This window comes from Trichomycterus rosablanca, chromosome 17, assembly GCF_030014385.1.
Source record: "Trichomycterus rosablanca isolate fTriRos1 chromosome 17, fTriRos1.hap1, whole genome shotgun sequence".
Classification (NCBI taxonomy): Eukaryota; Metazoa; Chordata; class Actinopteri; order Siluriformes; family Trichomycteridae; genus Trichomycterus; species Trichomycterus rosablanca.
Genome location: NC_086004.1, coordinates 17,929,959 through 18,218,316, shown reverse-complemented (window position 1 = coordinate 18,218,316; position 288,358 = coordinate 17,929,959). Strand labels below are relative to the sequence as shown.

The window sequence follows — 288,358 nt, the reverse complement described above, 5'->3', positions numbered from 1 at the left end:
GATTCCATCGGGTTTAGCATTTAGCATCTTGCCATTAAAAACAATGAACTGAGGTAGCACAGCGCTAACGCTAACGTCAATATAACATTTCCCTTCATGTACCGATAACCGTTACATTTCCTGACAAGCTCGAACTTGCAAATAAAAACACTCGGTATAAGTTTATACAAGTTAAAAATCAGTAATATTTTATTTACTTTTGATAATAACTCCATTCGTTTCTCCGCCCCGTCAAGCTATGTTTATTTTTCTGCAATGAATGCTGGGATTGCTTTGGTCACCAAGGCAGCGTCGGATGCTCACTCGTTGAGTGAAAATAACACTGAAATATTAAGATGCCTGTTTATTATTTTATTGACAAATAAATAGCAGTTCAGTACATTTATATCTGTGTTAATTATATTTTGTTTTGCAAACTTAGTAATGTTTAAGTCGATCCTGATGCCTTAAGTCTTTCCCACATAATAAAGTATACGGTTTATTAATTCAACAATGGTATCGGATCGGTATCGGGTATCGGCCGATATGCAAAGTATATGTATCGGATCGGTATCGGAACTGAAAAAGTGGAATCGGTGCATCCCTAGTTATTATACCATGGCAATACTGCACGTACATCAATGTTTATGTTTTTATTCTGTTATTATTTTGTATGTAAGTACCTTGTTTGTTTTCCTGTATTTGACTGAGTAGTACAAAATATTTAGCTTGTTATCCTTGTTTCTTGTTTTCAGGTGTAGCATTGCTGTTGGTATTCTTAAACACATTAGTGCCAATGCTGGGAGGAGAATAAAGCTCCAACCAAAAATATAAAGGCAACAGCATCCACTGATAAAAGACTATAGTATAATCAACACAGTCCCCTAACTACAAATCAATAATTGCTAAGGTATGTGTTTTTAAAAAGGAGTAAGTTTTTTTTAAACAGTATATATACAGTATATATATACACACACACCGATCAGGCATACCATTAAAACCACCTCCTTGTTTCTACACTCACTGTCCATTTATCAGCTCCACTTACCATATAGAAGCACTTTGTAGTTCTACAATTACTGACTGTAGTTTGTCTGTTTCTCTACATACTTTTTTAATCGGCCTTCACCCTGTTCTTCAGTGGTCAGGACCCCCACAGGACCACCACAGAGTACAGAGCAGGTATTATTTAGGTGGTGGATCATTCTCAGCACTGCAGTGACACTGACATGGTGGTGGTGTGTTAGTGTGTGTTGTGCTGGAATGAGTGGATCAGACACAGCAGCGCTGATGGAGTTTTTAAACACCTCACTGTCACTGCTGGACTGAGAATAGTCCACCAACCAAAAATATCCAGCCAACAGCACCCTGTGGCCAGCGTCCTGTGACCACTGATGAAGGTCTAGAAGATGACCAACTCAAACAGCAGCAATAGATGAGTGATCGTCTCTGACTTTACATCCACAAGGTGGACCAACTAGGTAGGAGTGTCTAATAGAGTGGACAGTGAGTGGACTTCGTATTCAAAAACTCCAGCAGCAGTGCTGTCTGATCCACTCATACCAGCACAACACACACTAACGCACCACCACCATGTCAGTGTCACTGCAGTGCTGAGAATGATCCACCACCTAAATAATACCTGTGGGGGTCCTGACCATTGAAGAACAGGGTGAAAGGGGGCTAACAAAGCATGCAGAGAAACAGATGGACAAACAGTCAGTGATTGTAGAACTACAAAGTGCTTCTATATGGTAAGTGGAGCTGATAAAATCGACAGTGAGTTTAGAAACAAGGAGATGGTTTTAATGTTATGGCTGATCGGTGTATAGCCCGACTATTTCAGACAGAAACAATTTTGTTGGCACAGCAATTTAATCTCTGTGGAAAAACACTTCAATAAACATTGGCAGTAGAATGATACACCTGGAGAGCTCTTCATGCAAGCATGCAGCCATTTCAACCAGTGTATTCATTACTTTCTGTACTCTTGCAGCTGGTCCTGCCTTTAACAGGATTGTGAACATCTCCAAAAACTTGTCCACAAAAATATGTGGTTGATTTGATAAGAAGACTTCAAGAGAACAGGGGTGTTGTTTTTTTCAAAATGTTCTACATTTAATTCAATCATTCATTTTTATTAAGCTCTTCATCCTGGTCAGAGTGTTGGTGGGTCTGGTGCTACCTGGAAGCACTAGGGCACTGGGCAGGAACACACCCTGGCCAGGGTGTCAGTCTATTGCAAGGCAACATGAACTCACACATCCAATCACTAACTTAATAAAGAATTTAGAAGTACAATTAAGAGTTTGTGGGAGGTAGAAGAAAATTATTGTACCTAGAGAAACCTGTGTGGACCACAAAAATGTGGACCTTAGTTCCCCTGGTCCCAAGTTGCAGTGTGGCTTATACGCTGCCAGCTGTATCGCCATGCTGTCTTTGCATAAAACATTACAACATAACTTCTAATTATCATCCATTATCATCAAGTTAAAGTAAAAAGGGAGCAGAACATCTGCTGCTGACTGTAAGTTGAGAACCATGCAGTGCCTACTACACTTTATTATATTACTAGCTGAAGTTTGAATTCAAAACCATCTGCCATTTCTTAATGACTGGATCATCATCAGGTGCTCTCAAAGACAGGTAGATGTTCTTTTATTAACACAGGTTAACATTCTGATATACAAACATTAAAACATTGTATCTCACTGTGCTAAGAATGTTACAGTTTTGTTAAATGTAGGGAAGAAAAGGTTTATCAGGATTTAATAACCTTAAGCTTGCGTTTATTTGATAGCTTTGATGATGCTCAAGACATGACATCTGAAGTCTTGTTGTAGCTGATGTTGAGACATTACCGTGCCGTCCTTCAACTTCTGTAGCAAGGTGCATCCTGCTGCCATCTCTTCCACAGGCTGTGATGCACATGTGCCTGATAATCCACATGATCTTGGAGAAAACAGGATTCGTTAGTCAACCTTCTTCTAGATAGGTAGGTAGGTAAACAGGCAGGCAGGTAGGTAAGTAGGTACACAGATAGATACACAGACAGACAGACAGATAGATAGATACACAGACATAAACATAGCAAGATATATAGATAGATAGATTGATTGATAGATTGATAGATATATAGCAAGATAGGTAGATAGAAAGATAGATAGATAGATAGATAGATAGATACATACACAGACATATACATAGCAAAATAGATAGATAGATAGATAGATACACAGACAGACAGACAGACAGACAGATAGATAGATAGATAGATACACAGACATATACATAGCAAGATAGATAGATAGATAGATAGATACACAGACAGACAGACAGACAGACAGATAGATAGCAAAATAGCAAGATAGATAGATAGATAGAATGATAGATTGATAGATATATAGCAAGATAGATAGATAGATAGATAGATAGATAGATAGATAGATAGATAGATAGATAGATAGACATATACATAGCAAGATAGATAGATAGATAGATAGACAGACATACATAGCAAGATAGATAGATAGATAGATAGATAGATAGATAGATAGATAGATAGATAGATAGATAGATAGACAGACATAGCAAGATAGATAGATAGATAGATAGATAGATAGATAGATAGATAGATAGATAGATAGACATATACAGTGTATCACAAAAGTGAGTACACCCCTCACATTTCTGCAAATATTTTATTATATCTTTTCATGGGACAACACTATAGAAATAAAACTTGGATATAACTTAGAGTAGTCAGTGTACAACTTGTATAGCAGTGTAGATTTACTGTCTTCTGAAAATAACTCAACACACAGCCATTAATGTCTAAATGGCTGGCAACATAAGTGAGTACACCCCACAGTGAACATGTCCAAATTGTGCCCAAAGTGTCAATATTTGGTGTGACCACCATTATTATCCAGCACTGCCTTAACCCTCCTGGGCATGGAATTCACCAGAGCTGCACAGGTTGCTACTGGAATCCTCTTGCACTCCTCCATGATGACATCACGGAGCTGGTGGATGTTAGACACCTTGAACTCCTCCACCTTCCACTTGAGGATGCGCCACAGGTGCTCAATTGGGTTTAGTCCATCACCTTTACCTTCAGCTTCCTCAGCAAGGCAGTTGTCATCTTGGAGGTTGTGTTTGGGGTCGTTATCCTGTTGGAAAACTGCCATGAGGCCCAGTTTTCGAAGGGAGGGGATCATGCTCTGTTTCAGAATGTCACAGTACATGTTGGAATTCATGTTTTCCTCAATGAACTGCAGCTCCCCAGTGCCAGCAACACTCATGCAGCCCAAGACCATGATGCTACCACCACCATGCTTGACTGTAGGCAAGATACAGTTGTCTTGGTACTTCTCACCAGGGCGCCGCCACACATGCTGGACACCATCTGAGCCAAACAAGTTTATCTTGGTCTCGTCAGACCACAGGGCATTCCAGTAATCCATGTTCTTGGACTGCTTGTCTTCAGCAAACTGTTTGCGGGCTTTCTTGTGCGTCAGCTTCCTTCTGGGATGACGACCATGCAGACCGAGTTGATGCAGTGTGCGGCGTATGGTCTGAGCACTGACAGGCTGACCTCCCACGTCTTCAACCTCTGCAGCAATGCTGGCAGCACTCATGTGTCTATGGATATGACGCCGAACACGTGGACTCAACTTCTTTGGTCGACCCTGGCGAAGCCTGTTCCGAGTGGAACCTGTCCTGGAAAACCGCTGTATGACCTTGGCCACCATGCTGTAGCTCAGTTTCAGGGTGTTAGCAATCTTCTAATAGCCCAGGCCATCTTTGTGGAGAGCAACAATTCTATTTCTCACATCCTCAGAGAGTTCTTTGCCATGAGGTGCCATGTTGAATATCCAGTGGCCAGTATGAGAGAATTGTACCCAAAACACCAAATTTAACAGCCCTGCTCCCCATTTACACCTGGGACCTTGACACATGACACCAGAGAGGGACAACGACACATTTGGGCACAATTTGGACATGTTCACTGTGGGGTGTACTCACTTATGTTGCCAGCTATTTAGACATTAATGGCTGTGTGTTGAGTTATTTTCAGAAGACAGTAAATCTACACTGCTATACAAGCTGTACACTGACTACTCTAAGTTATATCCAAGTTTCATGTCTATAGTGTTGTCCCATGAAAAGATATAATGAAATATTTGCAGAAATGTGAGGGGTGTACTCACTTTTGTGATACACTGTACATAGCAAGATAGATAGATAGATACACAGACAGACAGACAGACAGATAGATAGATAGCAAAATAGCAAGATAGATAGATAGATAGATACACAGACAGACAGACAGATAGATAGATAGATAGATAGATAGATAGATAGATAGATAGATAGATAGATAGATAGATAGATAGATACACAGACAGATAGATAGCAAGATGGATAGATATATAGCAAGATAGATAGATAGATAGATCAGTGAGTCAATATGAGTCAATAACCATCCTGCTGTGTTACTGAACTTTAATAAATGTACAGCTGCTCTTTAACAAGGGCCTTTAGATAGATAGATAGATAGATAGATCGATACACAGACATATACATAGCAAGATAGATAGATAGATAGATAGATAGATAGATAGATAGATAGATAGATAGATAGATAGATAGATAGATAGATAGATAGATACACAGACAGACAGATAGATACACAGACAGACAGACAGATAGATAGCAAAATAGCAAGATAGATAGATAGATAGAATGATAGATTGATAGATATATAGCAAGATAGATAGATTGATTGATAGATTGATAGATATATAGCAAGATAGGTAGATAGATAGATAGATAGATAGATAGATAGATAGATAGATAGATAGACAGACAGACATATACATAGCAAGATAGATAGATAGATAGATAGATAGAATGATAGATTGATAGATATATAGCACGATAGATAGATTGATTGATAGATTGATAGATATATAGCAAGATAGGTAGATAGATAGATAGATAGATAGATAGATAGATAGATAGATAGATAGATAGATAGATAGATAGATAGACAGACAGACATATACATAGCAAGATAGATAGATAGATAGATAGATAGATAGATAGATACACAGACAGACAGACAGACAGACAGATAGATAGATAGATAGCAAAATAGCAAGATAGATAGACAGATAGATAGATAGATACACAGACAGACAGATAGATAGATAGATAGATAGATAGATACACAGACAGACAGATAGATAGATAGATAGATAGATAGATAGATAGATACACAGACAGATAGATAGCAAGATGGATAGATATATAGCAAGATAGATAGATAGATAGATCAGTGAGTCAATTTGAGTCAATAACCATCCTGCTGTGTTACTGAACTTTAATAAATGTACTGCTCTTTAACAAGGGCCTTTATGGTCAGATAATCTTATTCCTTCACATTCAGCGTTAAGCCCTAAACAATAATAACAACAAATTAAAAAACAGTTGTCACCTATAAATAAAAATCCCTTTATTTTGTAGTTTCTTTGATGTATTGTACAATCGTATCAACCATTGCTCCAGAGTCCAATCTTTATGCTCCCTAGCAAATTGAAGCCGTTTTTTGCCGGTTAGCCTCACTGACAAGTGGTTTTTTTAAGGCTACACAGCTGTTTAGTCCCAATCCCTTGAGTTCCCTTTGCATTGTGTGTGTGGAAATGCTCTTACTTTCACTATTAAACATATCCCTGAGTTCTACTGTAGGTTTTCTACCATTTGATTTCACCAAACGTTTAAGTGATCGCCGATCACGATCATTCAAGATTTTTTTCTTTCCTTCCTCGAAGATGATGTTTCTCCTCTGTCCTTCCACTTTTTAATAATGCGTTGGACAGTTCTTAATTCGATTTTAGTAGTTTCAGCAATCTCCTTAGATGTTTTCTCTGCTTGATGCAAGGACGGATTAAGGATAGTCTGGGCCCCTGGGCAAAGAGTTGCCCAGGGCCCCTCCAAAAACATAAATAAATTAATGCATTAAACAACCTGTCAATAACTAACCCTAACACAATAATCTATTTTATATAAGTTTCTTTCTACTCTTCTTTCTTGCAAAGTCATCCACTAAATTAAGCTGTCTGACCAAATCTGATTCAATGGCCAGAAGTGACAGTGAGTTCAGGCGGTTTTGGCGCATCCTAATCCTGAGTTCATTCTTAATACGAGCCAGTTTGGAGAATGAACGCTCCCCTTCACAATTTGTGATAGGCACAGTCAAAAAAAGTCTAAGTGCTATGTAGACATTTGGAAAGGTTGACTGTAAATTCAAATTTATCATGGTTTTGAGCATTTTACTAGGACATTTTTCTTTTTCTGTTATGAATGATTTGTATTGTATCAATTCATCTGCCAGGCTCATGTTCAGATCTGAAGGATATGCTGCAGCGAGTGAGTTAACCTTTAAAGTGAGCTCACTGTTGGACATATTGTCAGGAATGAAAAGAACATCAAATAGCTCAGTTAAGTGTGTGTATGCATTCAAACTGCTTGAAATTGCTTGTCTTAAATTTAAATAATTGCAAAATTGCTAAATGAATTTGTGTCTCTGCGCTTACGAGAAATTGAACATAATAATTTTGAAACAATAGAAATTCAGAAACATTAAGTAAGGGCCTGAATCGCATATTTGCAACAAAACGTGTTATGAAATATGGTAGCTTGCCTGGCAATTTGTAGGTCCCTAGAAAGTCAAGGAGCCATGGTAAACGACTTCTATGGAAGTCAAGGGCCCCATAGCAGGGGCTCTCTAATGGTATGCTCTTCTCTAGGGCCCCCTGGTAGGGGCTCTCATAACCAGGGCCCTCTAAAAATATGCCCCCCTCTTTCCTAGGACCCCTGATAGCCAGAAGTCGAAGTCAGAGCAGTGCCACAACGCCTCATCCATTTTCATAAGGGGCCCAAAAGCATGGCTAGGGGCCAAAAGCATGGCTAGGGCCCAAAAGCATGGCTAGGGGCCCCAAAAGCATGGCTAGGGGCCCCAAGAGGCCCTGGTGTCACAGTCCCTAATAGTCAGAGGATCCTTAAAATGGAGGGCCCTCGGAAATAAAAATATATTGTATCATAAATGTTGATAGGCATCGCAAAATGTTTTGGGCCAGGGCCCCCCCGGGGCCCCCTGACCTCAAGGGCCCCTGGGCGCTGGCCCCACTGGCCCGGTCAGTAATCCAGCCATGGCTTGATGCATGCCAATAATTTGACCCTTCTGAAACAGATTAACATCTTTTCCACGACCACAGGATGTGTCTTTCGACATGGTTGTTTAACAAATGAGAAGCTACTCACTGCATCAGTTAGGGTTAAATAACTTGTTGCCAGCTGAAACATAATCACCCATGCAGTAATTATCCAATGGGAGGCTCTTACCTATTTGCTTAGTTAAATCCAGGTGGTGACCTTTTTTTGGCCAGGCAGTGTATATATTATATTATATATATTTTTTGTTAAGCTTAAATTACTCCTGGACTAACTTGTTAGGGCTACAAATTAATCTTGCTTTTAGAAAACCTGCATTCTTTTTTACTTTTTACAAAACAATAAATTAGAGACATTTTATTTAACTCAGCAATTGTAAAGTGAGACTGTGAAAATCATTTTTAAGATTAAAGAATTTATCTTAAATATCTTAAATAAGTGGCACAGCAGTCTAAGGCTGGTTTCATCATAATATGTGTCAAAACTGCTTTGCACTGGGTGTGCTATTATTTTGCTATTGAGTGAAGTAGTGCCGTCTACCTTGCTGTGTGGATTTACTGCTTTGCCGCTCTGTTTTTCCAGCTTAATTGAACTTAGAATGATTTAAAACATCAAACTTGTTTTCGTCCAGCCTAAATTAAAAGTCTTGAACTAACTCATTGGGGCTTTTTTTTTTTTTAATATTTTTTCTACGCAAATACATTTTGTAATAAACATGTTTAAGCTGTCATGTTTTGTGCTAAATGAAACACAAGGTACTTATCATGTCAATGCAGATTCATGTATTTACTAGTGAAAATAAAAAGTGTATTTAAAATACACAGAGATTTGGAAAATACAGATAAACACAGTGAAAAACACAGTAAAAAACAGTTTCTTACTTCATTTCATTGCAGTCAGTATGAACTCAGGATATTAAATGTTTAGTATTGACAACCTCATATAACCTGTACTGTACTGTCTTACAGAACATCAAACTCAAACGTAGCTTTATTGGCATGACAAAATATGGACATTTGTATTGTCAAATCGTAATTATAGTTTTAGGAAATTTAATAAAAAGATAATACTAACAATAGAAAATATACAATATATTAAATACATTACAGATCAAAAATATAGAATATATAAAAATTTAAGAAAAACCGTGCAAGTAGTAACAACAATGTAACAAAAAAATATTTACAGTGACAGTAATAATAATAAATGTAAGCGCAAAAATGTGTTGTGTGTGTATGTCCCTCACCTGGTGGCAGGTGTGTGTATATACACCAACTAGGCATAACATTATGACCACTGACAGGTGAACACTGATTATCTCTTCATCATGGCACCTGTTAGTGGGTGGGATATATTAGGTAGCAAGTGAACATTTTATCCTCAAATGTGTTAGAAGCAGGAAAAATGGGCAAGCGTAAGGATTTGAGCAAGTTTGACAAGGGCCAAATTGTCAAAAGTGGTCCAAGGAAGGAACAGTGGTAAACCGGTGACAGGGTCATGGGTGGCCAAGGCTCATTGATGCACGTGGGGAGCGAAGGCTGCATGGCCCGTGGTGGTCCGATTCAACAGACGAGCTACTGTAGCTCAAATTGCTGAAGAAGTTAATACTGGTTCTGATAGAAAGGTGTCAGAATACACAGTGCAACACAGTATGGGGCTGCATAGTCACAGACCAGTCAGGGCGCCCATGCTGACCCCTGTCCACCACCGAAAGCGCCAACAATGGGCACGTGAGCATCGGAACTGGACCACAGAGCAATTAAAGAAGGCGGCCTGGTTCTGCTGGGAAACCTTGGGTCCTGCCATCCATGTGAATGTTACTTTGACACGTACCACCTACCTAAGCAGCTCTGTCTCTACTGTAGTAAGAGCGCAGTGCAGACAGGACTGTGTGTGACACCCCGTCTCTGTGGCCAGGTCTTGTGTACTCAGTCTGTATCTTGAGGGGTCTTTCTTTCTTGTGCTCAGATAATCTGCTGCACTGTAGTGTCTGTTTAGGGCCAAATAGCCTTGCATTTTACTCTGGACTTTGGTTTCAGTTTCCCAATACTTGGTTCTGAGTGTTTGTGTATTTTGCTTCATTATAATTTGGTTTGCAGATTTTTCCTGTTCCTGAGTCTATATTGTGTTAGTGTGTGTTAGTGGTGTGTCGGTGGTGTGTTGGTGTGTGTAGGTGGTGTGTCTGTGTGGTTTAGTAGTGTGTCTGTGCAGTGGCTCAGGACCTGTTGTGGTCTGGTGTTTTTGCTCATACTGTCTGCAATTAAATAACAATCAGAGTAAATGTAAGAAACTATCAGGATGCTCTTTTTACTGAAAGAAACCAGCAACCATTATTCTTCTTGGATTTAGGTTTGTATAGAGCAGGGGTGCCCATACTTTCGTGGCTTGAGATCTACTATTTGAGTCGACAGGTCATCACGATCTACTTTTTAAAAGGTTTGCCTCATCATTTTACTTTAAAGCTTTGAAGCTTTTTTAAATGACAGCATCCAGGTTTATGTAGTCTGAATAGCATCTGCTGATGCCAATTCTCAAGCAGTCTTCCAAGTGTTCATCAGTAAGCGTGGACCGATATTTAGACTTAATTATTTTCATGTGGGAAAAGGCTGATTCACACAAGTAGGTTGATCCAAAACTGCTGTCAAATATGTGGCACATTTTCTTGTTTGGATATTTTTGCTTAGCCAGCAAGTTCCAAAATTGTCCAGCAAAGGCTCTTGACTTCATATGAATGTCAGATTGTAGGGTTAAATGAGATCTGAATATTCTTCATCAGCTTCTTCAACGTATGAACGAAACAGCCGTCTTTGCAGTGGTCTTGCCTGAATTGAACCGGTTTTGGTTTCTTTGTGCTTGGTTGTGCACTCATCTTCACAAACTGTGTAGGTTACAAAATGAAAAATTAAAAAATACAAACTGGCTACTAATGAATGAAAACTTTCTAGATTAGCGGTGCTTCAGGTGGGCTGAGGCATAGCTATGGCAACAAACCAGTGGCCATATTTTATGTCAATCACGTTGACCTGTTTGAATGAGGTGTGATCTGCCAGCGTGCACTGTGCGTAATTGATGTATTGGGCACCCCTAGTATACAGTCTTGATAAACACGAGCAACAAATGGATTTGTGGTGATTGTGGAATGTGGCTAGACATCACATTTACGGCAATGTTCTGAACACTGTGGGCACATGCCTAGGCAATACTAGCATCATATCAGCAGCACCACCTCTGGCAACGCTAGCGTTAATTGGTTTTGTCATGGGTGTTGCTTGAGAATTCAGTTGGGAGTCTAGAAAGGAACTCTTACCCTGTACAGTGGTACCTTGAAACTTGGCGTTGAGTTTAAAAGACATTGAGTTTCAAGATTTTTTTTCCATAAGTATGTATGGGAAACCTGTTAATGCGTTCCATGGTCCCGTGGAACTGCATATATTTTAGACTAATGTAAAATAATGGGGTTGTTTTTGACACTTATGCACTGAGAATAACACAAGTATACTATAAAAAACACTGAAATACAATTGAAAAACAGTTAAAAATTAACAATAAAACCAGCACTTTATTTTTACTTCTTTATTGTTTCCTTATGCCTCTTAATCGTGGAGATGCTTGATCTTGGAATACCGCAGCACCCCGAGCTATAACACAAGTTTAAAAGTGAAACAGGTGGACGTTACATGTGAAGCTTTCAGAGTGAATATGATGCTTAATCCACACAAATGCAGATTCATTTCATATTCGCACTTTGATGATGTTTTAGCGCACCGCTCAAGCCAAACGCTGAACAAAACGGCAGTCGCACACACAAAGACTTTAAGATACACGTCGAATTTAAGTGTTCAAATCTCTCGACAAAGGGCATCTAGTTTGAAAGATTTTCGAGTTTAGGAGATGTCGATTTACAAGGTACCACTGTGTTTGTTTTAGCTGCTTTGTCAAGCAAACATAAAGTGCTGTGAGTAAAGCGAATGAGAAAAGCAAAATTGTTTAGATATTACCTTAACGTATGTGTTCTTTTTATTCTCTCTTTTTTACGTGTTGTATCTTCCTTCTTATTGTACATATGACTATGATCACTACTATGGTAGCAAAAGAGCGCCATTAGTCTTACACATCTGTGTGTGTGAGTGTGCGCGTGTGTAAATATGTATCCCACGACTATGGCCACTGGCCTTGACACTATGTCAAGCTGCAGTTGAGGCATTGGCTACTTGTTGCTGTGGTAACCGAAATGCTTGGCTGAAGTTACCCTCCCCCATTCTAACATGCAGCTCCACTGACATTGCTGCTATTCAGTGGAATTTGATTGTGATAGTGATAAAGGCATAGCATGTCATGTACTTACTAATGATCTTGTTTATGTCTTTATTTCTTTAAATAAAAAAATTTTAATTACAAAAAAACCTTTGATTCTAACAGGGTTTCAGCAGATTTGTATTCTTGGACTGTTGTCTACTTGAATCAGAGTAAAGTAATGTTCACTATGTGCCATTTCAAAGCATTTATTTAAATACAGGAACTCAGTATTCTAGAAACAATGCTGCAAATACAATACAAATAATGCAAATAAAAATAATGCAAATAAAAATAATGCAAATAAAAATCCTTTTTGTTCTTGGAAATGATCATGTATATATACGTATGTGTCATTAAGTGACTACAAACAAATCTCCAAAATCCAGCGTGAATACCAATGACCAGAGAACATAAAATCCAGTTAAACTGTGTTTTTTCTGGCTGCTCCGGTTTCCTTTCACATTCCAAAGACGTGCAGTCATGTTATGCCTAGTTCACACTACACAATTTTAGCCCTGATTTTAGCTCGCCGACAGGGTGCCGCTAGGTGTAGCAGATCGGAAGCAACTCGGTGTTCTCTCTGGGCTCGAAAATCGGCTCTAGATTGCTAAGTGTGAACTGTTTGCCGATTCGGTCGCTCACAAACCCAAGAAAAATATCTAGCATGTTAAATATCTGGACCTGTTGGCGACTGAAAATCCTGTAGTGTGAAAGATGTCGCGATCAGGTTGTAATTGTTATGAATGCAAAATACAGAAAGGAAACCCTGGAGGAACAGTTGTAAATGTGTGGAACAGATTTATACATCGGCACACACACAAGCTTTTTTTTTTTTTTTTTTTTTTTCTCCCCCTTTAGTGCATCCAATTGTTCAATTTGCATCGTGCTTCCTCTCTGTCTATGCCGAACCCTGCCCTGACCGAGGAGATCGAGCTAACCCATATCCCGTTCGAAACATGGGCAGCAGCCGGATGCATTTTTGCCACCCACACATTGATGAGTGTTGTGTCACCTAGCGTTGCATGCAGAGAGACACACCCTAAGGACACTTTCTCATCTCTGTGCAGGCGCCTCTAATCAGCCGGCAGAGGTCGTAATCGCATTCTGACAGAGAGAGACTCACATCCGGCTCTTTGTCACACCCCCCAACTGAGCAACACGCCAATCGTTGCTCATACAGCCACTCAGCCTCGAACCGGTAAGGCAGAGCTGGATTCGATACGATGTACTCAGAATCCAGCTCTTGTTGCAGCGTGTCTTTTTACCACTGCGCCACCTGAGTGGCTACACACACAAGCTTTACAGTATTTGTGACTTATCATCCACGCCAAACCATAATACCAACAATGCATTGCAAAAAATATTTATTTGACTTCCAATTCTCTCTGCAGAACAGACAATTCCTGCTGGACACGCGCGTATCTAAATGTACTTCTTTACCCAAATTCATTTATTTTTCTTACTTGCTTTTATGCTACACATCAGCGCTCAAACAACTTCTTGCTGGCGTGCATTTTTGGACATGGTATCATTATACCCCTCGTCACTTCTCGCATGTGTTTTCGTGACAATACGTAGTTTGGGAGACCAGATAGACTTGTCTGTGATTCCTTCTGGTGATAGATCGTGTAATCTATCACTGATCAGTTGATGGTGTGAAAACCACAACTTAAAAAACTCCCAATTACAAGAGATCCATTTATGTAGTGTGAACTGTACAGCGATCTGAACAACTTGTGTGAACTTGGCATTATTTGGAGAAACAAAATTGCTCTAGGTATGAATGTGTGTGTGTAAATGTGTGTGTGATAGTGTTTGCTCTTTGATGGACTGGTGACCTGTCCAGGTTGTTTCCTTCCAGGTCTTTCTTCCAGGGAATCATAACCACTGCCACCCTGAATAGGATAAAGCAGTAGTAAAACAGACAATGAATGAATTAAAGTAGCTTGGACAGTTAATGTAGTTTGCTCACAACCTTTCAATGTATAAAACTTACATTAAAACTTGTGTTATTTTGGGACCTAATTTGGTTCACCAGTTAAATTTGGGATGAATAAACTGTTTTATTTATTATGCATAGCAAACACTCTGTGATACTACATAAGCTGCATGTTTCTTAGTATTAGGACAATTTTTACAGTATCTATTTCTAGGCCGTGTGCTTGTCTTATTGTGAAATATGTGAATGAGAGCCTTCCCTCCAAAGCAGCTCAGGAAGTGCAGATATGAGAGCTACATGAAGACTGGTCTAATTACCATTATACAGTCTGAGTCTGTCCTGGGACCTTATCTTATAGACTGCTGCATGTAGAAAGAGAATTTTAAAGCAGTACAGTGATAGACTGAAAGATGTACTGTAGGTTAGCCAGAGAGTTTCTGGATGTTTCATCCCTCACCGTTTATACAGATCTACTATAAATGTGCATTATCCAATTTATCCAAATTTTTTATCTTTATTAATTATTTTTAATGGGTCCAAATGTTTCTACATAACAGCATAACTAATACCGTAGACCCCAGGTGGGGAATTAAATTTTCTTAAAGACCACATGAAAAACTGGGACTGTTGTGTATGGCCAGACCAATAGGCTGAACTTAATTCTGCTCAATATTTATTGTATTTCTTAAAGAAAAGTAGTAAATTGTACAGGTTTGATGTAGATGTTACAATCAGGCAATGGAAATGAGGAGCAGAAGAAGTAAAACATCCACAATATTTCACTATTTAATCAACTTTCACTAAAACAATTGTGAACAAAAGGTTTTTAAATTAACTTTACACAAAGTGTTATTGCTATTTTGTTTTGAGTCTAATGACCTCATTTGCTGTTTTTCAGTCCTTTGTTCTTGTTGGATATCCTTTTGGATATCACAAAGATATTCTTGACTGCATTTGTCTAGAATAACTGTCAAATTCACTGTCGAAGCATCAACATACATCTATGTTTAGCTGGATTTTCCTCCTGTTTCACTTTTAAACTTGTGTTATAGCTCGGGGTGCTGAGAAATTGTAAGAATCAGCTTTTCCGAAGAGTGTAAACCGCTTATCGTTAAAAAAAGGTTAACGTGACTTAATGTATTAAAAGAATGACATAGAAACACTAAACCTCTCTTAATTATTACTATTATTTCTATTTTTCTGGGGGATCCCTGATTGCAGTCGAGGTGGGTATATTGCTGCTCATGCCTCCGACGACCCGTGTGCAGCCCTTAGCGGAACCCTTTTTCACCTATGCACTCTCATAGGCTCCTCTCTATCTGCCAGTCAGGGTTTTTACACAGTGTTTGAAGACCCCACCCACATAGTCCAGGTATCCCTCCCTGCAGGCACTTCCAATTCTGCTTGCTAGATGGTGCCCAGCGACTGGTGGCAACGCCGACTTTCGAACCGAGGAGTTCTGGTGTGCTAGCGAAATATCCCGCTGCGCCAGCTGGGCACATTATTTTAGCTGTTTTCAATTGTATTTCAGTGTTTTTATATTATATTTGTGTTATTTTCAGTGTATACGTGTCAAAAACAACCCTATTATTTTACAAGTATATACAGTTCCATAGGACCATGGAACACATTAACAGGTTTCCCATACATCCTTATGGGAAAAAATACCTTGAAACTCAACGCCTTTTAAACTTAACACCACTCCCAGAACCAATTGACATTGAGTTTCAAGGTATCACTGTACTTAAAAGTCCATGTCTTCTTAAAAACTCATTACACTACATTTTGTGTCAATCACATTTATAGTTCTGTTCACCAAGACATTATGGTGAAGCTGGATACACTCGCACACACACACACGGACGTAAATTTAAAAAAACAACAAAAAAACACTTATTTACGTCTGATTTCTAATTATCCTGACCTCATGAGAGCTGGTAAGTGACAGCCAAAGTGCCGGTTGTGCTTTGGGGGATGTACAATGCCCAGGTGTGCTGTAGATTCATAAAAACAGGATGAAAAGAAAGTGTGATCTAAACTGCTTATAATGTCTGGGATTTGAGTTTTGCTTTCATGTTGACATTTGCTTTCTGCAGTCACTATACATTGTGTTTGCATATTTGTATTGCATAACTCATACGTTGTCTCTGTATGTCTGTCCTTCACACATGCCATGGATCATCGTGGACACGTCCTACGTGCAACCATCAATCGTACTGCTTCTCATTCATTACCATCAGCCCCACAGCAACAGCCAGAGGGGTTTCTGTGTACAGAATACAAATTTTAACACATCTTGCTGATACTTTGTCTTACTACTAAGGACTGTAGGAAAATGCTAGGGCTGACTCAATACCACTTTTTTTTATGTCTGATACCGATACCGATACTGCAAATTGAGTATCTGCTGATACTGATACCAATCAGATACCGTCATTTCTCCTCTCAAACAACTAAGCAGTAATAATACATGTCTCAATGCACCATGGTTAAACTAGCTATCTAAATAACAATGCTCAGACTGTGAAACAAATATTCTCTGAAGGAATAAATACAGAACATACAACATCACACTTATGCAAAACTGCTGTTTTTATTTTAACTTTTACACACAGAACATTTAGCAACATTTTTGGTTTCGCTTACATTCGAGCTGCTGTCCATGTGACACATCTCTCTTTAGAATTGAGATTTTCCGTTAAAGTTCTGTCACGTTTTTAGAATATTAAACCCTGCTGGATTTTGAAGAGGACATCTGTGGCTTTATTTCATAACACTAATGGATTAATCGTTGAGGATGTGAGATATCTCCAAGCCGGGACAAGTTAGGTTTTCTTTATCTCAGGTGAGCGATTTGTCATTTATAAAGCGATTTTTTTTATTGTGTTTTTACATGTGGCAGTAGTAGATGATTTTTAAAAATGTTACAAGTTTAAGTAGATCAGTGTGTTTTCATTTCTGAATGGCTGTTGCAGATGAGTTGTAGATCAGTGGCACATGTTAATGATGTCATCAAGATGCACCTTGTTATGGCAGTTGGCGAGTGAGCTGGCAATAAACGGCGCTCTGTTGGAACGTATCTTAGTGTGTTATTTGCTTTACACACAAACAATGGCCTTATTTACATTAAGTGTTATTTACATTAAGCAACAGTATAGGTAACACGTTTTTTTCCTTTCAATATCTGATCCAGTAATTTGGGCCAATATCGGACAGATACCGATACAGAGTATCGGATTGGTGCCAGTCCTAGAAAATACTTGTTCTTCAATAAAGTATGCCAGGTCACATGGGGAGGACTAAAAAGATTCTATTGTAATAGTTAATTTTTTATTAAAAACTGATTAGTATTATTTATTATTTGACCATTACAAGAAATTAAGTTTTGTAAAATGTGGTGAAACTATCATTATTATTCTTGCTATTTTATTTATGCATTTTCTCCCAATTTAGCTTAGCCAATTTGTCTTCCACTGCTGGAGACCCCAATTGTGTCCGAGGACGCTATATTTGCCTTCTTCACGCTCCCTCCGATGTGTGTGCAGTCCCCCCCTTATTTGCCCATACTTTGTAGATTCGCACTTGAGGCCAGTCTCGCATATGGAGAGTCACACACTAATCTCCGCATTCCTCCACTTTTGTACAGGCACCTCGGGCTACTAACCAGGGTCCTTACATAGTGCTGAAGACCCTGCCCCCTTTTCCCGACCCAGCAGACTTTAGTGGCCAGTTTTGTCTGCTGCAGGCATTGTCAATTGTGCCCGCTAAGGGGCGCCCAGCCAACAGAGCTGATCTAAGATTCTAAGTCAGGGGGTTTAGAATTCCATTGCTGGTGTGCTAGCGGGATGTCCTGGGCACCTATTATTATTTGTTTTAATTAATCATTATTATTATTCCCTTCACCCAATCATGTGATTCCACCCATCAACTCATTTCACCCTCTCATCTATTTTTTGTGATTGTACCCTTATATCCACTTAGTCCTTCTATCTCAGCCACCCACTAAATTTACCCAATCCTATAGTAAAAAAAAAAATCCCTTTTTTACTCAATCCTATAATCCCTTGTTTACTCAATCCTAAGGCCTTTTTTTACCCAATCCTATAGTCCCTTTTTTTTTACCCAATCCTGTAGTCCCTTTTTTTTACCCAATCCTATAGTCCCTTTTTTTTACCCAATCCTATAGTCCTTTTTTTTACTCAGTCCTATAGTCCCTTTTTTTTTACCCAATCCTATAGTCCTTTTTTTTTTACCCAATTCTATGGTCCCTCTTTTACTCAATCCTATTGTCCTTTTTTACCCAGTCCTACAGTCCTTTTTTACCCAATCCTATAGTCCCTCTTTTACCCAATCCTAAAGTCCCTCTCAATATAACAATCATAATTTCTCATCCTTAAAATCTCTACCATTTAATCCAACAATCACTCCTTTACTGCTATCTTAACACACTGGTTTCTACCTGTGAGCAGTGTAAGGTCATTTGTACCCACTAAGCTGTCTTTTCGTCAGCTGGGTGCAATAATTGCTGCATAACATTGTGATTTGTATTGTATTTTCATAAACCCAATTTTAGGACCGTTGAGCAGTTGAAGTCTAAAACAGCTATTTAGTCCACTGGCAAGTTACAACCAAAAGCTTTATAAAGTAAGCTATATATAGAGTGGGCAAAACTTAAGATACATCTTAAGAAACTTATAAAAAATATAAAAGCTGAAGAAGTTAACGAGCTAGGTCTCAGTTAAAATAGAAAAGGAGTAAAAGGTGAGTAGGCTCCTCTGTTAGTCGAGTCTCAGGAATAATTATAAAACATTGCTCCAGCTGTCGAGAATATTGCTAAATGGGCACAACTGAAGTATAGATTAAAGAACTACACTTAGTGGACCTCTGTCCTCTGTGCTGCATAGCAGGTCTGTACATCACAGGTATCTTAAATCTACCCCATGCTTTTACAAATGAATGATTATTAACTCAGAAATTGATTAATTGCTGTACTACTAGAAAGGTACAGCAAGGAGAACTGATTTTGTCAATGTGGTCACACATTCTGGAGAGCCAGCAGCTTTTTCTTCTTGCAATGTCAAAGTTTGGATCCAGAAAATATAAATAAAAATAGAAATAAAACATTCTTAACAACCAGCTAAACATATGTGATTGTATATGTGTTCTTTAGTAATTTTTGTTGCACCAATAACATTTATTAAGCTTTATATAATGGACCTCTACCCTGATAATTACATTTTATTTATTGGTCCATGTTCTGATTAAGCAAAACAGCATTGGCCACAATGCTGTCTCCACGATTGTATACACTGATCAGCCATAACATTAAAACCACCTCCTTGTTTCTACACTTACTGTCCATTTTATCAGCTCCACTTACCATATAGAGGCACTTTGTAGTTCTACAATTACTGACTGTAGTCCATCTGTTTCTCTGAATGCTTTGTTAGCCCCCTTTCATGCTGTTTTTCAGTGGTCAGGACCACCACAGGACCACCACAGAGCAGGTATTATTTAGGTGGTGGATCATTCTCAGCACTGCAGTGACACTGACATGGTGGTGGTGTGTTAGTGTGTGTTATGCTGGTATGAGTGGATCAGACACAGCAGCGCTGCTGGAGTTTTTAAATATCGTGTCCACTCACTGTCCACTCTATTAGACACTCCTACCTAGTTGGTCCACCCTGTAGATGTAAAGTCAGAGACGATCGCTCATCTATTGCTGCTGTTTGAGCTGGTCATCTTTGAGAACCTCATCAGTGGTCACAGGACGCTGCCCACGGGGTGCTGATGACTGGATATATTTTTGTGGGTGGACTATTCTCAGTCCAGCAGTGACAGTGAGGTGTTTAAAAACTCCATCAGCGCTGCTCTGTCTTATCCACTCATACCAGCACAACACACACTAACACACCACCACCATGTCATTGTCACTGCAGTGCTGAGAATGATCCACCACCTAAATAATACCTGCTCTGTGGGGGTCCTACCCATTGAAGAACAGGGTGAAAGCTTAAAGGCTAAAAGGTATGTGTAGAAATAGATGGACTACAGTCAGTAATTGTAGAACTACTAAGTGCTTCTATATGGTAAGTGGAGCTGATGAAATGGACAGTGAGTGTAGAAACAAGGACGTGGTTTTAATGTTAACAAATTACAATCTGTTTCTGTATGTAAGACAATTGATGACTTGGAGGTTCAGTCAGTAACAGAGAAGCAGTCATACTTTTATTCACATCCTATCACAATTCTAATCTGAAATGTAGCAAGCTGGGTTAAGAGGAGTTAGTCGATGAGCAGTGATGCCAGCTTCAATGTACTGTAGATAGTAGTTGGTTTCCTCACTGGCTTGTTTAGCATCCAGCACACGTCCTCTGGTCAGCACTCAGCAGCCACAATATGATAATGTCTTATTGAATCTCAGAATCTTTCCTGTGTCTTTATTATACTGTACACTGTATTGACACAGTATTGCAGCACCTCTTCTAATTATTCAGTTCATAAATTGCTAACAGCTGGAATAAGTCGATTACACATAGGAAATGATATACTTCCAACTTTGCAGCAGCAGCAGTTTAGGGAACACCCTTTCCTATTCCAGCATGACTGTGCCATCAGCCCCACTGAACAGCTTTGGAATAATAAGGGACATCAAAAGAGGCTTTCATGCCCAACATCAGTGGTGAGCCGTTCAAATGCTCTGTTGATTAAATAGGCACAAATTCCCACAGACTTCTTCACGAAGTCTTGTGAGGAGGCTTCTCAGAGGAGTTGTTATAGTTGAAAAGATCACACAGAGGTCACTATTTTAATGCCATTAGTTTGGGATTTATTGGGATGTCCAACAAACTCATGGTCAGGTGTCCAAATACTTTTGGCCATATATTGTATTACAGCACTATAAATCAGAAGTCCCAGCCACCTTTAAAAATATCACTGTCTCAAATCCTGTCATGACATACAGATTATTATACAGTTTAAATTTTACATTTTCTAATCAGTTTTAGCTTCCAAATTATAATCCTAATTTAGCTCTAATACTGTCCTTTAGTACAAGCATGGCTGGATTACTGACCGGGCCAGTGGGGCCAGCGCCCAGGGGCCCTTGAGGTCAGGGGGCCCCGGGGGGGGCCCTGGCCCAAAACATATTGCGATGCCTATCAACATTTATGATACAATATATTTTTTATTTCCGAGGGCCCTCCATTTTAAGGATCCTCTGACTATTAGGGACTTTGACCCCAGGGCCTCTTGGGGGCCCTAGCCATGCTTTTGGGGCCCCTAGCCATGCTTTTGGGCCCTAGCCAAAATACTTCTCTGTTATAGTTGACTCCACTCCAGACCTTGCTCATGTGGACTAGCTTACTTTTATTTTCAGGTTTGTTAATAATGACGGGCACGTTTTGAGCCTATTGAAAACCATAGTGGGGACAGTTTGGCAGAGTGTGTCGTTGCTATGGTGGAGAATCTGGGCCTAGACTTATCCAACTGTAGGGGCCAGTCATATGATAATGCAGGTAACATGTCGGGAAAGTACAATGGAGTCCAAGCTCATCTTAAACAAAGAAACCCTTTGATTTGTTATGTCCCCTGTGCAGCACATTCACTGAATTTAGTTGGTGTCAATGCTGTTGACAGTAGCCCAGAAGCTGGACGTTTTTTTGACTTTGTACAGGCAATGTACACATTTTGTGCATCATCTACACACAGGTGGGGAAAGGTTTTCCGTGATACTGATATCAAACTCACACTGAAATCACTGTCAGGTACTCGATGGAGCGCACGAGCTGAGTCAACTAAGGCTCTTTGGAAATATTATGCACAACTGAGAGAGGCATTGAATGATATGTCTAAAGATATGGAGGAGAAATGTGTAACTCGAAGTGAAGCCTCTGCACTCTGTGACAAATTGGACACGTTGGAGATGGCCTTCATGGCATACTTCTGGGACACAATACTACAGAGGTTCCAAGCCACAAGCCTGCAGCTGCAGAAGCATGATATTGACATATGTACAGCTACACAACTTCTCTTGTCTTTAAGAGACTTTGTGGCAGCACAGAGAGATAACTTTGAGGTGTTTGAAGGGGCAGCTTTAAATGTCACCACTGCTGTCTCCCAAGAGTACAGGCATGACCTCCAGCGTACAAAGAAGCGCAAAATTATGTCTGATGATAGTGCAGAGCCAGGTGTAGCATTTAACGGAAAGGACAAGTTTCGGATCGAAACTTTCAATGTTGTCATTGACAAACTTGTGTCCTGTCTCAACCACCGTTTGAATGCATACACACACTTAACTGAGCTATTTGATGTTCTTTTCATGCCTGACAATATGTCCAACAGTGAGCTCACTTTAAAGGCTAACTCACTCGCTGCAGCATATCCTTCAGATCTGAACATGAGCCTGGCAGATGATTTGATACAATACAAATCATTCATAACAGAAAAAGAAAAATGTCCTAGTAAAATGCTCAAAACCATGATAAGTTTGAATTTACAGTCAACCTTTCCAAATGTCTACATAGCACTTAGACTTTTTTTGACTGTGCCTATCACAAATTGTGAAGGGGAGCGTTCATTCTCCAAACTGGCTCGTATTAAGAATGAACTCAGGATTAGGATGCGCCAAAACCGCCTGAACTCACTGTCACTTCTGGCCATTGAATCAGATTTGGTCAGACAGCTTAATTTTGATGAATTAGTGGATGACTTTGCAAGAAAGAAGAGTAGAAAGAAACTTATATAAAATAGATTCTTGTGTTAGGGTTAGTTATTGACAGGTTGTTTAATGTATTAATTTATTTATGTTTTTGGAGGGGGGGGGGGGGGGGGCGCGGGGGTGGGGGGTGGGGGGGGGGGGCAGACTATCCTTAATCCGTCCTTGAGTACAAGCTATGTGGAACAGTGGTCTCAAACTATCACCATATGCTAAGAGGGGATTTAAAATGTAATCTAAGAATCTGCTCATACATATAAGCTGCTAAGCACAGAAGTCACTGTCCACAGTCAAGCAATTTTTAAATCACCGTGGATTTGAGGTTGCCATGCAAGCACGAAGCCCATGCTTTATTATTTGTGCTCTAAGGAATGACCATGACCAGAAGTTTGTTAGATTAGAAAATGTGACCAATTAAAACTCAACAACAATCTAGACACTGTTGAGCATGGTGGTGGTAGTGATAAAGGTGGACAATGACCATGTCTATCAATGTTTATTTATTTATTTATTAGGATTTTAATGTCATGTTTTACACACTTCGGTTACATTCATGAGAGAAACAGTAGTTACTCATTACACAATATGTATCAGTTCACAAGTTTAATCTCAAACACAGTCATGGACAACTTAGTATATCCAATTCACCTCACCTGCATCTTTGGACTGTGGGAGGAAACCGGAGCTCCTGGAGGAAACCCATGCAGACACAGAGAGAACATGCAAACTCCACACAGAAAGGACCCGGACCGCCCTACCTAGCGATCGAACCCAGGACCTTCTTGCTGTGAGGTGACAGTGCTACCCACTGAGCCACCTGTCCATCAATGTCAAAGTTGGTTGTGGAATGACTAAATCAAGCTAAAATAAAGCTTTTACAATAGCTTTCCCAAAGTCCTGATGTCTCTCATTCTGCCACTGGTTAAAAATTCAGTCCAAAGCTTGTTTATACACAAATCCTAGTTCCAGGAAAAAAAACTGGGACATTTTATAGAAACAAGAATTTGGTAGTTCTCTAAAAACCTGTATTTAATTGACAAAGTACAAAGAAATGACTTTTATGGCGATATTTCGCTAGCACACCAGCTCCGAGATTCTGATTGCCTTGGTTCATAATTGCAGGCATAATTGGCAGTGCCTGTAGCAGACTTGGTTCTTCTAGGGCGGGATGACCGGACTATGTGTGTGGGGTCTTCAATTGCTGTGTAAGGACCCTGATTGGCAGATAGAGAGGCGCCTGTGCAGAGTTCATAGGTGAAAAAGGGTTCCACAAAGGGCTGTGCTCAAGTTGGAGGAGGCGTGAGCAGCAATATGCCCACCTCGACTGCAATCAGGGATCCCCCAGCAGCAGAAGACACATTGACTACGCTTAATCGGGAGAAAATGCATAAATAAAATAGAAATAAAAAGAAATGACTTTTATTATTTTGTTGACCAATCTGATTGTATTTTGGTTGTTTGCTTTTTTCTGTAAAATAATTAATTTGATGCCTGCAACACCCTAAAAAACAGAGTGAAACATTAAAATTTTTAAGTTAAACTGTTTTAAAACCAATAAGCAGGTGAACTGGAAAAGGTATCATGATTGGGTCTATAAGGAAGCTCCACCAAAGACTCACTTTTTGCAAGCAAATACACTTAATGACTCCTAAATTTGAACCAAACTTTGTGAGAGAGTTGTCAGTCAGTTCCGAGCCATTTTAATTTACCATTGCATATATTTTGATATAAAATTTTCAGGGCAGTGGTAGCTCAGGGGTTAAGTTATCAGTGAAGGGTGGAAAAGCCAACATCTGTCATGGTATGCGGGTGCATTAGTTTCCACAGCATAGGTGACTTACATATGTGTGAAGGTACCATGCAGAGTGCAGAGGCTTATATTGGGATATATAAAGTGGACATCTTTTAATGGAAAATTCTTTGTTACTTCAGCAAGAAAATGCCAGGCCTCATTCTGCATGCGATACAACAGCAAGGCTTCATAGAGTGAGTGTGTGCCTGACTGGTCTACCTGCAGTACAGATCTTTCTCTTATTAAAGATGTATGGTGCATCATGAGGAGAATCAGATAACAGTTGCTATGCACTGTTAAGCAGATGAATTTTTGTATTAAGCAAGAATGGGCAAAAATTCACATCCAGTTGAATGTTAACCTTTATGGGAACTGATCAGCCACTATGATATATTAGGCATACCTGTCATCATGAGTTTAGTAAGCTTCCACTGTTGGAAAAATCTTTACATCACATCACATAATAGTAGTTTGTGGTTTGATTACAAAGGCTGCTGTGCTTTAGACTGCATTTACACCGACCAGGCATAAAATTATGACCACTGACAGGTGAAGTGAATAACAGGGATTATCCCATCATCACGGCACCTGTTAGTAGGTGGGATATATTAGGCAGCAAGTGAACATTTTATCCTTAAAGTGGATGTGTTAGAAGCAAGAAAAATGGGCAAGCGTAAGGATTTGAGCGAGTTTGACAAGGGCCAAATTGTGATGGCTAGACGACTGGGTCAGAGCATCTCCAAAACTGCAGCTCTTGTGGGGTGTTCCCAGTCTGCAGTGGTCAGTATCTATCAAAAGTCGTCCAAGGAAGGAACAGTGGTAAACCGGCGACAGGATCATCGGCGGGCCAAGGCTCATTAATGCACGTGGGGAGCGAAGGCTGGCCCGTGTGGTCCGATCCAACAGACGAGCTACTGTAGCTCAAATTGCTGAAGAAGTTAATGCTGGTTCTGATAGAAAGGTGTCAGAATACACAGTGCATCACAGTTTACGCAGACCAGTCAGGGTGCCCATGCTGACCCCCGTCCACCGCCGAAAGCGCCAACAATGGGCACATGAGCATGAGCTGGACCATGGAGCAATGGAAGAAGGTGGCCTGGTCTGATGAATCACATTTTCTTTTACATCACGTGGATGGCCGGGTGCGTGTGCATTGCTTTCCTGGGGAACACAGAAGGCAAGCCAGCGGAGGCATCACGCTTTGGGCAATTTTCTGCTGGGAAACCTTGGGTCCTGCCATCCATATGGATGTTACTTTGACACGTACCACCTACCTAAGCATTCTTGCAGACCATGTACACCCTTTCATGAAAACGGTATTCCCTGATGACTGTGGCCTCTTTCAGCAGGATAATGCACCCTGCCACAAAGCAAAAATGGTTCAGGAATGCTTTGAGGAGCACAACAACGAGTTTGAGGTGTTGATTTGGCCCCCAAATTCCCCAGATCTCAATCCAGTCGAGCATCTGTGGGATGTGCTGGACAAACAAGTCGGATCCATGGAGGCCCCACCTCTCAACTTACAGGAGTTAAAGACAAAAAAGAACAAATAAAAAATATTTGGTAATAAAATCTGGTAAACAAAATTGAATTAAATTTTTTGACTTGCAAATATAACAGCTGAACATGTTCAAGGCATTTTTCTACAATAGAAATCTAGTATTGTTCAGAAGTTTTTATTTGTAGCCCTTTCAAATTTCTTTCCAGTTCATCCTAAACCAGCTTGATGGGATTAGAAAAGACTTGCTGGCCAATTCATGATTTGAATTGCTCCCTATCTCCCCATTGTGACTATCATTGGCTCCACTACTTTTTTTTATTTTGTCTGTGGGGATTTATGCCCCACATATTCATTTACAGGTGTTTGTGAGGTCTGGCACAGATGTGGAATTAAGCCTCCCTTGCAGTCAATGCTCAACAGTCCAGCTCTTGTGAGATTAGTTTTTCCATTATTATTTTTATTTTTTCCCCTTTCCCTCCCAATCTAATCATTGCCAGTTTCTCTATTGCAATCCCTTGCTGGTTGAGCAGGGCTGAGATAATCACGCACTCACAGAGAGACGTACCACATATGGAGAGACATACTGTATGTTCTGTAAACTCAAAGTAGTACAACAAATTTGGTTTGGAGAACACCAACTGACTAACTTTAATATACATCTTTAGTATGAATTGGAACCTTGAGCCAAGATTGTGGGCTTCTTGTTGAACATTGACCTTACAAATGGTCTTTTGACCATGGTTTGGAAATGGGATGTCAAACAAGCTCATGGTGAGGTGTCCACATATTTTTGGCATATTTTTTTCTAATTGTTAAATAAAAAATACAAAGTAGCATTAATTTAATTATTTTTTTCATGAACTTGTCAGAAAAAATGTATTTTAATAAAGCTTTTTGCAGTTAAAGACATGTACCTTCACCTTCTACTAATGACTCTCATTAAAGTGCATGAACCTTTTTTCTGTTGTTCTTATGAGAGGCTTAATGAATGTTTTTCTTAAGTACTGACATTTCTGCTTACCATTAAATGCTAAAAGAGTGAAATCAAAAATTTCCCTTGGTGTGGATGTGACGAATACAAAATCATTATTTTGCTAGGTAAGAACAGTGACTGCAGGGTTTAACTTGATGAATTATTAATGAGGCTGGGGGAAAAGGAACATTTAACTCGTACATTAAAATAAACCAGATGAGGACATTTGTAAAGAATTATTATAGAGGGAACAAACTTCAGTCTCAAAACATTGTAAAGCTCGAGCTTACACAGATCAGCCATAACATTAAAACCACCTCCTTGTTTCTACACTCATTGTCCATTTTATCAGCTCCACTTACCATATAGAAGCACTTTGTAGTTCTACAATTACTGACTGTAGTCCATCTGTTTCTCTACATTTTTTAACCTCCTTTTACTCTGTTCTTCAATGGTTAGGACCACCACAGAGCAGGTATTATTTAGGTGGTGGATGATTCTCAGCACTGCAGTGACAATGACATGGTGGTGGTGTGTTGTGCTGGTATTAGTGGATCAGGCACAGCAGCGCTGCTGGAGTTTTTAAATACCGTGTCCACTCACTGTCCACTCTTTTTAGACACTCCTACCTAGTTGGTTCACCTTGTAGATGTAAAGTCAGAGACGATCGCTCATCTATTGCTGCTGTTTGAGTTGGTCATCTTCTAGACCTTCATCAGTGGTCACAGGATACTGCCCACGGGGTGCTATTGGCTGGATATTTTTGGTTGGTGGACTATTCTCAGTCCAGCAGTGACAGTGAGGTGTTTAAAAGCTCTATCAGCGCTGCTGTGTCTGATCCACTCATACCAGCACAACACACACTAACACACCACCACCATGTCAGTGTCACTGCAGTGCTGAGAATGATCCACCACCCAAATAATATCTACTCTGTAGTGGTCCTGTGGGGGTCCTGACCATTAAAGAACAGCATGAAAGGGGGCTAACAAAGCAGGCAGAGAAACAGATGGACTACAGTCAGTAATTGTAGAACTACAAAGTGCTTCTATATGGTAAGTGGAGCTGATAAAATGGACAGAGTGTAGAAACAAGGAGGTGGTTTTAATGTTATAACTGATAATGAACACATAAGTGAAAATGAACATAACATTAAACGTGCGTGTGTGGGGGTCAGCAAGACTAATCAAATATGCCTCGTGTGGGTGAATAATGAATTGCTTTAGTTCTAGAAGTAAAATGAAAAATCTCTTAATGTCATGCCCCCCTGGAAAGGTACTCGTGCCACAGGTTGAAAACCCCTGCTCTACATCACTAGAACACACGTCCTTTACACAAACGCTCCCATACAGCGCTCCCACGACTGATGGCGTAAACAGGCGGGGCGTCCTGGGGGAACCCGTTTGCTTACCTTTCTATGACGGTGATTCCGCCACCCACCAAAATACTATTAGAACATTTTGGCATGCCAGAAAATAAATCACTGTTGAAAAGGAGTATCCAGATTGTTAAAAAGCCAACATCTGTCATGGTATGGGTGACTTGTGTAAGGGTACCATTAATGCGAAGTAGTACATTTGGATTTCAAAGGAAGACATATTGCTATTAAGTGCATGGTTAGTTCAGTAATACACTGCCAGGCCTTAATGCTGCATGCCCTACAAGAGCACAAGGGTCTGTCCGAAAATCTGAGGCGACTTACATCTTCCTCTGTGTACACAAAAAGGTTAAATTGTCACTGATAAGCCCACATTTGCAAATAAATAACACTTGTACACCTTAATACAAATTTAAAATCAATAAGAATCTATTTACATTTGAAAAGAACTCCGTTCGTTGCTCCACATTTGTCCGCCATATTTGTAATTTTCTTGTGAGAAACGGTGTGCCACACTGAATGCTGGGATTGCCTTCACTGCTAAGGAAGCATTGGATGCTCCCTCGTCATTCAGTCAGTTTATTGCTTCAAAATAAGGTACCTTAGTAGGCAGTAGGGATGTAACGATTCACCACAAGACAGTTAATAACTGATTCACAAATCGATTTGACATGTAAAATGAATTGATATTCTTTTTAAACAGCAGAGGGTACTGGCACTGTACACCTTGCCTTGTTGACGTAACTGGCGCAATACTCCAGGTTGCCAAATTCGGAGTTTTTCAGCCGAATTGCGCTTAATTCAAAATTGTTTTGCATAGAAATAAAAGGGCATTCATTATTTAGATTAATAAAAAATATTTTAAGGTAGCATTTTAAGGTATCTAAGAACTTAGACAGACTTCTTCTCGGGTAGAGAGCTCACTAGGTTTTCAGACAGTGTGTGTGCATAACTGGTCTGGCGGAAAATGAATCACTGGTGACAGCATTGTGTAAAGGAACATCCTGGACTGGATGTGCTTTTATTAGCAAACAAGTCCAATCACAGCCTAAACCTATGTCAATGTTAGGTCAGCAAACAATCCAATTCAAGAAACATAGTATCAGGTTATACAGGCTTTTACACAGATTATAAAAACAAGCGCTGATACTAACAGCTTGGTCACACAATGCTTAACAGAATGGACATCTGATCACGCCCATGGGCATTAGCATACAGTTGGTCTCCCTATTGTGACTATCATAGCCTCCACTTCCACTCCTTTTTACAGATTGTGCCTGTGGGAATTTATGCCCATTTACAAGTGTTTGTAAGGTCAGACAGAGATGTTGAGTTAAGCCTCCCATGCAGTCGATGCTTAACACTCCAGCTCTTGTGGGAGTTGTTTTTCTATTATTGTTATTTTATTTTTTCCCATTTAGCTCCCAATCTAATCACTGCCAGTTCCTCTGTTGCAAATCCCTGTGCTGGCTGAGCAGGGCTGTGATAATCACATATCCACAGAGGGAAGTACCACACATGAAGAGACATTTGGTAACTAGTGCCTCAACCAGACAGCAGAGGCTGCAATTGTACAGTGGCAAAGAAACCCATTTGAATTCCTTTTCTTAGGCACAGTCACTTGTGGCACAGCCAGGTTGATAGCACAGCCTGGGATTTGAACTCAAGACCTGTGATGGCTTCCTCAGTGACTACGATTTATCCCCTCGATTTTCCCTCCAATCTAGTCGTATCCAATTACACGATTACATTACGTTTCCTTTCTACTGATGCTGACCTCCACACCTGACTGAGGAGAGCCGTGACTAACACACGACCCTCCGACACGTGTGTATCTTTTTAACTTGCACAAGGCGGGTTCATATGTGGATCAGCTTTGCCCATGGAGAGTCACACCCTGATCCCTCATCTCTATGCAGTCGCCATCAGTCAGCAGAGGTCATAATAGCATCGGTTATGAGGAATCCCCATTAGCACCCTCCCTATGAACGAGCCAATCATTGTTCGGGTAGGCGCCCAGCCTTCTGGTAGCAGAGCTAAGATTCTAACTGACGAATTTGAGATGATCTGGTGTGCTAGCATGTTTACTGCTGTGCCACCTAAGTGCCCAGTCTTGTGGGTTTTTTTTTTAAAGATCAAGTTAATTAAGACAACAAATGGTTTAAAGTATGTATAAAATCAGTCTGAGGAGTAGTTGTGATCTCAGGCACTGATATTATACTAGACCAGCTTGGGTTGCAATCAGCATTCCAGTTCATCCCAAAGGAGTTCAGTGGGGTTGCATGTAAGGGCTTTGTGCAAGTCATTGAAGTTCCTCTACACCAAAATCTCAAATTCTTGCCACACAATTAAAAGCACATGATTTTATACCTGACCTCAATACCATAGTGTATCTGGACAATGTAAAGACTCATTTACTCACAAACATACACAATCTATGCTGCTGTATTTACAGGTAAAATGAATTGTTACTTGAAATACAGTACTGTGCACCATTAGGCCACCATTGAATTTGTTGTTTTAGCAATGGTACCATGTATAATTATTTATCAGTCTCTTTATTAGAATACAACCAGAAAATACAGAAATATTCATGTTTATTTGGTAATATATTAAACAGTAATGATTGCTACAGGCAGTGGCTGGTCAATACCTTGTAATAAATTCTTTTGAAGTGGTCTCAGAATCTCATATTTCCCAGCAGGCTCATTTCCTCTATGCGTCATCTGTCACTCATGACAATCTCTGCTAAATGGTGTTTCGACAAACAAGTGCAACCCAGGCAATTATCGCAACATGCCACCTTTTATACTGTGGCCAGAAGAAGATTTAAGAAACACTGATCTTTAAACTTGTTCCTCTGTGATGGACTTAAATGTCTTAATTATTTTAATTATGAGTGAATGTTGGATTACATTTACATTATTAAAGGTTTAAAGGATTAAAGTATTAACGGATTAAAGGTTGATCAGGGTTTTTTGTAAACTAAATAATGTCATTATATTGTTACTAGCTATGTTTAAATGTAGCCTGATAAATCTGTCCATAACAGCTCAATCAGAATACAATGTCCATATAGACACCTTAGTCGGCCTAGTCCATTCCGAATACAATTTATATCCAATTGAATGAGATGAGTAATTCTTTAAATAACGTGTTAAATAAAAGAATAATATCCATGTAATCACCTGTATTCAATTACATTCCCAATCGGAAAGTTTAAGTCAGTCCTGCGCATGTAAATTTGTGCCATAGCAGAGGTTTACAAAATTCCAGCTGGAGCTTATCCCACCTTTTTAATGGGCGCAAGGCACACAGTAACACCCTGGACGGGGTGCCAGTCCATCCCGCGCGGGGCAGACACACACACGTATACACACACATAGACACACCCATTCACCTATAGGGCAATTCAGTGTCTCCAATTAACCTGACTGCATGTTTTTGGACTGTGGGAGGAAACCGGAGCTCCCGGAGGAAACCCACGCAGACATGGGGAGAGCATGCAAACTCCGCACAGAAAAGACCCGGACCGCCCCGCCTGGAGATCGAACCCAGGTCCTTCTTGCTGTGAGGCGACAGTGCTACCCACCGAGCCACCGTGCCCCCCTCCCATAATTTCATTTTCATTTAATTTTTTTTAATGTTTTACTACCGCTTTAGCCTGGTCAGGGTCATTGGGTCATAAGGGGCCTCGTTTATCCTGCCTCTTTAGACATAGCCAGTCATGTCTGTTTATAGTTTAAAGCTTCAAACCCTGGATTTCAGCAGTCCATAATAAGTAATTTTATTTTAATAAAACAAAAACTAGGGGCACACTTGAATTCAGGAATTTGTAAAACCAGAGGGTGGCACGGTGGCTCAGTCGGTAGCACTGTCGCCTCACAGCAAGAAGGTCCTGGGGTCGATCCTCAGGTGGGGTGGAGTTTGCATGTTCTCCCCGTGTCTGTGTGGGTTTCCTCCAGGAGTTCCGGTTTCCTCCAACAGTCCAAAGACATTCAAGTGAGGTGAATTGGAGATATAAAATTGTCCATAAACTGAATCTTGTGTAACAAGGAACTACCTGTTCTGTCATGAATGTAACCAAAGTGTGTAAAACATGATGTTAAAATCCTAATAAATAAATAAATAAATGTAAAACCAGAACACTAGCATAGACATAACACTAAATTCCCTTTTTCTATTACACAAAACCCTATAGTACAGTATTGTACAAATCAATATCTAGAACGATCCATGCGTTACCTAATGTACTACTGTCTATTTCCACTTGCACGTGAATGCCTGAAAAAGTAGGAGTATGCTGCAATGCCATTTTTAGTTAGATCCTGAGAGCAATTACTGTAAACAATGTTGGTAGCAACAACAAGATTGATTTGTCTTGCGGCAGAGGCACTACAGACCACTGGTACCCCATGTACTGCATTCTCTGGACAATGTGTTTTTTAAATGGTGCTTGGATGGTGACATTAAAACCACCTTGTTTCTACACTCACTGTCCATCTTATCAGCTCCACTTACCATAATATAGAATCACTTTGAAGTTCTACAATTACTGACTGTAGTCCATCTGTTTCTCTACATACCTTTTTAGCCTGCTTTCACCCTGTTCTTCAATGATCAAGACACCTGATTATTATTTGGGTGGTGGATTATTCTCTAAATACTGTGTCCACTTACTGTCCACTCTATTAGACACTCCTACCTAGTTGGTCCACCTCGTAGATGTACAGTCAGAGACGATCGCTCATCTATTGCTGCTGTTTGAGTTGGTCTTCTTCTAGATCTTCATCAGTGGTCACAGGACGCTGCCCACGGGGCGCTGTTGGCTGGATATTTTTGGTTGGTGGACTAAACTCCATCTGCGCTGCTGTGTCTTATCCACTCATACCAGCACAACACACACTAACACACCACCACCATGTTAGTGTCACTGCAGTGCTGAGAATGATCCACCACCCAAATAATACCTACTTTGTGGTGGTCCTGGGAGAGTCCTGACTACTGAAGAACAACGAAAAGGGGGTTAACAAAAGCATGCAGAGAAACAGATGGACTACAGTCAGTAATTGTAGAACTACGAAGTGCTTCTATATGGTAAGTGGAGCTGATAAAATGGACAGTGAGTGTAGAAACAAGGAGGTGGTTTTAATGTTATGGCTGATCAGTGTATTTAAGTCAGATACACTCATGTCCTCAGTGGAATCTAATTCTATGTCTATAAAATAACCTATAGAACAGTGTGTTGCACTCTTAGATTTAGCCTTTGCGATTTGTTCTGACACTGACAAAACAATTTTTTTATAGCACACAAAGGCTTGACTTTTATAAAGGTCAGACAGTCTGTCTAGGCATCATACCCTCGATTACTCTTTTGATTTTCAGAAGAAACACAACATAACTGCCATCCTGCAGTCGTCTGTATGTTGTAACACACAGTTACTGTTTAAATTGGCCTGAGCTAACATTATGGCACATTTGTTTAAATAATTATTCATTTTCATGTCTTACAGCAAGTTGCAGCAAGTTTGGCTTCCCCAGAAACACCAGGTTCAGTGTGGCAGGACCTCAATTCATCATGGGGCCTTGGCCATCTTGCCTCCCTCAGAAATAGCCAACCATGTCTGTATGTAGACTCAAGATGGGCCAATAGCACTGCTGGAGATTTGAACCCTACACTAGCATCATTTTTGCCTTAGCACATTTATTATACTAGCCCAGCATAGCCGGTCATGTCTGTGTCAGCCGGCTGGTCTGAGAGTGGGGCGGTGGCTGAAGCCACGCAAGGGATTGGCGCCATGTCCAGGGAGTTCCTGCCCTGCCCAAATTTTGTCTGAACCATTTGAAGAAGGGCATTTCCTGTTCCATTATGACTGTGCATGAAGCACAATTTATGAGGACATGTTTTAAAAAATTGAAGCGGAGATACTCTAGTGACCTGCAAAGAGCCCTGATGTAAAACCCACTAAACTAATAATTTTACTATTGATTGCTGACCGTAATCGGATGACTAAATGGATGCAGATTCCAACAGACACGCTTCAATGTTGTGGAAAGCATTCCATAAACAGTACAAGCTGTTATAGTCTCAACTTTATATTAATACTAGTGCTGGGCGGTATGACGGTACATCCAGTATACCGGCTTTGATATCTCATATGGTATGGATTTTTCATATACTGCCATACTGTAACATTAATAATGTTAAATGTAACAGCTGTAAGCTTTAATAGGCAGCAAATCATATAATAATATAAGTGCAGATTAGATACAGCTCACTAGTTAGCCTGGTAGCATTAGCATAACAGTGTTAACAGATGAGAGAGGTTTTCTCGATATGGTGGGGAAAAAATAAACAAAAACAGAAAACAGATGGATGATGAAGAGAGAGAGACCGAAGATGCACCAGAAGAACCTGCCAAAGAAATGAGCTTTGAAATATATACTGTATACTCAGGGGCGTAGCACCAAATTCTGGGCCCTATGCACAAGCAGTGCCCATTTTCATTAAAAAAGGGCAAAAAGAAAACATACTTCAAATTCTTTGATGAAATCATTGATGAGGTCCTTGAAGTCCAGTTTTCTTGCCAACTGACTTTCAATGAAAAGAAGGGCAAGGCTGTTCAATCTATCCTGGCTCATTGTTGATCTCAAGTAGTTTAATTTTGCTGAAAGCCCGCTCACCACAAGCAGCCCAATAATAAATATTAAATTAATTTTTGAATTAGTATACTATTGCAATGGTGTGGTAGGCTATGCAAAAAGAAATTATTTAGAGTTTACCTCAGATTACAGATAAGGCATCGTGTTATTTCTAATTTTGTGTTATGCAGTTTTTAGCACTGACAATCGCGGTGGTACTGAAGCGTTTTATAACCACAGGAGTTCATTTAATGTAGGCTATTTGCTTTCACATTTGGGCTCACCTTTCTTGGGAAAGAAGTTCGTTAGCAGTTGCTTTCCCACATTTCTTTTTTTTTCTCTTTCCTGCCTCTTTTCTTTTCTGAAAACCGGACTTAGATTTATTGGGCATCATCTTCCATAGCACGGATACAACGCGCACTGCCGTTAAAAGTTAAATGCGCCTGGCCCGGTGAAGCTGGACTAAACCATTTCATGCAAGGGGTGAGGGTGCCTGTCCTCAGACACTATATGTAGGCTAGGACACACAATTCAATCCATCAATCAACCAATTTATTTACCCAAAACATAAAATTTACATTAGTTAGCAACATTTATTGTGATCTTTAAATTATATTAATATTTAAAGGAAAATGAAATTCCAGACTCCTCAAGGGCCCTCCCCCGACTTGGGGGCCTGGTAACTCAGTCCCACTTTTCACCCCACTACGATGCCCCTGTGTATACTATATACTGTACATTTTGTCAGGGCACAGTTGTTGCAAAAACAGCTAACGGTGGAGCAACGTTACTACTTGATCAAAAATACTTCAGTTTAATTGCTATTTCAACGTTATACCAACAACACCGAATCAAGAAAACCTGCTCTAGAGTGCTCTGGACCTCAGACTGGGGTGAAGGTTTACCTTCTAACATGACAATGACCCGAAGCACACAGCCAAGAGCCAAGAGAGTGGCTTCGGAGAAAGTCTGTGAATGTCCTTGAGTGGCCCAGCCAGAGCCCAGACCTGGATCCAGTCGAACATCTGTGGAAGGAGCTGAAAATGGCTGTGTACCAACGCTCCTCATCCAACCTGACAGAGCTTGCAAGGATATGCCAAGAGGAATGGGCAAAAATGTCCAGAAACAAGTGTGCTAAGCTCGTGGCTTCTTTCCCAAAATGACTTGAAGCTGTAATTGCTGCCAAAGGTGCATCAACCAAAGTATCAGGCTAAGTGTGTGTACAGATATGTAACCCCAAAATAAACGTCAGTAAAATAAAATTTCTAAACCCTGTTTTCACTTTATTGACAATTGTGTGTAGATGTTTAAAGCAAAAAAAAAAACTCAATCTATTATAGAATGAGTCTGTAATGTAATAAAATGTGGAGAAGGTGAAAGGGCTGTGCAGACTTTTCTGGCTTGACTGTACATGGTGAAACAGATAATGAAGTTTTATATGCTATGTCTTTATGACAGTAGAATTAGCCACAGAAATAGAAAAAGTCCCAGTCATCCAAAAAATTAAAAAATATACCATGAAACTGCCAGAATCTTAAAAAATACCGTAATACAAATTTTTATGTTTTGGTCTATTTTAGCTGCATTTACCAGGTGCTACAGAGAAAAGTACATTTATGGCAGGACGAGAGAAATTTCTTGTCATTTCAGTCACTGCTGTTGCTGAAGAGAAGTGTTGCTTTTCAAGTCGTCAGGTCGCTGTACAGTTCACACTACACGACTGGATCTCTTGTAATCGGGAGTCTTTCAAGTCGGTGTGTATTTCACACTACACGACTGATCGGTAATAGGGGGTTTCACACTACACGATCTATCACCAACTGGAATCGCAGGCGAGCTTCTCTGGTCTCCCAAACTACGTTTAGTCACGAAAACAAACACGAGAAGTGACGAGAGTTTAATGGTGCACGTCCAAAAATGCACGTCAACAAGTAGCGAGCGATCAAAGTTTGTGCGCTGATGTGCAGCGTAAAATCAAAGAAAAAAAATAAATGAATGAATGGATTTGGCCACGTGAGCAGCATGGATTATTTTATAGTGAGTTGGAGGTTAATAAATATTTTTTGCAATGCAGCGTTGGTGTTATGTTTTGTAGAGAACGATAATGTCAGAAATACTGTAAAACATGTATGTATGCTGATGTATTCTGATATAAACTATATTATGCCCCTGTCCCACCTTTTTACAACACCTCCCCTGCGTTTCCCCTGACCCCGTATCTTGCGTTCTCATTGGCTGTTCGACATAGCAATCATTGTCAGTCGGGCAACTCAGATTCAGATATCTGACATGCTAGAAATCTTGCTTCGGTCGCCGAGCCACTCGGATCGAGTTGTTGGGTAGTTCACACATAGCGATTGAGAGCCAAGTTTCGATCGCCGAGCGAACGCCGAGTTGCTCCTGAGCCGGCAAATCTATCGCCGACCAGTCGGCGAGCGAAAATCAGGGCAAAAAACATGTAGTGTGAACTAGGCATTAGGATTAGTCATGTACTTGCTTGTGAGTGCCATGGCTCTTAAGGAGTTGTGTGTACAATGTAGTGTAAAACCCAGTGTTTTATTTAAATATGGTTCGTGCAACATGACCAGTTTGTGGTTTGGTTTATAAAAAGCTAAACTCTGTAGTTTATCATTGAACTGATTTTCACCAGCTTTGTTTAAAACTAATCAAGATTGAAGTGAGTGTGTGAGCTGAAAAACAAGAAAACGGTGCGATATCAAAAAAAATGTGTATTATTGGTGATGTTCATGCTCCATCATGTGGCAAAGCCAGAAAAGTGCACATAATGATACTCTGGCAACAAATTTAAATCTACTAAAAAAATAAATCCAGTTTATATAAATTGCAAGCATTAGTACATTTTTAAAAACATTTTTATTAAATAAAACTGTAAATGTATAAATTATAGATTAATTTATTATTATTATTATTTTTAAAGATTTGCCCAGAACTTAGCATCATCATCATCATTTTGTCTTGTCCAGGGGCCCCTTGGGTCTGGTTTCCACTGGAATCGCTAAGAGTCATGTAGTAAGCCTTTACAGACTGGAAGTTGATCCATTGTGAGGCTTTGACCTTCCACTACAACAAACCCCCAACCCACCTTGCCACCATTCATGTCTGTATGTAGAGGTCCAACCAGTCAATAGCACAGCTGAGGTTTGGACCCTGGATCCCAGCAGTAGTGGGCTAGTGCTACTTACTGCTGCACTGCCCAAACACCTTTTGCCTGGAACAAACTCTATGAAGTGAGATCAAGGCTTTGAATCTTAGTTGTGCTATCGGCCCATTGGGTGTCTTCAAGGACATGGTTGTTTAGTGTCCAGGAATGGGGTGGCCAAACAGTTTAGCCATTAGGTGGTGCACTTGTCTGTACACTCTCAGTGTCTGTCCCAAGCATAAAAATAGGAGAAAAATTAAGGGAACGATTACATTTACATTTTCGGCAATTAGCAGACGCATTTATCCCGAGTGACTTACAGGAGTGCTTCCATAGTTAACCTTACCTTACTCTAGTTTAAGTAGACAACAGTCCAAGAACTTAAATCTGCTGAAAATCTGTTAGATCTGTTATTTTTTTTAAGAATAAGAGCGTTAGTGAGTAAGTAAGTATGGGATGTTCGGACAGACAAGGTAAGTTCGTTTCACCACTTGAGTGCAAGTACAGAGAAGAGCCTTGATGCTGGTCTTCCTCGAGTCCTGGGTGAAGGATCAAGTCTGGCAAGACTAATGGCTCGGAGGTTGCGTGGTACAGAGCGGGCTTTGATCAGGTCAGGGCCGGTCCATTTTTGGCTTTGTAGGCGAGCATCAGTGTTTTAAACTGAATGTGTGCAGCTACAGGAAGCCAGTGAAGAGAACGCAGCAGTGGGGTGATGTGGCAGTGTTTAGGTTGGTTTAAAACCAGACAGGCAGCTGCATTTTGAATGAGCTGCAAGGGTTTAATAGTGGACATAGGAGGACCTGTCTGGAGGGAGTTGCAGTAGTCCAACCGTGAGATTAAAACCCGTGAGTGGCTTCCATGGAGAGAAATGGCTGAATCTTCCTGATGTTGTAGAGGAGGAACCGGCACGATCTTGTCATGTTGGCCACATGAGAAGAGAAGGTCAGCTGGTTATCCAGGACAACACCAAGGCTTCTTACATTATCACATGGTCTGATCTGGAAGTCATCAAGGGAGATGACTACGTCATGGGTTAGAGATTGATCTCCAACAATTAAATTACACAAGGGATCTTGATGAATGAAAGATTAAAGTTGAAAGTCTACATCTATTGATGTAAATTGTGTAATTTGTTGAAATCAAAATGATGTAACAACACTCAACTGTTGGAAACCCAAATCATCAACCCACTGAGGTCTGAATTCAAACTCACACTGAAAATCTAAGGTTCCATTTGTCTAAATTTCATCACGGCAACATTAATAATGTGAGTCAGTAGTGTGTATTGTCCTCACATGCCTGTATGCACTCCTAACAATCTCTGAACATTCTCCTGATGAGATGGTGGATGGTGTCTTGGGGGATCTTCTCCCAGACCTGGATCAGGGCATCACAGAGCTCCTGGACAGTCTGTGGTGGTGCTTGGCAGCGTGAGACACACTGATACATAATGTCCTAGAGGTTCTCAACTGGATTCATTTTTGTGGAACGTGAAGGTCAGTCAATGGCATGAATACCTTTGTAATGTAGGAGCTGCCTGCACACTCTGGCCACATGAGGCCGGGCACTGTCCAGCTCCAGGAGGAATCCAGGACCTACTGCACCAGAGTAAGGTCTGACAACAGCTCTGAGGATTTCATCCCTGTACCTAACAGCAGTCAGGGTACCAGTGGCAATCAAGTTGAGGTTTGTGCGACCCTGCAACGGTACGCCTCTCCAGACCATCACTAACCCACCACCAAATTTGTCATGCTGGATCTGATCACTTTATTTTGCCAGGTATATTACATGTACAAGGACATCGTTTTGGTGATACACATAATATGACATCAGACTTGTATGACATCAGGCTAGACATAAACAGCACAAGGACTGTTAAGTATTAACCAAAAGAAGAACTGTGGTTAAGAAGTGCTACAGCTCTGGGGAAAAAGCTATTAGCATGTCTGGTTGTGCTTGTTTTGATGACCCTGAATCTTCCACCAGAGGGAAGTGTTTGAAAGAGGTGATGTCCAGGATGAGAGGGATCTGTTGTAATTTTGGTTGGCAGTGCGCTTCAGCACTCTGCTGTTGTAGATGTCTTACAGTGTTGGCAGACTACATCCAATGACCCCCTCCACTGTCCTGATTATACGCTGGAGTTTGGCTTGTTCTTGTGGTGTGGAGGAAGCAAACCAGATGGTTATGGATGATGTAAGGATGATAATGCAGGCAGCATAATGTTCACCACTGTGTCTCAAGACTCTTTCACGTCTGTCACATGTGCTCAGTATGAACCTGTTCTTATCTGTGAAGAAAACAGTACACCAATGGCGGACATGCCAAGTACGGTGCTTTCTGGTGAATGCACAGTGCTGGGCTGTAAGCACTGGTCATGCCACTCTTATGAAGTCTGTATCTGACAGTCTGGTCTAAAACAGGCACACCTGTAGCCTGGAGGTTATTTTGTATGGCTCTGGCAGTGCTCCTCCTGTTCCTCCTCACACAGATATATACCTCTTTTTGTGTAATATCCCAAGTTGTGGTTGCCCATGTCTCCTCCATGCTTCGTGTCTGTGCTGGGAGACACAACAAAACTTTTTTTGCTTTCATGTAGGACAAGGACATTAGCAAAACACAAAACTAGAGAAGAATCAGTCAGAAAGAATAAATGAGAGTAATTATCTTTGGCCACCACCTGCAAAACCAATACTTTTTTGGTGGTTGTCTTTCTCTTGCCTCTCAAGAAACACTCCGGTCAGGTCACCAGTTTAACACAGGACAACGCACACACACCCTGTGTCTGCATTGTGAATGAGAATGAGTATAAGAGCCTCACTGCCATCTGTTTTAGGTGGTGCAGGATGACTCATTTAAAAACACATTATTCTGCATTAAAATTCACATTAGTGTGGAGGCTTATGCTTCACTTTGACAAATTGCAATGGTGTTCTGTAAGGGTTGAGGTGTTGTAACTGCATACACTATCCACTAGAGTTCAGTGTAAACATTGTCATTTGCTTCTTTAGGCAGCGAAACTGTTAAGTAAGGTTCAAATAGTGGTGTGGAGGTTTTAGTGCATATTTAACAGCAGCAGTGAAAAGATTCGGTCTGTCATTTAACAGCTTAAAATATATACACAAAATACAACAGCATCATAGTAAATCATAATCATAATTAAGCAATCACTGGTAAAAGATTGCTAGCATCATGATTGGTGACTTTCAGGGATTTAGTTGGCACTGTTGTGCTGTGAAAGCTGGTCTTGCATTTCAAGAGGTGGTCTTACCAAAGAACTACATAGTGTATAGCCTGGGTTGGAATTATGTTCTGTCCTTCACATTGCCATGTACTATATAAACGAATCTGAAGATGACACCCAAACTCGTTGGTAATAAAAATATACAGGATTGCCAGGTCCAGAAGCTAGCCCAATATCTAAGGTGTCATAGATGTTGGCAAAAGAACTACCATTGACCTTGCTGATTGGTCACTGATACCCCTATTCCACCGACACGGATCCTGCTCCGTTCCGGTTCGCAAACTTGATTTTGAAATGGTTCTGCATGTTTCCATCGAAAAAACGAGGTTCCAGACAACGAACTAGCGTTTTAATCTGGCACCACAGAATACTCGGTTTTTCAGCACAAACCTTGATGTCATCTGTGGGCGTGTCACATTGTTAGAAGTAACCCAGACAGAACGAAAAACGCTTATTGTGAAAAATAAGTGTAATATGGCTTGTTGTACTAAAACAATGACAGATGAATTTGGGCAGTACAGAGCTTATAACCAGTAATAACAGAGAGAAGATTTGATGGTTATTTCACACAAATGGATGTTCGTGTCGTGGAACTTTAGTGATGTTTTATCGCTCAAGCCGAGCGCTAAACAAATCGGCTATTTGTGCCGAAGGTTGCGGTGAGAACGAAGCACAAAACGCAAGTTGAGCGATGCTTTTTGCATAAAAACGAACATCTGTAACAACAGCACAAATGTTCGCACATAATCTACATGCTCTGCCATCATGTTACTTCTCTTTACTTTCTTTGTGTAATGCCCATCGTTGATGACGCAGGTTTGGGTCACAAAAACTGGTGGAAATGTGCGTTTCTCTACTAAACACCAAGGTTTGAAGAAAACCGAACAGAACCGGTTCAAGAACCAGGGTTCTTTTGGTGGAAAAGCTCTATGAGATTAGTTGCTAAATCTTGGGCCCCTGGTTAAAACTGCCCAAAGTGAGGTTCGTCCTCCCTTACTGCCATTTAGCCTCATGTTAAAAACCAGCGTTCAAGAGCTACTGGAGTAAGAAGCTATTATAATGGACATTATTAGGAGGCTTAGGGAGGTCAAACCTCCTTACAGTGGTTTTTCATTGTTGTAGGGGGTACTGTTGGTATTTTGACACAGGGGGACAATATAAAGTGATAAAATGGTAATGTTATTAGTGTATTAACAGATTACCTTACACCAATCAGCCATAACATTTAAACCACCTCCTTGTTTCTACACAGAATGTCCATTTTATCAGCTTCACTTACCATATAGAAGCACTTTGTAGTTCTACAATTACTGAATGTAGTCCATTTGTTTCTCTGCATGCTTTGTTAGCCCCCTTTCATGCTGTTTTTCAATGGTCAGGACCACCACAGAGCAGGTATTATTTAGGTGGTGGATCATTCTCAGCACTGCAGTGACACTGACATGGTGGTGGTGTGTTAGTGTGTGTTGTGCTGGTATGAGTGGATCAGACACAGCAGCACTGCTGGAGTTTTTAAATACCATGTCCACTCACTGTCCACTCTATTAGACACTCCTTTGGTCCACTTTGTAGATGTAAAGTCAGAGACGATCGCTCATCTATTGCTGCTGTTCGAGTTGGTCATCTTCTAGACCTTCATCAGTGGTCACAGAATGCTGCCTATGGAGTGCTGTTGGCTGGATATTTTTGGTTGGTGGACTATTCTCAGTCCAGCAGTGACAGTGAGGTGTTTAAAAACCCCATCAGCACTGCTGTCTTATCCACTCATACCAGCACAACACACACTAACACACCACCACCATGTCATTGTCACTGCCGTGCTGAAAATGATCCACCAACCAAGTAATACCTGCTCAGCTCGGCTTTCAGAGCTGGAAACACCTCTGGGCCAAAGTTCATCTCAAATGGTCCAAAAGACTTTCATAAAAATGTAAATGTGCTGTGGACAGATGAGTCCATGGTTCAACTTGTTTAAAGAAAAATAATACTATAAGACATCCAAACTGAAAGGTGTAAAAGTTTACATCTTTCATGCTATGGGGGTGCAGTAGTGACTAAAGCATGGATGACTTGCATATGTTTGAAGGTAGCGTTGACACAGAGGTGTATTTTGGGATTTTAGGAAAACACATGCTGCCATCATCAGTATAATAAATCAGTTAAATAAAAATTCACAATTTTTTTTATTGCATTTAACAAAACATCACAACTATTTTGGAAGTGTATAATTAATTTTATACATCTTTTAGCAATAAACTCAATAAACTGAATGGTTTTCCACATATTTTGATCATGCATTGAACATACACTAATCAGCCATAACATTAAAACCACCTCCTTGTTTCTACACTTACTGTTCATTTTATCAGCTCCACTTACCATATAGAAGCACTTTGTAGTTCTACAATTACTGACTGTTGTCCATCTGTTTCTCTAAATACCTTTTTAACCTGATTTCACCCTGTTCATCAATGGTCAGGACCCCCACAGGACCACCACAGAGCAGGTATTATTTAAGTGATGGATGATTCTCAGCACTGCAGTGACAATGACATGGTGGTGAGTTGATCATGTTCTAGACCTTCATTAGTGGTCACAGGGCGCTGCCCACGGTGACAGTGACAGTGAGGTGTTTAAAAACTCCAGCAGTGCCTGCTGTGTCTAATCCACTCATACCAGCACAACACACACTAACACACCACCACTATGTCAGTGTCACTGCCGTGCTGAGAATGATCCACCATCCAAATAATACCTACTCTGTAGTGGTCCTGTGGGGGTCCTGACCATTGAAGAACAGGGTGAAAGCAGGCTAAAAAGAAGTACGTAGAGAAACAGATGGACTACAGTCAGTAATTGTAGAACTACAAAGTGCTTCTATTTGGTAAGTGAAGCCGATAAAATGGACAATGTGTGTAGAAACAAAGAGGTGGTTTTAATGTTATGGCTGTTTGTTAGGTAATTTAAAGAGGATAAGAGGAGACATGTCATTCATGAGCTAAATCAATACCTGGAAACATCACAATCAAAGCTGGATGCAGTGACATTACCTTGACAACCATCTGTCCATAGTTCTTGCTATGGCAACCAAAATTAGCTCCTTGTCAAAATCAGAATGGAGGGCAGAGTAAGATAAAGAGAGAGCCTAAGAGAGAGAGAATGCTGGCATAGCATATGTTTCCATGGATACAGATTGAAGGCCTTATTAAATTTATGCTGCTTTGATCATATCTTGGAAGCATATGGCTGGAATACAGTAAGCTGGTGGTTTTGAAATTGCTTTTTCTCTATAACATTTTGTCCAAATTGTATATTTGTGCTGTACTGGGGGGGGTGAGATGTTAACCTGTACCTGTTTGTGCTTGTGTGGTGCAGTAACTGGTGCAGTGGTCTTAAACAAGCTCTCGAGTTTGAACTCAGAAATGCTGCCTGGTTGGGCATCATACAAAAATATGTTTATGTTATCCCTGGGACTAGTTGTGGCATGACACATGTGGTGGGAGATTTATTTTAATCAAATCAAAATTATATTGAAAATGTAGCGTAGAAATAAACAAATAATATGTCAGTTCAGATAAAAAACAACACCCCATTAGCAACTGTATTTTACTGTGTTTTACTTTCCTAGTCATTCTGCAAATGAATGTAATTTCAGTAACAAGAAGGTACCAGTTAAAAGCTTAAACTAATATGTTTTCTTTTCATTGCAAAACAAAAGTGTGCAATAAATTTACATTATTTAGCAGATGCTTTTATCCAAAGCGACTTACACAGTGAGCAATTGAGAGTTAAAGGCCTTGCTCAGGGACCCAACAGTGGCAACTTGGTGGTGGCGGGGCTTGAACCGGCAACCTTCTGTTTACTAGTCCAGTACCTTAACCACTGAGCTATCACCGGCCCTGATAAACCACTGATAAATCATGGCACATCGGCCAAAATCCAAAATACAGCAAAAGAAAATCATAACCACTGCTTACCTTAGCTTATGTTCTTCTAGATGCAATTAAATGTATAACCGTGTGTTGTCCCATTAGGAACATAATCCGTTAGTTTGTAAATGTGTGCTTATAATTAAAAACTAGCGAAATATCCATCTGCGTCACCTGGGCGCGTCTGCATTCTCCTCTTTTGTTAGCTTTTGCACCCTAGTAATAGTCTGGATGGTCCTTTTCACTCTTGCCCGAGAGAAACCCATGTCTGTTTTTCCCCAAAGAGTCCCAGAAGATTTCCATATTAGTAAGCACAGTGGGCGGCACGGTGGCTCGATGGGTAGCACTGTTGCCTCACAGCAAGAAGGTCCTGGGTGCGATCCCCAGGCAGGGCAGTCCGGGTCTTTTCTGTGTGGAGTTTCCTCCCACAGTCCAAAAACATGCAGTCAGGTTAATTGTAGACACAGAATTGCCCTATAGGTGAATGGGTGTGTATGTGTATGTCTGCCCTGCGATGGACTGGTGCCCCGTCCAGGGTGTTACTGTGTGCCTTGCGACCATTGAAAAGCTGGGATAGGCTCCAGCACCCCCTTGCGACCCTAATTGGATAAGGGGTTATGAAAGTGAGTGAGTAAGTACGGTAGATAGTAAAATACCTAAATTATTTGCATTGAGAAATGTTCTTTTTTGAATCATTGACAATTCCCCCAAGTCTGGCACAAATTTGGCGAGCCATGACACATCTATTCACTCTTATTTTGCCCTTTTATTATTTGAGTCTCAATTAAGTGAGTGCACTGCATAGATGTGCAAATTCAAAATGTATTAATATTAACAAAATACAACTAATTAGTGAACCAAACATCAAAAGTGTTAAATAAATGAAGATTCAAGCAAACTAACTAATAACAGATTCTATTTTTAAATGGGTTTTGGTCTGGGAGGTGAGAAAGAACCCAACGATTATCCCCCCTAGGCTTAGTCCTAAAATACTTCCACTGTTTATTTGGATTTACTTGTGACCACTGCAGAATCAATAATAACAGTATAAGAATGAGTCTAGTTCATCTGTGTCTAAGTCAGGGACTCAGTTCCAGCTTCTTATTCAAACTGACATTTCTGAAAGCAAACCATGTTTAATGCATGGCCCAGCTTAGCCACAGAGCTTTCTTTGGATGTTTTGGGAACTGCAGTGAGTGGAATCTAAAGTGACAATGCGTTTTTGCCCTCATTTCGCATGGTCACAGAGTTCTGTATTTATTGTGTTATTTTAATACCTTTTTTTCTTACACTACATAATAAAAGATGTGTTAACACATTTTAGGTTAGTAGTTTAGGCTATTTTAAATATACCCACTGCTTAGAGGTGCATAAAATAAAGCATACATAAAGATCAAGTGGAATCACACAACCTGTAGGAAATACCTGAACATACAGTGTATCACAAAAGTGAGTACACCCCTCACATTTCTGCAAATATTTTATTATATCTTTTCATGGGACAACACTATAGACATGAAACTTGGATATAACTTAGAGTAGTCAGTGTACAACTTGTATAGCAGTGTAGATTTACTGTCTTCTGAAAATAACTCAACACACAGCCATTAATGTCTAAATAGCTGGCAACATAAGTGAGTACACCCCACAGTGAACATGTCCAAATTGTGCCCAAATGTGTCGTTGTCCCTCCCTGGTGTCATGTGTCAAGGTCCCAGGTGTAAATGGGGAGCAGGGCTGTTAAATTTGGTGTTTTGGGTACAATTCTCTCATACTGGCCACTGGATATTCAACATGGCACCTCATGGCAAAGAACTCTCTGAGGATGTGAGAAATAGAATTGTTGCTCTCCACAAAGATGGCCTGGGCTATAAGAAGATTGCTAACACCCTGAAACTGAGCTACAGCATGGTGGCCAAGGTCATACAGCGGTTTTCCAGGACAGGTTCCACTCGGAACAGGCTTCGCCAGGGTCGACCAAAGAAGTTGAGTCCACGTGTTCGGCGTCATATCCAGAGGTTGGCTTTAAAAAATAGACACATGAGTGCTGCCAGCATTGCTGCAGAGGTTGAAGACGTGGGAGGTCAGCCTGTCAGTGCTCAGACCATACGCCGCACACTGCATCAACTCGGTCTGCATGGTCGTCATCCCAGAAGGAAGCTGACGCACAAGAAAGCCCGCAAACAGTTTGCTGAAGACAAGCAGTCCAAGAACATGGATTACTGGAATGCCCTGTGGTCTGACGAGACCAAGATAAACTTGTTTGGCTCAGATGGTGTCCAGCATGTGTGGCGGCGCCCTGGTGAGAAGTACCAAGACAACTGTATCTTGCCTACAGTCAAGTATGGTGGTGGTAGCATCATGGTCTTGGGCTGCATGAGTGTTGCTGGCACTGGGGAGCTGCAGTTCATTGAGGGAAACATGAATTCCAACATGTACTGTGACATTCTGAAACAGAGCATGATCCCCTCCCTTCGAAAACTGGGCCTCATGGCAGTTTTCCAACAGGATAACGACCCCAAACACAACCTCCAAGATGACAACTGCCTTGCTGAGGAAGCTGAAGGTAAAGGTGATGGACTAAACCCAATTGAGCACCTGTGGCGCATCCTCAAGTGGAAGGTGGAGGAGTTCAAGGTGTCTAACATCCACCAGCTCCGTGATGTCATCATGGAGGAGTGGAAGAGGATTCCAGTAGCAACCTGTGCAGCTCTGGTGAATTCCATGCCCAGGAGGGTTAAGGCAGTGCTGGATAATAATGGTGGTCACACAAAATATTGACACTTTGGGCACAATTTGGACATGTTCACTGTGGGGTGTACTCACTTATGTTGCCAGCCATTTAGACATTAATGGCTGTGTGTTGAGTTATTTTCAGAAGACAGTAAATCTACACTGCTATACAAGTTGTACACTGACTACTCTAAGTTATATCCAAGTTTCATGTCTATAGTGTTTTCCCATGAAAAGATATAATGAAATATTTGCAGAAATGTGAGGGGTGTACTCTCTTTTGTGATACACTGTATGTGATACTGTAAATGCTTAAAACAAATAATAACCGGAAGCATTTTATTAGGAAATATTGCTCATGATGTAAATCAAGGCGTGTGGTTAGAGAGAAATGTATCTTTTAACTGACTTCCACACAGGAAATGATGGCTAGAATAACCAAGTAAAGTAAAATTTATTTGTATAGCGCTTTTTACAATAGACATTGTCTTAAAGCAACTTGCAGAATCCAGGACCGACAGACCAAAAACCCCTGCTAAACAAGCCAAGGGCGACAGTGGCAAGGGAAAAACTCCCTTAAAATTACAGGAAGAAGGGCACTCAGGTGGCGCAGCGGTAAAGCACGGTAGCACACCAGAGCTGACATTTCGAACTCGTCATTTAGAATCTCAGCTCTGCTATCCGGCAGGCTGAGCGCCAGCACGAACAACGATTGACTGTTGTTCATTCAGGGTGGGAGCTGGACGGGGATTCCTCATAACTGATGCAATTACGACTTAATGGCACCTGCACAGAGACAAGGGTGTGGCGCTCCGTACACAGAGCTGATCTGCAGATGAACTCGCCTCGTGCAGGTGAAAAGATACAGTCGGTTACTGCACACGTATCGCGTCAGTCTCGGCTCTCCTCAACCAGGGTGGAGATCAACATCAGTAAAGAGGAAGCGAAATGCAATTGGCTAATTGGATACGCTAAAGTCTGGAGAAAAAGGGGAGAAAATGCATACACAAAAATAAATAAATTACAGAATAAAACCTTAAGAGGAACCAGATTCAGCAGGGACCTTGGGATCTTTCTTGGGTGGCCTGGAGAGTAATTAGAATGAATTCTAATAATTGAATGACTTTAAATAAAATTAATTTAAACTAAAAGTTATAATTAGTGAAAAGAATAAACAAGCAACTGGAGATCTTCGTCATTCAGTCCAGTCTGTGATAAAGTCAATAGTGAGTTCTGGACATTTTCGGTGCAAACACGCCAGGTTTCCGTAATATCTGGCAGAAGCAGCATTATTTGTACAGAAGTCTTGAATTGCAGGCTTCAACCTTAGGTGGGTAAACAGATTTCCGTCAGAACCACCTCGAGGTAAAAAGCACCTATTAAGAGTAAAATGTCAGTTGGACAGAGAGTAGCATGAGAAAGGGTCACATTTATCACATAGAATAAAATAAACTAATCCAAAATAGCCACACTCATTCTCACTAGCCTAGCGAGCTGGTGATGCTTACCACACAACTCCCCTTCCAAGGGCCAACAGTGCCGGTGGTCCACCCAACAACACTGCATGTCAATGCAGACGTTTCTCCTGCCAGGGCCAGCCTGGCAGCTTATATTCTTGACAGCTCATGGGTATAGCAACCGGTTCCCAATTTAGGTTGCAACAGTGTAAGGCGATTGCGGTGTACCACCACTGTCGTTCGAAGCACTTGGACCATGTATTCAACCGCTCCAACACCTTACAGGGCTGGAATAGCTCACCCGAAAATCTCATGTCGTAGCTTCGCTTCTGGTGTGCGCTGGCCCTGTACTGTTTTTGGCGGCAAAGTCGGTTCACTATGTCCAACCTGACACACCCACACTTTAAGCTGCTGCTTTTAAAGCATGGGGACTGAGCATCCTGTGACCTCGCTCACAGAGAAGGCAAACCTTTTCCATGAGAAGTGGCATGACAGGATGATATCCGCCCCCTGCAGGGTCTTGGGGCTGAGCGTCTCTAGAAAGGCATCCAGTTTCAGTGGAAAACTCTGGTTAGGCCTGCTGCTTTGTGGTGTCCGATCAATTTGCCAATGTCAGTAAAAGTTTATTCATTCTCTGACAGTTTATTTAATAACAAAACGTTTTTTTTCTATTACTAAAAAATTATAGCAGATTTAACGACAAATTTAAATGGTTTTGAATGTGATATCAAGGTGTCTGGTGTCCAATCCTTTTGGTTATGTATTGTATATTTACTATTCATTATCACCACATCTTTTTTGCCTGGAAGCTGCATAGGACGTTATGTAAGCAGACCTTAAAATATGATAGAACTTTACATTTCTACATGACTATGAGGAGTAATGACTGCAGTAAATACACTGCTGTTCACTGATTTTGGTTGCTTTGTGTATGTCTGTGTATTGGTTGGTTGCTTGGTGAGTGGGTGCATGGGTGAGTAAAGCCATATGCATATCTTTATAAACAGTATATTCTGTGACACTGTACTGAATTATCATCATAGAATAATGAATAATCAGAGAAACAGTTACTGTCTAATAGGTAAATTATATATTATTATAAGTTACCTTATAATAAATTAAATGTTAAATACATTTAACCCAGAAAGTCTGCACACAACTTTTATTACATTACAGACTCATTCTATAATAGATTGAGTTCATTTTTCGTCACAAAATTCTACACAAAATAACCCACAATGACAAAGTGAAAGCGGGTTTTTGCTAATTTATTAAAAATCAAAATTTCATCATCTGTCATATCATCATATCTGTCATGTCATCAGAATCAGAATCAGAATCACTTTATTTCGCCAGGTATGTTACACATACGAGGAATTTGCTTTGGTGATACACTCAATGATACACACAACAGTCCACATAGTAGTACAAACAATACACATAATAGTACAAATTACACATGTATGACATGTAACATAGAACATATTTAACAGACCCGACAGCTCACGGACTGTTAACCAGTATTTACCAACATTTACCCAAGAGAACAACTGTGGTTAAAAAGTGTTACAGCTCTGGGGAAAAAGCTGTTAGCGTGTCTGGATGTGTTTGTTTTTATTGTCCTGAGTCTTCTGCCAGATGGAAGAATTTGAAAAAGGTGATGTCCAGGATGAGAGGGGTCTGCTGTAATTTTGCCGGCACGCTTCAGCACTCTGCTGTTGTAAATGTCCTGAAGCGTTGGCAGACTACATCCAATGATCCTCTCCGCTGTCCTGATTATACGCTGGAGTTTGGCTCGTTCATGTGATGTTGAGGATCCAAACCAGATGGTGATGGACGATGTAAGGATGGACTCTATTATTGCTGTGTAGAACTGGATCAGCAGACTCTGTGGCAGGTTGAATTTCTTTAGCTGTCTCAGGAAGAACATCCTCTGCTGAGCCCTCTTGGCGATGGAGAGTGTGTTCTTTTCCCACTTTAGGTCCCTGGATAAGGTGGTGCCCAGGAACTTAAGTGACTCCACCACTAAGGCCATAGAGCCATTAATTGTGGGGGGGGGGGGTAAGGAGGGAGCGTTGCGCCTGAAATCCACCACCATCTCTACAGTCTTTTGTGTGTTGATCAGCAGGTGGTTGTCGCTGCACCAGGAGACCAACTGCTCGACTTCCTTTCTGTGGGCAGACTCGTCACCATCGGTTATGAGGCCCACCACAGTGGTGTCATCAGCAAACTTAAGGATCTTTACAGCTGGTTCCTTAGAAACACAGTCATTGGTATAAAGACTGAAGAGAAGGGGTGAGAGCACACAGCCTTGTGGTACACCAGCACTTAGGTTCCGCTGGTCTGAAGTGTGTTTTCCTAGCCGTACCTGCTGTGTCCTATTTGTCAGAAAGTCCATGATCCACCGGCAGATGGCATCCGGCACTGACAGCTGGGACAGTTTGACCTGCAGCAGCTCTGGCACTATGGTGTTAAAAGCCGAGCTGAAGTCCACAAACAGAACTCGAACGTAGGTTCCAGGACTGTCGAGATGCTGTAGCATGAAGTGCAGGGCCACATTGACTGCATCATCGACAGATCTATTTGCTCTGTATGCAAACTGCAGGGGATCCAGTAAAGAATTTGTGATGGTCTTCAGGTAGGCTAGGATCAAGCGTTCGAAGACCTTCATGACTACAGATGTCAGGGCTACAGGTCTGTAATCATTCAGTCCAGAAATGTTCGTTTTTTTGGGGACTGGTATGATGGTCGATGTTTTGAAGCATGAAGGAACAGAGCAAAGTTCTAATGATCTGTTAAAAATGTGAGTGAAGGTAGGTGCCAGTTGATTGCTGCAGTGCTTAAGGGTGGATGGAGAGATTCCGTCTGGCCCAGGAGCTTTTCTTACCTTTTGTTTCTTAAACAGTCTGTTAACGTCCCGCTCGTTGATGATTAAAGGAGCCGGGGACAGAGGTGAGAGAGCCATGGTGGAGGAGGAGGATGAAGAATTGGCTGAGAAAGGCTGAGAATTGTCCTTATTGTATTCGAATCTGCAGTAGAACTTGTTCAGGTCGTTGGTGAGTTGACGGTCATTCAGGAGAAGGGGGTCTTTCGCACCTTGTAGTTAGTGATCTCTTCGAGGCCTCTCCAGACTGAAGTTGGGTCGTTAGCAGCAATCTGGCTTTTCAGTTTTTCTGAATATTCCTTTTTTGCTGATCGGATACCTTTCTCCAGCTTGTATTTGGCCTCTTTGTAGAGAACTCTATCTCCACTCCTGAATGCTGCCTCCTTTTCCCTCCGAAGCTGTCTGAGTTCAGCCAAAAACCATGCTTTATTGTTGCTGTATTTTACCCGTGTTGTAGTAGAAATACAGCTGTCCTCACAGAAACTGATGTATGATGCTACAGTGTCTGTATATTCATCCAAGCTGTCTGTCGCCTCCTCAAAGACAGACCAGTTTGTGGATTCAAAGCAGTCCTGTAGTATTTCGATGTCTTCGCTGGTCCACTTCTTCACTGTTGTAATGACAGGCTTGTTAGTTTTGAGTCTCTGCCTGTATGTGGGAATGAGGTGAACGAGATTGTGGTCGGAATGTCCGAGAGCCGCACGCGTGACGGAGCGATAGGCATTTTTAACAGAGGTGTAGCAATGATCCAGAATGTTTCCTTCTCTTGTGGCACAGGTGACATGTTGCTTGTATTTCGGCATTTCTTTGGTAAGATTTGTGCTGTTAAAGTCTCCCAGGATGATGAGCAGTGAGTCCGGGTTGTCCCTTTCTACTTTCATTATCTGATCGGCCAGCAGTTTCTGCGCATCTCTCGTGCGCGCATCCGGCGGAATGTAAACAACGACCAGAATGAATGAAGAAAACTCTCTGGGAGAGTAGTACGGTCTACAGTTAATGAAAAGTGATTCTAGATGAGGAGTGCATGATTTTAACAGTACTGTTGCATCTTTACACCAGCGTTCATTGATGTAAAAGCACAGTCCTCCTCCTCTTGTTTTGCCACTGAGCTCCGCGTCCCTGTCCGCTCGGTGCAGCTGAAAGCCGGGGAGATGCAGCGCGCTATCCGGGGTCAGCTCCAAAAGCCAGGTCTCCATAAAGCACAGCGCAGATGTATTTGAAAAGTCCCTGTTAGTTTGGTTGAGCAGGAGTAGTTCTTCCAGTTTGTTGTGCAGAGATCGCAGATTGGAGAGGAAAAAAGAAGGTAACGGTGTTCGGACTCCACGTCGCCTCATCTTTACGAGCGCTCCGGCTCGTCTGCCTCTCCGCCGCTTTCTTGCCAGGTTGAGTAGAGCCAGCGCGCCAGTTGTGAGGATTTCCAAAAACTCTGAAGGATTTTGAGAAAACTCCGGAATAAAAGTTGGTGAAACATTGTCTCTGAAGGTCAGTAACTGTTCTTTGCTCCAACTGACCGAGTTTGACGCACAATAAATAACATTAAAAAACAAAAACCAATACAAAACATACAGTAGAGAGCTCTCACCGAGGCAGCCATCTGCGGCGCCATCCTACTATCACCCAAGTATGCACATCCTTTGATATGACACCCAAAAGTGAGCTGAGGTGCATTTTGTTTTCACTGATACTGCTTGAGATGTTTTTAATTGGAGTCCACCTGTGGTAAAAATGGGGATTGCCAACACCTGCCTATATAAGGTCCCACAGTTGAAAGTGCATATCAGAGCAAACTCCAAGCCATAGGGTCAAAGGAATTATCTGCAGAACTCAGAAACAGGATTGTGTCAAGACAGATCTGGAGAAGTGTACAGAAAAATGCTGCAACTTTACAGGCACAGTGGCCACCATCATTCGTCAATGGAAGAAGTTTGGAAACACTAAAATCTTCCTAGACCTGGCCGTCAAGGCAAACTGAACGATCTGGGAAGACGGGCCTTGGCCAGGGAGGTGAGCAGGAACCCGAGGGTCACTCTGACAGAGCTCCAGAGCGTATCCTTGTGGCGATGGAAAAATCAGAAGATCAACCATCCAGGCAGTACTCCACAAATCACGCCTTTATGGTAGAGTGGCCAGACGGAAGCCACTCCTTGGTAAAAGGCACATGACAGCCCATCCAGATCCCAGACCTGAATCCAATCGAACATCTGTGGAAGGAGCTGAAAATGGAAAAAGACGCTCCCCATCCAACCTGATGAAGCTTGCAAGGAAATGCCAAGGTGAATGGGCAAAAATGTCCAGAAACAAGTGTGCCAAGCTCGTAGCTTTTCTCCCAAGACGCCTTGAAGCTGTAATTGCTGGGTGTGTACAGATATGTAACCTCTAAATAAAGGATTTTTGTCTGTAAAATAAAATTGCACATTTTCTTAACCCTGTTTTCACTTCTTAATTATTGGTGATTGTGTGTAGATGTTTGAGGCAAAAAAAACTCTATTATAGTATGAGTCTGTAAAGTAATACAACGTGGAGAACGTGAAAGGGGTGTGCAGACTTTCTGGCTTGACTGTATATCTTTCTGGTATGCAGATTGTAGGGAATCCTGCTGGTCCTTGGCCAAGGGTTGTATTTGTTTAAGAACCAGTTCCCAAATGTTTTCATGATGTGTTAAGTTAGTGCCACAGGTCGGTAGTTACGGTGTGGAATTATTCCAGCTCTCTCATCACCTTGTCAGCAGAAATAAATAAGTTGTGTAGTGGAGAGAGGGTGATAGAGGCAGGCATGATGTCCTCAGAGAGTCCACAGATGGGGAAGGGGTAGGTGTTGTTTTGGCTGACAGCCCCAGTGGTAAAACAATTAGGCTGGAGATAGAGGTGTTAAAGGGATGATGGGCTAGTATCTGAGAGTCAAACCTGTTAGAAAATAGATTCAGCTCATTGGTCCTATACAAGTCCCCCACCACTATTCTGTTTTTAGATTGATTGTACAGAGTGATGGTCCTAATGTTCTGTACTTTGTTTATACAGCAAAACCAAGGCTTGAGTTCAAGTTTTCCTTGTACTTTTCCTTCCCTTTGCAGAGTTGTTTTCTGAGCTTGTCTTCATCTTCCAACCCTTCTTCTTTTTAGTTTAGAATATACAGTATATTAGATATTGTGTTATCCATGGTTTGTTATTCGCAAACAGTGCACCATCTTTGTGGTGATGGTGTTATCCACACAGAAGTTGATGTAGTCCGTGATACGATGTCCTCCAGTACAAGACTTCAGCTACTCCACAGTCTGTAGTAACCGTTATATGATTCTCCTCTTCATGATGCACCATGAATTTTAATAGGAGACTGATCTGGACTGCAGACAAGCCAGTCAAGCACATGCGCTCTGTCGCTATAAAGTCATGCTTTTATAGTGCATGCAGATTGAGGTCTGGCATTGTCTTGTTAATATTACAATGGACTTCCTGGGAAAAAACAAGGCCTTGATGGCAGCATATGGTTCTTTAAAATCTCAACATACGACTGTGTCAGTGATAACTTCCGACACCTGGAGATCAGTAAGAAGCGTCCGTCTGGTTCCCAGAGAATGTCAACAGTTCCATGCGAACTCCCGCTGCACTCTGGGAGTTGTAGTCACACCCCGATGGCCGAACTCAGTCAGTGGGCTGTGTGACTAATTTTTTTAAATAATAATTATAAATGTAATAGACCCATATTATAGGGTGTTAAATCATACACCACCAGTTTAAGGTCATGCCACATTTTGATAGGATTTAAGCCACTCCAAAATCATGTACATTTCTAATTGTGTTTGTGTGTCATTTAGTGATGGACTTATTATTATTAGTTATGGACTTATTATTTCTATTATTATGTTGTTATTTCTGTTTACCAGTTTTTGGAATGTGCATTGCTGTTTCAACATTTCTCTGGTTCCAACTGTTGTTCTCTGTGGTCCCAGTGTTTTGTATAGCTTTGCAAATTTTGCCAATATCGTTTAGCTTGACTGTAGGGCTGGGCGGTATTACAGTACATTCGGTATACCGTCTTTGATTCCTCATACAGTATGGATATTTCATATACCGCCACACTGGCACAGTTGATCATATAATATTGTTCGCCACTAAAATTGAGCTATGGAGCGCCATGCAGATTAAGTAGTTTGCCAGTTAGCATTAGCATGACAGTGTTAACAGATGAGAGAGGTTTCCTCAATGTGTTGAAAAAAATAAACAAAAACAGAAATGAGCCGTGTCGGCAGTTTAGAACAGACTAAAACACTTTATACTGTACGGTTTGTCGAGCCACGACTGTTGACATTATGTTACGAACGCAGTAACAATCCACATATGCAAGGACATGATTTCTCTATAGACAGTCGAGAAAGAAGCTTTCAGAGCAATAATTAAAACACTGGATTCCAGGTGTGTCTTACGGGGCAAAATACTTCATGTTAGTCGCTATTTCAACGTTATAGGCGTACTGGAATCGGAGATTCAAACGTCCACTTTTCAAACTTTGTTTTATTTGGGAGAACTAAGGGTAATTGTACAATACTTAAATATTAAATAAACAATAAAAATTGTATTTATTGCGTACTGATTCTGTCATATATTGGGTGTGTTCGAAAAGCTAGGGAGCTCTCTACACAGAAAGCATTTTACATCATCCTACGCGTGCTCCCGAGAAGGAGGCTGTTCGAAATCCTAGATGCCTTAATATCCTGTCTAGTTAGGCATCTTAAAATTTCAGTTATTTTGACTCAAGAACGAGTAAGCATCGGAAGCGTCCTTAGTGATCAAGGCAATCCCAGCATTCAGTGCGGCAGCTCTTCTCTCACAGAAAAATAATAAAAACATGGCTGACGGGGTGGAGAAACGAACTAAGTTATTTTCAAACGTAAATAAATGATTATTGATTTTTAACTTGTATAAACTTGTAACCGTTTTCGGTACACGAAGGGAGATGTTAGTTGACATGCTAGCGCGCTGTGCCACTCATCCCATTGGTTTGAATGACAAGATGCTAAATGCGAAACCCGATGAAATCGCTAAGTAGCGCGTTCAATAACCTGACTTATAAGTCATTGACTTATTAGAATCCTCTCTACTGAGGCAGCTGCCTATGTAGGCAGTAAGACAGCAAGGCAGCTCCCTAGGTTTTCGAACACACCCATTGTGTCATTTCGTGGGGCTAAGCAAAGCTATAAGCTCAAAACCTTCACTATATACATGGTAAAATTAAAACCTTTTATAATTTATGTACTTATGACAATAGAATAAGCCACAGACATATAAAAAGTCCCAGTCATACAAAAAAACATACATTGAAACATACTGTGATACAAATTTTTGGTCATACCGCCCAGCCCTACTACAAAAGTTATATTTATGTAATGTTTAAATTTAACAGGGTAGCACTAAGCTATCCTGGGCGTGTTTAGTCTAGTTAAACCTAATTATAAATCTTATTGGGTTAATTGGTGGATTAGGTAACTGAGAAGGCAATTATCTCTTGAAAACAGTTTTTTATTTTAAATAAAGATTATAGCATTATAGCAGTACTACAGCCATGCAGAGGTATATAATAAAGAGATAACAGGCAGGATTCAGATTTAGGCTCTTTTGAGAGCTTCACTCATTAGCTCAAGGCCTGTGAGAATGATTACGTAGCTCACTCATTTTCCATGGAGCAAATTTCTATTCTGGGCACACGGACCTGAAGCATTGTACCAGTGGCTGAATTAATGAGTGGATTTGAGGTAGATTTAGGTTAAAGCCTTTGTCTTGATTGGAAGCCTTAATAATACTGGAGAGGGCACTTACTGACTAAACCTGTGGCCTACTGATGTCTGTGAAGTTCTATACCTGGAATTTATTCTGTTTTGCTATGGTGAGCTAAAGATGGCAATGTCATTTGTATGATTTTTGCAGCTGATTTCCGCAGTTGTACAAATCATTATTTACCCTTAGTGTCAGTGACATGTACATCTTGCCCTTGATAAGACATCCTCTTTCAAAAACTCATTATCAAATAAATTCATTAATTCATCCATTGGTAAATAAAAAAAGAAAAGAAATACTTTTACTTTAAAAAACATTTTGCAGAATGTATGTTTATACTTTTAATTAAGGAAATATACACCGATGCACTGTGTATTCTGACACCTTTCTATCAGAACCAGCATTAACTTCTACAGCAATTTTAACTACAGTAGCCCGTCTTTTGGATCGGACCACACGGGCCAGCCTTCGCTCCCTACGTGGATCAATGAGCCTTGGCTGCCCATGGCCCTGTCACCGGTTTACCACTGTTCCTTCCTTGGACCACTTTTGATAGATACTGACCACTGCAGACTGGGAACACCCAGGAGCTGCAGTTTTGGAGATGCTCTGACCCAGTCGTCTAGCCATCACAATTTGCCCTTGTCAAAGTCGCTCAATTCCTTACGCTTCTAACATCAACTTTGAGGATAAAATGTTCACTTAATGCCTAATATATCCCACCCTCTAACAGGTGCTGTGATGAAGAGATAATCAGTGTTATTCACTTCACCTGTCAGTGGTCATAATGTTATGCCTGGTCGGTGTATAAGAGTAAGGGAAGGTACACACAGGTGGACTACATCCTATTCATAAGATAGAACTTGAAATAGATTGTAGACTGTAGGGTGGTGGCAGGGGAGAGTGTACAGTAATTACACAGCTTTGCATGGTGGTCTGTAGGATGTCTTTGGATGTGAAGAGGAAAAAGAGAGTGAGGGTGAAACCAAGGATCAGATGCTGGAGGTTAAAGTAAGAAGTAATAGGTGAGATAGATGCTGGGTGGTGGTGAAGGGGTGCTAGACAACTGGACAACAACCCGCAAAGGTGGTGAGGAAATTAGCTAAGAAGGTACTTGGTGTGACATCTGGTCAGAGGAAGGAAAAGATTGGTAAAAAAGAACTGGGATCACCAGAAAGAGAGTAAACAAAGGTACAAGGAGATGTGATATAAGGCAAAGGAAGAAGCAGCAAAGGATAATACAGGTGTATGGCAAGCTGTATGAGACATAAAGGAAGGTGAAAAAGACTTACCGAGTAGCCGGACAGAGGAACAAAGCTAGGAAAGATATACAGCAGATTACAGTGATAAACGATGCAGATGGGACTGTGCTGACAAGTGAGAAGAGTGTACAGAGGAGGTAGAAACAATATTTCGAGAAGGTAATGAATATAGAAGATGAGAGAAAGAGAAGTGATAGTGAGTAGAGAGTGCCTCCAGTTATCAAGGAGGAAGTGAGGGCATCTATAAAAAGAATGAACTTGCCCATATGACATTTTAGTGGATTCATGGAAACGTTTAGGAGAGATTGCAGTGAAGTGTAACTGGATTGTTTAACAAAATCCTGGAATGTGAGAGTAGTGGAAGCAAGGTTGAGAACAGAATTAGGGGTTTGTGAGCAGAAATATGGTTTCATGCCAGCAAAGTGCACCACAGATGCAGTGTTTGCTTTGAGAATGATGATTGAGAAGTATAGAGAAGGTCAGAAGGAGTTGCATTGTGTGTTTGTAGATCTAGAGTAAACGTATGATAGGGTACTAATAGCGCTTTTCCACCAAAAGAATCCTGGTTCTTGAACCGGTTCTGTTCAGGTTTCTTAGAACCTTGGAGTTTTGTAGAGAATCGACCCGCGTTTCCACCAGTTTTTGGGAACCAAGCCTGCGTTATCAAGGGTGGGCGTTACATAAAGAAAGTAAAGAGTAGTGATGTGATGGCGGAGCGTGTAGATTATGTGCGAGTATTTGTGCTGTTGTTACAGATGTTCGTTTTTATGCAAAAAGCATTGCTCAACTATTGATAATAAGAAGACGTAGACATGTTTGTCGTAGTTGTTGTTTTCTTTAGGTAATTGAAGTGTTTTGCGCTTTGCTCTCACCGCGACCCTCGGCACAAATAGCCGATTTGCTCAGCACTCAGCTTGAGTGATAAAACATCACTAAAGTTCCACGACACGAACATCCATTTGTGTGAAATAACCATCAAATCCACTCTAACATACAATACAAATATCTGTGTTTAGTTGTATTAACTTCTTGTGTGGTGGTTTTGCAGCTCGGGGTTCTGAATCAGTTGAAAAAGCTTTACCTAAATAAAGCGTAACGTGGCTTAATGTACTAAAAGTAAGACACAGAAGCACTCAATTTCTTTCCGTTATTACTGGTTATAAGTGCTCTGTACTACCCAAATATATCGGCCATTGTTTTAGTACAACAAGCCACGCTACGCTTTATTTTTCACGGTAAGCGTTTTTCATACTGTTTGGGTCACTTTTACCACGTCATCACACAGTTCATTGCTTTGAAAATATCAGTGAATATTAGGTGATTTTTAAAAGATGAACGTTTACCAGTTTCTCATGTGAAAGCGTCCAAACCTCTACACTGTGACACGCCCACAGATGACGTCACGGTATTCACAGGTATTCTGTGGTGCCAGATTAGAAAGCTAGTTCGCGGTCTGGGGCCTCTTTTTTTCGGTGGAAACATGCGGAACCGGTTCAAAATCAAGTTTGCGAACCGGAACGGAGCCAGATCCACGACGGTGGAAAAGGGGTATAAGAGAAAAGCTGTGGTATTGTATGAGGAAGTCAGGACTGGTCGAGAAGTATTCGAGGGTGGTGGAATATATAGATGAGGACAGTGTGATAAATGCTGTTTCTTGGTTGCCGGGGTCCTTGCATGGACAGGCTGATGGATTAGGTTAAACAGGAGTCTCAGAAGCAGGTTGAGGAGAGCCATTAGAAATGGAGGTATGTGCCGCTCAGGTGGCGCAGCGGTAAAAACACACGCTGCAACCGGAGCTGGATCTCGAGTACGTCGTATTGAATCCAGCTCTGCCTTACCGGCCAAGGCTGAGCGGCTATATGAACGACGATTGGCCTGTTGTTCAGATGGGCGGGACTAAGGTTGGAAGTTACAACAAGGAGTTACAACCTCTGCTGGCTGATTAGAGGCGCCTACACGGAGATGAGGAAGGAGTGCTCTTATGGTGTGTCTCTCCGCACGCAACGCTAGGTGGCGCAACACTAGTCAATGTGTGGGAGGCAAGATGCACACGGTTTGCTGCTCACATGTCGGAGGGGATGTGGGTTAGCTTCGATCTCCTCGGTCAGAGCAGGGATCGGCAGAGGCAGAGAGGATGCGTGATGCAAATTGGGCAATTGGACGTGCTAAAGGGGGAGAGAAAGGGGAGAAAATGCATTAAAAAAAAAGTTTAATGGAGCTAATGTGCATAAAGAGAGGAAGGGCAGCGAAAAGTTAAATTGCAAGGAGTTGAGATGATGAATGTGGACAAGTTTAAATACTAAGAGTGTGGGAGAGAGGTGAAGAGTTACAAGACTGTAGTAAGACCTGTTATGATGTATGGCTTGGAGGCGGTGGCACTGACAAAAAGACAGGAGGATCTTTAGGAGAGGGCATAATGGAGATGAATGATCCACTGTGGTGACCCCTAATGGGTACTGTCGAAAGAAGGAGATGCCTCATCCTTTTGTTTATTTGTTTATTAGGATTTTAATGTCATGTTTTACACTTTGGTTACATTCATGACAGGAACGGTAGTTACTTATTACACAAGATACATCAGTTCACAAGGTTATATCGAACACGTCATCTTGGACAATTTTGTATCTCCAATTCACCTCACTTGCATGTCTTGCAGGACTGTGGGAGGAAACCGGAGCTCCCGGAGGAAACCCACACAGACACGCGGAGAACATACAAACTCCACACAGAAAGGACCCAGACCGCCCCACCTGGGGATCAAACCCAGGACCTTCTTGCTGTGAGGCGACAGTGCTACCCACTTAGCCACCAGGCCGCCCAGAAGCCTCATCCTGTATGTGCTACAACCGCATGTTTTATATACACAGAGTGTGTGTGCTTGACAAGCCTGCCTGCAGTTCACATCTGTCTCCTGTTGAAAATATATGGTGCCTCGAGAATAAAGAATAGGGATAAGGATGACCAAATACTGTTCAGTGTGATTAATAGTATAGGTGATGAAACACAGTGGTAAACATGCCTATGTTGTCTGTAGTAAACATGATAAAAACTTAATCATATTACTCAGACTGCATTATTACTCATAAGTAACTGAACTAGTTCATGCCACTACATTTTTGCAAGTGAGTCAGAGACTGCATGACAAACAATGATGTCATTGGTCTAATTTTCTCGGGCTTTCTTTTTTTTCCTCTAAATTTCTTATCTGAAAAAGATATGGCATTAGACCGAAATAGCCAAATGTAACTTTTCCCTTTAGGAGAAAGGATAGTCCACAAAACATGCTGATGAACTGTATAAGCTGTACATCACAGGCTGAGATTGTACTAAAACTATGCAATGAATAAATAAAATAAAAATTACATTTACTTTGACTTCTATTTGGTTGCAGACAGTTTAAACCTGAGATATTTCATGTTTTGTCTGCTCAACTTCATTTCATTTCTTAATCATGGTTTGCTACAAAAGCAGCATCCAGGAAAGGCTGAGTCTTTGCTGAGCAAAGATGATCAGAGGATCTCCAGTTTGTCAACAAATGCGTGAGAAAATTATTAAAATATTTAAAAACAATGTACCTCAAAGAAAGAAAGATTGGAAGGGATTTGCATATTTCTCCTTCTACAGTGCATAATATCAATAAACAATTCAAGGAATCAGGAGAAATTTCAGTGCGTAAAGGCCAAGGGTGCAAGCTTAAGCTGAACGCCCGTGATTTTCGTTCCCTCAGACGGCACTGCATCAAGAACCGCCACTCAACAATAGCTGATATAACCACATGGGTGAGGGATTACTTTAGTAAACCTTTGTCTAGCACTACAATACAGAGTTACATGCACAAACGCCACTTGAAACTTTACTGTGCTAAAAAGAAGCCTTATGTTAACCATGTCCAGAAGTGGTGTCAACTTCTCTGGGCTCGGAGGCATCTAGGATGGACCATCACACAGTGGAAACGTGTATTGTGGTCAGATGAATCAGCATTCCAGGTCTTTTTTTGGAAAAAATGGATGCCGTGTGTTCCGGACCAAAGACAACAAGTCCAAAAGCCAGGGTCTGTCATGGTATGGGGCTGTGTCAGTGCCCTTGGCAAAGGTCATTTACACTTCTGTGATGACAGCATTAATGCATAAAAGTACATTGAGATCTTAGCGCAACATGTGCTGCCTTCAAGATGTCATCTTTTCCAGGGATGTCCATGCATTTTTCAACAAGACAATGCAAAACCACATGCTGCACACATTACAAAGGCATGGCTGCAGAAGAAGAGGGTACGGGTACTGGACTGGCCTGCCTGCAGTCCTGACCTGTCCCCAATAGAGAATGTGTGGAGAATTTTGAACCCAAAAACGTGACAACGACGACCCCGTACTGTTGCACATCTTAGGATGTGTTTGCAGGAAGAATAGGACCAAATAAAAGCTGAAACACTAAATCACTTGGTATCCTCGGTGCCAAAACGTCTTTCAAGTGTGGTGAAAAAGGAATGGCCTAAATTGCAGGAATGGATGTTCATTAATAAATGAAATGAAGTTGAGCAGATAAAACATGAAATATCTCAGGTTCATCCTGTCTGCAATCAAATAAAAGTCAAAGTAAATTTAAGAAACTCTGTGTTTTTATTATTTGCATTTTCCATGCTGTCCCATGCTTGTAGATAAGAAAAATGTGGGGGACTCAGTAGCTATTAAAGCCAGCTGATCTTCAACTCAAAAGCCTTAACAGTTTGTGTAGGTACCTTGTATCATAACTAACAGTGCAGTCAAAGACCTTTCCTCAAAACTATTACATGGGATTTTGGTTAAACCACCTTCTTAAAGGTTATCCATGAAGGTTCTAATGTAGAACCATGTAGGTTCTAAAGTACTGTCACACTACAGGCTTGGTCGCAGAAGCTCTAAGGTCATTGCTCAAATAGAAATACAGATTGTACGCTTTGAAATTATGCCTTTCTTTAGCCTAAGCCAATTTAAATTGCAGAAGCCAAATCTGACTCTCAGGCTGAAAAGCTGTTGCAATTTAAGATAAGGTCCTTGATCTTCATGGGTTACAGTGCTACCTCCACCAATGTATGGGGATGTGACCCATGTTCATTGGTCACTTTTTTCCTGCTTGCATTTCTGATTAACTTTGTGATGATGTCTGCATTCTCCAAGTAGGCTTGTTTTCCATGGAGTTGCACTAGATCTGGACCATGTTTGTATACTTGTACACCACTGGGTCAGGGAGCTGCTTTTTCAACCAATTGTAGCACATCCAATTTATACCCAATTGCGTTATGCTTCCTCTCCACTGGTGCTGACCCCTCGATTGAGGAGAGCGAGACAGGGCGAGTTCATATTCCAATCAGCTTTGTGCACGGAGAGGCACACCCTGATCAGCATTATTCCTCTACTCTGTGCAGACGGCATCAACCAGCCAGCAGGGGTCGTAATTCGCTCAGTTATGAGGAGTCCCTATCCGGCTTATCTCACACTATGCACAACAGCCAATCGTTGTTCATGCAGCCGCCCAGCCCAGACGGATGGCAGAGCTGAAATGTGATACCATGTATTTGAAATCCCAGCTCTGGTGTGCTAGTGTGTATTACCGCTGCGCCACCTGAGAGGAACCTTGAAGTTCCTTCTAACTGGGCTCCTTAAAATGAAACTGGTGGTATGGGGTGGTAGGGTTTTAAGATGTTACTGTTTAGTTAAACCTTTTGTTATAAATGAATATTCCTTCCTCTAGACCCTCTCCTTTGTGCCACTTGAATTATATGCTTCTTGCATATTATATTCTTCTCTTTTCTTATACTGCAGTTTCAGGGTTTAAAGCTTAAGACGCAGCTGGTGAATTCTTGCTTCCCTGTCGCTTATAGTGAAGGGGCTTTGAGAGTTGCTGCTTAAACGAACCTTTGTACGAAATAGCTGCCAATGATTGCAGACTGAACATCATCTGGAGTTGGCTTTCAGCATCACTGTTGGATGCTTCTTGTTTGATTCTGATGCCATTTTTTTTAAACAGTAGCCAACGTTGCATAGTTCTGCTGTAAGAGGAACTCTGTGGGGTAAATCTAGGCTGTGCTTTTTCTGCCCTTCACAAGGAGTAAGACATGATAATATACACTGATCAGCCACAACATTAAAACCACCTCCTTGTTTCTACACTCACTGTCCAATGTATCAGCTCCATTTACCATATAGAAGCACTTTGTAGCTCTACAATGACTGACTGTAGTCCATCTATTTCTCTGCATACCTTTTTAGCCTGCTTTCACCCTGTTCTTCAATGGTCAGGCCCCCACAGGACCACCACAGAGTAGGTTTTATTTGGGTGGTGGATCATTCTCAGCACTGCAGTGACACTGACATGGTGGTGGTGTGTTAGTGTGTGTTGTGCTGGTATGAGTGGCTCAGACACGGCAGCGCTGCTGGAGTTTTTAAATACCATGTCCACTCACTGTCCACTTTATTAGACACTCCTACCTAGTTGGTCCACCTTGTAGATGTAAAGACAGAGACGATCGCTCATCTATTGCTGCTGTTTGAGTTGATCATCTTCAGGACCTTCATCAGTGGTCACAGGATGCTGCCCATGGGGCTCTGCTGGCTGGATATTTTTGGTTGGTGGACTATTCTCAGTCCAGCAGTGACAGTGATGTGTTTAAAAACTCCATCAGCACTGCTGTGTCTCATCCACTCATACCAGCACAACACACACTAACACACCACCACCATGTCAGTGTCACTGCAGTGCTGAGAATGATCCACCACCCAAATAATACCTGCTCTGTAGTGGTCCTGACCATTGAAGAACAGCATGAAAGGGGGCTAACAAAGCATGCAGAGAATACCTACAAAGTGCTTCTATATGGTAAGTGGAGCTGATAAAATGGACAGTGAGCGTAGAAACAAGGAGGTGGTTATAATGTTATGGCTGATCGGTGTAAAGTGCTTAATTGTTGTTACCCTAAAACTCACAAATTCTGTTTCCTGTCTATAAAAACCTACTTTAATATAGGTTGTGTAAACACCCCAAGCAGCTACACCACCATTTTTAAGAACACCTGCTTTAGTTATTGTACTATAATAATATAATGTTGAGTGACATCTAAATGTAGATCTTGGGTGAACTGGAACCCAACTGACTCCCAACACAGTGTTAATTATCAGCCAATGCTTCCATTTACTTTCTCACTCATGGGGTCAGACCCTTATTTCTACCCTCTATGCATAAATAAAGACTCTCTGTTTCACCCTGTCAAGCCATAACAGTCTTCCAATATATCTGGGCTAGCACTGCCAATTAGGCTAGTTAATATGTGTGTGTGTGCCAGTTTTTGCACAATGCTGGCCACAGAGATTTCTTGATTATATTTGGCTTCTCAACAGTATGTGGCAGGTGAGACATGAATTTAGAAAGCAATTTAGTACAATGCTGCCTCTATTTTTGGTCTTACTGACAATGCTCAGTGTATAAAAGGCTAAATTTCTTCTTGTTAGGGTATCAGGCATCTCAATGTTCTTGGTATTGATAGTTGGTTAAAAATACAGCAGTGGTGTTTCAGATCAAAGAGGGAGCTTGATGTTGAATGTGTAATGTAATCAATGAGATTACCGAGGCTGGGTCTCAAAACGTGCAGTGCCTGATTGAACCTCTGAAAGTGTTTGGCAGTTCAACTGAAAATAGCATATAAGAAGCTGTCACCCGCCTTCTTCTTTTATACGAGAGCCATTCATGTTAATTAATCCTATTTTTAGGTTAAATTGTTTTATGAGGACTATCAGAGATTAAAACATGAACATTTAACACAAAATACAGGGTGTAATTTCAAAAAATGCAAATAGTAACCAGCAATATTCCTACTTTTTCCTTTCATTTGTAGATAATGATCAAATTTACTTGTCACGAATCAAGTCTCTTTTTTCAGGAGCACATGTTGGACGTGGTTTGTTTAGGTTGTCAAGCCTATGCCTCCTTTATTCTGAGTGGACTGTAGCCAATGGTCCACAGCTGCTCCTCGTTTCAGGTGAAATGCTTAAGGTATTTAAGGGAGCAGCTGTGGATCATTTGGCTACAGTCCAATCAAAATAGAGGAGGCGTAGGTAGGCTTGACAACCTAAACAAGCCACCTCCAACATGTGCTTCTGTAGAGAGGGGTGTGGCACATAAACATGGCTCCAGCAGCACTGTGTCTGATTCACTCATACCAGCACAACACACACTAACACACCACCACCATGTCAGTATCACTGCAGTTCTGAGAATCATCCACCCCCTTAATAATATCTACTCTGTGGTGGCCCTGTGGGGTTCCTGACCATTGAAGAACAGGATGAAAGCAGGCTAAAAAAGTATCTAGAGAAACAGATCAGTACAGTGTAGAAACAAGGAGGTGGTTTTAATGTTATGGCTGATTGGTGTATATATATTAGATGAGTCCATGAAATAAAATTCATGGATTCACGCACCCATATATTTAAGGCCTGCAAAAACGTAATTCCACTCTATCCAAACAAACGCATTATTTGCGTCCATTGAAATGACAAACTTTAGAGCAGCTAGCTAGTATATTGTAGTACGTATATTGCTTGTAGTATATTTTGTTAAGGAGTGTGCATAGATAGTAAAAAAGAGCTGCCCCCCTGTAGAAATCCAGTTTATTCCTCAGATATATCAGGGAGAATTTTACTACCCATCACTTGGTAAGTAGCCAACTCTCCTAAATCTTTTTTTTAACTGACAAAAGTAAAAAGAAAAGATTTCTAATGCTTTCTGTTACATGGTGGCTGCTAAATGGAGATTTGGCAGTCTACCCACGTAAGAGTCATCCCCTGCTGTGCAGCCTCATTTTCAGGTAGAACGGGACACAGAGTGACAAAGATAGTCACCTGTGACTCATGAGTGCTGATGCGCTCCAGGTGGCAGGTTTTCTATTAATAGTGTGACTTGTCTTGTCAACTTAGCAATAACCACTGTTAGTAATGTTGACATTCCTTCTTACAACACTTAAAAGTAATGAGTTGTTTGCAAACATGTCTTAAAGAGTTCAACTTACCGTAAGATGTGCAACAATACATGGTTATCGTAGTCACATTTTTGTTTAAAAATTCTCCACACATTCTCTATTGGGGACAGGTCAGGATTACAGGCAGGCCAGTCCAGTACTAGTACCCTCTTCTTCCGCAGTCTTGACAAGAGTTTACCAAGGTAATCCCTTTCCCATGTGGTTATGTCAGCTGACAATAATGAATACTTGTGCTCAGGCAGGTGATTGTGTGTATGTAAGCACAGTTGGTGGGGTGTGAATAATTTAGCTCAGGCAGGTGACTATGTGTGTATGTGCAAGCATGCATTTCATGAGGGTGCAACTACTTTTGCTCAGACAGGTGATTATGTGTACGTAAGCACGTAGTTGGTGGGGGGTGTGAAAACACTAGGAAACTATACAGGATATCAGGAACCGGGTACAAGTAAACTAGGGTATCGGAACTAAGACTGTAGGAAACATGAGGTAAGAACAAAACACAAGCAATTGAAAAAATGCCCGACAAGATGACCAAAACAAAAGGGGTAGTAAATCTGCAAACCAGTCATGAGGTAAATTAGGGACAGCTATTCTCTATAAATCAAAGAATGAATTAAGGGAAAGGGGGCGGTAAGTGGGTGTGGAATGAAAACAAAAACATTGAGTCCATGTGCTAAGTCACAGGGGAAGACTGAGGCTGTTACTGAAACCCCACATGAGGCATGGGGAGCAAATTCTGCACTGCTTGTGTTGTTGGGAGGCTGGCATAGCAGTAGAGGAGGTAACAGGGCTAAAGATCAGGCAGGCGATGGCCATGGGTTCTAAAAACTGGCTGAGACTGGTAAAGGATCTGGGGAGCCGACTGGGACTGGGGACAGTTCTGGGGAGCTGAATGGGACCAGCACCAGTTCAGGGAAGCCGGCTGGGACGGCGAGACTTTAGGGGAGCTGTCAGGGACCAGTGAGAGTTCAGGAGAGCCGTGTGGAGGTGTTAAGGATCCTGGAGAGCCTTCTTGAGACATTAAGCACCCTGGAGTGCTGGTCTGTAGGTGGTGAAGAGACCCCTGGGGAGGACCCTTAATGCCTTCTCATACCTGATGCCTTTAACACATGTGCTACGAGTAACTACCATCAGCCCATCATTAAATGTACATTTACATTTCCGGCATTTAGCAGACACCTTTATCCAAAGCAACTTCCAGTATTGTAACCTGGCAGTGGTGGGGCTTGAACCAGCGACCTTCTGATTACTAGTCCAGTACCTTAACCGATAGACTACAACGTCCCTAAATATATTCTTGATGATAACATGCACTAATACGTATTACGCAGTGTGGGTAGCTGTTTGCTATTGGCAAACTGGGTCAAAGTTCAATCAGATTAAACCTTGGTTTTGCCTTAGATCATGTGACTGCAGCCTAAGAATCAGGGGAACCAAGTGCTATTAAACAATTACTTTTACGATTACTGGTTTTACCGGCTTACTGGTTTTAATCTGAGGGGTTTTAATAGGGTGATGTGGTAGTCAGTGGAAAATAATCTTGGAAGTTAATGTGGAATAGAACCTGAAAGCAAATAAAGACTGAATGTTACACAATACTAGAAAAACGTTTAACTCAGACGTTTAACTATTTTCTGAAATGTGTTGGTTTAGAAGTGCCATTCTCACTCCACAAACTTAAACAGTTGTCATTGTAAGAAACTGTATGTACCTCAAGAGTTTGTGATTTACAGTTAGCTAATGAAAAGGTCCTAAATGCTGTTGTTTGTTTTACATTTTTGCAAGTTTTCCAAATACTGAAATACAAGGTGCCCAAGCCTTTGCAGGTCCCACAATGACTTGTTGTTTTCAATGTTTTAAGTTCAGCAAATAAATCATTATTTCTGTTGGCAGAAACATGGTTATTTAAGTACAGACATCCTAATATGCACCTAATGTCAAGTTCACACTGCATGACTTTCGGAGTTGCGGGGTCATTTTACAGTTCACACTACACAACTGGCTCGCTTGAACTCGGGAGTCTTTTAAGTTGATGTGGTTTTCAAACTACACGACTGACTGGCGATAGGGGGTTTCACACTACATGATCTATCACCAGGATGAGTCGGTCTGGTCTCACAAACTACGTCACGAAAACAAACGCGAGTAACAAGGGGTTTAATGAAACCGTGTCCAAAAATGCACATCAACAATAATCGGGCGATGTGCAGCGTAAAAGAAAAGAGGAAAAATAAATGAATCTGAGTGGATTTGGCAACACGACCAGCAGGGATTGTCTGTTCTGTAGTGAGTTGGAGGTAAATAAATAGTTTTGCAATACAGTGTGGGTATTAAGGTTTGGCGTGGACGATAAGATTATAAATACTGTAAAACTTGAGTGTATGCTGATGTATTCTGATAGAATACATCTCCTCCCCCCGGTTTCCAAACCCAGTATCTTGCGTTATCACTGGCTGTAGTTGGACACCGCACTCATTACCAGTCGGCCGACTGATCCAGGATTCTAGCATGCTAAATATTTTTCTTCAGTCACTCGGATCGAGTTGTTGAACAGTTCATTCATAGCAATCGAGAGCTGAGTTTCGATCCCCGAGCGAATGCCAAGTTGCTCCCGAGCTGCCACATCTAGCTGCGATCAGTCGGCGAGCGGAAATCAGGGCAAAAATCGTGTAGTGTAAACTAGGAATTAGTACAACATTTTTTCACTTCATCAATGTACACAACAAAATATAAAAAGATTGGGAAATACGTGGAATAACGTGTCCTATGAGAAACAAAAAATACACTAGTACTTTACATATCAAGCATTTTTCTTTTGCTAAACACCCACACAACAGGCATTGCTGGCTGACAGCTGTCTGAGGTCATTACTGGCACTGCACATTTCACATATGAAAAAAAATGGTTGGCGTTAATCAGCACATCTCAGAACCGTTATTTTAAGACTCTGGTTCACCCACTTTTACTAAAATACTGTCTGGATGATAGATTCTGAGCTAAAATAGCATAAAACAATCTAGCTTAGTCCCGGCCTCATTTATCTTTCGGATCTTTTTGAAGGAAGGTGATTGGACGTAATACTACATACACAGTGATTACATGCAGTTATGTACATTGACTTTATGTGGTGAGCACTAAGCTAGGACAGTAATAATATAAAAAATTAAAAAAATTTAATTTATCATGAACATCCATTAAAGCAACATAACCGTTATGTTAATTCATCAGATGCAGCTGGCACGTCATGGCTGCTGGGATCACTGCATTATTAACAGGGTGATCTTTCTCTGCCCATGTGTCGTGGCACTGAGGGCCGACCCGACACTCCACAGAAGCGCCCATTTATTGTGGTTCATCTCGGCACAAAGGCTCCACAGTGCATTAGCATTACCATCATCCCCTCTCATCCGCCCTCCTCTGCCTCTGGTCACATTTTATAGACTTGTTTTCCGGAAAGAAGCTTTCTAAATGAGCCTAGTTTATAGCATTAGAGCAGCACGGATTGAAACGTACCGAAAATGCCCTGTGAATTCGGTATGCTGCAAGCTGATCTGCCGACCATCTCTCAAAGCTCAACATGGCATTGTAGGGCACAGCATGACTTCAAAGTTCATTGACATTAAATATTCATCTACAGGACAGCTCGAACACCTGCTGCGTTGTCTCTTTAGCATAGTGCGCGTGATCTTCTAAGAAAAGCAAACCAACTACTGAGGAAAGCAAATAATACTTACAATATTTTCTTTCTGTAACAAAAACACTGAAACACGTCCGTCGTTGTCATAAAAATAAAATAAAACTCCAACAAAACCTTTTAAAGAATGCTATTAAAATTTATTTTAAGTTTTCTTAAAACATTTTGGGTCGAGAATATAAATTTCTGTCTCTTTTATTACCACTTTATTCTGGTTAGGGTTGTAGTGGATCTAATTCATTGGGCAAATGACAGGAAACACCCTCAGACAGGTCACCAGTCCATCAAAGGGCAGGCAGATACATGAACACACAGAGCAATTTTTTTCCCTCTTTTTCTTTAATTTCCCCTCCAAATTTCTCCCCTAATCTAGTCGTATCCAATTACCCTGATACCTCTACTGATACAACCCTCGACTGCTTACTGAGGAGCTTTGCAACTGACACACGCCCCCTGCGACACGTGTGCAGTACACTGCCTCTTTTTACCTGCACGAGGCGAGTTTATATGCGGATCAGCCTTGTGCAGGTGCCATTAATCAGCCAGCAGAGGTCGTAATTGCAACAGTTATAAGGAACCCTGGTCTGGCTTGTTCCACCCTTATGAACAACAGCCAATCATTGTTTATGTAGCTGCCCAGCCCAACCAGAAGGCAGAGCTGAGATTCAATACGATGTGTCAGAGATCCCAGCTCTGGTGTGCTAGTGTATTTTACTGCTGCGCCACCAGAGCGGCTACACAGGGCAATTTTGGAATATTGGGACTTGTGGAAGGAAACCCACATGGACACAGGGGCAACATTTAACCTCCATACAGAAAGGACCCGGGCAGCCTGGATTGGGAAACCACAGCCCACTACCCACTGACATCTGGACTCAGCACTATATCAATGTGACTGTGGATCAATGTAGTAAATCCATCATTGCATAATTTGGAATATTCGGTAGCTTAAGTTAATGCTTACTTTTTCTCATACATTGGAAAGGATCTTTATCTAACCAGGTCTTGTAAGGCTCAGAATCTGTGATATGTTCAGCTTCTTCACTTTTTGTTTTCACTTCTTTAACATTCTTTAGCTTCCTCAATCAAGTCAAACATGGGCAAAACTCTACATCATGACCTTGGCAGGACTTGAACATGCAGTCTTCTGCTCTGAAGTCAGACACCTTATCCATTAGGCCACGAGGCCTCAGTTTGCTTTTTTGTGTTTTAAATAGATTTTTTTTGTCTAGGAATGCTGGCAGTCCACCATTGCATACTATTTGAGGGGAATATTCTGTGGTAGGTGGATTTTATTTAATGGTAGCTCAAGCTAATGCTTATTTTTTTATACATTGTAAAGGATCTTTATCTAACCAAGTTCTATAAGTCTCAGAATTTTTTTTCTGTACTCGTCAAAGATGGGCAGAATTCAAAACTAAAACCCAGGCAGGATTTGAACCTGCAATCTTCTGATCCGAAGTCAGATGCCTTATCCATTAGGCCACGAGGCCCATGCGCTGTGCTCTTTTTTTTGTGTCATTTGCAGGTTTGCATGTTAATTGTGACTAACAATGTTTTGAGCGCTTGTGAGTCTGTTGGATCTGTGCATGTTTTTGTGGAAGTAAACCAGAGCACCGGGAGGAAACCCATGCAGACATGGGGAGAACATGCAAACTGCACACAGAAAGGTCCCAGACCACTCCTTCTCGGAACTGGACCCAGGACCTTTGTGCTGTGAGGCAACATTGCTACCCACTGAGCCACCGTGCTGCCCTACAATGAGTAGTCCAGTACATTAACCACTGAGCTATTACTGTAACAGGGTGATCGCCTTCCATTCCGTCCGCAGGCAACAGGAAGAACAGAGCGACACCCTGTAGTCCTAAAAAGACCACATATTTCATGAGACACCAAACTACTTTATGAATCCTAGACTCAGCACTATATCAGTGTGATTGTGGATCAATGTAGTGCTGTGTCTTTGTCATTCTGAGACTAAGACACTAAGTTAGCTGCTGTGTGTGTGAAACGTGTTGTTAACGTGTTCTTAAACAAAACATCTAAAAGTAAAATGATAATTACCCCAAGATTACGATCAGTGTTATTGGAGGGTACAAGGGGCTGATCACCTTCACTAATAATAATCACCAATAATAATTCTCCCCTTTGTGAACCGATTAGTGTCTGTTGAAATATAAAAACTGCTTAGGTGTGCAAAGTGGACTTAAACTCATTCCACATTGCATCAATCAACCATGAGCATAGTTCATTTAGCAGAGCACTGAACTTTTATGCTCTGTACTGCCAGTGTGAGCCTTTATCTTGGCGATTACAGTTACACAGTTGACAATTGTAAGTTTTTTTAAGTAAGTTTCTAAAACCCCATTCTGGCACTTGGGTCCTAATCTGGTGATGTTTTTGTGCACATACGCATAAGGCTATTTTGATATCACCTTTAAATACAGGTAAGTATGCATAAATAAGTGGTTTGTTGTTAGAGTTGGAAACAAATGTCACTTTACAGTATGTTGAAAGCAAATTAGTTTAGATGGTCAAATATAACCCATAATTCCTTCAAGAAAATGATCCTGCTTGTGATTTTAGAAAGACATCTAGTACTATCAATGTGACATGTTTTCCTGGTCCATGTTTGTTTCTGCATGACTGTGCCTAATTCTGCACATGCTCCAACAGTGCAGCTTCACAGAGTGTGTGTGCTTAACTGGCCTATTCAATGGTAGTTTAAGTTACTGCTTCATTTTCTTCATACATTGGAAAGGATCTTTATCATCCTAGGATCCTAACCAAGTCTTGAAAGTCTCATAACCCTTGATATCTGTTGATGCATGCTCAATAATCCAGGTACACAAATCCACAAAGTTGAATCAGTTCATCTGGACACAAGTTTGTTGTAGAGATACATTTCGTCACTCAATCCGAATGACTTCTTCAGTCTGAGCTGGTGTTGAATACCTCAACCTTATATGCAGTTGATTTGCATAACGACTGATCACTTCCCATTGCATAACAATGGAACTGGTGATCAGGTCCATATGAAATTCACAATGACCATTAATTACAATGGTCATGTGTGTCTTTCACACATGATTGGGGTAAAGCTCCAATTACGGCGTTGTAAGATGGTGAGAGATGTACTCTCAGGAACGTGGAGTCAAAGAGGCCATCTATGTGAAGAGGGAACGACCATCTCTGAAGTTAATGCTCATTTTTCTTCATACATTGTAAATGATCTTTTCCAAGTCTTGTAAGCCTCCGAATTTTTGATATGTTTAGCCTCTTCACTTGTTTTTTTCACTCAAGTCAAACATGGGCAGAATTAAAAACCTTGACAGGACTTGAACCTGCAATCTTCTGATCCGAAGTCAGACGCCTTATCCATTAGGCCACGAGGCCCTGAGTTGTGTGTTTATTTGTGTGTTGATTGTGGCTAATTCATTTTTTTCGCAAGGAATACAGTGACGCATAATATTATTTAATTGTAGTGTAAGTTACTAATAATTTTTCTTCATACATTGGAAAGGATCTTAATCATCCTAGGATCTTAACCAAGTGTTGAAAGTCTCATAATCCTTGATATATTCAGTTTCTTCACTTCAAATCAAACATGGGTGAAGTTTAAAGACACGACCCTGGCAGGACTCGAACCTGCAATCTTCTGATCCGAAGTCAGACGCCTTATCCGTTAGGCCACAAGGCCTCAGCTTACCTTGGTTTTTGTGTTTTGCAATGTCGGAAATCCATTGTTGTATATTATTTGAGCGGAATAATCAGTGGTAGATTGATTTTATTTATAGTAGCTCAAGTTAATGCTCATTTTTTGCTCATCATCTTCATTTATTGTAAATGATCTTTTTCAAGTCTTGAAAGCCTCCGGATCTTTGATATGTTTAGCTTCTTCACTTGTTTTTTTTCACTCGTCAAACATGGGCAGAATTCAAAAGCACGACCTCGGCAGGACTCGAACCTGCAATCTTCTGATCCGAAGTCAGACACCTTGTCCATTAGGCCACGAGGCCCCTGCATTTTTTTTCTTTTGTTTGCATTTTTGTAAGTTAATTTTGGCTAATAATGCTTTGAGCACTTGTGAGTCTATTGGATCTGTGCATGTTTTTGTGGAAGGAAACTGGAGCACCTGGAGGAAACCCATGCAGACATGGGAAGAACATGCAAACTCCACACTGAAAGGTCCCAGACCACTCCATCTGGGAATCAGACCCAGGACCATTGTGCTGTGAGGCAACACTGTGCTGCCCTACAATGAGTAGTCCAGTACATTAACCATTGAGTTATTATTGTAACAGGGTGATCGCCTTCCATTGCGTCCACAGGCAACAGGAGGCATAGAGTGACACACTGAAGTCCTAAAAAGACTACATTTCCCATGAGACACTGCCCTAGTTAGACAAAATTCATGACACCTGGACTGAGCACTATATCAGTGTGATTGTGGATCAATGTAGTGCTGAGTCTTTGTCATTCTGAGACTAAGACACTAAGTTAGCTGCTGTGTGTATGAAACGTGTTAAGTAAACAAGTCAAGCAGAAAGATTTCGCTTTCTTAACCCTCCTGTTATGTTATGGGTCAAACTGACCCGGGAACATCATTGCTGTTCCTGAGAAATGAACATAACAGGAGGGTTAAACAAAACATCTAAAAGTAAAATGATAATTACCCCAAGATTACGATCAGTGTTGTTGGAGGGTACAAGGGGCTGATCACCTTCACTAATAATAATCACCAATAATAATTCTCCCCTTTGTGAACCGATTAGTGTCTGTTGAAATATTAGAACTGCTCAGGTGTGCAAACTGGAGTTAAACTCATTCCATGTTGTCCATCAATCAACCATGAGCATAGTTCAGTTAGCAGAACACTGAACTTTCATGCTCTGTACTGCTTTGATCCCTGATCTTGGTGATTACAGTTACACAGTTGACAATTTTTAGCTGTACTTGGGTACTAAACTGGTGCACATACGCATAAGGCTATTGTTGTCAGAGTTGGAAACAAATGTCACTTTACAGTATGTTGAAAGTAAATGAGTTTGGATGGTCAGATATAATTCATAATTCCTTCAAGGAAAAGATTCTGCTTGTGATTTTACAAAGACGTATAGTACCACTAAGTTGACGTTTTCTTTGTCCATGTTTTTTTCTGCATGACTGTGTCTACTTCTGCACATGCTCCAACAATGTATCTTCACAGAGTGTGTGTGCTTAACCGGCCTGCTTGCAGTCACGACCTGTCTACTATTAAAAATGAATGGTGTATCATGAAGAGGAAACTTAGACAGTGGCGACCATGGACCGTTGATGTCTATGATTAAGGAAGAATATGAAAAAATTTGACTTGCAAAGCTGAAACAATTAGTATCCTCAGAAATACTGTCGAAGAATCCCGTAAATCCATCACTGCATATTATTTGGTGGCTTAAGTCAGCGCTTACTTTTCTTTATACATTGGAAAGGATCTTCAATCTTCACTTGTTTTTTTCACTCAAGTCAAACATGAGCAGAGTTCAAAAGCACGACCCTGGCAGGACTCGAACCTGCAATCTTCTGATTCGAAGTCAGACGCCTTATCCATTAGGCCACAAGGCCCTGGGTTGTGTGTTTATTTGTGTGTTGATTGTGGCCAGTTAATTTTTTTGCCTGGAATACAGTGATGAATATTACATTCACGGCATTTTAGCAGACGCTTTTACCCAAAGCGACTTACAGTTGTGACAGTATACAATCTAAGCAATTGAGGGTTAAGGGCCTTGCTCAAGGGCCCAACAGTGGCAACCTGGCAGCGGTGGGGTTTGAAATGGCAACCTTCTAATTACTGGTCTAGTACCTTAACCACTAAGCCAAAACCGCCCTTATTATTATTCAATGGTAGTTTAAGTTACTGCCTAATTTTCTTTATACATTGGAAAGGATCTTAATCATCCTAGGAGCCTAACCAAGTCTTGAAAGTCTCATAACCCTTGATAAATTCAGTTTCTTCACTTCAAATAAAACATGGGTGGAGTTTAAAGACACGACCCTGGCAGGACTCGAACCTGCAATCTTCTGATCCGAAGTCAGACGCCTTATCCATTAGGCCACAAGGCCTCAGTTCACGCTCAACCAAAACACTGTCACATCACTCCACTGCTGCACTCTCTTTACTGGCTTTCCAGTCTGTACCATGCAACCTAAGAGCCACTATTTTTTCTCATGTTGATCCTCCATCCAGAACTTGAGGAAGACAGGCACCAAGTCTCATTTCTGTACTAGCACCCAAGTGGTGGAATGAACCTCCCCTGTTTGTACATCTGAGTCTCTCACCATCTTTAAAAGACAAGGCAACAGGAAGCATAGAGTGACACCCTGTAGTCCCAAAAAGACCACATTTCCCACAAGACACTGCCCAAGTTAGGCAAAGTTCACGACACCTGGACTCAGCACTATATCAGTGTGATTGTGGGTCAATGTAGTAAATCCATCATTGCATAATATTTAAGGGAAATATTTGGTAGCTTAAGTTAATGCTTATTTTTCCTCATACATTGGAAAGGATCTTTATCTAACCAGGTCTTGTAAGGCTCAGAATCTGTGATATGTTCAGCTTCTTCACTTTTTGTTTTCACTTGAGGCAAACATTATTTAGCTTCCTCAATCAAGTCAAACATGGACAAAATTCTACATCACAACCCCGGCAGGACTCGAACATGCAATCTTCTGATCCGAAGTCAGACGCCTTATCCATTAGACCACGAGGCCTTGGGCTGCCTTTTTTTGTGTTTTGCATTGTTTTTTTTTTCTCTAGGAATGTTGGAAATCCATCAATGTATGTATATTATTTGAGAGGAATAAACAGTGTTCTCAGAAACTTTATTATGTTCATCTTGTTCACTACTTGTCAAACATGGGCAGAATTCAAAACCACGACCCAGGCAGGACTCGAACCTGCAATCTTCTGGATAAAAGGCGTCTGCTAAATGCTGAAAATGTAAATGTAAAGTTAAATGTAAATCTTGTTCACTTGTTTTTTACTTGTCAAACATGGGCAGAATTCAAAACCTCGACCCTGGCAGGACTTGAACCTGCAATCTTCTGATCCGAAGTCAGACGCCTTATCCATAAGGCCACAAGGCCTCTGCTTGTTAACAGCTTTTAACTAACCGAAACACTGCCACATCACCTCTCTGCTGCGTTCTCCTTACTGGCTTTCCAGTCTGTACCATGCGACCTTTGAGTCACTAGTTTTGCTCATGTTGATCCTCCACCCAGAACTTGAGGAAGACACCAAGGCTCATTTCTGTACTCGCACCCAAGTGGTGGAATGAACTTCCCCTGTTTGTACATCTGAGTCTCTCATCATCTTTAAAAGACAATTAAAGACACACCTCTTTACTAAGCACTCAGGCTAGCATGCACTTACTAACCTTCTGTAGCATCTTATTTAAATTTTAGTAATTTAAAAAGTTAAAGATCTTTTCAAGCATTTATCTATGCAAAACATGAATAGGAATGTTGGAAATCCATTGTTGTATATTATTTGAATGGAATAATCAGTGGTAGGTTGATTTTATTTTATAGTAGCTCATGTTAATGCTAATTTTCTTTCAAGTCTTGTTAGGAATGTCAGAAATCCATTGATGTATATTATTTGAGGGGAATAATCAGTGGTAGGTTGATTTTATGTAATAGTAGCTGAAGTTAATGCTAATTTTTCTTCATACATTGTAAATGATCTTTTCCAAGTGTTGTAAGCCTCTGCATTTTTTATATGTTTAGCCTCTTCACTTGTTTTTTTCACTCAAGTCAAACATGGGCAGAATTCAAAACCTCGACCCCGGCAGGACTCGAACCTGCAATCTTCTGATCCGAAGTCAGACACCTTATCCATTAGGCCCCTGCATTTTTTTCTTTTGTTTGCATTTTTGTGTGTTAATTTTGGCTAATAATGCTTTGAGCACTTGTGAGTCTATTGGATCTGTGCATGTTTTTGTGGAAGGAAACTGGAGCATCTGGAGGAAACCCATGCAGACATGGGAAGAACATGCAAACTCCACACTGAAAGGTCCCAGACCACTCCATCTGGGAATCAGACCCAGGACCATTGTGCTGTGAGGCAACACTGTGCTGCCCTACAATGAGTAGTCCAGTACATTAACCATTGAGTTATTATTGTAACAGGGTGATCGCCTTCCATTGCGTCCACAGGCAACAGGAGGCATAGAGTGACACACTGAAGTCCTAAAAAGACTACAGTTCCCATGAGACACTGCCCTAGTTAGACAAAATTCATGACACCTGGACTGAGCACTATATCAGTGTGATTGTGGATCAATGTAGTGCTGAGTCTTTGTCATTCTGAGACTAAGACACTAAGTTAGCTGCTGTGTGTGTGAAACGTGTTAAGTAAACAAGTCAAGCAGAAAGATTTCGCTTTCTTAACCCTCCTGTTATGTTATGGGTCAAACTGACCCGGGAACATCATTGCTGTTCCTGAGAAATAAACATAACAGGAGGGTTAAACAAAACATCTAAAAGTAAAATGATAATTACCCCAAGATTATGATCAGTGTTGTTGGAGGGTACAAGGGGCTGATCACCTTCACTAATAATAATCACTAGTAATAATTCTCCCCTTTGTGAACCGATTAGTGTCTGTTGAAATATTAGAACTGCTCAGGTGTGCAAACTGTAGTTAAACTCATTCCATGTTGTCCATCAATCAACCATGAGCATAGTTCAGTTAGCAGAACACTGAACTTTCATGCTCTGTACGTTTACTTAAAGATTTACTCCCAGCTATTGTAGAGCCCCTGCTTACATTAATCAATGCATCCCTTAGCCTTGGATATGTACCTAAATTGTTTAAAAGTGCTGTTATTAAACCCCTGATTAAAAAACCTAATCTTGATCCACATGTACTAGCTAATTATAGGCCAATTTCAAACCTTCCTTTTGTCTCTAAGATATTAGAAAAAGTCGTTTCCAAACAGTTATGTTCTTATTTGAATGAAAATTGTATTCATGAAAAATTTCAATCAGGATTTAGACCCAATCATAGTACCGAAACCGCATTAATTAGAGTAGTTAACGAGTTGTTAATGTCTTCTGATAATGGATGTGTCTCTTTTCTTGTTCTATTAGATCTTAGCGCAGCGTTTGATACGGTCGATAATAACATTTTACTGGAGAGGCTAGAAAATACAGTAGGTGTTAAAGGACTCGCACTCTCTTGGTTTAAATCATATCTGACTGACCGCTCTCAATTCGTTTATGTAAATAATAAATGCTCGGAAACTACAAAAGTAAAGTATGGTGTTCCACAGGGGTCGGTACTGGGACCGCTATTATTTACACTCTATATGCTTCCACTAGGTGAAATTATTCATAAACATGGCATAAACTTTCACTGCTATGCAGATGACACACAGCTGTATATATCAGCCAAACCAAATGATACTGACACAATCAGTAAGATAGAAGATTGTGTAAACGACATAAAAAACTGGATGTCGTGTAATTTTCTTTTACTTAATTCAGATAAAACTGAGGTTTTACTTGTTGGCTCTAAAGCTGCAAGAGACAAGTTGTCTAACCTGGTGCTAAACTTAAACACGTTCTCTGTTACTCCCAGCCCAGATGTAAAAAACTTAGGTGTCACAATAGATTCAGATCTCTCATTTGATACACACGTTAATAATATTACTAGAGTTGCTTTCTATCATTTGCGTAACATTTCTAAAATAAGAAATATACTATCTGTTAATGACGCCGAAAAACTGATCCATGCGTTTATAACTTCTCGGTTAGATTATTGTAATGCTCTTCTAACTGGATGCTCTGGTAGATCCTTAAACAAACTCCAGTTAGTTCAAAATGCAGCAGCTCGAGTGCTAACTAGAACTAAAAAATTTGACCATATTACTCCTGTTCTATCATCTCTACACTGGCTGCCAGTTAAATTTCGCATTGATTACAAAATACTTTTACTAACTTATAAAGCGCTACATAGTCTGGCTCCACAGTATCTGAGTGAACTTATTAATCACTACAGCCCAGCGCGTCCACTTCGTTCACAAGATGCAGGGTTACTTATAGTTCCTAAAATTAAAAAGACCACGGCTGGTGGAAGAGCATTTTCTTACAAAGCTCCACAACTCTGGAATAATCTTCCTGCCTCTATTCGGGATTCGGACACAGTCTCAATGTTTAAGTCTAGACTGAAAACATATTTATTTTCTCAGGCTTTTGATTAGAATAGACAAAGGCGCAGAGCTTGGGGGTTCTTGGTCATAGAAACTTGTGGTGATCAGGGATGTTGGGTTGCTGTCGTTCTGCCTCTCTTGTCCGATCACTCAGGTTTGGTGACGGTGGGGAGATGGGCGCTGATGTCCTGTGAAAGCCTTCATGACCTAGTTACCTGCTCGCTCTCCCTTTTAGTTATGCTGTAATAATTAGGGCTGCCGGAGTCTAAAACTCTCTGTAAAACTGTTTGTCAACTAGCATTGTGCATTATTAACTACATTCTCTGTTGTTTTACCCCGAGGGCATTCTGATGGAAACCTGTTTACCCGCCGAGGTTAAGGATTGAAGTCGAGACTGCCGGGACAACGATGCTTCTCCTGTCAGATGTGACGGGTCTGGAGTAATTGCAACGACAAGAAATCACTACAGACTTTATTGAAGACTAGAGCGGATAACAACTCTATTATTATTTAATTGTTTATTTATCTATTTATCACCAGTTATGACTTTTAGATCATTTAATTCTGTGTTTGTATGATTTGTGTAAATCGTGTATTTATTTAAAGTATCCTCCAGGCCACCCATGAAGGATGGGCCCTGCTGAGTCTGGTTCCTCTCAAGGTTTCTTCCTGTAATTTTCAGGGAGTTTTTCCTTGCCACAGTCGCCCTCGGCTTGCTCAACAGGGGTTTTTGTATCTGTTGGTCCTGGATTTTGTAAAGTTGCTTTGAGACAATGTCTATTGTAAAAAGCGCTATATAAATAAAGTTGACTTGACTTGACTTGACTTGTACTGCTTTGATCCCTGATCTTGGTGATTACAGTTACACAGTTGACAATTTTTTGCTGTACTTGGGTCCTAAACTGGTGCACATACGCATAAGGCTATTGTTGTCAGAGTTGGAAACAAATGTCACTTTACAGTATGTTGAAAGTAAAAAGCCAAAACTGCCCTTATTATTATATTATTATTCAATGGTAGTTTGTTACTGCCTAATTTTCTTTATACATTGGAAAGGAGCTTAACCAAGTCTTGAAAGTCTCATAACCCTTGATATATTCAGTTTCTTCACTTCAAATCAAACATGGGTGGAATTTAAAGACACGACCCTGGCAGGACTCGAACCTGCAATCTTCTGATCCGAAGTCAGACACCTTATCCATTAGACTACAAGGCCCTGAGTTGTGTGTTTATTTGTGTGTTGATTGTGGCTAATTCATTTTTTTCGCAATAAATACAGTGACGCATAATGTTATTCAATTGTAGTTTAAGTTACTGCTAATTTTTCTTCATACATTGGAAAGGATCTTAATCATCCTAGGATCCTAACCAAGTCTTGAAAGTCTCATAACCCTTGATATATTCAGTTTCTTCACTTTAAATTAAACATGGGTGGAGTTTAAAGACACGACCCTGGCAGGACTCGAACCTACAATCTTCTGAATCGAAGTCAGACGCCTTATCCATTAGGCCACAAGGTCTCAGTTTGCTTTGGTTTTTGTGTTTTGCAATGTCGGAAATCCATTATTTTATATTATTTGAGGGGAACAATCAGTGGTAGGTTTATTTTATTTATAGTAGCTCAAGCACTTGTTTTTTTCACTCGTCAAACATGGGCAGAATTCAAAAGCACGACCTCGGCAGGACTCGAACCTGCAGTCTTCTGATCCGAAGTCAGACACCTTATCCATTAGGCCACGAGGCCCCTGCATTTTTTTTCTTTTTCATTTTGGCTACTAATGCTTTGAGCACTTGTGAGTCTATTGGATCTGTGCATGTTTTTGTGGAAGGAAACTGGAGCATCTGGAGGAAACCCATGCAGACATGGGGAGAACATGCAAACTCCACACTGAAAGGTCCCAGACCACTCCATCTGGGAATCAGACCCAGGACCATTGTGCTGTGAGGCAACACTGTGCTGCCCTACAATGAGTAGTCCAGTACATTAACCATTGAGTTATTATTGTAACAGGGTGATCGCCTTCCATTGCGTCCACAGGCAACAGGAGGCATAGAGTGACACTCTGTAGTCCTAAAAAGACTACATTTCCCATGAGACACTGCCCTAGTTAGACAAAATTCATGACACCTGGACTGAGCACTATATCAGTGTGATTGTGGATCAATGTAGTGCTGAGTCTTTGTCATTCTGAGACTAAGACACTAAGTTAGCTGCTGTGTGTATGAAACGTGTTAAGTAAACAAGTCAAGCAGAAAGATTTCGCTTTCTTAACCCTCCTGTTATGTTATGGGTCAAACTGACCCGGGGGAACATCATTGCTGTTCCTGAGAAATGAACATAACAGGAGGGTTAAACAAAACATCTAAAAGTTAAATGATAATTACCCCAAGATTACGATCAGTGTTGTTGGAGGGTACAAGGGGCTGATCACCTTCACTAATAATAATCACTAATAATAATTCTCCCCTTTGTGAACCGATTAGTGTCTGTTGAAATATTAGAACTGCTCAGGTGTGCAAACTGGAGTTAAACTCATTCCATGTTGTCCATCAATCAACCATGAACATAGTTCAGTTAGCAGAACACTGAACTTTCATGCTCTGTACTGCTTTGAGCCCTGATCTTGGTGATTACAGTTACACAGTTGACAATTTTTAGCTGTACTTGGGTACTAAACTGGTGCACATACGCATAAGGCTATTGTTGTCAGAGTTGGAAACAAATGTCACTTTACAGTATGTTGAAAGTAAATGAGTTTGGATGGTCAGATAAAATTCATAATTCCTTCAAGGAAAAGATTCTGCTTGTGATTTTACAAAGACGTATAGTAAGTCTCACAATCTTCACTTGTTTTTTTTCACTCGTCAAACATGAGCAGAGTTCAAAAGCACGACCCTGGTAGGACTCGAACCTGCATCCTTCTGATTCGAAGTCAGACGCCTTATCCATTAGGCCACAAGGCCCTGGGTTGTGTGTTTATTTGTGTGTTGATTGTGGCCAATTCAATTTTTTGCCAGGAATACAGTGCTGAATATTACATTCACGGCATTTTAGCAGACGCTTTTACCCAAAGCGACTTACAGTTGTGACAGTATACAATCTAAGCAATTGAGGGTTAAGGGCCTTGCTCAAGGGCCCAACAGTTGCAACCTGGCAGTGGTGGGGTTTGAAACTGCAACCTTCTTATTACTGGTCTAGTACCTTACCCACTAGGCCAAATCAGCCCTTATTATTATTCAATGGTAGTTTGTTACTGCCTAATTTTCTTTATACATTGGAAAGGATCTTAATCATCCTAGGAGCCTAACCAAGTCTTATAACCCTTGATATATTCAGTTTCTTCACTTCAAATCAAACATGGGTGGAATTTAAAGACACGACCCCGGCAGGACTCGAACCTGCAATCTTCTGATCCGAAGTCAGACGCCTTATCCATTAGGCCACAAGGCCTCAGTTCACACTTAACCAAAACACTGTCACATCACTCCACTGCTGCACTCTCTTTACTGGTTTTCTTGTCTGTACCATGCAACCTATGAGCCACTATTTTTTCTCATGTTGATCCTCCATCCAGAACTTGAGGAAGACAGGCACCAAGTCTCATTTCTGTACTAGCACCCAAGTGGTGGAATGAACTTCCCATGTTTGTACATCTGAGTCTCTCACCATCATATTTGGTAGCTTAAGTTAATGCTTATTTTTCCTCATACATTGGAAAGGATCTTTATCTAACCAGGTCTTGTTAGGCTCAGAATCTGTGATATGTTCAGCTTCTTCACTTTTTGTTTTCACTTGAGGCAAACATTATTTAGCTTCCTCAATCAAGTCAAACATGGACAAAATTCTACATCACAACCCCGGCAGGACTCGAACATGCAATCTTCTGATCCGAAGTCAGACGCCTTATCCATTAGACCACGAGGCCTTGGGCTGCCTTTTTTTGTGTTTTGCATTGTTTTTTTTTTCTCTAGGAATGTTGGAAATCCATCAATGTATGTATATTATTTGAGAGGAATAAACAGTGTTCTCAGAAACTTTATTATGTTCATCTTGTTCACTACTTGTCAAACATGGGCAGAATTCAAAACCACGACCCTGGCAGGACTCGAACCTGCAATCTTCTGGATAAAAGGTGTCTGCTAAATGCTGAAAATGTAAATGTAAATGTAAAGTTAAATGTAAATCTTGTTCACTTGTTTTTTACTTGTCAAACATGGGCAGAATTCAAAACCTCGACCCTGGCAGGACTTGAACCTGCAATCTTCTGATCCGAAGTCAGACGCCTTATCCATTAGGCCACAAGGCCTCTGCTTGTTAACAGCTTTTAACTAACCGAAACACTGCCACATCACCTCTCTGCTGCGTTCTCCTTACTGGCTTTCCAGTCTGTACCATGCGACCTTTGAGTCACTAGTTTTGCTCATGTTGATCCTCCACCCAGAACTTGAGGAAGACAGGCACCAAGGCTCATTTCTGTACTCGCACCCAAGTGGTGGAATGAACTTCCCCTGTTTGTACATCTGAGTCTCTCATCATCTTTAAAAGACAATTAAAGACCCACCTCTTTACTAAGCACTCAGGCTAGCATGCACTTACTAACCTTCTGTAGCATCTTATTTAAGTTTTAGTAATTTAAAAAGTTAAAGATCTTTTCAAGCATTTATCTATGCAAAACATGAATAGGAATGTTGGAAATCCATTGTTGTATATTATTTGAATGGAATAATAAGTGGTAAGTTGATTTTATTTAATAGTAGCTCAAGTTAATGCTAATTTTCTTTCAAGTCTTGTAAGGAATGTCAGAAATCCATTGTTGTATATTATTTGAGGGGAATAATCAGTGGTAGGTTGATTTTATGTAATAGTAGCTGAAGTTAATGCTAATTTTTCTTCATACATTGTAAATGATCTTTTCCAAGTCTTGTAAGCCTCCGAATTTTTGATATGTTTAGCCTCTTCACTTGTTTTTTTCACTCAAGTCAAACATGGGCAGAATTCAAAAGCATGACCCCGGCAGGACTTGAACCTGCAATCTTCTGGTCCGAAGTCAGACGCCTTATCCATTAGGCCACGAGGCCCTGAGTTGTGTGTTTATTTGTGTGTTGATTGTGGCTAATTCATTTTTTTCGCAAGGAATACAGTGACGCATAATATTATTTAATTGTAGTTTAAGTTACTGCTAATTTTTCTTCATACATTGGAAAGGATCTTAATCATCCTAGGATCTTAACCAAGTGTTGAAAGTCTCATAATCCTTGATATATTCAGTTTCTTCACTTCAACTCAAACATGGGTGAAGTTTAAAGACACGACCCTGGCAGGACTCGAACCTGCAATCTTCTGATCCGAAGTCAGACGCCTTATCCGTTAGGCCACAAGGCCTCAGCTTACCTTGGTTTTTGTGTTTTGCAATGTCGGAAATCCATTGTTGTATATTATTTGAGGGGAACAATCAGTGGTAGGTTTATTTTCTTTATAGTAGCTCAAGTTAATGCTCATTTTGATGGTTAAGGGCCTTGCTCAAGGGCCCAACAGTGGCAACCTGGCAGCGGTGGGGTTTGAAATGGCAACCTTCTAATTACTGGTCTAGTAATTATCATCCTGAAGTTTGCTGACGACACTGCTGTGATAGGTCGTATCACTGGAGGAGAGGAGGCAGCCTACAGGAGTGAGGTGAACAGTCTGGTTACCTGGTGTTTGGACAATAACCTTACACTCAACATAGACAAGACCAAGGAGATGATAGTGGACATGAGGAGGGAGAGGAGACCTCATCAGCCACTGTTTATCCGGGACCTTGAGGTGGAGAGGGTGAACAGTTTTAAATACCTAGGGGTCCACATCAGTGATGACCTCACTTGGACACTAAACACCACACAGGTGTTAAAGAGGGCTCAGCAGCGGCTGTATTTCTTGAGGAGGCTGAGGAAATTTGGCATGTCACCCAAAATACTCAGCAACTTCTACCGCTGCATCATTGAGTCCATCCTGACCAATTGCATCACCGTGTGGTACGGCAGTTCTACTGTGAAGGATCGCAAACGCCTGGAGAGAGTGATAAAGACTGCAACGAAAATCACCAGGACGGCACAACCCTCTCTCCAGAGCATCTACCATCACAGAGTCCACAGGAGAACTGCGTCCATCATCAAAGACCCCACCCACCCCCAACATGGACTATTCACACTTCTACCCTCAGGCCGGAGATACAGAAGTGTGAAATGCAGGACAACAAGACTAAAGATCTCTTTCTTTCCCACAGCAATCAGACTCTTAAACAGCTGAGCTGATTATTCATTGACACTATCACACTTGCACACAATACTTGCACTATAACACATATGACTGTTTACAGGTCTACATACATTTATGTTTACACTACTGTCTTACATATGACTGTTTACAGGTCCACATACATCTGCACATGTATGTTTACACTACTGTCTTACATTTTGCACATGTAACTATACTGTCTGATTGCAATATATCTGCTCTTTTTTTTGCACAATGTACATACTTTTATTCATAACCGATTGCAATATATCTGCTCTTTCTTGCACAATGTACATAACTTTTATTTCTTAATTTGACTTTATATTATTATTACCTATTTGTACCTTGTTACATCATGTGTGGACAGCAAAATAAGAATTTCATTGTACAGGGAAACACGTTTCCTACTGTACATATGACAATAAAGCTTTGAACCTTGAACCCTAGTACCTTAACCACTAAGCCAAAACCGCCCTTATTATTATTCAATGGTAGTTTAAGTTACTGCCTAATTTTCTTTATACATTGGAAAGGATCTTAATCATCCTAGGAGCCTAAACAAGTCTTGAAAGTCTCATAACCCTTGATATATTTAGTTTCTTCACTTCAAATCAAACATGGGTGGAGTTTAAAGACACGACTCTGGCAGGATTCGAACCTGTAATCTCCTCATCTGAAGTCAGACGCCTTATCCATTAGGCCACGAGGCCCTGAGTTGTGTGTTTATTTGTGTGTTGATTGTGGCTAATTCATTTTTTTCGCAAGAAATAAAGTGACGCATAATATTATTCAATTGTAGTGTAAGTTACTGCTAATTTTTCTTCATACATTGGAAAGGATCTTAATCATCCTAGGATCCTAACCAAGTCTTGAAAGTCTCATAACCCTTGATATATTCAGTTTCTTCACTTTAAATTAAACATGGGTGGAGTTTAAAGACATGACCCTGGCAGGACTCGAACCTACAATCTTCTGAATCGAAGTCAGACGCCTTATCCATTAGGCCACAAGGCCTCAGTTTGCTTTGGTTTTTGTGTTTTGCAATGTCGGAAATCCATTATTGTATATTATTTGAGGGGAACAATCAGTAGTAGGTTTATTTTATTTATAGTAGCTCAAGTTAATGCTAATTTTTCTTCATTTATTGTAAATGATCTTTTCCAAGTCTTGAAAGCCTCCGCATCTTTGATATGTTTAGCTTCTTTACTTGTTTTTTTTCACTCGTCAAACATGGGCAGAATTCAAAAGCATGACCTCGGCAGGACTCGAACCTGCAATCTTCTGATCCGAAGTCAGACACCTTATCCATTAGGCCACGAGGCCTTGGGCTGCCTTTTTTTGTGTTTTGCATAGTTTTTTTTTTCTCTAGGAATGTTGGAACTCCATGAGGGGATTGATTAGACAAAATTCATGACACCTGGACTGAGCACTATATCAGTGTGATTGTGGATCAATGTAGTGCTGAGTCTTTGTCATTCTGAGACTAAGACACTAAGTTAGCTGCTGTGTGTGTGAAACGTGTTAAGTAAACAAGTCAAGCAGAAAGATTTCGCTTTCTTAACCCTCCTGTTATGTTATGGGTCAAATTGACCCGGCAACATCATTGCTGTTCCTGAGAAATGAACATAACAGGAGGGTTAAACAAAACATCTAAAAGTAAAATGATAATTAGTGTGACGTCACTTCCGGTGGTACGCACGCTGAGACGCTGAGACGCTAGCCTAGTTGTTTGTTTGTAGCCTTTAGCTAAATAACTTTTTATATACGTATGTTTTAAACATATAATTTATACGTTAATCTTCCGTGTGTTGTTGATTTAGTTTTATTTTGTTTATCGTAAAAAAGCGCTTGTGTTTACTAACGTAAATTCGTGCTGTGTTGGAAACTAGGAAACTTCTGCTACCGGCATCCGAACGAAGCCGGTTTTGTTTGTTTTTGTACTTCAGCGCATAAACATCATAATTATCCAGAATTAAAACCGTTTTCGGTCCGCACGAAGCGCGTTTGTGTTTGGTTGTGTTCTGTATTTCAGCTCTTAAAACACCTCTGTTTTGTGGGGAGTTATAACCGTTTCTGTTCTTAGGAAGCGCGTTTATTTGTTTTGTACACCAGCGCATAACACCGTTCTCCTTTAGAATTACAGCCGCTTTTGTCCGAACGAAGCGCATTTGTGTTGCTTTGGTTGGTGGTTTTTGTATTCCAGCTCATCATCGCCTGTTTCATCCGGAATTAAAGCCGTTCTTCTGTGACTACCAGCAGAAGCGCCGGTGAATCCAACATAAACATCATCTCCAACTCATCTTGTAAAGCTAAGTATATTACTTTGTTACTATGGCCCCAGCAGGAGCTTTGTATCCATGTTCCGAGTGTAATATGTTCAGTTATTCCTTCTCCGTGTTTAGTGATAACTTTACATGTGATAAGTGTAGATTAGTTGTTAGTCTAACGGAGAAGATCTCAGTGTTAGAAGGGCGCATTCGGGCGTTAGAACAGACTACTACTAGTGAGGACTTAGATTCAGCTGTAGCAGTCCCGAATGCCAGCAGTTCAGGTATAGAACCCCAGACTCCGGCATTAGAGCCCTCACAGCGGGGCGACTGGGTGACGTCTCGGCGACATAGTCGTAGGGAAAAGCACCGACCATCTCAGTTGCACGTGTCCAACAGGTTTTCCCCACTCAGTGAGCCACCCGCTGAGAAGCCTGTTAATGTAAGTGCTCTGGTTATAGGAGATTCTCAGCTCCGACACGTGCGTATTGCAACCCCCATAGAGACACCAGCAACCATAGTCACTTGTATTCCGGGGGCCAGGGCGCCTGACATCAGAGCAAACCTGAAAGTGCTGGCTAATGCTAATCGTAGATTTTCGAAGATTGTTATCCACGTCGGCACTAATGATGTTCGTTTACGGCAGTCTGAGGTTACTAAGAGTAATGTTAAAGAGGTGTGTGAGTTAGCTAGGTCGATGTCTGAGGCAGTAGTGTGCTCTGGCCCCTTACCGATTCGACCCAGTGGCGAAACCTACAGCAGGTTGTTGTCGCTAAACCGCTGGATGTCTAAATGGTGCTCAGAAAACTGCATTGATTTTGTAGATAACTGGTCCACCTTTGAGGGAAGGCCTGGTCTTTTGAAGCGGGATGGTGTCCACCCCACGTGGGAGGGTGCTGCTCGCATTTCTTGCAGCATAGGTGACAGGCTTTACCACCGCGTTAGTGTAGCGGCAGATAGTGTTAAATGACTATCCAGAGCCAAGACCAGGCAGCAGACTAACAGGCCTAACCGACTGTCTGCGAGTCGCCATCGGACGTCACCTGGAATCCTTAGGTCACAAACCATTGAGACTGTGTCTGTTTACCGTGGCAGGTGTAAGCCAAAACAAAATCAAAAAGTATGTCATAATAACTTAATTAAAATTAATCTAAATGAGCATCATGAAAACCCTAGTAAAGTTAAACTAAAGTTAGGACTTCTAAACATCAGGTCACTTGCATGCAAAACAGTAATTGTAAATGAAATAATTACAGATAATTGTCTTAGTGCCCTGTGTTTAACCGAGACCTGGGCTAGACCTGATGAGTATCTAGGTTTAAATGAAGCATCTCCTCCGGGTTACAGTTATGAACATAAGCCACGTCTTAGCGGTCGTGGTGGAGGAATAGCCACAATTTATGATAAAGACATAGGTCTTACTGTAAAATCAACTCCCATAACAAACTCGTTTGAAGTTCTTATCTCTGACATAACCAATAAATGTTCATCTGATAAAAATAGTATGTTTAAACTGGTTACTGTTTATCGACCCCCTGGTCCTTACTCAGAATTTCTTAACGAATTTGCCGATTTTCTTTCTAAATTAGTCTTATCAACTAAGAAAGCTCTAATTGTTGGTGACTTTAATATTCATTATGAGGATAAGTGTAATCCACTCAAAATTGCGTTTGACTCTATTTTAGAATCTTTAGGCATCACCCAAAATGTAACAGGACCCACTCACCACTGTAAACATACCTTAGATTTAATACTTACTTATGGTATAAACATAGACAACCTGGAAATTATACCACAGAATGACTTAATCTCTGATCACTCCCTACTAATATATGAAGTGTCCCTGTCCAATAATATACAGCAACCAAATCGTTTTAAATGTAAGCGCACTATTACATCTGCAACTGCAGCAGCGTTCATAAACTGCCTACCAGAATTACCAAATATATCAGCATCAGAACCTAAAGAACTAGATCAGGCAACTCAAAACCTAGAGACCGTACTGCGCACAACCTTAGATAACGTAGCCCCACTTAAAACTAAACTGATTAGGGAGAAAAAACTTGCTCCATGGTACAATGACCACACATGCGCACTTAAACAAGCAGCACGGAAATTAGAACGTAAGTGGCGTCACACTACACTGGAGGTGTATAAGATTGCTTGGAAAGATGCTCTAACTGAGTATAAACATGCACTTATAAAAGCTAAATCTGTATATTATTCATCCCTAATAGAGAAAAATAAAAACAATCCTAGATTCCTTTTTGAGACAGTGTCCAAATTAACTAAAAACGTCAATGAAACTGAATCTCATATACCGCCCGACTGTACCAGCGATGATTTTTTAAAATTCTTTAATGACAAGATAGAAAAAATACGACTTCAGAGTCAGAGTGTGTCACTTGCCAATGTTAAGTATGGACTCACTCCGAGCAGCATTGGTGATAATAGTAACGAGTTAATCCAACTAAATTCCTTTAATCCAATCTCCCAAAATGAACTAACTGTGTTGATTAAATCATCGAAGTCATCATCGTGTATACTCGATCCTGTTCCAACTCGTTTACTTAAAGATTTACTCCCAGCTATTGTAGAGCCCCTGCTTACATTAATCAATGCATCCCTTAGCCTTGGGTATGTACCTAAATTGTTTAAAAGTGCTGTTATTAAACCCCTGATTAAAAAACCTAATCTTGATCCACATGTTTTATCTAATTATAGGCCAATTTCAAACCTTCCTTTTGTCTCAAAGATATTAGAAAAAGTCGTTTCCAAACAGTTATGTTCTTATTTGAATGAAAATTGTATTCATGAAAAATTTCAATCAGGATTTAGACCCAACCATAGTACCGAAACCGCATTAATTAGAGTAGTTAACGAGTTGTTAATGTCTTCTGATAATGGATGTGTCTCTTTTCTTGTTCTATTAGATCTTAGTGCAGCGTTTGATACGGTCGATCATAACATTTTACTGGAGAGGCTAGAAAATACAGTAGGTGTTAAAGGACTCGCACTCTCTTGGTTTCAATCATATCTGACTGACCGCTCTCAATTCGTTTATGTAAATAATAAATGCTCAGAAACTACAAAAGTAAAGTGTGGTGTTCCACAGGGGTCGGTACTTGGACCGCTATTATTTACACTCTATATGCTTCCACTAGGTGAAATTATTCATAAACATGGCATAAACTTTCACTGCTATGCAGATGACACACAGCTGTATATATCAGCCAAACCAAATGATACTGACACAATCAGTAAGATAGAAGATTGTGTAAACGACATAAAAAACTGGATGTCGTGTAATTTTCTTTTACTTAATTCAGATAAAACTGAGGTTTTACTTGTTGGCTCTAAAGCTGCAAGAGACAAGTTGTCTAACCTGGTGCTAAACTTAAACACGTTCTCTGTTACTCCCAGCCCAGATGTAAAAAACTTAGGTGTCACAATAGATTCAGATCTCTCCTTTGATACACACATTAATAATATTACTAGAGTTGCTTTCTATCATTTGCGTAATATCTCTAAAATAAGAAATATACTATCTGTTAATGACGCCGAAAAACTGATCCATGCGTTTATAACTTCTCGGTTAGATTATTGTAATGCTCTTCTAACTGGATGCTCTGGTAGATCCTTAAACAAACTCCAGTTAGTTCAAAATGCAGCAGCTCGAGTGCTAACTAGAACTAAAAAATTTGATCATATTAGTCCTGTTCTATCATCTCTACACTGGCTGCCAGTTAAATTTCGCATTGATTACAAAATACTTTTACTAACCTATAAAGCGCTACATGGTCTGGCTCCACAGTATCTGAGTGAGCTTATTAATTACTACAACCCAGCACGTCCACTTCGTTCACAAGATGCAGGGTTACTTATAGTTCCTAAAATTAAAAAGACCAAAGCTGGTGGAAGAGCGTTTTCTTACAAAGCTCCACAACTCTGGAATAATCTTCCTGCCTCTGTTCGGTATTCGGACACAGTCTCAATGTTTAAGTCTAAACTGAAAACATATTTATTTTCTCAGGCTTTTGATTAATATAGACAAAGGCGCAGAGCTTGGGGGTTCTTGGTCATAGAAACTTGTGGTGATCAGGGATGTTGGGTCGCTGTCGTTCTGCCTCTCTTGTCCAATCACTCTGGTTTGGGTAGGAGAGGTGGGCGCTGATGTCCTGTGAAAGCCTTCATGACCTTGTTACCTGCTCGCTCTCCCTTTTAGTTATGCTGTAATAATTAGGGCTGCCGGAGTCTAAAACTCTCTGTAAAACTGTTTGTCAACTAGCATTGTACATTATTAACTACATTCTCTGTTGTTTTACCCCGAGGGCATTCTGATGGAAACCTGTTTACCCGCCGAGGTTAAGGATTAAAGTCGAGACTGCCGGGACAACGATGCTGCTCCTGTCAGATGTGACGGGTCTGGAGTAATTGCAACGACAAGAAATCACTACAGACTTTATTGAAGACTAGAGCGGATAACAACTCTATTATTATTTAATTGTTTATTTATCTATTTATTACCACTGTATGACTTTTAGATCATTCAATTCTGTGTTTGTATGATTTGTGTAAATCGTGTATTTATTTAAAGTATCCTCCAGACCACCCAAGAAGGATGGGCCCTGTTGAGTCTGGTTCCTCTCAAGGTTTCTTCCTGTAATTTTCAGGGAGTTTTTCCTTGCCACAGTCGCCCTCGGCTTGCTCAACAGGGGTTTTTGTATCTGTTGGTCCTGGATTTTGTAAAGTTGCTTTGAGACAATGTATATTGTAAAAAGCGCTATATAAATAAAGTTGACTTGACTTGACTTAATTACCCCAAGATTACGATCAGTGTTGTTGGAGGGTACAAGGGGCTGATCACCTTCACTAATAATAATCACCAATAATAATTCTCCCCTTTGTGAACCGATTAGTGTCTGTTGAAATATTAGAACTGCTCAAGTGTGCAAACTGGAGTTAAACTCATTCCATGTTGTCTATCAATCAACCATGAGCATAGTTCAGTTAGCAGAACACTGAACTTTCATGCTCTGGGGGGTATTCCCGAAAGCGGGTTTAACAAACTTTAAACTTAAACCTGAACTCCAAATTGACTTATCTCGCCGTGTCATAGCCGGAGTTTTCTGTTCCAGAAAAGCGGTTCAGGGTAAGATTACTCAATTCTGAGTAGATTAAACCCAGCAGAAGCGCATTCACGGTTAACTATAAACAGGCATTCTCAATGGAGTGGTGATGAAAGGATTCACCATGGATGTGAATGAAAGAAAAAGTAGTCCGTCATATTTTACACCAATAGAACTGTTCATTTTAATGTTTGCGTGTGCAGATCATGAAAACGTTTTAGACATAACAGTAATACAGCAGTGTCCGTAAAAAAGACGTCGCAAAGGGCAAAAAAATGTGAATTAATGTGTGAGTTTGAATTAAATAAAAAAACTTTTTTAAACATAATTCAAGAATCTGGCAAATGTTTAATATGTCAGTTGTAATATTTGTCTCGATTTTACACGTTTTTCCCTTTAATTTACTCAATCTAGGTGTAATCCAAGTGGAATCAGATGCACATAGCAGCAGATAAAAATGAAATACAAAAACTGTCTATGTTCAAGGCATGTTTATTACATGTAGATCATTCGTTTGTAGTGCATAAACTGTGGAATATTAAGAACTGCATTGGTACAGTCTGAACACTTTTATTAGCATCTCTCCAGTGATTGGTGGTTTTGAGCCTCCTGCAATTGTTAGTGATCTAAATGTCCCTAGATCCTTATGAGTATAAATAATGTTCTTTAATACAAAAAAAACCCCACTGTTGAAGGACAATAAAGAAACCATCTCCTCTGCCTCAGAGTGGGATGATACTGGGAGGCCTACAGAGGTACAGTATATGTTGAACATAGAGCATGGCATTTCATTTGATCTACCATGATAATGTGTATGACTGTCCTCTAACAGAATGTGATGGGCAGTTCCCAATCAGATGAGGGACCATCCACATCCAAAGCTCAGCTTAGAACAAATGTCTTACCAAATATCTGAAATATTTAGAAAAAAAAAAAGCTATGTTTGATCATAACATGCTATTTTTGCCTCTTTCTTTCAAGTTGGGTGTAAATGATCTATATAAGGTCCATCTGGAGAAACTAATTGCAAAGTGTGATCCTCAGGTGGAGCATATAAAACAGACAAGGCTAGAAATTCAGCCTTCGGGAATACCCCCCTGTATTGCTTTGAGCCCTGATCTTTCGGGAATACCCCCCTGTACTGCTTTGAGCCCTGATCTTGGTGATTACAGTTACACAGTTGACAATTTTTAGCTTTTCTCTATCTAAAACCCTGTTACTGTACTTGGGTCCTAAACTGGTGCACATATGCAAAAGGCTATTGTTGTAGAGTTGGAAACAAATTTCACTTTATAGTATGTTGAAAGTAAATGAGTTTGGATGGTCAGATATAATTCATAATTCCTTCAAGGAAAAGATTCTGCTTGTGATTTTACAAAGACGTATAGTACCACCAAGGTGACATGTTTTCTTCGTCCATGTTTTTTTCTGCATTAATATGCCTTATTCTGCACATGCTCCAACAATGTAGCTTCACAGAGTGTGTGTGCTTAACCGGCCTGCTTGCAGTCACGACCTGTCTACTATTAAAAATGAATGGTGTATCATGAAGAGGAAACTCAGACAGTGGCGACCATGGACCGTTGATGTCTATGATTAAGGAAGAATATGAAAAAATTTGACTTGCAAAGCTGAAACAATTAGTATCCTCAGAAATACTGTCGAAGAATCCCGTAAATCCATCATTGCATATTATTTGGTGGCATATGTCAGTGCTTACTTTTCTTTATACATTGGAAAGGATCTTGTAAGTCTCACAATCTTCACTTGTTTTTTTCACTCAAGTCAAACATGAGCAGAGTTCAAAAGCACGACCCTGGCAGGACTCGAACCTGCAATCTTCTGATTCGAAATCAGATGCCTTATCCATTAGGCCACAAGGCCCTGGGTTGTGTGTTTATTTGTGTGTTGATTGTGGCCAATTCAATTTTTTGCCAGGAATACAGTGATGAATATTACATTCACGGCATTTTGGCAGACGCTTTTACCCAAAGCGACTTACAGTTGTGACAGTATACAATCTAAGCAATTGAGGGTTAAGGGCCTTGCTCAAGGGCCCAACAGTTGCAACCTGGCAGTGGTGGGGTTTGAAACCGCAACCTTCTAATTACTGGTCTAGTACCTTAACCACTAGGCCAAAACTGCCCTTATTATTATATTATTATTCAATGGTAGTTTGTTACTGCCTAATTTTCTTTATACATTGGAAAGGATCTTAATCTTCCTAGGAGCCTAACCAAGTCTTGAAAGTCTCATAACCCTTGATATATTCAGTTTCTTCACTTCAAATCAAACATGGGTGGAATTTAAAGACACGACCCCGGCAGGACTCGAACCTGCAATCTCCTGATCCGAAGTCAGACACCTTATCCATTAGGCCACAGGGCCCTGAGTTGTGTGTTTATTTGTGTGTTGATTGTGGCTAATTAATTTTTTTCGCTATAAATACAGTGACGCATAATGTTATTCAATTGTAGTTTAAGTTACTGCTAATTTTTCTTCATACATTGGAAAGGATCTTAATCATCCTAGGATCCTAACCAAGTCTTGAAAGTCTCATAACCCTTGATATATTCAGTTTCTTCACTTTAAATTAAACATGGGTGGAGTTTAAAGACACAACCCTGGCAGGACTCGAACCTACAATCTTCTGAATCGAAGTCAGACGCCTTATCCATTAGGCCACAAGGCCTCAGTTTGCTTTGGTTTTTGTGTTTTGCAATGTCGGAAATCCATTATTGTATATTATTTGAGGGGAACAATCAGTGGTAGGTTTATTTTATTTATAGTAGCTCAAGTTAATGCTCATTTTTCTTCATTTATTGTAAATGATCCTTTTCCAAGTCTTGAAAGCCTCCGCATCTTTGATATGTTTAGCTTCTTCACTTGTTTTTTTCACTCGTCAAACATGGGCAGAATTCAAAAGCACGACCTGAACCTGCAGTCTTCTGATCCGAAGTCAGACACCTTATCCATTAGGCCACTAGGCCCCTGCATTTTTTTTCTTTTTCATTTTGGCTACTAATGCTTTGAGCACTTGTGAGTCTATTGGATCTGTGCATGTTTTTGTGGAAGGAAACTGGAGCATCTGGAGGAAACCCATGCAGACATGGGGAGAACATGTGGAAGGAAACTGGAGCATCTGGAGGAAACCCATGCAGACATGGGGAGAACATGCAAACTCCACACTGAAAGGTCCCAGACCACTCCATCTGGGAATCAGACCCAGGACCATTGTGCTGTGAGGCAACACTGTGCTGCCCTACAATGAGTAGTCCAGTACATTAACCATTGAGTTATTATTGTAACAGGGTGATCGCCTTCCATTGCGTCCACAGGCAACAGGAGGCATAGAGTGACACTCTGTAGTCCTAAAAAGACTACATTTCCCATGAGACACTGCCCTAGTTAGACAAAATTCATGACACCTGGACTGAGCACTATATCAGTGTGATTGTGGATCAATGTAGTGCTGAGTCTTTGTCATTCTGAGACTAAGACACTAAGTTAGCTGCTGTGTGTGTGAAACATGTTAAGTAAACAAGTCAAGCAGAAAGATTTCGCTTTCTTAACCCTCCTGTTATGTTATGGGTCAAACTGACCTGGGGGAACATCATTGCTGTTCCTGAGAAATGAACATAACAGGAGGGTTAAACAAAACATCTAAAAGTAAAATGATAATTACCCCAAGATTACGATCAGTGTTGTTGGAGGGTACAAGGGGCTGATCACCTTCACTAATAATAATCACCAATAATAATTCTCCCCTTTGTGAACCGATTAGTGTCTGTTGAAATATTAGAACTGCTCAGGTGTGCAAACTGGAGTTAAACTCATTCCATGTTGTCCATCAATCAACCATGAGCATAGTTCAGTTAGCAGAACACTGAACTTTCATGCTCTGTACTGCTTTGGTCCCTGATCTTGGTGATTACAGTTACACAGTTGACAATTTTTAGCTGTACTTGGGTACTAAACTGGTGCACATACGCATAAGGCTATTGTTGTCAGAGTTGGAAACAAATGTCACTTTACAGTATGTTGAAAGTAAATGAGTTTGGATGGTCAGATATAATTCATAATTCCTTCAAGGAAAAGATTCTGCTTGTGATTTTACAAAGACGTATAGTAAGTCTCACAATCTTCACTTGTTTTTTTTTACTCGTCAAACATGAGCAGAGTTCAAAAGCACGACCCTGGTAGGACTCGAACCTGCAACCTTCTGATTCGAAGTCAGACGCCTTATCCATTAGGCCACAAGGCCCTGGGTTGTGTGTTTATTTGTGTGTTGATTGTGGCCAATTCAATTTTTTGCCAGGAATACAGTGATGAATATTACATTCACGGCATTTTAGCAGACGCTTTTACCCAAAGCGACTTACAGTTGTGACAGTATACAATCTAAGCAATTGAGGGTTAAGGGCCTTGCTCAAGGGCCCAACAGTTGCAACCTGGCAGTGGTGGGGTTTGAAACCGCAACCTTCTAATTACTGGTCTAGTACCTTAACCACTAGGCCAAAACTGCCCTTATTATTATATTATTATTCAATGGTAGTTTGTTACTGCCTAATTTTCTTTATACATTGGAAAGGATCTTAATCATCCTAGGATCCTAACCAAGTCTTGAAAGTCTCATAATCCTTGATATACTCAGTTTCTTCACTTCAAATCACACATGGGTGGAGTTTAAAGACACGACCCTGGCAGGACTCGAACCTGCAATCTTCTGATCCGAAGTCAGACTCCTTATCCATTAGGCCACAAGGCCTCAGTTCACGCTCAACCAAAACACTGTCACATCACCCCACTGCTGCACTCTCTTTACTGGTTTTCTTGTCTGTACCATGCAACCTATGAGCCACTATTTTTTCTCATGTTGATCCTCCATCCAGAACTTGAGGAAGACAGGCACCAAGTCTCATTTCTGTACTAGCACCCAAGTGGTGGAATGAACTTCCCCTGTTTGTACATCTGAGTCTCTCACCATCTTTAAAAGACAAGGCAACAGGAACCATAGAGTGACACCCTGTAGTCCCAAAAAGACCACATTTCCCACAAGACACTGCCCAAGTTAGGCAAAATTCACAACACCTGGACTCAGCACTATATAAGTGTGATTGTGGGTCAATGTAGTAAATCCATCATTGCATAATATTTAAGTGAAATATTTGGTAGCTTAAGTTAATGCTTATTTTTCCTCATACATTGGAAAGGATCTTTATCTAACCAGGTCTTGTAAGGCTCAGAATCTGTGATATGTTCAGCTTCTTCACTTTTTGTTTTCACTTGAGGCAAACATTCTTTAGCTTCCTCAATCAAGTCAAACATGGACAAAATTCTACATCACAACCCCGGCAGGACTCGAACATGCAATCTTCTGATCCGAAGTCAGACGCCTTATCCATTAGACCACGAGGCCTTGGGCTGCCTTTTTTTGTGTTTTGCATTGTTTTTTTTTTCTCTAGGAATGTTGGAAATCCATCAATGTATGTATATTATTTGAGAGGAATAAACAGTGTTCTCAGAAACTTTATTATGTTCATCTTGTTCACTACTTGTCAAACATGGGCAGAATTCAAAACCACGACCCTGGCAGGACTCGAACCTGCAATCTTCTGGATAAAAGGCGTCTGCTAAATGCTGAAAATGTAAATGTAAATGTAAAGTTAAATGTAAATCTTGTTCACTTGTTTTTTACTTGTCAAACATGGGCAGAATTCAAAACCTCGACCCTGGCAGGACTTGAACCTGCAATCTTCTGATCCGAAGTCAGACGCCTTATCCATTAGGCCACAAGGCCTCTGCTTGTTAACAGCTTTTAACTAACCGAAACACTGCCACATCACCTCTCTGCTGCGTTCTCCTTACTGGCTTTCCAGTCTGTACCATGCGACCTTTGAGTCACTAGTTTTGCTCATGTTGATCCTCCACCCAGAACTTGAGGAAGACAGGCACCAAGGCTCATTTCTGTACTCGCACCCAAGTGGTGGAATGAACTTCCCCTGTTTGTACATCTGAGTCTCTCACCATCTTTAAAAGACAATTAAAGACCCACCTCTTTACTAAGCACTCAGGCTAGCATGCACTTACTAACCTTCTGTAGCATCTTATTTAAGTTTTAGTAATTTAAAAAGTTAAAAATCTTTTCAAGCATTTATCTATGCAAAACATGAATAGGAATGTTGGAAATCCATTGTTGTATATTATTTGAGGGGAATAATCAGTGGTAAGTTGATTTTATTTAATAGTAGCTCAAGTTAATGCTAATTTTCTTTCAAGTCTTGTTAGGAATGTCAGAAATCCATTGTTGTATATTATTTGAGGGGAACAATCAGTGGTAGGTTTATTTTATTTATAGTAGCTGAAGTTAATGCTAATTTTTCTTCATACATTGTAAATGATCTTTTCCAAGTCTTGTAAGCCTCCGAATTTTTGATATGTTTAGCCTCTTCACTTGTTTTTTTCACTCAAGTCAAACATGGGCAGAATTCAAAAGCACGACCCCGGCAGGACTTGAACCTGCAATCTTCTGGTCCGAAGTCAGACGCCTTATCCATTAGGCCACGAGGCCCTGAGTTGTGTGTTTATTTGTGTGTTGATTGTGGCTAATTCATTTTTTTCGCAAGGAACACAGTGACGCATAATATTATTTAATTGTAGTGTAAGTTACTGCTAATTTTTCTTCATACATTGGAAAGGATCTTAATCATCCTAGGATCTTAACCAAGTGTTGAAAGTCTCATAATCCTTGATATATTCAGTTTCTTCACTTCAACTCAAACATGGGTGAAGTTTAAAGACACGACCCTGGCAGGACTCGAACCTGCAATCTTCTGATCCGAAGTCAGACGCCTTATCCGTTAGGCCACAAGGCCTCAGCTTACCTTGGTTTTTGTGTTTTGCAATGTCGGAAATCCATTGTTGTATACTATTTGAGGGGAACAATCAGTGGTAGGTTTATTTTCTTTATAGTAGCTCAAGTTAATGCTCATTTTGATGGTTAAGGGCCTTGCTCAAGGGCCCAACAGTGGCAACCTGGCAGCGGTGGGGTTTGAAATGGCAACCTTCTAATTACTGGTCTAGTACCTTAACCACTAAGCCAAAACCGCCCTTATTATTATTCAATAATGGTTTAAGTTACTGCCTAATTTTCTTTATACATTGGAAAGGATCTTAATCATCCTAGGAGCCTAAACAAGTCTTGAAAGTCTCATAAGCCTTGATATATTCAGTTTCTTCATCTCAAATCAAACATGGGTGGAGTTTAAAGACACGACTCTGGCAGGACTCAAACCTGCAATCTCCTTATCTGAAGTCAGACGCCTTATCCATTAGGCCACGAGGCCCTGAGTTGTGTGTTTATTTGTGTGTTGATTGTGGCTAATTCATTTTTTTCGCAAGAAATAAAGTGACGCATAATATTATTCAATTGTAGTTTAAGTTACTGCTAATTTTTCTTCATACATTGGAAAGGATCTTAATCATCCTAGGATCCTAACCAAGTCTTGAAAGTCTCATAACCCTTGATATATTCAGTTTCTTCACTTTAAATTAAACATGGGTGGCGTTTAAAGACACGACCCTGGCAGGACTCGAACCTACAATCTTCTGATCCGAAGTCAGACGCCTTATCCGTTAGGCCACAAGGCCTCAGTTTGCCTTGGTTTTTGTGTTTTGCAATGTCGGAAATCCATTGTTGTATATTATTTGAGGGGAACAATCAGTGGTAGGTTTATTTTATTTATAGTAGCTCAAGTTAATGCTCATTTTTCTTCATTTATTGTAAATGATCTTTTCCAAGTCTTGAAAGCCTTCGCATCTTTGATATGTTTAGCTTCTTCACTTGTTTTTTCACTCGTCAAACATGGGCAGAATTCAAAAGCACGACCTCGGCAGGACTCGAACCTGCAATCTTCTGATCCGAAGTCAGACACCTTATCCATTAGGCCACAAGGCCCTGAGTTGTGTGTTTATTTGTGTGTTGATTGTGGCTAATTCATTTTTTTCGCAATAAATACAGTGACGCATAATATTATTTAATTGTAGTTTAAGTTACTGCTAATTTTCTTTATACATTGGAAAGGATCTTAATCATCCTAGGATCCTAACCAAGTCTTGAAAGTCTCATAATCCTTGATATACTCAGTTTCTTCACTTCAAATCAAACATAGGTGGAGTTTAAAGACACGACCCTGGCAGGACTCGAACCTGCAATCTTCTGATCCGAAGTCAAACGTCTTATCCTTATCCATTAGGCCACAAGGCCTCAGTTCACACTCAACCAAAACACTGTCACATCACCCCACTGCTGCACTCTCTTTACTGGCTTTCCAGTCTGTACCATGCAACCTATGAGCCACTATTTTTTTTCATGTTGATCCTCCATCCAGAACTTGAGGAAGACAGGCACCAAGTCTCATTTCTGTACTAGCACCCAAGTGGTGGAATGAACTTCCCCTGTTTGTACATCTGAGTCTCTCACCATCTTTAAAAGACAAGGCAACAGGAAGCATAGAGTGACACCCTGTAGTCCCAAAAAGACCACATTTCCCACAAGACACTGCCCAAGTTAGGCAAAATTCACGACACCTGGACTCAGCACTATATCAGTGTGATTGTGGGTCAATGTAGTAAATCCATCATTGCATAATATTTAAGTGAAATATTTGGTAGCTTAAGTTAATGCTTATTTTTCCTCATACATTGGAAGGGATCTTTATCTAACCAGGTCTTGTAAGGCTCAGAATCTGTGATATGTTCAGCTTCTTCACTTTTTGTTTTCACTTAAGGCAAACATTATTTAGCTTCCTCAATCAAGTCAAACATGGACAAAATTCTACATCACAACCCCGGCAGGACTCGAACATGCAATCTTCTGATCCGAAGTCAGACGCCTTATCCATTAGACAACGAGGCCTTGGGCTGCCTTTTTTTGTGTTTTGCATTGTTTTTGAATGTTGGAAATCCATCAATGTATGTATATTATTTGAGAAGAATAAACAGTGTTCTCAGAAACTTTATTATGTTCATCTTGTTCACTACTTGTCAAACATGGGCAGAATTCAAAACCACGACCCTGGCAGGACTCGAACCTGCAATCTTCTGGATAAAAGGCTGAAAATATAAATGTAAATGTAAATCTTGTTCACTTGTTTTTTACTTGTCAAACATGGGCAGAATTCAAAACCACGACCCTGGCAGGACTTGAACCTGCAACCTTCTGATCTGAAGTCAGACGCCTTATCCATAAGGCCACAAGGCCTCTGCTTGTCAACAGCTTTTAACTAACCGAAACACTGCCACATCACCTCTCTGCTGCGTTGTCCTTACTGGCTTTCCAGTCTGTACCATGCGACCTTTTAGTCACTAGTTTTGCTCATGTTGATCCTCCACCCAGAACTTGAGGAAGACACCAAGGCTCATTTCTTTACTAGCACCCAAGTGGTGGAATGAACTTCCCCTGTTTGTACATCTGAGTCTCTCACCATCTTTAAAAGACAATTAAAGACCCACCTCTTTACTAAGCACTCAGGCTAGCATGCACTTACTAACCTTCTGTAGCATCTTATTTAAATTTTAGTAATTTAAAAAGTTAAAGATCTTTTCAAGCATTTATCTATGCAAAACATCAGTGGTAGGTTTATTTTATTTATAGTAGCTGAAGTTAATGCTCATTTTTCTTCATACATTGTAAATGATCTTTTACAAGTCTTGTAAGCCTCCGAATTTTTGATATGTTTAGCCTCTTCACTTGTTTTTTTCACTCAAGTCAAACATGGGCAGAATTCAAAACCTCGACCCCGGCAGGACTTGAACCTGCAATCTTCTGATCCGAAGTCAGACACCTTATCCATTAGGCCACGAGGCCCTGAGTTGTGTGTTTATTTGTGTGTTGATTGTGGCTAATTAATTTTTTTCGCAAGGAACACAGTGACGCATAATATTATTTAATTGTAGTGTAAGTTACTGATATACTCAGTTTCTTCACTTCAAATCAAACATGGGTGGAGTTTAAAGACACGACCCTGGCAGGACTCGAACCTGCAATCTTCTGATCCGAAGTCAGACGCCTTATCCGTTAGGCCACAAGGCCTCAGCTTACCTTGGTTTTTGTGTTTTGCAATGTCGGAAATCCATTGTTGTATATTATTTGAGGGGAACAATCAGTGGTAGGTTTATTTTATTTATAGTAGCTCAAGTTAATGCTCATTTTTCTTCATTTATTGTAAATGATCCTTTTCCAAGTCTTGAAAGCCTCCGCATCTTTGATATGTTTAGCTTCTTCACTTGTTTTTTCACTCGTCAAACATGGGCAGAATTCAAAAGCACGACCTCGGCAGGACTCGAACCTGCAATCTTCTGATCCGAAGTCAGACACCTTATCCATTAGGCCACAAGGCCCTGAGTTGTGTGTTTATTTGTGTGTTGATTGTGGCTAATTCATTTTTTTCGCAATAAATACAGTGACGCATAATATTATTTAATTGTAGTTTAAGTTACTGCTAATTTTCTTTATACATTGGAAAGGATCTTAATCATCCTAGGATCCTAACCAAGTCTTGAAAGTCTCATAATCCTTGATATACTCAGTTTCTTCACTTCAAATCAAACATAGGTGGAGTTTAAAGACACGACCCTGGCAGGACTCGAACCTGCAATCTTCTGATCCGAAGTCAAACGTCTTATCCTTATCCATTAGGCCACAAGGCCTCAGTTCACACTCAACCAAAACACTGTCACATCACCCCACTGCTGCACTCTCTTTACTGGCTTTCCAGTCTGTACCATGCAACCTATGAGCCACTATTTTTTTTCATGTTGATCCTCCATCCAGAACTTGAGGAAGACAGGCAACAAGCCTCTGCTTGTCAACAGCTTTTAACTAACCGAAACACTGCCACATCACCTCTCTGCTGCGTTGTCCTTACTGGCTTTCCAGTCTGTACCATGCGACCTTTTAGTCACTAGTTTTGCTCATGTTGATCCTCCACCCAGAACTTGAGGAAGACACCAAGGCTCATTTCTGTACTAGCACCCAAGTGGTGGAATGAACTTCCCCTGTTTGTACATCTGAGTCTCTCATCATCTTTAAAAGACAATTAAAGACCCACCTCTTTACTAAGCACTCAGGCTAGCATGCACTTACTAACCTTCTGTAGCATCTTATTTAAATTTTAGTAATTTAAAAAGTTAAAGATCTTTTCAAGCATTTATCTATGCAAAACATCAGTGGTAGGTTTATTTTATTTATAGTAGCTGAAGTTAATGCTCATTTTTCTTCATACATTGTAAATGATCTTTTACAAGTCTTGTAAGCCTCCGAATTTTTGATATGTTTAGCCTCTTCACTTGTTTTTTTCACTCAAGTCAAACATGGGCAGAATTCAAAACCTCGACCCCGGCAGGACTTGAACCTGCAATCTTCTGATCCGAAGTCAGACACCTTATCCATTAGGCCACGAGGCCCTGAGTTGTGTGTTTATTTGTGTGTTGATTGTGGCTAATTAATTTTTTTCGCAAGGAACACAGTGACGCATAATATTATTTAATTGTAGTGTAAGTTACTGATATACTCAGTTTCTTCACTTCAAATCAAACATGGGTGGAGTTTAAAGACACGACCCTGGCAGGACTCGAACCTGCAATCTTCTGATCCGAAGTCAGACGCCTTATCCGTTAGGCCACAAGGCCTCAGCTTACCTTGGTTTTTGTGTTTTGCAATGTCGGAAATCCATTGTTGTATATTATTTGAGGGGAATAATCAGTGGTAGATTGATTTTATTTATAGTAGCTCAAGTTAATGCTTATTTTTTGCTCATCATCTTCATTTATTGTAAATGATCTTTTTCAAGTCTTGAAAGCCTCCGCATCTTTGATATGTTTAGCTTCTTCACTTGTTTTTTTTCAGACACCTTATCCATTAGGCCACAAGGCCCCTGCATTTTTTTCTTTTGTTTGCATTTTTGTGTGTTAATTTTGGCTAATAATGCTTTGAGCACTTGTGAGTCTATTGGATCTGTGCATGTTTTTGTGAAAGGAAACTGGAGCACCTGGAGGAAACCCATGCAGACATGGGAAGAACATGCAAACTCCACACTGAAAGGTCCCAGACCACTCCATCTGGGAATCAGACCCAGGACCATTGTGCTGTGAGGCAACACTGTGCTGCCCTACAATGAGTAGTCCAGTACATTAACCATTGAGTTATTATTGTAACAGGGTGATCGCCTTCCATTGCGTCCACAGGCAACAGGAGGCATAGAGTGACACACTGAAGTCCTAAAAAGATTACATTTCCCATGAGACACTGCCCTAGTTAGACAAAATTCATGACACCTGGACTGAGCACTATATCAGTGTGATTGTGGATCAATGTAGTGCTGAGTCTTTGTCATTCTGAGACTAAGACACTAAGTTAGCTGCTGTGTGTGTGAAACGTGTTAAGTAAACAAGTCAAGCAGAAAGATTTCACTTTCTTAACCCTCCTGTTATGTTATGGGTCAAACTGACCCGGAAACATCATTGCTGTTCCTGAGAAATGAACATAACAGGAGGGTTAAACAAAACATCTAAAAGTAAAATGATAATTACCCCAAGATTACGATCAGTGTTGTTGGAGGGTACAAGGGGCTGATCACCTTCACTAATAATAATCACCAATAATAATTCTCCCCTTTGTGAACCGATTAGTGTCTGTTGAAATATTAGAACTGCTCAGGTGTGCAAACTGGAGTTAAACTCATTCCATGTTGTCCATCAATCAACCATGAGAATAGTTCAGTTAGCAGAACACTGAACTTTCATGCTCTGTACTGCTTTGGTCCCTGATCTTGGTGATTACAGTTACACAGTTGACAATTTTTAGCTGTACTTGGGTCCTAAACTGGTGCACATACGCATAAGGCTATTGTTGTCAGAGTTGGAAACAAATGTCACTTTACAGTATGTTGAAAGTAAATGAGTTTGGATGGTCAGATATAATTCATAATTCCTTCAAGGAAAAGATTCTGCTTGTGATTTTACAAAGACGTATAGTACCACTAAGTTGACGTTTTCTTTGTCCATGTTTTTTTCTGCATGACTGTGCCTACTTCTGCACATGCTCCAACAATGTATCTTCACAGAGTGTGTGTGCTTAACCGGCCTGCTTGCAGTCACGACCTGTCTACTATTAAAAATGAATGGTGTATCATGAAGAGGAAACTTAGACAGTGGCGACCATGGACCGTTGATGTCTATGATTAAGGAAGAATATGAAAAAATTTGACTTGCAAAGCTGAAACAATTAGTATCCTCAGAAATACTGTCGAAGAATCCCATAAATCCATCACTGCATATTATTTGGTGGCTTAAGTCAGTGCTTACTTTTCTTTATACATTGGAAAGGATCTTGTAAGTCTCACAATCTTCACTTGTTTTTTTCACTCAAGTCAAACATGAGCAGAGTTCAAAAGCACGACCCTGGTAGGACTCGAACCTTCAATCTTCTGATTCGAAGTCAGACGCCTTATCCATTAGGCCACAAGGCCCTGGGTTGTGTGTTTATTTGTGGCCAATTAATTTTTTTGCCTGGAATACAGTGATGAATATTACATTCACGGCATTTTAGCAGATGCTCTTACCTAAAGCGACTTACAGTTGTGACAGTATACAATCTAAGCAATTGAGGGTTAAGGGCCTTACTCAAAGGCCCAACAGTGGCAACCTGGCAGCGGTGGGGTTTGAAACGGCAACCTTCTAATTACTGGTCTATTACCTTAACTACTTGGCCAAAACCACCCTTATTATTATTCAATGGTAGTTTAAGTTACTGCCTAATTTTCTTTATACATTGGAAAGGATCTTAATCATCCTAGGAGCCTAACCAAGTCTTGAAAGTCTCATAACCCTTGATAAATTCAGTTTCTTCACTTAAAATGAAACATGGGTGGAGTTTAAAGACACGACCCTGGCAGGACTCGAACCTGCAATCTTCTGATCCGAAGTCAGACGCCTTATCCATTAGGCCACAAGGCCTCAGTTCACACTCAACCAAAACACTGTCACATCACCCCACTGCTGCACTCTCTTTACTGGCTTTCCAGTCTGTACCATGCAACCTATGAGCCACTATTTTTTCTCATGTTGATCCTCCATCCAGAACTTGAGGAAGACAGGCACCAAGTCTCATTTCTGTACTAGCACCCAAGTGGTGGAATGAACTTCCCCTGTTTGTACATCTGAGTCTCTCACCATCTTTAAAAGACAAGGCAACAGGAAGCATAGAGTGACACCCTGTAGTCCCAAAAAGACCACATTTCCCACAAGACACTGCCCAAGTTAGGCAAAATTCACGACACCTGGACTCAGCACTATATCAGTGTGATTGTGGGTCAATGTAGTAAATCCATCATTGCATAATATTTAAGGGAAATATTTGGTAGCTTAAGTTAATGCTTATTTTTCCTCATACATTGGAAGGGATCTTTATCTAACCAGGTCTTGTAAGGCTCAGAATCTGTGATATGTTCAGCTTCTTCACTTTTTGTTTTCACTTGAGGCAAACATTATTTAACTTCCTCAATCAAGTCAAACATGGACAAAATTCTACATCACAACCCCGGCAGGACTCGAACATGCAATCTTCTGATCCGAAGTCAGACGCCTTATCCATTAGGCCACAAGGCCCCTGCATTTTTTTCTTTTGTTTGCGTTTTTGTGTGTTAATTTTGGCTAATAATGCTTTGAGCACTTGTGAGTCTATTGGATCTGTGCATGTTTTTGTGAAAGGAAACTGGAGCACCTGGAGGAAACCCATGCAGACATGGGAAGAACATGCAAACTCCACACTGAAAGGTCCCAGACCACTGCATCTGGGAATCAGACCCAGGACCATTGTGCTGTGAGGCAACACTGTGCTGCCCTACAATGAGTAGTCCAGTACATTAACCATTGAGTTATTATTTTAACAGGGTGATCGCCTTCCATTGCGTCCACAGGCAACAGGAGGCATAGAGTGACACACTGAAGTCCTAAAAAGATTACATTTCCCATGAGACACTGCCCTAGTTAGACAAAATTCATGACACCTGGACTGAGAACTATATCAGTGTGATTGTGGATCAATGTAGTGCTGAGTCTTTGTCATTCTGAGACTAAGACACTAAGTTAGCTGCTGTGTGTGTGAAACGTGTTAAGTAAACAAGTCAAGCAGAAAGATTTCGCTTTCTTAACCCTCCTGTTATGTTATGGGTCAAACTGACCCGGGAACATCATTGCTGTTCCTGAGAAATGAACATAACAGGAGGGTTAAACAAAACATCTAAAAGTAAAATGATAATTACCCCAAGATTACGATCAGTGTTGTTGGAGGGTACAAGGGGCTGATCACCTTCACTAATAATAATCACCAATAATAATTCTCCCCTTTGTGAACCGATTAGTGTCTGTTGAAATATTAGAACTGCTCAGGTGTGCAAACTGGAGTTAAACTCATTCCATGTTGTCCATCAATAAACCATGAGCATAGTTCAGTTAGCAGAACACTGAACTTTCATGCTCTGTACTGCTTTGATCCCTGATCTTGGTGATTACAGTTACACAGTTGACAATTTTTAGCTGTACTTGGGTCCTAAACTGGTGCACATACGCATAAGGCTATTGTTGTCAGAGTTGGAAACAAATGTCACTTTACAGTATGTTGAAAGTAAATGAGTTTGGATGGTCAGATATAATTCATAATTCCTTCAAGGAAAAGATTCTGCTTGTGATTTTACAAAGACGTATAGTACCACTAAGTTGAGGTTTTCTTTGTCCATGTTTTTTTCTGCATGACTGTGCCTACTTCTGCACATGCTCCAACAATGTATCTTCACAGAGTGTGTGTGCTTAACCGGCCTGCTTGCAGTCACGACCTGTCTACTATTAAAAATGAATGGTGTATCATGAAGAGGAAACTTAGACAGTGGCGACCATGGACCGTTGATGTCTATGATTAAGGAAGAATATGAAAAAATTTGACTTGCAAAGCTGAAACAATTAGTATCCTCAGAAATACTGTCGAAGAATCCCATAAATCCATCACTGCATATTATTTGGTGGCTTAAGTCAGTGCTTACTTTTCTTTATACATTGGAAAGGATCTTGTAAGTCTCACAATCTTCACTTGTTTTTTTCACTCAAGTCAAACATGAGCAGAGTTCAAAAGCACGACCCTGGTAGGACTCGAACCTGCAATCTTCCGATTCGAAGTCAGACACCTTATCCATTAGGCCACAAGGCCCTGGGTTGTGTGTTTATTTGTGTGTTGATTGTGGCCAATTCAATTTTTTGCCAGGAATACAGTGATGAATATTACATTCACGGCATTTTAGCAGACGCTTTTACCCAAAGCGACTTACAGTTGTGACAGTATACAATCTAAGCAATTGAGAGTTAAGGGCCTTGCTCAAGGGCCCAACAGTTGCAACCTGGCAGTGGTGGGGTTTGAAACCGCAACCTTCTAATTACTGGTCTAGTACCTTAACCACTAGGCCAAAACTGCCCTTATTATTATATTATTATTCAATGGTAGTTTGTTACTGCCTAATCTTCTTTATACATTGGAAAGGATCTTAATCATCCTAGGAGCCTAACCAAGTCTTGAAAGTCTCATAACCCTTGATATATTCAGTTTCTTCACTTCAAATCAAACATGGGTGGAATTTAAAGACACGACCCCGGCAGGACTCGAACCTGTAATCTCCTGATCCGAAGTCAGACACCTTATCCATTAGGCCACAAGGCCCTGAGTTGTGTGTTTATTTGTGTGTTGATTGTGGCTAATTAATTTTTTTCGCAATAACTACAGTGACGCATAATGTTATTCAATTGTAGTTTAAGTTACTGCTAATTTTTCTTCATACATTGGAAAGGATCTTAATCATCCTAGGATCCTAACCAAGTCTTGAAAGTCTCATAACCCTTGATATATTCAGTTTCTTCACTTTAAATTAAACATGGGTGGAGTTTAAAGACACGACCCTGGCAGGACTCGAACCTACAATCTTCTGATCCGAAGTCAGACGCCTTATCCATTAGGCCACAAGGCCTCAGTTTGCCTTGGTTTTTGTGTTTTGCAATGTCGGAAATCCATTGTTGTATATTATTTGAGGGGAACAATCAGTGGTAGGTTTATTTTATTTATAGTAGCTCAAGTTAATGCTCATTTTTCTTCATTTATTGTAAATGATCTTTTCCAAGTCTTGAAAGCCTTCGCATCTTTGATATGTTTAGCTTCTTCACTTGTTTTTTCACTCGTCAAACATGGGCAGAATTCAAAAGCACGACCTCGGCAGGACTCGAACCTGCAATCTTCTGATCCGAAGTCAGACACCTTATCCATTAGGCCACGAGGCCCCTGCATTTTTTTTATCTTTTGTTTGCATGTTTGTGTGTTCATTTTGGCTACTAATGCTTTGAGCACTTGTGAGTCTATTGGATCTGTGCATGTTTTTGTGGAAGGAAACTGGAGCACCTGGAGGAAACCCATGCAGACATGGGAAGAACATGCAAACTCCACACTGAAAGGTCCCAGACCACTCCATCTGGGAATCAGACCCAGGACCATTGTGCTGTGAGGCAACACTGTGCTGCCCTACAATGAGTAGTCCAGTACATTAACCATTGAGTTATTATTGTAACAGGGTGATCACCTTCCATTGCGTCCACAGGCAACAGGAGGCATACATTTCCCATGAGACACTGCCCTAGTTAGACAAAATTCATGACACCTGGACTGAGCACTATATCAGTGTGATTGTGGATCAATGTAGTGCTGAGTCTTTGTCATTCTGAGACTAAGACACTAAGTTAGCTGCTGTGTGTGTGAAACGTGTTAAGTAAACAAGTCAAGCAGAAAGATTTCGCTTTCTTAACCCTCCTGTTATGTTATGGGTCAAACTGACCCGGGGGAACATCATTGCTGTTCCTGAGAAATGAACATAACAGGAGGGTTAAAAAAAACATCTAAAAGTAAAATGATAATTACCCCAAGATTACGATCAGTGTTGTTGGAGGGTACAAGGGTACATTACACCAATAATAATTCTCCCCTTTGTGAATCGATTAGTGTCTGTTGAAATATTAGAACTGTTCAGGTGTGCAAACTGGAGTTAAACTCATTCCATGTTGTCCATTTACATTTTCCAGACGCTTTTATCCAAAGCGACTTACACAATGAGCAATTGAGGGTTAAGGGCCTTGCTAAGGGACCCAACAGTGGCAACTTGGTGGTGGCGGGGTTTGAACCGGCAACCTTCTGTTTACTAGTCCAGTACCTTAACCACTGAGCTTTCACTGGCCCTTGTCCATCAATCAACCATGAGCATAGTTCATTTAGCAGAACACTGAACTTTCATGCTCTGTACTGCTTTGAGCCCTGATCTTGGTGATTACAGTTACACAGTTGACAATTTTTAGCTGCTGCACTCTCTTTACTGGCTTTCCAGTCTGTACCATGCAACCTATGAGCCACTATTTTTTCTCATAGTGGCTCATAGGTTGCATGGTACAGACTGGAAAGCCAGTAAAGAGAGTGCAGCAGTGGGGTGATGTGACAGTGTTTTGGTTGAGAGTGAACTGAGGCCTTGTGGTCTAATGGATAAGGTGTTTGACTCCGGATCAGAAGATTGCAGGTTCGAGTCCTGCCAGGGTTGTGTCTTTAAACTCCACCCATGTTTGAGAACTTGAGGAAGACAGGCACCAAGACTCATTTCTGTACTAGCACCCAAGTGGTGGAATTAACTTCCCCTGTTTGTACATCTGAGTCTCTCACCATCTTTAAAAGACAAGGCAACAGGAACCATAGAGTGACACCCTGTAGTCCTAAAAAGACCACATTTCCCACAAGACACTGCCCAAGTTAGGCAAAATTCACGACACCTGGACACAGGACTATATCAGTGTGATTGTGGGTCAATGTAGTAAATCCATCATTGCATAATATTTAAGGGAAATATTCGGTAGCTTAAGTTAATGCTTATTTTTCCTCATACATTGGAAAGGATCTTTATCTAACCAGGTCTTGAAAGGCTCAGAATCTGTGATATGTTCAACTTTTTTGTTTTCACTTGAGGCAAACATTCTTTAGCTTCCTCAATCAAGTCAAACATGGACAAAATTCTACATCACAACCCCGGCAGGACTCGAACATGCAATCTTCTGATCCAAAATCAAACACCTTATCCATTAGGCCACCATTTTTTGTGTTTTGCTTTGTTTTGTTTTTTTGTCTAGGAATGTTGGAAATCCATCAATGTGTGTATATTATTTAAGAGAAATAATCAGTGTTCTCAGAAACTTTATTATGTTCATCTTGTTCACTTGTTTTTTACTTGTCAAACATGGGCAGAATTCAAAATCACGACCCTGGCAGGACTCGAACCTGCAATCTTCTGATCCGAAGTCAGACGCCTTATCCATTAGGCCACAAGGCCTCTGATCATCAGCAGCTCATCGTATCCTGGCCTTTAACTAACCGAAACACTGCCACATCACCCCACTGCTGCGTTCTCTTTCATGGCTTTCCAGTCTGTAACATGCGACCTTTGAGTCACTAGTTTTGCTCATGTTGATCCTCCACCCAGAACTTGAGGAAGACACCAAGGCTCATTTCTGTACTAGCACCCAAGTGGTGGAATGAACTTCCCCTGTTTGTACATCTGAGTCTCTCACCATCTTTAAAAGACAAGGCAACAGGAACCATAGAGTGACACCCTGTAGTCCTAAAAAGACCACATTTCCCACAAGACACTGCACAAGTTAGGCAAAATTCACGACACCTGGACTCAGCACTATATCAGTGTGATTGTGGGTCAATGTAGTAAATCCATCATTGCATAATATTTAAGGGAAATATTCGGTAGCTTAAGTTAATGCTTATTTTTCCTCATACATTGGAAAGGATCTTTATCTAACCAGGTCTTGTAAGGCTCAGAATCTGTGATATGTTCAACTTTTTTGTTTTCACTTGAGGCAAACATTCTTTAGCTTCCTCAATCAAGTCAAACATGGACAAAATTCTAAATCACAACCCCGGCAGGACTCGAACATGCAATCTTCTGATCCAAAATCAAACACCTTATCCACTAGGCCACCATTTTTTGTGTTTTGCTTTGTTTTGTTTTTTTGTCTAGGAATGTTGGAAATCTATCAATGTGTGTATATTATTTGAGAGAAATAATCAGTGTTCTCAGAAACTTTATTATGTTCATCTTGTTCACTTGTTTTTTACTTGTCAAACATGGGCAGAATTCAAAATCACGACCCTGGCAGGACTCGAACCTGCAATCTTCTGATCCGAAGTCAGACGCCTTATCCATTAGGCCACAAGGTCTCTGATCAGCAGCAGCTCATCGTATCCTGGCCTTTAACTAACTGAAACACTGCCACATCACCCCTCTGCTGCGTTCTCTTTCATGGCTTTCCAGTCTGTAACATGCGACCTTTGAGTCACTAGTTTTGCTCATGTTGATCCTCCACCCAGAACTTGAGGAAGACACCAAGGCTCATTTCTGTACTAGCACCCAAGTGGTGGAATGAACTTCCCCTGTTTGTACATCTGAGTCTCTCACCATCTTTAAAAGACAAGGCAAGAGGAAGCATAGAGCGACACCCTGTAGTCCTAAAAAGACCACATTTCCCACAAGACACTGCACAAGTTAGGCAAAATTCACGACACCTGGACTCAGCACTATATCAGTGTGATTGTGGGTCAATGTAGTAAATCCATCATTGCATAATATTTAAGGGAAATATTCGGTAGCTTAAGTTAATGCTTATTTTTCCTCATACATTGGAAAGGATCTTTATCTAACCAGGTCTTGTAAGGCTCAGAATCTGTGATATGTTCAACTTTTTTGTTTTCACTTGAGGCAAACATTCTTTAGCTTCCTCAATCAAGTCAAACATGGACAAAATTCTAAATCACAACCCCGGCAGGACTCGAACATGCAATCTTCTGATCCAAAATCAAACACCTTATCCACTAGGCCACCATTTTTTGTGTTTTGCTTTGTTTTGTTTTTTTGTCTAGGAATGTTGGAAATCTATCAATGTGTGTATATTATTTGAGAGAAATAATCAGTGTTCTCAGAAACTTTATTATGTTCATCTTGTTCACTTGTTTTTTACTTGTCAAACATGGGCAGAATTCAAAATCACGACCCTGGCAGGACTCGAACCTGCAATCTTCTGATCCGAAGTCAGACGCCTTATCCATTAGGCCACAAGGCCTCTGATCATCAGCAGCTCATCGTATCCTGGCCTTTAACTAACCGAAACACTGCCACATCACCCCTCTGCTGCGTTCTCTTTCATGGCTTTCCAGTCTGTAACATGCGACCTTTGAGTCACTAGTTTTGCTCATGTTGATCCTCCACCCAGAACTTGAGGAAGACACCAAGGCTCATTTCTGTACGAGCACCTAAGTGGTGGAATGAACTTCCCCTGTTTGTACATCTGAGTCTCTCACCATCTTTAAAAGACAATTAAAGACCCACCTCGAACCTGCAATCTTCGGATCCGAACTCAGACGCCTTACCCATTAGGCCACGAGGCCCCTGTGCTGTGCACTCTTCTTCAACAGGTGTTGATTGCCTGTTTGCGTGTTAATTGTGGCTAATAACCTGTTGATGCATGCTCAATAATCCAGGTACACAAATCCACAAAGTTGAATCAGTTTATCTGGACACAAGTTTGTTGTAGAGATACGTTTTGTCACTCAATCCGAAGAAGTCGGATTCGAAGAAGTCATTCGGATTGAGTGACGAAACGTATCTCTACAACAAACTTGTGTCCAGATGAACTGATTCAACTTTGTGGATGTGGCTAATAACGTCTTGAGCACTTGTGAGTCTATTGGATCTTTGCATGCTTTTGTGGAAGGAAACTGGAGCACCTGGTGGAAACCCATGCAGACATGGGGAGAACATGCAAACTCCACACAGAAAGGTCCCAGACCACTCCATCTGGGAATCGGACCCAGGACCTTTGCGCTGTGAGGCAACAGTGCTACCCACTGGGCCACCGTGTTGCCCTACAATGAATAGTCCAGTACATTAACCACTGAGCTATTATTGCCACAAGGCCTCAGTCCATTCACAGCTCGTGAATTGACTCATCGTATCCTGGTTTATAACCAACCGAAACACTGCCACATCACCCCTCTGCTGCGTTCTTTTTACTGGCTTCCCAGTCTGTACCATGCAACCTTTAGGCCACTAGTTTTGCTCATGTTGATCCTCCACCCAGAACTTGAGGAAGACAGGCACCAAGTCTCATTTCTGTACTAGCACCCAAGTGGTGGAATGAACTTCCCCTGTTTGTACATCTGAGTCTCTCACCATCTTTAAAAGACAAGGCAAGAGGAAGCATAGAGCGACACCCTGTAGTCCTAAAAAGACCACATTTCCCACAAGACACTGCCCAAGTTAGGCAAATCTATCTAACCAGCTCTTGTAAGGCTCAGAATCTGTGATATGTTCAACTTTTTTGTTTTTACTTGAGGCACACATTCTTTAGCTTCCTCACTCAAGTCAATCATGGGTAAAATTCTAAATTAAAACCCTTGATATATTCAGTTTCTTCACTTCAAATGAAACATGGGTGGAGTTTAAAGACACGACCCTGGCAGGACTCGAACCTGCAATCTTCTGATCCGAAGTCAGACGCCTTATCCATTAGGCCACAAGGCCCCTGTTTGTTCACAGCTTGTGAATTGACTCATAGGCTTTTAACCAACCAAAACACTGTTACATCACCCCACTGCTGTGTTCTTTTTACAGCTGGCTTTCCAGTCTGTACCATGCAACCTTTGAGTCACTAGTTTTGCTCATGTTGATCCTCCACCCAGAACTTGAGGAAGACACCAAGGCTAATTTCTGTACTAGCACCCAAGTGGTGTAACGAACCTCCCCTGTTTGTACATCTGAGTCTCTCACCATCTTTAAAAGACAATTAAAGACCCACCTCTTTACTAAGTACTCAGGCTAACATGGACTTACTAACCTTCTGTAGCATCTTATTTACAATTTAGTAACTTAAAAAGTTAATGATCTTTTCAAGCATTATGTGTTTATATTGTTTCCTTCCACATAGCTTTTTCCCAACAAATCTAAAACTTGAATAAATGTAAAGGGCATCTACCAAAAAAAAAAGCATTTATTTCATAACAAGAATTTTATCTATGCAAAACAAGAATAGGAATGTCGGAAATATATTATTTGATGGGAATAATCAGTGGTAGGTTGATTTTATTTAATAGTAGCTCCAGTTAATCATTTTCTTCATACATTGTAAATGATCTTTTCTAACCAAGTTTTTTAAGTCTCAGAATCTTTCATATGTTCAGATTGATTTTTACTTGTCAAACATGAGCAGAATTCAAAATCATGACCCCAGCAGGATTCAAACCTGCAATCTTCTGATCCAAAGTCAGACACCTTATCCATTAGGCCACGAGGCCCCTGCATTGTGCCTTTTTTGTGTTGTTTGCATGTTAGTGGATTAATTGTGGCTAATAATGTTTTGAGCTCCAATGCTCCAATGCTCCAATAGTGTGTGTGCATAACCGTTACGATCTGTCTGCTATTAAAAATGAACGGTGTATCATGAAGAGGAATCTCAGACAGTTTCGACCATGGACTGCTAAGCAGCTGAAGTGTATGATTAAGGAAAAATTTCTTAAAATTTGACTGTTTGTGTTGATTGTGGCCAATTAATTTTTTTGCCAGGAATCCACTGACGCATATTATTTGAAGGGAATAATCGGTGGTAGGTTGATTTTATTCAATGGGAGTGTAAGTTACTGCTTATTTTTCTTCATACATAGGAAAGGATCTTAATCATCCTAGGATCCTAACCAAGTCTTGAAAGTCTCATAACCCTTGATATATTCAGTTTCTTCACTTCAAATCAAACATGGGTGGAGTTTAAAGACACAACCCTGGCAGGACTCGAACCTGCAACCTTCTGATCCGAAGTCAGACGCCTTATCCATTAGGCCACAAGGCTTCAGCACAGTCACAACTTGTGAATTGACTGCAACTGACTGAAAAATTGCCGGGAATCTATTGATGTATATTATTTGAGGGGAATAATCAGTGGTAGATTGATTTTATTTAATAGTAGCTCATTTTTCTTCATACATTGTAAAGGATCTTTTCTAACCAAGTTTTACAAGTCTTAGAATCTTTAATATGTTTACTTGTTTTTTACTCATCAAACATGAGCAGAATTGAAATCATGACCCCGGCAGGACTCGAATCTGCAATCTTCTGATCCGAAATCAGACGCCTTATTCATTAGGACACAAGGCCTTGTCTTTTGTTTTTTTTTGTTGGAATGCCAGAAATCGTTGTATATTATTTAGGGGAAATAATCAGTGGTAGGTTGATTTTATGTAATAGTAGCTCAAGTTAATGCTCATTTTTCTTCATACATTGTAAAGGATCTTTTCTAAACAAATTTTATAAGTCTTAGAATCTTTAATATATATAGCTTGTTTTTTTATTCGTCAAACATACATAGGCAGAATTCAAAACCACGTCCCTGGCAGGACTAGAACCTGCCATCTTCTGATCCGAAGTCAGACACTCTATCCATTAGGCCCAAGGCCTCTGCTTGTGCCATTTTTGTGTTGTTTCATGTTTGTGTGTCTACTGTGACCAATAATGTTTTGAGCACTTGTGAGTCTATTGGATCTGTACATGGCTGGATAATTTGTACTATAAGGTCTCAAGGATTTTAAAGACTGGAGAAGAAGAGCACGGGATAAAAAGTTGGAGGGTCTATGACATGGCATGGAACAAGTCTCGGAATAACTTATTCCTAAGGCATGGAAAAAAAACAATTTTTTTATCTGAATGTTTTATACTAATGTATTAGTACAAGAACAAGATCTTCAAACTGGCAGATACATTATCCAGTGCACCAAAAGAATACATGATGACACAAGTCAAGTTTTCCATAGTATAATGTTGTAATAAATTTAAAGAGCTTTGCAAGCTAACCAGGAGCCAAACCTACAATCTACTGACCAAATGTTAAACATTAACCTTGCCCATTAACATTGAAAGCTACATGATCTTAACCTACTAGAGTCTTGAAAGTTCTCATAACCTTTGATCTGTTTAGTAGCTTAACCCCGGCAGGACTCAAACCTGCAATCTTCTGATTCGAAGTCAGACGCCTTATCCATTAGGCCACGAGGCCTCATGGGTTTGTACATTGGTTGGTGGTAGAATGTAATTTTATTGTCTGTGTTTTATCCTAATGTATTAGTAAAGGCACAGTATAGACGTTGAAGGCTGTTTAATGTGGTTGTATGAACATGTTTGTATTGCATTTTAAATGATTAGACATTTAAAACTCAGGCTTTGCTTAGTATATCAATGTAATAAATCTTAAACAGTTCTACAAGCTAGTCAGGACATTAACCTAGGCTCTTCTGACCCACAGTCAGAAACATTATCCATTACATCACTGGCTCAATGACGTAGGTGAAACGAATCCTGAATCACTGAATGCTTGTTTTTCACCCAACCTCAAAACTGTTGGATCCCCTCACTGCTATGTTCTTTTCATTTTTCTCATTCATAACAAACAGAATTCACAGTTGCAACACCTGCAGGACTCAAACCAGCAATGTTCTGATCTGAAGTCAGACGCCTTATCCATTAGACCACGAGGTCTCAGTCACATGAAGTTAAAAAGTGTATTGGATCTGTGCATGGCTGGATAATTTACACCGTTTTTTCTTTGACAAATCACTTCACATGAGTAATTCTGTTCTTTAACTATTCAGATGTGGCCATACACCGATCAGCCATAACATTAAATTCACCTCCTTGTTTCTACACTCACTGTCCATTTCATCTGCCCCACTTACCATATAGAAGCACTTTGCAGTACTACAATTACTGACTGTAGTCCATCTGTTTCTCTGCATGCTTTGTTAGCCCCCTTTCATGCTGTTCTTCAATGGTCAGGACTCTCCCAGGACCACTACAGAGCAGGTATTATTTAGGTGGTGGATCATTCTCAGCACTGCAGTGACACTGACATAGTGGTGGTGTGTTAGTGTGTGTTGTGCTGGTATGAGTAGATCAGACACAGCAGTACTGGTGGAGTTTTTAAACACCTTACTGTCACTGCTGGACTGAGAATAGTCCACCAACCAAAAATATATCCAGCCAACAGCGCCCCGTAGGCAGCGTCCTGTGACCACTGATGAAGGTCTAGAAGATGACCGACTCAAACAGCAGCACTAGATGAGCGATTGTCTCTGACTTTACATCTACAAGGGGGACCAACTAGGTAGGAGTGTCTAATAGAGTGGACAGTAAGTGGACACGGTATTTAAAAACTCCAGCAGCACTGCTGTGTCTGATCCACTCATACCAGCACAACACACACTAACACACCACCACCATGTCATTGTCACTGCAGTGCTGAGAATCATCCACCACCTAAATAATACCTACTCTGTGGTGGTCCTGTGAGGGTCCTTACCATTGAAGAACAGGGTGAAAGCAGGCTGAAAAAAGTACGTAGAGAAACAGATGGACTACAGTCAGTAATTGTAGCACTACAAAGTGATAAGTGAAGCTGATAAAATGGAAACAAGGAGGTGGTTGTAATGTTATGGCTGATCAGTGTATTTTAGTATTTTGAACTTCTGTCCTTCGGCATAGCCCATAAAATCTCAGCTTATTCTCATGCACAGATGACCGTACACTTCCCTCAGGAATGTCATTACAGGTAGTCAGGCACATACACAGACATTTTTGGGGGCAGGTGCTCAAGCCAAAAAAAAGGGCACCCTTCGCCAAAATTATTAATAAATAAAAAAAACAGTAGAATATTTAACTTATATATTTATTTTGTTAACACAATCAATACACATCTAATCAAATAACTCAAATTATTAAATTGCATAAATAAATGAAAAACAGACAAAAACAAGGCCATATTGTGTACGCTATTTAATAACCAAACAACTGATACTGATACATCTAACCAGGTCTTGTAAGGCTCAGAATCTGTGATATGTTCAACTTTTTTGTTTTCACTTGAAGCAAACATTCTTTAGCTTCCTCACTTAAGTCAAACATGGGCAAAATTCTAAATCAAACCCTGGCAGGACTCAAACATGCAATCTTCTGATCCGAAGTCAGATGCCTTATCCATTAGGCCACGAGGCTGCCATTTTTTGTGTTTTGCGTTGTTGTTTTTTTGTCTAGGAATGTTGGAAATCCATCAACAAATGTATATTATTTGAAAGGAATAATCTGTGGTCTCAGAAACTTTATTATGTTCAGCTTGTTCACTTGTTTTTTACTTGTCAAACATGGGCAGAATTCAAAACCACAACCTCAGCAGGACTCAAACCTGCAATCTACTGATCCGAAGTCAGACACCTTATCCACTAGGCCATGGGCTGTGTGTTCATTTGTGTTTTTTTGTATGTTTGTGTGTTGATTGTGGCCAATTAATTTTTTTTGCCAGGAATCCATTGATGCATATTATTTGAAGGGAATAATCGGTGGTAGATTGATTTTATTCAATGGGAGTGTAAGTTACTGCTTATTTTTCTTCATACATAGGAAAAGGATCTTAATCTAACCAACTCTTGAAAGTCTCATAACCCTTGATATGTTCAGTTTCTTCACTTTAAACATGGGTGGAGTTTAAAGACACAACCCTGGCAAGACTTCAACCTGCATTCATTCCTCTGATCCAAAGTCAGACACCTTATCCGTTAGGCCACAAGGCCTCAGGTTGTTTCTTTTTTTTTTTGCAGTGATTGAACTCCATTATTGTATATTATTTGAGGGGAATAATCAGTGGTAGGTTGATTTTATGTAATAGTAGCTCAAGTTAATACTTATTTTTGTTCATACATTGTAAAGGACCTTTTTTTTGTGTTGTTTGCATGTTAGTGGATTAATTGTGGCTAATAATGTTTTGAGCTCCAATGCTCCATGCTCCAATAGTGTGTGTGCATAACCGTTACGATCTGTCTGCTATTAAAAATGAACGGTGTATCATGAAGAGGAATCTCAGACAGTTTCGACCATGGACTGCTAAGCAGCTGAAGTCTATGATTAAGGAAAAATTTCTTAAAATTTGACTGTTTGTGTTGATTGTGGCCAATTAATTTTTTTGCCAGGAATCCACTGACGCATATTATTTGAAGGGAATAATCGGTGGTAGGTTGATTTTATTCAATGGGAGTGTAAGTTACTGCTTATTTTTCTTCATACATAGGAAAAGATCTTAATCATCCTAGGATCCTAACCAAGTCTTGAAAGTCTCATAACCCTTGATAAATTCAGTTTCTTCACTTCAAATCAAACATGGGTGGAGTTTAAAGACACGACCCTGGCAGGACTCGAACCTACAACCTTCTGATCCGAAGTCAGACGCCTTATCCATTAGGCCACAAGGCCTCAGCGCAGTCACAACTTGTGAATTGACTGCAACTGACTGAAAAATTGCCGGGAATCTATTGATGTACATTATTTGAGGGGTAGATTGATTTTATTTAATAGCAGCTCATTTTTCTTCATACATTGTAAAGGATCTTTTCTAACCAAGTTTTACAAGTCTTAGAATCTTTAATATGTTTAGCTTGTTTACTTGTTTTTTACTCATCAAACCTGAGCAGAATTGAAATCATGACCCCAGCAGGACTCGAATCTGCAATCTTCTGATCCGAAGTCAGACGCCTTATTCATTAGGACACAAGTCCTTGTTTTTTGTTTTTTTTGTTGGAATGCCAGAAATCGTTGTATATTATTTAGGGGAAATAATCAGTGGTAGGTTGATTTTATGTAATAGTAGCTCAAGTTAATGCTCATTTTTCTTCATACATTGTAAAGGATCTTTTCTAAACAAATTTTATAAGTCTTAGAATCTTTAATATATATAGCTTGTTTTTTTATTCGTCAAACATAGGCAGAATTCAAAACCACGTCCCTGGCAGGACTAGAACCTGCCATTTTCTGATCCGAAGTCAGACGCCTTATCCATTAGGCCACAAGGCCTCTGCTTATGCCATTTTTGTGTTGTTTCATGTTTGTGTGTCTACTGTGACCAATAATGTTTTGAGCACTTGTGAGTATATTGGATCTGTACATGGCTGGATAATTTGTACTATAAGGTCTCAAGGATTTTAAAGACTGGAGAAGAAGAGCACGGGATAAAAAGTTGGAGGGTCTTTGACATGGCATGGAACAAGTCTCGGAATAACTTATTCCTAAGGCATGGAAAAAAACATTTTATCTGAATGTTTTATACTAATGTATTAGTACAAGAACAAGATCTTCAAACTGGCAGATACATTATCCAGTGCACCAAAAGAATACATGATGACACAAGTCAAGTTTTGCATAGTATAATGTTGTAATAAATTTAAAGAGCTTTGCAAGCTAACCAGGAGCCAAACCTACAATCTACTGACCAAATGTTAAACACCTTGCCCATTGGCCCCACAACATTGAAAGCCACATGATCTTAACCTACTAAAGTCTTGAAAATTCTCATAACCTTTGATCTGTTTAGTAGCTTAACCCCGGCAGAACTTGAACCTGCAATCTTCTGATTCGAAGTCAGACGCCTTATCCATTAGGCCACGAGGCCTCATGGGTTTGCACATTGGTTGGTGGTAAAATGTAATTTTATTGTCTGTGTTTTATCCTAATGTATTAGTAAAGGCACAGTATAGACGTTGAAGGCTGTTTAATGTGGTTGTATGAACATGTTTGTATTGCATTTTAAATGATTAGACATTTAAAACTCAGGCTTTGCTTAGTATATCAATGTAATAAATCTTAAACAGTTCTACAAGCTAGTCAGGACATTAACCTAGGCTCTCCTGACCCACAGTCAGAAACATTATCCATTACATCACTGGCTCAATGACGTAGGTGAAACGAATCCTGAATCACTGAATGCTTGTTTTTCACCCAACCTCAAAACTGTTGGATCCCCTCACTGCTATGTTCTTTTCATTTTTCTCATTCATAACAAACATAAGCAGAATTCACAGTTGCAACACCTGCAGGACTCAAACCAGCAATGTTCTGATCTGAATAGTCCACCAACCAAAAATATATCCAGCCAACAGCGTCCTGTGACCACTGATGATGGTTTAGAAGATGACCAACTCAAACAGCAGCAATAGATGAGCGATCGTCTCTGACTTTACATCTACAAGGTGGACCAACTAGGTAGGAGTGTCTAATAGAGTGGACAGTGAGTGGACACGGTATTTAAAAACTCCAGCAGCACTGCTGTGTCTGATCCACTCATACCAGCACAACACACACTAACACACCACCACCATTTCATTGTCACTGCAGTGCTGAGAATCATCCACCACCTGAATAATACCTACTCTGTGGTGGTCCTGTGAGGGTCCTGACCATTAAAGAACAGGGTGAAAGCAGGCTAAAAAAAGTACGTAGAGAAACAGATGGACTACAGTCAGTAATTGTAGCACTACAAAGTGGTAAGTGAAGCTGATAAAATGGAAACAAGGAGGTGGTTGTAATGTTATGGCTGATCAGTGTATTTTAGTATTTTGAACTTCTGTCCTTCGGCATAGCCCATAAAATCTCAGCTTATTCTCATGGACAGATGACCGTACACTTCCCTCAGGAATGTAATTACAGGTAGTCAGGCACGTGCACAGACATTTTTGGGGGCAGGTGCTCAAGCCAAAAAAAAGGGCACCCTTCGCCAAAATTATTAATAAATAAAAAAAACAGTAGAATATTTAACTTATATATTTATTTTGTTAACACAATCAATACACATCTAATCAAATAACTCAAATTATTAAATTGCATAAATAAATGAAAAACAGACAAAAACAAGGCCATATTGTGTACGCTATTTAATAACCAAACAACTGATACTGATACATCTAACCAGGTCTTGTAAGGCTCAGAATCTGTGATATGTTCAACTTTTTTGTTTTCACTTGAAGCAAACATTCTTTAGCTTCCTCACTCAAGTCAAACATGGGCAAGATTCTAAATCAAACCCTGGCAGGACTCAAACATGCAATCTTCTGATCCGAAGTCAGACACCTTATCCATTAGGCTGCCATTTTTTGTGTTTTGCAGGACTCAAACCTGAAATCTTCTGATCCGAAGTCAGACACCTTATCCACTAGGCCATGGGCTGTGTGTTTATTTGTGTTTTTTTGTATGTTTGTGTGTTGATTGTGGCCAATTAATTTTTTTTGCCAGGAATCCATTGATGCATATTATTTGAAGGGAATATTCGGTGGTAGATTGATTTTATTCAATGGGAGTGCAAGTTACTGCTTATTTTTCTTCATACATAGGAAAAGGATCTTAATCTAACCAACTCTTGAAAGTGTCATAACCCTTGATATGTTCAGTTTCTTCACTTTAAACATGGGTGGAGTTTAAAGACACAACCCTGGCAAGACTTCAACCTGCATTCCTCTGATCCAAAGTCAGACACCTTAACCGTTAGGCCACCGTTAGTTTTTATTTTTTTTATTTTTTATTTTTTTTTATTTTTTTGCATTGATTGAACTCCATTATTGTATATTATTTGAGGGGAATAATCAGTGGTAGGTTGATTTTATGTAATAGTAGCTCAAGTTAATACTTATTTTTGTTCATACATTGAAAAGGATCTTTTCCAAGTCTTGTAAGACTCCGAATCTTTGATATGTTTAGCTTCTTCATCTGTTTTTTTCACTGAAGTCAAACATGGGCAGAACTCAAAAGGCACGACCCCGGCAGGACTCGAACCTGCAATCTTCTGATCCGAAGTCAGACGCCTTATCCATTAGGCCACGAGGCCCCTGTGCTGTGCTCTCTTCTGTGTTGATTGCCTGTTTGCATGTTAATTGTGTTAATTAACACGCCTGTTTGCGTGTTAATTGTGGCTAATAACATCTTAAGCACTTGTGAGTCTATTGGATCTTTGCATGCTTTTGTGGAAGGAAACTGGAGCACCTGGTGGAAACCCATGCAGACATGGGGAGAACATGCAAACTCCACACAGAAAGGTCCCAGACCACTCCATCTGGGAATCGGATGCAGGACCTTTGCGCTGTGAGGCAACAGTGCTACCCACTGGGCTACCGTGTTGCCCTACAATGAATAGTCCAGTACATTAACCACTGAGCTATTATTGCCACAAGGCCTCAGTCCATTCACAGCTCGTGAATTGACTCATCGTATCCTGGTTTATAACCAACCGAAACACTGCCACATCACCCCTCTGCTGCGTTCTCTTTCATGGCTTTCCAGTCTGTACCATGCAACCTTTGAGTCACTAGTTTTGCTCATGTTGATCCTCCACCCAGAACTTGAGGAAGACAGGCACCAAGTCTCATTTCTGTACTAGCACCTAAGTGGCGGAATGAACTTCCCCTGTTTGTACATCTGAGTCTCTCACCATCTTTAACCCTTGTATTGTGTTAGAAAGCTGCCCACACTTTTAGTGTTAGCGGGTCAAATTTGACCCGATTTAAATCAGCCTGAAAATACTCAAAAACAATAGTTATCATCCAATTTTGTTTCTCACCTCATAGCTAACTTAGTTTGTATTTAAATCCATGTAAACGCTGTTTTCAATTTTATTTTTTTGGCTCCATTTACTTCATCTCACAATATACCACTCATTTTCAATAAAAAAACTGTTTAAATTCACTATAGTGAATTTCCTATAGTGAAGAAACAATGTAAGGATATTATCTGAGTCTAATAGACTAATATCAGAGCCCACTGAGCAAAAATCGGACGCAGGACCTTTGCGCTGTGAGGCAACAGTGCTACCCACTGGGCTACCGTGTTGCCCTACAATGAGTAGTCCAAAACATTAACCACTGAGCTATTATTGCCACAAGGCCTCAGTCCATTCACAGCTCGTGAATTGACTCATCGTATCCTGGTTTATAACCAACCGAAACACTGCCACATCACCCCTCTGCTGCGTTCTTTTTACTGGCTTCCCAGTCTGTACCATGCAACCTTTGAGTCACTATTTTTTCTCATGTTGATCCCCCACCCAGAACTTGAGGAAGACAGGCACCAAGTCTCATTTCTGTACTAGCACCCAAGTGGTGGAATGAACTTTCCGTTTTGTACATCTGAGTCTCTCACCATCTTTAAAAGACAAGGCAAGAGGAAGCATAGAGCGACACCCTGTAGTCCTAAAAAGACCACATTTCCCACAAGACACTGCCCAAGTTAGGCAAATCTATCTAACCAGCTCTTGTAAGGCTCAGAATCTGTGATATGTTCAACTTTTTTGTTTTCACTTGAGGCAAACATTCTTTAGCTTCCTCACTCAAGTCAATCATGGGTAAAATTCTAAATCATAACCCTTGATAAATTCAGTTTCTTCACTTCAAAACAAACATGGGTGGAGTTTAAAGACACGACCCTGGCAGGACTCGAACCTGCAATCTTCTGATCCGAAGTCAGATGCCTTATCCATTAGGCCACAAGGCCTCTGTTTGCTCACAGCTTGTGAATTGACTCATAGGCTTTTAACCAACCAAAACACTGTTACATCACCCCTCTGCTGTGTTCTTTTTACAGCTGGCTTTCCAGTCTGTACCATGCAACCTTTGAGTCACTAGTTTTGCTCATGTTGATCCTCCACCCAGAACTTGAGGAAGACAGGCACCAAGGCTCATTTCTGTACTAGCACCCAAGTGGTGTAACGAACCTCAATCTGAGTCTCTCACCATCTTTAAAAGACAATTAAAGACCCACCTCTTTACTAAGTACTCAGGCTAACATGGACTTACTAACCTTCTGTAGCATCTTATTTACAATTTAGTAACTTATAAAGTTAATGATCTTTTCAAGCATTATGTGTTTATATTGTTTCCTTCCACATAGCTTTTTCCCAAGAAATCTAAAACTTGAATCGGGAATCTATTGATGTATATTATTTGAGGGGAATAATCAGTGGTAGATTGATTTTATTTAATAGTAGCTCATTTTTCTTCATATATTGTAAAGGATCTTTTCTAACCAAGTTTTATAAGTCTTAGAATCTTTAATATGTTTACTTGTTTTTTACTCATCAAACATGAGCAGAATTGAAATCATGACCCCGGCAGGACTCGAATCTGCAATCTTCTGATCCGAAGTCAGACGCTTTATCCATTAGACCACGAGGTCTCAGTCACATGAAGTTAAAAAGTGTATTGGATCTGTGCATGGCTGGATAATTCACACAGCGTTTTTTCTTTGACAAATCACTTCACATGAGTAATTCTGTTCTTTAACTATTCAGATGTGGACATTAAATTCACCTCCTTGTTTCTACACTCACTGTCCATTTCATCTGCCCCACTTACCATATAGAAGCACTTTGCAGTACTACAATTACTGACTGTAGTCCATCTGTTTCTCTGCATGCTTTGTTAGCCCCCTTTCATGCTGTTCTTCAATGGTCAGGACTCTCCCAGGACCACTACAGAGCAGGTATTATTTAGGTGGTGGATCATTCTCAGCACTGCAGTGACACTGACATAGTGGTTGTGTGTTAGTGTGTGTTGTGCTGGTATGAGTGGATCAGACACAGCAGTACTGGTGGAGTTTTTAAACACCTTATTGTCACTGCTGGACTGAGAATAGTCCACCAACCAAAAATATATCCAGCCAACAGCGCCCCGTAGGCAGCGTCCTGTGACCACTGATGATGGTTTAGAAGATGACCAACTCAAACAGCAGCAATAGATGAGCGATCGTCTCTGACTTTACATCTACAAGGTGGACCAACTAGGTAGGAGTGTCTAATAGAGTGGACAGTGATTGGACATGGTATTTAAAAACTCCAGCAGCACTGCTGTGTCTGATCCACTCATACCAGCACAACACACACTAACACACCACCACCATGTCATTGTCACTGCAGTGCTGAGAATCATCCACCACCTAAATAATACCTACTCTGTGGTGGTCCTGTGAGGGTCCTGACCATTAAAGAACAGGGTGAAAGCAGGCTGAAAAAAGTACGTAGAGAAACAGATGGACTACAGTCAGTAATTGTAGCACTACAAAGTGGTAAGTGAAGCTGATAAAATGGAAACAAGGAGGTGGTTGTAATGTTATGGCTGATCAGTGTATTTTAGTATTTTGAACTTCTGTCCTTCGGCATAGCCCATAAAATCTCAGCTTATTCTCATGGACAGATGACCGTACACTTTCCACAGGAATGTCATTACAGGTAGTGGCATTTGTACTATAGTTACTTGCAGTTATTAGTGTCCTAATGAACTCCACATAACCTCACCACCACACATTTGATTGATGCTAAAATGTTCATAAAATGCATCATATTTTTTTTCCCAAGGAAATGAGAGCCCTGTTAGGAAGGAAGCAATTACCTGTTTATCACTGTATTGCTTTCTGTTTTAATGACTCAGTGTGAACACAAGCACACAGAGGTAAATATGATGGACTATTTTCAGCATTCCTAAGCCTAATTGATTCATATTTTCCTTTTAAACAACATTTGGCTGCTATTTAAACCAAATGCAGAACAGTGTGGTTTACAGTACTTTGTAATTTATTCAGAATTTATTTTATGACTGGAAGAAATTATTAAACCCAGTAACTTGCTTATGCTTTTACTGGTAACCAAAAATGACAAGAACAACGCATACACACACACACACTCACTGAAAGTAATGCATGGTCATGGCTTGAGTACATGTACCCAAACCCTGCACTACATCAAAGTGACAAAGAATGACAGTAGGAAAGATGAGCAGTTAGAGAGGAAGATAGATGCGCTGATGCATCATGCACTTATATGCCTTCCTGAGATCTAGTAGTGGCACAGTGTACCACACAGTCAGATATGCTTAATGAATGATATGTCCATATAAATTTACTGAATACTGAATTCACTTTTATTGATGTATTCAATTATGTATTAAATAAAATAAATACAACCCATTTTCTGGGACGTTAAAATTCGGTATTGATGAGGGGAGGGTGTTAGGATCCTGAAATGTGTGTGCAGGATCCAAAGTTACTGAATGCAGGGGGCAGAAGGGCAGACTCTATTAGACACTCCTACCTAGTTGGTCCACCTTGTAGATGTAAAGTCAGAGACGATCGCTCATCTATTGCTGCTGTTTGAGTTGGTCATCTTCTAGACCTTCATCAGTTGTCACAGGATGCTGCCCACGGGGGACTATTCTCAGTCCAGCAGTGACAGTGAAGTGTTTAAAAACTCTATCAGCGCTGCTGTGTCTTATCCACTCATACCAGCACAACACACACTAACACACCACCACCATGTCATTGTCACTGCAGTGCTGAGAATCATCCACCACCTAAATAATACCTGCTCTGTAGTGGTCCTCAGAGAGTCCTGACCATTGAAGAACAGCATGAAAGGGGGCTTAGAAAGTGTTTAGAAACAAGGAGGTGGTTTTAATGTTATGGCTCATTGGTGTATACACACAGTGTATCACAAAAGTGAGTACACCCCTCACATTTCTGTAAATATTTCATTATATCTTTTCATGGGACAACACTATAGAAATAAAACTTGGATATAAGTTAGAGTAGTCAGTGTACAACTTGTATAGCAGTGTAGATTTACTGTCTTCTGAAAATAACTCAACACACAGCTATTAATGTCTAAATGGCTGGCAACATAAGTGAGTACACCCCACAGTGAACATGTCCAAATTGTGCCCAAATGTGTCAATATTTTGTGTGACCACCATTATTATCCAGCACTGCCTTAACCCTCCTGGGCATGGAATTCACCAGAGCTGCACAGGTTGCTACTGGAATCCTCTTCCACTCCTCCATGATGACATCACGGAGCTGGTGGATGTTAGACACCTTGAACTCCTCCACCTTCCACTTGAGGATGCGCCACAGGTGCTCAATTGGGTTTAGTCCATCACCTTTACCTTCAGCTTCCTCAGCAAGGCAGTTGTCATCTTGGAGGTTGTGTTTGGGGTCGTTATCCTGTTGGAAAGTTTTCGAAGGGAGGGGATCATGCTCTGTTTCAGAATGTCACAGTACATGTTGGAATTTATGTTTCCCTCAATGAACTGCAGCTCCCCAGTGCCAGCAACACTCATGCAGCCCAAGACCATGATGCTACCACCACCATGCTTGACTGTAGGCAAGATACAGTTGTCTTGGTACTTCTCACCAGGGCGCCGCCACACATGCTGGACACCATCTGAGCCAAACAAGTTTTTCTTGGTCTCGTCAGACCACAGGGCATTCCAGTAATCCATGTTCTTGGACTGCTTGTTTACAGCAAACTGTTTGCTGGCTTTCTTGTGCGTCAGCTTCCTTCTGGGATGACGACCATGCAGACCGAGTTGATGCAGTGTGCGGCGTATGGTCTGAGCACTGACAGGCTGACCTCCCACGTCTTCAACCTCTGCAGCAATGCTGGCAGCACTCATGTGTCTATTTTTTAAAGCCAACCTCTGGATATGACGCCGAACACGTGGACTCAACTTCTTTGGTCGACCCTGGCGAAGCCTGTTCCGAGTGGAACCTGTCCTGGAAAACCGCTGTATGACCTTGGCCACCATGCTGTAGCTCAGTTTCAGGGTGTTAGCAATCTTCTTATAGCCCAGGCCATCTTTGTGGAGAGCAACAATTCTATTTCTCACATCCTCAGAGAGTTCTTTGCCATGAGGTGCCATGTTGAATATCCAGTGGCCAGTATGAGAGAATTGTACCCAAAACACCAAATTTAACAGCCCTGCTCCCCATTTACACCTGGGACCTTGACACATGACACCAGGGAGGGACAACGACACATTTGGGCACAATTTGGACATGTTCACTGTGGGGTGTACTCACTTATGTTGCCAGCTATTTAGACATTAATGGCTGTGTGTTGAGTTATTTTCAGAAGACAGTAAATCTACACTGCTATACAAGTTGTACACTGACTACTCTAAGTTATATCCAAGTTTTATTTTTATAGTGTTGTCCCATGAAAAGATATAATGAAATATTTACAGAAATGTGAGGGGTGTACTCACTTTTGTGATACACTGTATATAGAATACAAACTGTCATAAAGTGTACAAATGAATCTATTATATGCACAATGTCCAATTTCTAACCTACAACAAAATTAACAAGCAATAAAGATCAGAACAGCACAATTTCACGGGAAGAAAATGCACCTCCCATGTGCAATCCCATGTGTAGTGCTGTAAGGAAAATAGCTGTTCTGTAAAAGAAACTTGTGCATGTATTTTTAATCTACACATATAATTTTTTATTATATATTAATATTATCTATTCCTTTTAAACATCAAGTATTCCAAAATTATTTTTCTAAAATGAACTATATTTAAAAAATTTTCCTCATTACATTAGACCTGGGGGGTCAAACTCATTTTCACCGAGGGCCACATGTGCATTATAGTGGCCCTCAAAGGTCCGATTGTAACGTATCCTGCTGTGATTGCAGTCTGCCTTTTAAGTCTTGGACAATTTGTTGCTTTTCTTGGAGGCGAAATTCTGTGTTTTGTGTCAAAATGCCAAATTTATACTGTACTTCTTTACAACAGACACGGCCTCATAACACAGGACATGTACCGTTTTTTCTTCTTGAAGCACAAACTTGTATTTACTTTCCCATCTTTCATTAAATTACCTTCCTTCTGCTTCAGTTTTCTCTTCTTGTACATTTTGGCATTATTTGTAAATATTTCTCAACATCACTTGTTGGAAAACACTTTGCGGGTCACAAAATTGGCATGCATTGTGGAAGATGCAGTTTATGTACGATTTTACAGTGTATTTTAAGACAATCATATGTCTTTTAAGCTCTCACGGGCCACATAAAATGACGTTGTGGGCCTTGAGTTTGACACATGTGCATTAGACTAAATACAAATTCATATTCGGAATACTTGTATTTTATAAATGTCCAACTGATTATTTCATGAGCCTTATTTTAGACTATGAAGTTTGTCATACCATGTGTTAATATGAGCTGTTTGATTTTGCCATGCATTGGTTTTATTTGCCCTGCAACTAAAAGTCTGCTAAAGATAACAGGTAGAGAAGCCCTAGAGAGTCAAGTAAAAGGAAAAAATAGTGTGCTCGTTTCCATAGTAATTTTGCACCTTATTGTTTCTGCTTTATGTTATGAAAACAGCTACCAGAATCATACCCTTAATTATATGCACACTATACGGCCAAAAGTATTCGGACACCTACCATAAGCTTGTTGGACATCCTATTTCAAAAATCCTATTGCAGCTTTAACAACGGCCACTCTTACGAAAAGGCTTCTCACAAGACATTTAGTTAAAAGAATATTTGGCTGGGCACTGACGATAGTCATGAAAGCTCCAATTGAGGTTCCAGTTCAATCCAAAGCTGTTCAGTGGGGCTGAGGTCAGGGCTTTGTGCGTGTCACTGGAGTTTCTTTAAACCAAGCTTTCCTTCATGTCTTTATAGACCTTGCTTTGTGCACATGGGCATAATAATGCTGGAACAGGAAATTGCCTTCTATAATTGCTGCTGGGAAGTTGGAGTGATTTAATTCTTCTTTATCTAATTAATTTATTATACTTGTTAGCAATTATACTTTTGTCCATATAGTGTATGTCAGTACAGACTGTTTTAATATGGTAAAGGTGTTAAAATAAGCTGCCTTTCTAAGCAAATCACAATCTTCACAATCACAAACTGGGCTCTCCTTTTTTTGAGTATGGAAACGAAGTATAAGCCCAGCAATGATGTCCTTCAGCATCACAGACCTGATGTCCTTGTTATCTGTTGCTTGTTGCAGCTATGTGGTCATTAGCAAAGGTTAATGGCAAATTTAAAATGTCAACAAAACCACATTATGTCACGTGATGTGCTATATAGCATGTCAAAATAGCAGGAACACTATAGGTGGAGTGCTATTCTTAGTACAGTGGTATAAGGTTTGGAAAGGTTAGGAAAATTTGGGAAAGTGCATAAATACACCGACCAGGCATAACATTATGACACTGACAGGTAAAGTAAATAACACTGATTATCTTTTCATCACCTGTTAGTGGGTGGGATATATTAGGCAGCAAGTGAACATTTTATCCTCAGGATTTGAGCCAAATTGTGATGGTTAGATGACTGGGTCAGAGCTGCAGCTCGTGTGGGGTGTTCCCAGTCTGCAGTGGTCAGTATCTGTCAAAACAGTGGTAAACTGGCAACAGAGTCATGAGCGGCCAAGGCTCATTGATGCACGTGGGGAGTGAAGGCTGGCCCGTGTGGTCTGATCCAACAGACGAGCTACTGTAGCACCAATTACTGAAGAAGTTAATGCTGGTTCTGATCGAAAGGTGTCAGAATACACAGTGCATCTCAGTTTGTTGTGTATGGGGCAGCAAAAGGGGGACCAACACAATATTAGGAAGGTGGTCATAATGTTATGCTTGATCGGTGTATATACACATACACAGTGGATTCAGTAAGTATTTAGACTTGTTGACTTTTTACACACTATACTGCCAAGTATAGTATAATATATGTTCAATCAATCACTATTGCACATCGTTCACTTTAACTACTGGGAGTGACACCTTACATGGAAACCGGGATCCTTCTAATACTACCTCATATTTCTCATTTCTCATTTGCACATTCACACATATTTCATGCCTGTCCATATGTACGCATGAATTTCTCAGCTTTCTCACTGGACTATGCATATATGTATTCTATTTCCTAAGAAGAGCACACTGAATCTCGTTGTCCTTGTACAATGACAATTAAGGTATTTGTATTCGTACACAGATCAGGCATAACATTATAACCACCTCCTTGTTTCTACACTCACTGTCCATTTTATCAGCTCTACCTACCATATAGAAGCACTTTGTAGTTCTACAATTACCGACTGTAGTCCATCTGTTTCTCTACATACTTTTTTAGCCTGCTTTCACCCTGTTCTTCGATGGTCAGGACCTCCACAGGACCACCACAGAGTAAGTATTATTGGGTGGTGGATCATTCTCAGCACTGCAGTGACACTGACATTGTGGTAGTGTGTTAGTGTGTGTTGTGCTGGTATTAGTGGATAAGACACAGCAATGCTGATGGATTTTTTTAAACACCTCATTGTCACTGCTGGACTGAGAATAGTCCACCAACCAAAAATATCCAGCCAATAGCACCCCATGGGCAGCGTCCTGTGACCATTGATGAAGGTCTAGAAGATGACCAACTCAAACAGCAGCAATAGATGAGCGATCATCTCTGACTTTACATCTACAAGGTGGATCAACTAGTCTAATAGAGTGGACAGTGAGTGGACACGGTATTTAAAAACTCCAGCAGCGCTGCTGTGTCTGATCCACTCATACCAGCACAACACACACTAACACACCACCACCATGTCAGTGTCACTGCAGTGCTGAGAATGATCCACTACCTAAATAAGACCTGCTCTGTGGTGGTCCTGACCACTGAAGAACAGAGGCAAAGCAGGCTAAAAAGATATGTAGAAATAGATGGACTACAGTCAGTAATTGTAGAACTACAAAGTGCTTCTATATGGTAAGTGGAGCTGATAAAATGGACAGTGAGTGTAGAAACAAGGAGGTGGTTTTAATGTTATGGCTGATCAGTGTATATCTCATAATGTAAAAACATGTCCTTGGAAAATGAATTACAACTAAAATCTTTTATTCTATATAGTTTTTGTTTTGTTTTTTTGTTGTGTCTCTCTGATTGAGGTCAGTTGCATCCTGTTTCACAATTTAGTTTGGACAGGCACCTCTGGCTCTTGATTAACAATGCACTGATGGGACAAAACTTGTCATGATCATAAATGAAACCATAAATTCCAAGGAACTGTCTGTGGATTTGCATGATCAAATTGTGGCAGTTGCAAGATTAGGGCAAAGATATAAAACAAGTTTTGATTTTTTTCCAAGAGCACAGTGACAATGACCTAAAACATATAGCCAAAACAACACTGGAGTAACTTCAGGTCATGAAATGACACCTACTGTATGAAGTGACACACTGACTTTCATTTCATTGCACAGTACAGGTGAAACCCAAGATATTCCATGTCTTGTCTGCTCAACTTGATTTCATTTGTTAATATACATCCATTTCCACATTTCAGGCCTGTAATACATTCAAACAAGTTGGGGTGGGGGCAATTTAGGGCTAGTAATGAAGTAAACAGTACTAAATGATGATGTGATTCCAAACAGATAATATCAACAGGCGATTGTAATCATGATTTGGAACACAATTCATATCCATAAAAGGCTGAGTCTTGGAGGAGCAAATATGGTTAAAGGATTTCCAGCTTGGTAACAAAGGGAAGGAATTTGTATATTTTTGTATATTGCAGCGTAAAAGCAAAGAGGAAAAATAAATGAATCTGAGTGGATTTGGCTACATAAACAGCATGGATTATTCTATAGTGAGTTGGAGGTTAATAAATATTTTTTGCAATGCAGCATTGGTGTTATGTTTTGTAGAGAACGATAAGGTCAGAAATACTGTAAAACTTGTATGTATGCTGATGTATTCTGATATAAACTATATTATGCCCCTGTCCCACCTTTTTACAACCCCTCCCCTGCGTTTCCCCTCACCCCATATCTTGCGTTCTCATTGGCTGTTCGACATAGCACTCATTGCCAGTCGGGCAACTCAGATTCAGATATCTGACATGTTAGAAATCTCGCTTCGGTCGAGCGCTCGGCGAGCTGCTCGGATCGAGTTGTTGGGTAGTTCACACGTAGCGACTGAAAGACGAGTTTCGATCGCCGAGCAAACACCGAGTTGCTCCCGAGCCGGCAAATCTAGCGTCGACCAGTCGCGGAGCGAAAATCAGGGCAAAAATTGTGTAGTGTGAACTAGGCATAGGCTGAACACCTGTGATTTGCGATTTTCAGACGGCAGATTCATCAATAGCTGATATAACCACAGGAGCAAGGGATTACTTTTGGCAACCTTTGTCAAGCACTACAATACGGACTTACATGCACAAATGCCACTTAAAACTTTACTGTGCAAAAAGAAGCCTTATGTTATCCATGTCCAGAAGTTAAGTTCTCTGGGCTTGGGGGCATCTTGGATGGACCATTACACAGTGGAAAAATGTATTGTGGTCAGAGGAGTCAGTATTTCAGATCTTTTTTGGAAGAAATGGACACTGTGCTGCAGACTAATCTTTTCTGATGGGAGCATTAATGCAGAAATGCACATTGAGATTTTGGAGCAACAAAGAGCAACATCAAGATGAATATTTTTTTTTTTAACGTTTAGCATTTTTCAACAAGACAATGCAAAACCACATCATACTAACCAGTGGCTAGTGACATGATCTTGCAGGTCTGTTATTTTCTTTATGGAGTTCAGCTTGTTGTCGTTTTTGAATTATTATAGGTGCCTAGTTACCTCTTATCTTCTAAAACATTCCAGTAGGTGGAATGCTTACACTAAACTAGTCTGTTTAAGTTTGTAATGCCCAGTCTGCTCAGGTGGCGCAGCGGTAAAAACACACACTGGAACCAGAGCTGGGATCTCGAATACATCGTATCGAATCTCAGCTCTGCCTACCGTCTAAGGCTGAGCGGCCACATGAACAACGATTGGCCTGTTGTTCGAATATGGGCGGGACTAAGCCGGATGGGGTCTCTCTCCCATGACTGGTGCAATTATGACCTCTTCTGGCTGATTGATGGCATCTGCACAGAGATGAGAAAAAGAGTGCTCTCAGGGTGTGTCCTCTCCGTACACAATGTTGAGCTGCACTGCAGGTGATAAAATGCATACGGCATGCTGCCCACGTGTCGGAGGGGGCGTGGGTTAGCTTTGTTCTCCTCAGTCAGAGCAGGGATCGGCATTGGTGGAGAAGAAGCATGACGCAATCGGGCAATTGGACGTGCTAAAAATTGAGAAAAAGGGGAGAAAATGCATAAAGAAAATAAATTAAAAAATAAAATTTTGTAATGCCCAATGATAGATTAGCGTCTTGTCCAATGTGTAATTCAGCCATGCACCAAGTCTTCTAGGATCAGCTCTCAACCTGTCACAACCCTTAAGAAGACAAATTGGTTGTTGCTGTGTGTCATGTGATTACTGTCTGATTTGTGCATTGGTGCACTGAAACAGAATCTATAAGTAGGTTTTATGGTGATATTACTAGCGTTGATATATTCTTGGCTTTTGAAAGAAGATGAACTTGGCGTCTTATTAAATTGATTGAAGGCTCAGAAAGATCACACAGGGAGAGTGTAAACAATACCCGAGTTGTGTGCTGTGGTTTGTTTGGGTTCAGGCTAAATCAAAGACTGTTACAACAGCCCTCTCTGCCCCATGCTAATAAGTTCCACGCTGAATGAACAGATGAATAAATCATGTTGTACAAAATATGTGAGGCTCAACTGCACTGCTAGTGTCTTTACAAGAGCTCTGATTTAGTGTGTGTGTGTGTGTGTGTGTGTGCTGACATCAAAGCAGCCAGACAATGCAGACCCTATTCAACCTTCTTTCCTATCCTTGGAGCTTCATGCAAGGTCTCCAGTGAGAGATACAGAGGGAGGGAGGAGAATACAGAGATAAAAAATACAGTCCAGGCAGTCAGTGAGGGACAAATAAGGACGCCGATGAGAGCTCGAGAGATGCCACACAAAGCTGGAAGAGCAAAGCCAAGCGAGAGAATGGAGAACAGTGAGAGAGAGAGTAAGTGCAGAAGGCAGCTGTGTAAAGGAGGAGGGTTTGATACAGAAAGAGCGGGAGAGAGACAGTGAGAGACAGTGAGAGAAGCGAAGGAAGATAAAGCAGGACTTACAGACGAACAAATGAGGAGCGGTGGTCATCGACTCAAAGGCTGGCTGCAAAACAGAAAAAGAGGGACTAAAGATTAATTTTACAGCTGCAGACGAATTCAGACAATGTTCGCACAGCTCGGTCTCCCAAATCATCGCTGTCATCCAACGCTCTGCCTCAGCCCTCCCCAGCCCCCCTTTTATTCAAAGAACATTTGACACAACGAGATATGAGCTCCAAACACTCACTGGATTGGATCCCGTACAGGTAAATTAAAAGTCAAGGACATTTTTGGAACAGCATTGTGATGTGTAATGTATTCTCTTGGCTGTAATGTATTCTGTTTGCTGTAAGCATGAAAGTGAGAGCATGTAATGATTTGAAAGGGCATGGCTGAGGATCTTTGGCATTTTATGGCATCTGTTTGTAGTTGATTTTGTATCTATTTAAGCATGTGTCGTTATACAGTATCTTGTGGACTCGGGAATTGTTTATTCTATGACAGATGTCTCGGCACTGCTTGAGTGCATATAGATAAATGCTTCATGAACTTTCAATCTCCCTAGAAACCCATCCATCTATCAGCCCATCCACAGACCTACTGCTAATATTAATTCCTTCTAGAATTAAAGCAGATGATTCTTAAGGAACATTTTTACTCAATTTTTGCTCCACCTGTTTGTAAAAATTCTTAATCTGCATGCATTTATTTATTCCATTTGGAATTGCCTGGGAATTGCCATTGTTCTGTGTTAATTAGCACTTTACCTCTTCATGGGTGCAACACAGATATGCCTCTTGTTTCTGTGGCAGCTTAAAAAGCTGCCGCTTTCGCTGCTGCTGCTTCTAAGAGCAACTCTATTGCCATGGCTGCACTGCTTCCACTGTTCCCATTGGCTCCTGGTTGCTATAAGTTACACAGTTCACTTGCTATTACTTTTCCATTCTAAGCCAGCATTAGGGAGTGTTTTCCCAAGTTACAATGTAATGCTTGTTGTTACAAAGAGGTGACAACGTACTGAGAATATATTTATCTGTTTTTGTGCAGGGAGAGATCTATTTTTAGAGTTGTATGGGCATTGGATACACCGATCAGCCATAACATAAAAAAACACCTAGAAGCACTTTGTAGTTCTGACTTTGTGTACTGACTGTAGTCCATCTGTTTCTCTACATGCTTTGTTAGCCGCCTTTCATGCTGTTATTTAATGGTCAGGACCACTACAGAGCAGGTATTATTTGGATGGTGGGTCATTCTCAGCACTGCAGTGACACTGACATGGTGGTGGTGTGTTAGTGTGTGTTGTGCTGGTATGAGTGGATAAGACACAGCAGCGCTGATGGAGTTTTTAAACACCTCACTGTCACTGCTGGACTGAGAATAGTCCACCAACCAAAAATATATCCAGCCTGTGGGCAGCGTCCTGTGACCACTGATGAAGGTCTAGAAGATGACCAACTCAAACAGCAGCAATAGATGAGCGACCGTCTCTGACTTTACATCTACAAGGTGGACCAACTAGGTAGAAATGTATAATAGAGTGGACAGTGAGTGGACACTGTATTTAAAAACTAACACACCACCACCATGTCATTGTCACTGCAGTGCTGAGAATAATACACCACATAACTAATACCTGCTCTGTGGTGGTCCTGACCATTGAAGAACAGGGTGAAAGCAGGTTAAAAAAGTATGTAAAGAAACAGATGGACAACAGTCAGTAATTGTAGAACTACAAGGTGCTTCTATATGGTAAGTGGAGCTGATAAAATGGATAGTGAGTGTTGAAGCAAGGAGGTGGTTGTAATGTGATTGCTGATCAGTGTAGCTTTAGGAAAATGGGAAGAATCATAAGGACGAATTGTCTTGAGAAAGAACCCCTTCATGAAGTCTTCCATCAAGTGTGCATCCCACATGACACCAGGTTATAACTGCAAGAATGATGTTTTTAATCCGGTTTGAAATAACTTAGCCTTAGACGATGATTTAGGACTGCAGTTTTCTAGCAAGTGAAGTACAAATCTGTACAGATCACAGCACACCTTCATGCTTTGGTTGATCAAATGATTATTCAGTTGTAATTTGTCTTTTTACTTTAATGATTTTAAAGTTAAATGATTGAGTAGTCAGCTTTAACAAACAACTCTTACTAAACTCTAGTAATAAAAGGCTATTTGCACGGTTGATTCAGGATGTAGGAAGTCAGTGCTTCATGATCAGCTTGTACCATCCCACATTATACTACTAAATACATGCATATTTGGTCGAATCAAAAGTCAGTAGTCAAATAACAACTGGTCCTGCAAAATGTTCCACTTTGGAACTTGCTATATGTAGATAACCCATTTTGTACATGAGGTTTAGTTTAAAAATATTTTGTTGTCTTGGTTTGGATTGGCACCCTGTCCAGGGTGTTCCTACCTTGTGCCCAGTGGACTCGCCATGACCCTGACCAAGGTATAGTGTTTGATGACGATGAAATAAAACAAAAAAAGTTATTGTTATTAGAATAGGACAAATAAAAAAGTACATTAAAGAGTGATGTCTTGCCAATGGGAAAAAACCCTGGACACTGCTTAAAGATCATCTTATACTATTCTTTATTTGTCATATATACATATACAGACATACAATAAAATTCTTTCTTCGCATATCCCAGATTGTTTGGAAGCTGGGGTCAGAGGACAGGGTCAGCCATTAAACGTCACCCCTGAAGCATAGAGGGTTAAGGGCCTTGCTCAAGGGTCCAACAGTTGATAGCCGAAAGCTCTACACACTAGGCTACCACTGTCCCAGTATAATTCTCAGTTTGTTCTATTACCCCCAGATCCTAATCCTTAATCATTTGCAGAGTTAATTTAAGATTAAGGATTTAAGGGTCAGTGGTCTGAGACTGGCTTGTCTTGCCGTATGTTGCATGGTAACATACCCTCAGAATGCATTAACCCTGGACATTGGATCCATGTTGCACATTTTATCTTAATATCCTGCTATATGTCACATGTCCACAAAACTCTACAGGACATATGGAGGTTGGGAAGTAACTGATTAGTTTTACCAATCCACATACTACCTCTAGTTTGGTAAAATGTCGTCTCAGTTGATGATTTAAAAAACACATGGACTGTTTATCAGAAGTTAATGATGTGAAAAGACACTGGTCTAAAAAATAATGAGAAGTAAAAAAAGTGCATGTAATTTTGCCAAAAAAAACATTTCCCACAAAAATTACAGAAAGACCAGAAGAAAGTAGCTGTGTTGTAAAAATCACACTATTAGAATGTTTAGAACGTCCGAGGCTGTTGTTTTCCTAGACCACTTCATTATAGAAACCGCTTTTCCAAAAAAGTTGGGACAGTTTCTAATCTGTACAATCTAATCTGTAAATTAGCAAAGGCAAAGCTGCTATATTACTGTAGAGTCAATGCTGTGGTCTGATATATCATATATCAATTACACAATTATATATCCAAAACTGCAGCTCTTGTGGGGTGTTCCTGGTCTGCAGTGGTCAGTATCTATCAAAAGTGGTCCAAGGAAGGAACAGTGGTAAACCGGTGACAGGGTCATGGGCGGCCGATGCTCATTGATGCACGTGGGGAGCGAAGGCTGGCCTGTGTGGTCCGATCCAACAGATGAGCTACTGTAGCTCAAACTGCTGAAGAAGTTAATGCTGGTTCTGATAGAAAGGTGACCAGTCAGGGTGCCCATGCTGACCCCTGTCCACCGCCGAAAGTGCCAACAATGGGCATGTGAGCATCGGAACTGGACCACGGAGCAATGGAAGAAGGTGGCCTGGTCTGATGAATCACGTTTTCTTTTACATCACGTGGATGGCCGGGTGCGTGTGCGTCGCTTACCTGGGGAACACATGGCACCAGGATGCACTATGGGAAGAAGGCAAGCCGGCGGAGGCAGTGTGTTGCTTTGGGCCATGTTCTGCTGGGAAACCCTGGGTCCTGCCATCCATGTGGATGTTACTTTGACACGTACCACCATGTACACCCTTTCATGGAAACGGTATTCCCTGATGGCTGTGGCCTCTTTCAGCAGGATAGCAGGTCCTGCCACAAAGCAAAAATGGTTCAGGAACGGTTTGAGGAGCACAACATTGAGATTGAGGTGTTGACTTGACCTCCAAATTCCCTAGATCTTAATCCAATCGAGCATCTGTGGGATGCGCTGGACAAACAAAGGGGATCCATGGAGGCCCCACCTCACAACTTACAGGAGTTAAAGGATCTGCTGCTAACATCTTGGTGCCAGATACCACAGCACACCTTCAGGGGTCTAGTGGAGTCTATGCCTCGACGGGTCAGGGCTGTTTTGACAGCAAAAGGGGGACCAACACAATATTAGTAAGGTGATCATATGTTATGCCTGATCGGTGTACATAATACTATGTATTACTATTGCAGTAATAGAACCAATAAGTAGTATTTATAGTATAGTTTTTGTTCACAAAAAGACAGTATTTTAATATTTGCAACAAAATATATTAATGTATTGTGCACTTAATGTGGCAATTATATAACTGCACATCATTTATTGTGCACTATAGTGTATGCACCCTGGAAAACAATCCTCATGCAATGCAGCCCTGAGTAATGTTGACAGATATTCCAACAGTGACTAACAACTTGGTTTTAAAGCAGCATAATCCAGATATTGTCACCCCACCTAACAGTAATGCAATTCATGATTCCAGTATTCTGGATACACCATTAGCAACATATTGTGAATATTGAAGGACACCCAAGTTTGGGGCGCTTTGACTTAACATATGTATGTCTTGGATGATTTGATTAATTCAAATGAAAATCAAGTCCACATCTTCAAGACTGGATTCAAGACAAGCATGTTTAAAGCATGGGAGACAAAAGGACGCATTGTGGCATAGATCTAAAATTAACATATAAGAAGGTTTAGTAGTTCGATAGTGTTTGAGTGAGGTTATCTGCACCGATCAGACATTACATTATGACCACCTACTTGTTTCTACACTCACTGTCCATCTTATCAGCTCCACTTACCATATGGGAGCACTTTGTAGTTCTACAATTACAGACTGTAGTCCATCTGTTACTCTACATCTCTTTTTAACCTGCTTTCACCCTGTTCTTCAATGGTCAGCACCCCCACAGCCACCACAGAGCAGGTATTATTTAGGTGGTGGATCATTCTCAGCACTGCAGTGACACTGACATGGTGGTGGTGTGTTAGTGAGTGTTGTGCTGGTATGAGTGGATCAGACACAGCAGCGCTGCTGGAGTTTTTAAATACTCCACCACCCAGAATTATCCACCACCCAAATAATACCTACTCTGTGGTGGTCCTGTGCCACTGATGAACAGCATGAAAGGGGGCTACGTAGCATGCAGAGGAACAGATGGACTACAGTCAGTAATTGTAGAACTACAAAGTGCTTCTATATGGTCAGTGAAGCCGATAAAATTGACAGTGAGTGTAGAAACCAGGAGTTGGTTTTAATGTTATGGCTGATTGGTGTATAGAGGGAACTATAACATCCAAATATTTTAAGGAACTGTTTGTTCAGCTAATCTAAAATGTATGATGTCACAAGTACTTATCTGTCAGTGATGTTTTAAGAATGGTATGATCATTTCAACGTTTTATTTAATGAGAGTCCATCTTTTGACATCTTTTGCTGCTTGCTGCTTTATATTGTGTATTATTAAAACAGTCTGGCTGACATATTGTACTCTCACCAATCATGCACAAATACACCCACACTCAAATACAGAGGAAACTGTTACTATCATGAGAAGCGAGTAGAGTGAAGTAGAGGTTGATGAGCGGTACATGCGTCTGCCAGAGTGCATCCATCAATCCATTTTTAAAGCAGATTATAATTGGTTGACCTCATTACAGCAGATCTGTGTATCTAATTATGTAGTAGTTTGTCAATCCACACAGCTGAATGATACAACTGCACCATATGGACGTGGTGTAGGTTTGTGAAAGCGTGTAAATAAAGGGATGTTTCAGTCTTGCTTGTGCTTTAATTAGAAGGAAACATAGTGGAGCCCACAGGGATTTTTTGTTTCTGATGACAGAAAGCTATCAATTTTGATAATTGCCTCATGAGTTGAATGAAATGTCACTAAATATAGAAATCACTAAAATATCTTCAGTCATACAGGGCTGATTAATGACCACAAATTGACACAGACATGGTTTTGATGCTTTCATAAAGGTCTCCCTGAACATGGTATTTTAATATATTGGAATACATTACACAATTTCAAAAAAGTTGGGACAATTCTGTAAGGGTTTGGGAATTAAGAACACCAATTCTAGGTGGGGAGGTAGCATTTTTCCAATCTATCTTTGATGTAACACGTCAGCTACTCAACAAACTGTCTGTTGTTTTGAGTCTAAAGTACAGAGATAAGCAACATGTTTGTCGTTATGTTGTTGTAAAAGGTTATAAGCAGATAAAAAACAACAGTTAGCTCAGAATAGAGGTTTCAAAGTCCAACATCTACTGTGATGTGGGGCGGCACACAGCAAGAAGGTCCTGGGTTCGATTCCCAGGTGGGGCGGTCTGGGTCCTTTCTGTGTGGAGTGTGCATGTTCACCCAGTGTCTGCGTGGGTTTACTCCGGGTGCTCCGGTTTCCTCCCACAGTCCAAAGACATGCAAGTGAGGCGAATTGGAGACACTAAATTGTCCATTACTGTGTTCGATATAACCTTGTGTGAACTAATGAACCTTGTGTAATGAGTAACTACCGTTTCCTGTCATGAATGTAACCAAAGTGTAAAACATGACGTTAAAATCCTAATAAACAAACTGTGATGTGATTAGAGCAGTATAAAGGGAGGCCCACAGTTCTGTTCCTGGTTCTTCAGCTATTACACTGCTGTAAGAACCCACAATCGTGCCAAAAAATCTTCAAACAGGCAGCTGTAATCTTTGTTTTCATTTATCATCTGACCTGATGTTTTTACACAATGGGAGTTGGCATTGTCTTACTGAAACAAGTAGGAACAACCTTGAAAAAGACCCCATAGATATTTGCATTTATACTGATTTCTTGAGAGTTACCCATGTCATTGGCACTAACACATGCCATATCAGGACACTCTTTTAAACTTTGCATTGGAAATAATGGTAAGATTTTTCTGAATCTTTTAATAATGTTTAATAATGAACTGTACATGGCAAAATGTATGAATTTCTTGCAGTGATGTGTGAAGAAATGTTTTTTTTTTTCTTAAACTGTTGGACTGTTTGCTCAAGGAAAGTGGGGAACCTCAACCAATCCTTACTCATAAAATACTTGACCAAGGAGTCTTTAGTTATTCTCCTTGTATACCCAATTTTGACATAAACTATTTTAAAAATTATTAAATATTTCACACCATTCCTGTCCCTTATTTACCCCATTTCAGATTTTGTGGAATGTGTTGCACGCATCAAATTAGCAATTAGTGTTTTGTTACTTTAAAACATTAAAAACATATTTTTGTTCCGCTGGCGAAGTGCTAAAACACGCTAGCACACCAGGAATTTTGAGTACATCAGATCGAATCTCAGCTCTGCCATCCGGCTGGGCTGGGCGGCTGCATGAACAACGTTTGGCTGTTGTTCATAGGGTAGGACAAGCCGGATAGGGACTCCTCATAACTTAGCGAATTACGACCTTTGCTGGCTGATTGATGGCGCCTGCACAAAGTTGAGGAATAATGCTGATCAGGGTGTGGCTCTCCATGCACAGAGCTGATCGGCATATCAACACATCTTGTGCAGGTGAAAAGATGCAGTCTGCTACTGCGCACATGTTGGAGGGGGCGTGTGTCTCGCTCTCCTCAATCGGGGCGGGGGTCAGCTCCAGTAGAGAGTACGCATAACGCAATTGGGTATAAATTGGACTTGCTAAAAATTGGTAGAAAAAGCAAGAAATTGCATTTTATATATATATATACAGTGTATCACAGAAGTGAGTACACCCCTCACATTTCTGCAGATATTTAAGTATATCTTTTCATGGGACAACACTGACAAAATGACACTTTGACACAATGAAAAGTAGTCTGTGTGCAGCTTATATAACAGTGTAAATTTATTCTTCCCTCAAAATAACTCAATATACAGCCATTAATGTCTAAACCACCGGCAACAAAAGTGAGTACACCCCTTAGTGAAAGTTCCTGAAGTGTCAATATTTTGTGTGGCCACCATTATTTCCCAGCACTGCCTTAACTCTCCTGGGCATGGAGTTTACCAGAGCTTCACAGGTTGCCACTGGAATGCTTTTCCACTCCTCCATGACGACATCACGGAGCTGGCGGATATTCGAGACTTTGCGCTCCTCCACCTTCCGCTTGAGGATGCCCCAAAGATGTTCTATTGGGTTTAGGTCTGGAGACATGCTTGGCCAGTCCATCACCTTTACCCTCAGCCTCTTCAATAAAGCAGTGGTCGTCTTAGAGGTGTGTTTGGGGTCATTATCATGCTGGAACACTGCCCTGCGACCCAGTTTCCGGAGGGAGGGGATCATGCTCTGCTTCAGTATTTCACAGTACATATTGGAGTTCATGTGTCCCTCAATGAAATGTAACTCCCCAACACCTGCTGCACTCATGCAGCCCCAGACCATGGCATTCCCACCACCATGCTTGACTCTAGGCATGACACACTTATCTTTGTACTCCTCACCTGATTGCCGCCACACATGCTTGAGACCATCTGAACCAAACAAATTAATCTTGGTCTCATCAGACCATAGGACATGGTTCCAGTAATCCATGTCCTTTGTTGACATGTCTTCAGCAAACTGTTTGTGGGCTTTCTTGTGTAGAGACTTCAGAAGAGGCTTCCTTCTGGGGTGACAGCCATGCAGACCAATTTGATGTAGTGTGTGGCGTATGGTCTGAGCACTGACAGGCTGACCCCCCACCTTTTCAATCTCTGCAGCAATGCTGACAGCACTCCTGCGCCTATCTTTCAAAGACAGCAGTTGGATGTGACGCTGAGCACGTGCACTCAGCTTCTTTGGACGACCAACGCGAGGTCTGTTCTGAGTGGACCCTGCTCTTTTAAAACGCTGGATGATCTTGGCCACTGTGCTGCAGCTCAGTTTCAGGGTGTTGGCAATCTTCTTGTAGCCTTGGCCATCTTCATGTAGCGCAACAATTCGTCTTTTAAGATCCTCAGAGAGTTCTTTGCCATGAGGTGCCATGTTGGAACTTTCAGTGACCAGTATGAGAGAGTGTGAGAGCTGTACTACTAAATTGAACACACCTGCTCCCTATGCACACCTGAGACCTAGTAACACTAACGAGTCACATGACATTTTGGAGGGAAAATGACAAGCAGTGCTCAATTTGGACATTTAGGGGTGTAGTCTCTTAGGGGTGTACTCACTTTTGTTACTGGTGGTTTAGACATTAATGGCTGTATATTGAGTTATTTTGAGGGAAGAATAAATTTACACTGTTATATAAGCTGCACACAGACTACTTTTCATTGTGTCAAAGTGTCATTTTGTCAGTGTTGTCCCATGAAAAGATATACTTAAATATCTGCAGAAATGTGAGGGGTGTACTCACTTTTGTGATACACTGTATATATATACAGTATATATACAGTATATATATATATATATATATATATATATATATATATAAATATATATAATATTATTAGCATTTAGCATTAGCATAATAGAATAATATTATTGGCATTTTACCTGTTGTGCCAAATTAAGACGATAAAATGGAATTGCATATTTATCCATCCCATAATAGCAAACCAACTATTTGCAGGCATAATTGGCAGTGCCTGCAGCAGACACGGTTCTGCTAGGTATCATCTTTATTGTATTTTGTAAATAAACACATTTAGAATTTGATGTCTGTAACACATTCCAAAGGCATCATGCAAATATGATAAATATAACCACATGGCTTCAGGAGTGGCTTCAGGAGTGCTTCAGAAAGTTGTTGTTACTTAACACAGCTGGTTGCTGCATCAAGAAATGCAACCTAAAACTCTATAACACAAAGAGAAGGATTTTTTTAAAGTTATCCGGGCCCAAGCTCATCTCGGGTTGACCAAAACACAGTGTGTTGTGGTCAGATGAGTCCACATTTCAGCTTGTTTAAAAAAAAACTGGCATCACATTCTTTGTGCCAGAGACAATAAGGACCGACTAGACTGCTATCAGCGAAACATCTGTCACTGCATGGGGTGCATCAGTGGCATATGTTTGAGCATACTACTGATGCAGAGAAGTAAATTGGGATTTTAGAGACACATGCTACCATTAAGGCAACAACTTTTAACTGGAAGTCCTTGGTTATTTCACCAAGGCGATGACAGACCTCATCCTGCATGTGCTGCTACATCCTGGCTTTGTAGACTAAGAGTGTGTGTGCTTGACGATCTGCCTTCTACTGAAAAAGTATAGCACATTACAAACAGGAGACTGCTTTGAAGCAATGATCGTACGATCAATAAAACCATTAAAAATATTTTCTTTCTACATTTGTCAGTTAAATAAATTTTTAAGAGAATTAACTAATCACAAATTCTTCTCCCCCCCCTTTTTTCTCCCCCTTTAGCGCATCCAATTGTCCAATTTGCATCGTGCTTCCTCTCTGTCTATGCCAAACCCTGCCCTGACTGAGCTAACCCATATCCCCTCCGAAACATGGGCAGCAGTCGGATGCATTTTTGCCACCCACACATTGATGAGTGTTGTGCCACCTAGCGTTGCATGCAGAGACACACCCTAAGGGCACTCTTTCTCATCTCTGTGCAGGCACCTCTAATCAGCCAGCAGAGGTCGTAATCGCATTCTGACAGAGAGAGACTCACATCCGGTTCTTTGTCACGCCCCCCAACTGAGCAACCGGCCAATCGTTGCTCATACAGCCACTCAGCCTCGAACCGGTAAGGCAGAGCTGGATTCGATACGATGTACTCAGAATCCAGCTCTGGTTGCAGCGTGTGTTTTTACCGCTGCGCCACCTGAGCGGCACACAGATTCTTATTTTTATTGCATTTTTAATGCAAGGTCCCAACTATTGGAAAACATAATAATAATATCATAAGTTTGATATTTAGCACAATAATAACAGGCCAGAAGCAATTAGGATAACTGTATAACTATGCTAGCTTAAATTGGAAACAGAATATGTATTATTAAGGTGGTGGATCATTCTCAGCACTGCAGTGACACTGACATGGTGGTGGTGTGTTAGTGTGTGTTGTGCTGGTATGAGTGGATCAGACACAGCAATGCTGATAGAGTTTTTAAACACCTCACTGTGACTGTTGGACTGAGAATGGTCCATCAACCAAAAATATCCAGCCAACAGCGGCCCGTGGGCAGTGTCCTGTGCCCAATGATGAAGGTCTAGAAGATGACCAACTCAAGGTGAACCAACTAGGTAGGAGTTTCTACTCTAGGAGTGGACAGTGAGTGGACACAGTATTTAAAAACTCCAGCAGCACTGCAGTGTCTGATCCACTCATACCAGCACAACACACACTAACACACCACCACCATGTCAGTGTCACTGCAGTGCTGAGAATGATCCACCACCTAAATAATACCTGCTCTGTGGTGGCCCTGTGGGGGTCCTGACCATTGAAGAACAGGGTGAAAGCAGGTTTAAAAAAGTATGCAGAGAAATAGATAGGATACAGTCAGTAATTGTAGAACTACAAAGTGCTTCTATACGATCAAATGGACAGTGAGTGTAGAAACAAGAAGGTGGTTTTGATGTTATGGCTGATCAGTGTATACTGCTCTAACTTGGAAATCATTTCATTGATTGTCATAAAACTTCAAAGGCATATAGCATGGTCTCAAGCCGCAGGTACATGAATAGCCTTTGTGTTAGGGACAGTTCAAAGGCCTGTTGAGAACAGTTCAAATGTCATTAGGTTTACACAGTCTGAAAAGGAACCAGCAGTGGCTCAATAACTCAAATAATGAGCACAGAAGCACCTCATCATTTTTCAGCAATTGGTTTTTCTTGCCTCTCCAAGACTTTGATATTCATCAAGGCTTCTTGTTCACACTGTGCAAAAGAGTGAAAGGATAAAGCACTGAAGACCCTTCAGAAGTATTTACATGTCAATGTCAGTGCCGCTGTAGCCTCGACACAGAGGGTCCTTTGTTCATTTCCCATTTTAATGAATAGCCCCTGTTATAAAGTGTAAAGGTTTAATTGACATGTCTATCCTCTGCTATATAGTCTCTGTTGTACAACCCTGATGTTTCTTACATTAACTTTGACTTTTATTTTATTGCAGACAGGATGAACCTGAGATATTTCATGTTTTTATTAATAAACATATATTCCTGCATTTCAGGCCTGCAACACATTCCAAAAAAAGTTGGGACAGTAAAGCATTTACCATTTTGTAATGTTGCCATTCCTTTTCACCACACTTAAAATTCGTTTTGGCACCAAGCGATTTAGTGTTTCAGGTTTTATGTTGGCCCATTCTTTCTGCAAACACGTCTTAAGATGTGCAACAGTACGGGGTCGTTGTTGTTGCATTTTTTGTGTGCAGCATGTGGTTCTGCATTGTCTTGTTGAAAAATGTGTACACGTCTCTGGAAAAGATGACGTCTTGAAGGCAGCATATGTTGCTCAAAGATCTCAATGTACTTTTTTCCCCCCAAAAAAGACCTGGAAAGCTGATTAATTTAACCACAATACACGTTTCCACTGTGTGATGGTCCATCCTAAATGCCTCCGAACCCAGAGAAGTCGACGCCGCTTCTGGACATGGTTAACATAAGGCTTCTTTTTTGCACAGAAAAGTTTGAAGTGGCATTTGTGCATGTAACTCTGTATTGTAGTGCTTGACAAAGGTTTGCCAAAGTAATCCCTCACCTATGTGGTTATATCAGCTATTGTTGAGTGGCAGTTCTTGATGCAGTGCCGTCCGAGGGATCGAAGATCACAGGTGTTCAGCTTAAGCTTGCACCCTTGGCCTTTACACACAGAAATTCCTCACGATTCATTGAATTGTTTAATGATATTATGCACTGTAGAGGGAGAAATATGCAAATCCCTTTCAATATTTCTTTGAGGTACATTGTTTTTAAACATTTCAATAATTTTCTCACACATTTGTTGACAAACTGGAGATCCTCTGATCATCTTTGCTCATCAAAGACTCAGCCTTTCCTGGATGCTGCTTTTGTACCAAACCATGATTACAATCACCTGTTGACATCACCTGTTTGGAATCACATTATTATTTAGCTTTTCCACCTCATTATTAGCCCTGAATTGCCCCCGTCCCAACTTTTTTGGAATGTGTTGCAGGCCTGAAATGCAGAAATGATGGTATATAAACAAATGAAATTAAGTTAAGCCGACAAAACATAAAATACCTGGGGTTCAAACTGTCTGCTATTAAATACAAGTCAAAGTAAATGTAAGGAACACTGTGTTTTTATTTTATTTGCATTTTCCATACTGTCCCAACTTTTTCTGATTTGGGGTTGTACCTTGTGCTTTTATGTTAAGTTTAAAATATTACACTTGGTGACTTTTACTACAGTTTATAAAGAAAATGTTTGTAAACACATTTACACACACAACCTATGTTACCACATTAATACTTCATACAATGTTTTAGCTCTTTAGCAACCAGAATAACAGCTAAGCACATGTAGCGGACTGCAATGTCTCAAATTTAGCAACTATTATAATGTACTCTATATGGGCATAAGTGGACACTTCTCTTAATTATTACACAGTCGAGTTACATTATTATGACCACTAGCTAATATCCAGGGTAACCACCATGTGCAGCATGGACAGCAGCTAGACGGACTGGGAGTGACTCAATAAGGTCCTGGTAGGTTGTCACAGGTATCCGGAGTCATGTTCACTGCAGTGCATCCCACAGCTGCTGGAGGGTACGTGGGGGAGGATCCATAGAGCACACAAGATACTCAAGTTGGTCCTAAAGATGTTCAAGTGGGTTCAAGTCTGGGGAATTGGAGATCCAGGGTAGTACTTGGAAGTCCTGATCATGCTCTTCCAAACAATGATATTTCTAGCCATGTGACATGTCGCATTGTCTTGCTGGACGATCCCATCCATGGTACTTTTACTCAAGACAGCAATGAGGGATATATGTGCAGACAGTCTATCGCACATTTTATATACCCACCAAGCCAGCTCATGAAACATGACTTCCTTAATAAGCTACGCGCTGCCGCCGTTGAAAGTAGGAAGTGGTCATAATAATGTGACTCGACTGTGTATTTAAGTGTTTCATCCACACCTCTTTTGATAAAGAGCGATCCTGTTCCAGAAGGTACACAATGCGAGGTCCATTAAGACATGAGTGGACAAGTTTGGTGTGGAGGAACTCCATAGGCCTTCACAGAGTTCTAATCTCAACCCCACTGACCACTATTGGAATGAATTGGAAAGAAGAGAAGAGTAGAGGCTGTTACAGCTGCAGGGGGCAATTCAATGTTAATGTACTGTATTCATGGTGGGGTGTCCAAATACTTTTTGCCTGGTTCAGTGGCTTTCTCAAGGTAGAAAGGAGCACTATTTGAGCCCTCACTCATCATCTAAAGAGCTTTATATCAATCCCTAGTGATTATGACCCAAGAGCTTGTAGTTAAATAGTCTGTAGTCCCTGGCAATTAGGACTCCAGATAAACTAGACCTCAAATATATTCTCCTTCTGATGTGGTTGTTATTTTTCTTATTATGTCCTTAGCAAAATATTGCTTTGCTCATGTTCTATCTAACTCTACTGTAATCTACTCTCTAATGACAAAAGAATAATGAGTATTTTAACAACTTTGGATACAAATCGTTTTTTGTCTCTGTATCTCTACAGTACCCTAGACGATGAGGGCAGTAACCTACGGCAGCAGAAGCTGGATAGACAAGTGAGTGATTTTAGCTCATCAATCCTCAGCTGTTCTTGTAAAGATTGATTTCCTTTGTCTGCTTTATCTCATGGCAGGGAGAATAGATCGACCCATCGTTTGTCTTGTAGTTCCAAATGTACCATAGATTCATGGAGCTGTACTGCTAATGAGCACTAAAGCACCTCACCTAATTCCCAGTCTAAAATAAGCCTGGAGATCACTCACCTCTGTATTCTTTTGCAAGCCACCTTGTAGACACTGATTCTTTTGGCTGAATTACAACCCCAAATTAGAAAAAGTTGGGACAGAAAATGCAGTGTTCCTTACATTGCAGACAATTGCAGACAATTTTGAGCTAGTAATGAGGTGAAAAAACTAAATAGTGATGTGATTCCAAACAGGTGATGTCAACAGGTGATTGTAATCATGATGATTGTACAAAAGCAGAATCCAGGAAAGGCCGAGTCTTTGATGAGCAAAGATGATCAGAGGATCTCCAGTTTGTCAACAAATGTGTGAGAAAATGATTGAAATGTTTAAAAACAATGTACCTCAAAGAAAGATTGGAAGGGATTTGCATATTTCTCCCTCTACAGTGCATAATATCATTAAATGATTAAAGAAATTGGGAGGAAATTTCAGTGTGTAAAGGCCAACGGCTCAAGCTTAAGCTGAACGCCCGTGATCTTTGATCCCTCAGACGGCACTGCATCAAGAACCGCCACTCAACAATAGCTGATATAACCACATGGGTGAGGGATTACTTTGGCAAACCTTTGTCAAGCACTACAATACAGAGTTACATACACAAATGCCACTTAAAACTTTACTGTGCAAAAACCATGTCCAGAAGCGGCGTCGACTTGTTTGGGCTTGGAGGCATCTAGGATGGACCATCACACAGTGGAAACGTGTATTGTGGTCAGATGAATCAGCATTCCAGGTCTTTTTTGGAAATAATGGATGCTGTGTGCTCCAGACCAAAGACAAAAAGGACCATCCAGACTGTTATCAGCAACAAGTCCAAAAGCCAGGGTCTGTCATGGTATGGGGCTGTCAGTGCCCTAATAAAACACTAAATCGCTTGGTATCCTCGGTGCCAAAACGTCTTTTAAGTGTGGTGAAAAGGAATGGCAGCATTACAAAGTGGTAAATGCTTTACTGTCCCAACTTCTTTTGGAATGTGTTGCAGGCCTGAAATGCAGGAATGGATGTTTAATAATAAATGAAATGAAGTTGACCAGACACAACATGAAATATCTCAGGTTCATCCTGTCTGCAATGAAATAAAAGTCAAAGTAAATGTAAGAAACTCTGTGTTTTTATTATTTACATTTTCCATACTGTACCAACTTTTTCTGATTTGGGGTTGTAGTTTGAATCAGTTTGCGCTTTGTTTCTTTTAGTATTCCTCCAGGAGAGAAAAATTGGGGCTTGTTGACTGGTGGATTGAGTAGCTGGTGGGCTGGCCATTGTCATGGTTTCTCCATCCGCTCTCTAGGGGAGAATAATTCAGCATGGGTAAGAGTCAAGTCTGTGACTCCTTACCTTCCATTTTAGTAAACAGTGCCATTGGCATGGTGGCTTAGTGGGTCAGCACTGTCACCTCACAGCACAGCAAGAAGTTCTTGGGTTCGATTCCCAGATGGAGTGGACCCTGGTCTTTCTGTGTGGAGTTTGCATGTTTTCCCCAAGTCTGGGTGGGTTTCCTTCTATAGTCCAAATACATACAGTAAGGTTAATTGGAGATACTTAGATACTAAGATACTAAGTCCCTCTAGGTATGAGTATATTTAATAATAATACATTTTATTTGTAACGCACTTTACATTTGAAACAAATTTCAACGTGTCACAAGATAAAAGACATCACTAGAAAAAATAATAAATAAGCAATTCATTATAATAAATAAAAGATAGCAGCAGTCACTACATTAATTAAAAATTACTCATAGGTTTTGCTAAAAAAAAAAGGTTTTAAGTCTGTTTTTGAAAAAAAAAATCCCAACTGTCTGTGGTACCCTTAAATGGTCAGGGAGGGGATTACAAAGGTAAGGGGCAGCAGAACAGAAGGCCTGATCACCCATGGTGCTGAGCTTGGTTCTTGGGGGGGGGGAAGGCGATTTGAATTTGTAGAGCAAAGGGATTGGAATGAGATTTGTGTGGTGAGCAGTTCTTTCAGATAGGTGGGAGCATATCCATAAATACACTGGTTAGTGAGAAGGGAGACCTTGTATTCAATCCTGACAGAGACAGGAAGCCAGTGAAGAGAACGGAGAATAAGTGTGATATGCTCATATGCACTTTCAGGATCCTAGCGGTGCTGTTCTGAATGCACTGTAGACTTCTGAATCTCTGAAGACTTCTGCTAGAAATCCCAACGAGAAGTACATTGCAGTAATCCAGTCTGGAGGAGACAAAAGCGTGCACCAGCCTTTCAGCATCTGATAGAGTGAGAGTGGGACGTAGTTTGGCAATGTTTCTGAGATGGTAGAAAGAGATCTTGCAGAGGTGTTTGATATGGGTATCAGAGGTGAGATGTGAGTCAAATCTTACACCAAGATTGGAAGATGACTGAAGATGAATCTCATGTGGGGTGCCGACCAAGATTGCTTCAGTTTTGACACTGTTCAACTGAAGAAAATTGTGTTTCATCCATATCTGTATCTCCTCCAGACAGGCAGTAAGTATTGTCAGAGAAGTTGACGAATATGATGATGATCAGGAGGAGTGTGTGTCGATTTTCAAATACAGTTGTATGTCATCGGCGTAGCAATGAAATGAAATTCCATGGTGACTAATGACATGACCAAACGGGAGAATGTATAGATTGAAAAGGACGGGGCCAAGAACTGACCCCTGTGGGACACCGCAGGTCACAGTATGTCTCTGAGACCTTGCATTTCCAAGGGAAACATACTCTGTTCTACAACTGAGGTAGGATTGAAACCAGTGTCTGTGTGGTGCAGCCAATTTAGGAGTATTTCATGATCCACTGTGTCAAATGCAGCTGATAAATCAAGGAGGATGAGCAGGGAAGGTGAGCCAGCATCAGCTGCCATCAATAGATCATTAGTGACCCTGATCAAAGCTGTTTTAGTGCTACGAGCAGGACAGAATCCAGACTGGAACTTTTCAAAAAGGTTATTGGTTATTTGTACGTGTTCGCCCTGTAATGGACTGGCGACCTGTCCGCAGTGTTTCCTGCCTTTCTCCCAGTGAATCAGACCCACCGTGACATACTTACCAATTTGCAACTGCTATTTTTTAAAATTAATTAGCCACTTAGTAGATGCACTTCACTACTTGCTTTGAGCCACCTCCACACAAGTCCCTCCACACAACTCTTATTATAAATGTGGCACCAGCTGCTTGAAAATCCTTGGGGATACAGTTTGTTCCTAAGTAATGGACTAAACTGAGACAGCCTGCAGTAGCCATTTATAGGGTGAGTCCGAAATGAAAAACAGCCATTTGCAACAGTCAATTTTAAACTGGAACACTTTAGACCTCACACTTGCAGGATTATTTGGAACATCAGTGTTTTTACTCTGAATCAATAAATCAGCAAGGGCCACATTTTACAATTTATTCTCATCTGCCATGTCAGCAGAGGGGGCATGGAGGCGCAGATGATTGAGGTGCCAGTTTTTTTTAACTGGCAGTCACTCAATTAAGCCTTTATTTATGCTTACAAGATGCGTACAATCTTTATCTTCTCCTGGCTTTTTTAGCCCTCTCTCTTGGCGTGTATGGCAATTCCGCTTATTTTATTGCATTCCCTGGCTTTTTATGGGTTTTGCTTTTCTTTGCTCTTTTTATGACTATTTGGCCGATGCATGCTTATGGGTTGAGCCTTTTTGTGATTTGTTTCTTAGTCTTTTCCTTTTGTATATGCTTTTTGGGCCTTTTGTTTGTTACATTGTTTTTGTTATTTTGGCATCCTCCTTTGTCTTCATTGCTTTTTTGTTTGGGGCTTTTAGCCACAGTATTGTTCTAATTTGGTTAAGCATCCAGCATATTGGGTTCATTTTCAATTCTTGCACTTAAAATTATACTTACTGGACTGTTGAGTGTTAAAATTGGGCCATTTGCCCTGGGTTACTTGAGTTTCTTTGTTTCCTGTTTGGTGCCAAAATTTTGTTAGCCCCTATGCGGCAGCAACGTTCTCAGGCACCTATTGAGGAATAAGAGATTAGGTTTAAACAGGTAATTAACAATGGGCCAATTATTGCATTTAGTAATACTAAATCATTAACAGTTTTAACATTTAGCACACATATTTTTATCTAATGTGACCTACAATTGTGACCATATACAATGCAAGAAATTGAGGGAAAAGGGTTTTACTCAAGGCTTAACAGTGGCAACATGGGTTGAACCCATTGTTTTGGCTTTATCAATGACAGTGGAAGTGTAATTTAAATGACTGTTTTGTCCTCATTGTTAACGATGTAGCTTTTGGAGGAATTATGACTTAATTCTGATCAATTCAAAATAAATTGCAGCCAGCAAGCAGTATATCTATAATAGTTGTCCCATTGATCAAAATGATATTTTATTTGCTTGGTCAACGTTATTAATAAGTTGAATTACGCTAGTTATGTAAAATGTGTTAATTATGTTAAATAATATTTAGATTTATTAGGGTAACATAAAAAAACAGGTAACAGCAATAACCACATTATCTGCAATAACCACATTCCAAGTCATTCAAGCTTACAAGAGTGGCATGGTGGCACAGCTGGTAGAATGATTGGCACATAGCAACACTGTGAGGATTTTCACATATTCTTCCTTGGGCTGCATGGGTTACCTTGGGGTACTTTGTTTTTCCCACCTTTCAAATACATTCTGAAGGTAGACAGGCTGCTTGTAATTGCCTCCACACAGTGTGAGTGTGTGAGTGAGGGAGTGTTACCCTGCATTTGACAAGGGTGTTGTTCCACCTTCCGTCCATAGTTGCCAGGTGACATTGGACTCACCGCAACCCTGACCTTTACAAAGCAGTTAGTGATGTGAAAGTGCCTAAGGGAAATGAATATAATATGCTTTTAACTGAAGCAATACAGAGCAATCTGATGCCACCATGATGAACACAGTTTGAGTCCCATTGTCACTGGGGACTTGTAAATGTTCAAACTTGTATTTTGTAATGTGAAGAAAATGCATGCAAAAAATGTATTTCTTCCTCTTTGCTTCCACATTTCTAACGAAAATAATTTACTGCGATTTGGAATGTTTGTTGGAATTGTCTTCCATTTATCCACAAGAGCTTTAGTGAGGTCAGCACAAATGTTGGGTGCTAAGACCTACTTCACAGCTGGAATTCCTATTCAACATAAAGTTGTTACATTGGGTTGATCCCAGGGCTCAAAGTGTAGTTTTCCTGGTAAATTTTTTAAGATTCTATTAAAAATTCTAATAAAAATGCTGTTTATCTGAAGTGTGGTGCCTTCTGCTCATGTAAATTGCACCACTGCTTAACAGAATGTTGCATCATGGTTCAATATCCGTATGCTTAGTTTTAAACCACTCACAGTTTGAGAACGGACATCTGGTTTGAATTGCACAGACTGTGCTGGGAAAATCTGGAGTAACGCCAGAAGAAAATAAGTAACTGTTACACTAGTGTAGAAGAGAAACAATAAAGATGCCTTCTGTTAACAACACTGTTCATAATGGTATGAATGCTGCAAAATGATTTGTGGCCAGAGGATCTCCAGTTTGTCAACAGATGCATGAGAAAATTATTGAAATGTTTAAAAATAATGTACCTCAAATAATGATTGGAGGGGATTTGCATATTTCTCCCTCTACAGTGCATAATATCATTAAACGATTTAAGTAATCGGGAGGAATTTCATTGAGTAAAGTCCAAGGGCGCAAGCTCAAGCTAAACGCCCGTGATCTTTGACCCCCTTAGACGACACTGCATCGAGAAACGCCACTCAACAATAGCTGATATAACCACATGGGTGAGGGATTACTTTGGCAAACCTTTGTCAAGCTCTACAATACAGAGTTACATGCACAAATGCCACTTAAAACTTTACTGTGCAGAAAAGAAGCCTTATGTTAACCATGTCAAGAAGCGGCGTCGACTTCTCTGGGCTTGGAGGCATCTAGGATGGACCATCACATAGTGGGAACGTGTATTGTAGTCAGATGAATCAGCATTCCAGGTCCCAACTTTTTCTGATTTGGGGTTGTAGATTGTTGTGCTGCAGGTAACATGCTTCAGATTGTGGGAATAACAGAATCAACAATTCCAGCTGCTATTTGATGAAAAACAACTGCTTTAAACAGTTGTTATGCATTTTTTTTTTTAGATGTAGGTGAAACTGCAGTCCCTATTTCTAGGGTCAAAACAAGAATAAGATTAAGAAATGAAATAGAAGAAGAAGAAAAAAAACTCAGCAAAAACTATAAACTCCCTTATAATAATAATGATAATAATAATAATAATAATAATAATAATAAAAAAGAAGAATCTTAACAAAAACAATATCGTTCCAGCACCTTTGTACATGGACCCCAAATCACATAAAGTTGGGACAGTATGGAAATTGCAACTTAAAAAAAACCTGCTTTGTTTCTTTTGTCTGGTCAACTTCATTTTATTTGTTAATTTAGATCCATTACTTCATTTCAGGCCTGCAACACATTTCCAAAAAAAGTTGGGACACAAGCCTAAGCTGAACACCCATGATCTCTGAATCAAGAACCGTCATTTATCTATAGCTGATATAACCACATGGGCAAGGGATTTCTTTGGCAAAACCTGTGAAGCATTGTAATACAGAGTTTTATTTAAAAATGCCACTTATCTTTACTGTGCAGAAAAAAAAGCCTTTTGTTAACTGTGACTAGAAGTTGTAGGGCAGTTGTAGCCTAGTGGTTAAGGTACTGGACTAGAAAGCAGAAGGTTGCTGGTTCAAACCTCACCACTGCCAGGTTGGCAATTTTGGGCCCTTGAGCAAGACGCTTAACCCTCAATTGTTTAGACTGTATACTGTAATGCGCTTTGGATAAAAGCATCTGCTAAATGCTAAAAATATAAGTGCCGTCAATTTCTCTGGGCTCAGAGGCATCTGTGATGGACCATTACACAGTGGAAATGTCAAGTCAAATTTAGCTGCATAGCATTTTTTTACAATAGACATTGTCTCAAAGCAACTTTACAGAATCCAGGACCAACTGACCAAACACCCCTGTTGAGCAATTCGAGGGCGACAGTGGCAAGGAAAAACTCCCTTAAAAATACAGGATGAGACAGCAGGGACCCTCATCCTCCTTGGGTGGCCTGGATGATAATTTCAATGAATAGAATTTTCATTAATCATACATACACAAAATTAAATTAAACGAAAAGTTATAACTAGCAAAAAATAATAATGTAAACAATTAGAGTTCAATGTGTATGCGTATTGTGTAAATGTACAATTGTTGTAAGACAAAATCATATTTCTCCAAAGAAAACGATGCAGTATGAGGTTGTGTTAGTGCCAGTGGCTAAAGTAATTTACAATTTTGTGATGGCAGCCTTAATGCCGAAAGTTTAAAGGAAGTACACTGAGATTTTAGAGCAACATATGCTGCTTTCAAGATGACATCTTTTCCAGGGACGTGCATGCACACAAAATAACACCTAAAACACTTCATCACCTGGTATCCTTGGCTCAAAACGTCTTGTAAGTGTTGAGAAAAGAAATAGAAACATTACAAACAAATAAATGCTTTACTGTCCCAATTTTTGAAATGTGTTACAGGCCTGAAATGGAGGAATGAATATACAGTGTATTAACAAATGAAATAAAGTTATCAAAAACATAAAATATGTTGGGTTCATACTGTCTGCAATAAAATAAAAGTCAAAGGAAATGGAAGAAACTTTGGGGGGTATTATTAGAATTGGAAAGAGTTGTTTGCATTAGCCCTTTTTTATTTGTAGCCAATAGGATCTCAAGAAAAAATTGACACATTGATATACTATTGTGAAACTATACTATGTTTACTATTGTAAAAGAGACCATTATACATGTTATATATCCAGTATAAAAAGAATTTTAACTTACACTGATCAGCCATAACATTAAAACCACCTCCTTGTTTTTACACTCCACTTACCATATAGAAGCACTTTGTAGTTCTACAATTACTGACTGTAATCCATCTGTTTCTCTACATACATTTTTAACTTGCTTTCACCCTGTTCTTCAATAGTCAGGACCACCACAGAGCAGATATTATTTAGGTGGTGGATGATTCTCAGCACTGCAGTGACACTGACATGGTGGTGGTGTGTTAGTGTGTGTTGTGCTGGTATGAGTGGATCAGACAGCAGCGCTGCTGGAGTTTTTATATACTGTGTCCACTCACTGTCCACTCTATTAGACACTCCTTCCTAGTTGGTCCACCTTGTAGATGTAAAGTCAGAGATGACCGCACATCTATTGCTGCTGTTTGAGCTGGTCATCTCCTAGACCTTCATCAGTGGTCACAGGACACTGCCCACGGGGTGCTGTTGGTTGGATATTTTTGGTTGGTGGACTATTCTCAGTCCAGCAGTGACAGTGAGGTGTTTAAAAACTCCATCAGCGCTGCTGTGTTTTATTTACTCATACCAGCACAACACACACTTACACACCACCACCATGTTAGTGTCACTGCAGTGCTGAGAATGATCCACCACCCAAATAATACATATTCTGTGGTGGTCCTGTGGGGGTCCTGACCATCGAAGAACAGCATGAAAGGGGGCTAACAAAGCATGCTGAAGAACAGATGGACTACAGTCAGTAATTGTAGAACAACAAAGTGTTCCTATATGGTAAGTGGAGCTGATAAAATGGACAATGTGTGTAGAAACAAGGAGGTGGTTTTAATGTTATGGCTGATCGGTGTGTACTTACTTTCTAATATTACAGAAGCTACAGTGTGAAACACTATTAATTGTATTACTACAAGAAAAGACACTTAAAAACAATGAGACGGTTTAAGACAGCGTCATATATTTTGTTTGCATGTATTCCAGCGGGCTCTTCTTGAGCAGAAGCAAAAAAAGAAGCGTCAGGAGGCGCTGATGGTACAGTCGAATCTAGATGGGCGGTCTCGGGCCCGTAGGACCAGGCAGTCTGAGGAGCAGGCTCCGCTTGTGGAATCATATCTCAGCAGCAACAGCAGCACCATCTTTCATGGTAGGAAACACCCTGTGTTCGTTATGCTGTTCTGGTTCTGTACTAGATCATACAATGTTACTTACTGTATTAAATTTAATGCTTCTAATTTTACAGTCTATGCTGTTGAGAGCCAAGATAAAACAGGCTGGACAACAGATTGTGAATGAAGCACCAGGAATTATTCCAATCAGTCTGTGTAGACGCTTAGTATTAATTTTGGCTGTTTATTGGTGCCTTGTTAAGCCTGATGATTTAAAATGGAAATGAAACATGAACATTTGTGCAAACAATGTACTCTGAGCAGGAATAGTGGAGACTCACAAATGATTAATTTTAAATAGTATTACTTGCTTTAATTGTGACAATCAATGTGCTATATAAGGGTATTTCAAAGCCAATAAATGGGTCAAAGAGAAAAATAACATTAATTAAATAACTTAATTTTAACAACACAAAATGAACTTGTACACAAATACTCCTCGTGGAGGCTTTACGTTACGTCTTGTAAACCACAGTGGGATCAAATTGCCATCATTTTTAATAATTAAGTACACCGATCAGGCATAACATTATGATCACCTTCCTAATGTTGTGTTGGTCCCCCTTTTGCTGCCAAAACAGCCCTGGCCTGTCGAGGACTCCACTAGACCCCTGAAGGTGTGCTGTGGTATCTGGCACCAAGATGTTAGCAGCAGATCCTTTAACTCATCTAAATTGCAAGGTGGGGCCTCCATGGATCTGACTTGTTTGTCAAGCTCATCCCACAGATGCTCGACTGGATTGAGATCTGGGGAATTTGGAGGCCAAGTCAACACCTCAAACTCGTTGTTGTGCTTCTCAAACCATTCCTGAACCATTTTTGCTTTGTGGCAGGGCGCATTATCCCGCTGAAAGAGGCCACAGCCATCAGGGAATACCGTTTCCATGAAAGGGTGTACATGGTCTGCAACAATGCTTAGGTAGGTGGTACGTGTCAAAGTAGCATCTTGGCAGGAACCAAGGTTTCCCAGCAGAACATTGCCCAAAGCATCACACTGCCTCCACCGGCTTGCCTTCTTTCCTGTAGTGCATCCTGGTGCCATGTGTTCCCCAGGTAAGCGACGAACATGCACCCGGCCATCCACGTAATATAAAAGAAAACGTGATTCATCAGACCAGGCCACCTTCTTTCGTTGCTCTGTGGTCCAGTTTTGATGCTCATGTGCCAATTGTTGGCGCTTTCGGTGGTGGACAGGGGTCAGCATGGGCACCCTGACTGGTCTGTGGCTATGCAGCCCCATACACAACAAACTGTGATGCACTGTGTATTCTGACACCTTTCTATCAGAACCAGCATTAACTTTTTCAGCAATTGGTGCTACAGTAGCTCGTCTGTTGGATCGAACCACACGGGCCAGCCTTTGCTCTCCATGTGCATCAATTTTTTATTTGTCAACGTAATATACATTAATTCACGAAACACATTATTAAAACCCCAAATCAGAATAAGTTGGGTTGAGTTTCTCACATGTACTTTGACTTTTATTTGATTACAGACAGGATGAACCTGAGATATTTCATGTTTTGTCTGTTCAACTTCATTTCATTTATTAATAAACATCCATTCCTGCATTTCAGGCCTGCAACACATTCCAAAAAAAAGTTGGGACAGTAAAGCCTTTACCACTTTGTCACATTACCATTCCTTTTCACCACACTTAAAAGACGTTTTGGCACCGAGGATACCAAGTGATTTAGTGTTTCAGGTTTTATTTTGTCTCATTCTTCCTGTAAACACGTCTTAAGATGTGCAACAGTACGGGGTCGTCATTGTTGCATTTTCCGTTTCAAAATTCTCCACACATTCTCTATTGGGGACAGGTCAGGACTGCAGGCAGGCCAGTCCAGTACCCGTACCCTCTTCTTTCGCAGCCATGCCTTTGTAATGTGTGCGGCATGTGGTTTTGCATTGTCTTGTTAAAAAATGCATGGATGTCCCTGGAAAAGATGACGTCTTGAAGGCAGCACATGATGCTCTAAGATCTCAATGTACTTTTCTGCATTAATGCTGCCATCACAGAAGTGTAAATGACCTTTACCAAGGGCACTGAAACAGCCCCATACCATGACAGACCCTGGCTTTTAGACTTGTTGCTGATAACAGTCTGGATGGTTCTTATTGTCTTTGGTTCGGAGCACACAGCGTCCATTTTTTCCAAAAAAGACCTGGAATGCTGTTTCATCTGACCACATGTTTGCCAAAGCTAAAATATTAGCTATTGTTGAGTGGCGGTTCTTGATGCAGTGCCGTATGAGGGCTAGAAGATCACAGGCGTTTAGCTTAAGCTTGCGCCCTTGGCCTTTACGCACTGAAATTCCTTAAATCATTTAATGATATTATGCACTGTAGATGGAGAAATATGGAAAAACCTTTCCAATCTTTCTTTGAGGTACATTTTTTTTTAACATTTCAGTAATTTTCTCACACATTTGTTGACAAACTGGAGATCCTCTGATCATCTTTGCTCATGACTTTCCTGGATGCTGCTTTTGTACCAAACCATGATTACAATCACCTGTTGACATCACCTGTTTGGAATCACATCATTATTTAGTTTTTCATCTTATTACTAGCCCTAAATTGCCCCCGTCCCAACTTTTTTGGAATGTGTTGCATGCCGGAATGGAGATTTATTAACAAATGAAATGAAGTTGAGCAGACAAAACATGAACATTTATATTTTTCAGCTCAATTATATGTTTAAATGAATAAAAAGATTTGTTGAAATCCTATAATACCTATGTGATATAGTAATTGTCAATTACTGTAAAAAAAGTAATTGCTCCCCCCTTGCCCCGTCCCCCAAACCTAATAACTGGTTGCGTCACCCTCGGCATAACAACAGCAATCAACCTTTTTTTTCCCACCACTCTTTCTCCCAATTTAGTTGTATCCAATTACTTGACTGCATTTCACTTCCTCTCTAATGCTGCTGACCTTCACTCTGACCAAGGAGATTCGTGACTAGTCGTGCAGGCACCCAGCCTGCCAGTAGTACAGCTGAGATTTGAACTTGTGAGTGTTCTACTGTGTTTTTCCATGTTTTAGAACTAAAAAGAAGTATTAGCTTTACACCAGATGTAAGGAGACCCATGCTCTCCAAAAAGTTCCATCTTTGACTTATTAGTCTACAGACTTCCAAAGCAGTGGTTTGCCTTTTGCAACTCTCACATAGATGCCATTTTTCCCAATGTGTTTCTTATTGTATGATCATATACGATGATCAGGAGTGAGATTTCCTCCATTCGTGGATAATGGCTCCTACTGTAGTTCAGTGGAGTCCCAGAGCCTTGCAATGACTTTGTAACTCTTTCTAAATGTGAAGATTTCAATGACTTGCCTGTTTCAAATTTCCAGACAGGTTCTGTTTAGGGGATATTCAGATTCAACAGGTCAGGCAGTAATTATGCCTGGGTGTGGCTAGTGAATTTGAGCTCAGTTGTCAATTGATTTTGGTGAACTTGAATAAGTACCTAAGGAGACAGTTACTTTTTGTACACAGGACCAGTGGCAAGTATTAAAACACAATATTAATATAAAATAGTGTTTATTTGCAGTTCCCATAAAATTATAAATATTAGCAAACATTATGAAGTATCAAGCTGATTAAAAAAGTATTTGTGTGTAATATTTGTAAGCTGTGAAAGAGCCTCTGGGGTCTCAAAACATGGAGGTTATCCAGTTATTAAGTATAGGGAGACATTTTTTTTACATGGGTAAGCTGGGTGTTAAATACATTTTTGTAATAAAAGATACAGTAGTACCTTGAAACTCAACATCAGTTGGTTGTGGGAGTGGCGTTGAGTTTAAAAGGCGTTGAGTTTCAAGGTATTTTTTCCCATAAGGATGTATGGGAAACCTGAAAATAACACAAATATAATATAACACTGAAATAAAAACAATTTCTCAGAACCCCGAGCTGTAACACAAGTTAAAAAGTGAAACAGTGAGGAAAATTCAGATAAACACAGTTACATGCGGATGCTTTCAGAATGAATCTGATGGTTATTCCACACAAATGCAGATTCGTCTCATATTCCGAGCACTGAACAAAGCAGCTGTTCATTGTTAATTTGAAACTAATAAATACATTTATTTAAAAAACAAACTAAACACGTTCAGTTTAAGGGAAATGTTGAGTTTAAGGGTACAAATTTCTTGACGAAGAGTGTTGAGTTTTAAAGATTTTGAGTTTAGGGGACAATGAGTTACAAGGTACCACTGTATTTGAAAACTGTTTTGTATTTTCTCATGTTCTCCTGGTCATATATTAAATTTCGAATGAGGAGCTAACAAACCAAACTCAGCACACTATTACTTTATGGACTTTGCTTGATAAAAAGGCAGTTGTCATGCTTTACTAAAGAAGGGCATTCCTCAAACTGCTGCAACATGTTCACTGTGACATTAAGACTTTTTTTTTACTGGAACTAATGGGCCCAAGACACACAATGAAAAACAATACTAGACTATTATTCTTAATTCATGAAATTCAAAAGCTGGCTAATCACCGCTAAAGGAAAAAAAATCTTCCCTTTTCAACTCAGTTATACTCAGTCATTGTAATTACCTTTTAAATGGCATATTTTACATTTGCAAAAACACAATGGCTAAAACTCATAATAAATGAGTTCACATTCACATATGTACCTGCATTGTACCTGAATGATCCTTATTGTTGATCCCCATTGTACGTCTTGAGCGAAAACGAGAGTATAAAAAGATGTTTAGGCGACTGATGGGTTCTGCATTCTTAGACCTCAATTGATAGTGGTATAGTGGTAGCCTAGTAGCCACCGTTGGGCTCTTGAGTAAGGCCCTCAATCCTCTCAGCTCTAAAGGCGCCGTACAAAAATGGACCCTGCGCTCTGACCATAGCTTCCAACCAAGCTGGGGTATGCGAAACATGAATTTTGTTGTACTGTACATCTGTATATGTATATATCACAAATAAAGGCATTCTATTCTATTCTAAATGGTCATGTGGACATGTATAAGCACCTTACAAGCTTATTGCTGTAGATGTGCAACTAGACTGAATGACCTTTCCGAATTCCCCACATTGCCAATGCAATGTTATAACTGTGTTTGTCTGTGTGTTCCTAAACGCTGTCATTTGCCTATTTGTTTGGTTCTACTGTTCACTTTTTAAAATTCTTCTTATGCATTTTATGCAGTTCACTTGTGTCCAGTTATGTAGATATATTACTCAACCTACTTCACGCCACCTACACACTTGTAGTCAACCGCTTCTTTTTTCACCTGTTGATATAGTGTCAAGTACTGGATTCCATTATTCCCTGTGTCTGTGCAGAAGCCTGTATCAGCCAGCAGATACAGCAGTAATGAAAAATCCCTTCAGCCCTCCCCACCCTCAGACGAAGCCAGTTGTTGTCTGTGTAGACGCTCAGCCAGCCAATAGCAGAGCTAAGATTCAAACTCGAGAGCTCAAGATCTCAGAGTTTACCCTGTAATGGACTGGTGACCTGCCCAGGGTTTTTTCTGCCTTTCACCTAGTCAATCCAATCGATTGAGTGAATGGTGCGACACAGCATATCCTACGGGGCATTTTAAGTAGTGACAAACGCACCCAAACAAAGTAAATGGTAATATCAGTTCATATTATGTGTAATTGCTTTTTGTGATATTTTACCAAACCTAGCATTTCATGCAGTGAATATAGACCAAGTAGTGTGACAATATATCCCACAAGCCCTATTATATTCCACAAAATGTGGTACTGCATGGTAATTAGAACTGTTTGTTAACACAAATGGTGTGGCACAGTCAGAGAAAAATGACTAATTTTCTTGAAATGTAAAAAACAAAGCACATGGTGGGAAGCACAAACAAATTCTTTAAAGCCATAAGTAAAGAAAGAAAAAATGATGGAAATAAAATAAGAAGTGCAAAACAAGAATATCATCCAGCATAGGGATTGTCTATATGCTTCTAACTATTGCGAGCATTACACAAACCACAAAAATTACTGTATGTATATACTCATACCAACCAGGAAAACCACTGCTATGCCAAAACAAGACCAAGCAAGGCTTATTTAATTGGAGTAATGCATTTTTAATGGCAGTAAATCATCAAAAAAACAACAGTTTTAAAAGTCGCTTCTGGGTGACACATTTAAGCCTATACAGGGGGAAACTCGAACCATGATACAAACAATATTACGTTCAATGTCTGAAAATACCACACTGTAGATTAGACATGTAAAACTCGGCCTGTCAGTATACACTGATCAGCAATAACATTAAAACCACCTCCCTGTTTTTACACTCACTGTCCATTTTAGTAGTACTTTGTAGTTCTACAATTACTGACTGTAGTCCATCTGTTTCTGTACATACTTTTTAAACCTTCTTTCACCCTGTTCTTCAATGGTCAGGACTCTTCCAGCACCACAGAGTAGGTATTATTTGGGTGGTGGATCATTCTCAGCACTGCAGTTACAATGACATGGTGGTGGTGTGTTAGTGTGTGTTGTGCTGGTATGAGTGGAATAGACAAAGCAGCATGGCTGGAGTTTTTAAATACCATGTCCACTCACTGTCCACTCTATTAGACACTCCTACCTAGTTGGTCCACCTTGTAGATGCCAAGTCAGAGACGGTCGCTCATCTATTGCTGCTGTTTGAGTTGGTCATCTTCTAGACCTTCATCAGTGGTCACAGGACGCTGCCCACGAGACTCAGTTGGCTGGATATTTTTGGTTGGTGGACTATTCTCAGTCCAGCAGTGACAGTGAGGTGTTTAAAAACTTCATCAGCATTGCTGTCTTATCCACATATTCCAGCTCAACACACACCAACACACCACCACCATGTCAGTGTCACTGCAGTGCTGAGAATGATCCTCCACCAAAGTAATACCTACTCTGTAGTGGTCCTGGGAGAGTCCTGACAATTGAAGAACAGCATGAAAGGGGGCTAACAAAGCATGCAGAGAAACAGATGGACTACAGTCAGTAACTGTAGAACTACAAAGTGCTTCTATATGGTAAGTGGAGCTAATGGACAGTAAGTGTAGAAACAAGGAGGTGGTTTTAATGTTATGGCTGATCGGTGTATAAAAGAAGGGTACTATAAAAACAGGGGCTTTCAAGACAGGTGGGAGGCAGAATATCTATTCATATACATTAGCTGGTGTGGTCGTAACCAAAGAATATAACATAAGACTGCACTATGAGACAAAACACCAAGACAAATACATAAACTTGGACAGACAGCAGCCAAGAAAGAACAGCCAAGAAAAGGTGCCAAACATCTGGCTCTAGCACATATTCATAAAAGAAGAATGTTGCCTACCTAAATATAATTTCCTTTTACAGTGTGTCCAATATCCTGTTTAATAAATGTTGACCCTGTCTGTCATTTTTGAGGGTCATTTTGGTCCTCTCTGTGATTGAGTTTGACCCCGCTGCTGTAGATAACTGCACAGTTCTGTATGATTAAGATAAAGGTGACTACAGAAATTGGTAAATATTTAATCAAATTTATTTATTTATTTATTAAGATGTTTAATGTAATGTTTTACACACTTTGGTTACATTCATGACGGAAACGGCAGTTACTCATTACACAAGATGAACCAGTTCCAAAGTTTAATGTCAAACACAGTCATGGACAATTTTATATCTCCAATTCACCTCACTTGCATGTCTTTGGACTGTCATGGGCCAACAATGGGCACGTGAGCATTGGAACTGGACCACGGAGCAATGGAAGAAGGTGGCCTGGTCTGATGAATCAAGTTTTCTTTTACATGACGTGGATGGCCGGGTGCGTGTACCTGGTGAACACATGGCACCAGGATGTACTATGGGAAGAAGTCAAGTCGGCGGAGGCAGTGTGATATTTTGGGCAATGATCTGCTGGGAAACTTTGGGTCCTGCCATCCATGTGGATGTTCCTTTGACACGTACCACCTACCTAAGCATTGTTGCAGACCATGTACACCCTTTTATGGAAACAGTATTCCCTGATGGCTGTGGCCTCTTTCAGCAAGATAATGCTCCTGCCACAAAGCAAAAATGGTTCAGGAATGGTTTGAGGAGCACAACAATGAGTTTGAGGTGTTGACTTGGCCTCCAAATTTCCCAGATCTCAATCCAATCGAGCATCTGTGGGATGTGCTGGACAAACAAGTCCGATCCGCTGCTAACATCTTGGTGCCGGATACCACAGCACACCTTCAGGGGTCTAGTGGAGTCCATGCCTCGACGAGTCAGGGCTGTTTGGGCAGCAAAAGGGGGACCACCAATATTAGGAAGGTGGTCATAATGTTATGCCTGATCGTATATGTCTTCGGCTACCCTGTCGCTTTATTGTTTTATTGCTTTTTTTTAACCATTTCATGTTTTTTGGTCTCGTAATAAAGATTCAAACAGAAAATACATCAAATACTGTATGTTCACAAAATAAAAAGCACAATTTTTTGAACAAAATATAGAGTTGGTATATTATACAAGGCTTCTTTCAGGCTGTCTTTTTTATCTTTCTCTGTCCAAATGATCCCATACTGCCTCTAAAATATTAATGTCTGGACTCTGTAGAGGCCAGTCCATGAATGTCAGTGTCTTTTTTCTTTTTAATAATGTTTGCTTTTTAATTTTAATGCATTAGCAGTGTACCTGGGATCATTATCATGCTGAAAAATAAAGCCTGTACTATCTGTTCATGATCACATCAATTCGTACAATAACGCCAACACCACTAACAGAAAACCAGGACAGATCCTCCTTGTTCTTCTCATGTATTGTCAGCAATTGGACCCAAACATTTCAAACTTGGATTTGTCACTCCATAACACTCTTTTCCACTGCTATTCATCCCAATTGTTGTGACCTTTGGCATATCTTAGCCTTTTCACCCGGTTCCCCTTCCATAAAAGTGGTTTCTTGGCTGCTACCCTTCCAAAAAGACCATTCCTGATCAAGCTTCTTTAAACTGTAGAAGGGTCAACTTGTCATCCTGATGGAGCTGCCAGATGCTGAGCTAGGTCCCTGCTGCACTTCTTCTGATCTCTTAAAGAAGACACTCTGAGTAACTCATCAGATTTTGAATGCTTTAGTGGCCTTCCAGTCCTTTTTTTGTCCTTTACCTTTGCTGATTCTTTAAATTTCTTAATAACAGCCTAAAAACCACATGTTGAGTATCCAGTTTGCTTGCTGATTTCTCTGTGATAGCAGCCTCACTGATTCACAATTATGAGTGTATGTCTGTCCAATTATGTGATCTTTGACATTTTAAATGAAATTTAAATGAAATGTGATTGAAAGTTGGTCTTATACATATTACCAAGCTTCAAATCAATTAAACTTATACAAAAAGTGTATGTAATGCATGTCTTACACAAACCTGGTGTAATAGACCTTTTTCACAGCGGTCATTTTGACATGAATAGCAGGACATACAGGTGAAATGAAATACAGGTGTTACACCAATGATATTAATTAGGGTTCCATTCTGTTTAGCTTAAAGAGAGCCAGGTTTCTGCTGTTGCAAAAAAAATATGGGAAGGTCACACACAATTTAGCCTGTAGATGCTTTTTTCAGCTTTGTAATACAGCATACACATTTTCTGTACAGTGGTACCTTGTAACTCTACGTCCCTTAAACTCGAAATCTTTGAAACTCGACACCCTTTGTCGAGAAATTTGAACCCGTAAATTTGACATCTACCTTAAACTCGACGTGCGTGCGATTGCCGCTTTGTTAAGCACTCGGCTTGAGCGGTGCGGTAAAGCATCATCAATAACCGTCTAATTCACTCTTCCACATGTATCTGTGTTTAGCTGGATTTTCTTCCTGTTTCACTTTTAAACTTGTGTTACAGCTCGAGGTTCTGAGATATTGTGAGAATCAGCTTTTCAGAGAGAGTCTAAAATGCTTAGCGTTGAAAAAGCTTAACGTGACTTAATCTATTAAAAGAATGACATAGGAACACTAAACTTTTCTTAATTATTACTGCTCATACGTTCTCTCCACTAATGAAATTCCTCGCTTGTTGTTTTAGTACAATAAGTCACATTAAACTTTGTGCGCCGCCACACTCGCACCACACATCGTAGGAAATAATGGCACAGCCAGTGCAAAAGCTTTTTTGCCGCTTCTGATGGGAATCAAGCATCTCCAGATTAAGAAGTACAAGGAAACAATAAAGACGTAAAGAGCAGGTTTTACATTAGCCTAAAATATGTGCAGTTCTACGGGACCATGGAATGCATTAAAAGGTTTCCTATATATCCTTATAGGAAAAAATACCTTGAAACTCAACACTCAACGCCATTCCCAGAACCAATTGACGTCAAGTTTTAAGGTATTGCTGTACTTCGTATTCTAATCTATCCGTTTCGGCTGCTCCCGTCATGGGTCTCCGGCGGTTCGTGATCCGCATTATTGATTTGGCACAGTTTTTACACCAGACACCTAACCTAACCCTCCCTATTTATCCGGGCTTTGGACCGGCACTACAACGCACTGGTTTATGCATCCTAGTGGCCAGTTACCTATAGGACAATTCAGTGTCTCCAATTAGCCTGGCTGCATGTTTTTGGACTGTGGGAGGAAACCAGAGCACCCAGAGGAAACCCACGCAGACACGGGGAGAACATGCAAACTCCGCACAGAAAGGACCCGGACCGCCCCACCTGGGGTTTGAACCCAGGGCCTTCTTGCTGTGAGGCGACAGTGCTACCCACTTAGGCACTGTGCCGCCCGTACTTTGTATTCTAATAAAGAGACATAATTGAAGAGAAATAAAGACTAATAAAGAGAAATAATCATATATGATCATCACACCATTGCTGAAACATCAAATGTAATGGTATCAGTGTGGGCTCTGACTAAGGTTCATGTGCTGAAGAACTACTGGGCCTGGTAAAGAGCCAAAAATCACAATGTGACAAAAAGTTATACATATTAGAGGTTTGTTGGCAGTCATACTTGTCCAGAGTACTTTAAGGGAGCTATGCTGATTTACCATACACCATAAAAGACTTGAACAATTTGGCATTCAAACATTTAATGTTTCTTTGTAATACTTTGCTAATTTACTAACCTCACTTCTTCATTTGACTGCTTTCTTTCTAAGTTCCATACTTATTAACCATGTCCTGCTTGCTTTTCTTCCATATTGTGTTCTTCTGTGCATTTGCGTGTAGTACAAGAAGCTGAGCAGGAGGAGGTCAAGGCTGTAGGAGAGGTTCAGGCTCCTCGCTCGTCTAAAAAATCCAAGTCACTAACATCCACCCCACAGACGGGCAGTGCCAAAAAGGAGAAAAAAGGCAAGCACAAAGGTTAGATAAATGACCATGCCTGTCTCTTTAGTACTTAGTGACAGATAACGTGAGCATGTGCGCATGTGCATCACAGTGTGTAGTGTGTGTATACACCGATCAGCCATAACATTAAAACCACCTCCTTGTTTCCACACACATTGTCCATTTTATCAGCTCCACTTACCATATAGAAGCACTGTAGCACTGACTGTAGTCCATCTGTTTCTCTGCATGCTTTGTTAGCCCCCTTTCATGCTGTTCTTCAATGGTCGGGACTCTCCCAGGACCACTACAGAGTAGGTATTATTTGGGTGATGGATCATTCTCAGCACTGCAGTGACACTGACATGGTGGTGGTGTGTTAGTGTGTGTTGTGCTGGTATGAGTGGATAAGACACATCAGCGCTGCTGAAGTTTTTAAACACCTAACTGTCACTGCTGGACTGAAAATAGTCCACCAACCAAAAATATCCAGCCAACAGCGCCCCGTGGGCAGTGTCCTGTGACCACTAATGAAGGTCTAGAAGATGACCAACTCAAACAGCAGCAATAGATGAGCGATCGTCTCTGACTTGGCATCTACAAGGTGGACCAACTAGGTAGGAGTGTCTAATAGAGTAAACAGTGAGTGGACACGATATTTAAAAACTCCAGCAGCGCTGCTGTCTGATCCACCCATACCAGCACAACACACACTAACACACCACCACCATGTCAGTGTCACTGCAGTGCTGAGAATGACCCACCACCTAAATAATACCTGCTCTGTGGTGGTCCTGGTGATTGAAGAACAGCATGAAATGGGGCTAACAAAGCATGCAGAGAAACAGATAGACTACTGTCAGTAATTATAGAACTTCAAAGTGCTTCTATATGGTAAGTGGAGCTGATAAAATGGACAGTGAGTGTAGAAACAAGCAGGTGGTTTTAATGTTATGGCCTGTTCTTGACTATTAGAAGAACATAAGGGTATTATCAAGCTTCAAATCCACATTTGTTTCGGAAAATAATGTTTTGGCACAAAGCTAAATACCACATGTATTGGGAATTCATTTTATTCTACCAATTAATTCAATGCCCTTCATAATAATCAATTTTGGGACACTGCCTAAAATGCTAATAAAGAGAGAAAGCAGTGATTGTGTTGTAAATTGTGCTTGACCTGAATTTTAATCATTTAATCAAGTTAGCCTTACAGATTTTACATTTTTATAATATAATAATATAGCAATCTCTTATTATACTGTCTTACTCTTAAATCTCAAGTCTTGATCCCTCCCATATCTGTACGGACAACATGGAAAATGCAAATAAAATAAAAACACAGTGTTCCTTACATTTACTTTGACTTTTATTTGATTGCAGACAGTTTGAACCCGAGATATTTCATGTTTTATCTGCTCAACTTCATTTCATTTGTTAATATACCTCCATTCCTGCATTTCAGGCCTGCAACACATTCCAAAAAAATTGGAACAGGGGCAATTTAGGGCTGGTATTAAAGTGAAAAAACTAAATAATGATGTGATTCCAAACAGGTGATGTCAACAGGTGATTGTAATCATGGTTTGGTACAAAAGCAGCATCCAGGGAAGGCTGAGTCATTGATGAGCAAAGATGATCAGAGGATCTCCAGTTTGTCAACAAATGTGTGAGAAAATTATTGAAATGTTTAAAAACAATGTACCTCAAAGAAAGATTGGAAGGGATTTGCATATTTCTCCCTCTACAGTGCATAATATCATTAAACAATTCATTAAACGTAAAGGCCAAGGGTGTAAGCTTAAGCTGAACGCCTGTGATCTTCGATCCCTCAGACGGCACTACATCAAGAACCGCCACTCAACAATAGCTGATATAATCACATGGGTGAGGGATTACTTTGGCAAACCTTTGTCAAGCACTACAATACAGAGTTACATGCACAAATGCCACTTAAAACTTTACTGTGCAAAAAAAGAAGCCTTATGTTAACCATGTCCAGAAGCTGCGTCGACTTCTCTGGGCTCTGAGGCATCTAGGATGGACCATCACACAGTGGAAATGTGTATTGTGGTCAGATGAATCAGCATTCCAGGTCTTTTTTTGAAAAAAATTGACACCGTGTGCTTCAAAGACGAACAGGACCATCCAGACTGTTATCAGCAACAAGTCCAAAAGCCAGGGTCTGTCTTGGTATGGGGTCGTGTCAGTGCCCTTGGCAAAGGTCATTTACACTTCTGTGAGGGCAGCATTAATGCAGAAAAGTACACCGAGATCTTAGAGCAACATGTGCTGCCTTCAAGACGTCATCTTTACCAGGGACGTCCATGCATTTTTCAACAAGACAATGCAAAACCACATGCTGCACACATTACAAAAGCATGGCTGTGGAAGAAGAGGGTATGGGTACTGGACTGGCCTGCCTGCAGTCCTGACCTGTCCCCAATAGAGAATGTGTGGAGAATTTTGAAACAAAAAAATGTGACACGACGACCCCGTACTGTTGCACATTCTTTGCAGGAAGAATGGGACAAAATAAAAGCTGAAACACTAAATCACTTGGTATCCTCGGTGCCAAAACATATTTTAAGTGTGGTGAAATGGAATGGTAACATTACAAAATGGTAAATGCTTTACTGTCCCAACTTTTTTTTGGAATGTGTTGCAGGCCTTAAATGCAGAAATGGATGTTTATTAATAAATGAAATAAAGTTGAGCAGACAAAACATGAAATATCTCAGATTCATCCTGTCTGCAATCAAATAATAACAGTAAATGTAAGAAACTCTGTGTTTTTTTTTTATTATTTGCATTTTCCATGTTGTTCCAACTGATTTCTGATTTGGGGTTGGACCATAAGCCCAGCCTTTTGTGAACTTTTTGTTATTTTGTCCATTACCTGTACCTGAAAACTTGTGATAAACAAGTGCAGTTGTAGTACAAATAAAGCCTAGTCCAACTGTACTTTGGCAGGTGACTATATTACCCATGTCAAGCCTGAGTTTAGGGCAAAGCTTGACAGTCCCAGGTCCTGTGGGGGCCATTTAAGGCCTGGTATTAAAATGTAATTTCTAAACATCAATTCACTTCTAATTTGTGGGATTATTTAAATGACGAATGGTGTAAAGGTCTCATTATTTTAGTGGTTTAACTTTACCAGCTCCTGTTATATTAAAGCATCTATATTTATTTCTCATTTGTTTCTTATACTGAGACAGGAGCATATAAAATGTGTTTTTCCCTACACTGTCAGTGTACAACAAACATTAATACATAAGAAAAATGTGCTCCCACTATTACTTTGATGTACGGTGGTTTTATATTCCCTGCACACACTGGCTATGCTCATAACAGCCTGGCAAAATAAAGAATATTCTTAAAAAGTGCACTGCAAGGACAGGATCTGTGGATACAACGCAACACAGAAATGACAGTTTGTACTGCAGTCATGAGGGTATTAATTTAAAGTTATCAAGGTACACCAAAGAGCCAAAACATTAGGACCACTCACCTAGTATGCTTTCAAAACAGCTCTGACCCAATGGATACTCACCATAGCTGCCTGTGAGTACCCCTTGCTGTTTTGGAGATACTTCAATCCAGTCTAGTCATAACCATTTGGCCATTATCAAAGTCACTTAGGCTTTTATGCCTGCCCATATCTGCAGCGTTAACACAGCATTTAATACACTGATCAGCCATAACATTAAAACCACCTCCTTGTTTCTACACTCACTGTCCATTTTATCAGCTCCACTTACCATATAGAAGCACTTTGTAGTTCTACAATTGCTGACTGTAGTCCATCTGTTTCTCTGCATGTTTTGTTAGCCCCATTTCATGCTGTCCTTCATTGGTCAAAACCCCAAAGGAGCACTACAGAGCAGGTATTTTTTGGGTGGTGGATCATTCTCAGCACTGCAGTGAAACTGACATGATGGTAGTGTGTTAGTGTGTGTTGTGCTGGTATGAGTGGATCAGACACAGCAGCGCTGATGGAGTTTTTAAACACCTCACTGTCACTGCTGGAGTGAGAATAGTCCACCAACCAAAAATATCCAGCCAACAGCACCCTGTGGGCAACGTCCTGTGACCACTAATGAAGGTCTTAAAGATAACCAATTCAAACAGCAGCAATAGATGAGCGATCGTCTCTGACTTTACATCTACAAGGTGGACCAACTAGGTAGGAGTGTCTAATAGAGTTGACAGCGCTGCTGTGTCTGATCCACTCATACCAAAACATCACACACTAACACACCACCACCATGTCATTGTCACTGCAGTGCTGAGAATGATCCACCACCTAAATAATACCTGCTTTGTGACAAAATCTGGAAAACCAATGTTCTGTCCGATTATTTAAAATTCCAGCGAGAAGTGTACCAAGAACAGTAATTCAGTAATCGTCCGCTAGCCGGTGACATCTTTCTCTGTTTACATGAGTGATAGACTTGATTTTGTTGGGAGGCTTGTTTTGTTTTGGCCTTTTTCTCTGTGTTTTATGCTTAATTTTTGCAAGTTCTAGTGCTTAGTTATACACCAGCACTGCTCTAGTAGGCACCAGCAGTGCTTCAGATCTAGAGTAATAGATACTCTGAGTCCCCACTATACGATCACTGCAAAAAAAAAAAAAAAAAATCCCCAGTAGTACAGTACACCAATTTTAATTTGTTTACAGGTTTTACATTACATATTTACACATCTATTTACGTTGTTTATTTAACTGTTTATCATATGTGCATGTTTAGCAGTTTTTTGGACCTTAGTGCTGTCTTTGTGTATATTTTTAAAGTTGGGACAGTATGGAAAATACAAATAAAATAAAAATGCAGTGTTTCTTACATTTACTTTGACTTTCATTTGATTGCAGACAGTTGCAAATGTGTGAGAAAATTATTGAAATATTTAAAAACAATGTACATACAGTGCATAATATCATTAAACGATTCAAGGAATCAGGAGGTGCGTAAAGGCCAGCTTGAGCCGAACACCTGTGATCTTCGATCCCTCAGATGGCACTTCATCAAGAACCACCACTCAACAATAGCTGATATAACCACATGGATGAGGGATTACTTTGACAAACCTTTGTCAAGCACTACAATACAGAGTTACATGCACAAATGCCACTTAAAACTTACTCTGCAAAAAAGAAGTCTTATGTTAACCATGTCCAGAAGCGGCGTCGACTTCTCTGGGCTCAAAGGCATCTAGGATGGACCATCACACAGTGGAAACATGTATTGTGGTCAGATGAATTAGCATTCCAGGTCTTTTTTTTTTTTTTAAATGGACGACGTGTGCTTTGGACCAAAGACGAAAAGGACCATCCAGACTGTTATCAACAACAAGTCCAAAAGGTGGAATGCAGGAATGGATGTTTATTAATAAATAAAATGAATTTGACCAGCCAAAACATGAAATATCTCAGGTTCATCCTTTCTGCAATGAAATAAATGTCACAGTAAATGAATTATTTGCATTTTCCATGCTGTCCCAACTTTTTCTGATTCGGGGTTGTAACATGTTAACCATTTGTAAGTGTTTTTAAGTGACATTATCATGTTATAATGACTGGCAATAACATGAACTGTATTTAGTAAGAGCTATCATACAATTGAGTATAAATTCACAGCAAACTTGTGAAACCATGTCTGTATGGACCTCTGTGCTCGAAAGCACCATCATGCTGTAACAGGAATGGGTCCTCATCAAACTGTTACCGCAAAATTGGACAAATATCATTCATTTTATATAGTTGGTTTTATTTACCTGCTTGCAATAGGTGTGGCTAGTTTCCACTAGTCAATAAAGTGCATTGTCTTTTTCTGTCCCTTTGCCTATTTCTCTCTGATTATTCTGCTTACCTAACTTTAGATATTATTTTGTCTGTCTGCTTACATGAATTCTGAATTAAACTGGATGATATGGTGGAAAACATTTCTGCGAAAAATTCCCTATTGTTCTGACATCATTAGTTTCAAATGAAGATTTACCATTTACCCAGACCCCGTTTGGCTTGTTTTTGTAGGAGCAGTACAAGGGAACAGTTTGAAGATTGAATAATTTGATTGGTGTGGGAGGGGTAATTGGGGTCTAAAGTGATTGGGCAAGTGCACAAATGAGGCATTAAGGACAGAGTGTCCCTCTCCTGTACTGCAGGCTAATTGAGAGAAAAACAGAATCTTATACTGACAACAGAGCTTCTTAAAAAACGATGAACAATTACGTGTGATTCTATTAGCATCTGAAAGCCTGTACTCCAGGAGGCTGTGGAAGAGATAGCCAGGGAGGTCATTGAGAGTGAGGTGCCATTTAAAGTGCAAATTAAATTATGGGTTATAAAACCCACAAATATATGGTGTATCTGCATGTGACTTGCAATGTGTGTATTGAAACATGCATGATTACTTGTGCATTACTGTCCGCAGTGTGTGCATGTGTGGCTTGAAAAATATGCAGTCACCTAAACTATTTTTATATATCTCTTTTTTTTATTCACACTATGTAAAATATAGTCACCAGGCCATCTTAGACACTAAACATATAGTCAAGCCAGAAAGTCTGCACACCCCTTTCACCTTCTCCACATTTTTTTTCGTTACAGACTCATTGCATAATAAAATGAGATCTTTTTTGCCTAAAACATCTACACACAATCACCAATAATTACGAAGTGAAAACAGGGTTTAGAAAATATGCAAATTTCATTTTACTGACACAAATTATTTACAACCCCAAATCAGAAAAAGTTGGGACAGTATGGAAAATGCAAATAAAAAATGCAGTGTTCCTTACATTACATGCAGGTCTTTTTTTGGAAAAATAGACGTTGTGTGCTCTGGACCAAAGATGAAAAGTATCATCCAGACTGTTATCAGTTACAAGTCCAAAAGCCAGCGTCTGTCATGCTATGGGGCTGTGTCATTGCCCTTGGCAAAGGTAATTTACACTTCTGTGATGGCAGCATTAATGCAGAAAAGTACACTGAGATCTTAGAGCATCATGTGCTGCCTTCAAGACGTCATCTTTTCCAGGGATGTCAATGCATTTTTTAACAAGACAATGCGAAACCACATGCTGCACACATTACAAAGGCATGGCTGTGGAAGAAGAGGGTATGGGTACTGGACTGGCCTGCCTGCAGTCCTGACCTGTCCCCAATAGAGATTTTTTGCCTAAAATTATAGTACATGTAAGGAACACTGCATTTTTATTTTACTTGCATGTTCCATGCTGTCCCAACTTTTTCTGATTTGGGGTTGTAAATTCCAGGTATTAATATGAAATGCAGGTTAGGGGCTGGATATTTTTACTTGAAAGAGTAAGAGCTGCCATGAGTTTGTTAATATATTCAGGGGGTTCATTGTTGCCATTTTGTGCTGGTACTGCAGGACTTCATGGGTCAGCTGCATTTCAGGATGAGAGCCAGGACCTCAGCAGCCAAATCCAGATTCTAAACGTGGGTCACTCACCTGGACAAGAGGGCGAAACTGAGGGCCAGGCAGAGGTGGTCAGCAGCACTCGGTCCCAGAGCAAGCAGGACCTACGGGTCACCATGCTCAAAAAAGGTACCATTCTGAGATCTTACTAAATTTTGAATGGGTTGAATGTAACTTTGTTTTGGATTTGTTCATGATGGTAAAATTTCTAACATTGCTATTAAGCTAACAAGCCATGAAATCACGCTTTTGTCATTTCTAACCAGTGATAATGCAGTATAATTGATGTTTTTTGTGTAATTAATTTGTTTGTTGTACATCACTTATATCTTATTATTTGTAAAACCACCTAAACAATCGTATATATGTTAAATGAGGTGGCATTTTACTGGGAATACTGCTGCGCAATGGCTGCTTTAAATTCTCTGAATAATTACTAATAATAATAATAATAATACATTTTATTTATATAGCGCTTTTCAAGATACTCAAAGACGCTTTACATAAGACAAATAATCAAAACAAATACGTACATACACCATACAAATCATAGTACAAAATCAAAATAGTACATCAACATCAAGAATAATTAAGATAAAAACAAAGAGAGCAGCATAAGACAGTTCATTAAAAATTAGCTAAATTATGAGAGAGAACAACAAATATAGAACAATTTCTTAAAATTAGACAGAAACAGGACAGATTTACATGCAATCAGGAAACTGAAAACTTTACAAGTTTTAGGATCTAGGACTTCACATTTCTGTCGTGATCTAAGTATAAAAACTATTAAAAAGAATAGCAAAAATAAAAGCATTTATTTCGTGTTGTTACAAGTTAAATGCCATATTGAATAGATGAGTTTTGAGAAGTGACTTGAATTTGGACAGGTCAGGACAATCTCGTAGGTGTTTGGGGAGAGCATTCCATAAAGATGGAGCAGCTATGGAAAAGGCCCTGTCACCCCAGGTCCGGTGCTTGGTCCTAGAGGGTATGGACAGTAGGTTAGCCTCAGAAGAGCGAAGGCTACGGGAGGGAATGTGCTGATGGAGCAGGTCGGTGAGGTAGGATGGGGCCTGATTATGGAGAGCTTTGTGAGTGAATAGAAGAATTTTGAATTGAATGCGTTGAGCAACGGGAAGCCAATGAAGTTTTTGTAGAACAGGTGTAATATGATCACGGGAGCGAGTATGAGTAAGGAGGCGAGCAGCTGAATTCTGGATATACTGAAGTTTTTTTAGGATTTTGTTAGATGTACCATAAAGGATACTATTGCAATAATCAATTCTGGATGTAATAAAAGCATGAATCAAGGTTTCGGCGGCAGAAAAGGAGAGTGATGGACGTAGACGTGCTATGTTTTTTAGATGAAAGAAAGCAGTTTTGGTGATGTGATTTACATGGCGGTCAAAAGAGAGGTTGCTATCAAAAATTACACCAAGATTTCGGATGTTAGAAGACGGAGACAAAGTGTCATTATCAATGGTAATTTGAAAATTTTTTGTGGTTTTTGCCAGGGTTGTAGGACCTACGATGATCATATCTGATTTTTCACAGTTTAATTTGAGGAAATTAGCTTTCATCCACAATTTCATTTCAGTGATGCAATTTGTCAGAGTGGAGTGAAGTTCAGTATTAATGGATTTGGAGGAGATGTAAAGCTGAATATCATCAGCATAACAGTGGAAATGTAAACCATGCCGACGTATGATGTCACCAAGGGGGAGCATATAAAGAATAAACAAAAGGGGACCTAACACTGAGCCTTGGGGAACGCCTTGGGACAGTGGAGCAATGGCAGAACTACAATTGTTGATATTAACAAACTGTTGTCTGTTTACGAGATATGACCTTAACCACAAAAGGGCAGTACCAGTGATGTTGACAGAGGATTCAAGGCGGGACAGAAGAATGGAGTGATTAATGGTGTCAAAAGCTGCAGTAAGATCAAGGAGGACGAGAATATTAATTTGTCCAGAGTCTGAGGAAAGAAGAAGGTCATTTGTGACTTTGAGGAGGGCTGACTCAGTGCTGTGCTGGGGGTGGAAACCAGACTGAAATGATTCAAATAGATTATTGGAATTTAGGTGATCTTTGAGCTGTGAGGCAACAACACGTTCCAGTATTTTCGACAGAAATGGAAGATTGGAAATGGGCCGAAAGTTACTCATAATGTTAGAGTCAAGTCCAGGTTTTTTAAGTATGGGAGTAACAGCAGCCAATTTGAGTGATTGAGGGACTGAGCCAGAACTAAGAGAGGAATTGATTATCTCTGTGATAAGTGATGAGATAACTGGAAAACAACCCTTAACAAGTTTTGATGGAGCAGGATCCAAAACACAAGTGGAGCTTCGCATCCCTGTTAAGATCTCAGATAGGTCCAAAAGAGACACAGGTGAGAACTGAGACAGAGGCTGGGTAATAAATTGAGATGAGATAGGCGGAGAAACAGAGATGACAGGGGAAACTGTCAGAAAATTGTGGATATTCTCAACTTTTGTTTGAAAAAATGAGAGGTAAGAGTTACACTTGTCAACTGTAAAGGAATTGGTAGTATTGTCAACTGGTTTGAGAAGTTTATTTATTGTGGAAAAGAGAGTCTTAGGATTTGTTGATCCAGCATGTATGAGTTCGGAATAGTAAGTGGATCGGGCTGCCGTAAGAGCGTCTTTGTAATGTTGAAGATAATCAGAATAAATCTGATAATGTACTGTTAGACCGGTTTTCTTATAAAGTCTTTCAAGCTGGCGTTTACGGGATTTCATTTGGTGAAGCTCAATTGTGTACCATGGTGCGGAATGACTAAATGAAACAAATTTGGTTCTCAAAGGAGCCAGCTCATCAAGACATGAGGCGAGTATGTCATTATAGTAATCGACAAGGTCAGATGAATTACTAGACAGTACAGGACAGACAGACATCTTTTTAACAAGAGAATCTGAGAATGCCAATTACTGGTAATTATTCACTCAGGTATCAAATTGGCTTGAGAACTTTCTACTAAAACTTCTTAAAAAGCATGAGACACAGGCTGCTCAGGTGGTGCAGCAGTAAAAACACACGCTGGAACCAGAGCTGGGATCTCGAATACATCGTATCGAATCTCAGCTCTGCCTGCCGGCTAAGGCTGAGCGGCCACATGAACAACGATAGGCCTGTTGTTCAGATATGGGCGGGACTAAGCCGGATGGGGTCTCTCTCCCATGACTGGTGCAATTACAACCTCTGCTGGCTGATTGATGGTGCCTGCACAGAGATAAGAAAAGAGTGCTCTCAGGGTGTGTCTCTCCATACACAACGCTGAGCTGCACTGCACTCGTCAAAGTGCGAGTGATAAATGCATACGGCATGCTGCCCACGTGTCGGAGGGGGCGTGGGTTAGCTTCGTTCTCCTCAATCAGAGCAGGGATCGGCATTGGTGTAGAGGAAGCATGACGCAATTGGGCAATTGGACACGCTAAAAGGAAGAAAAAGGGGAGAGAAAAAAAAAGACTTAAAATAATTCAAATAAGACAACATTGAGAAAGTATGGAACGCCACTTGGTGCAGAGTACATGTCTTTTTTGGTTTGCATTTATTTTTTGAATACTTTATCATTTTATTTTGGGCATTAACATAAATTTCTCTACTTAAATATAAACCCAAATTACATTGACATAGACGTATGAAATCACTGGAAGAAAATGCCAAACTTCATACATACAGTAACCAGAGACTTGGAATTAATCTAAGCCCTGATTAAAAAATAAATAATTAATGTACATTGCATCCGACCTGATGAGAAATGTTTGAGTAAAATTAGAGAGCCTATTCTTTTCTTAGTGGCAGATAATCATAATCAATCATTATCTTGGCAGATCAGAGTTTTATCAAAGAGGTGTTTTAATATTTAAGATAAAACCCAGAGGGAAAGACTTTAGATGAAGCCTGCATTTAGATTTCAGTTAATCTTATATACACAATATTGCCAAAAGTATTCACTCACCCATCCAAATCATTGAATTCAGGTGTTCCAATCACTTCCATGGCCACAGATGTATAGAACCAAGCACCTGGGCATGCTGACTGCTTCTACAAACATTTGTGAAAGAATGGGTCGCTCTCAGGAGCTCAGTGAATTCCAGCATGGTACCGTGATAGGATGCCACCTGTGCAACAAGTCCAGTTGTGAAATTTCCTCGCTACTAAATATTCCACAGTCAACTGTCAGTGCTATTATAACAAAGTGGAAGCGATTGGGAACGACAGCAACTCAGCCACAAAGTGGTAGGCCACGTAAAATAACAGAGCGGGGTCAGCGGATGCTGAGGCGCATAGTGCGCAGAGGTCACCAACTTTCTGCAGAGTCAATCGCTACAGACCTCCAAACTTCAGGTGGCCTTCAGAACAGTGTCTAGAGAGCTTCATGGAATGGGTTTCCATGGCCGAGCAGCTGCATCCAAGCCTTACATCACCAAGCGCAATGCAAAGCGTCAGATGCAGTGGTGTAAAGCACACCGCCACTGTTCTCTGGAGTGACCAATCATGCTTCTCCATTTGGCAATCCGATGGACGAGTCTGGGTTTGGCGGTTGCCAGGTGAACAGTACTTGTCTGACTTCATTATGCCAGGTGTAAAGTTTGGGGATGGCCCCTTCCTTTTCCAACATGAGTCCTGACCTCAACCCGATAGAACACCTTTGGGGTTGAATTAGAACGAAGACTGTGAGCCAGGCCTTCTCGTCCAACATCAGTGTCTGACCTCACAAATGTGTTTCTGGAAGAATGGTCAAAAATTCCCATAAATTCCCTAAAGTTCATATGCGTGTGAAGGCAGACGAGTGAATACTTTTGGCAATATAGTGTATGTCTGGGGGAAACTGTACAGCAACATTGGCTACAAGCAAAACACACATTCATGCTCATGTATACAAACCTAATTTCTAAAAATTGTGACATTTTATTAAATGATATAAAAACAACGTGATTTGTTCATTCTCTGTCATTTTTAGTTGACTGAAAAAAGTAGAAAGTGTAACGAAGTGGCTAACTTGACAAGGGGTCGGACACGCAGAGATGTTTTAACAAGATTTAATAATAACAAAAGGCAAGACAGGGGTACACAAAACAAGACAAGACAAGACACAAACACATGAACTAAGCTAAATGCTAAGCTAATCGCTAATCTAAACACACATGAACAATGCTAAACTATTCAAGACCCTAAGCTAAGACCAAACATGAACAAGACTAACACTAAACAAAACTTCTAAACATGAACATGAGCAAGAGATCAAAATCCTCAATCAATAAACCATGACGAAGTCTAAACCGTGACGATCCTGACAAACCAAAAGCATGACAAAGTAAAGATTGTGACATGACGATCCAAACCAAACCAAACCATAAGCAAGAAAACCAAAATAGTCTCCGCTGAAGGATCCACAACTGCTCCCTCAAACAAGGAGCAGCTGTGGGTCTTAAGCTTCATTGATCAATCAGAATAGAGGGGGCACTGGCTTATCCCATAAACAAGTCCACCTTCAACATGTGCTCCTAGAGAGAGGGGCGTGGCACATAAACACGGCTCCAGGAGCACAAAGAGGAGTGCTTGACCGACCTGTCTGTCAGTCCAAATCTGTCTCCTATTTAAAATGTAAGGAGCATCATTAAGAGGAGAATCAGACAATGCCGACTGTTATGTTGCCTTCACTTGCAAAACTGCAACAATGTTTTCACTTCCCAACTCATTAAAAAGTCACACTAATAAGAAAGGTGATGGAACACAGTGCTAAACACACCTCTGTCTCAACTTTCTTAAAGCCTGTTGCAGGCATTAGAGAGAGAGTGGTTAGCAATCGCATTATTAACAGTGGCAGGAAGAGAATTTGCTTTGCGCCACCTCTGTATTCGAGTTCCATTGCCGGTTCTGCCTTTAAGTTTTGTAGCCTGACAGCAGGAAGTGGGTGGAATTGTGAGGCACTAAAGGTGGCCTTTCAGGAGGGGTTATCTGATGACCTTAATGATGAGCTGGCCACCAGAGACCCACCAGCTTTTCTTTGAGTCATTATACCATGAATCCATCTGCCTAGATAATTGCCTCCAAGAACTACAGTGGAGTCAATAGATTAAGACCTTGTGACACGTGACACACATGCTAGCCCTGCCAGCCCCATCCAGGTTCACTGGACAAGACGATCCAACTAGGAAATACCAACCTTCCAGCCTGTGACCAGGGCCCTGGCAGCTGTCAAGACTGGGCCCAAACTCACTGAAATGCTGAACAGCCTTAATTCACCTTGGGTTTGATATATGTCCAGAACATACAATATATCTTCAGCCCTGGAATGGGAAGGATTCCTCTTGCACCTCTGGGGTATTCTTGGAGGCCACTCTTATATTTTGGGGTGCCCTTTGGGGTGCCCAACAAGAAGGACCCGTAAGGTCCTTTGTAGATTTTGGGACAGAATCCCTTCATCTCCCTGGAGGTGGCATTGCCAGTTTTGGTGTACTTGTTCAGTCTCTCTCTGGGGCACACTCCTCATGCCTTAAGGGAGAGCCAGTTAACTAATTTTCTTCCTGCACACCAAAAACATGACCAACCTATTGAGGGATATACTGGAGTACCATTACCTCTGACAGAGCCCAGACCTTCTACACCACCGCCAATATTATAGTGCCATTATCCTTATGCCAGAGACCACTCATATTTGTCACACTCCACTTGGCCAAAGGAACCACCAAAATAATTTTGGGGCCTTGGTTTTGACCCCATAACGTATTTTTTTGTTTAAGGTTCACCTAAATAAGTAAGCTGTCCCACTGGTAATAATAGACTTCAGTTAACAGAAGTGTTCATGATGTTTTATGAATATTACATACTGAACTATATCAATACTTTACCATACACCATCTTGCTGTATTAAATCTGCAGTGCCATCATGCAATCTTTGCTCTTGCACCATTAGTGCTATGTTCAATAATTACAGTAATAACAAAGGGAAAAAGTCACTTTTCTTAAATAAGAAAGGACTGTCTTTGTTCCTGATACCGTCAATAAGGAAAGTGCGAGAGGCTTATTGTGTGTGCATCATGCAGTGCAGGAATCCCTCTTTTAATAAAAAATCACGTCTTATATTTTATGCCATCAAATTGCGTTTGGGAAGTTTTTCTTGTGCACGACAGACCCATGATATAAATTGTTTATAAATCCAATAAAACAGGGATTTTAAAGACATAAGCTGTGTCTGAAATCGCATACTTCCATACTGAACAGTTTGTGAAAGCAGTACGCGAGAGCGGTTAGTATGTCCGAATACGTAGTATACATTAAACAGTACACGAAAAGTACCCAGATGACCTACTGCCTGGGCAGCCATTTTTTAGTATGCAAACGATGCACACTTACGGTCTGACAGTCTATCCCATAATTCAACTGGAGTTGCAAAGGCTTTCGTAGCAAAGAAGAATGATGGCGGAAAGAGGAGTAAGACAAACATTAAAAATGTTGTGATTAAGTACAACCCTGAAAAATTTTATGAGTAGCTTTGTGGAGAGCGACAAAATTGGTTTTGTCTGATTTAAAAATGGTTATAACTGTGGCAATGAGACGTCATGCGCCACGTGATGTTGGTAAGATGGCGGACGTAGTATGTACGAGGTTGCGTGCATACTGCACACTTGCGTACTGAGAGAGCTTACTTCTTTATCGGCCGAGCACTGCGCACTGCCTCGTATCTAGTACATACTGATTAAGTATGCGATTTCGGATGCAGACATATGCTTCCTTTGAGGCTTTATTCCGCACATGCTCAACAGTGCTGCAGAGTGCATGTGCTTGGCTAGCTTGCCTGCAGTCCAGATCTGTCTCATAGTGAAAATATATTGCAACTCATGAAGAGAAGAATCATGTAACACAGTGGTAAATATGCCAACTGTCACGGTCACCTCACAGCAAGATGATCCTGGGTTCGATCCGGTTCGGGTCCTTTCTGTGCAGAGTTTGCATGTTCTCCCTGTGGCTACGTAAGTTTCCTCCTGGAGCTCTGGTTTCCTCCCACAGTCCAAAGACATGCAGTCAGGTTAATTGGAGACACTGAATTGCCCTATAGGTGAATGAGTGTGTGTATGTGTGTCTGCCCTGCGATGGACTGGCGCCCTGTCCAGGTTGTTACTGTGTGCCTTGTGCCCATTGAAAAGCTGGGATATGCTCCAGCACCCCCCCCCCTTCCGACCCTAATTGGATAAGTGGTTAAGAAACTGAGTGGTCAGTGAAAACACTGGGAATCAGTTAAGTAAAGGTTTAAGAGGATTAACAAAGCACAGATTATTATAATTTTATTATTATTATTTTGTGCATTTTAGGAAATGCAGCTTTAACAAAAATGGAGTTTGTAGTTTTCTCTAGCCTTTTTCTTATAAATGAGGCAACCAATGCAATAAAAAGATTCTTACATTTTGTACAGGTATCTCAAGTAGCATGAACTTCGATGAAGAGGAAGAGGAGGACGATGAGGTCAGTTCGAGTTCATCTCAACTAAACAGCAACACCAGGCCTGGTTCTGCCACCAGCAAGAAGTCCAGCAAGGTAGATTGGAGCTTATCTTATGATGTTATGAAATAAATATCAGTGTGGATAATCATTATAGTGCATTTATTTCATTAATACATTTCATTTCATTAATTAAACAGCTGGCTTTTATAGAAGCCATTAAACGAGTGGCTCCTTCTTTTCAGGCTGGAACTGTGGATGTGTAACTAATGTCTACATTAAACAAAGACCTAAAATAAAGGTCTTGTAAATGAAGACAGTGAAACTATTTCCAATAATTCTTTCTAATATTATCAGTTAAATGAAGATTTAAGAGAATTAACAAATCACCGATTCTTCTTTTTACTGCGTTTTAGTGTCCTAACCTTTGTAAATGGGATTTGTAATATGGAGTTCCACAAAATTTTTCAGTGAGTCTGGAAGAATTTGTGCACATTCAGTCTAATGAGCTTTCCTTACGTCAGGCACAGGTGATGATGATTAATGGGATTGCGTTTCCTCACATCAAGCTCGTCAAACCATGTCTTTATGCTTTAATCATGCTAAAACAAACTATTGGCTTAAAGCTGGAGGCAAATACAGTAATTCATTTGATATAATTGATTTTATTGTGGCTAAAACTATATGGTGTGTCCACATACTTATGGACACATTTTTATTGCCAGTTGAAACGTCTGGAGTTGAGATCTGTGGAGGTTATTGCCCCCTGACTTTCTTATTATCTACATATGAGTCATTTTTTAAAATAATAATAATAATAATAATTGGACAGACGCAGATGATGTGGCCTTTACATCAGTGTGGATTAATTAGCACAACTGGCTATGTCTAGATGTGCAAATGCTCCAAGTATTCCCAGTTCACTAATCAGACGTCACTGGCTTTTTTTTGCCACAATCATTCACACGTTCTCACGTAGCCAGGCGCTCAGAGGTCTGCTAACTAAATATAAAAGTATGAAGCAATGCTGTTGAAATGATGTATGCTTGCGTGCACACACACACAATGCCACTATATAAAAGCTTCTGAACCTCTGTCAACATCTAAACCTCTGTAATTCTGGATTGTAGATGCAACACTGTCACTATCCCAGCTTTTCAATGGGTGCAAGGCACACAGTAGCACCCTAGACGGGGCACCAGTCCATTGCAGGGCAGACACACATACACACACATTCACCTATAGTGTCTCCAATTAACCTGACTGCATGTTTTTGGACTGTGGGAGGAAACCGGAGCTCCCGGAGGAAACACACGCAGACACGGGATGAACATGCAAACTTCGCACAGAGAGGACCCGGACAACCCCACCTGGGGATCGAACCCAGGACCTTCTTGCTGTGAAGCGACAGTGCTACCCACTAAGCCACCGTGCCGACAAGGCTCATACTGTACTGTTCCAAATTGGCTCTGAAATTTGATCTGTGTATCAGGAGGCTGCCTCAGCTTCTACTCCAGTGACCAACGAACCATCCATCGATGTGGGCGACCTGGAAGAGTTTACCCTGAGGCCAGCCCCACAGGGGGTGACAATCAAATGCAGGATCACTCGGGATAAAAAAGGCATGGACAGGGGGATGTATCCTACGTACTACCTCCATCTCGAAAAAGAAGATGGCAAAAAGGTTGGTTGGCATTGTTATGATTCTGAATATGACCAAAAGAGTTTTTGCTTTGTTTGTAAAAGGTTACAGATTTATTATGCTGCAGTAATGAAAGTCCATTTTAGACAAAAAATATTGATTGGACATAATTTGGAAAGGAATTCACTTGGATCTATAGGGACTCACAATTTATTCAGCATTGTCTGGACGATATCCAAGCCATAAAGTCCAAGAAACTGTCTGTGGATCTCTGGGATCAAATTGTAGGAAGGCATAGATCAGGGCAAGGATATAAGTCAATTTCTAAACTTTGCTAAAGTTGGCCTTATAGCCAAACTGGGCATTTGGCCAAGAAGGAACTCTAGTCTCAGTCACTCTAATCATTTTATTTCACCAGGTATGTTACACATATGAAGAATTACTTTTAATACACTAATCAGCCATAGCATTAAAACCACCTCCTTGTTTCTACACTCACCGTCCATTTTATCAGCTCCACTTACCATATAGAAGCACTTTGAAGTTCTACAATTACTGACTGTAGTCCATCTGTTTCTCTACATACCTTTTAAGCCTGCTTTCACTCTGTTTCTCAATGGTCAGGTCCACCACAGAGGAGAATAGTGTTAGTGTGTGTTGTGCTGGTATAAGTGGATTAGACACAGCAGCGCCGCTGGAGTTTTTAAATACCACTGTGTCCACTCACTGCCCACTCTATTGGACACTCCTACCTAGTTGGTCCACCTTGTAGATGTAAAGTCAGAGACGATCGCTCATCTATTGCTGCTGTTTGAGTTGGTCATCTTCTAGACCTTCATCAGTGGTCACAGGACGCTGCCCACAGGGTGCTGTTGGCTGGATATTTTTGGTTGGTGGACTATTCTCAGTCCAGCAGTGACAGTGAGGTGTTAAAAAACCTCCATCCGCGCTGCTGTGTCTTATCCACTCATATCAGCACAACACACACTAACACACCACCACCATGTCATTATCACTGCAGTGCTGAGAATGATTCACCCCCTAAATAATACCTGCTCTGTGGTGGTCCTGGGAGAGTCCTGACCATTGAGGAACAGCATGAAAGGGGGCTAAACTACAGTCAGTAATTGTAGGATTACAAAGTGCTTCTATATGGTAAGTGGAGCTGATAAAATGGACAGCAAGTGTAGAAACAAGGAGGTGGTTGAAATGTTATGGCTGACTGGTGTATAATATATGTACACATAATAGTACACATAATACACATGTATGACAACCAAGATAAAAGAGCTTCAAAGGTTCTGCGTAGAAAGAGGCGGAAACTGTTGGATGGCCAACCACCTCTACCGTAAATCTGGCCTTTAAGGCAGAGTAGCCAGTGTTAAGTAAAAGACATATGACAGTATGCTTGGAGTTTGCTAAATAGCATGTAAAGGACTTGAGAAAAAAGGATTCTTCCATCTGATAAGATGAAAATTAAAGGTTTTCACATTGACATTATGGGTAATTAAGTGTAGATTGATGGGTAAAAGGGGCAATTACATTTATTTAGAATAAAATCCCTAACATGATACACTGTAAACCCTAATAAGTTAAGTTTACTCAAATAATTTGAGGCAATTCGTTGCCTCAAATGTATTAAGTTATCAAAACTCAGTTTATTTAGTAATGTGTAATACCGTATTGAGTTGAACAAACTCATGTCTTTAAGTTCAACAGACAAACCTGACACTTACATTTTTAAGTCAAAGTAACTATTTCACAACTGATCTAACTTGCTTGTTTAAGTTTATTGCAATGATTATATAAAGTTGTTGTCACTCATAAAAATATGCATATTGTAATGGTTTGATACCCAAAATATTTTAAATTAAGAAGGCACTAAAATTACAACTGCAAAAAATCCAAATGACATCAAATCAATGGTATCAAATCTTATTTATTGGAAAAGAGCAGCAGTTTCACAAAACTGTGTAAAAAAAAAGGTCACAACATTTTAACAGCAACTCACAAAACTTTAACAAAAAGTTGTGCAAATATAAATCGTAAAACATTTGCTTTATTGCACACTTCACTTAAAATTCAATCTTTAAAGTGGAAAACAAATCAATTCTGTTCTGGTGCACATCATAACCCACAGGATATTCTCAGCACTGCAGTGACACTGACATGGTGGTGGTGTTAGTGTGTGTTGTGCTGGTATGAGTGGATAAGACACAGCAGCGCTGCTGGAGTTTTTAAACACCTCACTGTCACTGCTGGACTGAGAACAGGATAAAAGCAGTATGAAAGCAGTCTTTAAAAAAGCATGTAAAAAAACAGTCAGTAATAGTAGAACTACAATGTGCTTCTATATGGTAAGTGGAGCTAATAAAATAGACAGTGAGTGTAAAAACATGCGGGTGCCCTCCTTCATCAAGCTCCACAATAAGGATCCCAGTAGCAATACTGCTGAATGTCTGCTCTTCATCATCATCCTAAAAAAAAATGTCAAAACATTACACTTCAGTCATTCAAAAACAATGCATTAAATTACAACCCCAAATCTAAAACAGCTGGGGCGGTATGGAAAATGCAAATAAAAAAGAAAGCTTTCTAAAATTTACTTTGACATATGAAATTGTATGTTTTCTCTGGCCAACTTAATTTTATTCATAAATATACATCCATTTTTGACATACAGCATACTTCTAGTCCTTCACAAAGCAAAGATAGGCAGATAATTGCCAGTATTTAAACAAATGTGTGAAAAAATTATTAAAATGTTTAAAAATAATATCCCTCAAAGAAAGATAGGAGAGGATTTTGGTAAGTTTACCCTTTACAGTGCATAACATAACATTAAAAGATTCCAAATCATGATTACAGTCACCTGTTCGCATTACCTCTTTCAAATCATATTGTAGCGTCGGCACAGGCTTTACCCAGAAAGCCTTGCGGCAGTGGTGTCTAAGCTCACCGTGGCCGTGTATCCTGGTGTTGGGAATAGGGTGGCTGCGGTGAGGGTTGGGTAAGTAGCTTATATGTTTGTCTGTTGTATGAATGTATGTGCGTATGAATGGGTGTCTGTCCCTAAACCACTGAATGAACTGCCAAAGGCAGCTCACTCGCGGCCCTGATGCTATCCTTCCTGCTCGCCGGCGCCACATTGGTGTCAGAAGTGGGATTGTGATGTTTGGGGGGCTCTGGTGGTTCGGTGGGCCAATATGCCCGATCTGTTTGAGTGCGCTGGCCCCGGGGTTGTTGCGGGGGCATGGAAAGCCAAGTGCAGCAGGGGGTGGAAACAGCGGCTCGGCAGTGTAATGGGGTGAGGTCCGGACATGGAGCCACCCAGTGGACGCTGGTGAGTAGGTCACCGGGACGGTTGACCTTTAGGGAGGGGGCAGTGTAGCGTCGGCACAGGCTTTACCCAGAAAGCCTTGCGGCAGTGGTGTCTAAGCTCACCGTGGCCGTGTATCCTGGTGTTGGGAATAGGGTGGCTGCGGTGAGGGTTGGGTAAGTAGCTTATATGTTTGTCTGTTGTATGAATGTATGTGTGTATGAATGGGTGTCTGTTCCTAAACCACTGAATGAACTGCCAAAGGCAGCTCACTCGCGGCCCTGACGCTATCCCTCCTGCTCGCCGGCGCTACAGTATCATTATTTATTTGACCTCATTACTAGACTTAAACTGCCCAATCCCAACGTTTTTAAAAATGTGTTACAGTCCTAAATGGTAGAAATGGATGTATAGATATTAATTAAATTGCTTTGCTATTAATCTCATAATAATATAAAACAAAGTACACAAAAATAGTTAGAAAAGGCACCCGAATATAACTGCTGTACCAATTACAATGGAACTGCAACACCAGTTAAGATGGAACGGGTCGTCGAGATTCTAACCCACTGGCTAGAATGCGGTTTTGCATAAAACACAACTTGTTTGTCGCTAACATTGGATTCCAATGACTGGACCAATGCATTTCTACAGATAATGTCTAGCAGCCATGCTAAATAAATATAGAGGTTGATAAGCTTACTTTTCTCTGTGCGTCGTGAGACTTCAACTTGGACCAGTGCACCTAAACTTAGAAGTGAGGTGACATACGAATCAATCAGATGAATCGGTTGAATTAGATGGAACCGAGCACACAGTCTATGAAACGAACAAACACAAATAAACCGGCTCAGAAAAATTATTTATATTTCTCAAGTAAATGTGTGAGCTATAGATTACTATATGTAAAATTATGTTTTCAAAACACCACTATTCAAGCTAACCTGATAAATATTGGCCAGTCAAAACAAGTTAATAGCTAACCGAGCTAGCAAATAAAGCAATACATAAAAAATTTTTGATTGAGAAACCTTAACCATTTTAGTCAAACCTCAGCAAAAGACAGAAAACTAGCGAGCTATTTTAACACTTCAGCTAATTCAGCTCCAACAGCTCTATGGCTAGCTAGCTATCTTTTTTAAAACTGTATGTTCACTTAGCCGATCAAATTTTGAATATGAACTCAGAAAATGAACCAAAATACAAGTTTAAATGTGAATACTTACTAAAAATGTGAAAGGAAGTGAGGAAAATTCATAACTCCATCAGCCAACATGTCTTCACATCTTCAACACGAACGGTTTTCTTGGAATCAATCCCCGACATTTGGAAATGTTCTAGAACTGTGTTCACGTGACAAACAGGAAAGCTAAAACTTGGATTATTGAGTTAATTTCTCTTAAAACACCAAGTACACATGATCATTGAAAGAAAAAGTAGAAACTACTTATCAAGATTAAGTGATGTCTACTTTATGTAAGAAATTAAGTAATTTCAACTTATTTTTTTAAATACATACAATGTTAGGGTTTACAGTGTACTGTGTAAAAAGTCAGGAGGTCTGAATACTTGATAATCCACTGAATATAAAAAGAGTATTTAGCACCCTCTTACAACTTATTCATCTGTCCAAATACGTATAAAGAGAGATGAAAGCGTAAAAGCTGTTGCATGATAAGACTCAGAGAACCTGCTTAGGGAGTTGGCATTGGTAGTGGATAAATCAGAAGAAAGAAATTAGAACTTTACAAAAGTGGGAAAATATTAATTTTAATAAATCAAAACCTAATTGGTGTACCATATGTTACCAGTTTTACCTCTTTTGTATCCTTTCCTATTTTGTATTTACACAAAACATAAAAAAAATTACAAAATATTAAAATATATCTGTACAGTAAGACTACCTGGACCCTGTGTAGTCAGTCTGACATAGGCATGTTATAGTGGTTAATGGTTAGAGGATTTTTTGAAAAGTAGTAGATCAGCAGTAAATAGTTTAATAACCATTAAACTATTTTTAACGTTTGAGTACCTTAAAAAAGAAAAAAAAGAAGCTTTAGCTTTAAAGCAACAGTGGTAGCCTAGTGAGTTACCAATTAACTGGTTGTGGGTTTAAATCCTGCTTTTGCCATTCAGTCCCTAACCCCTAACCCTTCTTGCTCCAGGGGTGCTGTACAATAACTTAGACTAAATAAAAAAAAAATGTTAGGACTAGGCAGGTCAAGAACTGTAATTAATTCTCTGCATCATATAACCTTGTGCTAACACTCCCAATGTGCAGTAAGATTTGCAAACAATATTTTTAAATGAAGTAGATGTGTAATCTGCCCAGGAGTGCCCAAACTTCTGCATACAGCTGTAACAATGCCATAATGCTTTTATTAACAACGTTAACAAAAGCTGTAATAATGTTTGATATTATGACAGCTGAATATACACCGACTAGGCATAACATTATGACCACTGACAGGTGAAGTGAATAACACTGATTATCTATTTATCACGGCACCTGTTAGTGGGTGGGATATATAATGCAGCAAGTGAACATTTTATCCTATTGTGTTAGAAGCAGGAAAACTGGGCAAGCGTAAGGATTTGAGCGAGTTTGACAAGGGCCAAATTGTGATGGCTAGACGACTGGGTCAGAGCATCTCCAAAACTGCAGCTCTTGTGGGGTGTTCCCGGTCTGCAGTGGTCAGTATCTATCAAAAGTGGTCCAAGGAAGGAACAGTGGTAAACCGGCGACAACGTCATATTCGGCCAATGCTCATTGATGCACGTTGGGAGCGAAGGCTGGCCCCTGGGGTCCGATCCAACAGACGAGCTACTGTAGCTCAAATTGCTGAATAAGAATGCACAGTGCATCGCAATTGCAAAGCTGTTTTGGCAGCAAAAGGGGGGCCAACACAATATAAGGAAGGTGGTAATAATGTTATGCCTGATCGGTGTATGTCCTGTAGTAATTGTAAACATCATGATGGATCATGTAATGTAAGTTAAGGGAAGTAAGTAATGTAAGTTATTAGGATGTGTTTGTTTAATATTCAGAGCTGAGTAATTTCTCAATGTGAAAATTATTATGGCATATTTAAGCTTTAAGATCTTTGTTGAAACTCGAGATGACACATATGAGACCACTGGGTCTTTATATTCAGGAGAAACCGTTAAGTAGCGAAACACTTGAGTAAGTCTTTTTCTAGGTGATTATAATAGAGATCTTACTTTTTTTAAAGGTAGTGTTTGTTTTAAGTATTACATACATTGAAACCGATTATGTAGGATCTTAGTATTTGACATGACTATAGCAGGAATTGTTATATCACTAGTTTTATGTAATTGTGTATTGGTTATGCAAGGTCTTTGCTTGGGGCACTGATGGGCTTCTTGATTCTAATGTTTTGATATTGCTTGGTGGCTAATTAAATTCTCCTGTGTCATAGGCTTTCCTTTTAGCCGGAAGAAAGAGAAAGAAGAGCAAAACATCCAATTACCTCATCTCTATTGATCCTACTGACTTGTCTCGAGGTGGAGAGAGCTTCATTGGAAAATTAAGGCAGGTTTTAAGAAGTCATTTCAATCATTACTGTGAAATGCAGGATTTAAAAATGTGTGTAATTCATACACCTGGCTGAGCCCATAAAGAACTATAATTGGTTTCAGTACTGCTGTTTGGGCTCATTTATTCTCATTATATTTACAGTCTGCACCTGTGTGTTTACAGCCAGGGCTGATTAAAGCAGAAAATATAACAACTTGCTGTAATAAGAGAGAAAATCAGCATGGGAACAAGGCTTCCTATAGATAGGCAGGTTTCCATTAGTGTAATTTGTATTACAAACAATCAGCACTTTAAACATGTTTGCTAATGTAAATAATGAAATTGGCAAATACTTGTCATATATTGTGAATATCTATATTTTCTTTGAATTTGCAGACAAATATTTGGTTAAAATATTAAATGTGAATATTACTGACAGAAATCAGAATGTGACACTTAAGCAAATGCCTATCTTACAATACACCGGTCAGTCATAACATTAAAACCACCTCCTTGATTTTACACTGACTGTTCATTTTATCAGCTCCACTTACCATATAGAAGCACTCTGAAGTTCTACAATTACTGACTGTAGTCCATCTGTTACTCTGCATGCTTTGTTAGCCCCCTTTCATGCTGTTCTTCAATGGTCAGGACTCTCCCAGGACCACTACAGAGCAGGTATTATTATCACTTACATGGTGGTGGTGTTAGTGTGTGTTGTGCTGGTTTGAGTGGATAAGACACAGTAGCACTGATGAAGTTTTTAAACACCTCACTTACCCTGCTGGACTGAGAATAGTCCACCAACCAAAAATATATTCAGCCAACAGTGCCCCATGTGTAGCATCCTGTAACCACTGTTGAAGGTCTAGAAGATGACCAACTCAAACAGCAGCAATAGATGAGCGATCGTCTCTGACTTTACATCTTCAAAGTCGACCAACTAGGTAGGAGTGTCTAATAGAGTGGACAGTGAGTGGACACGGTATTTAAAAACTCCAGCAGCGCTGCTGTGTCTGATCCACTCATACCAAAACAACACACACTAACACACCACCACCATGTCATTGTCACTGCAGTGCTGAGAATCATCCACCACCTAAATAATACCTGCTCTTTGGTGGTCCTGTAGGGGTCTTGACCATTGAACAACAGAGTAAAAGCAGGCTTAAAAAGTATGTGGAGAAACAGGTGGACTACAGTCAGTAATTGTACAGTAGAACTACAAAGTGCTTCTATATGGTAAGTGGAGCTGATAAAATGGACAGCGAGTGTAGAAACAATAAGGTGGTTTTAATGTTATGGCTGATCAGTGTATATAAGCAAACCAAACCAGTAGAGCTGGATATAGGAACAGACAAAAACATTTCCTAGTCTAATAATACAAAATGATATAAAATAATAATAAATAATATATTTAATGGCACCATAGACAGGTCTAAAGTCTGACCAGATACACTATTAGGACAAAAATATTGGGACACGCATTTTAATCATTTAATTTAGGTGTTTCCTTTAGTATCATTGCCACAGGTCTGAAAACTTCATTAGCTGTAGGCAAGTCTTACATCACCAAGCACAATGCCCAAACATCAAATGGAGTGGTATAAAGCATGCCGCTACTGGACTCTAGACTGGTGGAGAACGTTTTTAATTTAATTGTACGGAACAAATCTGCCCTAGATTATCCTTAATGCTTCAACATACCAAGATATTTTAGACAACTGTATGCTTCCAACTTTGTGGGAACAGGCTTGTTTCTGTTCCAGCATAACTGTGCCTTAGTGTGCAAAGCAAGATCCATGAAGGCATGGTTTTGAGAGTTTGGTAAGGAAGAACTTGACTGGAAGAACTCGACCTCATCAAACACGTTTCTACACTCCAAATATTGTAGAAAGCCTTCCCAGAAAAGTAAAAGCTGTTATAGCTGTAAAGCTGGGACCAACTCTATTTTTATTACTGCCTTTGGATTAACAATGGAATGTCAAAAAAAGGTCCTGTGGGTGTAATGTGTAGGTGTCCCAGTACTTTTATCCATATTGTGTATATACACCAATCAGGCATTCCATTATGACCACTGACAGGTGAAGTGAATAACACTTCTGATGATGATTATCTCTTCATTACAGCACCTGTTAGTGGGTGGGATATATTAGGCAGCAAGTGAACATTTTATCATCAAAGTTGATGTTTTAGAAGCAGAAAAAATGGGCAAGTGTAAGGATTTGAGCAAGTTTGACAAGGGCCAAACTGTGATGGCTAGACGACTTGGTCCGAGTATCTCCAAAACTGCAGCTCTTGTGGGGTGTTCCCGGTCTGCACTGGTCAGTATCTATCAAAAGGTAGGAACAGTGGTAAACATCACATGGATGGCCGGGTGTGTGTGCGTCGCTTACCTGGAGAACACATGGCACCAGGATGTACTATGGGAAGAAGGCAAGCCAGAGTGTGACGCTTTGGGCAATGATCTGCTGGGACACCTTGCCATCCTTGTATATGTTACTTTGACACGTACCACCTACCTATGCATTCTTGCAGACCATGTACACCCTTTCATGGAAACGGTATTCCCTGATAGCTGTGGCCTCTTTCAGCAGGATAATGCGCCCTGCCACAAAGTAAAAATGGTTCAGGAATGGTTTGAGGAGCACAACAACAAGTTTGAGGTGTTGACTTGGCCTCCAAATTTCCCAGATCTCAATCCAATCGAGCATCTGTGGGATGTGCTGGACAAACAAGTTCAATCCATGGAGGCCCCACCTCACAACTTACAGGAGTTAAAGGATCTGCTGCTAAAGGATTGGCAGCAAAAGGGGGGCCAACACAATATTAGAAAGGTGGTCATTATGTTATGCCTGATCGGTGAATTCCCTGATTAAATACAAATGTAACTCCACTGTGAATAGAGCTCAAAGCTCATATGATAAGTAGATAGAACTGAGAAACAGTTTAAAAAAAAATGGCTAATGGCTGGGCCACACTATCCAACAGGCATGTTATTAAAACCACAACAGTAGACTTTTGACCAGCATTGACCCAATCATGTTTACTGTGAGCTTTGTTTGATTTGTGTTTTATCTGTGTACTGTGTGCAGGCAACCCTCTGGGAATATTTGCAACAGTTTTGTTTCCATTTAAAAAATATATTATGAATAGTTAAGTGATGATTTCACTAACGCACCATTGAACCCAGATTTGAACATTTTTTCACATAGGAAAAAATCCCAGATAATTAGTATGGTTGTCCACTCTTTTTCACCCCAGTTTATACACTTTGCACTCTTTCGTTCTCTGAAAGGGAACACCTTGATTAAAGCTCCCAATTAAGAAGGGCAGCTGACGCTTCAACCTGTCAGAGCTCATACCATAGATCTCTGTTAAGGGCTCATTGACATTTTCTGTGCCCTGTTTAATTCCCACTCTCAAAGCGCCTTAAGAACTCACCAGTTTTACTAATCAAATTTAACCTCTGTCCTAAATAAACGAAAAAGGTCATTTTATTGTACATTTTGTTACTAATTGGCCACTTTATACACTGATCAGCCATAACATTAAAACCACCTCCTTGTTTCTACACTCACTGTCCATTTTATCAGCTCCACTTACCATATAGAAGCACTTTGAAGTTCTACAATTACTGACTAGTCCATCTGTTTCTCTACATACTTTTTTGACCTGTTCTTCAATGGTCAGGACCCCCACAGAACAGGTATTATTTAGGTGGTGGATGATTCTTAGCACTGCACTGACAACTACAAGGTGGTGGTGGGTTAGTGTGTGTTGTGCTGGTATGAGTGGATCAGACACAGTAGCGCTGCTGGAGTTTTTAAATACCGTGTCCACTCACTGTCCACCACTACCTAGTTGGTTTACCTTGTAGATGTAAAGTCAGAGACGATCGCTCATCTATTGCTGCTGTTTGAGCTGGTCATCTCCTAGACCCTCATCAGTGGACACAGGACGCTGCCTTCATCAGACAAACAGCTTTTCATTATTCTTGGACAAATATTGGCAGTATAGTAGCTCAATAGTTTTGAATGCAATGCTTAAGTGTCAGGTTCAAACATGATGAGACATGACGTTTTTCTGTATTGTTTGATTTCTTTTTCTGTTCTAGCATAATGATTGGGGTAGACAGAGTACAGACACATAGAACAAATGGATTAAGAGGCAATTAATCACACACCACTCTTGCTAATTGCTCTAACAGAACGGAACAACACTTCTGTGAAGACATTATTTATTTTAAACAGACTCATTAGAAAACACATTTCATGCTTTATTAGTTTAGACTGATGGGAAAAGTAAGGTATTAATGCAGAAACTTAGCTAAGCTGTAGATTAAATGTGTTCTGGTGTGTCTGATTCACAGGTCGAACCTGATGGGGACCAAGTTTACAGTTTATGATAATGGGATGAATCCAGGCAAGACCACGTCCAGCTTAGAGGCCAGCAACCTACGTCAGGAGCTAGCAGCTGTCTGCTATGTAAGTACATGTCACACATTGATTTAATAATCAGGGACAATCCTTTTAGCAGTACAGTGAACAATAAACAGTACTGATCATGTAACAGTGGAACAGTGAGACCTCTGGAGGTTACACCTGGTATAACAAGTCTTTAAAAAAAAAAAAAATGTTACAATGATGCTGTAGACCAGGGGTGCACAACATACGGCCCGCGGGCCAGATCCGGCCCGGCAAAACTCTCGATCCGGCCCGCCAAATGAAGTGCTGATGCATTTTTAAATAAATGATGCTGTCACTTTAAATTCACCGGGTAATTCCATGAAATTGCGACTGAAAAGTAAATGATGTAAATACAAGTTACTTCAGCTGTACCATGTGTTTGTCATGTAGTCATGGTGATGGTGAACGCTGGCGCATTTGGCTGCCGCTACCGTTGCCGTATTTTGTTTTATTTTATTTTATTTTTATCGTAATTTTCTTTCATTTTCATCTTTTCGCACACTCCTGTGGTCACTAGCCATTGGTGCATTTTTGGGTCGTGAGAGATAATGCTGGTGCGTTTGAATGCCGCTTCTCCCCCGGTGAAACTGTTTGAACGGAAACATTGCACGAAACATTTTACTGGATTTTATGCATTGGATTTGGGATCTTTTTTACTGTGCTTGTGCTGCTGATGCTTCTATGATGTGGAGCGGTGTATCCGGAGCAGTGAGAGTTAGCGGATTAACTGTTTTCTGTGTCCGCTGCTCTGTGTAACATCTGCTGTTGTGTCTAACTGTCAGTGTGGATGGTTTTGAATTGCTCCTTTGGCTGCTGGGATTGGATGGCTGGAGTCTCTGCAACTTTTCTCGTCTAGACAACGTCTCATCATGACGATGGAGCGCTCTTACAGTGAACTCTATGCTCTGGGACATTCACGGTATAAACCTCCAACATCTTTACTGCTCCACCGCGACCCTGGTATTTTGCAAAGGCCTAAATATTCCCACCGAGCCTCAGGTCGGACTTCTGTTTACCAACAGCATGCTAACAGCAACATTCCCTCACTCTGGTCACTGCAACGCCGTGAGGTTGCCAAGGTGATGCTAGGCTCCTCCCACCAGAAGTACAGAAATCTCATCTGCAGCAGCGTTCAAAACCCTCAAAACATCTTTTCCAGCTGACTCAGAACTGTGCCACATGTTTGGTGTTTCCTATGTTTGTAAATGTGTATTTTATTTATTTCTTGCTTAGTAAATGTGTATTTTATTTATTTCTTGCTTAGTAAATGTGTATTTTATTTATTTCTTGCCTAGTAAATGTGTATTTTATTTATTTCTTGCTTAGTAAATGTGTATTTTATTTATTTATTGCTAAATGTGTATTTTATTTATTTCTTGCTTAGTAAATGTGTATTTTATTTATTTCTTGCTTAGTAAATGTGTATTTTATTTATTTCTTGCTTAGTAAATGTGTATTTTATTTATTTCTTGCTTAGTAAATGTGTATTTTATTTATTTCTTGCTTAGTAAATGTGTATTTTATTTATTTCTTGCTTAGTAAATGTGTATTTTATTTATTTCTTGCCTAGTAAATGTGTATTTTATTTATTTCTTGCTTAGTAAATGTGTATTTTATTTATTTATTGCTAAATGTGTATTTTATTTATTTCTTGCTTAGTAAATGTGTATTTTATTTATTTCTTGCTTAGTAAATGTGTATTTTATTTATTTCTTGCTTAGTAAATGTGTATTTTATTTATTTCTTGCTTAGTAAATGTGTATTTTATTTATTTCTTGCCTAGTAAATGTGTATTTTATTTATTTCTTGCTTAGTAAATGTGTATTTTATTTATTTATTGCTAAATGTGTATTTTATTTTTTTTGCTTAGTAAATGTGTATTTTATTTATTTTGCTTAGATTTTCTATATTCTTATTGTACAGTGTCCTTGGGTGTCATGAAAGGCGCTTTTCAAATAAAATAAATTATTATTATTATTATTATTATTTACCATGTGTTTGTCCAAACCAAGTACGAGTAAACAAAGAAAAGTGGATCTCGAGCATATAAAATTTAACCCTGAATGGACATACAAGTATTTTCTTGTCTGGTGTGCTTGCGACCACATTAATCAGTTGGTGTCAGACCAACACATTTCTTGTAAGTACCTGATTTTATGTAACTGTATTTAGTGCTGGGCGATTTTCACGATTAATTCTGTTAGTTAGAATGAACGTTTTCACATGATGTTAGAATGTGACAATCGCGATTGTTTACATACTTTATATTTTAATTAAAATACCAACATGTCACGAGGCAGAAACTGACCAGACGCTCGCGGAATATAACTCAGGGAAAGTTTAATATTAAAAGGGCAAAAACAGTGTACAAAACCCTGCAGAGTCCAAAACCACAGGATAAACAGACAGGCAGCAAACGGAAGACAACAAGGATTATACACGGTAACGGTTAGATTTAGAAATAAGGAGACAAACACGATCGACAAAACTTCACAACGAGACTAAAACAGAAGAGTTTAAATAAGATTCATGGAACCGAACACAGCTGAACTGAATCAAAACTCCGGTGAGCGCGATCAGGATTGGCTGGCCGGGGACATGTGGTAGTCACGTGGCAGTCCAGGGGCTCATGGGAATTGTAGTCCATATGGTTAGACGTGCAATGTGCCCCGTCCATCCACCCCCCCAGTCACAAGCAGACAAAATCAAAGCTGAGCTGAGTGCTTATTCGATGTCCCCCAGTGTAGATACTGATACAGACTCACTTATATGGTGGAAACAGTAAACAGGCTTGTGTTCCTTTTAAAAACCTGTAAAGAACTGTTTGTGGTTTTGCACTTTTCTTATGCTGCACATTATTTAAAGTGAGTTGTTTGTGAGTTTTTTATATAAAGGATATAGCTAATTAAGATGTCTATTTTGTTCAAATTATTGTTAATTATTGTTATATTGTTATTGTTATAAAGTTTGAGTTCCTTGAAAGGATAATTAGGTGGTGCTGTTACTATTTTTGCAGTCTTTTAAATTAAAATTTTTCAATTGAATTATAAAAAAATAAAAAAATTTGCAATCGTAATCGAGAATCAATAATACATTTGAAAATAATCGATTTTTTTTTTTCAATATCACCCAGCCCTTACTGTATTACAAATTCATGTGGACAGATCTGTAAAAATGAAATGTGTGGCCCTCTGGTTTAGGTGTTTATGTGAAATCGGCCCTTGGTAAAAATAAGTTGTGCACCCCTGCTGTAGACTTTCAGTTTTTTTGGATCATATTGTATTCTTTTTTTTATTGGGTTTCTTCCAGTGTGCACTGTGTATCAATTTGAGGTTTAAATTTTTACACGGATCAGCCATAACATTAAAACCACCTCCCTACACTGTCCACTTTGTAGTTCTACAATTATAGACTGTGGTCCATCTATTTCTCTACATACCTTTTTAACCTACTTTCACCCTGTTCTTCAATGGTCAGGACCCCCACAGGACCACCACAGAGCAGGTATTATTTAGGTGGTGGATCATTCTCAGCCCTGCAGTGACAATGACATGGTGGTGGTGTGTTAGCGTGTGTTGTGCTGGTATGAGTTTTTAAATACCGTGTCCACTCTCTGTCCACTCTATTAGACACTTCTACCTGGTTGGTCCACCTTGTAGATGTAAAGTCAGAGACGATCGCACATCTATTGCTGCTGTTTGAGTTGGTCATCTTCTAGACTTTCATTAGTCGTCACAGGACGCTGCCCATGGGGTGCTATTGGCTGAATATTTTTGGTTGGTGGACTATTCTCAGTCCAGCAGTGACAGTGAGGTGTTTTAAAACTCCATCAGTGCTGCTGTGTCTTATCCACTCATACCAGCACAACACACTAACACACCACCACCATGTCAGTGTCACTGCAGTGCTGAGAATGACCCACCACCCAAATAATACCTGCTCTGTAGTGGTCCTGTGGGGGTCCTGACCATTGAAGAACAGCATGAAAGGGGGCTAACAAAGCATGCAGAGAAACAAATGGACTACAGTAGGTGATTCTATATGGTAAGTGGAGCTGATAAAATGGACAGTGAGTGTAGAAGCAAGGAGGTGGTTTTAATGTTATGTCTAATCGGTGTATGTTGTAAGTTCATAATACAATTGTTTTACTTGCAACTTGTGATGTATATGTTCTTATTTTCACACCCCCCCCCCCTTTAAATTGGGTTATTTAAAACCTCTTAAATGATCTATTTTTTGTCATTTTATTGTTATTTTATTAAAAATATCCTGTTAAGCACTTTCAAATGACATGACATGATCGTGACAAATAGAATGAATTATCATTCATAAATTCATACCCCAGACAGGTCGCCAATTCATTACAGGGCACACACAAACACACACCCATACATAATTTTTATTAGCCCCAGTTGGCCTAAATGCATGTGTTTGGACTTGTGGGAGGAAACCAGAGCACCCGGAGGAGACCCACATGGACACAAGGAGAACATGCAAACTTCACCCACCCAGCTGGATAACTGAATTCAGGCCCTTCTTGCTGTAAGGCAACAGCACTAACCACTGTGCTTCCCTGACTGTGTTATTAGTAGTAGTATTAGCATTATTTTTATTAATAATCGATAAATGTGTAATACAATTTATACATTTATTTATAAAATTCATAAATAAATTTGTAATACAATTGATCTCTGGCTTGTTATTTACGTGTATTTTACTATCTTTCAGGAAACCAATGTTTTGGGTTTTAAAGGCCCACGGAAGATGAGCGTGATTATTCCTGGAATGAACATGGATCATGAAAGAGTCTGCATTAAACCACGAAATGTGAGCTTACCAATGTTTTTAATGACATCTTTTATCAACATTATTTTATTAGAATTAGACAGAGTATACTATGATACTATGTGTCTGTTTTCTAAATGACTCTTTTACTGAGGATTAAACTGTTGGGGATTAAATACTAAACACTCCTGTAACTTTTTAACAGTTTTTTTAAAGTGCAGTATTAGTGTCAGATCTGCTGGCTCTAATGGAAAGTTAACCTCCCCCTTCACATATGTCCACTGTTGTACTACAGGAGCATGAAACACTGCTGGCCCGCTGGCAGAACAAGAGCACAGAGAGTGTGATTGAGCTTCACAACAAGACACCTGTGTGGAACGATGACACCCAGTCCTATGTGCTGAACTTTCATGGCAGGGTCACCCAAGCCTCTGTGAAAAACTTCCAGATCATTCACGATAATGATCGTAAGTTAATATTACAACATTTTTACATACTTTTTTACTTTAATCAAGCCTCCTGTTTAGTAAATCCAATTTACGTTTACATGAACACTTCATTCATTCATTATCTGATTCTTGCAGTAATTAGATTATTCAAGTAACAAAGTACCAGTACATCTCATGTTTTTTATGTCTCCATGTATGATTGGAAAGCTTGGCTCTGGCCCCTGTCAAAAATGGTACTTCAGTGGTTAGGGTGGCTGGTTTATCAAACTAACGGTTGGGGGGTCAAATCCCCTGTACCCTGCACTCTGGCCCCAGCATCCAATCAAGCTGGGAAAAAATAAAGTGCTTTTCTTAAATCTCATATTGAATACAAGTAAAAAAATAGTAACCACCTAATCCAACCACATGAAACAAGACTTTAAACTATCCTAAACCCTAAGCTAAGCTAACACAAATGCTAACGCTAAACATGAACAAAACTACAGCATGGTGGTACATACCAGATATGTTCACAAGTCACAAAATACGAGTCCGAGTCAAGTCACAAGTCTTTAGACTAGAGTCCGAGTCAAGTCGCAAGTCTTTAGACTAGAGTCCGAGTCAAGTCACAAGTCTTTAGACTAGAGTCCGAGTCAAGTCACAAGTCTTTGGGCTAGTGTCCGAGTCAAGTCACGAGTCAATATAATATACACAAAACATATATTGGAAATGTAGCATAGAAATAAACAAATAATATGTAAGTTCAGATAAAAAACAACAACAGATTAGCAACTGTATTTTGCCGTTTTACTTAGTGCCTTTACTTTCCTAGTCATTGTGCAAATGAATGTAATTTCCGTAACAAGAAGGTACCAGTTAAAAGGTTAAACTGATAAGTTTTATTTCACTGCAAAACAAAAGTGCGCTATAAATCACAGCACAGCGGCCAAAATCCAAAACACAGCAAATAAAAATCATAACCACTGCTTACCTTAGCTTATGTTCGTCCAGATGCTATTAAACCTCCAAACTTTTCCCGGTTCTGAAGTTAAAACACTAACTCGGTAGAAAGTGTAACACAATCTGAATAAATGTAAATAACAGCATTACTCACTAAAAATTAAAATCAGAAGGTCTGATTGGTTCAGAAAGCGGTCTTTCAACCATTAGCACCAATTCTGTAGGGGCATTCCATTGACCCCAGTTGTTCCTGTGAAGTGCACTACGTAGGTTATTCCACCATTTTAAGTGAGATTCCAATCCAAAGGTATATATATATACAGTGTATCACGAAAGTGAGTACACCCCTCACATTTCTGCAAATATTTTATTATATCTTTTCATGGGACAACACTATAGAAATAAAACTTGGATATAAGTTAGAGTAGTCAGTGTACAGCTTGTATAGCAGTGTAGATTTACTGTCTTCTGAAAATAACTCAACACACAGCCATTCATGTCTAAATGGCTGGCAACATAAGTGAGTACACCCCACAGTGAACATGTCCAAATTGTGCCCAAAGTGTCAATATTTTGTGTCACCACCATTATTATCCAGCACTACCTTAACCCTCCTGGGCATGGAATTCACCAGAGCTGCACAGGTTGCTACTGGAATCCTCTTCCACTCCTCCATGATGACATCATGGAGCTGGTGGATGTTAGACACCTTGAACTCCTCCACCTTCCACTTGAGGATGCGCCACAGGTGCTCAATTGGGTTTAGTCCATCACCTTTACCTTCAGCTTCCTCAGCAAGGCAGTTGTCATCTTGGAGGTTGTGTTTGGGGTCGTTATCCTGTTGGAAAACTGCCATGAGGCCCAGTTTTCGAAGGGAGGGGATCATGCTCTGTTTCAGAATGTCACAGTACATGTTGGAATTCATGTTTCCCTCAATGAACTGCAGCTCCCCAGTGCCAGCAACACTCATGCAGCCCAAGACCATGATGCTACCACCACCATGCTTGACTGTAGGCAAGATACAGTTGTCTTGGTACTTCTCACCAGGGCGCCGCCACACATGCTGGACACCATCTGAGCCAAACAAGTTTATCTTGGTCTCGTCAGACCACAGGGCATTCCAGTAATCCATGTTCTTGGACTGCTTGTCTTCAGCAAACTGTTTGCGGGCTTTCTTGTGCGTCAGCTTCCTTCTGGGATGACGACCATGCAGACCGAGTTGATGCAGTGTGCGGTGTATGGTCTGAGCACTGACAGGCTGACCTCCCACGTCTTCAACCTCTGCAGCAATGCTGGCAGCACTCATGTGTCTATTTTTTAAAGCCAACCTCTGGATATGACGCCGAACACGTGGACTCAACTTCTTTGGTCGACCCTGGCGAAGCCTGTTCCGAGTGGAACCTGTCCTGGAAAACCGCTGTATGACCTTGGCCACCATGCTGTAGCTCAGTTTCAGGGTGTTAGCAATCTTCTTATAGCCCAGGCCATCTTTGTGGAGAGCAACAATTCTATTTCTCACATCCTCAGAGAGTTCTTTGCCATGAGGTGCCATGTTGAATATCCAGTGGCCAGTATGAGAGAATTGTACCCAAAACACCAAATTTAACAGCCCTGCTCCCCATTTACACCTGGGACCTTGACACATGACACCAGGGAGGGACAACGACACATTTGGGCACAATTTGGACATTGTTCACTGTGGGGTGTACTCACTTATGTTGCCAGCTATTTAGACATTAATGGCTGTGTGTTGAGTTATTTTCAGAAGACAGTAAATCTACACTGCTATACAAGCTGTACACTGACTACTCTAAGTTATATCCAAGTTTCATGTCTATAGTGTTGTCCCATGAACTAATGTTAACACATGCTGATGCTAGGGACTCATCAGTCATTTTTTGCGAGTCATGAGTCGAGTCTGAAGTCGTTGTGTGTGCGACTTACATGCGAGTCCCCATCTCTGGTACATATACAATAACCATGATCCCTGGGAGCACAGAGAGGCTGGATTCCTGACAGACGAATAGGTTTAGAAGTGGTTGACAAAGCATACAGTGCAACAGATGGGCTATAATCAGTAACTGTATATCCACAAAGTGCATACTTTTGATAGATGTAGCCTGTAAAATACCCTATAAGGTAGTTTTATAATGTGGTTGGTGATTGTATATACACAGATCAGCCATAACATTAAAACCACCTCCTTGTTTCTAAACTGACTGTCCATTTTATTAGCGTCACTTACCATATAGAAGAATTTTGTAGTTCTACAATTACTGATTGTCGTCCATCTGTTTCGCCTGCTTTCACCCTATTCTTTAATGGTCAGAACCCCCACAGGACCACCACAGAGCAGGTATTATTTGGGTGGTGGATCATTCTCAGCACTGCAGTGGCGCTGACATGGTGGTGGTGTGTTAGTGTGTGTTGTGCTGGTATGAGACACAGCAGCGCTGCTGGAGTTTTTTTACCGTGTCCACTCACTGTCCACTCTATTAGACACTTCTACCTAGTTGGTCCACCTTGTGAAGTCAAGTCAAGTCAACTTTATTTATATAGCGCTTTTTACAATAGACATTGTCTCAAAGCAACTTTACAAAATCCAGGACCAACAGATACAAAAACCCCTGTTGAGCAAGCCGAGGGCGACTGTGGCAAGGAAAAACTCCCTGAAAATTACAGGAAGAAACCTTGAGAGGAACCAGACTCAACAGGGCCCATCCTTCTTGGGTGGCCTGGAGGATACTTTAAATAAATACACGATTTACACAAAGCGTACAAACACAGAATTAAATGATCTAAAAGTTATAACTGGTAATAAATAGATAAATAGATAAATAATAATAGTTGTTATTCGCTCTAGTCTTCAATAAAGTCTGTAGTGATTTCTTGTCATTCTTGGTGCAATTACTCCAGACCTGTCACATCCGGCAGGAGCAGCATCGTTGTCACGGCAGGCTCGACTTTTAATCCTTAACCTCAGCGGGTAAACAGGTTTCCATCAGAATGCCTTTGGAGTAAAACAACAAAGAATGTAGTTAATAATGTACAATGCTAGTTGAGTAAAACAGTTTTACAAAGAGTTTTAGACTCCGGCAGCCCTAAATATTACAGCATAACTAAAAGGGAGAGCGAGCAGGTAACAAGGTCATGAAGGCTTTCATAGGACATCAGCGCCCATCTCCCCACCGTCATCAAACCTGAGTGATCGGACAAGAGAGGCAGAACGACAGCAACCCAACATCCCTGATCACCACAAGTTTCTATGACCAAGAACCCCCAAGTTCTGCACCTTTGTCTTTACTAATCAAAATCCTGAGAAAATAAATATGTTTTCAGTCTAGACTTAAACATTGAGACTGTGTCCGAATCCCAAACAGAGGCAGGAAGATTATTCCAGAGTTGTGGAGCTTTGTAAGAAAATGCTCTTCCACCAGCTGTGATCTTTTTAATTCTAGGAACTATGAGCGAACTATGAACTATGTGAGCGAAGTGAACGTGCTGGGTTGTAGTGATTAATAAGCTCACTCAGATACTGTGGAGCCAGACCATGTAGCGCTTTATAGGTTAGTAAAAGTATTTTGTAATCAATACGGGATTTAACTGGCAGCCAGTGTAGAGATGATAGAACAGGAGTAATATGATCAAAGTTTTTAGTTCTAGTTAACACTCGAGCTGCTGCATTTTGAACTAACTGGAGTTTGTTTATGGATCTACCAGAGCATCCAGTTAGAAATGCATTACAGTAATCTAACCAAGAAGTTATAAACGCATGGATCAGTTTTTCGGCGTCATTAACAGATAGTATATTTCTTATTTTAGAAATATTACGCAAATGATAGAAAGCAACTCTAGTAATATTATTAATGTGTGTATCAAAGGAGAGATCTGAATCTATTGTGACACCTAAGTTTTTTACATCTGAGCTGGGAGTAACAGAGAACGTGTTTAAGTTTAGCACCAGGTTAGACAACTTGTCTCTCGCAGCTTTAGAGCCAACAAGTAAAACCTCAGTTTTATCTGAATTAAGTAAAAGAAAATTACATGACATCCAGTTTTTTATGTCGTTTACACAATCTTCTATCTTACTGATTGTGTCAGTATCATTTGGTTTGGCTGATATATACAGCATCAATTAAAGCTTTTTTAGTTGATAAAACTAATTTAGAAAGAAAATCGGCAAATTCGTTAAGAAATTCTGAGTAAGGACCAGGGGGTCGATAAACAGTAACCAGCTTAAACATACTAGTTTTATCAGATGAACATTTATTGGTTATGTCAGAGATAAGAACCTCAAACGAGTTTGTTATGGGAGTTGATTTTACAGTAAGACCTATGTCTTTATCATAAATTGTGGCTATTCTTGCACCACGACCGCTAAGACGTGGCTTATGTTCATAACTGTAACCCGGAGGAGATGCTTCATTTAAACTTAGATACTCATCAGGTCTAGCCCAGGTCTCAGTTAAACAAAGTGCACTAAGACAATTATCTGTAATTATTTCATTTACAATTACTGTTTTGCATGCAAGTGACCTGATGTTTAGAAGTCCTAACTTTAGTTTAGCCCTACTATGGTTTTCATGATGCTCATTTAGATTAATTTTAATTAAGATATTATGACATACTTTTTGATTTTGTTTTGGCTTACACCTGCCACGGTAAACAGACACAGTCTCAATGGTTTGTGACCTAAGGATTCCGGGTGACGTCCGATGGCGACTCGCAGACAGTCGGTTAGGCCTGTTTGTCTGCTGCCTGGTCTTGGCTCTGGATAGTCATTTACCTCTATCTGCCGCTACACTAACGCGGTGGTAAAGCCTGTCACCTATGCTGCAAGAAATGCGAGCAGCACCCTCCCACGTGGGGTGGACACCATCCCGCTTCAAAAGACCAGGCCTTCCCTCAAAGGTGGACCAGTTATCTACAAAATCAATGCAGCTTTCTGAGCACCATTTAGACATCCAGCGGTTCAGCGACAACAACCTGCTGTAGGTTTCGCCACTGGGTCGAATCGGTAAGGGGCCAGAGCACACTACTGCCTCAGACATCGACCTATCTAACTCACACACCTCTTTAACATTACTCTGTTGTAACATAGCGCTGTTGGCTGGATATTTTTGGTTGGTGGACTATTCTCAATCCAGCAGTGACAGTGAGGTGTTTAAAAACTCCTTTAGCATTGCTGTGTCTGATCCACTCATACCAGCACAACACACACTAACACACTACCACCATGTCAGTGTCACTGCAGTGCTGAGAATGATCCACCACCCAAATAATATGTACTCTGTAATGATCCTGGGAGAGTCCTGAACATTAAAGAACAGCATGAAAGGGGGCTAACAAAGCATGCAGTATTACAATGCAACTCAAAACTCTCTTTCTGTGACCAATGGCTGCTGTATTATACAGAATTGCTATAATAAGATGGAGTCCTAAAAGCTTCCACGCACATCACATTTATTGCAATCTGTCAATAATTATCCATCTTCTTTGTGTTTTTAGCGGACTACATAGTGATGCAGTTCGGAAGAGTAGCTGAGGACGTCTTCACCATGGATTACAGCTATCCTATGTGCGCTCTGCAGGCCTTTGCAATTGCTTTGTCCAGCTTTGACAGCAAGCTGGCATGTGAGTAGTAGTCTGAGACATTTTAGAACTCTAGCAAAGATAACTGGACATCAAAATCCTTCAAGAGTCCTCATGAACACCCATACTGGAAAAATGTAGAATCTCTAGGCTGTTGGAACACCAGGTGCCGTGTGTGAATAAAATGCTGTTTCTGCTTCTTGGATAAATGAACTATGGACATTGAGGGGAAAAAAGCACAAAGAGTAAACCAATGTTGCTTCTTAAGCACCGGAACTATTATTTACATGTCAATGCTACAGGACATGCATTTGTACTGGCAATGACTTTCCTACGTTCCTTGCTTGTGTAAATAAAACTTGTTTAGTACCACTAACACTTTGTATGGAAAACAGCGCAATGGACGTTTTCTTTTGCAGCTTCACAAACGAACCCCTAACAACTAACGAACTATTTAACACACTAACAGTAGTCTCTCAGTAGTAAAATAAGTTTCTTTTTCATGTTAATGTTTCAAGTTTTTTACTGTAATGCTGAAAGTCACTGTGTGGCATCAGATGTGTTATGTTTTTATGACTAATTTCTGTCATCTTATGTGTCATTGTATTCCTACATGCGATCGGTGTGAAATGTTTTGTGTTTATATTCTATTTCTTGAAAACTGTACCACATGCTGTTTGATTACCCTGATTTATACTCATTGAGCAGCACTTTATTAGGTACACCTGTTTGGTACAGGTACATTCATTGGTTATTTTATAAGCCACATCTACCGTACAGATCAACTTTGTAGGTATACAGATATTGACTGTAGCCAATCTGTTGCTCTATATGCTTTGTTAAACCCCTGTACCCCATTTATTAAAAGGAACCCTCCATGATAGAACACGGTAATATAACATGATTGTGAGTGTTGTACTGGTATGAGAGTAACAGGTCAAAGTTCTCAAGTTTAACACTGGGAGGAGAATAATGCTCCAACCAAAAATATAAAGCCAACAGCTGCATTCTGTAATCAGAAAGTGTCTACTGATAAAACACTAGCGAGGGATTAGCCCACATTGTGCATGGAAAAGTCTCTATCTGTACACCTACAATGCTAACAGGGCATGTGTTTCTACAACCCCAAACAGCATAGAAAATACAAATAAAATAAAAACGCAGTGTTCCTTACATTTACATTTTATTTAATTGCAGACAGATTGAACCCGAGATATTTCATGTTGTGTCTGCTCAACTTAATTTCATTAGTTAATATACCTCCATTCCTGCATTTCAGGCCTGCAACACATTCCAAAAAAGTTGGGACGGGAGCAATTTTGGGCTAGCAATTAGGTGAAAAAACTGAACAATGACCTTCAAACAGGTGATGTCAACAGGTGATTGTAATCATGGTTTGGTACAAAAGCAGCATCCAGAAAAGGCTGAGTCTTTGATGAGCAAAGATGATCAGAGGATCTCCAGTTTGTCAACAAATGTATGTCAAGAAAAATATTGAAAACAATGTACCTCAGAGAAAGATTGGAAGGGGTTTGCATATTTCTCCCTCTACAGTGCATAATATCATTAAAAGATTCAAGGAATCGGGAGGAATTTAAGTACGTAAAGGCCAAGGGCTCAAGCTTAAGCTGAACACTCGTGATCTTCGCTCCCTCAGATGGCACTGAATCAAGAACCGCCACTCAACAATAGCAACAAAAGCTGATATTAAAAAATAAAAGCTGAAACACTAAATCACTTGGTATCCTCGGTGCCAAAACGTCATTTAAGTGTGGTGAAAAGGAATGGCAACATTACGTGGTAAATGCTTTACTGTCCAAACTTTTAAAAAAATGTGTTGCAGGCCTGAAATACAGGAATTAATGTTCATTAATAAATGAAATGAAATGAAATGAAGTAAATGTAAAAAAACTCCGTGTTTTTTTTTTATTATTTGCATTTTTCACGTTGTCCCAACTTTTTCTGATTTGGGGTTGTACTAAAGAGGCCAGTAAGGGTAAACTTTCACAGTTTATCTGTATGGTATTAATGAATGTACGAGCTGGATAGGTGTACATAATAAAGTGTGCAGCGAGTGTATAGTTCCATTTTTACATCATGCATACAAAACGAAATGTGTGATTTCAGATATCACAAACAACAATATCATTTCAATCCTGCTGATCCACTGATTAGAGGTAGATTATTGTATTAAAACTGCACCTTATGTTTAGTTTTACAAAGGGAGCTGTGTATGTTGTGCCTTTGAAAAAGAAATTTAGATAAAAAAAAATTATGCATTGTGCTCTCTAGCTAGAACGACGGACGGTTGTACTGTTGAACATCAGTGTACTGTAGCTTTCTACAATCTGCAGTTTGTCATTGTGATTTATGTCAGTAAAAAGAATGAAGCATACTAAACTGGAAAAGTACTAACAATTCATAAAGCTTCTTGCCTAAATTACTGGTTTCATACCAGAGAAAACTCAAACTGAAACCTTTTCTCGTATGTTTGTTTTATTTGTGGTGGTATGTTGTAAGAAAAAGAGAACACCTACCTTATGAACTTATTGTTAAAATAAATGCTAGAAAAACACAAGACTGGTATTCAAGCAGTGGTTCTGATACAAATGCTGTTTGTTTGTTTGTTTGTTTGTTTATTAGGATTTTAGCATCATGTTTTACACTTTGGTTACATTTATGACAGGAACGGTACTTACTCATTACACAAGATTCATCAGTTCACAAGTTTATATCGAACACGGTCATGGACAATTTATTATCTGCAATTTACCTCACTTGCATGTTTTTGGACTGTGGGAGGAAACCGGAGCACCCGGAGTAAACCCACGCAGACACGGGGAGAACATGCAAACTCCACACAGAAAGGACCTGGACCGCCCCACCTGGGGATCGCACCCAGGACCTTCTTGCTGTGAGACAACAGTGCTACACACTTAGCCACCGTGCTGCCCCAAATGCTGTTTAAACAAAAAACAGCATATAATTTTAAGGGATTTTAGGGATTTTAACGACTCAGTAAAAGACAATAAAGTAGAGATCTAAAAACTAAAAATTCTAACTGTAAATTGTTGTATTATAGCAGCTGTTCATTATGTAGGCAAAACTGTCTACATAATAAAATGCTAAAAACCAGGGTGAAAAACATGTAATGTAATGAAAATGTGATAAGATGTTAGTTGTGCAGAGAATAGCCTGATACTTCAGCAAATCTAAGTATTACAGCACAACTAAGCACGGGACATCTGTGCTTACACCCCCCCTCAGTCAACAGCTCTGGGTGATCAAATGAAAGACGCAGAACAGCAGCAACAAAACATCCCTGATCACCACAAATCTGATGATCTTGAACCCCCAAGTAAACCAGGCCACCAAGTGTGGGAGAACATGAGAGCACCAGACTGCCCAGACCCCCAGGACTGGAGCCACACATCCCTGAAAAGACTAATCACCAACCAGGCATAATATTATGACCACTGACAAGTGAACTGAATAAAACTGATTACCTCTTCATCACGGCACCTGTTAGTGAGTGGGATATATTAGGCAGCAAGTGAACATTTTATCCTCAAAGCTGATGTGTTAGAAGCAGGAAAAATGGGCAGGTGTAAGGATTTAAGTGGGTTTGACAAGAGCCAAATTGTGATGGTTAGACGACCACCGCCAAAAGCGCCAACAATGAGCATCGGAACTGGACCACGGAGCAATGGAAGAAGATGGCCTGGTCTGATGAATCACATTTTCTTTTACATCATGTGGATGGCCGTGTGCGTCGCTTACCTGGGGAACACATGGCACCAGGATGCACAATGGGAAGAAGGCAAGCCAGCGGAGGCAGTGTGATGCTTTGGGCAATGTTCTGCTGGGAAACCTTGGGTCCTGTCATCCATGTGGATGTTACTTTGACACGAACCACCTACCTAAGCATTGTTGCAGACCGGAAATGGTATTCCCTGATGGCTGTGGCCTCTTTCAGCAGGATAATGCGCCCTGCCACAAAGCAAAAATGGTTCAGGAATGGTTTGAGGAGCACAACAATGAGTTTGAGGTGTTGACTTGGCCTCCAAATTCCCCTGGAATTTACCATGTTATGCCTCATCGATGTAAGAACGAAGTAAACATGCTGGGTTTGTAGTGAGCAATAAGTTATTTCAAGCACTGCATGGCCAGACCATGTAGTGCTTTATAGGTTAGTTAATTTATTTTGTAATTAATGCAGAATTTAACTGGCAGCCAGTGCAGAGATGTAAGCACTTTCTAGAAAGCACTCTAGCTGCTACATTTTAAACCAACTGGACCTAATTTTTGGATCTATTAGCACAACCAGTGAGAAAGGCATTGCAAGCTATGAACACATGGATTACAAAAAGTATATTTCTTATTTTATAGATACTACACAGATGAAAGAAATCAACTCTATTAATATTACTAGTGTATGCATCAGAGGAAAGGTCTGAATTCATTGTAACATCTAAGTCAATCTTAGAGAGTCAAAGACTAAGCATGCGTCAGGTTGGACAACTTTTCCTTCATGGGCTTCGATCGAACAAGTAATACCTTATAAAAAAAAATTTCTAATGGTGTCATCTAGAGTGTAAATAATAAAGGTCGCAATACTAACCCCTGTGGTACACCATACTTTTTGCCTCTGAATATCCTAGTCGAATCAGTATCAAGTTGTGTTCTGTACAGTACCACCCCTTTTGGCTAATTTTAGTCTGTTTGAAAATCAGCACTTGATAATGGACAAAGTCATATAAAACTCAAACAAGAAAGCCTTACCATTAGCTTGTGGGATGTCCCATTGCAAACACAAATTGTGTGAAAATGTGATGTAACACATAAATAACAATATAACAATAATATATAACAGTGTCTATAACAGCCGATACTCTTCTGAGAAGGCCTCTCACAAGACTATAAAGTATGTCTGTAAGACTTGGTGCCCGTTCAGTCAGAGAGCATTTGTATGGCTGGGCACTGATGATGGTCAAAAAAGCCTAAAATAGTTCCTTCCAAGGCTATTCAGTGGGGCTGAGGTCAGTGTTTGTTGTTGTTTAAACCAAGCTTTTCTTCACTCACAGACCTTTATAGAACTTGCTTTGTGCAGAGGGGCAATAATGCTGGACCAAATTAAAAGTTTAATGCATATAATGTCTTTACATAACTGATTTATGTTGGTGGCCTTCCAAAGTAACCATTCCATTTAATGTCTCTGCAGACTGAAGACTGATGATGCTTTTGACTACATTATAGGGGTCTGGAGGGTGACCTAGTCTTTCTTGGTCTATTTTTGATGTCTAATGTGATTTAAGTCATCGGGTTCCATGCATGTACTGGAGCCAGCATCTCCAGTGGTCAGTCTTAGTGCTTTGTTTTGGTAGTTTTTTGCACAAGTATGTAAGAGACTGATAATAAGTATTATTTAAACTGATTTGTTATTGAAATCAAATTTAAACAAACTCCACATAGAATAAGATGTTGTTCTACTTAGGATCAAAAGAGAAAATGATGCTCTGGCTGTAAATGTAAAGGCTGAATCCATCCTGTGACTACCAGAAAACAACACGTTGTTGTATGTACACAGATGAGCAGCCACCAAATATGCTATGAAAAAAAAGACTCAACTTCTGTATGGTGTGACATAAATCATCCTGCATCACTTCTACTGGTAAATGATGTACACATGTCTGGTCGTCCACATGATCTTGGAAAAAAAAAAAGGATAGGTCAGACTAGTCAACCTCCATTGCTCCAATGTCTAGTACCAACGTCTGCATGTCTGCTGTAGGTGTTTCAACTGTGGACAGAAGTTAGCATGGTCACTTTTCCTGACCTGCGACTACACAGCCACATACACAGAAAGGTTTGCATTGAGTGTCAAAAGTATTCAAATTATCTGCAATTTGAGCCTGTTGATTTGAGACCTGTTGAATCCAAACATCATTTATATTGAGCCTGTCTGGCAATGTGAAGCAGGATAAAAGTACTTAAAAAGCAGCACATGATGCCACATTCTAAAGAGATTCAAATAGAGGCGAAACTAAGTTTACCAGGAAAAACAAAGTCTGGAAGGTAAAGCCATTGCAAAGACCCTGGAACTTGAGCTAAGTGAGAGTCATTGTACAGAAATGGAGAAAAACAGTGGTAAACCATCCCAGGAGTGGCCAGCCTGCTAAAAATTTCACCATGACTTATGCAGGAGGTATGCAGGAGGTATCCAGGAGGTATCAAAAGAACTCCAAAGAACAAACACCAAAAAACTGCAGGGTTCACTTACCTCAGTTTAGTTCAATGTACATGATTCCATAAAAAGAAAAACTCTGGGCATTTATGGGAGAATTGTAAAGTACAAACTACTACTTAACTAAAAGAACACAAAGACTCCCCTTGCATTTGCCAAAAACATCTAAAGCTCCTACTTCCCGAAAATTTTGGGATAGTATTCAGTGGACAAATCAGTCAAAGGTGGAACATTCTGAAATACATTGTCCTATTAAATCTGGAGAAAAGCTTACCCTGCCATAAGAACATCATAACAACAGTCAAACAATGTGGTATTAATGTGGTGGTCTAAAACTGGTTTTTATCAGCGGGACCTAAACAACATGTCATAAGTCATTGCACCAATGAATTCTGCTCTTTATCAGAAAATCCTGAAGGAGAATGTCTGCCCTTCAATTTGTAACCTACCTACGTAACCTAAAATGACTTTTTTACATGAGTTATGTGTTTTGAATGTGTCTTTACTGTTAATAAACAGAAAAATCATTCATAAGTTAAATCTTGTGTTTACTTGTGCTGTCTTTATCTTACGACTCTTTCTGGGCTGATAGGTCTCACATACTGAACAAGAGGTTTCTGGTCTTGCATAACTGTGTTTTTTACTAGATTTCCTAAACCTTTTTACAGTGTTATGTATGGTATATGGTAAAAGACCTCAATTATTTGCAGTTCTGTATTAAGAATGATTCCTTTTAAACTGATTTTCTAATGGTGGTTGGCACAAAACCACAATGAGCTACCCATCTTTGCTTGCACAGACTGAGCCTTTGGTGTATGCTCATTATATCTAGTCATTGATACCCTAACCTATATTACAAATTCCCAAGCAATTTTGTCCCTTTAGACAAGTCTTCACTTTATAATGTAAATACTGTAATTAGGAGCATGAGGATACAATTCTAGATTCTGCTATATTTTTATATTTTATCTCCTGATTTTTGAAGCAATTTTTACCCAATTGCGTCATGCTTCCTCTCTACTGGTGCTGACCCGATTGAGGAGAGCGAACTGACACACATCTCTGACACGTGTGCAGTAGCCGACTGCATCTTTTCACCTGCACGAGGCGAGTCCCTACGCGGTCAGCCTTGTGCACGGAAAGCCCCACCCCGATCTGCATTATTCCTCTACTCTGTGCAGACGCCATCAATCAGCCAGCAGAGGTCGTAATTGCATCAGTTATGAGGTCCCTATCCGGCTCCCTTCCCTGCATGAACAACAGTCAAACGTTGTTCATATAGCCGCCCAGCCCAGCCGGATGGCAGAGCCGAGATTTGAATCGATGTATTTAAAACCCAAGCGTATTTTACCGCTGCGCCACCAGAACAGCCTAGATTCTGCTGTTTAAATGCAACTTGTGTATACTGACAAAATGAGAAACAATTATAAGCAGAATGAGTTTAGTGGGCAAGTAAATTCATCAGGGATACTTTAACTAAAATGTGTGTTTATAACCTGGAATAGTTTAAGAGTGGAAAAAAGTAATTAGTAAAAACGCCTTGACACAAAAGCAAGCAATTAGTGGTATATATTAAGCTAGGAATAGAACAATTCCACATAGCTGCTTATACTTGCAGATTTGACACAATTATACCTAATTAAATTTTTGCAGGGTAACAAGTCCACTTACCTTTATATAACCATCCTTTGAGCTTTTTATTAATGTTTGAAAGCCTTTTTAGTCCAATTAGCAAATTTTAATTAGCAAAAATAATACCAATCTAAAAATAAAATCCTGTAAGTGCTGCCTTTTAGGAGAGCTCAGTGAAAATAGTTCTTTTTCTTCCCTTTTGTGTCAGACAGAGAGAGAGAGGCTACCCTTAGTGCTTATCCGAAAAGACATGCAGCCAATTGGTTGTTAAAGCCTTCAGGCTGCTTGTAATTGCTAATCTGGGTTTAACATTAGCAAGCAATAAAGCTCCGTTGAGGCTGTTTGAATACCACATCGTGTGGTAAATAGCAACTGATGTGCAAAAGGAGGGGAGCGTTAATTAAGAAGTAAAATTCAAAACATGATGTTTATCACATTTGCCAATTCTTCTATTATTACTAGCAGATTTATTCAGGTAGGGGACATAGTGGGCCTGGCACTACCCAGAAACAAGTCTTGGATAGGACACTGTTTATATCAACGTGCAATATTAATAGCTACTTGCAGTGAATTCTTAAAGACAGATTTCCTGGGATGTGTCTTCTCATAGATGGGAAAAGAGTGCTGTCCTACTAATGCCAAATTCACACTACATGACTTTCCAAGTCGTCAGGTCGCTGTACAGTTCACACTACACAGCTGGATCTCTTGTAATCGGGAGTCTTTTAGGTCGTTGTGGTTTTCACACTACATGACTGATCGGCGATAGGGGGTCACACACTACACGATCAATCACCACCTGGAATCGCAGGCGAGCTTCTCTGGTCTCCCAAACTACATTTTGTCACAAAAACAAACGCGAGAAGTGATGAGGGGTTTAATGATACCATGTCCAAAAATGCACGTCAACAAGTAGCGAGCAATCAAAGTTGTTTGTGCGCTGATATGCAGTGTAAAAGCAAAGAGAAAAAAAAATAAATGAATCCGAGTGGATGCTGGGCTATGCAACCAGCAGGGATTGTCTGTTCTGTAGTGAGTTGGAGGTTAATAAATATTTTTTGTAATGCAGCATGGGTATTATGGTTTAGCAAGACGATAAGTTCACAAATATTGTAAAGCTTGTGTGTGCCGATGTATTCTGATAGAAACTATATTTTCCCCCTCACCACACTCACTACCAGTCGCAAGCGATTGATCCAGATATTTAACATGCTAGATATCTCTCACTATCTGAGCAGTTCACACATAGCGATCCGAAACCGGTGACCAACATGACGGTCCCATGGACATTGTGAGTGAGCTTTGCCAACTGCAACAGTGCAGAACCAGCACACCCCGGAAGCGGGCCTTCAGGTTTGGGGCCAACCGTTCCAACCGGAGGCCAAAGTTTGGCTGTGCAATGTCTGGCGGCTTGAGTGACCCAACCCAAAATACCAGAGCACCCTTGTGCTCAGGCGTTTACAAGCAGACAGACCAGATCACTGACCTTGACATTTCGGTGAGTACCAACTGTAATGTTTTGGGTTGCTGTGTTTGATGCTCTGGTTATTTGTTGTTGTGTTTTGAGTGGACCACCGAAACACTGCATCGGCTGCAAAAATAATGTAACCTAATGTAAAATACAACCCCAAATCAAAAAAAATCAGGGACAGTATGTAAAATGCAAATAATAAAAAAGAGTTTCTTACATGTACTTTGACTTTTATTTGATTGCAGACAGGATGAACCTGATATATTTCATGTTTTATCTGCTCAACTTCATTTCATTTATTAATAAACATTCATTTCTGCATTTCAGGCCTGTTTCAGGTTTTATTTTGTCCCATTCTTCCTGCAAACACGTCTTAAGATGTGCAACAGTACGGTGTCATTGTTGTCGCATTTTTCCTTTTAAAATTCCCTATTGGGGAATATAAATATAATTTATAAATTTAATATATAAATAAAATACGCATTGTCTTGTTGAAAAATGCATGGACGTCCCTGGAAAAGATGAGGTCTTGAAGGCAGCACATGTTGCTCTAAGATCTCAATGTACTTTTCTGCATTAATGCTGCCATCACAGCAGGTTAAATTACATTTGCTAATGGCACTGTCCCTTACCATGACAGACCCTGGCTTTTGGACTTTTGCTGATAACAGTCTGGATGTTCCTTTTGTCTTTGGTTCGGAGAACATGGCATCCAATTTTTCCAAAAAGGACCTGGAATGCTGATTCATCTGACCACAATACACGTTTCCACTGTGTGATGGTCCATCCTAGAGGAGAGAAGTCGACGCCGCTTCTGGACATGGTTAACATGAGGCTTCTTTTTTGCACAGTAAAGTTTTAAGTGGTATTTGTGCATGTAACTCTGTATTGTAGAGCTTTACAAAGGTTTGCCAAAGTAATCCCTCACCCATGTGGTTATATCAGCTATTGTTGAGTGACATTTTAATAATTTTCTCATGCATTCGTTGACAAACTGGAGATCCTCTGATCATCTTTGCTCATCAAAGGCTCAGCCTTTCCTGGATGCTGCTTTTGTACCAAACCATGATTACAATCACCTGTTGACATCACCTGTTGACATCACCTGTTTGGAATCACATCATTATTTAGTTTTTTCACCTCATTACTAAATAAATTTCCCTCATCCTGAAAATGCAGGAATGGAGGTATATTAACAAATGAAATGAAGTTGAGCAGACAAAACATGAAATATCTTGGGTTCAAACTGTCTGCAATCAAATAAAAGTCAAAGTAAATGTAAGGAACACGGCATTTATATTTTATTTGCATTTTCCATACTGTCCCAACTTTTTCTGATTTGGGGTTGTAGAATAATATGTGATTATGTACATGACACATGTAACTGTGTTAATTTACCATTAGATGTTTTAGTGTGATTTCAGTCAGTCAGCCTTTAAGGCAAGTAGTACTCTCTGTATCCAGGAGATGGCGACGCGGTCACTGTTATTACAGACGTGAAGTAATAATAAGACTTAATATTTCTTTTACCCTGAGGACGTTAAAACAGTGGCCTGCTTCCTCCATGTGTATTACCAAATATAGACATTTTCATTAAGTACTCTGATGGTATAAGAAATGTTAATAAGTGTAGTGGTATTTTCTCTTATATTAAAAACAGTAATAAAACACAAGTACACGGGCCCAATACACATAAACATAGCATTACAGTTATAAAAAATGAAATCCACTTGATTAATCTCTGCATATTTGCCAGCACCAGTATGAGTAGCTGCCTGTGGGTATACAAAGCCAGGGTTTTAAAAAAGAGCTAAAACAGATTGGAGCTACAGTATTATTATGTGTTTTTGTGTTTAGAAACTACCGGAAGAAATAGATCTGAGCCCCTAACAACACTAATACAGTAGACTCTTCATTTACGAATTTAATTGGTTCCGAAGGGCAGTTCTTAAGTCAAAATGTTTGTTAGTTAAACCTATTTTTCCCATAAGAAATAATGTAAGTAGAATTAATCCGTGCCAGACCTCCCAAACCCCCCCCCTTACCTAACCTTTCTAATGTCTTAAATGGTCTTTTTTGTTATAAATACAATTATATTTTCCCTTAATCTTAAATTATAGAATAGACATTACTGTAATAAACAATAATAAACAATACACAGTAGTACTGTACTGTACATAAAAAACACATCACATTTCAGTACAGTACGTGTGCTGTACCATACACCATAATAAATGTCCTTCTTTTTTTAATAAAATGTAGGTGTAATTGCACGAAAGAAAGAATACTTTACTGAGCCGATTTCATTCTTCTCTCTCACTCACTGTTCCCTCTGTCTGATACACAGTGACAGCTACTGGCAGGAGTAATTACACAACACCAAATAGTAATGGATGTTTTCATTTTCTCAGCACTAAGCTTTCTCTGCACATTCTTTTGGGTCATATTAAAATTGAATTTTACAAAATATAAAGAAAACACAGAAAAAAATACTGTACGCTGTCCGAATGTTCGCCAACTGTGTATATATACAGTGTATCACAAAAGTGAGTACACCCCTCACATTTCTGCAGATATTTAAGTATATCTTTTCATGGGACAACACTGACAAAATGACACTTTGACACAATGAAAAGTAGTCTGTGTGCAGCTTATATAACAGTGTAAATTTATTCTTCCCTCAAAATAACTCAATATACAGCCATTAATGTCTAAACCACCGGCAACAAAAGTGAGTACACCCCTAAGAGACTACACCCCTAAATGTCCAAATTGAGCACTGCTTGTCATTTTCCCTCCAAAATGTCATGTGATTTGTTAGTGTTACTAGGTCTCAGGTGTGCATAGGGAGCAGGTGTGTTCAAATTAGTAGTACAGCTCTCACACTCTCTCATACTGGTCACTGAAAGTTCCAACATGGCACCTCATGGCAAAGAACTCTCTGAGGATCTTAAAAGACGAATTGTTGCGCTACATGAAGATGGCCAAGGCTACAAGAAGATTGCCAACACCCTGAAACTGAGCTGCAGCACAGTGGCCAAGATCATCCAGCGTTTTAAAAGAGCAGGGTCCACTCAGAACAGACCTTGCGTTGGTCGTCCAAAGAAGCTGAGTGCACGTGCTCAGCGTCACAGCCAACTGCTGTCTTTGAAAGATAGGCGCAGGAGTGCTGTCAGCATTGCTGCAGAGATTGAAAAGGTGGGGGGTCAGCCTGTCAGTGCTCAGACCATACGCTGCACACTACATCAAATTGGTCTGCATGGCTGTCACCCCAGAAGGAAGCCTCTTCTGAAGTCTCTACACAAGAAAGCCCGCAAACAGTTTGCTGAAGACATGTCAACAAAGGACATGGATTACTGGAACCATGTCCTATGGTCTGATGAGACCAAGATTAATTTGTTTGGTTCAGATGGTCTCAAGCATGTGTGGCAGCAATCAGGTGAGGAGTACAAAGATAAGTGTGTCATGCCTACAGTCAAGCATGGTGGTGGGAATGCCATGGTCTGGGGCTGCATGAGTGCAGCAGGTGTTGGGGAGTTACATTTCATTGAGGGACACATGAACTCCAATATGTACTGTGAAATACTGAAGCAGAGCATGATCCCCTCCCTCCGGAAACTGGGTCGCAGGGCAGTGTTCCAGCATGATAATGACCCCAAACACACCTCTAAGACGACCACTGCTTTATTGAAGAGGCTGAGGGTAAAGGTGATGGACTGGCCAAGCATGTCTCCAGACCTAAACCCAATAGAACATCTTTGGGGCATCCTTAAGCGGAAGGTGGAGGAGCGCAAAGTCTTGAATATCCGCCAGCTCCGTGATGTCGTCATGGAGGAGTGGAAAAGCATTCCAGTGGCAACCTGTGAAGCTCTGGTAAACTCCATGCCCAGGAGAGTTAAGGCAGTTCTGGGAAATAATGGTGGCCACACAAAATATTGACACTTCAGGAACTTTCACTAAGGGGTGTACTCACTTTTGTTGCCGGTGGTTTAGACATTAATGGCTGTATATTGAGTTATTTTGAGGGAGGAATAAATTTACACTGTTATATAAGCTGCACACAGACTACTTTTCATTGTGTCAAAGTGTCATTTTGTCAGTGTTGTCCCATGAAAAGATATACTTAAATATCTGCAGAAATGTGAGGGGTGTACTCACTTTTGTGATACACTGTATATATATATATACAGTATATATATATATATATATATATATATATAGAGAGAGAGAGAGAGAGAGAGAGAGAGAGAGAGAGAGAGAGAGAGAGAGAGAGAGAGAGAGAGGCGGTCTGAGTCAAGTTGTTTGTGACGTCATGTGTTTGTACGTTAAGTTGAAAAAGATCACTCGTAAGCCAAAATGTTCGTATGGTAAACGGTTCGTAACTCAAGGGTCTACTGTATTTTATTCTAAAACATACAGTAAATGATAAAAATTTCTGCAGTTTGTAGTTCAGTTAAACGGAATAGGTTTAAAATGAAGCAGCTATGTAGTGATAAAACAAATCTTCTATTCTTTGAAGAAAAAATCTATTTCTTGTTTGTTTGTTTATTAGGTTTGTTTTACACATCATGTTTGGTTACATTCATGACAGGAATGGTAGTTACTCATTACACAAGGTTCAACAGTTCACAAGTTTATATCAAACACAATCATGGACAATTTAGTATCTCCAATTCACCTCACTTGCATGTCTTTTAACTGTGGGAGGAAACCGGAGCACCCGGAGTAAACCCACGCAGACACGAAGAGAAGATGCAAACTCCACACAGAAAGGACCCGGACCGCCCCACCTGGGGATCGAACCTGGGACCTTCTTGCTTTGAGGCGACAGTGCTACCCACTTAGCCACCATGTCACCCCAAAAAATCTATTAAAACATCCTGATCAGACTAATAGACTAAATATTATATGCAGCTTTTAGACTGGAAAGCTGCATCTAGTTCTCCTGCTTATATGCTGTTTCAAGTAAATGTTCAGCACTTTTTAATATCAGTGTATTGATAATTTAATTTATTTTTTACTTAGGAGCTTTCCATCCTCTGCACTAAAGTTTAAAATAATAATAATAATAACTGTCACCAAGTCCCAATTTCAGGCTTATTTTCCCAGTTTTTCTAGCTAGCTCAACTATGAATTGCCTGAACTGTTAATACCAAATTTTGTTATTTCAGCAGTGTTAAAATAAGTGTGGTTCTCATGGAAACTTATAATCCATTAAACTTTAAAAATAAGCCTTGGTAATGATAAAAGAGAGAAACAGTGCATGTGTTCCAATTTGACATTGTCGACATGCAATATGGAATACGAAGCTAAAGTTGTTAAATTAAAACAGCTTGTGCATTTGGAGAGTAAAATAGGTCTGTGACCCAGTGTGTGTGTGTGTGTGTGAGTGTGTGGCTGTGTAACCTGCAGCTCTACAACACTATCTGTTTTCTGAGCCTCTGTTATCATGATTTTAATTACTTCATTATTCCTCATTAGGCTCAATTAAAATACAATTGATGTAGTGCAGGAAAAGTCTGCTATCTCACGCCGCACAGCATGGCCTATCCATGGTATAGGCAGCCTAGGGCAGCATCTGGTAGGGGGTGTCATTCTGCAAACCTGATATTGACTCGGACTGAAAGTACAGGATTATCAGTAGGTCTGTGGTTCTCAAACATTTTTGGTCAGCAACCCTATTTTAAAGGCTCCATACTGTCATGACCCTATTACAATCTCACTCTTAGCCCCTTTTTATTCCAGTTCATTATTGTAACGAAGTGGATCTTCATCAAAACATAGTTAAGTATGTTCTTTTTTTAAACCTGTCTTGAATCAATTTCATTGCTAATATGTGGAGGTATTGTACTACAGCACATGATCACTATGGGTTGCAAGTAGAAAACACAGATAGTAAAACATCATAATCAGCATTATATTGTGGTTACATTTCAAATCATAACCTGAACACTATATACAGCATCTTGTAGAAATAAATAAAACAAGTGACTAAGCAAATAAACAAAACAACAGCTAAACCATTAAAGGCAGTGTGTTGAAGATGAGCACTCCACAAATTGAGCTAGTTGGTGTGGAGGCAAAGCCTTGGCCAATGGTAGATAAAGTACCTGATAACCACACTTGAGTAAATGTACAAGTATCTTACCAGAAATTCACTTCAATAGACAGAAGTTAAAGTCACCTTCTAAAATATTATTTAAATAAAAGTCTTAAAGTATCTGATGTTTAATGTACTTAAGTATTGAAAGTAGAAGTACAAGTAAATGCTGTTAATAAAAACGTAGTCAGAATTTTGAAAAATATGAAGATTGTTCTTTTAAGCCTGTAAACCAACTTAACAATGGAGCCTATTACACCTACAGAAAAACAAGGTCTTCACATCATAAGAATTAGGAAGAAAACATAATACATTTTCTTCCTTCCGTCGAAGCAAGGTCACCTGTTAACATCACCTGCTGACCCCGCTCTGTCATTTTACGTGGCCAACCACTTCATGGCTGAGTTGCTGTCGTTTCCAATCGCTTCCACTTTGTTATGATACCACTGACAGTTGACTGTGGAATATTTAGTAGCGAGGAAATTTCACAACTGGACTTGTTGCACAGGTGGCATCCTATCACGGTACCACGCTGGAATTCACTGAGCTCCTGAGAGCGACCCATTCTTTCACTAATGTTTGTAGAAGCAGTCTGCATGCCTAGGTGCTTGGTTTTATACACCTGTGCCCATTGAAGTGATTGGAACACCATAATTCAATTCAGGACTCTAGAGCTGTACAGCATCTACACTACACGCTGCACCACTGTGCTGCTTCTGTCAATTTATGCTGACGACAAACATGGCATTAACTTTTATAGAAATTGGTGCCCCTTTTGTCTCTTCAAGCATTGAATTGACATACATGGCAATCAACTTTCCAAAATTGCTTTTAGAAATAGCAATTGTTTGCATTTTCTATATTATTGTGAGTGATTTGCTACACAATGTCACCTTACGTGGTGGTGCTGGAGCAGGTTTACAGTAGACCCCTGTTTTACTTTTTCTTTCTCTCTCTCCTTCACTCTTCTCTGCCTTTGTCTAAATCAGTCAATTTATTTCCAAATTGCAATTCGAGTGTGCGGAGCAAAGGTTCCCTTTGTTGCCCAGGTGAAATATTAAATCAATGCTCTCTCTTATATATGAAGTAGGATTTAATTTTTAGGTGGTATTGATGGGGGATGAAGCTGGCTTTAACTAAAGTGAAGGACATACGGCTACAAATCCTTGTCTTTTACAGAAGTGATGGTGGTGTGGAGGGACTAAGCTATGAGTGAGTGTGGAATTGCAGGACAGATCTTTACCAGTGTCCATTCTGCTCAGTTTACTAATTTGGAGAGTAAATAATCATTCAGATACTATTCATTATATTTTTCCATGATGAATAGGATTCTGCATTAGCAACTCGTAAATTGTGGGTTCAAATATTAGAACTGCTTCCAAACCAATAAGGAACCACTAATGAGCCCTTGGACAGAACCTTTAAAACTGAATTAGACTTGAGTTGTGCTTTTCCTTAGTAATAAGCTATCCAAAGAGATAGTAGTGGTACAGTGGTAGCCTAGTGGGTGAAGCCTTGGGCTATCAATCAAAAGGTTGGAAGTTTGAATCCAAGCTCTGCCACGCTGCCACTGTTGGGTTCTTGAGCAAGGCCCCTAACCCTCTTGGCTCCAGGAGTGCTATACAATGGCTGACCCTGCACTCGGACCCCAACTTTCAAAACAAGCTGGGATATTAAAAAAGTCAAGTCAAGTCAGGTCAACTTTATTTATATAGCGCTTTTTACAATAGACATTGTCTCAAAGCAACTTTACAAAATCCAGGACCAACAGATACAAAAACCCCTGTTGAGCAAGCCGAGGGCGACTGTGGCAAGGAAAAACTCCCTGAAAATTACAGGAAGAAACCTTGAGAGGAACCAGACTCAGCAGGGCCCATCCTTCTTGGGTGGCCTGGAGGATACTTTAAATAAATACACGATTTACACAAATCATACAAACACAGAATTAAATGATCTAAAAGTCATAACTGGTAATAAATAGATAAATAAACAATTAAATAATAATAGAGTTGTTATCCGCTCTAGTCTTCAATAAAGTCTGTAGTGATTTCTTGTCGTTGCAATTACTCCAGACCCGTCACATCTGACAGGAGCAGCATCGTTGTCCCGGCAGTCTCGACTTTAATCCTTAACCTCGGCGGGTAAACAGGTTTCCATCAGAATGCCCTCGGGGTAAAACAACAGAGAATGTAGTTAATAATGTACAATGCTAGTTGACAAACAGTTTTACAGAGAGTTTTAGACTCCGGCAGCCCTAATTATTACAGCATAACTAAAAGGGAGAGCGAGCAGGTAACAAGGTCATGAAGGCTTTCATAGGACATCAGCGCCCACCTCTCCTACCCAAACCAGAGTGATCGGACAAGAGAGAACGACAGCAACCCAACATCCCTGATCACCACAAGTTTCTATGACCAAGAACCCCCAAGCTCTGCGCCTTTGTCTATACTAATCAAAAGCCTGAGAAAATAAATATGTTTTCAGTCTAGACTTAAACATTGAGACTGTGTCCGAATCCCGAATAGAGGCAGGAAGATTATTCCAGAGTTGTGGAGCTTTGTAAGAAAACGCTCTTCCACCAGCCGTGATCTTTTTAATTCTAGGAACTATAAGTAACCCTGCATCTTGTGAACGAAGTGGACGCGCTGGGCTGTAGTGATTAATAAGTTCACTCAGATACTGTGGAGCCAGACCATGTAGCGCTTTATAAGTTAGTAAAAGTATTTTGTAATCAATGCGAAATTTAACTGGCAGCCAGTGTAGAGAAGATAGAACAGGAGTAATATGGTCAAATTTTTTAGTTCTAGTTAGCACTCGAGCTGCTGCATTTTGAACTAACTGGAGTTTGTTTAAGGATCTACCAGAGCATCCAGTTAGAAGAGCATTACAATAATCTAACCGAGAAGTTATAAACGCATGGATCAGTTTTTCGGCGTCATTAACAGATAGTATATTTCTTATTTTAGAAATGTTACGCAAATGATAGAAAGCAACTCTAGTAATATTATTAACGTGTGTATCAAATGAGAGATCTGAATCTATTGTGACACCTAAGTTTTTTACATCTGGGCTGGGAGTAACAGAGAACGTGTTTAAGTTTAGCACCAGGTTAGACAACTTGTCTCTTGCAGCTTTAGAGCCAACAAGTAAAACCTCAGTTTTATCTGAATTAAGTAAAAGAAAATTACATGACATCCAGTTTTTTATGTCGTTTACACAATCTTCTATCTTACTGATTGTGTCAGTATCATTTGGTTTGGCTGATATATACAGCTGTGTGTCATCTGCATAGCAGTGAAAGTTTATGCCATGTTTATGAATAATTTCACCTAGTGGAAGCATATAGAGTGTAAATAATAGCGGTCCTAGTACCGACCCCTGTGGAACACCATACTTTACTTTTGTAGTTTCCGAGCATTTATTATTTACATAAACGAATTGAGAGCGGTCAAAAAAAAAAAAAAAAAACATTGTACTGTACACATGTATATGTATACATGACAAATAAAGGCATTCTAATTTCCCATTGTAGTAGCCTAGTGTATAGAACTTTGGCCTATTTAATAAAAGGTTGTTAATTTGAGTCCCAGCTCTGCTGTGCAGCTGCTGTTGCCCTTTAGCACACATACACCATCAGCCAAAACATTAAAACCACCTCCTTGTTTCTAAACTCACTGTGATAATTTTATATAGAAGCACTTTGTAGTTCCACAATTACTGACTGTAGTCCACCTGTTTCTCTGCATGCTTTGTTAGCCCCCTTTCATGCTGTTCTTCAATAGTCAGGACCACCAGAGCAGGTATTATTTGGGTGGTGGATCATTCTCAGCACTGCAGTGACACTGACATATGGTGGTGGTGTGTTTGTGTGTTTTGTGCTGGTATCAGTGGATAAGACACAGCAGCGCTGCTGGAGTTTTTAAACACCTCACTGTCACTGCTGGACTGAGAATAGTCCATCAACCAAAAACATACAGCCAACAGCGCCCCATGGGCAGTGTCCTGTGACCACTGATGAAGGTCTAGAAGATGACCAACTCAAACAGCAGCAATAGATGAGCGACCGTCTCTGACTTTACATCTACAAGGTGGAACAACTAGGTAGGAGTGGCTAATGAAGTGGACAGTGAGTGGACACGGTATTTAAAAACTCTAGCAGTGCTGCTGTGTCTGACCACTCATACCAGCACAACACACACTAACACACCACCACCATGTCAGTGTCACTGCAGTGCTGAGAATGATCCACCACCCAAATAATACTTGCTCTGAAAAAAATGGTGAAAGCAGGCTTAAAAGATATGTAGAGAAATAGATGGACTGCAGTGAGTAATTGTAGAACTACAAAGTGCTTCTAGTGCTTCAGTGAGTGTAGAGACAAGGAGGTGGTTTTAATGTTATGGCTGATCAGTGTATATTTAAAGATGACAATCAAAGGTAATCCATCTGTCCTACACTATTATCTATCAACACAGCAACTATTGGACCATTGAACTTGTCTCACCTGCTAGCAAGATGATGTTGTGAGCAATCCTGAAACGAGGAAAAGATTGCCCAAGAACAAGCTGCTTTTAGAACAAAAAGAGGAATGCAGTATCAGACCACAAACCTCCAGATCATCATGGAGGAAGCAAGAGAAAGGAACCAGGTACTGTTTTTATGTTGAGAACAAGTACATCATAAAACTGCTGAAAATCTCATGGAGGAAGATGACGACCACTGAGCAAGTTTACAAGAAGGCCAGAACAGAAAATATGCTACTGAACCACATTAAGTCCAGCATGTTATGTTACTTTGGGCATGTGATGAGACACTCACATGACAACATTGAAGGCCGTGTTATGACAGGACTTGTGGAAGGGCTCAGAATATGATGAAGACCAGGAATAAGCTGGATGGACAACATTGCATTATCAGGGGCTAGTCTGCTAGAGGCGACACGAGACAAAGGACATTGGAGACAGCCGACCCATCTATACTGCCAGCCTTCACAAAGTAATGAGAGCGTTGAGCATAGGGACATGACATGACAAACTCAGAAGAAAAGTCAACTTTGCAGCTTAAGGATATAAAGAAATAGTTCAGAGCAGCTGAGTATTACTCTGAATATGAATGCAGATTTATTTAATGATTTACTATATTATTTCCACATCATTTGCTTTATGTTCACACTACACAACCTATCAAGTCGTCAGATCGCTGTACAGAAGTGGTGTGCAGGGCCAGTATCGCCGATATCGATTCCATACCGATACTTTGTACTTACTTTCATGTAGGGAAGAGCAGTGTATCATGATTTATGAGGTGAATGTATCATCAATTTGCTTTGACTAATAAATGATTTTGTGTTAATTAGTTAATCATGTGCATGTGAAAACCCACTACAGTTTGTAGGCGAATAAAAAGTAATTTTATTAATGTAATAAACTTTAATGAAGTCTGGGGTTTTTGTTGAGAAACAATTATATAATAAGAAACATAATTCCCCCTCTCATTGCACACTCTGGCTTTTTGTAAAATAAAGTACAGAAAAATATTAAAGAACGTCAATTCTTTTTTCATAGAAAGGTTTTTGTTCATAAACAATAATATAATAAAACTAAATTAATTCCTTACACTGCACTTCTTATCTGGCTTCAAACAAAATACAGTACAACATTAAAACTGAAGAACACATGTTTTAACACTTTTTTTAAATTCACTGATGAAAATATCCACTTTTTCTCTCTGCCATTCACTGCTGTATGTATTTTCACTGGGCGCATGACAGTAAAACACAGCAGAGCAGGGAGGAGCAAAGTGTGCATGTTAGATGTGAAGGAGCGCTGTTTGCGCGCACACACACACGTCTACTTTTTGATAAACCAAGACTGATCGGCGACAGGGGGTTTCACGCTACACAATCTACCATCATGAGGAATCGCAGGCGAGTCTATCTGGTCTCCCAAACTACGTTTTTGTCACAAAAACACACTCGAGAATTGACGAGGGGTTTAATGATACCATGTCTAAAAATGCATGTCAACAATAAGTGAGCAATCAAAGTTGTTTGAAGAAAAAATAAATTAATCCGAGTGGATCGGGCTACGCAACCAGCACAGATTGTCTGTTCTGTTGCAATGCAGGGTATTATTATTTGGCGTGGACGATAAGATCACAAAATACTGTAAAACTTGTGTGTGTGCCAATGTATACTGATAGAAACTATATTATGCCCGTCTCATGTTTTTACTCCTCCCCCACGTTTCCCCTCACCCCATATCTTGCGTTCTCATTGGCTGTAGTAGTTTCACACTACAGGATTTGAGTCTGCGACTGGTCCAGGTATTTAACATGCTAGATATTTTTCTTGAGCTTCTTGGATCGAGTTGCTTCCGAGCTGCCACATCCAGCGGCGACCAGTTGGCAAGCAAAAATCATGGCAAAAATAGTGTAGTCTGAACTAGGCATAAGTCACCAACCATTACCAGCAACATCTCAGCATCTTAGAATATGCAATAACTGTAAGAACTAGAACTTTAAGTGCTTTTTCACATTTGGCCATGATTCACCCTTGGTATAATTTCTTCTTAGAATATTATATTCTCTACAATCATGCTTATTTCCAACACATACCAGACCAAATACAAGAGATTAGTGTCTGTACCAGGATTTAAAACTGCTAATGCATTAACCAAAATGTTGTAAATTTGCAGTTTGAACAAACTTGGATCTGGACTGAAATTGCAAGTTGAAAAAGAAGAGGGCTATCAAATGTCTGTGAAAACAGTTGTAGGTGGAAGTGGGTTGATGATGATTTGGTTTGAGAGAGGGAAGACATTAACTGCTAAGATTGTTTGAGTCATGCTGCATGAGCTTTAGTTCTAATAAAAATCAGTTTCAGATCCTCACTAAATCCTGACCTGCCAAATTAGGGTTGATAAAATCATAGTTTGGATGGATAGGGGTATTAGAACCTTAGTCTTAAAAACACACATATGAACATGCCAGTCAGAGCCCAGTACTAAGAACAGATATTGACTTTCAACAGTCCCAGAGAAAGCCACATTGACTCTAGCGATCACAATTTAGGGTTAGCCAATAGTGCCCTCTGGTGCCATTATATCTGAACATCTCTAAGAAAATAACCTTTAAGCCTCTCTTCCAGGACCTGGCAGTGACCAAATTGGAGGGAAATTGAGTAAATGAGATTATTTTGACTGTAGCTGACTATAAAGTGAAACAGTCTTCACCCAACAGCAATAACATACCAGCATTATTTGGCTCACTTCTCATTACTTATTGATTAAGCATTGGTCAAATTTGCTAGCTCATTTAAAAAGGTTCTCTAACATAATTAATGGCCAAATATAGGCTTTATCCTCCTTTGGAACTTTAAAATGTTAGGTCGCACAAGCCTTGGTCTTGAATTTGTATGTCTACCATTACCTGGCAAACGAATGCATTTGCTTTGATGTAATGTAAACAGCTAAAAGAAGTCAAATGAGCTGACAAATGGAAATCATATTTGCATGTAAATTGCTGTTTTCATGGCTGAGGGCAAGCTACGTCTTAGACGCAAGGTATTGAACATTACACAGGTTTGCTTAATGGCTGAAACCACATAAGAATGTCATGATTTTAAACGCTATATGCAAATTCATTTAGCATCCAAGAGATGTAATGGCATCCAGGTGACCTATTCTTTAAAAGGTAAGCCATGGTTTAGCTTTGTTTGACATATCAGTCATTTAGCTGCCTATTCGTTTTGAAGCGCTGCAGGTGTCGCAGTGTGTGTATGTGCAGAAGGCTCATCATGAAGTTTACGGAGGTCCTTAAGTTCAGCAGATAGGGGCTTTGATCTCGGCCAGCAGGTGGGAAAGGACATTATTTAAGGTGCCAGCGTAGCATTGCGCTGTGGCAAAGTGTGAGATGCACAGCGAAATTGCAAGTTTAGTAAAAACCCTACACACACACTCACAAACACTGAAGATAAACACTTTAGACAAGCTATGATGTGCCTTTCCTGTGCCATTACCTAATGGTTACTTCTGATTTTAATGTGGGTGGTGTAGCTTTTTCAACGCCTTTGCAAACTAGGGCATTGGAAGCTTAACAGTTTGGGTTTAGTGCTAGGCAACAAGTAGTGATGCTTTTCATTTAGTTGCAGGATCATGAACTGACTTGACATGTTATGATTGCCCACACAGAAATGTAATATATGACAAATATGTCCCAGTATCAACAATGGTTTTTCCACATGTTACCTGTAGGGTGATGTATTATTATAACATAGTGTGTGTTGTGCTGGTATCAGTGGATAAGACACAGCAGCGCTGCTGGAGTTTTTAAATACTGTGTCCACTCACTGTCCACTCTATTAGACACTCCTACCTAGTTGGTTCACCTTGTAGACGTAAAGTCAGAGATGATCGCTCATCTATTGCTGCTGTTTGAGTTGGTCATCTTCTCAACCTTCATCAGTGGTCACAGGACGCTGCCCATGGGGCGCTGTTGGCTGGATATATTTTAGGTTGGTGGACTATTCTCAGTCCAGCAGTGACAGTGATGTGTTTAAAAACTCCATCATCGCTGCTGTGTCTGATCCACTCATACCAGCACAACACACACTAACACACCACCACCATGTCAGTGTCACTGCAGTTCTGAGAATGATCCACCACCTAAATAATACCTGCTCTGTGGTGGTCCTGACCATTGAAGAACTGCATGAAAGGGGGCTAACAAAGCATGCCAAAAAACAGATGTACTACATACAGTCAGTAGTTGTATATGTATATGGTAAGTGGAGCTGATAGGATGGACAGACTGTGTAGAAACAAGGAGGTGGTTTTAATGTTATGGCTGATCAGTGTATATGAAATACACATAGTAAAAGTGTGTATATATTAATATGCCAATAAAATTTTTTGCTGTCATGGCTACTGCCTCACCACTGCACAGACCTCCTTCTCAACCTGGAGTTTCCAGAAAGATACAGAACGTTGGGATAGCACATCAGCAGAAATCTGGAAAGAATCAAGCACCCCGGCACCACAGTTTTAGAGAAATGCAAATGAAAAAGTTTATCAACAAAGGAATGGCAAGTGTGAAACGGAGAAACTGTGATATACAGAAGAATTTCCACCTGGGATGAATAAACTCTCACAAGATGCAGGTGATTTTAAATCAAGAGTGACTGACATATCAATCATCTGCGCCTCCATGCCCCTTCTGTCAGCCAAAAGTGGCAACAAGAAGGACATGACTTAACTGTCGAACCACATTCAGCAGCTCGGGGTGATGAGCCAACAGGCTAATGGTCAGGTGTCCACATTCTTTTGGTCATATGTAGTACATCTGTCTACATCGACATCTCTGTTCGATCCCCAGGTGGGGCGGTCCAGGTCCTTTCTGTGTGGAGTTTGCGTGTTCCCCCCCGTGTCTGCGTGAGTTTCCTCCAGGAGCTCTGGTTTCCTCCCACAGTCCAAAGACATGCAAGTAAGGTGAATTGGAGACACTAAATTGTCCATGAGTGTGTTTGACATTAAACTTGTGAACTGTTGAACGTTGTGTAATGAGTAACTACCATTTCTGTCATGAATGTAACCAAAGTGTTAAACAGGACGTTAAAATCCTATTAAACAAACTATGTCTACATTTAGGGTGCTATAGTAATGTGGGACGGTTGAATCGTACATAGATGACACCACACATTTTTATGTTTGATTTGCATCTTGAAGAAGACATTAAGGCCTAAGAATAATTGACTTATTTGACAATCTCTGGAGGCCTCTTTTTATGAGATGTCTGAGCCACTTGAACTGTTGTGTCTGCGTATATTCAGTGGCGGAGGCCATTTGCCACCAGAGGCAACAGCAAAAGTAATATGAAATCTAAATAAAAGGGTAGAAGCAAAGTCACTTAGCTTGGGCTACATGTTTTTTTTAGATAAAAGCACTCCCACAGCATGCATGTTTGATGTTACTGAGCAGTTATGAATTAAAGAAGACTTGTTAATTCCACTGGCTGTAAAAAAAAGTGTTAGTGTACATCAAGGGTGAGATTATTCATTGGTATTGCAAGCATTTTTGACTCATCCGGCATACAAAATATATTCGCATTTTTAGTTTTTCTGGTGTTGTCCCGTAGTTTAATTACATTGGCCGAAGGATGTGTTTAAAGTTAAGTGTGGCAGCTGTTTGAATTCCCAAAAAAGGGAGGCTGTTAGGCCTCGGAAGGGTCCACATTTATATCAGTGCCCTGATTTTGGAATAGTATAACAAACAAGCTAATAGACAGGTATACACATATTTTGAAAATATGGTTTGATGCATAAATACAACCTCAAATCAGAAACAGCATTTAAAATGTAAATAAAAAAAATTTCTTACATTTACTTTGACTTTTATTTCATTGCAGACAGGATGAACCTGAGATATTTCATGTTTTGTCTGGTCAACTTCATTTCATTTGTTGATAAATATTCATTCCTGCATTTCAGGTCTGCAACACATTCCAAAAAAAGTTGGGACAGTAAAGCATTTACCACTTTGTAAAGTTGCCATTCCTTTTCACCACACTTAAAAGACGTTTCGGCATCGAGGATACCAAGTGATTTACTGTTTCAGCTTTTATTTTGTCTCATTCTTCCTGCAAACACGTCTTAAGATGTACAACAGTACGCGGTCGTTTGACCACAATACACGTTTTCACTGTGTGATGGTCCATCCCATCACACATGGAGCCCAGAGAAGTCAACACCGCTTCTGGACATGGTTAACATAAGGCTTCTTTTTTGCACAGTGAAGTTTTAAGTGGCATTTGTGCATGTAACTCTGTATTGTAGTGCTTGACAAAGGTTTGCCAAAGTAATCCCTCACCCATGTGGTTATATCAGCTATTGTTGAGTGGCAGTTCTTGATGCAGTGCCGTCTGAGGGATTGAAGATCACGGGCGTTCAGCTTAAGCTTGCACCCTTGGCCTTTACGCACTGAAATTCCTCCCGATTCCTTGAATCGTTTAATGATATTATGCACTGTAGTGGGAGAAATGTGCAAATCCCTTTCAATATTTCTTTGAGGTTCATTGTTTTCAAACATTTCAATAATTTTCTCACACATTTGTTGACAAACTGGAGATCCTCTTTGCTCATCAAAGACTCGGCCTTTCCTGGATACTGCTTCTGTACCAAACCATGACAACAATCACCTGTTCGAAATCACATCATTATTTAGTGTTTAGTGTGTTAGAAATGAAGTTGAGCAGACAAAACATAAAATATCTTGAATTTTCCATACTGTCCCAACTTTTTCTGAGTTGGGGTTGTAAAATAAATATATTTAAATATCTTAATTTTATTATTTAAATATATCTGTGTTTCCTACTATGGTAAATCATTGTTAATAATTATTATTGTCTTCAAATGTATTTATTATTATTAATAATAATAAGTAATAATATTATTAGAGGTGAACTGGGCAACTTTGTCATTTAGAAAGTTTGTTTTAAACAAGTAGCCCTTTTGTATTACTCAGTACCCTTTAAGTAGCTCTCAGTTTTAGAAAAGTTGGTGGCTTTGGGGCTATATGGTATACAAAACACCCCATTAACTATCCTCAAGATAACACCACAAGTCTATGGACTTCTAGACTTGAACTCATTGACCTAAAACTACTATAGACTTAATCCATGTGACACTTGGCTGCATATGCAGCACTTTTCACCACCATGCTACTCAAATCTGTAACATGAATAGTGAAGTGGGTCAGCCACAGCATCTCCTCTCTCTGGTGGACATACAACACCTGGGATGCCCTTAACCAGCTCTAATAGGAGATAATGATTAGTGTTCCACAAAGGAGAAAGAGACTGAGAGGGTGAGGAAGTGCTCCTTCTCTGAATTATTAACAAGTTAACTTTGTAGTGGAAGCACTTTATCCCTGAGGACAAACAAGCCAAATGTTTGCAAAATATAATTAAGCCGAGGCATCTTTTAAATGTCATTGCAGCCCGTGCCATGTTTCAAATTGTTCTGCATCAACAGAATTTAACGAGATGGCGAAGGAATCCGTTCCCTGCAAGCATGTGATAAGCCACACATACAGTGGAGCACTTTCATTGATTGCCAAAATAAAGCATTTTGTATGCAAATTGGCGACTGGAGTGGCTAAGCTGATTCAGCCTCATGGACACCAAATAATGGTCTTTACAATTAATATGGGCACATGCTAACCATTGAAAATTTAGTTTAATGGTTTTGAAATGTTTACACATACACCCCTAATCCAAAAGAACGAGAGAGCGAGAGATGGTAGTGTTCCAATAAATTAATACGACAGCCAACAAACATAAAAAACTCTGACAACCCCTCAAATTCAGTCTCTCTTTTTTGTTCTGCTCTTCCTCTTGCTTTCTCTCTTTACTCTCCTCCTGCACGTGTTGGATTAACTGATAATCTTTAAACATGAAGGAAGGACTTGAAGCCCTGTGAGTGATGAAAGCACACGGAGGGGGTGTAAAGGTGGAGGAAAGATTGAAGCTGATGTTCCACTGTCTCAGTATAATGTGCTTGTTTTTGAACTTGTAAACACATTTCTTACTGTTTATAGTGATATTTCCAGCTCCTCGACTGATTCTGCTTTTTGGTTAATACTGATCTGTATCTTCCTGGGATATAAATAATTTACAGGCAATAATAAATTAATTTAACAGGCATTAAACAAAAAAGCAATAGTAAATTGTTTATTTAGATTTCGGGATATTTATACACCTTGCAATGTTTCTGAATGATGTCCTTGTAATGACAACTATAGATGGCACCTCAACAATGTGCTTACCATATCATTCATAAAAAATACTAATTTGTGCATACCTTTAATAATACTGGGGCAGTAATGGTTCAGTAGTTAAGGCCCTGAACTATTAATTAGAAGAAGAAAAAAAAAGTGTCCAAGCTGTAATTGATGGGTCTTTGGGCTAGTTTACCTACAGTTGATTTAATGCACACATTATTGTATTTTCAATTTAATTTTAAATTAATATACTTGCCATTTTACCCATCAAGCTACACTTAATTACCCACATGTTTAAGTTTTTTTTTTATTATTTATTTATGCATTTTCTCCCAATTTATTGTAGTCAGTTTGTCTTCCTGGTTTGGTATATTGCTGCTCACGCCTTCTCTGACCCACGTGCAGCACTTAGTGGAACCCGTTTTCACCCACACAGTCTGCACAAGCGCCTCTCTATCTGCCAATCAGGGTCCTTACACAGTGTTTGAAGAACTGTGTCTGCTGCAGGTACTGCCAATTATGCCCGCTAGATGGCACCTGGCCAACCAGTGGTACTGCTGAGTTTTGAACCGAGGAGTTCAGAATCTCGGCGCTGGTGTACTAGCGGAATATCCCACTGCGCCACCCGGGGACCTTGACTTTTCTTTTTAAAGTTATTGAAAATTAAAAACCCTTAGACCCTTGGCAATTACAATTTGCGTCATGTTGTCTTGTACATGTCATCTACTTAAACAGCATACTATAATTTATGGAGTGCTGCATAGATGTTCATCCAACAGGTTCTTCAATCTCTGCACTTTCTGGTTACATCATTATGGTTGACTGTGGTTGAAGTTGAAGGGTGTAGATTGATTAATAAAAACATAATAAAAAAAATATAATATTTCTTTAAGCAAAATTGCAAGATGTAGTCCATAACATGATTAAAAGGTTACAGGTTACGGTCAATAAACAATATTAAATCGATATGCTTTTGTAATGGATGTAACCACATGGGTCTAGAAATATTTCACAAAACCCATACTCAGTGAACAGAGTTCTTTGCTGCATTTACAAAATCCATATTTAACAACATCTAAAAACTATGCTAACTTTGGATGGCTCAAGTTCATCTGAAATGGACTGACACAAATTGTGCTGAGGTTTGATGAGCTAATACTTCAAACTGTTTTCGAAATGAATGGATGTTGTGTTGTTTGGGCCAAAGAGATGTTTAAAACTAAGTATCTGTACGTTAGTGCTAATAGCATGTGTAATTTACATATCTGTAAAGTCAACATTTATTAGGGGAACATATTGTACTGGAGCATCATGTATGATGTATGCTGCTTTGTAGTTACAACAGCACAGCAGATGCTAGACTGGCCTGTATGTAGAGCAGCTGAGGGCTTATGTTAAACAAAAATAGAAATACATTTTCACTATTACAACCATGACAGTTGGTATCCTCAGTTCCTAAATGAAAACACAATGGTTAAACATTTGTAATGTGTTGCAGCCATTAAAATGTGTACAGATCAAGTACAGATCACAATGGATTTGCAGATCATCATTGCTATCTATTTGATTTACATTTGTACTAATAAAAACTTTTTTGGTATTGGAGTTGTACTTATTACCATCACTGTGGGTAATAAAAATAAAACCACATAATAAAAGTGTGTTACAACATTTTTCTGGACAATATACTCCAACCAACATTTACAAGGATTTTGTCTTTAACTCACCACCCTGACTGTCATTTCATTTGAGGAGACACATTTTGCAATTTACATCATTTGGCTGAATAGGGCTAGGTGAAGAGTAAAGGTTGTGAAAGTTTAAATAAAAGCTGTAGTTCCATTACATCAGATGTAAAAAGGCTCCTGGCATTCGCCTAAAACTTTTGTATGGATCTTGTATACACACTTTTGGTTTGGTCTGTCATATTGCATGCAAAAGGAATTAGCTAGATTTAACTTTTTTGAGGAATTTAAAATATTGTTTGAATTTCCATATCCTCTGTCCATTTTATGCATCAGTGTTAAGGCTGGATGATGACATCTCTTCATTTGGACATTCTCATGCTTGGAGGCATTAAGCAAACCCATTTATGCCTGACCTTTAGTGATTTTTGTATATATACAGTGGTATCCTGAAACTCGACGTCAACTGGTTCTTGGAGTGGCGTTGAGTTTAAAAGGCGCTGAGTTTCAAGGTATTTTTTTCCAAAAGGATGTATGAGAAACCTGTTAATGTGTTCCATGGTCCTGTGGAACTGCATATATTTTAGGCTTTTGTAAAATAATGGGGTTGTTTTTGTCACTTATACACTAAAAATAACACAAATGTAATATAAAAAACACTGAAATACAATTAAAAACTATTAGAATTCAATAAAAATACAATAAAAGCTGCACTTTACCTTTACTTCTTTATTGTTTCCTTACGCTTCTTAATCGTGGAGATGCTTGATCTTGGAATATCGTATTCCATTCAGTAAAGGCGCATTCACATTAGAAGCGGCAAATATCCCATTATTTCTTATGGAATGTGCCAGTGCACAAAGCTTAACTTGACTTATTGTACTAAAACAATGAGCGAGGATTTTCTTTAGTGGAGAGAACTTATGAGCAGTAATAATTAAGAGAGGTTTAGTCCTCCTGTGTTGTTCTTTTTATACATTAGGTCACGTTAAGCTTTTTTTTTTTTTTTTAACGATGAGTGGTTTTAGACTTTCTTGAAAAAAAGCTTATTCTCACAATTTCTCAGAACCGAGCTATAACACAAGTTTAAAAGTGAAAGAGGAAGAAATTCCAGCTAAACACAGATACATGCAGATGCTTTCAGAGTGAATCTGACGGTTATTCCACACAAATGCAGATTCGTCTCAAATGCACATTTTGATGACGTTTTACTGCACAGCTCAAGCCGAGCACTGAACAAAGTGGCTGTTCAATGATAATTTAAAATGAAATAAATAAATGTAAAAAAAGCTGAACCTGTTGAGTTTAAGATAGACATCGAGTTTAAGGGTACCAGTATCTCAACAAAGGGCGCAGAGTTTCAAAGATTTTGAGTTTGGGGACGTTGAGTTACAAAGTACCACTGTACTACCTCTCTAAATGAAAGAAAAGATACAATAAGTGGTAGTATACTCCAAATACCCATTTAGTGTACTCCATTGTTCAAAAAGTAAGCTTTTCTAATTCAAAGCAACTGTTCTTTGCCTTGTCTTTATTTAAGCAACCTTCTGGGGCAGCCACAAAATGTTGACAACAGCATCTAAGTGTAAATGAGAGTTCTCATCTGCCCACCAGCAGCAGGAATGCAGTGTATGTGTGTAAGATAGAACTGACCTACCAAAGGCCAGAGTGGAATCTGAGGATCAATCAGATGCCCTCCCAGCTGCCCAGGTAAGAATCTGTGCTTGAGAAGTGTTTCACTTCTTCAAATCCCAATTGAACACAGTAGGAGGGGGTCTCTTTCCTCTGGACCAAAGCTCTTTTAAATGTCCTTGTGTCTAGGGGTCAGTGTGTGAAATAAGTTGTCAGCATGTGTATAAATGTGTATGGATAGTTAGAGCGACAGAATTGATTGGATAGCAAGAGAGGTGAATGTGAACTGGGGCAGAGAAAAAACTTAAAATCTATAAAAGTTGAACTGGTGAGAACTCTTTTTGGTCTTACAAGTACAATAAAACAGCTCATATAAACACACAGGTCTGGGCTGGGTTCCTTAATTGTATAACCATTATTTGGACATTATGACCACCTTCCCAATATTGTGTTGGTCCCCCTTTTGCTGCCAAAACAGCCCTGACCCGTCGAGGCATCTAGCACCAAGATGTTAGCAGCAGATCCTTTAACTCCTGTAAGTTGCGAGGTGGAGCCTCCATGGATCGGACTTGTTTGTCCAGCACATCCCACAGCTGCTCGATTGGATTGAGATCTGGGGAATTTGGAGGCCAAGTCAACACCTCAAACTCGTTGTTGTGCTCCTCAAACCATTCCTGAACCATTTTTGCTATGTGGCAGGACTCATTATCCTGCTGAAAGAGGCCACAGCCATCAGGAAATACTGTTTATTTGAAAGGGTGTACATAGTCTGCAACATTGCTTAGGTAGGTGGTAGGTGTCAGATTAACATCCACATGGATAGCAGGACCCATGGATGCCCAAAGCATCACACTGCATGTGTTTCCCAGGTAAGCGACTCACATGCACCCGGCCATCCACGTGATTTAAAAGAAAACATGATTCATCAGACCAGGCCACCTTCTTCCATTGCTCTGTTGTCCAGTTCTGATGCTCTTGTGCCCATTATTGGCACTTTCAGCACCCTGACTGGTCTGCAGCTATGCAGCCCTATATGCAACAAACTATGATGCACTGTGTATTCTGACTTCTTTTTTATCAGAACCAGCATTAACTTCTTCAGCAATTTGAGCTACAGTAGCTCGTCTGTTGGATCGGACCACACGGGCCAGCCTTCGCCCATGACCCTGTCGCTGGTTTACCACTGTTCCTTCCTTGGATGACTTTTGATAGATACTGACCACTGCAGACCGTGAACACCCCACAAGTGCTGCAGTTTTGGAGATGCTCTGACCCAGTCGTCTAGCCATCACAATTTGGCCCTTGTCAAACTCGCTCAAATTATTACGCTTATTTATTTTTCCTGCCGTGATGGAGATAATCAGTGTTATTCACTTCACCTGTCAGTGGTCATAATGTTATGCCTAGTCGATGTATAATGTTTGTATTTTTGTCTATACGATTTTCGCACTCATTTTGCCAAGTCATGGCAAACATTGCATATTTATTTTAGATAGTCCCCTACTTTTATTGTACCAGTTCTGTATCTGGGCATCTGAGAAATCACAGTAAAATCGTTTTTAAAATACACATACATTTTTAGCTCTGTGATGTCAAATGGATTGGGACAATACTGGTGTACTGGTATATCATTACTCCCCCACTCAAAATTATTTACCTGTTTTTGTTTGTGGGCATTTCTTCTAGGTCCTGCCAAGAAATAGCTGCTTTTCCCTTCTACTCTGTATTTGCTCTTCATGGCAAACAAAAATAAACACACCATGTAGTAGGAATAGAGATATTTCTCCCATATCTTACTTATAAAGTCATAGCAGGCCGTTTCAATTACACCACGGTGGCACCAACTTCACTGGTCACTGCAGTGCCAATCAGTTCCTAGTTGTTGTTTTTTCTTATTTCATTTCACTAAGCTGCCTGGGCAAGAGGTTGAATGGAAATCTTTTCTAAGCTCCATGCCTTTCCACACGCGTACCAACACACTGTCCCGATAAAGCAAAAAGAAATTGAAATGTTTTAAATGACCAAACATGATAACATGGTTTGAAATAATCTTTCTCTTCTTGCTGAATGATGCCAATGAAGAGACATTTAGAACAAAATGCTCTTGCGGTAACCTTGTCAAAGATCCAAAGTCTTTCATTCAGGTAATCTTTGTTACAATTATGGGTCATTCCTACAATTCTGTGCCTTTTGTGTCCTACTGTTTTTATCTTTTAGATATCAGAGGTTTTCCCATGTCCCCAGTGCTGTACATTCTGATGTAGTGATGGATATATGAGGTTTAATCATGAAAATATCTCAGTCTTTCAATACAGTTAAAAAGGTTTGCTTAAGTCCCTCTAAACCTTGGATTTTTTTCTTTACGAGTTTCATTTTATTGCTGATTATAAGGATTTTTCACAAGTCCCTCAAGTTGCTGTCCACCCTGTTATTTCTTACTACTGTCTCTTAAAATAAAGAACTGTTTTGCATACTGACATCACTTCCTTGAGCTCAAATGATCTTTTTGGAAGGAAAACAACTGTGGAAGATGAGTGGCTAATCCTCATTTTGATGTTGTTTTTTTCCACATTTTAAAAGTCTTATATGGTCAACCATAACACGTCCACCCTGTTATGGGATATATGAGAAAAAGCAATACGATTTGATCATTTTAAAAATAATCATTGATTAATAACTGATTACGATGCTCTAGTATTGCTGTGACGCTTCGGCCATTTGCGGCATGAGACACATGGACATGTCTCTATGCTTTAGGCCTTGTCTTCTACATATTAATGCATATTTTTAGCACATACAATAAACAAAGTATAAATATCTAACAGGCACTTCACCTCTACATGTAGTTATAATATTTCTAAATTGTAGTAATGCCATGTTTAATTTTGTTCCATGATTAAGGTGGTAAGTGTTTCAACAATTTTGTAGTATTTTTAAAGTATTTACCACACTTAATTAAATCTACATGAATAATTTGTACTAATAAATGAACATTTTAGTTAGCATAAACAGATATTTGGGCTTGGTGGGTAGCACTGTCGCCTCACAGCAAGAATGTCCTGGGTTCGATCCCCAGACGGGGCGGTCCGGGTCCTTTCTGTGCGGAGTTTGCATGTTCTCTCCATGTCTACATGGGTTTCCTCCGGGAGCTCAGGTTTCCTCCCACAGTCCAAAAATATGCAGTCAGGTTAATTGGAGACACTGAATTGCCCTATAGGTAAATGGGTGTGTGTATGTGTGTACCTGCCCTGGTGTTACTGTGTGCCCTGCACCCATTGAAAAGCTGGGACAGGCAAACAGTCCCCTGATTGGATAAGCAGTTAAGAAAGTGAGTGAGTGAGATATTTGGGTGGTGCAGCAGTCTTACTTTACTTTAATGGCATTTAGCAGACACTTTTATCCAAAGCAACTTAGAATTATCACTGAATACATTTTGAGCAGTTGAGGGTTAAGAGCCTTGCTCAGGGGCCCAACAGTGGCAACAGGGATTGAACCAGCAACCTTCTGATCACTAGTCGAGTATCTTAACCACAGACGTACACTTTTGGCATTTAGCACACACTTTTATCCAAAGCGACTTACAGTAATGTGACAGTATATGGTCTAAGCAATTGAGGGTTAAGGGCCTTGCTTAAGGGCCCAACAGTGGCAACCTGGCAGCGGTTGTGCTTGAACCGGCGCCTTTCGATTACTACTCCAGTTCCTTAACCACTAGTCTACAACTGCCAGACACAAAATTCTACAGACACAATTGGTCATGTCTCAGGTAGGAAACGCCTTTCATGTTGACAGGTAAAAAGAAGAGTCTGATGGCTCCACATATGTTGGGGTGGGCAAATTGGAATCTTTTTCATGTTTTACCACCACATTATGCAGTAACACACCCAGGATGGGACGCTAATTCATTGCGGCGCCTCAGCCACCCGCCCTCTCCCAAACATAGCCAATCATGTCTGTATGTAGACTCCTGTCCTGGCCAAAAGCACCACTGAGGATTCAAACTCTGGATTTCCACAATAATGAACTAGCGTAATATAATGCTGCACCACCTGAGTACCTGTTAAATAGTATTGTTTAAATAATAATAAAAATATAGCATAAACAAAAATACAAAGGTAAATTTGTTTATGTGTGTATCCTTAAAAAGACATTAGGCACTCAGCATTTTGTAGTTCAATTACGGCCAAGGGTGTGATGGTCCCTCTGATGAACAGTAAGTTTTTTATAAGTACATGGGCTAGGTCATACAAGCACCTTGTGTTTACAATAGCAGAATTAAGTCAAGGTAATTTCAGTCTTCTAACCTTCTTAGACCATATGGTTTGCTTTAATGGGGTATTGGATCACTTTTCAAATTAAGGTATATTTAGAATTTGAAAGCAACAGTGATATAATACTGTAGTTTCAGGGTAAATGCATTGGACATCTTAATGAGCCCAATCATTCCTTGGTGTTAATTTGTCAGGAAAAAATATAGCTGTATCTGGTTTCATCAACTCATTTTTTTATAAAGAAGCTGGTTTGTGAAATGACTTGTAAGTGATATGTTACAGCAATTACTCTTACACAGAACTGCAGGGTAAAGTAAATTATATGAAAATATCAAAACTTTTATTAGAGTTGTTATGGCAGTGACTTCCTCTTTTCCTCCAGATACTCAGGTTTCCTCCCACATTCCAAACACACACCGATCATATGGATGAGCTACACTAAATTGCTTCTGGCTGTAATTTAATAAATGAATGCATGCAATTTTGTTGTTTACGTTGTTTTCAGGGGTGTCTAATATTATTCACAAAGAGTCTATATGACAACCTGCAGCCACACCTGATACTACTGATGTCTTTGCAGACCAAGATTGCTGATTGCTGAACAGGTTAAATTTGGTGTACTTGTGCCATTATACTGTACATTGTAGGGTTACTTCTCCTTACATTTAGAGGTTTTTTTTTTTCCATATTAGTAGCCATAGTTGTAGAACAGACTGTTAAAGAGCTCATAATCAGTTGGCCCATGGTGCAAACTATACATCTCTTAGGATATAAGACAGAATCCATCAGAGATCAGGTCTGGGCTTGTTTTGACTAGTGTCATGGAGTGATTTACTTTCATACAACATGCATTGTGTTTAGTACTCAAAAATGTAGCCAGTTCTTGAAAACATTTATCCAAACCTACGAAAGTCACATTTCTACAATGGCGGATCAGGTCCAATTGAACAAGTTTCGATTTCGAGAATGAAGTTGAAATGATTTCGAGATTAAGGTCGACATAACCTCCTTGTGTTAAAATGAGGGATGTTCATAATTTGGTAAAGTTATACTTTCGTATCGGTTTCACAAATAAAGAAATCCCCAATTTCCTGGCACATTAGCAGCAGTTTCTTATTAGCGTAAGGACGCTGAGACAACTTTGCAATAAACTGTGTTTATTTAGAAGAAAGTGCGCCAATGATGCGTTGGCGTCTGCGTCGTCGCCAGTACTTCAACTGAGCCTTATGGACTTGTACTTATAAACTAAAGCCTATGGCATCGCTATAAATGGTTGCATTGATGGGTTTAGTCATCATGTCATACAATACAAACAACGACCCAAAAAGTAAACACGGGTTATTGGATAACCACAGTAACGCACATTGAAAACACTGCCCTTAGCGCTTGTGTGCCGATCCAGGTACTGAGACCCGTGCTTTTCTGAACTGACAAGCTTACGACAGCTGCACACTCTTTGGCCATAATATTGCGACTTTATTCTCATAACCATTTCAACTTTAATCTCGAAATCATTTCGAATTTATTCTCATAATCATATTTTTTTACAGTGGCCCTAATCCGCTTTCGTACATTCCAAACTGATTTGGATCCAAAATAAAACTGGCATCATCTACCTTGGGTGATAAGTGACTACCTGGATATCACCTTGTAAAATTTGTTAATATAATTATGAATTTATTCTTCTATGAATGACTGCAAGCTGTCCAGACTCTGGTACATTAAAAAGTCCTAGTGATCTCTCCAAAATAGAATAGAATGCCTTTATTTGTCATATATACATATACAGACGTACAGTTTAACTAAATTTTTGTTTGGAAGCTGGGGTCAGAGCACAGGGTCAGCCATTGTATGGCACCCCTGGAGCAGAGAGGGTTAAGGGCCTTGCTCAAGGGCCCAACAGTGGCTGCATGGCAGAGCTGGGATTCAAACTCAACCTTTCAGTTGATAGCCCAAAGCTCTACCCACTAGGCTACCATTTGGGTTTAGTGTGCACACAATTTGGTCAAAAAGTTGAAATTGTGTATAATTTATCCACATACACAATTTTCTTCAAAAAACATTCTTACATTCCTAAAGTTAAGGGTCAGTTCTTTCTCAAGGGCTAGTTTTGTGATGTTTGACTTTTAGAATTGTCCAGCTATAGCTAACCAGCTAATGCTGGTATGAAACATGATGAATAATTAAGAACAATCGACAATCAATATAAAATATCACAATTATAAATATAGAACTACAGTGTATCACAAAAGTGAGTACACCCCTCACATTTCTGCAGATATTTAAGTATATCTTTTCATGGGACAACACTGACAAAATGACACTTTGACACAATGAAAAGTAGTCTGTGTGCAGCTTATATAACAGTGTAAATTTATTCTTCCCTCAAAATAACTCAATATACAGCCATTAATGTCTAAACCACCGGCAACAAAAGTGAGTACACCCCTTAGTGAAAGTTCCTGAAGTGTCAATATTTTGTGTGGCCACCATTATTTCCCAGAACTGCCTTAACTCTCCTGGGCATGGAGTTTACCAGAGCTTCACAGGTTGCCACTGGAATGCTTTTCCACTCCTCCATGACGACATCACGGAGCTGGCGGATATTCGAGACTTTGCACTCCTCCACCTTCCGCTTGAGGATGCCCCAAAGATGTTCTATTGGGTTTAGGTCTGGAGACATGCTTGGCCAGTCCATCACCTTTACCCTCAGCCTCTTCAATAAAGCAGTGGTCGTCTTAGAGGTGTGTTTGGGGTCATTATCATGCTGGAACACTGCCCTGCGACCCAGTTTCCGGAGGGAGGGGATCATGCTCTGCTTCAGTATTTCACAGTACATATTGGAGTTCATGTGTCCCTCAATGAAATGTAACTCCCCAACACCTGCTGCACTCATGCAGCCCCAGACCATGGCATTCCCACCACCATGCTTGACTGTAGGCATGACACACTTATCTTTGTACTCCTCACCTGATTGCCGCCACACATGCTTGAGACCATCTGAACCAAACAAATTAATCTTGGTCTCATCAGACCATAGGACATGGTTCCAGTAATCCATGTCCTTTGTTGACATGTCTTCAGCAAACTGTTTGCGGGCTTTCTTGTGTAGAGACTTCAGAAGAGGCTTCCTTCTGGGGTGACAGCCATGCAGACCAATTTGATGTAGTGTGCGGCGTATGGTCTGAGCACTGACAGGCTGACCCCCCACCTTTTCAATCTCTGCAGCAATACTGACAGCACTCCTGCGCCTATCTTTCAAAGACAGCAGTTGGATGTGACGCTGAGCACGTGCACTCAGCTTCTTTGGACGACCAACGCGAGGTCTGTTCTGAGTGGACCCTGCTCTTTTAAAACGCTGGATGATCTTGGCAACTGTGCTGCAGCTCAGTTTCAGGGTGTTGGCAATCTTCTTGTAGCCTTGGCAATCTTCTTGTAGCGCAACAATTCGTCTTTTAAGATCCTCAGAGAGTTCTTTGCCATGAGGTGCCATGTTGGAACTTTCAGTGACCAGTATGAGAGAGTGTGAGAGCTGTACTACTAAATTGAACACACCTGCTCCCTATGCACACCTGAGACCTAGTAACACTAACAAATCACATGACATTTTGGAGGGAAAATGACAAGCAGTGCTCAATTTGGACATTTAGGGGTGTAGTCTCTTAGGGGTGTACTCACTTTTGTTGCTGGTGGTTTAGACATTAATGGCTGTATATTGAGTTATTTTGAGGGAAGAATAAATGTACACTGTTATATAAGCTGCACACAGACTACTTTTCATTGTGTCAAAGTGTCATTTTGTCAGTGTTGTCCCATGAAAAGATATAATTAAATATCTGCAGAAATGTGAGGGGTGTACTCACTTTTGTGATACACTGTATATAAAAACAGAAAATGACTAAGCATGAATGCCATGAGGGCTCTGCGTAGGGTGGCCAGCCGTCCGGTTTTAGGTCGGACAGTCCGGCTTTTCAGCTGCCAGTCCTCCATCCACGCAACACTAGGACGGACACTTAAAAATCCTCCTTTTGAAGTGAACTGGTTTCATTTTTGATCAATATTATCTGTCACTGCCTCGGGTACACATCAAAACAAATGCTTTGTATTTAATTGGTTTAACAGCCTCATTTGACTGCTTATAGTGCTACCACTGGCCAATCGCAGAAGGTCCGCCCTCTAAATGCTAGTCTGTGATTGGGTGGTTGAATTTCGCCCGCTCGCTCTGTTCTGTATACACTTCTAATAGAGTCAGTTAGTCAGCTCTCATGCTCAGGAACGTTGTGAAAATGCCAAAAAGTAAACTTTTGGAGGCAGCGAGGAACGGACTTATCAAAATATCAAAAGTAGACACAACATTTAGTGAGTAAAACAGTAATTTGTTATAGAATTCTTGCTTAAATTGGTCAAAAACTGGTCATAAAACTGTTATATGGGTTATGGTTTCATTCTGTGTGTTGCAGTATCATGTCCCCCTGTTCCTGGTAGGATGTCCTCCTTTTGGGTGTAATGTCCTCCTTTTTGTGGCTATGAATGTGGCCACCCTAGCTCTGCATCTGTATTTGCCATTTCTTTAAAACCCAGGCCTCTCATTTCCTATATAGGGTATATGGGGCATAAGGATGTGAGATTGAAAGCTCCAGGCTACAGTCATTCCCCTTTCTCAGAATTGGCATTGCTTCTCCAGCCGCTGAATCTGCCCCCTTCTTCACGTCACAGGCAATTTATTATTATTGCATGACCTTTTGGTTTCATTGGATATGTGACTGGTTAAATGCAGGGCTCATCTGGAATTTGACAGGTAGACTCTCAGCTCTTAATGGTTTTTATGGAAGTAAACCATAGTCAAGGAGATCAATCTGCACATAGACAATGCACACAGTACAGGTTAAATAACATATAAGTGTAGCTTGAGAATGACCCCACCTTAAGTTTTCTGACTACTGAGGAAGCAAGAAGCCTGAAACTACAAGTGAGTCAGTCTTTGCATCTCCTTCCCTGCCTTTAAAAACTGCAGAGAACAAACAAACAGAGGCAAAACAATACAATATATACCACATATCAATTACGCTAAATGCCTCAGTGTCTATAGTTTAGCTTCTCAGACACACCGGTTACAAGGCACACATGCTGCTGTGAGGTGATAATGGCTTTGCATTGTTCTCCACCATCTGGGGCGCTGATAAGGCCTGTCTGTGCGCGCTTGATAATCGACGTCGGTGAAGGAAAAAGCCAGTGTTAAACATTTCCTCGGCCCATGAAAAAGGTTCCATTAAGTCCACTGACCCCAGTTGAATATTAATGAGCTAATTAACAGATTTATTGTTCTATGCAATTTCTGGAGGGGAGTATTATATCTTTTTTCTAAGTGCTATTATTTTTTCTAATTATTTTTTGCACTTTGTATAATTAAATCTTTGTAGCTGCAAGCATCCTTGGCAAACGAAGAAGTGAATTTGGCCTGGGATTTTTTTTCTTTTGGTTCTCTCTTATTCTCTTCCCCCATAACAACAAAAGTGGATTCTTTCCAGTGCCAATGTATTTGTAATTAGGATTTCACTCCCCCTCCATCACACCATCATCAAATAGAGTCAGGACTTCATGTTTAAAGGGGGCCACAATTTTCATCATGCAAATGTATGGGGTGAGGTATTGGATTACAGCAATCAGCAGGGTTACAGTTGGCTGCATCACTCCAAGGGCCCGGTGCTGGCTTTAAATGAGTAGTGACAGCTGCAGCTGATAGATAGCATAATCACCTGATGAAGAGGATACAGTGAAGCAGAGGTCTCACTGGGCAGTGCCAATTGTGTTGGGACTATAAGAAAAGGTGAAGGTTACCATAAAAGGAATAAACTTAATTAGGTATAAAAAAGGTAAACACCAGCAATAACATTTATGTGGTTTATAATGTTTTGCAGTATGTGCATAGCAGTACTAGTACCTGTGAAACATTCACAGTGTTAAATTATACTGATCAGCCATAATATTAAAACCACCTTCTTGTTTCTACACTCACTGTCCATTTTATCATATAGAAGCTCTTTGTAGTTCTACAATTACTGACTGTTGTCCATCCGTTTCTCTGCATGCTTTGTTAGCCCCCTTTCATGCTGTTCTTCAATGGTCAGGACCCCCACAGGACCACCACAGAGCAGGTATCATTTAGGTGGTGGATCATTCTCAGCACTGCAGTGTGTGTTGTGCTGGTATGAGTGGATCAGACACAGCAGCGCTGATGCTGACACCTTACTGTCACTGCTGGACTGAGAATAGTCCACCAACCATAAACATCCAGCCAACAGCGCCCCGTGGGCAGCAGGAGATGAGCGATCGTCTCTGAATTTACATCTACAAGGTGGACCAACTAGGTAGGAGTGTCTAAGAGTGGACAGTGAGTAGACACGGTATTTAAAAACACGATATTTAAAAACTGTCTTATCCACTCATACCAGCACAACACACACTAACACACTAACCACCATGTCATTGTCACTGCAGTGCTGAGAATGATCCACCACCCAAATAATACCTGCTCTGTAGCGGCCTTGGGAGAGTCCTGACCATTGAAGAACAGCACAAAAGGGAGCTAACTAAGCCTGCAGAGATACAGATGGACTACAGTCAGTAATTGTAGAACTACAAAGTGCTTCTATATGGTAAGTGGAGCTGATAAAATGGACAGTGAGTGTAGAAACAAGGAGGTGGTTATATATATACAGTGGGGTCAAAAAGTATTTAGTCAGCCACTGATTGTGCAGGTTCTCCTACTTAGAAAGATGAGAGAGGTCTGTAATTTTCATCATAGGTACACTTCAACTATGAGAGACAAAATGAGAAAAAAAAATCCAGGAAATCACATTGTAGGATTTTTAAAGAATTTATTTGTAAATTATGGTGGAAAATAAGTATTTGGTCAATAACAAACAAGCAAGATTTCTGGCTCTCACAGACCTGTAACTTCTTCTTTAAGAAGCTCTTCTGTCCTCCACTCGTTACCTGTATTAATGGCACCTGTTTGACCTCATTATCTGTATAAAAGACACCTGTCCACAGCCTCAAACAGTCAACCTCCAAACTCAACCATGGCCAAGACCAAAGAGCTGTCGAAGGACACCAGGAAGAAAATTGTAGACCTGCACCAGGCTGGGAAGAGTGAATCTACAATAGGCAAGCAGGTTGGTGTGAATAAATCAACTGTGGGAGCAATTGTAAGAAAATGGAAGACATACAAGACCATTGATAATCTCCCTTGGGGTCAAGATCTCATCCCGTGGGGTCAAAATTATCATGAGAACTGTGAGCAAAAATCCCAGAACTACACGGAGGGACCTGATGAATGACCTGCAGAGAGCTGGGACCAAAGTAACAAAGGCTACCATCAGTATACACACTACGCCGAGAGGGACTCAAATCCTGCAGTGCCAGGCGTGTCCCCCTGCTTAAGCCAGTACATGTCCAGGCCCGTCTGAAGTTTGCCAGAGAGCATATGGATGATCCAGAAGAGGATTGGGAGAATATCATGTGGTCAGATGAAACCAAAATGGAACTTTTTGGTAAAAACTCAACTCGTCGTGTTTGGAGGAAGAAGAAGAACCCAAGAACACCATACCTACTGTGAAGCATGGGGGTGGAAACATCATGCTTTGGGGCTGTTTTTCTGCAAAGAGGACAGGACGACTGATCCGTGTTAAGGGAAGAATGAACGGGGCCATGTATCGTGAGATTTTAAGCCAATACCTCCTTCCATCAGTGAGAGCATTGAAGATGGAACGTGGCTGGGTCTTCCAGCATGACAATGATCCCAAACTCACTGCTCGGGCAATGAAAAAGTGGCTCCGTAAAAAGCATTTCAAGGTCCTGGAGTGGCCTAGCCAGTCTCCAGACCTCAACCCCATAGAAAATTTGTGGAGTCCGTGTTGCCCAGCGACAGCCCCAAAACATCACTGCTCTAGAGGAGATCTGCATGGAGGAATGGGCCAAAATACCAGCTACAGTGTGTGCAAACCTGGTGAAGACTTACAGGAAACGTTTGACCTCTGTCATTGCCAACAAAGGTTATGTTACAAAGTATTGAGTTGAACTTTTGTTATTGACCAAATACTTATTTTCCACCATAATTTACAAATAAATTCTTTAAAAATCCCACAATGTGATTTCCTGGATTTTTTTTTTTCTCATTTTGTCTCTCATAGTTGAAGTGAACCTATGATGAAAATTACAGACCTCTCTCATCTTTCTAAGTAGGAGAACTTGCACAATCAGTGGCTGACTAAATACTTTTTGGCCCCACTGTATATATATACAGTATATATATATATAATCCAATTCAATAATTCAGATGTGTCATCACATTTTCATAAATGATGAAAGGTTTGCTTATGTGCTTTTTATAAACTGTTAATTACTATGTATTCTGAAGATAATTATTCACATATTTGATAAAGGTAACTCTGCTTGAAAGAACGTATAAAATACATATTGAAGTGAGAGCTGTGAGAAAGATTTTTTGATAACAATATTAAAATTATTATTGCATTTGGAATCTAGAACTTTAACTAATTCTATTTATGTCCGGAATCATATTCCTCCCAAAGAGATTTATCAATTTCTTTTGGCTACTCCACCAATATAACATAGAATAATGAACTCATTTCGCTGTTGTATGGAAATTGGGTCTCATTACAATAATTTTGCCTGATACACAAGCCACTCGATATTAAGAGCAAAGCCCTACAGTCATACAGTGGGTTATTATGCTATACATCACAAACTGCATTAGGCTTATAAAACCTGTCACCGAAAAGGTTGGAAACTTTCAGCGCCCACAGCCACATGGGTTCATATATCTCCTCCAGAGAGGAGCCCACAATGCATCAGTCCTTTTCTGTCTGCTTACACAAAGCAATTTTCTGCTTGGGTATGTGTTTCAGAGTGGTGTTTGTTTTGTCCAGTGTGATTTAGCCTGTTTTGGGCACTTCAAAATTAGAATTTAGAATTCCTGAGTTGGAGATCTGTGGGTCAGTAGAAAATCATGTGGGTGTGATTATTTGTTGACTGATTTTCATCAACTCTGATTTATTTACTCTGATTACTCTGATTAGCCATAACATTAAAACCACCTCCTCAACTCACCATACTTTTTTTTAGCCTGCTTTCACCCTGTTCTTCAATGGTCAAGACCCCCACAGGACCCCCACAGAGAAGGTATAATTTAGGTGGTGGATCATTCTCAGAACTGCAGTGACACTGACATGGTGGTGGTGTGTTAGTGTGTGTTGTGCTGGTATGAGTGGATCAGACACAGCAGCGCTGCTGAAGCTTTTAAATACTGTGTCCACTCACTGTCCACTCTATTAGACACACCAACACCTACTTGGTCCACCTTGTAGATATAAAGTCAGAGATGATCGCTCATCTATTGCTGCTGTTTGAGTTGGTCATCTTCTAGACCTTCATCAGTGGTCACAGGACGCTGCCACGGGGCACTGTTGGCTGGATATATTTTTGGTTGGTGGACTATTCTCAATCCAGCAGTGACAGTGAGGTGTTTAAAAACTCCATCAGTGACTGCTGTGTCTTATCCACTCATACCAGCACAACACACACTAACACACCACCACCATGTCAGTGTCACTGCAGTGCTGAGAATGATCCACCACCTAAATAATACCTACTCTGTGGTGGTCTTGTGGGGGTCCTGACCATTAAAGAACAGCATAAAATGGGGCTAACAAAGCATGCAGAGAAACAGATGGACTACAGTCAGTAATTGGAGAACTACAAAGTGCTTCTATATGGTAAGTGGAGCTGATAAAATGGACAGTGAGTGTAGAAACAAGGAGGTGGTTTTAATTTAATGGCTGATCAGTGTATATTCACTTATTATCTTGTGATAAGCCTATCACAAAAACAATGACCCACTTATAGTGATTTTAGTTACAATGACAATCTGTGTTTATATACACCGATTATATACTAGGCATAACATTATGACCACTGACAGGTAAAGTGAACAACACTGATTATCTCTTCATCACAGCACCTGTTAGTGGGTGGGGTATATTAGGCAGCAAGTGAACATTTTATGGTGGACAAAAGTTAGCATAGGCTGCCTGTGTACTCCAGGCCAAAGACAAAAAGGACCAACAGAACTATTATCAGCAACAAGTCCAAAACCAGGGTCTGTCATGTACGGGATTGTATCAGTGCCCTTGGCAAATGTAATTTAACCTTCTGTGATGGCAGCATTAATGCAGGATGAAGAGAGTACTGGTACTGCAGTCCTGACCTGTCCCCAACAGACAATAGAGAATGTGTAGAGAATTTTTAAACAAAAAAAAATGTGACAATGGCAACCCTGAACGGTTGCACACCTTAAGACGTGTTTGCAAGAATGGGACAAAATAACGCCTAAAACCCTTCATCGCTTGGTATCCTCGGTGCCAAAACGTCTTTTAAATATGGTGAGATGGGATGGCAACATTACAAAGTGGTAAATGCTTTACTGTCCCAACTTTTTTGGAATGTGTTGCAGGCCTGAAAGGCAAGAATGGACGTATATTAACAAATGAAATCATGTTGAGCAGACAAAACATGAAATATCTCAGGTGTATACTGCCTGCAATCAAATAAAAGTCAAAGTAAATGTAAGAAAAACTGCATTTTAATGTACAGTATTTGCATTTTTCATACTGTCCCAACTTTTTCTGATTTGGGGTTGTACATAGCAATAAAACATTTGCAGTATATAATTTCTGCTAAAACTTTTTTGTATTGCCACAATTTAGCATTCACTAGAGGTAATCAACGCATGTTGACTGTGGGGCTCTACACTCCAAAACAGATGCTATTTCTCAATGGGAACCATAATGTGGCGTTTTAATTGCTTCATTTCCATTGGGCAAGCTGCTGGCTTTTTGACAGTTCTTAGTGAGTGGGGGGTGGGGAAAGAGATGCATCTGCTAGCGATGAGAGATCCTATGAAGGAGGTGTCAATAGATGCGGCCATAATTGCCACAGCTTGGAGAAGTGCATTTATTTTATTGTGACAAAGAGGGACAACTGAAGTACTAGCTAGGCTAGCAGGGGTTTGGAGACAAAAACAACAAAAGTGCAGTAATTGTTTTGGCGAGCTGTGTGTCAGCAGGGATGTGCAATGCTGAAAACGACACTTTTTTTCTGCACGCCACATTGGCGGCTAAATGTGATTCCACAATCAACACACCTGCTAGTAAAAGGTAATTTTTAGTGTTTGAGATAATCTTTTAGCAATCAATTACAGAATACGAGTTTCTTACATTTACTTTGACTTTGCAGACAGGATGAACCTGAGATATTTCATGTTTTATCTGGTCAACTTCATTTCATTTATTAATAAACATCCATTCCTGCATTTCAGGCCTGCAACACATTCCCAAAAAAGTTGGGACAGTAAAGCATTTACCACTTTGTATCGTTGCTATTCCTTTTCACCAAACTTAAGATGTTTTGGCACCGAGGATACCAAGTGATTTAGTGTTTCAGCTTTTATTTTGTCTCATTCTTCCTGCAAACACGTCTTAAGATGTGCAACAGTACGGGGTCGTCGTCGTCACATTTTTCATTTCAAAATTCTCCACACATTCTCTATTGGGGACAGGTCAGGACTGCAGGCAGGACAGTCCAGTAGCCGTACCCTCTTCTTCCTCAGCCATGTCTTTGTAATGTGTGCAGCATGTGGTTTTGCATTGTCTTGTTGAAAAATGCATGGACGTCCCTGGAAAAATTTACGTCTTGAAGGCAGCATATGTTGCTCTAAGATCTCAATGTACTTTTCTGCATTAATGCTGCATCACAGAAGTGTAAATTATCTTCTGCCAAGGGCACTGACACGACCCCATACCATGACAGACCCTGGCTTTTGGATCTGTTGCTGATAACAGTCTGGATGATCCTTTTCGTCTTTAGTCCGGAGCACACGGCAAGTTTTTTCAAAAAAGACCTGGAATGCTGATTCCTCTGACCACAATACACGTTTTCACTGTGTGATGCCCCTGAACCCAGAGAAGTCGACGCCGCTTCTGGACATGGTTAACATAAGGCTTCTCTTTTGCATAGTAAAGTTTTAAGTGGCATTTGTGCATGTAACTCGCATGTATTGTAGAGCTTGACAAAGGTTTGCCAAAGTAATCCCTCACCCATGTGGTTATATCAGCTATTGTTGAGTTCGCGGTTATTGATGCAGTGCCGTCTGAGAGATCAAAGATCACGGGCATTCAGCATAAGTTTGCGCCCTTGGCCTTTATGCACTAAAATTTCTTCCAGATTCCTTGAATCTTTTAATAATATTATGCACTGTAGAGGGAGAAACATGCAAATCCCTTCCAATCTTTCTTTGAAGTATGTTGTTTTTGAACATTTCAATATTTTTTTTTTACACATTTGTTGACAAACTGGAGATCCTCTGATCATCTTTGCTCATCAAAGACTCAGCCTTTCCTGGATGCTGCTTTTGTACCAAACCATGATTACAATCACCTGTTTGGAATCACATCATTATTTAGTTTTTTCACCTCATTGCTAGCCCTAAATTTGCCCCGTCCCACTTTTTTTATAATGTGTTGCAGGCCTGAAATGCAGAAATGGAGGTATATTAACAAATGAAATGAAGTTGAGCAGAGAAATCATAAAATATCTTGGGTTCAAACTGTCTGCAATCAAGTAAAAGTCAAAGTAAATGTAAGGAACACTGCATTTTCATTGTATTTGCATTTTCCATACTGTCACAACTTTTTCTGATTTGGGGTTGTACTTTTGACCACCTTCCCAGACCTTGGTGATGAAAAATACTCACAACATGCTGCTTGGACTCATGCTTCACTATGGTGATGGTGTTCTTATGGTAATAAGCATTGTTGTATTTTTGCTCAACATAACGCTTTGCAAATGAGCCAAAAGCCTCTTAACATATTTGCTGTGTCTAACGTTCCTAGTTAAACTTTAAACAAGACGTTATATGCCTTTTTAAATAATGGCTTTCTTACTGCCACTGTTTTATAAAACAGCCCAGCTTTGTGGAGTGGCAGGGCTTTGGTTTTTGTGGATGGCCAATACTAAGCAGAGCAGTGATTGTGCCATATTATCATTTTTAATAATGTATTTAATAAGTATGTGGTATGTTGGATGTTTAGATTTTTTTTTGTTCTGTAACTAAACCGTGATTAATATCTCTTCAAACTTTGTTCTTGACTTGTTTTGACAGCTCATTGGTCTTTATGATGTTGTTTGTTTAGGAATGTTCTTTAACAAACCCTGAGGCCTTCCAGGAACAGGTGTATTTATATTCAGATTATGTGACACCTTAATAGTACATTGGTAGACCTTATTCAAGCATTTATGTGATATCCGATGGCAGCTGGTCGTATATAAAAATATAAATAATTTAAAAGGTTTCACAGCATTTGTGTGAATATTTAAATAGGTATTTTGTTTATTTGTAAATGTGCAAACGGAGTTCTTTTTCTTCATATTATTATTGTTATCATTATTATTATTGGGGCAGCACGGTGGCTAAGTGTGTAGCACTGTCGCCTCACAGCAAGAAGGTCCTGGGTTTGATCCCCAGGTGGGGCAGTCTGGATCCTTTCTGTGTGACAGAGTTGTTCACAAGTCACAAAATACGAGTCCGAGTCATGAGGCTTACATATATTGGAAATGTAGTGTAGAAAAAAATAATATGTAAGTTCAGATGAAAAACAACAACAGATTAGCAACTGTATTTTGCCGTTTTACTTAGTGCCTTTACGTTCCTAGGTACCAGTTAAAAGCTTAAACTGATATGTTTTGTTTTCATTGCAAAACAAAAGTGTGCGATAAATCAGGCACAGAGGCCAAAACACAGCACAAAAATCCATAACCACTGCTTACCTTAGCTTATGTTCTTCCAGATGCTATTAAATTACATTTCCTTTTCCTGGTTGTGAAGTAAAACACTAACTCGTTGGAAAGCCAATCAAGTTTCATTGACACATCATCTGTGTGACGCAAACTGAATAAATGCAAATAACAGCAATTCTTACTAAACATTTAAATCAGAGGATGTGATTGGTTCAGAAAGCGCTCTTTCAACCATTAGTGCCAATTCTGTAGGAGTGTTTCATTCACACCAGCTGTTCTAGTGAAGTGCACTCCATAGAGTATTCCACCATTTTAAGTGAGATTCAAATCCAAAGGAGGGAGTAGGGAGCGACGCTTTATATAATGTTAACACATGCTGACTTTTGTTGTATACAAGCCATTTTTTGCGAGTCACGAGTCGAGTTCGAGTCATTTGAAACGAGTCGAGTCTGAAGTCGCTGTGTGTGCAACTTACGTGACTCAAGTCCCCATCTCTGCTGTGTGGTTTGCATGTTCTCCCCGTGTCCGTGTGGGTTTCCCTTGGGTGCTCCGGTTTCCTCCCACAGTCCAAAGACATGCAAGTGAGGTGAATTAGAGATACAAAATTGTTCATGACTGTTTGATATAACCTTGTGAACTGATGAACCTTGTGTAATGAGTAACTACCGTTCCTGTCATGAATGTAACCAAAGTGTAAAACATGACGTTAATATCCCATAAACAAACATTATTATTGTGCCCATGTTTCCCTGTGAAACCAGACTGCATCCCAGACCAGAATAACGTGGGTTTTATATATTATGCCAAAACGTATGTAATTTGCAGAGCTTTGGTATAATAAGTCAGTATTCTACAGCAAAGTAGCCAAGAACAGAGTACATGTCCACAAATATATGGTGAAACCGTCCCCCAATATACCAAAAAAACACACATAGCAGCAAGAAACCAACATACACAGTCCTTTGGCTTCAGCAAATAAAGTCTTTGAGTCCAGTTTTACAAAACAGCTAATGTTTTCAAACAAGGAACAGGCTTACCCATTTGGTAAGGTGATGGGTCAGATCCTCTTGGAATATGGAGATCATAGGTGGTATGGGGGTCCTGTGAAGTGATAATCCAGTGAAAGGTGAAGCGTTTGAGCAGACTTTAGTAGAAAGTCCAGTGGAGTAACTTCAAAGGTAATCCTTACACCAACAGTTGACTGGTGGGTGGTATTAAGTCTCCTCCTAATAACCAGTAGTAATTCCAATGAATCAACCAAACACCAACAATTGAGGATTTAACCAAACAAAGCATTGAGTTAGCATAGCATAGTAGGAAACCATACATTTCAAAACTACTAAGAAACAAACATTTCCTGGTCAAGGAGACGTTTGATGTTCCTGCCTCAAGGAGTCAGTATAAATCACAGCTCCCCTGGAGGCTGGAGGTGAAAATGCAAGCAGTAACGCAGCACATGCATACACCATAAAATGTTCATGTGACTATGATGGTTACAGATTAGTCTGACTTTGTTCTTTGTTTCAAACAGAACAAACGGTGCCATTAATCGTGTCTTGCCATTGTTTTCCATTATGTATACTTTGTTCCTTTTTGTATCCTTTTTAGTGACTAGATGTAGAGAGAAGAACCATTTGGGATTTGACCAACTACATTTGGTTACAGCATTGGTTCTGTGCGAATTGGAGAGCTTTAAAATAGAAGCTAAAATTAATAGTGTTGCCAAATAACACAATGCATTATCATACTTACCAAATTTAGTGTCGATTTAACTGTAAACATACTACACTGATCAGCCATAACATTAAAATTACCCCCTTGTTTCTACACTCACTGTCCATTTTATCGGCTCCACTTACCATATAGAAGTACTTTGTAGTTCTACAATTACTGACTGTAGTCCATCTGTTTCTCTACATGCTTTGTTAGCCCCCTTTCACGCTGTTCTTCAATGGTCAGGACCCCCACAGGACCACTACAGAGCAGGTATTATTTAGGTGGTGGGTCATTCTCAGCACTGCAGTGACAATGACATGGTGGTGTTGTGTTAGTGTGTGCTGTGCTGGTATGAGTGGATTAGACACAGCAGCGCTGCTGGAGTTTTTAAACACTTCACTGTCACTGCTGGACTGAGAATAGTCCACCAACCAAAAATATCCAGCCAACAGCGTCCCAGGGCAGCGTCCTGTGACCACTGATGAAAGTCTAGAAGATGACCAACTCAAACAGCAGCAATAGATGAGTGACAGAGTGGATAATAGAGTGGACACGGTATTTAAAAACTCCAGCAGCGCTGCTGTGTCTGATCCACTCATACCAGCACAACACACACTAACACACCACCATGTCATTGTCACTGCAGTGCTGAGAATCCTCCACCACCCAAATAATACCTGCTTTGTGGTGGTCCTGTGGGGGTCCTGACCATTGATGAACAGGGTGAAAGCAGGTTAAAAGGTATGTAGAAAAACAGATGGACTACAGTCAGTAATTGTAGAACTAGAAAGTGCTTCCATATGGTAAGTAGAGCTGATAAAATGGACAGTGTGTGTAGAAACAAGGAGGTGGTTTTAATGTTATGGCTGATCAGTGTATAATGAAGGAATGAAGAATGAAAGCTGTACTGTTGTTACAGTTGACGCTCCTCGACAAAGATGCTGTCTTGTGCTTGGGGCTAAATATGCTAGTATTGATGCACAGATTATAAAATATAAAAATACTGGACTTTCTATGTCTTTAATGTAGTACTATTGAGTAGCTTTTAAAGCCAGTGGTGGATTACTTTACTAAAAATATGACTTATCCTTGCTCATACCTGGCTTTGGCTGACCCCAGCATTCTGACCATATTCATAAGTTAATAATAGATGCTCAAGAGGGCTCTTGTGGAATATATTACCCATAAATTATACATGTGCAACACTGTCATTGCACCGTATTAAATTCCATAAATATAAGAAACCAAGTTTTTTTTTTTTTTCTGTGACCAGGCTTTTATATATATATATACAGTGTATCACAAAAGTGAGTACACCCCTCACATTTCTTCAGATATTTAAGTATATCTTTTCATGGGACAACACTGACAAAATGACACTTTGACACAATGAAAAGTAGTCTGTGTGCAGCTTATATAACAGTGTAAATTTATTCTTCCCTCAAAATAACTCAATATACAGCCATTAATGTCTAAACCACCGGCAACAAAAGTGAGTACACCCCTTAGTGAAAGTTCCTGTAGTGTCAATATTTTGTGTGGCCACCATTATTTCCCAGAACTGCCTTAACTCTCCTGGGCATGGAGTTTACCAGAGCTTCACAGGTTGCCACTGGAATGCTTTTCCACTCCTCCATGACGAGATCACGGAGCTGGCGGATATTCGAGACTTTGCGCTCCTCCACCTTCCGCTTGAGGATGCCCCAAAGATGTTCTATTGGGTTTAGGTCTGGAGACATGCTTGGCCAGTCCATCACCTTTACCCTCAGCCTCTTCAATAAAGCAGTGGTCGTCTTAGAGGTGTGTTTGGGGTCATTATCATGCTGGAACACTGCCCTGCGACCCAGTTTCCGGAGGGAGGGGATCATGCTCTGCTTCAGTATTTCACAGTACATATTGGAGTTCATGTGTCCCTCAATGAAATGTAACTCCCCAACACCTGCTGCACTCATGCAGCCCCAGACCATGGCATTCCCACCACCATGCTTGACTGTAGGCATGACACACTTATCTTTGTACTCCTCACCTGATTGCCGCCACACATGCTTGAGACCATCTGAACCAAACAAATTAATCTTGGTCTCATCAGACCATAGGACATGGTTCCAGTAATCCATGTCCTTTGTTGACATGTCTTCAGCAAACTGTTTGCGGGCTTTCTTGTGTAGAGACTTCAGAAGAGGCTTTCTTCTGGGGTGACAGCCATGCAGACCAATTTGATGTAGTGTGCGGCGTATGGTCTGAGCACTGACAGGCTGACCCCCCACCTTTTCAATCTCTGCAGCAATGCTGACAGCACTCCTGCGCCTATCTTTCAAAGACAGCAGTTGGATGTGACGCTGAGCACGTGCACTCAGCTTCTTTGGGCGACCAACGCAAGGTCTGTTCTGAGTGGACCCTGCTCTTTTAAAACGCTGGATGATCTTGGCCACTGTGCTGCAGCTCAGTTTCAGGGTGTTGGCAATCTTCTTGTAGCCTTGGCCAACAATTCGTCTTTTAAGATCCTCAGAGAGTTCTTTGCCATGAGGTGCCATGTTGGAACTTTCAGTGACCAGTATGAGAGAGTGTGAGAGCTGTACTACTAAATTGAACACACCTGCTCCCTATGCACACCTGAGACCTAGTAACACTAAGGAGTCACATGACATTTTGGAGGGAAAATGACAAGCGGTGCTCAATTTGGACATTTAGGGGTGTAGTCTCTTAGGGGTGTACTCACTTTTGTTGCCGGTGGTTTAGACATTAATGGCTGTATATTGAGTTATTTTGAGGGAAGAATAAATTTACACTGTTACATAAGCTGCACACAGACTACTTTTCATTGTGTCAAAGTGTCATTTTGTCAGTGTTGTCCCATGAAAAGATATACTTAAATATCTGCAGAAATGTGAGGGGTGTACTCACTTTTGTGATACACTGTATATATGTATATATATTTGTTTTTCTTTATGTATTTTCTCCCCTTTTTTTCCCTTTTTAGCACGCCCAGTTGCCTGATTGCATCATGCTTCCTCTCCACCAATGCCGATCTCTGCTCTGATTGAGGAGAACGATGCTAACCCACACCCCCTCCGACACGTGGGCAGCATGCCGTATGCATTTATCACCCGCACTTTGACAAGTGCAGTGCAGCTCAGCGTTGTGTACGGAGAGACACACCCTGAGAGCACTCTTTTCTTATCTCTGTGCAGGCACCATCAATCAGCCAGCAGAGGTCGTAATTGCATTAGTTATGAGAGAGAGACCCTATCCGGCCTAGTCCCACCCATCTGAACAACAGGCCAATCGTTGTCAGCCGGCAGGCAGAGCTGGGATTCGATACGATGTATTCGAGATCCCAGCTCTGGTTCCAGCATGTGTTTTTACCGCTGCGCCACCAGGCTTTTTTTTAACTGGAAGAAAGAGGCTTGTCTTATGAACATAGGCTGTAACAGGTCTGATTGAATTATGAAAATGTTATTCGAAATATAATTCGAAGGCTCACTGATTTTGCTGGTTCTTTTATTTGAGGTCATACTGACAGATTCACAACCTGACATTTCAATTACAGACCTCTGTAAGAAAGAGAGGCTTATTTCTCATAATTAGCATTAAATGAAATATAACATTTCATAGTGATTACATTTAAAAGCAATCACAGTACAATTTCCATTTGATTATTACTTGTGACCATACTGGGTGCCTAATGAGAAGTTAATTAACTTGCGTAGGACAATTATCAAAGAGCTTAATATTTCAAGTCTTTTCCTTAAGTCCCTACTAATGGTAAAGTTCTGGGATCGACTGTGGCCTAACGTCAACGATTTAGGTTTTGCAGTAAAGATGGAGCAGAGAGGATACAAATTTTTACTTCTTTAGTCACGCTCTCTTCTCAGCACACGCCCAACATCCAGCTTATCCGCCTGGCACCGGTGCTCGGGTCCCTATTGAATTGAATGGTCCACAGATTACTCCATTATTTCTATATAGCGGCATTGCACCATGGACTAAAGGCCCATTATCTGAGTGACTGAGACCATCGGAACTTATTACATGTGTGACCTTTAAAAGCCTTTTCACTGTGATGGATCTCAGGTGAGAATTTACTGGAATCAATTTTTTATCTTGCAGCACAAGGGTGGAAAAATGAAATGAGCAGGTGAATGGCCTGGTCCTGGGAGGAACATTCACTTAAAAGAAGAATCAGGCATGCCAGTTAGACACAGAAATAGGATTTAGAAAGTGCCTGTAATGCCTATATGTCTTTACACCACAAATTAGAGAGACTTTGAACTAGAGAAGGCTGGTGGGAGTTTTAATCAAGCTAGAAATGCAAAGGGTTGGCTTGTTTCTCAAAGGTGAACATCAAAAGATGCATCCTACCTATGTGTGCTATTTAATCTATTAATACACAGATGACAAGCTGTCTTAATTAATGAATCATATAGAGGTCTGTGTTAGTAAGTAAGCATTTGTAAACTGCCATCTTCAGTTTTATCCACATATTTTTTGACTGTGCCACTCAAGGACATACAGAGACTTGACTGAAGCCACTCCAGTGTTGTTTTGGCTGTGTGCTTTAAATCACTGTCTTGTTGGAAGAATAACTGTCATGCTAATCTAAGTTCCCATGCACTTTGTAGGAGGTTTACTTCACATACAGTATGTTCCTGTATTTGGCTGTATTCATCCATTTATCAATTCTGACCAGTATTCCTGTCTGTGCCACTGAACAGCTCTTTATATCGTCACCACATAGTGCCACACCACCATTTGTCATTGTAAGGATTGGTATTAGTGCAATGCCACTTTTTCTCACTCCAAGTGGGCTGTCATATGCCCTTTACTCAAGAAAGGCCTAATCCTGCCACTATGTGATTAAACACTGATTTATAAACTGCTGCAAAGACAGTTGTCCGACCAGTAAATTGTGGGTCCTTACAACCTAGATACACCGATCAGCCATAACATTAAAACCACCTCCTTGTTTCTACACTCACTGTCCATTTTATCAGCTCCACTTACCATATAGAAGCACTTTGTAGTTCTACAATTACTGACGGTAGTCCATCTGTTTCTCTGCATGCTTTGTTAGCCCCCATTCATGCTGTTTTTCAATGGTCAGGACTCTCCCAGGACCACCACAGAGCAGGTATTATTTGGGTGGTGGATCATTCTCAGCACTGCAGTGACACTGACATGGTGGTGGTGTGTTAGTGTGTGTTGTGCTAGTATGAGTGGATCAGACACAGCAGCACTGTCACCTCACTGTCACTGCTGGACTGAGAATAGTCCACCAACCAAAAATATCCAGCCAACAGCGCCCCCTGGGCAGCGTCCTGTGACCACTGATGAAGGTCTAGAAGATGACCAACTCAAACAGCAATAGATGAGCGATCGTATCTGAATTTACATCTACAAGGTGGACCAACTAGGTAGGAGTGTCTAATAGAGTTGACAGTGAGTGGACACGGTCTTTAAAAACTCCGGCAACACACACTAACACACCACCACTATGTCATTGTCACTGCAGTGCTGAGAATGATTCACCACCCAAATAATACCTGCTCTGTGGTGGTCCTTACCATTGAAGAACAGGGTGAAAGCAGGCTAAAAAAACATGTAGAGAAACAGATGGACTACAGTCAGTAACTGTAGAACTACAAAGTGCTTCTATATGGTAAGTGGAGCTGATAAAATGGACAGTGAGTGTAGAAACAAGGAGGTGGTTTTAATGTTATGACTGATCAGTGTATTTGGGTAAAATATTGAAACTATTTGCATCAGTCTATACATCTAATACTAAAGACATTATTTTAGCCGGCAAGGTATAATTTGCACACAATAGGTTTTACAGTGTGCTCGATATAGAAGCTTTGTCATTAAAAATGTGCCTGCGCCATCTTACTGTGAGGAGTTTTGATAAATTCATCCAAGTAATTATGTTTTCCCTTACCTCCTAAAACATAGGTAGACTGATCTCTGTAAATTCCCTCTAGGTAAGTGAGTAAATGTTTGAATGTTGCCAGGATGAGTAGATGGGAACCCATTCAGGTTGCACAGGTAGTCCAGCTCCACAAGGATAGCACATTTACACATGCTGTCAGAAGAAACTTTCCTACAGTCTCGAGCATGGAGGAAATACCAGGACATGAGTCCTTACACGAGAATAGCAGGACAGGACCATAGAAGGGCATCAACCCAGCAGCAGGACCGGTATCTGCTCATTTGGGTGATGAGGAACAGGAAGATCACTGCCAGAGCCCTACAAAGTAACCTCCATTGGGCTAGCCATCTGCATGTTCATGACCAAACTATCAGAAACAGACTTCATGAGGATAGCATGAGGGCCTGATGTCCTCTAGATGGACCTGTGCTTACAGCCCAGCACCGTGCATCGAGAATTGCCTGGTCCACCATTGGAGCCTTCTTCACAGATGAGAGCAGGTTCATACTGAGTACATGTGACAGATTTAAAAGAGTCTGCAGATGTTGTAGTGGATGTTATGCTGCCTGCAACACCATCCAGTTTGACAGATATGGCTGTAGGTCAGTGATAGTCTGGGGTAGTGTATCCTTGGATTAGTATGTGGCCATACTTGATATGCTTTTGAGAAGTGGCGATATACGATATGATATATTGTAAACTATGTATAATGGCAGGCCACTGCCTGTATTTTAGCTTATTTTGTTTACAAAGTATATTAAAAACACAAAACATTGTAGTTCTGATAAATTCTGACAATTACAGTGTTTATATTTTGTATTATTACAAGGCTGTATTTGTATTAATATTGAAAATATTTATATCAAACAAACCAGCAGAATCCCACAATCACATTTATGTTGTCCGTTATACTTCAAATAAATGAGCAAAGGTTTAATATTTGATAATGCTTTGCTATCATTGCAAAATGAAAGCACATGGTAAACAGCAAAACTGCAACCCAGATAAACCATACAGCAGCATAAAATCATAACCGCTGCTTACCTGAGCTTCTCTTCTTCAAATTAAGACCTATATGCGTGTGTTGTGCCATTAGGGATATAATCCACTTGTTTTTCTTCTTGGAGGCCATCTTGTATGTTTCCAGAATATTTCCACAATATATAAATCCATATCCAACTGTGTTTGTCCTCCTAACTAACTAACGTCTTAGATAATAAATTCTCTCGGCTTTCCCGGTTAAAAGCTGAAACTGGTAATTCGTCAACTAATCTGTCACTTATTGCATCTGCAACCAATAAAAAGAGAGATTGAAATTCCGCCCAAAATCTGAATTCGGAAGCTCTGATTGGTTTATTCAGCTGTTTATCAAGGCCTGGACCACGACTGAATCTCTTTAACAAATAAACTGATTCATGTAGTTGTTAATATAGAGTGAGCATAGCGAATGAGTCGTTACCATAAATTAGAGCACAGCTGCCTGATTCGTTTGAAAAGACTCATTTCGGACAGTGATTTATTTTGCATGTGTTTGTGCGTACATGCGGCCCACCCGCTCATGCGCGAAAGAAAGCTTGCAGAACAGTGCTTTTGTGTACTGTTTGAAATGTTCTTAAATGGTAACCTGTCTATCCTGGGCATACTCGATATATCGAATATGGTCATTTTCAATATCATGTGAAAAGTAATATCGGATATATTGATATTTGCGATATACCGCCCAGTCCTACACCGGACCACAAGTTTGTAGAATGTACCATTCCAAAACGACCATTAAAATAACAACCTCCACTCTTCTGGAGAATCTTTCCACAGGGTTTAACTGTTGTTTGTTTGTTTTTTAGGATTTTAACATCATATTTTACACTTTGGTTACATTAATGACAGGAACGGTAGTTACTCATTACACAAGATTCATCAATTCACACAAAGTTATATCAAACACAGTCATGGACAATTTAGTATCTCCAGTTCTTTGAACTATGGGAGGAAACCGGAGCACCCGGATTAAACCCACGCAGACACTGGGAGAACATGCAAACTCCTCACAGAAAGGACCCGGACTGCCCCACCTGGGGATCAAATCCAGCACCTTCTTGCTGCGAGGCAACAGTGCTACCCACTTAGCCACCATGCCGCCCCCCACACTGTTGTTACTACATTTACTTTATAATTAATCCTATTAATCTGGTTACAATGTGTGTGGCTAAAACACTTGATCTTAATAATTAGTAGCATCCACATTGATCATGTAGTTTACATCCATGTGTTTCTGTGCTTCTGTACACTACTACACTTGACATATTATGTTTTCTCCCTCCTATCAGACTTAATAAAATAGATTTATGAGCCATTACATTTATGATGTTCATTAAAAGGACACATGTACAGTAGAAATTGAGCCAATGTTCCTTGAGCACCTCTAGTTCAAGATTTAAGATTCAAAAGCTTCATTGTCATTTCAGTTATACAGTACATACTGAAATGAAACAACGTTCGTGCACACTTTTACTTACCCCCTGCTCTCCCCACTTCTTTTAAGCCTGGAGTCAACATCTACCCTGCAGATGGTGCTGTTTTAAAAAGGATGGCTGCAGGCAATAAGAACACTACGCATGCTCAGCTCACTTCATCTTCTTCTCATGATACAGTTTTATTCCACTACAGACCTATTTGGTCATACACATAAGTTGCATAGATGTAATAGTATAGCATTATTATGTACTCTGAGTCTTTACTTCAAAATTATTGAACCCAAAGTTACAAGAAAAATGGAAGTACCTGGATGTATCACTAGAATGTGGATGAATCTGCACTAATGTCCTAATACTAAAGATACTCAACTAGAATGGATTTTTTTTGTTGTGACTCACCCATTCACCTATAGGGCAATTCAGTGTCTCCAATTAACCTAACTTCATGTTTTTGTGCTGTGGGAGGAAACCCACACAGACACGGGGAGAACATGCAAACTCCGCACAGGAAGGACCCAGACCGTCCTGCCGGGGGATCAAACCCAGGACCTTCTTGTGTGAGGCGAAACAATTAGCCACGTGCCACCCTTTCTACCAAACAGTGAGCCTTTATTGTTTTTAATTATTGTTATATTTATTATTGTTATTATACTATATTACTTTATATCTAATAAATGTCTTATGTTTAGTTTTTTGTTTGTTTTACTATACTAATGAAAACAAGCTGTGTAAAATGTGGAGGGCATATAAAAAGCAGACTACCTGTGATGTCAGACACCTGCTTTTTGGTCAACTGAATGATTTTGATTTAGAAAATTTGCCATCTTGCTTTAAAACAATTTAGCAAATATTGATGGCGCTATAATCACACATAGTTTTAGTGCTCGGTTGTAAATGCACATTGTGAAAAACCAAAACAATAAATCTGATTGCAAATGTTACATCAGGATTTGGAATAGAGGAATAAAAACACTGGATATGTTGATGTGCCAGTAAAAATGCTTTAGATTTAGATTTTTGTTTGTATATAGTTAATCATTTGCATTTATTTTATAGAGTAAAAAGGTTACAAAGGGTTTGAGCATTAATATTTTATATCTTTGCTTAAAACAGTAATAATTTCTATTTCAATTTCCCCTAGCAGTGGAAACATGGCATGCCACTGCAAAATAACTCACAGTTTAGACTAAATAGATATTTACACCTCTGACCTAACATCAGACAGTGGGTTGTAGAGGTTGTTCTATACAGTACAGTTTAACACAGCTTTTTTTCCTTCTCTTTTTCCCCCAATTGTCTCCCCTAATCTAGTCGTACCCAATTACCCTGATTGCGTTACGCTTCATCTCTATCGATACAACCCTCTACTGCTGACTGAGGAGCTTCACAACTGACACACACCCCTCTGACACGTGTGCAGTACCGACTGCATCTTTTCACCTGCACGAGGCAAGTACATATGCGGATCAGCATTGTGCACGGAGAGCCACACCCTGATCAGCATTATTCCCCAACTCTCCCCAAATCTTTATTTATGTAGCCGCCCAGCCCAGCTGGATGGCAGAGGTGAGATTCGAAATCCCAGCTCTGGAGGGCTAACACTGTTTTTTTTTTAAGAAAAATTTGTTTATGTTAATTTTTCCACACTTTAAATACATTTAGAGGACCTCTCAGAAAGAGCTGTATGTATGCTGGAAAATGTAATAAAATGGTGGTTGTTCATTAACACAGTCTTTTTTATGAACTCTGTCATGCAACTGTACTGACAACAGTATTAACTAATCTAGGACCTGGAGAGGCATGGAGGAGTGATGAAATCTGGAGTGATTAGGTATGTTGTTTGTATATTAATAAACTGGCTGTGGTTTAATAAATGTTATGTCAGAGCTGTGCACTTAGTGAGAACAAGCATGCAATTATGGGCAAAAAAAAAAAATGTTAAAACAGTATTTAACCCATACTTTCTCAATTTTTTTTCTGATTTGCGTGTGAGAGACTGTGGTACAGTATCTCCCAATAAACAATATGTCTGCAGAGAACTGCTTGTGATGATCAGGATCTAATGTGGAGCTAAATAGCTAAAAAAAAATTCCCAAATTATATGAGCCAGGGCCAGGGTTGATTCATTGTTCGTATATTAGTAAACTGTGGCTGCGATTTAATAAATGCTATGTCAGAACTGTGCAATCATTAAGAACAAGCAAGCAATTATACACAGGGGCAATTTAAGGCTGGTAATGGGGTAAAAAATTATGTGATTTCGAACAGGTGATTGTAATCAAATTGTGGAACAAAAGCAGCATCCAGGAGTCCTTGAGAAGCAAAAATGGATCTCCAGTTTGTCAACAAATGCATGAGAAAATTATTGAAATGTTAAAAAACAATGTAAAAACATTGGAATGTGTTGCAGGCCTGAAATGCAGAAATGAATGTTTATTAACAAATGAAATTAAGATGATCAGAAAGATGCAGTTCATACTGCAAAATAATTTTATTTTATTCATACTTTCTTAGCTCTTTTTTATTTGCATGTGAGAGATACAGTATCCCAGCCAGGTTCAACAAATAATTTCATGGAGAGCATTTGAGTCGACTATGGTGGACTAGTTATTTTCTTTTGCAATTTTGTCAATATATGAGAGTGTTAAGCAGTAGCATAACTGCAAGTTTTTGGTTTAATTATAACTAATAATTATTTTATATTTTATACATATTATATAAATATTATACAGTATAAATATTAACACAACATTGCTTATTGTTTTCATTTGCATAATACTTTTATTTATTTAGTTGCCAGTGTTAGTTTGGTTGACGTTTGTACATAATTAAAAGGACAGGATGTAAATTCACAGGACGAGTTAATTCTCCACTGTTATGCACACTGAAATTTTGAGGAATAAAAATCTTTTAAACCTGTTCCTAGCATATGAGACTTTAGTTAATGATTAACCTGATTAGTCGTTTCTATTTAATTATATATATATATATATATATATATATATATATATATATATATATATATATATATATACACCTCACTGTCACTGCTGGACTGAGAATAGTCCACCAACAAAAAATATATCCAGCCAACACCACCCTTTGGGCAGCTTCCTGTGCCCACTGATGAAGGTCTAGAAGATGGCCAACTCAAACAGCAGCAACAGATGAGCAATCGTCTCTGACTTTACATCTACAAGGTGGACCAACTAGGTAGGAGTGTCTAATAGAATGCACAGTGAGTGGACATGGTATTTAAAAACTCCATCAGCGCTCCTGTGTCTGATCCACTCATACCCGCACAACACACACTAACACACCACCACCATGTGAGTGTCACTGCAGTGCTGAGAATGATCCACCACCTAAATAATACCTGCTCTGTGGTGGTCCTGTGGGGTCCTGACCATTGAAGAACAGGCTGAAAGCAGGCTCAAAAAGTATGTAGATAAATAGATGGACTACAGTCAGTGACTGTAGAACTACAAAGTGCTTCTATATGGTAAGTGGAGCTGATAGAATGGACAGTGAGTGTAGAAACAAGGAGGTGGTTTTAATGTTATGGGTATACAGTATGTATACTGTACTTTTAGATTGTCCTCAGGACTATGGAAATACCAGAGCATCTAATTGTTCTAATGACGAATCTCTATTCTATCAACAAGCCACAGTCATGACGGAAAATAGACCAACAGACTGGTTCCACAATGGAAAAGGTGTTAGACAATCTGTAAACTTGTAAACATACACATAATGAGAGAAGCAGGACCAACAGTAGAAGACTGAAGGAGAAAACCTTTGATATGCAGGTGACCCACCACTCATAGCATGAAATCAGGAAGACCTAAAAGGTTAGAGAACAGATTGAAAAGATGGAAGAGTCATGACAACAGGAAGCACCACTAACTCTACCACTGATTATTACACAATTATTAACAGTAAAGGATTCACCAGTAAAAAAAATGGCATATGGCATTTGACAAAACAAGAATGAAGGAACTGGGAAAGATCTTAATTTTAAACTGATGATGGCAGTTGTAGCCTAGTGGTCAAGGTACAGAACTAGTAATCAAAAGGTTGCTGGTTCAAGCCTCACCAAACCACTTGCCCTTGAGCAAGGCTCTTAACCCTCAATTGACCAGTGGTGTCCAAACTTTTTTCTAGGAGGGCCAGATTTGATAAAGTGAAAGTGCCCGAGGGCCAACAGTCCCTGATGACATTATTTTAAACGATAAAATATGCATATACATACAGAACAAGCTATTTGAATTTCTAACTGAACTTTAAAACATTCAGAAACTCTGTAAAATAACATTCACAAAAATGAAGCGTAATGTGGCTTTTGTACTAAAAGAACGACACAGGAACTCTGAGTTTCTCTAAATTATTACTGGACAGAAGTTCTCTCTACCACTCAAATTCTTAGGTTGTTATTTTAGTACAATACGTCACGTTAAATTTTGTCCACATTAATAGTTGTTTGTACAGCCTGCGTCGCTTTTATCACGTCATACCAATAAGTACAGTGAATGCGTACTTACACAGTGTTGCCACCATCTTTTAAAAAAGGGGAATTGCATATTGAGTTAGTATTTTTTTCTGTATGACTGTGCTGGCGGGCAATTTAAGCCAGAAGACACAGGCCATATAAAATCCACCGGGCCAAACTTTTGACATGCCTGGCTTAGACAATATACAATACTGTAAGTCGATTTGGATAAAAGCATCTGCTAAATGCTCAAAATGTAAATGTAAGGTCCTGGCCATGCTGAGGGCCTTCTTGGCCAGCTTGGGCGTCTGGCATCCAACAAAGGTCTAAAGATAATGGAAATTAAGTATATCCAAATTGGAATTACTTCCATTACTTTAATGCAGTTGTAATATGTTAAATACCAAATAATAATAATAATAATAATAATAATAAAGCTTTTGTGTCATCAAACCAAGATATTGGTTAAAAAAATCAATTCAATAACATTACATTGCATCACTGTTGCATTATGTTGCAAAATTGCTGGCAGTGAGAGCTTGTGCATATCTACATACACTAATTTTTTTTTTTGCAATTACTACAGTAATTATTATTATATTATTATCATTATTATTATTATTATTATTATCATTATAATTATTATTATTGTTATTACTATTATTATTATTATTATTTGGTATTTAACATAGGGCGGCACAGTGGCTAAGTGGGTAGCACTGTCGCCTCACAGGAAGAAGGTCCTGGGTTCGATCCTTAAGTTGGGCGGTCCGGGTCCTTTCTGTGTGGAGTTTGCATGTTCTCCCCATGTCTGCGTGGGTTTCCTCCCACAGTCTAAAAACATGCAGTCAGGTTAATTGGAGACACTGATTTGCCCTATAGTTAAATAAATTGGTGTGTGTGTGTGTCTGCCCTGCGATGGACTGGCGCCCCGTCCAGGGTGTTACTGTGTGCCTTGCGCCCATTGAAAAGCTGGGATAGGCTCCAGCATGCGATCCTAGATTGGATAAGCAGTTAAGAAAGTGAGTGAGTGAGTGAGTAAGTGGTATTTAACATATTACAATTGCATTGAAGTAATTTCCCTGTGAACTCCTTAAAACTCTGTTGGCCAGGAAGGCCCTCAGCATGGTCGGGTGGACAGGAGGAGTCACAATTGAAGCAGCAAAGGGATTATTGTCAATTCAGCTTTTTTCCCTTAACCAATTGTACATTACAGGCATTTTCTAGTTAGCTACACAGTTAGGAGCCTCGCTTAAGAGTCCAACAGTGGTAATCTGGCGATGATGAGGCTTCAACCTGGTCAACTTACTCAACAGTCAATCTATATAACTTAACTGTTAATCTATACTGCACTGTCTACCTCTTTCTATCTCTTTCTCAACCACTAGGACTAGCCAACGAAATAAAAATGTGCCAAATAATAACTGTAATGGACAAATGACTACAGTTGGCTGGTGGACAAAGTTGTCAAACACACCTGTAAATACCAGGTTTAGGGAGAGAAAGCCAAGATTGTTTGAATGTTGGTAGTTACGGAAAGATCAGCAGGTTGTTTGACGTCACTGACGCGATGTGGAGTCATTTTCCACACAGTGTATTATCGGATAAGAAGATGTAATGTCTCGATAGAGACCCGACTTTCCGAGCGGAGCTCACATTGCACTCAGGATCCTATCAGTAGTTAAAGCAGGAGAGGACTACATCAGCCTGAAGAGAAACTCAATCAACAGTAATATATACACTGCACTCAGCATCCACTTTCTATGGCCAACAAGGTGATTTTCTCTCGCACTTGCTTCTCTTCCTTTCTTTATGAGAAAGAGAAAATTGCACATCTAATGAAATCCAATTTTATATTTCATTCGGAGGAGCACAATAAACAAAAAAAACCCCAAACAAAAAAACAAGCAGTAAATAAGCTTTTCAAAAAGCTGATTACCAAAGCAATTTATTGCCAAGTACAGGGCCATGGTAAAGCTACAATGGGGCTGGGGATCGTACAGAAGGTGTGGGGGTGCATTCCAAATCTTTTCTCTCTCCTCAGGCTTTTTGGCTGCTGTTTTATTATTGCAGTGTATGTGTGTTAGGGGAGTATGAGCTTTTCTAAAGAGCCAATCTTATCAACTTATTTTAACATATAATTCCACCATATACAGCCAGGAGAGGATAAAAGAGAGGGTTTTGATTGAGGTCATCAATGCATCCATTAGAGCGCTTTATGAGGTGGAATTCAAGGTTCTTTGTTACTGAGGCCTATTCTTATTGCTAAGGTCTTCTCCAACCCAAGGACAATTGCAGTAATAACATTTTCTAGCCACATTGGCACGGATGTTTGAAAACAAAACACCTCAGTGTCTGTAGATAAATATACCCTACATGTCCCTTGACCCATGTTCAAAAGTACCTCCTTCCAGTTTTGCATCAAATTGTCTCCTAATTACTGAAGTATCATATTATTCTGTTGAACTCATTTGTTAGTGACAAGTGCTAATTTCATTGCATTGTTTGTCAAGTGGGTTTATTGATACAACCCGGTCATTCCTAAGCATTTCATTACCGGATTTCAGTCTGAGACGTCTGGACGAGCAGCTCTTTTGATTGAATATTGGCCGCTTTGTCTCTACAAATGGACATGTAGTGTATTTTCCCCCTCTTGTTTTGAAAGTTTATGGTGGGGGCAGTTTTCTCTCATAGAAAACCCATTTTTGTTTGTCATCAGCATTCTAAATCGTGCCCACCGAGCTTGAAAGGCAGGCAGATTGGAAAATGAGGAGGAGGGGAGGCTGCATAATGTTAGTGGAAATAAATTGCGCCAGCAAGAGCCATAGAAAAAGTGCAGCGTGCAGATTATTCACAGTTATATAATGTGGAGGGAGAGAAGCAGGAGCTTCTCATTTTGACCACTTATCCCTCATTGTTGAGGGACTGCATATGTCATTGCTGCTGCAGCAGCTTAGAGGATACATTTCAAAGCAAATATAAAATTGGCTAAACTTCCAGAATTAGCACTTCAAAGTCAAACATAATTTTGAGCAAGGATTGGAAGGTGGGTGGGTTGGAAGGAGGAATGTGACTGTGAAAGTAGAAGCATCTGTGAGTGTGTGGTGGGGGATAATGCGCAGAACACCCTGTGCAGACCTTAAAACCAATTTCTAGGCAAATTAGTTTAATTTAAGAACGAGCAAAACGCTGTTGGGGCAAGTTTATGCTTCCACATGCATTTTTTTCTTACCTTTCTAGAAATATGGCCTTGTCAGAGGTTTGGAACTGCACAGGTCATTTTGCTCAGGTCACATGCTTTCATTTTTCCCATTTTATCAGTCTGGTAACCAGTGGTACCAATATATTGAAAACTGGTCTGTACAACAAGTCTGTACAGTGATTAACAAGCCACAATCATAACAGACTATTCTACAATGGAAAAGGAGTTAGACAACCTGTAAACTGAATATATACACCGATCAGCCATAACATTAAAACCACCCTGTTTCTACACTCACTGTCCATTTTATCAGCTCCACTTACCATATAGAAGTATTTTGTAGTTCTACAATTACTGAATGTAGTCCATCTGTTTCTCTGCATGCTTTTTTAGCCCCCTTTCATGCTGTTCTTCAATGGTCAGGACCCCCACATGACCACTACAGAGCAGGTATTATATAGGTGGTGGATAATTATCAGCACTGCAGTGGTGGTGTGTTAGTGTGTGTTGTGCCAGTATGACACAGCAGCGCTGCTGGAGTTTTAAAATACCGTGTCCACTCACTGTCCACTCTATTAGACACTCCTACCTAGTTGGTCCACCTTGTAGATGTAAAGTCAGAGACGATCACTCATCTATCGCTGCTGTTTGAGTTGGTCATCTTCTAGACCTTCATCGGTGGTCACAGGATGCTGCCCACAGATAATGCCTGCTCTGTAGTGGTCCTGGGAGAGTCCTGATCATTGAAGAACAGCATGAAAGGGGGCTAACAAAGCATGCAGACAAACAGATGGACTACAGTCAGTAATTACAGAACTACAAAGTGCTTCTGTATGGTAAGTGGAGCTGATAAAATGGACCGTGAGTGTAGAAATGTTGGTTTTAATGTATATATATATTGCGTACCATTAAGCTGCCAATCAAGTCAAGTCAAATTTATTTGTATAGTGCTTTTACAATAGACATTTAGCTATAGCAACTTTACAGAATCCAGGACCAACAGACCAAAAACCCCTGTTGAGCAAGCCGAGGGCGGCTCAGTCTATAAACGTTTGAGCTCATGGTGGTGGACGGCCATTTAGGTTTCAGCACTTTTTTATTTAATGATGTGTTTTAGTTGAAAGTAGAACGTCTACTGTGAGACTAATTATAAATATATGACAAATTAAAATACTTTATTTAACTAATTAAGTAAGTATTCATTCATTTATTGTCTGTTTTACCACTGCTTTATCCTGGAAGGCAGGAATCACCCCAGACAGTTTGCCAGTCCATCAGAGGGCAGACACAAATATTTATGCTTCAATTTCAATTCTGCAATTTCTAGTGTCTCTAACTGGCCTGACTGCATGTGTGGACTTGAGGGAGGAAAAACTTGAACACAGAAATGACTCTGGCTGCCCGGCCAGGAAATCAAACCGAGGCTCTTCTTGCTGTAAGGTGACAGAGCGGTAGTCCACTGTGCCACTGTGTCGCCCTTTATGTAAATATTTAAATAAAATATTTAAGTCTAATTATGATTCTAACTGAGCTGAGGATATGAGTGGATATAAGATAAGATAAGATAAGATAAGATAATCCTTTATTAGTCCCACAATGGGGAAATTCACATCGTTAAACAAGAAATGGTAACACATTGGGAGAGTAGGAGATAAAAAATAATATATAATTCTATATATAATGTATAATGTATGGAATGTATAATTCCAAGATTTTAAAATATAGTGGTAGTATCTTTAAGTCTTTTAGATTCATTTCATTAGTTATTACTGGCAGTCAAATCAGGACTGGTTAAAATATTGTGTACCATTAAGCTTCTAATCAAGTCAAGTCAAATTTATTTGCATAGCACTTTTTACAGTAGACATTGTCTCAAAGCAACTTAACAGAATCCAGGACCAACAGACCAAAAACCCCTGTTGACCAAGCAGGGGGCGGCTCAGTCTATAAACGTTTGAGCTCATGGTGGTGAACGGCCATTTATGTTTCAGCATCTTTTTATTTAATGACGTGTTTAAATGGAAATGGCCATTTAAGTAGAATGTCTACTGTGAGACTAATTATAAATACAGTGGTAACTCAACGTGTCCTAAACTCAAAATCTTTAAATGTTTCCTCTAAATTTAGCTTGTTCAATTTGATTTTAAAAAATGTATTTATTTAATTTCAAATTAACAATGAACAGTCGATTTGTTCAGCGCTCGGCTTAAGCGGTGTGGTAAAACATCATCAAAGTGCGCATATGAGACAAATCTGCATTTGTGTGGAATAACCGTCAGATTCACTCTGAAAGCTCCACATGTATGTGTTTAGCTGGTTTTTCCTCACTGTTTCACATTTAAACTTGTGTTACAGCTCAGGGTTCTGGGAAATTGTAAAAAAAATTTTTATATTATATTTGTGTTATTTTAAAGTGTCAAAAACTACCCCATTATTTTACATATCCCTAAAATATATAAGTCCTCTGGACCATGGAACGCATTAACAGGTTTTCCATACATCCTTATGGGAAAAAATACCTTAAAACTCAATGCCAGTCCCAGAACCAACTGACGTTGAGTTTCAAGGTACCACTGTATATGACAAAATGAAATACTTATTAATTAAGTAAATATTCATTAATTTATTGTCTGTTTTACCACCGATTGATCCTGGACGGCAGGAATCACTCCAGACAGTTTGCCAGTCTGTCATACGGCAGACACACATATTTATGCTTCAATTTCAATTCTGCAATTTCTAGTGTCTCTAACTGGCCTGACTGCATGTGTTTGGACTTGAGGGAGAAAAAACTTGAACACAGAAATGACTCTGGCTGCCCGGCCAGGAAATCAAACCCAGGCTCTTCTTGCTGTAAGATGACAGAGCGGTGATCCACTGTGCCACTGTCGCACTGTATCGTATGTAAATATTTAAATTAAATATTTAAGTCTAATTATAATTCTTACTGAGCTGAGGAAGTGAGTGGATATAATTCTATATATAATGTATGGAATGCATCATTTCAGGATTATAAAATATAATGGTGATATCTGTATGTTTTTTTTTTAGATAAATTCTATTAGTTGTTAATGGCAGTCTGGTCAGGACTAGTTGGAAAATATTGTGTACCATTAAGCTTCTAATCAGTCCTGGTTGGTGCACTATGGTGGAACTGGTGAGTGAGTACTGCATCACAACCTGGCATCTAGGAATATTGGTTTAATCCTTGCCACTGGCCTCCTACTTTATGGTTGGGCTACTGTAGATGTGAGAGTCCAGATCCTAAACATGTTAAGCAATTGTGGCAAGACCTCAAAACTGCTTTACAGAACCGCTCCCTTATCAACCTGGTAATAGTACAACCCCAGGTCAGAAAAAGTTGGGACAGCATGGAAAATGCAAATAAAATAAAAATGATGTGTTTATTACATTTACTTTGACTTTGATTTGATTGCAGACAGTTTGAACCCAAGATATTTCATGTTTTATCTGCACAACATCATTTCATTTGTTAATATACCTCCATTCCTGCATTTCAGACCTGCAACACATTCCAAAAAA

At 40.1% G+C, this 288,358-nt stretch overlaps 1 protein-coding gene and 51 non-coding genes across 52 annotated transcripts; 2 read left to right on the top strand and 50 right to left on the bottom strand.

Moving 5' to 3' along the window:
• Window positions 1–74,009: 74,009 nt before the first annotated feature.
• On the bottom strand, window positions 74,010–74,082 carry trnar-ucg (transfer RNA arginine (anticodon UCG)). Its single transcript has one exon. It is a non-coding gene; the product is annotated as a tRNA-Arg (tRNA).
• A 1,830-nt stretch (window positions 74,083–75,912) lies between these two features.
• Window positions 75,913–75,985, bottom strand: trnar-ucg (transfer RNA arginine (anticodon UCG)). Its single transcript has one exon. It is a non-coding gene; the product is annotated as a tRNA-Arg (tRNA).
• Window positions 75,986–76,216: 231 nt separating this feature from the next.
• On the bottom strand, window positions 76,217–76,289 carry trnar-ucg (transfer RNA arginine (anticodon UCG)). The gene has a single exon. It is a non-coding gene; the product is annotated as a tRNA-Arg (tRNA).
• A 246-nt stretch (window positions 76,290–76,535) lies between these two features.
• trnar-ucg (transfer RNA arginine (anticodon UCG)) lies at window positions 76,536–76,608 on the bottom strand. The gene has a single exon. It is a non-coding gene; the product is annotated as a tRNA-Arg (tRNA).
• A 1,512-nt stretch (window positions 76,609–78,120) lies between these two features.
• trnar-ucg (transfer RNA arginine (anticodon UCG)) lies at window positions 78,121–78,193 on the bottom strand. Its single transcript has one exon. It is a non-coding gene; the product is annotated as a tRNA-Arg (tRNA).
• A 425-nt stretch (window positions 78,194–78,618) lies between these two features.
• Window positions 78,619–78,691, bottom strand: trnar-ucg (transfer RNA arginine (anticodon UCG)). Its single transcript has one exon. It is a non-coding gene; the product is annotated as a tRNA-Arg (tRNA).
• A 953-nt stretch (window positions 78,692–79,644) lies between these two features.
• On the bottom strand, window positions 79,645–79,717 carry trnar-ucg (transfer RNA arginine (anticodon UCG)). Its single transcript has one exon. It is a non-coding gene; the product is annotated as a tRNA-Arg (tRNA).
• Window positions 79,718–83,928: 4,211 nt separating this feature from the next.
• On the bottom strand, window positions 83,929–84,001 carry trnar-ucg (transfer RNA arginine (anticodon UCG)). Its single transcript has one exon. It is a non-coding gene; the product is annotated as a tRNA-Arg (tRNA).
• A 231-nt stretch (window positions 84,002–84,232) lies between these two features.
• trnar-ucg (transfer RNA arginine (anticodon UCG)) lies at window positions 84,233–84,305 on the bottom strand. Its single transcript has one exon. It is a non-coding gene; the product is annotated as a tRNA-Arg (tRNA).
• A 151-nt stretch (window positions 84,306–84,456) lies between these two features.
• On the bottom strand, window positions 84,457–84,529 carry trnar-ucg (transfer RNA arginine (anticodon UCG)). Its single transcript has one exon. It is a non-coding gene; the product is annotated as a tRNA-Arg (tRNA).
• Window positions 84,530–85,676: 1,147 nt separating this feature from the next.
• Window positions 85,677–85,749, bottom strand: trnar-ucg (transfer RNA arginine (anticodon UCG)). The gene has a single exon. It is a non-coding gene; the product is annotated as a tRNA-Arg (tRNA).
• Window positions 85,750–86,163: 414 nt separating this feature from the next.
• On the bottom strand, window positions 86,164–86,236 carry trnar-ucg (transfer RNA arginine (anticodon UCG)). Its single transcript has one exon. It is a non-coding gene; the product is annotated as a tRNA-Arg (tRNA).
• A 783-nt stretch (window positions 86,237–87,019) lies between these two features.
• trnar-ucg (transfer RNA arginine (anticodon UCG)) lies at window positions 87,020–87,092 on the bottom strand. Its single transcript has one exon. It is a non-coding gene; the product is annotated as a tRNA-Arg (tRNA).
• A 699-nt stretch (window positions 87,093–87,791) lies between these two features.
• On the bottom strand, window positions 87,792–87,864 carry trnar-ucg (transfer RNA arginine (anticodon UCG)). The gene has a single exon. It is a non-coding gene; the product is annotated as a tRNA-Arg (tRNA).
• A 231-nt stretch (window positions 87,865–88,095) lies between these two features.
• Window positions 88,096–88,168, bottom strand: trnar-ucg (transfer RNA arginine (anticodon UCG)). The gene has a single exon. It is a non-coding gene; the product is annotated as a tRNA-Arg (tRNA).
• A 1,832-nt stretch (window positions 88,169–90,000) lies between these two features.
• trnar-ucg (transfer RNA arginine (anticodon UCG)) lies at window positions 90,001–90,073 on the bottom strand. The gene has a single exon. It is a non-coding gene; the product is annotated as a tRNA-Arg (tRNA).
• Window positions 90,074–90,309: 236 nt separating this feature from the next.
• Window positions 90,310–90,382, bottom strand: trnar-ucg (transfer RNA arginine (anticodon UCG)). The gene has a single exon. It is a non-coding gene; the product is annotated as a tRNA-Arg (tRNA).
• A 7,884-nt stretch (window positions 90,383–98,266) lies between these two features.
• trnar-ucg (transfer RNA arginine (anticodon UCG)) lies at window positions 98,267–98,339 on the bottom strand. The gene has a single exon. It is a non-coding gene; the product is annotated as a tRNA-Arg (tRNA).
• Window positions 98,340–98,770: 431 nt separating this feature from the next.
• On the bottom strand, window positions 98,771–98,843 carry trnar-ucg (transfer RNA arginine (anticodon UCG)). Its single transcript has one exon. It is a non-coding gene; the product is annotated as a tRNA-Arg (tRNA).
• Window positions 98,844–99,074: 231 nt separating this feature from the next.
• On the bottom strand, window positions 99,075–99,147 carry trnar-ucg (transfer RNA arginine (anticodon UCG)). The gene has a single exon. It is a non-coding gene; the product is annotated as a tRNA-Arg (tRNA).
• Window positions 99,148–100,646: 1,499 nt separating this feature from the next.
• trnar-ucg (transfer RNA arginine (anticodon UCG)) lies at window positions 100,647–100,719 on the bottom strand. The gene has a single exon. It is a non-coding gene; the product is annotated as a tRNA-Arg (tRNA).
• A 431-nt stretch (window positions 100,720–101,150) lies between these two features.
• Window positions 101,151–101,223, bottom strand: trnar-ucg (transfer RNA arginine (anticodon UCG)). The gene has a single exon. It is a non-coding gene; the product is annotated as a tRNA-Arg (tRNA).
• Window positions 101,224–102,182: 959 nt separating this feature from the next.
• Window positions 102,183–102,255, bottom strand: trnar-ucg (transfer RNA arginine (anticodon UCG)). Its single transcript has one exon. It is a non-coding gene; the product is annotated as a tRNA-Arg (tRNA).
• Window positions 102,256–102,953: 698 nt separating this feature from the next.
• trnar-ucg (transfer RNA arginine (anticodon UCG)) lies at window positions 102,954–103,026 on the bottom strand. The gene has a single exon. It is a non-coding gene; the product is annotated as a tRNA-Arg (tRNA).
• A 231-nt stretch (window positions 103,027–103,257) lies between these two features.
• On the bottom strand, window positions 103,258–103,330 carry trnar-ucg (transfer RNA arginine (anticodon UCG)). The gene has a single exon. It is a non-coding gene; the product is annotated as a tRNA-Arg (tRNA).
• Window positions 103,331–104,032: 702 nt separating this feature from the next.
• trnar-ucg (transfer RNA arginine (anticodon UCG)) lies at window positions 104,033–104,105 on the bottom strand. Its single transcript has one exon. It is a non-coding gene; the product is annotated as a tRNA-Arg (tRNA).
• Window positions 104,106–104,339: 234 nt separating this feature from the next.
• On the bottom strand, window positions 104,340–104,412 carry trnar-ucg (transfer RNA arginine (anticodon UCG)). The gene has a single exon. It is a non-coding gene; the product is annotated as a tRNA-Arg (tRNA).
• A 1,838-nt stretch (window positions 104,413–106,250) lies between these two features.
• Window positions 106,251–106,323, bottom strand: trnar-ucg (transfer RNA arginine (anticodon UCG)). Its single transcript has one exon. It is a non-coding gene; the product is annotated as a tRNA-Arg (tRNA).
• A 152-nt stretch (window positions 106,324–106,475) lies between these two features.
• On the bottom strand, window positions 106,476–106,548 carry trnar-ucg (transfer RNA arginine (anticodon UCG)). Its single transcript has one exon. It is a non-coding gene; the product is annotated as a tRNA-Arg (tRNA).
• Window positions 106,549–106,783: 235 nt separating this feature from the next.
• trnar-ucg (transfer RNA arginine (anticodon UCG)) lies at window positions 106,784–106,856 on the bottom strand. The gene has a single exon. It is a non-coding gene; the product is annotated as a tRNA-Arg (tRNA).
• A 992-nt stretch (window positions 106,857–107,848) lies between these two features.
• On the bottom strand, window positions 107,849–107,921 carry trnar-ucg (transfer RNA arginine (anticodon UCG)). Its single transcript has one exon. It is a non-coding gene; the product is annotated as a tRNA-Arg (tRNA).
• Window positions 107,922–108,073: 152 nt separating this feature from the next.
• On the bottom strand, window positions 108,074–108,146 carry trnar-ucg (transfer RNA arginine (anticodon UCG)). The gene has a single exon. It is a non-coding gene; the product is annotated as a tRNA-Arg (tRNA).
• A 1,765-nt stretch (window positions 108,147–109,911) lies between these two features.
• Window positions 109,912–109,984, bottom strand: trnar-ucg (transfer RNA arginine (anticodon UCG)). The gene has a single exon. It is a non-coding gene; the product is annotated as a tRNA-Arg (tRNA).
• A 414-nt stretch (window positions 109,985–110,398) lies between these two features.
• Window positions 110,399–110,471, bottom strand: trnar-ucg (transfer RNA arginine (anticodon UCG)). The gene has a single exon. It is a non-coding gene; the product is annotated as a tRNA-Arg (tRNA).
• Window positions 110,472–111,049: 578 nt separating this feature from the next.
• On the bottom strand, window positions 111,050–111,122 carry trnar-ucg (transfer RNA arginine (anticodon UCG)). Its single transcript has one exon. It is a non-coding gene; the product is annotated as a tRNA-Arg (tRNA).
• A 1,521-nt stretch (window positions 111,123–112,643) lies between these two features.
• On the bottom strand, window positions 112,644–112,716 carry trnar-ucg (transfer RNA arginine (anticodon UCG)). Its single transcript has one exon. It is a non-coding gene; the product is annotated as a tRNA-Arg (tRNA).
• A 431-nt stretch (window positions 112,717–113,147) lies between these two features.
• On the bottom strand, window positions 113,148–113,220 carry trnar-ucg (transfer RNA arginine (anticodon UCG)). Its single transcript has one exon. It is a non-coding gene; the product is annotated as a tRNA-Arg (tRNA).
• Window positions 113,221–113,451: 231 nt separating this feature from the next.
• trnar-ucg (transfer RNA arginine (anticodon UCG)) lies at window positions 113,452–113,524 on the bottom strand. The gene has a single exon. It is a non-coding gene; the product is annotated as a tRNA-Arg (tRNA).
• A 234-nt stretch (window positions 113,525–113,758) lies between these two features.
• trnar-ucg (transfer RNA arginine (anticodon UCG)) lies at window positions 113,759–113,831 on the bottom strand. Its single transcript has one exon. It is a non-coding gene; the product is annotated as a tRNA-Arg (tRNA).
• Window positions 113,832–115,056: 1,225 nt separating this feature from the next.
• trnar-ccg (transfer RNA arginine (anticodon CCG)) lies at window positions 115,057–115,129 on the top strand. The gene has a single exon. It is a non-coding gene; the product is annotated as a tRNA-Arg (tRNA).
• A 707-nt stretch (window positions 115,130–115,836) lies between these two features.
• On the bottom strand, window positions 115,837–115,909 carry trnar-ucg (transfer RNA arginine (anticodon UCG)). The gene has a single exon. It is a non-coding gene; the product is annotated as a tRNA-Arg (tRNA).
• An 826-nt stretch (window positions 115,910–116,735) lies between these two features.
• Window positions 116,736–116,808, bottom strand: trnar-ucg (transfer RNA arginine (anticodon UCG)). The gene has a single exon. It is a non-coding gene; the product is annotated as a tRNA-Arg (tRNA).
• Window positions 116,809–117,634: 826 nt separating this feature from the next.
• trnar-ucg (transfer RNA arginine (anticodon UCG)) lies at window positions 117,635–117,707 on the bottom strand. Its single transcript has one exon. It is a non-coding gene; the product is annotated as a tRNA-Arg (tRNA).
• Window positions 117,708–119,094: 1,387 nt separating this feature from the next.
• On the bottom strand, window positions 119,095–119,167 carry trnar-ucg (transfer RNA arginine (anticodon UCG)). The gene has a single exon. It is a non-coding gene; the product is annotated as a tRNA-Arg (tRNA).
• Window positions 119,168–119,864: 697 nt separating this feature from the next.
• trnaq-uug (transfer RNA glutamine (anticodon UUG)) lies at window positions 119,865–119,937 on the bottom strand. The gene has a single exon. It is a non-coding gene; the product is annotated as a tRNA-Gln (tRNA).
• A 475-nt stretch (window positions 119,938–120,412) lies between these two features.
• On the bottom strand, window positions 120,413–120,485 carry trnar-ucg (transfer RNA arginine (anticodon UCG)). Its single transcript has one exon. It is a non-coding gene; the product is annotated as a tRNA-Arg (tRNA).
• Window positions 120,486–121,612: 1,127 nt separating this feature from the next.
• On the bottom strand, window positions 121,613–121,685 carry trnar-ucg (transfer RNA arginine (anticodon UCG)). Its single transcript has one exon. It is a non-coding gene; the product is annotated as a tRNA-Arg (tRNA).
• A 3,166-nt stretch (window positions 121,686–124,851) lies between these two features.
• trnar-ucg (transfer RNA arginine (anticodon UCG)) lies at window positions 124,852–124,924 on the bottom strand. The gene has a single exon. It is a non-coding gene; the product is annotated as a tRNA-Arg (tRNA).
• Window positions 124,925–126,043: 1,119 nt separating this feature from the next.
• trnar-ucg (transfer RNA arginine (anticodon UCG)) lies at window positions 126,044–126,116 on the bottom strand. Its single transcript has one exon. It is a non-coding gene; the product is annotated as a tRNA-Arg (tRNA).
• A 2,132-nt stretch (window positions 126,117–128,248) lies between these two features.
• Window positions 128,249–128,321, bottom strand: trnar-ucg (transfer RNA arginine (anticodon UCG)). Its single transcript has one exon. It is a non-coding gene; the product is annotated as a tRNA-Arg (tRNA).
• Window positions 128,322–129,906: 1,585 nt separating this feature from the next.
• trnar-ucg (transfer RNA arginine (anticodon UCG)) lies at window positions 129,907–129,979 on the bottom strand. The gene has a single exon. It is a non-coding gene; the product is annotated as a tRNA-Arg (tRNA).
• Window positions 129,980–141,252: 11,273 nt separating this feature from the next.
• tub (TUB bipartite transcription factor) lies at window positions 141,253–217,639 on the top strand. The gene is made up of 12 exons (XM_063013209.1): window positions 141,253–141,547; window positions 156,146–156,197; window positions 165,216–165,378; window positions 176,577–176,711; window positions 184,073–184,249; window positions 192,564–192,685; window positions 194,082–194,273; window positions 200,991–201,103; window positions 205,464–205,578; window positions 210,289–210,387; window positions 210,641–210,812; window positions 217,242–217,639. The coding sequence occupies exons 1-12, from the start codon at window positions 141,510–141,512 to the stop codon at window positions 217,373–217,375; spliced, it is 1,512 nt and encodes a 503-aa protein (XP_062869279.1). The 5' UTR covers window positions 141,253–141,509; the 3' UTR covers window positions 217,376–217,639.
• Window positions 217,640–288,358: the final 70,719 nt, after the last annotated feature.

Coding starts and splice junctions, on each gene's coding strand:
- tub (XM_063013209.1), top strand. CDS start 141,510: ATGAGCTCCAAACACTCACTGGATTGGATCCCGTACAG. Junction 192,686..194,081: donor CCAGCAAGAAGTCCAGCAAG/GTAGATTGGAGC, acceptor TCTGTGTATCAG/GAGGCTGCCTCAGCTTCTAC. Junction 205,579..210,288: donor AGCTAGCAGCTGTCTGCTAT/GTAAGTACATGT, acceptor ACTATCTTTCAG/GAAACCAATGTTTTGGGTTT.